Below are 213,969 nucleotides of genomic sequence, written 5' to 3'. Positions count from 1 at the left end.
AGTTTTGCAGCCTGAACAACACTTCTCTCAGTTATGCTAAGGTCTTGGAACCTACTAAGTCTTGGACCCTGTTGCACCCCAAAAATAAATCTTAAAACAGTTTTTAAAATTAAAAAAGTACACCCTCTGACATTTTGATAGAGGAACTTGAAATGTGTAAGCTCTTTTGGTTTCCTTTTCAGTGTCCAGAGATACTTTATTAGTTTCTGTAATCAAAGCTATGTGAATAAAACCATAAGTGTTTAATATAGTGCATCACCCTAGCACAGATGAAAAAGCAAAATAAACATTTTGGACCAATATTGTAGGAGGAGGGGCCGCTTGTTCATCCTGGCCGCCTGGCTAGCTTAGCCCCGAAATAATCACACAGAAACTGTATTAACTAAATCACTGCTTAGCCCATTAGCTATAACTTCTTATTGGCTAACTCTTGGGTGACTGTCCAGGTAGCAAGATGTCTCTGTCAATTCTAGAGTTTTGGAAGTTGCTTACAATGTACTTCCTGTTTACTTAGGTAATATTATATCTTTCTGGAGTCTTTGATGGAGTTGAAGAATTTATAGTTATAGCTATAGCTTTTCTTAGTTATGATAAAAGATAAAGTAGATATAAATATTGTAACTGAAATTCTTGCTTGATACCTGTTTTGTAATATGTAATTTTACTATGTTCAAGTTAAAGCCTTCCTTTTTATTTAAACAGAAAAGGGAAGGTGATGTGGGAGTCCCCTCTGTGTGCTGTGATTAGCATTAATGAATAAAGAAACTGCCTTGGCCTAGTTGATAAGACAGAACTTAGGTAGGTGGAGAAGACGGAACTGAATGCTGGGAGGAAGAAGGGCAGAGTTGGGAGATTCCATGAACTCGCCACTGGAGATAGATGTGCTAGAACTTTGCTGGTAGGCCGCAACCTCATGGTGACACACAGATTAATAGAAATGGGTTAAATTAAGATGTAAGAGTTAGCCAATACGAAGTTAGAGCTAATTGGCCAAGCAGTGATTTAATTAATACAGTTTCTGTGTGGTTATTTTGGGGCTAAGCAGCTGGGCAGCTGGGATGAACAAGAGGTCCCTGCTGCTACACAATATGACTGTTAACTTCTTATAATGCTCTTTTCTGTTTCTTTTCTTTTCTTTTCTTTTTGATTTTCGAGACAGTGTTTCTCTGTAGCTTTTGGTTCCTGTCCTGGAACTAGCTCTTGTAGACCAGGCTGGCCTCGAACTCACAGAGATCCTCCTGCCCCTGCCTCCCGAGTGCTGGGATTAAAGGTGTGCGCCACCACCACCCGGCTCTTTTCCGTTTCTTAAAAGCAGAAGATGAGGCCCGGATAGTGATAGTGCCTTTAAATCCAGCACTCAGGAGGTAGAGGTATGAACTCTCTGTGAGTTCAAGGCCAGTCAGGATCACGTAGTGAGACCTTGTCTCAAACACAAAATAAACAGTAACAAAGCAGGAAGTGAAATTCCCATATGACAGCTTCCCTCACTGTATCAGAAAGAAGCCATCACCCAGAGGCCCTGGATTCCATTCCCAGCACCACCCCAAAAGATAGTAATAACTCGCCTTTTCAGTCTTCCTACTGAATTTAAGCATTTCTTTGTCTACAGTATAGGAATAACTGAGCCTTCCCTAGATGTTTCTTGAGGTCCTTGTCTCCTCCCCTTCCTCCTCTTCTTCACACTTCCTATTTCTTTCTGGGAGTGATACTTCAGGCCTCATGGACACTCCACAAATCCATAAATCTTCATTTCTCCATGCAAACTCCTATGATTCACAAAACTCCACAAATCCATAAACCTTCATTTCTCCATGCAAACTCCTATGATACACAAAACTTGAGTCCGAGAAATCTATATGCCTTTTCTCCTATTCATTTATTTCATGCCCGTTTATTTCTTTTTTTTAATATTTATTTATTTATTATGTATACAATATTCTGTTTGCGTGTATGTCTCCAGGCCAGAAGAGGGCACCAGACCTCATTACAGATGGTTGTGAGCCACCATGTGGTTGCTGGGAATTGAACTCAGGACCTTTGGAAGAGCAGGCGATGCTCTTAACCACTGAGTCATCTCTCCAGCCCCATGCCCGTTTATTTCTGAAAGCCAGCCAGGACCAGAGAGTAGAGTTGTTTCATTGCTTCTCCCTATAGATCAATGTGAAACTTAAAGCCAGCCAAAGGCAAGGGTTTGGTGGCATACAGCTGCAACCTGAGGCAGAAGATCACTAGAACCTGGAAGTTCCAGCCAGCCTGGTCAACATAGAGTACAAATGGGAGTGGCGGGGGCAACAGAAATCGTAGGCCTAGCAGAAAAGACATTTAACTCTAAGTCATGTGTTCCCAGATGTCTGCATATATATTCCCAATGGCACACAGTATTTTACGAGTGAATGGATGGCCAAGCAGAGCCCCTTGCTCTGTGATGGGCCTGGACTCCACAGAAGTAAAATGTACTCTTCTTTTTTAAACGGGTTCAACCTTTTATTGGACATGTTAACAGAAGAGGTTTAATCAAAAAGACCAAAGCCCATGTCGTCATCAGACTCCTCAGATTCTTCCTTCTCTGCTTCCCCTTCCTTCTCCTCGGCCGGGGCAGCAGCAATAGAGAGGGCAGGACCTGCTGGTGAGGCTCCAGCTGCTGGAGCAGGCCCACCAGCCCCTATGTTGCAGATGAGGTTCCAGTGTTGATATTGGTCAGGGACTTTGTAAACAAGCCAGACCAGAAAGGTTCAACATTGGTACCAGCTGCTTTAATGAGGACATTAATATTATCCTCCATAGCTGTCACCTCGTGGTTGTACAGGATGAGGGTGGACTAGATACAGGTGAGCTCAGAGATGGAGATTATGTTTCTGACTGTCAGCATGGTGCTAGTCTCAGGAAGAAGTGAGGGCCTCACCAAAACTGAGCCTTTGAAGTGAGGCTCGTCAGACCAAACCCTAGCCTTGCCCTTGCTACTTTAAGAGAATGCAGTGTGTAGCTCCCTCTGAGCCTCATTCTGTTCATCTATAAAACGGGTCGCTGATGCTATTAGGCAATGTATAAGAATATATTTCCTAAGGAAGAGCTCATTAACCTGCCGAGCACTGTCTGCCACGTGGTAAGTCCTCGATCAGGATGTGTGAGTCACACGAGAGGCACACGATCATTCACATCACAGGATACTCACCTGCTTCTTGATAAGGAGAATCAGCATTAATAAACGCCATTGTTTTATGTGCTCTGTTCCTCAACCAACCCACTGCTGAGCATATTGGGCTAGTGACCGTAAGGTCATCTTAACCCAGGATGTGGCTGGTAAGAGGATGGCTCATCAGGTAAAAAATATTTGCCACCTCAGTCTCAACCTGCGTTAGATCCCAGGACCCGGACGGTGAGGGAGAAGTGAACTCCTGCAAGTTCTCACCGGCACATATGCACCATGGCATGTGAGTTCTCTTTTGTGCACATGCTCGCACTAGCGCGCGCGCTCTCCCTCTCTCAGCTGTAATAAAATAAATAAAACAAATAAACCAAAGATGGAAGATACTTTGTGCAATAGTAGTTCTGGGAGTAGAAGGCAGCATTAGGCAAGCTATAGCCCTATCACTGAGCTTTTTCCCCAACCCAGGAGCATTTTTGGAAGCCCCTGTTGGCTTCTGCTTTTCCTCACGCTCTGCCTCTACACGGGCCCAGCTGTAATCTCCAGCGCCCATCTTTCCTAATACTGTGCCAGACACAAAACAAATTGAATGGCAATAGTCTAGTCAGAGAGCTTGGAATTTCTACTTTTCACCCCATTCTGTAATATTCAGCAAGACGCTGTTGTTTGGTGCTGTCACTGTCACTAGATGGCCCTCAGCATGTCGAAACTGGGCAACAAATACGGGAAAGGTCTATTTGGCTCCCAACTCTGGAGACTGCTTGGCATCTGGTGAGGTCCTTGAGCTGCACCAAAACACGACAACCGCACTGCACAACATTACACTGCATAGATCACAGAACCAGGATGCTTTCTTGATGGAGCCTCTCCTCCCACTACATACTAATGACAAAGGGTTTGGTCCATCCGTGAGGGCTCTGCCCAGTCATCTCCCAACAGTCCCACCTTTTAAATGCCGTCGATGTCTAGCACTGGGAACTCAGTTTCCAGCACACAAACTCTGGGGAACATTTAAACCGTAGCGCCTGACAAAGTAGACAAGACTCAATATGTCCCTTGCCTGCAGTTTCCAGTCTTTTCTACAAACCCATTCTGCTTCTGGAAAAGAGGGTAGCAATACTACTTTTAAAGAATTTGCCGTCTTTTCACTATGCCTGAGTGGAAAGAGGAAAGCTTTGAAGAGGATGCACAGACCCCATGAGGAACTGAGCAGGTGGAGAAGAGGCCACTGTAGGATGGGGCAGGAGTGAGCTAGCAGTTAAATGGTAAGCAGGGGCTGGCTGTGATGCCTATCTGCTCTACACAAGGACCAGAGAGCAGAGGCTCCTGGATAACACAAGGGAACATGTTGCTTAACAGCCAGTCAGAGCAGGCCTTCTCCCCAGGGAATGGATCCTTTAGCCAACTGAATACAGGGTTTCCACATGTGTCCAGGTTGCTGTGGTAACGCCTGGTGAATATGCCAGTTCTAAGTTTGTCAGGATTTCATGAAAGACAACAGGGAAATGAAGTGTTTCTTCCAAACCCCCTCCCTCTGAGACCCCCAAAGTACTGCTGTAGAGACCAGAGGATCGATCCTGGGTGAAATGCCCTGAAGCACACCTCCTGCATCGATGTGGAGCATAAACATCTCGGTCCACTACCCTCAAAAGAGCATTCCAGAACCTTTCCCCTAGGCAGTGTACCAGGCTTAAGTGTCTCAATCTGCTGAGTGGGGGTAACTCGGGAGTGAAGTGGGTTCTTGCATTGTGCTGGCCGACAGTCTTTCTTTCCTTTGGTATCTCTGAGTGGGGGTAACTAGGGAGTGAAGTGGGTTCTTGCATTGGGCTGGCCGACAGTCTTTCTTTCCTTTGGTGTCTCTGAGTGGGGGTAACTCGGGAGTGAAGTGGGTTCTTGCATTGGGCTGGCCGACAGTCTTTCCTTTGGTGACTCTGGTAGGAGCAGCCTGCAGATTATCATCTGTGACCTAGGTCTGAGTTTCCTGAGCCTTAGCCCCTGGGCCAGCGCTGACTACAAAGGGCATGACTCCAGCCATACCATCCAAAAGCCTTCTCTGGAATGGAGATAAACATGTTTTTAATAGATAGGAGTTTTAAAAAAAAAAATTAAAGACTCTTTCCTCTGGTGACATTTAAGTGGGATGACATAAGGCTAGAGCCATTTGAGACTGCTCGCCTCCCCAAAGGCACACGGAAAAACCATCTGCCATAGCAGATAATGTGTTGCACAGTGATAAGAGCCCTGTGGAGGTTTTTCCCCAGTGCCTAGTGTGGGTTTTACACTTGGGCACCCATTGAAGCTGGACTTGTCTTAGAAGCAGCTACCAGGTAAGCTAAAGCAAGTGTCAGCATTGAAGAGAAGCCACAACTGGGCCCACACTCCTTAAATTGGTCCTAATGATAAGGGCAACAGTAATAGCCTGCAAGTATTGGATCTTTATTTTACTCCACCCCTTTCTGTTCCTCCCCCGCCAACCTGGGAAGAACCTCCTAGAATAACACTGACACAATCAGTAATCAGGGATGGAAGGTAGAATGAGGGCTGAGCCCACCCAGTGCACTCCAAAGTATAGAACAAATCTTTCTTGGCTAGAATCATGGGGGCTGGAGATGGCTCTGTGGTTAAAAACACTGGCTGTTCATCCAGGAGTCCTGAGTTCAATTCCCAGCACACACATAGCAGCTCACAACTGTCTATAACAGAATCCAATGCCCTCTTTTGGTGTGCACATGGGCATGAAGAAAAAGCACTCATATACATTAAATAAATAAACCTCTAAAAGAAAAATCATAGCTCAGTTGGTAGAGTGTTATCAGGGAGCCCTCCAAAGATGACCTTTCAGACACAGTATACAACCAAGTGAAAGTCTTTATTCCAGCTGGAACTACTCTCAGTTATTCAAGACCCACCAAGTATTTAGAGGAAGTGGTTTTTAAAGGCAAAACCACATCGGTTACCACATCTAATAGCTGCAGGTGGAGGTTTTATGCAAGCAAGCAGTTTAACAGAAGCTAATTGGTTAGTGGGGGGCAGGTGCAGAAATGGACAGTCTAACAGAAGCTAAGTTAGTTGGGGCATCCTGATCTCAGATTCCTAAAATAGAGTTGTGTAATTTTTTTCAGGGCATTCTCCATCAAGGAGCCCAAATTCTAGTTAAACCTAAAATGGCCTAAGCAAGAATGCAAGATGGAGGAAGCTTTTCACTGTCTTGCTCTGTCACATTGTCACTGGTTTTATGGGCATTGAGTCAAGGAGTTGACTCCTCCTGTTCTAGGAGGGCATAATTAGTCCAAAGGACCAGTAGTTTATCTGAGCTTATTCTCTGTTTGATGTAGTTAGCCATGCAGTTAAGGATGCAGAGTCCCATCATTAGCCTGATCGGGATAAGAATCAATGGTTGGCTATTGCTGACATTAAGGTGGTCAGCCATGAGGACCAGGTAAGCAGAGACTCATACTAATTATTTGCTCTATGTATCCTTTCTTCCCTTTCTTTAAGGTTTTCCCTGACCATGGCAAGGTATTCCCTAGTTACCACTGACTAGTTGACATAGAAACAGGAAGTTTCTCCTAAGCTATGCAGAGTCTTTCTTGTTTCATAAAAAATGTCTAGCCCCCTTTAGTTCTGCAAAGGAGTCAGCTTGGCTCTCCAGCCTGGAAATAGAATTTTCCAAATGGCCTAGGCCTAAATCTACCTGGAAACTGAGGTTTCTGAAGTTTTGGTTTCTGACAACCAAGGTCGAGGTGCCAATGGCATTTGTACCAACTAATCCCGCCTCTAGGTTGGGAACCAGAAAGGGGCAAGTTCAACCTTTGTTAACATTGAATCTAGACCACTATGGCCCCTCCTCTAATTCCCATTATAGGCATCTACCTGGAATATAGCACAGACAAATACACATAGAATGGGGGTGTGGTTTTGAGTAGGGCAGGCACATTTAGTCTCCGGGTTAGAACTAGTTTGGAGATGGGAGATGGCAGGATTCCCTTCACCATTGGGTCAATGGCCTGTCAAATTCCTGCTAAGCTTGCAGGGACTTGGAATCGGAGTGATTAGGCATTTCTGCCAGGGAATGTGTTGGGGAGGATGGGAGATGATCTCCCAAACATCATTTCAAAAGGAGTAAGCCCCTCCCTGTAAGGAGTACATCAGTCCCTGAGCAGGGCAAAGGGAAGAGGTTGAGCCACTTTTTCACCAGTTTCCAGGACCAATTTGATCAAAGACTCCTTACGAGCTCTATTTGTTCTTTCTATCTGGCCTGAGCTCTGTGACCTAAATGCACAATGCAATCTCCAGTTAATATTTAATACCTTTGTCAGATTTTGAGACACTTTAGCCATGAAGGCCAGGCCATTGTGAAACCCCAAAGCTAGGGGCAGCCCAAACCTAGGAATTATTTCCTGAAAAGTTTCTTAGTAACTATTGGGTCATTCTCTATTCTGGTCAGACAGGCCTTCACCCATCCTCAGGAGTTGCCTATAAACACCAGCAAATGATTATAGCACAAACAGTAGACCTGATTTCAATAAAGCACAACTCCCAATGTCCCCCAGACTCGGATCCTCTGTGGGATCTTTCTTCCATCTTTGGGGTTTAACTGAGCACAGCTGGCACACCTAAAAGTGATGCACTTAATTTGGGCTTTCCAAATTTGGAACATAATACCTAGGTCTGAGAAATTCGGTCCTTTTTGTGGCTCCTAGATGGGTAGTTTAGTGGAACTCTGTAACCAGTTGCCTTTTCAGACTCATGAGAAAGATGGGCCTGCCATCCAGCAACATTCACCATCCTTATTTATCTGTGTGTCCAGTTTGGTTGCACAATCTCACCTGGGGTGTCTCAGGCTGTCCAGTAAGATGAACTCTAGCAGGGCTAGCAAGAATTGGAGAGTTCTGCTGGGCAGTGGTGGCACACGCCTTTAATCCCAGCACTGGGGAGGCAGAGGCAGCCGGATCTCTGTAAGTTGGAGGCCAGCCTGGTCTACAAGAGCTAGTTCAAGGACAAGTTACAAAGCTACAGAGAAACCCTGTCTAGAAAAAGCAAAAAGAAAAAAATAAAAAGAATTGGGGAGTTCTAGGGTCACTTCCCAAGTAGCCAAATCAGCTGCTCTGTCAACTCTCGCTTCTGGGGAATCCCCTTCTTAGTGCCCTTTGCAATAGCCAATGGCCATCCTCTTGGGTAACCAGATAGCTTCTAATAGGGCTAAGATTTCTTTATTTGACTTATTTTCCTGCTGAGTTTAGCAATCCTCTTTCCCTATATAGAGCCCCATGGACACAGGCTGTGACGAATGCATATTGGCTATCAATGTACATGGTGATAGCCTTGTCTTTCCCCAGTGGAGTGCTTGATTCAAAGATAAAAGTGCATCTCGCTGAGCTGAAGTTCTCCTGAATACAGACTGCCCAGATTGTCTCATCTTAGGTCACCACCTCTGCCCCCTGCATAACTGATCCCATCTTGGGTGAAACTACTACCATCTGTGAAGAATACCTCATCTGGTATCACCACCATCAGTCAAATTAGGCCTGATTGATTGGATCAGGTCAGTTACCTCAAGAAAGTCATGTAGGGGACCCATAGGGTTGTTGTCTGAAAGAAGTCTGGCAGGGTTGAAGATTGATGTCTTGTGGGACCAAATACAAAGTTGATCCAGAAGCAAGGCTTGGTATTGAGCCACCCAGGTTTTAGACATCCATCTCTTGGGTGCCCTCCTCAAGAGGGTCTCAACAGAGTATGGGGTTGTCAGTAACACTTCCTGCTCTAGTTAGTCAGCTTCTTTTACCTGCAGGGCAGTAGCAGCTATGGCCCTTATATGGCCATCTGGCTGTGACATAGACAAGTTTCTTGGAGAGATAAGCCACCAGCCTTTTCCAGGATCCCAGGGTTTGTGTGAGGACCCCCTAGGCAATGCACATACAAATGGAATGGCTTAGTAATGTCTTGGAGGATCAGGGCCAGAGAGCAGACTCCACAGCCTTTTTCCAGGCCTCAGTCTCAGTTCAAAGTCTGCGTGCTCCCAGTGTTGGCATAGTAGAGGTTGGCCAAATCCCATTCTCCATAACTGGCAGTATTCAACTGCCCCCCAGAATTCCTGTACTTTGTTGTTGTTGTTGTTGTTGTTTTTGTTTTGGTGTGGGAGTGGAGGTTTGCAGGGTGGCTGAAATGTCATGGGAAAGCATCTGTTTATTTTCCTCTAGGTTTTAGCCTAGGTATATGACCTGCAGGATGCACATAGGTATATGACCTCCATGCTGCCTTTGGACTTGAGAGCATAGTTGTACGCTTCATCGCAGGCTCCCACGATCTCTCATGAGCCATGGTACAAAGAGGTTTCTCCCAGCCATGGCCTGTAGGCTTGAGAGCACAGCCACGGGCCTAAGGGCACAGCTGCATGCTACTTAGTTCTGCTTCCCAGAGTTGGAGAGGTAAGCATGACTCTCCTGGGTATCTCTGTCCATATAGGAAGTGTCACTATTAGGAGGTATGGCTTTGTGTGTAACTGTGGGGGTGGGCTTTGAGGTCTCCTGTGCTCAAGTTACGCCCAGGGACACAGATCACTTCCTATTGCCAGATGTAGAACTCAGCCAGGTGGTGGTAGTCACGCACACCGTTAATGCCAGCACTTAGGAGGCAGAGGCAGATGAACCTCTGTGAGCTTGAAGTCAGCCTGGTCTACAGTACAAATTCTAGGTCAGCCACAGCCAGGGCTGTTACAAAGAGAAACTCTGTGGGCCAGGGGTAGGAAACAAGATGTAGAACTCTCAGTTCCTTCTTCAGCACCATGTCTGCCCGCAGACCACCATGATGGTAGCGGACCTCTGTAACTGTAAGGCATCCCAACTAAATGTTTCATAAGAGTTGCCATGGATGGTGTCTCTTCTCAGCAACAAAACATGGTCAGAGAGGATTTTCCTGGGCCCTAGAACATCTCAAGCTGCACACCCTCTAGGAGTCCCCTCTAGCTGGTGTGCTCTTCACCAATCTTGGGATCCCAAGGGCCCTAAAGTATCAGGATCCAGTCTCTGGAGATCTTGCTGGGGGACTCCATGTTATAAGGAGCCCATTAGAGATGACCACTCGGACAAAGTTTATATCAAATTAAAAGTCTTTATTCCAGCCAGCAGGGACTACACAAGTACTAAGGACCCAATGCAGTATTTAGAGCTAGGGATTTTTAAAGGCAGAAACCACATCATGGCAACTCCCTTAGCAGCTAACAGGGAGGTTTTGCACAAGCAGGCAATTTGCCAGAAGCTAAGTTAGCTAGGGCATTTTGACCTGAGATTCCTAGAATAAAGTTGGGTTATCTTACATAGATTCTTCATCAAGTTCAAATTCTAGCTAAACAAAATAGATTCCACAAATATAAGATGGAGGAACCTCTGTACTGTCTTTTCTTCTATTACAATAGTACACTTCTAGAAGATCTGACATCCTCATTCCATTCCCAACACAAATTAGGCATGGCACAAGGCAGGTCAAAGCAGAATCAAGCTTATCCTCAGAAACATATTAAATTTAAGGCCAACCTGGGTAACTGTTGACCTTCATTGACCTATGCCAACCTGTCTTCAAAAGCCAGGATTTGAGGACCTTAATGGTGAGAACTACAGTCTAACACTGCAGACTACTTCAATTTCAGTGTACATGAATATAACAAAGCAGTGATCCAAGGAAGTCATTTGGGTTCAGAAAAACATGTAAATAAATAAACGCCAGTAAGCACATACTATTAACAGAGTAGCCCTTTCCTAGAACTTCTCAGGATAGACCGATTTAAAAACAACTGTCTGGCATGTGGGAAAGCACAAAAACAAAGCAGAAGGCCATATCCAGATTCAGGGTACACTGAGGCCAGCACTCAGCATATCCTTTCATCAGACTGGACTCCACAGCTATGTTCCATCCAACAGGAACAAACATGTCTTAAAAATTGATTGCAAATGTTTGTCACAGGCAGTATGAAATCATGCCTAAGAACAATCCAGGGAACAAAATGCATTTGAGGTAAAGGGTCCTCTGCCTTTTTTCCTGGCGTCTCACACCTCCTCTAGGCATTGTTCATCATGTATTATGACTATGTTGAAAGGCAATATGAGAGTTTGTCTCAAAGGGAACAGAGGGAAGGAGGGAGAACCCAGGAGATGGTGGAGCATACTTTTTAAGTTCAGCATTCAGGAGGCAGAGACAGGCAGATCTTTGTGAGTTTGAGGACAGCCTGGTCTACAGAGGGAATTCCAGGACAGCCAGGGCTACACAGAGAAATCCTGTCTTGGAAGGATGGGGGGGGGGGGGTCCAGTGTAGTGGCATACTCTTATCCCAGCACTCTTAAGGTCTTACTTAAGGCAGAGGCTGGTGGATCTGTAAGTTCCACCATACTGAGCTCCAGACCAGCCACGGCTACATAGTGACCTTTCTCAGGACTGAAGAAACTCAGTACTACTTCCCCACTGCCTCCCTGGTCATCAGTGGAGACAAAATATTTCAACACAGATCTCCCTCTATCCACCCCACTGTGAGATTCTATTTAACTACAGTTGGCTCTGGCTCCAAGCAGCCAACTAGAAGATACTGTAAACCTCAAGACTACACACTGCTGACTTTCAAGCAGCTGAAATAGCCTTTCCAGCTCACTGCTAACTAAGAATCACTGTGGAGGGAGGGCTAAGTGAGCTGACCTGCCATCGCCCCACCTCTGACCAGGTCACCAATTCCCCTTGCCAAGCCCCTTCTGTCCTATGGGTCTTCCACAAGAAAGAATAGTAACAACAAACACAGGTAACATGGCATTGTGCTCTTTAATCCATTAAATGAATGTACAACCCAGAAAAGAAACGGAAATGTGCCTTTAACCCAGAACAGCATCATTGCTTCCCACTGCATTTCAGAAATCTGTATTGTTTTAAAGCCATTCAAAGGCAAGGATCTAGCAAAAGTTCTTATAACAATTCATTTTTAAAGTAAAATTCAGGATACCTTGTGTATGTTCAAGATTAAACTCTTTTAAGGCTTACATCCATAATACCTTTGATGACCTGAACTAAAGAGGTTTGGGCATCAATGTGACCTTCCCTTGGTCTGAACATTAAACTTGCACTCTGGCACATGAAATTCTTTCCCATAGGAAGCCTGTCTGTTGATAAGGGCTATCTTGTGATGCTCCTGCTGTGGGGTGCACAATGACTACTTTCATACTTATAATCCCATCCTTTGTTCATTACTGGTATTAGTACTTCAGGGTTTTCTGTGTATAAAAGATTTCAGGATTCAAAAGGAGACAGACTCATCTCTGTGAGCTCAAGGCCAGCCTGCCTGGTCTATACAGTAAGTTCCAGAACAACCAGGGATATATATTGAGCCCCTTTCTCAAAACAAAACAACAAAAAATTAAGGGATTCAAGTTGCAGTGCCCAACTTGGCTTCTTCAGAGTATGAGAGGGAATACTATCAACATTTGTTTAAAAAAATCCTAATCACCTGTTAGCGCATGAGGGCAGGTATATAAGAGAAGGCACTATGACAGCTTTAAAAAGTTTGGACAATCCTCTAATTAAGGCACCCTGATCATTCTAAACATAGTAAACTCTCGATGAGCAGACCTGGCAGCAGACCTCAGGCATCTGCTCGAAATGCAAAGGGCACTTCCTGTCTGGGAACTCCCATTCCTAGATCAGTTTATTCTCCCTCATTTATCCCCCCACCCACCAGTCACTTACTGGTATTTATAAGAGCTGGATCTCAGGGTACAGACAAAACCATGGCAACAATCCCTAGATACAAAGCAGAGTCTGCTTCTTTCAACACACCCCACAGATTAATCTAAAGCATGAAAAGGTAGATGAGAACCAGTGTCCAAGATAGAGCTACAGTCAGTTCCTGAGGAAAACAACTGTATCCCACTACAACCAACCACATTGGACAGGGAATATTTTGCTAAATGAGGCTTGCTTATGGCTTTGTTCCTGACAAAAAACAGTATTCACGTGATGGAAAAACCAACTCATCATTACATTTCAAAAAAAGACACCAACAAAATAGATCTTTTGATACGTCCCTGTTACTTTTTGGGAGGAAATTTTTTGGGGTTGGGGGTTTAGGCTGAAATTAACCTACTGAATTTTTATCTCATTTACATATCCTAGGTACCAGTGTGTGACCTCCTAAAGAAACAGCAAAGAAAACACAACGCTTGTGCCTATGCACTTGTCTGCCTTAAGCGAGTGAGAGAAAGCAAATTAAACACAAACATTCACAGCAACTTGACCCAGGATAAAGCAAGTATCAAACATAAACATCTGGCTGGAGCTGCACAGAAAAAGGAAAAGAGAAGAGTGGAGGGAGAGAAGAAGAAAAGAAATAAAAGAGAAGTTACAAACATCCATGAAACAGATTTTTGGTACTCTTCAAAAGGGATGCATGACATTTATCAGCAAGCGATAAATCATGAGAGAGACTTCTCAGCAGAAGAATCAAAGGCGCAATTCTATCCATTTGATGGTAGGAGGCAGACTGAAGTGTTTGACTTGGTGGATAGAGCAAATGCCTGCCACACACACAGCCCTGGGGCCCCCAAAACAAAACCAAGGATATCTTGGCAACATTTAGTTTCTTCTGAAGTGAGTTATTTTTAATGAAAATCTCCATTATGTTCATAGGAATGTGTTCCACATATTGACAGGAGTGCAGAAATTAACACCACACACACAGAAAGCATGGTCTGACCAGGGGACGCTAGTCTGATTCCTATACCATGTTCCTGACCCACAAACAAAAGGCTGGAGGTGCTAACAGAATCCTTCACCAGTTATGAATATCCTCAGGACTATTTCTAGCCATTCATTAAAGACATTTTGTATTGAAAAACTGTGATAGAAAGTCAACAATTTAAAGTTAGAAAAGAGGCCAAGGAAAACAGCTAAGAACCCTCAAAGAAAACTTTTTTTTTTTTTTTTTGGTTTTTGAGACAGGGTTTCTCTGTAGCTTTGGAGCCTGTCCTGGAACTAGCTCTTGTAGACCAGGTTGCTCAGACTCACAGAGATCTACCTCCCTCTGCCTCCCATGTGCTGGGATTAAAGGCGTGTGCCACCACCGCCCGGCTCAAAGAAAACTTCATAAACATGTTCCAGAAGCAGAGTAAGTTAATTAACGGAACATTCACTTTAAACTCATACACAGATGTAATATAGAAGTATTACAGCAAATCTTTCTCACATCATCTTTTCTCACCATTTAGAGTAGAGCTGGGCAGCCGGGTGGTGGTGGTGCATGCTTTTAATCCCTGCACTCAGGAGGCAGAGGAAGGTGGATCTCTGTGAGTTAGAGGCCAGAGCTAGTTCCAGGGACAGGCTCTAAAGCTACACAGAGCAATCCTGTCTCAAAAAAAAAAATCAAAACAAACAAAAAGTGTAGAGCAGAGATGGGCATGGGGACACGCCTATAAGCTCAGTACTCAGAAAAGCTGAGGCAGCAGACCTTAGGTACAAGGCCAGTCTAAACTACAAAGAAAGTTATAGGCTAACCTGGACTATATAACAAGACCCAATCTCAGCACTGGGAACCCATCACTCAGTACAAGCTTTCACATAGGGGACACTACCTGAAAACCCTGCACGCTGCAGGACTGAACTTCCAACCCCTTCCAAGGTCAGCCATCACTCACAAACAGTGAACAGTTTCAAAACAAGCTGGAATTGTTCCCAGATGGCACAGCGAAAGGAAAAATTACTATGAACTTCAGGACAAGATAATAGAAAAAATATGTAAAATGCTTAATATTAATTTAGGATTTGTTAAATGTTTGATTGGAAAACTTAGAAGAAAATTCTGATATGGAAATTAAATACAAGACATTTTTTTCTACCTTTTTTTCTACCTTCCATTCATATTTCATGTACATAAATTTACACTAGCTTTGGCCAAAACCATTCTATCTCCTTCCCAAAACAAACTTTCAAATTACCTTTTAAAAAAATTACGATTTCTATACCTGTGGGCATGTTTTAAGGCTTAAATCCACAGTAATTCACCACTACAAAATCAAAGGAAAAAAAACTAATAGATAAAACTTTATCACATAATCGAGGTAAAAGTAAAAAAGGAAATTTTAGAGTCTGAGCAACTATCCTTAAGTCAGTTATTAACAGTTTAGCTTTGATATTATGAACATTAGACAGTTCACAGAATAAAAAGCAGTTTGGGGTCAAGCACAGTGGTACACAGAGGCACAAGGATCTCTGTGAGTTCAAGGCTAGCCTGGTCTGTATTAAAAACTCCAGGCCAGTCAGTGCAACACAGTCAGACACCACCTCCACCACCAAAAAAATAAAATAAAAAAAGTTTGACTACAGTTTTAAACTAAAGTTTGATCTAAAGTAAAAACTTTAGATCAGATTATTTGGTATTACCACTAAGCAATATGAAACTGAACATTAATTAAAAGAAGTAATATTTGGTAATGTCTTTTCTCCACTAAAAACAACTATTTTTAAAAGTAACACATACATACATAAATATGCAGTGAATCTGACCAAGACAAATTCAAACTACAATTTTACCATGAAGTATCTCACTCATACCTTTTATTATGAACCACTGGCTTTTAAAGGACTGTTTACCTCTTTTCTAGGAAGAAGCTATAGGAATAAAAGTAAAAAAGCAAGTTCCACAAAACTGCCAGCCTATGTAAAAGACCTTATATTCTCCAACACAGATTATTAAATGATTTAATTTTTTCCATGTTGCATAGCAAAGATAATTCATATAAATAAGGTTTCTGAAGGATGGATGGTAGCACAGGTCTATATTCAAGCTACTCAAAAAAGCTAGAGAGGGAGGAAGAAGATGGGAAGCTCACAGCCAACCTGGAAACAAAGTAATTTAAAGACCTGAAACTACACAGTCAAGCAGGCTAGGGGACAGCTCCAGGCTAGGGCTAGCATGTCAGGCACTAGGTTCAATCACCAGTACTGGGAGAAATTGTTTAAGTGTAATAAGTATTATTTCAGTTGGCCTTTAGTTCTGAGCCTTTTTCAAGCTGTGTAAACATTTGAAAAATAAATTTTCAAAGGTACAAAACTAAAATCCAAAAGAGAACTCGATCCAAAACCGCATTTCCTGAGGCTGTCCTCCATTCCTCAGTCTTCACAGCTGCAGAGGCATTGTCTGGTCTTAAAAGGCACTATGTGGCACATCAGAGACTTAAAAGCTGCGTACCCCCACCCCCACCCCTTAAAGTGCACAAAGCAGAGAAGAGAGTAGCCTTGGGCTTGTAACAGCAAGAAAAAGAACTGCTTCCAAGACAAGTGGAACGGGAAACCACAGGAGAGGTCGGTTCATTTATTACGCCCTGTCTCAGCTCTTCCAGGATGCTCTCAGATCGGCCATTCCTCTGGAACTGGACCCATGGTGGCATTAGCAGAAATCCAGCGGCTGACTGGGCTCTTGTTGGGTCTTGCGTTAAGATGCTATTGAGCTTTTTTATCTGTAGGTGGCCTCCCAACGATGGCATCCCTCACTGCAGCCTGAGTAGAATTGCCAATATGAGAAGAAGCCTGCAAAAGTCCATTTAGTTAATCTATTAGTTAATAAACTACAACACAGCATAAAAAAACTAAGTCCTAGGTGATAACTTCTAACAGCTTTCCTCACAGCGATGAATGAGACCGCAGTGGTGAGAGGAAACATGGCCACAGCTGATCCTAAGAGCCAGTGGAGCATCTGCTCCTCTGCTGAGGCGGAGGCTTCCCCAGCTTAATACTGTTGACCTAACTGATCTGTTTATGCCAAAGAAACAAACCTGTACTAAAAACACACAAAATGACTGGCTGCAGTGGTGCACACCTGCAACACAATCTCAGCACTCACAAGGTTGAGAGTATATGTTTCAGGCAATTCTGCATAACACAGGGAGCCCGAGGCCAGCCTAGACTATGGAAAGACCCTGTCTCAAAAATAATGTATGGAAACTGGAGCTCAGCCAGGTGTAGCATATAGGATATGCATATACCCTTAGCAGTTGTAGCACTTAAGATCTCTTTAGAGGCGCAGAATCAGTTCATTCTCTTCTACGTTATGAAGTCTGAAACCAGCCTAGGCAACATAAAACTATCTCAAACAAGCAAAAAACCAAAACCCTAAATGGACTAGCAAGATGGCTCATCAGGTAAATACTTGCTGCTCAACCTTAACTGCCTGAGTTAATTCCCAGAACCCATATAAAGGTGCATGGCAAAAACTGACTCTGCAAAGTTGTCCTCTGACCTCCACATCCTGTGCTCTGGGTCTCATACACCCACATTCACATAGCATATGCAACACAACACACATAATATTAACAAATTTAAATAAACTTTAAAGACTTTAAAAATAAAAAACCCTAGACATTACATCAATCTCAAAAACCATTTGCAGCTGAGCAATGGTGGTACACACCTTTAACTCCAGCACTCTGGAGGCAGAGGCAGGTGGATCTCTGTGAGTTTAAGGCTAGTCTGTAGATCACTACAGACAGCCAGAGCTGTTACACAAAAAACCCTGTCTCAAACTCAGCCCCCAAAATATTTGCATTTTGGAGACATAAATGATGGTATATATGAAGATGCCATAAAGAACCCCACTATTTTATATGTTAACCAAAACAATTAAAAATAAAAATAAAACTGCCCTAGGAGGAACAAAGTAGATCAAAGACTCTTTTTTTGCATTAAAGGGTTATTTTTAGGCATTAAAACAAAATATCAGGACTAAATATTAATATACTAAAAAAGAATTAAATATAAAGCCCACCCATTAGAAAATGGGCTTAACCCTTTTTCACTATGAAATTCTTCCAAACTTTACAACATCAGAACAATCACCACAGACCCCCAGCTTCAGCCAGCATCACTCACCTGCTCTAACACATATGCTGCACCAGAGTCAATAGCTCCACCCAGCTCACGATACTGACCAGAATACCTGATGTACCCCCAGGTAAAGAGTGCTATCAACAGCAGTCCAACCATACAGTTGAACAGCTGGGCCACAACCTCAAGCCCAACGAAGCCAGTGAAGCCCGAGGCTATGTACAACGCTGCTATGCCTGTGAACAGAACTGCAGGGGTTCGGAAGGTGCTGAAGACGTTCTTGCTGCCATTGTGCTTGCAGAAATTCTCATACAGTTCCTTGATTTCCTCCTCAAGCTCCTGCTGGTATCGGAAGCTGAAATCCTTCCCGCCCATCTTTTTGGTCTTCTTAAAGTGGTCCAGAGCAAGTTGTTTGAATTCCTGGTGCTTCTCTTCTAAAATGTCTGGAGACAAATAAGGTTTCTCTCCCCCACAAACCTAAAAATGACAAAAACACATGATGAAAAGTCTTGTACATGCCAAATAAAAAAAGTAAAAAGACATAGTAAAGACTAGAATGCTCTTAAGGCTTTAGAAAAAAAAAGCTTGGAAGTTAACTTCAGAAAATATTCAAGGGAGACTGAGGACATAAATCACATTGTAGAGTATTTGAGTATTTGCCTAGTATCTGTATGCACAGACCCTGGGGGTTCAATCTCAATACCATAAATATCAGTATGGTGGTGCACAGGTATTATTCCAACACTCCAGAGGTGGTTACAGGAGGATCAGAAAGTTCAAGGTCATCCTCAGCTACTAAAGAGCTTGTGGCCCACCTTGATTACATGAGATTCTCCTTCAATAAGAAGTCAAAAAAGGGGCTGGAGAGATGGCTCAGTGGTTAAGAGCATTGACTGCTCTTCCAGAGGACCTAGGTTCAATTCCTACACCCACATGGCAGCTCGTAAGTGTCTGTAACTCTAGTTCCAGGGGACCCAACACTCTCACACAAACATACAAGCAGGCAAACACACCAATGCAAAATTTTTTTTAAGTCAGAAAAGACAAATAGCCAAGGCCAAAGCCAGACATACTAGTATACATTTATAATCCCAACACTCAGGACGCAGAGGCAAGAGATGGAGCTGGAGCTGGTTTACATAACAAACTCCAGGCCAGAGATACATAGCAAGCCTCGCATAAAAATGATAGCCAATTTTAAAACAAAAACAAAAACAGGGTTAACACTAATCAGAAAGAACAAAGATACTCTTGAGAAAGCTTGGTCAGAAATGGTTAATAACCAGACACTGGGAGGCTGGAGAGACAGCTCAGCAGTTAAGAACTCTTGCTGCTCTTGCATACAATCAAGAGTTCAGTTCCCAGCACTCACATGAGAAAGCTCACAACCTATAACTAGAGCTCAGGGGATCTAATACCCACCTCTGGCCTACTCAGCTATCTACAGATACAAATATACACATTAATAAAAAATAAATCTTAACAGAAAAGAAATAACAATCATGATGGCACACATTTACAATCCAAGCCTTAGGAGTCTTGTCACGAGAGGATTGTCATGAGTTTGAGACCAACCTGAACTACATATCAAGACCCATCTCAGAAAAACAAAAATAACTAGAAGATTCCAATTACATAGAAAGACTCTTCTATTTCAAAATAAAAGAAAAATTAAATTAAAAAAAGTAATAATTAGAACATCCCAATTACCAGGATGACCTGAAAAATAGCTTTGTGTTTCAACATCTTAAGACACATTAGGCAGGGACTGGAGAGAGAGCTCAGTAGTTAAAAGAGGGCTTTCCCAGACAATCAGATTACATTTCCAACACTTACGTTAAGCCATTCACAACCACCTGAAACTTTAGCTTCAGAGGATCCAACACCATCTTCCATGAATACTCTCACATTTGTGGCATACGTTCATGTGAAGACAAACCTTTAAGGCACATTGCTGTGCCATAGCATTAGTAAGGTAAAGGCAGTACAATCACACATTTAAAGCAGCCTTTACTACACAGTGATTTTCAGGCCAGCCTATTACATAAAACCTTATCTCAAGCAAAAGGGATACATTGAGTAGGATAAAGTTTGGGCCTCTGAGGTTAACAGTCATGCTCAGGAGATAGACACTCCAGGGGAAAAGGTGTTACCAACATACCTCCTCCATGTTGCTGTAATAAATGTCTTTGGCAGAGGCTGCAGCTGCCAAATTATTGGCTTCAGCAGTAGCCTTTTAAGAAAGAAAAGTATGAACTATAAATACTTCTTGAAACATTTTCCCAGAAACAAAGCAAAAACATCTCTCTTCCTATTCCCATTCTTCCTTTTTTAGCAACCTGTCATTATTTACATTTCCATATAACTCAACTTTCCATATAACAGACTTTAGTCAATTTTTGTGCCAAAACATCTATCCTGACAATCTTTAGCATAAACCAAACCTCTAAAACCCAAGAATATATCATTTCCTTTACTTCAATTTCTAACAGTGGCATACTTTGAACTGGAGATGAAGCTCAGTGGTAGAGCACTTACCTAACCTGTAAGGTATAAGACACCTGGTTTTAATCCCAAGAGCCTCGAACAGAGATAAAAAAAACAAGGGAGCCAGGCGGCGGTGGCGCTCGCCTTTAATCCCAGCACTCAGGAGGCAGAGGCAGGTGGATCTCTGTGAGTTCGAGGCCAGCCTGGTCTACAAGAACTAGCTCCAGGACAGGCTCCAAAGCTACAGAGACACCGTGTCTCAAAAAACCAAAACACACAAGGGGAAATTTTTCATTAGACTATCAATCACAAGGTCCAACAATTTGGTGAAACCATTTTCCTACTAAAGAAATGAGTATTTAACAATAAATACCCACATATTCAGTATCAGAGCAAGAAGCTATTTCTGTTTTAAGCAAATGACCAATGAATCCCAAGGACAAGAGCCAGAAGTTCTACCAAAGTAAAACACCAATGACTTGAAGCTACTTGTCCAACACAGCAACTATGCTTCAGCTGGGTATAGCAAAGCAGTGTTCCCCAGGTCTGCCATGAAAGGAGAGCAGCCCCAAATGCATTAACTGCTCTACAGAGAATACAGCTGAAGCAGAGGATACCCACACTTGCTGCAAAATGTGCTCTTAGAGGTCAAGGTAAGGCTACAAAAGAAAAGGAGTAGTCTCACTCTTGTCTTCAACACTGAGTTGTGTCTTATCGGGGTCAATTCCAGCAATTAAAACAAGTCCTTTAGTATACCAAAGAATTTATTACCTGAAGCATGGATTTTGGGTGAGGCAGATCTTCTCCTTGGTAAATTTTAATATATGCCTTAAAATAGAAACATAGAAGTAATCACAAAAACACAATTCTAAAGTATTTTGCTCATGTTTTAAAATGGTGAGACCACACAACTGCATTTTCCTAAAACCCCTAGATCAACAATCAAGAATTAGCAGAAGCACGACACACTTCTGAGTGCATGTTAGCATTTTTAGTTATCTGAAACTTCTCTCAAGCAGCACAAGCCTACCAAGGCCAGGATTCCAATCAGCCCCCATGCACAATGGTCTCACCAGGACCTGTGGGCAGAGACCATCACCTGGAGATAGCTGCATCCCACTTATACGCATCGTCTACTCACAGCAATCTCCTAACCACCTCCTGTCCACACCATCTTCCTTGAAGACACAGTAATGACTAAGAGAGTACAAAGAATATCATTTGGTTCTTATGCCCATACTGCCACCCAGTGGCCCACTCCTCGAAGGACACTAACGTCGTAAAATGCCTCTGACCATCTCCCCAAGAAAACTACTAATATCAAAATCAATTTTACAAAACAAAACAAAAAATCCTAAATTTAGAACTAAAATTTATATTTACCTTAAAATATTCCAACAGTCCTCGGCAAGTGACTTTTGAGCCATTGATCTCCTTTTCCATTAACTTAGATGGGTTTAGTACATATGGTATTAGTGCCTGCAACTGCTCTTTGAATTCACTTGCAATATCTATATACAAAATCATAAAAGAAACAAGAAGCCAAAATGAGTACAAAACAAAACCCTTGCAGAAAGGGGGTGAATAATGTGGGATTCCCCTCTGTATGCTATGAATATGTTTTATTACCATTGGTTAATAAAGAAGCTGCTTTGACCTATTATAAGAGCTAGGAATACGCCTGGACCACTGGTCCAGTGTTGTGACTGCAGCCTCCATTACAGGTGAAGACTACGTTTGCTATCCTTGGCTGGGGCCAGGCTACTGTTCTGGTGCACTGACTTTTGTGCTCTCTCTTCCTGTCACATGTAAGTCCTTCCCAGTTCAGAACAGAAAAAGGAGAATATCCTTATCTAGCCAGGCTATGCTGATGCATACCTTTAAACCCTTGAGTTCAAGGCCAGCCTGGTCTACAGAGTGAGTTTCAAGACAGCCAAAGGTATACAGAGAAAAAAAAATCCTTATCTTGGGTTTCAATTCTGGGATATTTGGTCTATTCCCCCGATTTTTAAGAAATTTCTTGGCCTGAGGGACAGAATCCTGACTATGAACCCAGGTGGTCTGGTTTCAAACTGCAATCCTCTTGCTTTTGCCTCCCAAGAAAGCATAACTTCTTTTTTTTCTTTTTTTTAATTTATTTATTTATTAAAGATTTCTGTCTCTTCCCCGCCACCGCCTCCCATTTCCCTCCCCCTCCCCCAATTAAGTCCCCCCCCCCCAGCCCGAAAAGCAATCAGGGTTCCCTGTCCTGTAGGGAGTCCAAGGAACCCCCACCTCCATCCAGGTCTAGTAAGTTGAGCATCCAAACTGCCTAGGCTCCCACAGAAAGCATAACTTCTTAAAGAATTAAAAAAGGAACCAGGTGGTGGTGCTGCACACCTTTAATCCCAACACACAAGAGGCAGAGGCAGGCGGAGCTCTGTGAATTCCAGGCCAGCCTGGTCTACAGAGTGAGTTCCAGAACAGCCAGGGATACACAGAGAAACCCTGTATCAAAAAACAAAAACAAAACGAAGAATTAAATAAGGTTCAAAAACAAAATAACTACTACACTTGCCTCATGAACTTTCTGCACCCCACACTATCCCTTAAAATAAACAGGAAGTCATTATTTATTCCTTTGCCTCATTTTTGCTAAGATTTTGTCTTAAAAGATGCAGCTATTATTGCCTGGTGCTATGACTCACACCTATAATCCCAGCAGAAGCAGGTGGAAGAGGATCAGGGGCTTAAGGCCAGCTTGGGCTACATAATGAATTTGAGACTTAAATGAGCTATAAATTGTCTCCCCCAAAAAAGTTGCTGGATGGTGGTGGCACACGCCTTTAATCCCAGCACTACTGTGGCAGAAGCAGGTGGATCTCTGAGTTCAAGGCCAACCTGGTCTACAGAGCTAGTTCCAGGACCACCAGGGCTACACAGAGAAACCCCGTCTCAAAAAAAAAAAAAAAACAACTACACTCAAAGAGTACCTCCTGCTATTTACTTCTAAGTATCTCATCAGAAGCTCCCAGGCCACCTTAATGTAAAAAGGCTATTATGTCAGAAAACTGACTCTTTGTAGGTTGCACAAGGTTCTCAAAGCAGGTTCAGGGGATTTATCAAGCAGAGGTGCCCTTTCCTCAAAGTAAGAATAAACAGATCTGACTATGAAGATGTAGGAGAATTAATTATCAGAAATATCATTTATATAAATCTAATATCTTTATGAGGTTCCAACAGTCAAATGAAAATAAAGTTTTGCCCATTATCAAGATACTCTTCAGCACTCCATTAATTGTTGACAGAGACTGCACTTTCGTTTCTCAGCTACCCAGACCCAAATAATCATACAAAACTATATTAATTACAATACTGTTTGGCCAATGGCTCATGCATATTCCTAGCTCTTACATCTTAAATTAACACATTTCTATTAATCTATGTATCACCACCACGCTGTGGCTTACAGGTAATGTTCTCGAATCTTTCTCCTTCGGCAGTTACATGGTGTCTCCTCGACTTTGCCTACTCTCCCTATCCTGTTCAGATTTTCAGCCTGGCTTTACTCTGCTAAGCCATTAGCCAAAACAGCTTTATTCACCAACTAATAAAAGCAACACATATACAGAAGGACACCCCACATCAATAAACCTAATTATAATATGAAAAAATGAACCCATTAAGTTTTAAGAAATAAAAAGGTAGGATGAATCATTAAGCTCATACTTAAGGGGTTAGAGAGGGCTCAACAGTTAAGAGAACTGGCTCCTCTTCTCCAGTTCCAGAGGACCCAACATCCTCTTCTAGCCTCTGCAGGAACTGCACTCATATAGTGCACAGATATATGTGCAAGCAAAACATGTAAACACATAAAAGTAAAAATAAAAAATCTAAAAATCTGTACTTTAAATCCTATTCTGAAAAAAGTATAAAGTAGTGGACACACTATACTGTTCTACAGAAACTTACTTGCTTACGTATGTTAAACTATAGAACCTTACAAAAAAATGACATTTCATTAAATACCTTTTAATTCTTTGGGGAATTTTTTTTTAATGTGTGTGTGCATACAAGTGCATACCTGTTTGTGTGTAAGTCAGAAGACAACTTGTGGTAGTCATTCTCATTCTACCCCGTGAGTCTAGGCTTGGAGGCCTTTATTTCCTGAGCTATCTCTCTGATCCTCTTTTTAAACGTGATAACATATTGTCTATTTTTAACCATGTTATGGTTTCATCTTTCATTATACTGAAGGACTATTTCAAAAACCAAGATTACTTATTTCATAGTCCCAAAAGGATGCAGACACCAAGATTTAAAGATCTCAGACTACTTATGCCTATTAAGGCAATTCCAAAATAACAGCTTTCAAATCATAAAAGAACTGTCTCAAGACAGTCGGTCCAGTCACTCATGACGTCAAAAAAGACTAAGCCCTAGTGTCTGGTTAAGGAAATACATAAATAGCTTCTGTAGCGATCTCCCCGCTCCAGGAATAGTTTTCTTTATGCTGATGACATAGTCATCCTCCATATGATGAAACAATGCCTCAAAAAAGCAGTTGACCCTCTACTAAAAGACACAGCAGCTTAGCTTCTATGACACCACAGCTAAATTCCTATTTGACCTGAGATTACTACAATCATGATACTTGGCAGCAGGTGCCTTTCCCTTCTGAGTCACCCCCACATGGGTTCTACTTACAATCACAATAAAGTCCACCACGTGTGGTGCCAGATATGGTAGCACACAGCTACAACACTAGAACTTGGGAGGTAAGGCCATCCCTGGCTACCTAGAATGTTAGAGGCCAGCTTGGACTCTGTGTCTCCAAAAAATTTTTAAAAATTGTGTGACTTTCAGGTCAGTCCTAGCCAAATATTTATAAGTCATCTTTTTTCAGGTTAGCACTTATTCTTCACAGAAGCTGCTCAATAAAGCCAGGCTTAGAGGTATATGCTGGAAATCCCAGCACTAGGAAGCTGAGGTAAACAAATGAATTCAAGGTCAGCTAGGGCTATATAACCAGTTCTAGGCCATCCAAGGACATACTAAGACAATGTCTCCAAGAAATGGGTACAACATGCCTCAGTGAATAAAAGGCTTTTGGCTATGCAAGTCTCACGACCTGAGTTTAATCCCTGGATCCCACCTAAACGTAGAAGAGACCTCCACAAAGCTATTCTCTGACTTATCTAAAATTACAAACTATCCACCTATAAATCTAAAGTATAGTCACTTAATCTAACAGTATAGTATTGCTTAGCAACAGGGGTAAAATCTAAGAACTATGTCATCAGGTAAGTTCCTTACTGTGCTAACATTGTCTAATGCATATGATATGTACAAATCTGTATCAGGCAGACATGACATTCATGGGCTCTATAATCTCTGGGACCATTTTGTACAAAGGTCATTGCTGAGTGAAAAGGTATATAGTATCTGACTACACTGTAGCTCTTTAAACAGACACAAACTATTAACAGATTTTAAAATTGAGGTAAAAAAGGAAAATTGTACTTTTAAGTGTTTAAGATACACAGGGTTTCTCTGTATAGCCCTGCCTATCCTGGAACTCACTCTGTAGAGCAGGCTGGCCTCAAACTCAGAGATCCTCCTGTCTCTGCCTCTCCGAGTGCTGGGATTAACAGTGTGCACCACCTGGCAAGTGTTTTCATTTTTTAAAGTACTTGTAAACTAGGTAAGATGATACTAGTCTGTAATCCTAGCTCTGGGATGGATAAAACAGGAGAAGAGCAGTTCAAGGTTAGTTATATAGCCAGTTTGAAGCTAGCAATGACTACAAAACAAGCAAGACCCTATGTCAACCAATACAGTACAACTTAATTTTTTGGATCAGATTTCATATGCTATTCTTTAATCTTCTTACATTTAATAATTTATCCCCGACTCCTCTTTATGTACATAGATCCAAATATCTACCTCATTGTTTTTAATAACTGCTTTGAGACAAGGTCTCCCTTTGCATCCCAGGTTGGTCTCAAGTTGGATGCTCCTACCTCTGCCTTCCTGGTGCTGGAACTACAGGTGTGTACCACCAAAACACACTTGGCTAATGACTGGACTTGACTAAACTTAAATACTCTGTGTTTAACATATCATAAATCAACTAATTCCTTGTAAGTACACATTTGATTTGAAGTTATCCCTACCAAATATGTATCTTTGAACATAATTTTTACCCATTTGGAAAATTTCTTAGGATAAACTCTTAAAAGCAGAACACTAGAGCCAAGAAAAAAATTAAAATTTTGATATCACCAAATTACTATGCATTAAAACTATAACACAGTCAAGTGGTAGTGGTATATACCTTTAATCCCAGCACTTGGGAGGCAGAGAAAGGCAGACCTTTGTGAGTTCAGGGCCAGCCTGGTCTACAGAGAAACCCTGTCTTGAGGAAAGAAAAAAAGAAACTATAACATGCTAACATATTTCTGCTATTCTGATTGCTGTAATGACTCACATATTGTCAATAATTTAGGTTTGGGAGTTTGCAGATTAGGGTCTGTGTCTGGGTTTGGTCTCAATTTTGTGTTTGGTTGCTTTTTGGTTTTTGCTCTATGCTGAGGATCACACTCAGTGCTTTATACATGCCAGGGAGGACCCTATAAGTGAGCTACATACCTCTAGCCCTTCTTGGACTTGCCTTCTCATATGTAAAAAATTAATTAATTATTTAATTAATTAAACCCTATTTTATTTTATAATTCTATTTTGAGGCTATTTGTGGTGGTGCACACCTTTAATCCCAGCATTTCAGAAACAGAGACAGGCATATCTCTGTGAGTACATGACCAGCCTGGTCTACCACAGTAAATTCCAGAGGATAGCTAAGTGAGACCCTATCTCTAAAAATAATTTTTAAAAATATGGTTCTATCTTGAATGAGGGAACCAAATGGTTCCTAGTCATGAGACTGGAGATTGATTGCTTACACTAAATTTGCTCCGTTTCATAAACATAAACAGTGTGAAACCACATACTTCCTGTTTAGTGACTAAACCATCAGCAAACTCTATGTGTAGACAATGGAGTAAACATTTCTCTCCCTCCTGAGAAAGAAAGCACTTTTTGGATCTTAAGTTCTCCTTATTAGAGAGAAGAGTAACAAAATGCTATGTACCATAGTTGAGCTGCGGCTTAGTTAAAAATGAAAAAGGTTCAAATACAGTATGGAGAAGATGAAGTCATTTTTATTCCAGTACTTGACAAAATACCCCAGTGAAGTTCAAATCTACCATTATACAAAAATAGGTCTCTCCAAGTGAGGTCATGTCTTCTCCACCAGTAGCAAATATATTAGGTAGAAACATGTAACATGTAAGAAAAGTGCTAGCAGCATTATCATTTGAAAACCTTAATCTCTTCACCCATCTGATAAATACAGTTCATAGTTTAATCATTTAAATTAGCACTCCACAAATATACAAGTAATTTCATGATTATTGTGTGTATTTTATATACACAAACTCTGGTTTATCTTTATGTACTGGCAAGGATTTGTACACAACCATAAGTGTGTTTGTATTGGTTGTTTTATTGAATATACACAATAAGAAAGCATGAAAGAAAAAAACAGTGCCTCCTCCCCAAACACACATCCATTTGTAATCTCAGAATGTGACCTTACTTGGAAGGTGTCCCAGCAAACGTGATTCACTAAGATAAGGACTTAATATGGCTCTGAGAGGGCCTTAAATTTACTGAGGGGCTGGTAGGAAGAAGAAGATACGAAGACAGCCATACGACAACAAAAAAATTAGAGGCACAACCATTGTCAAAGAATGCCAAGGATTGCCATCACCTCCCAAGGGCCAGGAAAAAGGCACAGCAGCGGTTCTCCTCAGAGCCCCTGCAAGGAAGCAGCCACCACTCCACATGTCTAGCTTCCTGAACTGTAAAGGAACACATCTCTGTTGTCTTGAGCGGCCCAGCTTGTAGTACCTTGTTAAAGGCAAGCACAGGAATGCAAACATTGTGCATCCCAGTCACAACACACCTTCAAGTCACAGTCACACAACTTTTAAAAACGGTCTACTTTCTAAATAAAAATGTTAAAATGAAACTGAGTTTCAAAACTGAAGGCTTTGAAATATTAAAATGCCTTAAGATAGGAAAGGCCATTTTTCTATGCGTATACCTGGTAACCTGAGCTCCCCATGAGACAAGGCACAAAGTCACTCTGATCCATCCTCCTGAACTAGGTGTGGCAGAACACATCTGGAATCACACCATTCAAGGAGTGGAAACAGGGGAATTGCTCCAAGTTCAAAGCCAGGGTGGTCTACATATCAACTCCCAGGTAAGGCAGGGCTAAATAACAACAAACAAAAATTCAACAGCTTAGATTTTATAAAAATCCAGATAACCATGAAGCACCATAATGCTGAAAGAACATTTCCAGCTGGGCACAGCGGTGTATATCTTAATCTCAGCAGTCAGAAGGCAAAGGCAGGAAGAAAAGTTCAAAGTTACTCTTGGCTACCAACTGAGTTTGATACCAGCCTGGGCTACATGAGATCCTGCCCTTTCAAAAAATAAAGAGGAAAAAATATATATGTTATCACTATTTGCACATGCATACACACACACACACACATACACACAAATATGTTATCACCACTCATGAATGCACACTGGAGAAATGGCTTAGTCGTTAGGCATACTTGTTGCCCTTGCAGAGGATCCAGGTTCAGGTCTCAAAATCTACATGGAGGCACACAACAATCAATAACTCCAGTTCCAGAGGATCCAGAACACTTTTCTGAGCTCTGCAGGCACCAGACACACACATGGTGCACAAACATATAAGCAGGCAAAATACTCATACACACAGAATAAATCTAAGAAAAAATGTTAAGTATCCATTTTTAGTTTATGTGTGTGTGGCTGCATGTACATATGTTATGTGTACTATGTCCATGCCAGTACCCAGCCAGGTCAGAAGAAGGCAGAAGATCCCCTGAAACTGAAGTTACAGACAGTTGTGAACTATTTGATGCAGGGTAGGGGGGACACGGACAGACGATAGAACCAAAGAGCACTCTAAACTACTGACATCTCTTTAGCCTTATGTCTGTACATTTTGACAGACAAATATATTCTTCTTCTTAAATTAACTAAATAAAAAAATGAAAACTATGTATTTCATATACACTGAGACTGCTTTTAAAAGGAAAGTTGTCCTGGTAACTCAACAAGTAAATATTCTTTAAAGACTTCCTTCAAACAACAATGAACGACTATTCCCATGGTACGGGCTTTAAGGTACCAGAATCAGGACGTGAACCTCTGCCCCACTGCTTTTAGCTGAGAACTTTGAGTGAGTTGCTTAACTTTCCTTGTTTTCACCAGATAAAAGAAATGATGTAACTTCATGGAATTACTGTGAACTTAGTTTGAAAGCACTTGGCACAACACTGGGAACACAAAGGGACTGTAAAGCTGGCAGCTACTATTATCAGAGTTTTAGGGAAAATTAAGAGACTCTGATCAGCCAATAAACAAACTGCTTAGCAAGTATAAACTGTGGGCCAGCCATCAGGTGACTCAAGGCCTCCAGGAATAAGGAACAAAATAAGATAATGGTACCCAAGCATCCTGGTTCTCTAACCCACCAACAACTCAGCAATTCTGACGTTAGCCCATGACCCAGCATCAGCTTTTGCTACAAACACAAGTTTAGACAGTAACCTAGCTGTCTATCGTGTACTTTTCCTGAGGAAGATAATTGTACTTGAAAAATACTGGATGTCCTGACTTTGTCTTCCTTTATTCAGCACTTTGATCTCCTGTAAGGTGGGAACCATAATTTATCTCTTGGAAAGATCCCTGAAGAACATCATCTTATTTCCAGTTTGTGAAATAGGCAAAATCCTTCTGATGGTCACAGTAAGTCAGGAGCAAAATCTGAGTTAGACTAATGCTACTCTCTCTATGAAACCACATTTGTTCTCATAACCATCCATTTGACTTATAATTGAATTCCAAAGATCAAATCATATGTACAGTAACAATGTATGTAACACACCTTTCAATTTCCCATCAAAGTCAGGGCTTGTGGCCACCTGGAGCCCTGGATGTGGTAAGAGAAAACAGGTAACATCCGAGAAACATGAGTGAATATGATTTCGAACGTTCTGAATTTCTTCATGTTGATGTTCCTTCACCTGCCAAGGAAAATCAACAGTTTACCAGCTAAAAATAATTTGGTATTTGTCACTAGCAGCCACTAGCATAAAGACAAAGGAAAGAAAACTTCCTGACTGACAGATCAGAGTGACCAATGGGAAGAGCCAGAACCCCAAAAGCAGTAAGTGCATGACCGTGCACTTTGTTCCCATAGCTAACAGAGAGCAGTTACTAAAGACTTGATTTTAAAGGGCATTGCACAACATTTAAGAAGAAGAGAAGCCTTGTTGGCCAGAAGGAGGATCCAATAAGCTAGCAGTGACTGACAAAAGTCTCCTGTGCTTCGGTTTTAGGAACAGGCTAGGCTGGTTTATATATATATGTACATATGCCAAAGCAAGTAATAACGAATAAGAACAGAACTACAATTATAAACATGACATTCTAAAGGCACAAATAGAACCTGATCCAAATAACAACTGGAAATTATAATTATAATGGCCTTTTGCTCAGAGTTCCTCTACAGTGCCTATATATCATATGCCCAGGCCCTTCAACTTTACCATGAAAAAAATACTGGGGCCAGAAAGATGGTTCAGCAGGGAAAGGTACTGACCTAAGCTTGGTCCCTGAGACCCACAGGTGAAGAGAGAACTAACTGCCACAAGCTGTCCTCTGACCTTCACATGAATACTGCAGTGCTCTCCTCTCTATCACACATACTAATATATACATGCAATTTTAAAATTTTAACAAAATATATACTGGCTTATAATAATTATAAACATTTTACAGAGTATCATTTTCAATAATATGCTTTAAATATAATAGTCAAATGGTGTAGGGGGTCTTCTGTTCATGTGTTGCTTTCATTGGTTAATGAATAAAGAAACTGCATTTTTGGGCCTGAAAGGGCAGAACTTAGGTAGGCAGAGAAGGCAGAACTGAATGCTGAGAAGAAAGATAGAGTGAGAGAAGTCATGGATCCTCTGCCTGAGATGGACACCAGTTAGAATCTCTGGTAAGCCACTGGCACGAAGCGATACACAGATTAATGGAAATGGGTTAAACTAATATTTAAGAGTTAGCCAATAAGAAGTTAGAGCTAATGGACAAGCAGTGTTTTAATTAATACAGTTTCTGTGTGGTTATTTTGGGTGTAAGCTAGCCGGGTGGAAGGGACAAACAAGCGGCCCGCCCCCTCCAACAGTCAAAAGCAAATGAGTAAGTTACTACTTTTAGGTAATTATTCAGATCTCCCACTTACCTGTAAACGCTTATCCAAAAATGCCATCCCTCCTTGCAGTCCATAGCTATATTCATAAGGAAAACTCCAGTCTCGAACCAAAAACATCAGAGTCTATTATGGCAGAAAAGAACAGAATTATAACCCTGTACAAGTGCATATTCAAGATTAATTAGTTATTACTGTAATACTTTAGCAGAAAGATTAGCAGAATCTTCTTCAAAGGGCATGCTGAAGGAGACCAGCCTTAGCTAAGTAACAAGAGTCAGTCTTAAAAAAAAAACAGCAAAACAAACTGTAGTTTATAGGTTATATTAAAAACAGGCACATCTGCTGAACTGTGAACTAAACTGTGACTCTATAGTGCTTTACCTGGAAGGGTTTTTGGAAAATTTCATCCATTGCCAGACGTCCATATTCTGTGAAGAGCTTTAGAAAAGAAGAGTTAGTGGCTTGAAACTACTTTAAAATAGTTTTATAGTATTCTTTTGCAAAAATATTTGGGAGCTGGTAAGACGGTTCAGTAGTTAAGAGCACTTGTTCTTTCAGAGGACTTGGGTTTGATTCCTAGCACCCATATAGAGGCTCACAATCATTTATAACTCCAGTTCCAGGGGATATAACATTCTTCTGACCTCCATGGGCACCAGGCACATTCATACATGTAGGCAAAAACACTTATACATATAAATCTAAAAAATTGTAAATATTAATTTAGCCTTTAATCACCATGAGCACTCCGACCACAGTGCAGGGGCATTACCATTTTGTGCACTGTTATCTCCAACAGCAAAAGTCCTGTTAGTATAGTAAATATCTACACCATTAAAATGGCAATGAATTCACGCAGATTAGGATTCCTGCATATATTTATCTGTTTCTTCAAGAAGCCACAGTTAAGTATAATAAAATGAAGCTTAACTGTCAAATTCACAGGACAAAGAGAACATGAAAGAATGTGACAGTACAAAGAACTTGTCACAACACGAAGGGCAAAAAGAAACAGAACAAATGTCCAGTTCCAACATTTCATGCCCTGCTAACAAATGTGAGGAAGCAAAAAGGCCCAAGAAATAAAACATTCTCTTAGCAGAACTCTTAAACAGCTGAGAAATGAAAAGCTGGGACTGACAACTAAAGAAATGTTTAGAAATCTGACCCTGGGTCCTACCCTCTACCAGAGAAATACAAGAGTAGTGTATGCAATCTTAACAAAAGTTTAGTCAGAGAAAATCATTCAGTGGGTAAAAGTCTGAGGACTCTAACCCAAATTCAAGCCCCAGAACCCACACAAAAAGTCAGATGTGGTAGTTTGCATCTATAATCCCAGCACTCGTACAGCAAAATGGGATGGAGAGTCAGAACAAAGACTCAAAGCTCACAGGCCAGTTAGCTTAAGACACAGCAGCAAAAATAACAAGATAGATTCTGTCTTAACAAGGAGGAACGTGAATATGGACTCCCAAATTAAGTTACACGTGTGTACCATGGCATGTAAACACACATGCACATACATACATACATTTTTTTTAAATCTAGACTTTAACATCAAACTTTGTAATGGAGTGTTGTTGGACATTGACCTAAGGTATACACATGATACGCAGTTGTTTTTCCACTTAACTACATCTCCAGCCTCCCTTATTTAACGTATTCATTTTGTGTGTGTGTGTGACCCCTTTTATGTGGATCAAAGGACAATTTTGTAGAATTGGTTCTCTGTTTCTACCCTGTGGGATTCAGGGATTGAACTTGTGACATCAGGCCTACATGCAAGCACCTTTACCCATCTCACTGGCCCATCCCCACTCAACACTTTTTATTTTTAGCAATTCTGTAGAAAATATACCATTGAGTTTGCAGAGTATTTTGACAGTAGTCTTCAAAGTAGAATGAACGAACCACTATGCCTGTCCATTCATGTCTCTCTCACAGACTTGTGAAGGTAGCCAGATGGTGGTGGCGTACGCCTTTAATCCCAGCATTTGGGAGGCAGAGACAGGTGGATCTCTCTGAGTTCGAGGCCAGCCTGGTCTACAAGAGCTAGTTCCACTCTAATCACAGCACTTGGGAGGGTAGAAGCAGGAAAATCAGAAGTCCAAGACCATCCAGTCTCGAGACAAGGAAGACAAAGAAAGACAGGTACATTTAACTTTTTTGTATTTATTTATTTGTGCACACACACACACACACACACACACACACGCAGAGGTAGAGGACAACTTTAAGGAGTTGGTTTTCTCTTACCAACATGTGGGTTCTAGGGATTTAACACTTCTACTGAGTCATCTCACCAGATCTCACCAGATCCATTTGTTTGTTTGTGACAGAGTTTCTCTGTGTAACAGCCTTGGCTGCCCTAAAACTTGCTCTGTAAACCAGGCTGGCCTCAAAATCAGAAATCCACCTGCCTCTGCCTCTTGAGTACTGGAATTAAAGGCGTGTGCCACCACCGCCCAGCTTATTCTTAAATTCTTTAAAATGATAATCATGATATTAAAGGGTGGCTGTAGTGGCACATGGCCTTAATCCCAGCTCTTTTGGAGGTTTAGGCAGGTGGATCTCTGTGAGTTCCAGGCCAGCCAGGGATACATAGAGAGATTCTATCTCAAAAAACAATACTCAAAAAACAAAAAACAAAGAAAATTATGAGGAATACATATAGCTGTTTGCTTTTATTTCTTCTGTTTTTATACGTATATGTTTTTGCTGTGTGTATAATATGTGTGTTATATGCATATGTACATGCTCATGTGTGTATATATGCGTGTGTGTTTGTGAGGTGTGTATGCATGCTAGGGCATGTGTATGGGAGACCAGAGGATGTCAGGTTTCTTCTATACCATTCAACCTTAGTTTATGAAACACAATCTCTCACAGAACCTGGAACTACGCAGTTGTCTAGACTACTGGCCAGTGAACTCTAGATATTGTCCTATCTCCCTCTCCAACACTGGGGTTAGCAGACCACCATGCTGGAACTCACTGTGTAGACCAGCCTGGCCTCACCTGGCCTTAGAGATCCACCTGCTTCTACCTCTTGAGTGCTGTGATAAAAGGCATGAGCCACCACCCCTGGCTGTTCATTTTATGTGAGTGCTGGGGTTTCAAACTCAGGTCCTCATGCTTGCACAGCAGGAGCTTCAATGACTGAGCCTCTTTCCAGCACCACCCACCCACCCACTGCTATTTTCTCACATCCCTCCTCCTCCCTGGTCTCTTTCCTGTCCTCAGACAGTCCCCCCCTTCTGCTTTCATGTGTAGATTCCACAGGATAAAAAACACTTGATACTTTATCTTTCAGCCACTATTCCCATTACCCTTTCTTATTACCTGTAGCTGCTGAAGATCATCTTCCTGAATGTTCTGGGACAAATTGTAAATCTAGAAAACAAAATCCAGATTGATAGCATACTGGCTTACTTCAAACAAGTCCCCAATTAGCTTAGAATACTGGATGGATGGAGCTTTGTACAATTCAAGATTTGCATTTAAGCATATGAGGGCTATTTTTATATACAGCAGTATTACCAGTCTTTTAGGAAAAATAAGAATATAAGACTAAAATCCAAAACTTCCTTCTTTATAGTTTAAAACAGGTTAAGAGGTTTGAGATTTTTCTTGAAATGCTTTGTATATACTTATAAAAAACTCATTTTGAGCTTAAAAGTTTAAGTTATGCATGTAGCTTATGTTGCTTTAATTTTAACAACTTGACACAATCCTGAAGTCACCTGAGAAATCAGAAACCTCAACTGATTAACTTCCTCAAACAGACTGTCCTATGGCCATGATTAGAAGAGATTTTCTTCCTTTCTTTTCGAGATTTATTTTTTAATTTGTATGGTACTTTGTACAGGTATATGCACCGCATGTATGCCTAGTGCCATGGATCCCTTGGAACTGGAGTTACACACAGTTATGAGCTTTCAAGTAGGTGCTGGGAATTGAACTTGGGTCCTCTAGAGGAGTAGCCAGTGCTCTTAACTGCTGATCCAGGAAGGGATTCTCTTGATTGGTGACTGATATGGGAGGGTCCAGCCCACAGCAGGAGGTACCACTCCTAGTTAGGTAGGTCTGAAATTATACATATAAAAACTAGCTAAGCATGAGCAGGAAAAAGCCAATAAGCAGCATTCTCTTTAGATCCTGTCTCCAGATCTCCAAATTCCTGCCTTGAGCTCCTGCTGTCTTCTCTCAATGATGGATCGTGACCTAGAAGTATAACCCAAATAAACCTTTTCTTCCCCAAGTTGATTTTAATCAGAGTGGTTTATCACAATCGCAGAAGAGCAAACTAGAACACAATCTAAAAAGAACTCTCGTATACAACCACAAGAACTTTGTCAAGAGAAAATAACTAACAGACTAGAGAGCTAGTGTAGAATAGTCAAGGTATTGTCAAGGTTGACCCAGCATTGTCAAGGTCCTAGGTTCAATCCCCAAAAGAAGGGAGGGCGGAAGGGAAAGGGGAAGATGGGCAAAGAAAGGGAGCAGAGGAGGGGAGCTTACCTGAACAGAACTAGTCATGGTGCTTAGAGCAAAGATCGTAGCACAATCTTTCACAGTTGATTGGCTGTCAAATGCCCCCTGGGTATCCATCAGAACAACTGCAACCTTGAAAAGGAAAGGAAAAGCAAAAAAAAAATTAAAATGAAGAAAAGGAGAATGCAAAGAATAAAAGTACACGGTTACCTGATATCCCACCCTATAATCCCAGCACTTGAGAAGCTGAGACAAGAGGATGGTCATTATGTTCAAGATCAGTTTGGACAACATAAGGAGTTAGAGGCCAGCATGGGTTATAGAATGAGATACCATCTTAAAAAAATCAAAAAGAAAAAAATTTTTAAGTAACATTTACATGAGCTACCCAACCCCTGCTTGTAGGTTCTATCAGAAAAATGCAATTAGGTGCCTTGCTAGGTGTCAGTATCTGCTCTGACCTGGTGAAATGCTACAAAACACAAGTACATGTAGCAACATAAAGATAAAATTATCCCACCAAAGAAAAATGTCAGCGTCATAGCCAGCCACTTCTCACTATTCACCAGGCATTTCATGTTTTAACATTTTTAATTAAATTATAAAATATTTGTTTACTGGGAATGTAAACTGGAATAACCACTATGAAAAGCAGTGGCTTAAAAATTAAAAATAAAACAAATATGATCTAGCTAATACTACTCACAATCATACCAAAAGCCTATGCTACCACAGATGTGTGCTAATTCATGTCCATTGCTTCTCTATTCGCAGTAACAAAATGAAATCAATTCATTTCGCAGTAAGAAATTCATCCCAGATGAGTAAATGAAAAATACAGCACATGTAAACGAAAGAATTTTATAGCCTTAAAGAAAAATGCAACTCCCAATAAAATATATAGGAATGAAAAATAGTATATTAAGCAAGGTGACTCAGGCTCAGAAAAACAAACACCGTGTTTTCTTTCATATGCAGATCCCAGTTTCTAATTTTTTAGGTAAGCCTTATTTATGTGGATGAATGTGTAAAAGCCAAAAAGAAAAAAGGGAGGCTTTAATAGAGATGGGATTAAACCAGGAGTGGATGGTGAATACCTTTAATCCCAGCACTTGAGAGGCAGAGGCAGGCAGATCTCTGAGTTCAAGGTCAGCTTGGTCTAGAGAGTTCCAGGACAGCCAAGGCTGTTACACAGAGAAACCCTGTCTCAAAAAAAAAAAAATTAAATAAATAAATAAATATATAAAACACAGAGAAAGAGAGAGAGAGATGGGGTTACTAGAAACCACATGATTTGAAAGTGGAAGGGTAAGGAAACCCATGACTTTGTAAGCTAATTTATAATGATAAATAAATCAGGGACTAGAGAGATGATTCAGTAGTCAAGCACACTTGCTACTCTTCCAGAGGACCCAGGTTCGATATGGTTGCTAACAACTGTCTATAATTCCAGTTACAGAGGATTTGATGTCCCCTTCTGGCCTTCATGAATATCATTTATATACATGGTACAGACATACACATGGGCAAAACACCCACACACATAAAATAAAAAATTTTGTAAACTTTGGATTTGATTTGAATAGATATTACTCCAAAGAAGTACAAATGGCTATTAAGTACCTGAAAAATGTTCAATACCATTAGTCGTTAGTAAAATACAAATTATAATAGGTCATATAAAACCACGATGACTTACTACTTCATACATACTATTCTGGATAATAAACACACACACACACACACAGAGACATATGCATGCACGCACGCACGCACGTGCGCGAGCAGAGCTAGAGAGGAGATGGCTCCAGTCAGTTAAGTGCTCATCTTGTAAAATGAGTTTGTACTCCTCAGGACCCATATGAAAATCCTGTACTTCATGGTGTGCACTTAGAATTCCAACACTAGGGAAGAAGAGACAGGATCCCTGCAGCCCACTAGCCAACAGTCTAGCCTAATTGGTAAACTCCATGCCAATGAGACACTGTCTCAAAAGAGAAAAATAACATTCCTAAGGATGACACCAAAGGCTAAGGCTCTCCTCTGGCCTCAATATATGTTTGTACACAAACACACATAAATATATATTCACCAACACAGGAATACACACACAGAGAGAGAGAGGTCTCAAGACAAAGGTAGTGGGGGTTACAAGGTCATCAAATAAATTACTACTCATATAAAGGACAAATAAGCCAAGCATATTGGTGCACACCTGTAATCCCAGGAATCAGGAGGATAAGGTATCAAATTGGAAGCCAGTTTTGACTAAATATGATCTCATGCAAAAGGAAGAAAAATTAGTATCAGGGGCTGGAAAGAAATAGAAACTAGCGCCTCCTGTATTGTTAGTTATGCACACAGGTTGGTTAGAAGTTTATTAGGCATCTTTTTTTAAAGTTAGCCACAGGGATTGGAGGTGGTTCAGTGGTTAGGGGCACTAGCTGCCCTTTCAGAGGACCCGAGTTTGATTCCCAGCATCCACATATAGGGCTCACAACTGTCCAAAACACTGGTTCAGGAGATTTAATGCCCTCTTCTGGCTCCTGTAGGCACTGCATGCACATGGTATACAGAAATAAATGCATGCAGAAATATCAATACATTAAAAAAATAATAAAGTAAGTTAAAAAATAATCATGTTAGTCACAGAGTTGACATGTGACACTGAAACATACACAGCATTTTCCCCAAGAAGCTCTTGCTGACGACTTGGTCCTCGGGTGCTGAATCTAACATTAAGAGGTGACTTCACTGTGAGGGCACTCACCCCATTAATAATGGTGACGCACTGATGAGTTCATACTGAATGAGGAAGTAGATGACTCAGGACACAACTCTGAGGCAAATGCTTGTCCTGGCCCCTCCTGTCTGTCTCCAGCTTCCTGTCCACGTGTGTGCTTTGCTCTGCCACGTGCTTCCCACCATGGTAGTCAACCCTGCCTCATCACAAGCCTCCTGACATGCTCAGCTTAGCCTCAGGTCCACAGCAATGAACAGCTGAGGATTACAATTTCTGAAGCTGTGACCAAAATAAACCTTTCCTCCCTTAAGTTGTGTATCTCAGGTATTTGTCAAAGACACAAAAGGCAAACATATGAATATATACAAGAGCTTCAATCTTAGAAAAACTTGCACATGGATGTTTAAAGCAGGCTTTATTTATTTATTTACTTACTTACTTACTTATTTATTTATATGAGACAGGGTTTCTCTGTAGCTTTGGAGCCTGTCCTGGAGCTAGCTCTTGTAGACCAGGCTGGCCTCGAACTCAGAGATCTGCCTGCCTCTGCCTCCCAAGTGCAGGGATTAAAGGCGTTCACCACCACCGCCAGGCAGCAGGTAGTATTTTTACAAGTTTTTAAATGTGTTTATTTTATTGTTTTGTGTATATGACTATTTTGTTTGCATGTATGTCTGTGCACCACATATGTTGTATCCACTAAGGTTGAAAGAAAGCATTGGGATTATAATTACAGACGATTGTAAAATACCATGTGGGGGCTGGGAATTGAACCGAGGTCCTCTAAAAGAGCAGCAACAAATGCTCTTGAGCCACTGAGCCAACTCTCCAACTCTGGGTATTTTGTTTATTGTGAGAGGAGAAGTTAATCTAGATAGGATCTCACAATGTAACCCAAGCTACCCTGAAACTCATGTCTCAGCCTCCCAAGTACTAAGATTACGGGCATGTACAGGCAGCATTATTTATAATATACAAAAGGTATAAAGCAGCCCAAATATTCACAACTGATGAATTAAAAAAGAATGCTATTTTCATACAATGGAATATTGTTCAGCCATGAAAGGTAATAAAGAACTATTGAATACTCTAAGAGAATTAAGCTGAATGGATAAGAGCAGACCCAAAAAACATCATTTCACTTGTATCATATGCTCAGAACAGACAGCTTCATAGAGATACTAGAGATGTAACTGAGAGCTAGAACATTTGCCTGACATACACACAACACTATGTTCAATCCCCAATACCAGAAAAGGAAGGCAAGGAAGAGAGAAGACAGAAAAGGAGAGAAAGGAAGGTGGAATGCAAACACACCTAGTTCTCCATCCAGCTGTGCTTCCTAACAGCTCAGGCAATAGTGAATTAGTAGAGACAAGGAGCTGGAAGGAGTTGGAAATGGAGAGTGACTGTTACCAATACCAGAGGCTCCTTTGAAGTAATGAAATGTTCTGGAGTCAGATGGGGCTGATAACTGTTTAGCTTTATGTATACACTAAAAACTACTGAATGAGGATGAATTCTGAATCAGTTTGATATCCCAATTGAACAAAAGTTTACTGTCACACATGTCTGCTAGTTAGAAAAATGAGACTAAAGAGGAAAGAAGGGGACATATTGGAAGCTCTCTGAAGAACAGAAGCTACATGTGTACTCATCACTGAGAGAAATGGTCTCACAGCACACAGTAGCACAGTAAACTTCCAAATCACTTTTTGTTGCTTTTGAAACAGTGTCCCACACTTTATAGCCCATATTAGCCTCAAATGTGTGCCAATCTTCCTACCTCAGCCTCTCGAGTGTAGGGATTACACTGCATGGCATAAGTCACCATGCCTTGCTCTTTGATGTACATTTTAAGAAGCCCAGGCTGGCCTCTAAGTGGTTGCCATCCCAGTGCTGAGACTATAGGTATCAACAGCACATACAGCTCTAACCACTGTTTTCTTTTGTTTTACAATACTTTTTTTTTTAACAGCAGAGTGTCTTTCTCATTAAAGGAATTCAAAGATGGAAGGGAGGTTTGAGTGAGTAATGTTTTACAAAGCAAACATTTTTATTATAAAATATATACTGACACCTCCCTAAATCAAGCTTTCTACTTAGTAAAGGATCTAGATGAGTAAACTGTAGGATCTACTGTCAAAAGCTCTATAGAAAAGCAATAAAAGGATCAAAATTATTCTCTAATTGGATTAACACAGAATATGTTAAAGTTCTCATCTAGAGCCAACCAAGCATGGCAGTATGCACCCACATCCTATCTCAAGAAAAAATAAACGTAAGTTCTCATTTGGTTATTCTGTTATAACATCTAAGTCTTTTTCTTTCTTTCTTTCTTTCTTTCTTCCTTTCTTTCTCTCCTTTTTATTTTTAACATCCTTACCTTTTTCCCACCTGGCTTCTCCACTGTGAAAACTTCATTCCAAATCTGAATCCCAGTGGTTTCTGGGTCAGAACCTCCTCGCCATGAAAATCCTGTCAGTGGTTCTTCTGGGTCACCCAACCAATTTGAATGACCACCTTCTTTCTACAGGAAAAACAAGATGTTCCATCACATTTTGGTTTTGCTTTCTGAGGCACTGGGGATAAAATACAGGGCCTCCTCACACATGCTAGGCAAGCACTTTACCATTAGACTACATACCCAGACCCCTGACCAAATCTTAAGCAATTTTAGCTCATGAGCTTATTTTGCTCACTTTGTACTTTGAAATAAGCTAATTCTTTCTTACCTGAGAATACAGGTATCGCAGCATAAAGTCCAGAATGAAGGATTTGCCCTTTCTAAAGGCACCAGCCACTGATACTACCACCACATCAAGATCTCGGATATGGTCTTGCAGGAGGATGCTGGCCAAGGCTCTCTCTTCTAGCTCAAAGGAATGTTGCTCTTTGTGAACCAAAACAACCTGCACTGGACCAGGTTGTCCACTTTCCATGGCATCACCTGTGCTCATTTAGAGACCAAAAGAAATTAAGTTATACACACACACCATGAAGAGAACAAAAGCTTTAACAAGACACATATATAATAACCATGAAGCTGGAGTATACAGGGATACTAATAGAACTCCATTAACACTAATAAATATATACACACACACAAATGAATATAACATTTAATTAAAAGGTCCCAGAGTTGAGAGGTGGTGGCACACACCTTTAATCCCAGCACTCGGGAGGCAGAGGCAGGCAGATCTTTGTGAGTTCAAGGCCAGCCTGGTCTACAAGAGCTAGTTCCAGGTCAGGCTCCAAAGCTGCAGAGAAACCTTGTCTTGAAATACCAAAAAAAAAAAAAAAAAAAAAAAAAGGAAAAGGAAGCAAGCATGGGTATTCCTCCATGGTTAATGCATCAGCTCTGCCTCCAGGTTCTTGCCCTGCTTGAGTTTCTGCCCTGACTTCGATGATAAGCTATGACATGCAAGCTTATGCCAAATAAACCTTTTCCTCCTAAGTTGCTTTGGTCATAGTGTTTCATTATAGAAACAATAACCGGTGCTGAAGAGATGGCTCAGCACTGGCTGTCCTTCCAGAGGATCCAGGTTCAGTTCCCAGCACCCACATGGTAGTTCACAACTGTCTATAACTCCTGTTTCAGGGGGTCCAATACCCTCACACAGACATACATACAGGCAAAATACCAATATACATAAAATAAAAACAATAAATTATAAAAAACAACAAAAACAATAACCCTAAGATACCTATTATGCAATTCTGCCTGGGTAAAGGCTCTCCAGTTATGACCTATCAGAAGGAGGAGCGCTCACACCCCTGTAAGAAATCCCTCACCTGTGTTCTGTGGGGAAGCCCAAAAAACTCACTGGTTCCCCAGGGTGTATGTACTTTGACAGAATTGTGCCTTGGTTTGTGCTTGAGCAACTAGGAAAAGAGGTAGACAGAGACTGTTTATGAGATGGAATTTTAACATGTCATTGTTGTCTAATTCATGCCCTTCCCCTATGTAAGTTTTAGCAGGACATTAACCACCCAAAAGAAACACATTTCCAAACCAATTTGTGATCATGTTACACATGAAAGTTTTGATCAATAGACTATGACTGAAAAAAAAAAAAACAAGCAACTTCCAGATTAAGCATTTCCCCCTTCTGACTGGAGAAATGGAAGTGAGTCACAGGAAGGCAACACCCTAAAGCACTGGCACAACAAGCGAGGCAGGGCCTGAGCTTCATGCAGAAGTGCCCTGCCAGTTCACTTTTATGGGAGAGAAAGATGTCTATCTTGTTTCACTTAGTAACATAGCAACTTTCACATACAACCAAACCAAGCAACCAAAACAAGAGTCTCCCAAGATCTTATTACTAAGTTTATACACTGGAACTTTCATCTATTATTCTATTACAGCTTGATTGAACAATGAGAATGACACATGGCAAACACAGTAATTCTCAAATGAGTGGATGGTATGCAGTATAACACAGTCTAAAGCGGTGATCCTAAGGATGCTGGTGGGACTATCAGCCAAAAGGCATAAAAGATAAGTACACGCTACAGGCAAGATGAAATAATCCAATGACAAAAAGGTTAATCACAAGAACTGCACTTCAAGAATAGCTAGACACTGTAGGGGAGGGACATAGGGAAGAAAAGGAAAGCTGTTACTCATCTGTTCCTCTCTTGGTTTCTACAACACATTAAGCAAGAGTAAAGGAAAACAGGTTATATTAGTGTGGGAGCTGGGGTAATGCTGCATGTCCCTTCATCAGAAATATAAGCAGTCATTAACAAACAACTTGGCTGAAAGGGACCTTGTTCACCAACAGTGTCTCTTTGATTTGGGCCATGAAAAATGAAAAAATCATTTTGAAATGTATACATCACCAACAAATAAATTTCTACATATTAGGCACACCATGTTTTACCATACTATCACCATCCTGCTTCCCTAAAGACAAGAGGGTTTATTACTGATTTCCCAAGCAAAAACGTCATTTTCACTCATCCCAGATAAAGAGTCTTTGCTGATTTATGTTGGACTCCTTAAGCAAAATCTTAGGGTCTGGGTCTATCTCAGCAGTGGTGTATATATTTCTCTAGGGAATTTAGGGTATATAGCACTGAACAGAGAGAAAAAAAAATGTTTCCTAGAGGACATTGGGAAAAAATAAAACATGAAATCTTAGGGTCTTGTCCCTTACAAGCATGTCTTTTCCCTTTTCAACCTAGCCTAGTCTTTGTCTCTGACTGTTCCTTTGACTACATCATTACCTCATCCCTTGGGGCTCAACTCCTGTACTTCTTTACATATTAAGAACATCAGGGCTGGAGAGATGGCTCAGTGGTTAAGAGCATTGCCTGCTCTTCCAAAGGTCCTGAGTTCAATTCCCAGCAACCACATGGTGGCTCACAACCATCTGTAATGAGATCTGGTGCCCTCTTCTGGCCTGCAGACGTACACACAGACAAAACATTGTATACATAATAAATAAATAAATAAATATTTAAAAAAAAAAAAAGAACATCATAGCCAGAAGTAATGGCATACACCTTTAATCCCAGCACTCAGGAGGAAGAAGCAATCATATCTCTAAGTTCAAGACCAGCCTGGCCAGTGAGTTCCAGGACAATCAGGGCTACACAGAGAAACCCTATTTTGAAAAAACAAAAACTAGCCAGGCAGTGGTGGTGCAAGCCTTTAGTTTCAGTACTCAGAAGGCAGAGGCAGGTAGATCTCTGTGAGTTTGAGGACAGCCTGGTCTAGAGACCTAGTTCTAGGACAGTCAAGGTTACACAAAGAAACCCTGGCTACACATAGAAACCCTGTCCTGAAAAGAACAAGAGAGAGAGAGAGACAGAGACAGAGAGAGACAGAGACAGAGAGAGACAGAGAGAGACAGAGAGAGAATGAACGAGAATATGTCATGAAGACAGCCACCTTAAACACTATCAAAATTGCAAGGTATAGGGATGCAGCTCAGTGCGGAGGCCTGCCTGGTATGCACAAAGCCCTGTGTTCCAACCCTAGCAACACAAAAATACAAAATCAAACATCGATGGACTGACAGCTCAAAACTGTTTCCATCCTGTAAGTCAAAACCTTCCACTATTCCCCATACTGTCTTGCTTGAAAAATTTATTCTCACTGGTATTTCTACAGGGAAGAAGCTCGGGCTCAAGTCCTATCTTGTCCTACCTTAATCCCACAATTTCAAGTAGATGACCTATGCAGCCATTTATCCCATGGCCTGAAATCCTTCTTGCTCTTTACTCAGACTTCAACACTCACCTCACCTTGTCTGGATCGCCACCCCACCCTCTTGAGTAGTTTTAATTTTCTGTTTCATTTATTATTTGTGTGTGTATGTGTGCATGTACATATGTGCTTGCACTGGTGCTTGGGTTCATGTGTAGACGCGAGAGGAAAACTTGTAAAGCTTAGTTCTCTTTCCACCAGGTAGGTCCCAAGAACTTAACTCAAGATAACAGACTTAGCAGCAAGCACTTTTACCTGAGAGTGATCTTACCTGACCTTCTTTACATAGTATGATAAAATGAATAAAATTAGACTTTAGCATCAAGACAGAGCAAGGCATGAATTTTGGCTTTATCCACTCCAAAACATAAGTTCTATGAAGGCAGGAATTTTTGTATTTTGTTCAATGCTATATCCTTCAAGTTCTCAGATCAAACCCCACAAGCAGCAGCCAACAAAAAATTGTGGCACAGCCAGGTGGTGGTGGCACACGCCTTTAATCCCAGCACTTAGGAGGCAAAGGTAGGCGGATCTCTGTGAGTTTGAGACCAGCCTGGTCTACAAGAGCTAGTTCCAGGACAGGCTCCAAAACTACAGAGAAACCCTGTCTTGAAAAAAACAAACAAAAAAAAACTGGCATAAACAAAACCTATGACTTTGTCTCAATATAACTGTAGAAAACATAAAGCCACTCCAGTCTCCATTTGTAAACCTAATACCTAGCTGAACAGAGGAAGAGTCAGAAGAACTGTGGATTCAAACCCAAACTAGGCTACAGTAACAATTCAAATTCAGTATAGCCTATATAGGGAGATGCTATCTCAAAAACAAAAACAAAACAACCTTCTCGATAGTGGTAGTGTTTGCCTTTGGGGCAGAAGCAGGAAGATCTCTGTGAGTTCTAAGCCAGCTGGTCTATAGAGCCCAGGACATCCTGGGTTATACAGAGAAACCCTGTCTTAAAAAATAAAAATAAAAAAAATCTAAAGGCTAAAATATAGCACCTGACAATATAAGGTGCTCAATAAACAGTTTCCCTTCCCACGTTGTTGTTTCCATTGAGATATGCACAAAGTATTACTCCATTCATTACAATATTGTCATACTATAATTAAGAGTTACCAGCCAAGGGATGGTTAACACACACCTGCAAATTCCAAAACCCAAAAGACAGAGGCAAGGAATCAAGCATGTTAGGCCAACTTCAGAAACAAAGGAAGACAAAAGGTACCCTGGACAACATGAGAGCCTTACAAATAAAAGATACAGCAACCAAATTGGGAACTATTGCCTAGAACAAGGGAGAACTGAAAATTGAGGCAAGCCTAGCCTATATTAAGAGCCTGTCTCACCCTCCTCTCTTGTAGAGGGTAAAAAAGAAAGGCAAATTAAAGCTTCTATTCAAGACACATCCCAGTACCCTCTCAGGTCCTTTGGCAGCTCCCTGCAGAAGTTCTTTTCTTTCCTCACCCTTAGTGACTGTATTTATATCAATGCTTTTCTGTAACTTCTTGTGGTTCTTACTCTCTCAACAAACTTTTTTCTGAGAGGGACAGGTCTCAAAATCACAAGGCAGTCAAGGTTGACCTTGAACTCCTAATCCCTCTGCCTCCCAAGTACTACATTTACAGGACCACCAAAGTGGCCAGCTTAATGAGTTCTTTATTTTATAATTTCAACTCCATACTCAATTTTTAAACTTTTTCTACCCAGTATTTTGACGTTCTAACTCCCCGACTCTCTAACCTACACTGAGGAGACATGTACAAAAAGCTCTGTACAGAGTCACTAGATGTTCAACTCATACGAAACAGTAACGTGGAAACACACTGACCTGAAAAGTCAGGAGACAAGTCCTTATTCCAGTTCTGCCACTTAGCCTGTGCGATTTGGCAGGTTTGCCTCCAGTCTCCTTTCAAAATCCCCCATGGTAATTTTACAAATCTACACTTAGTATTTCAAAATGGGCCCTCTCAATTACTCCATCTCTCCCCCAGGTCCTCTGCATTTTCCCTGCTTTATCTCCCTATATGCAATATAGTATCAAGTCTCCTTTCTAAAACTGAAGTTTCTGCTTCAGCAAAGGTTATTTGGAGGTATTTTTATTTCAGCTTTTTATTTTTACAGGGTCTTGTCCAGGCTCACCTCAAACTCTCAATCTTTCTGCTTCAGCCTCCAGAATGCTGGAATTAGTGCTGGGATTAAAGGCAAAGGTTGTCACTCTAATGAGGCAGTGAGCAAAGAAGAAAAGCCTACCATAACAATAAGGAAGCACTAGAATTTTGGCCCCAGTTCTGCAATGAATAAACCATTTCATTTCAACACCTCTATCTGCACTATTTGTTTAGCTCTAAAATCCAACCACTGTTTTTTGTTTTTTTGTTTTTTTTTGGCGCGTGGGCGTGCGTAAATGTGTGTATAGAGACAAGAGTCTCACACCTTAGCTCAAGCTAGCCAAGAACTCATGGCAATCCTCCTGCTTTAGCCTCCTATATGTTGAGATTATAGGCATGAGCCACCACACCTGGCTTACCTCTCAAGAATCTCAAATTCTTGGTGATGACATTTAATCTCAGGGATAAACTCCTCTCCCTTTAAAGAAGCAGCTATTTACAACTCCTCTCCCTTTAAAGAAGCAGCTATTTACAAAGTACACATCTACATACTGAGACAATACATAATGTAAGACTATAAGCACTTACACAAATGTAGACAACAGATGTGAGAATTTTTTTTTTGGTTTTTTGAGACAGGGTTTCTCTGTAGTTTTGGAGCTGGCCTGGAACTAGCTCTTGTAGACCAGGCTGGCCTCAAACTCACAGAGCTCCGCCTGCCTCTGCCTCTCAAGTGCTGGGATTAAAGGCATGCGCCACCACTTTCCGGCTGAGACTTTTAAAATATACAAAAATCTGAGCCGGGCGGTGGTGGCGCACGCCTTTAATCCCAGCACTCGGGAGGCAGAGGCAGGAGGAACTCTGTGAGTTCGAGACCAGCCTGGTCTACAAGAGCTAGTTCCAGGACAGGCTCCAAAACCACAGATAAACCCTGTCTCGAAAAACCAAAAAAAATAAAAAAATAAAAAAAATAAAATAAAATATACAAAAATCTGGCCTACCTATAGTTATATCCATATCCACAGAAGACTTCAGTCTATATATAGAGGTTTAGTGAGCTCACATCACCTATATGCTTCATGACAACAGAAACAGTTATCAGTGTTGTCTAATTACTGCTGCAAATTGCTCATGATAGCTACCAGTCATTTATCACGCTGAAAATCTCGAGTAATGACAAAGCAGTTTAACAATTTATGTGGACACTACCACCTTTTTCCTAATTACTTATGAACTACTGACTTTTGGCACAATACATCTAATCCACACTCACCAAGAGGTTTAATAGGCCTATTCAAACAATCTCTCTAGTAAACCACATTCATATATTCTCTGCACTAAAATGACAACCACTCACACTGAATGAAAAAGTAATTTAAATAGCCAGGGGGGTGGTGGCTCACGCCTTTAATTCAAGCACTTGGGAGGCAGAAACGGGCGGATCTCTATGAATTTGAGGTCAGCCCGATCTACACAGCAAGTTCCAGTACACAGCGAGTTCCAGACCAGTCCAGACTACATAGTAATACCCTGTTTCAAAATGGGGTAGAAGGGCTGGGAAGCCAGGAAATGTAGCTCAGTTTTGTAGCACACGCTTAGGATGAACAAGGCCCTGGAGTCAATACCCAAACCAACAAAAAACAATATGGCACTGGGCCTAGTGGCAAACACCTTTGATCTCAAGTGGATCTCTGTGAGCTCAAAGCCAGCCTGTCTACATAGCGAGTTCCAGGACAACCAGAGGTACATAATAGAGAGCCTTGTCTCTAAAACAACAACAGCAAACAGTATGGCACAGTTTAAAAAGCATAACATAGGTTGATTACTAATCATGGCTAGCTTTTCAATCTTACAAAAGGATACATAAAACCTAGTAAGCTCAACTATAAGAACATTACTGGGAGGACTAGGCTCAGTAGTAGGGCTCTGGATTTGACCTCAAGCACCACAAATACACAGAAGATACACACATACAACCAGTAAGGTTTTTTGGTCTGTCTGAGACAGAATATCATGGAGCAGAACTGTAGAGATGGCTCAGAAGTTAAGAGCAGTAGCTGCACTTCCAGAGGACCTAAGTTCAATTCCCAGCACCCACATGGCAACTCACAACTGTCTATAACTTCAATTCCAGGGTATCTGACACCTTACACCAATGCACATAAAATAAAGTTAAATCGTTCCTCACGTGGTGAGCCTTCCAACCACAAAAAAGAAAAAAAATGTAGCCCAGGCTGACCTTGAACTTCTGATTCCCCTGTATCCACTTCCTGAATATTGGAGTCACTGGCCCAATTTTATGGGATTCTGGAACACAAATCAGGGCTCCATTCATGCTAGACAAGAATTCTACCAACTATGGTACATGCTCAGCTCCATAGCAGGTAAATTGAAGTGATTCTCAAATACTTAATAGCATAAATACTTAATACTTGAAGCCAGGTAGTGGTGGCACACATCTTTAATCCCAGCACTTGGGAGACAAAGGCAGGTGGATCTCTGAATTCAAGGCCTGGTCTACAAACTGAGTTCCAGGACAGACAGGACTGTTACATAGAGAAACTCTGTCTCTGATGTGGGAGTGTCATATATCAATCTGTTGATTTCATTGGCTAAGCAATAAAGGAACTGCCTCGGCCCATTTCATTGGTTAGAAGATAGGTGGGAGGAGTAGACAGAACAGAATGCCAGGAGGAAGAGGAAGTGAGGTCAGACTCCACAGCTCTGCTCTCCGGAGCAGACGCAAGAGAGACGCCATGCTACCTGCTCCAGGGAAGACGCACGCTATGAAGCTCTGACCCAGGATGGACTTGGGCTAGAATCTTCCCGGTAAGACCGGTGCTACACAGATGATAAGAAATGGGCTAGTCCAGGAGCGTGAGTTAGCCTAGAAGAGGCTAGGTAGAAATGGGCCAGAGCAGTGTTTAAATGAATACAGTGTCTGTGTAATTATTTCGGGGCATAGGCTAGCCGAGCCAGGCGGCTGGGGTTTTGGGGACCCAGCCGCCGCCCCTATCACTACATGTCTCTAAAAACAAAACAAAACAAACAACAAAAAAAGAACGTCATCTGAATGTATTCAATGAAACTGGTTAATAGAAAGCAGTTTGCTACTTCAAAAAAAAACTTAATTTAATGAATTAATTAAATAATACAGATTAAGATTTGGCAACCTTGGCACTACTGACATTAGTGACCAGTTAACCATTTGTGGAGAGAAGGGGTTCTATGGACTATGTGATATTTAGCAGCATCCTTGGTCTGTACCCACTACATACTCATGGTATCAGTAGTACCAGAAGGATTGACATAGAGACATTTTTAAAAGATACATGGACACAGCAAGGCCGTGGTGGTGCACACCTTTAACCAGCACTGGGGTAGCAGAATCAGGCAGGTGAGTTCAAGGCCAGCCTGATCGACAGAGAGAGTTCGAGGACTGGTTCCAAAACTACAGAGAAACCCTGTCTCAAAAAACCAAGCAAACAAACTAACAAACAAAAAGACACACGGTAGCAAAAAGTCATCTTCTGTTAAGAACCACTAAGGAACTGGAAAAATGGCTTAGCAGTTAAGACCCTTGCTGAGCCAGCAGTGGTGGTGAGTGCCTTTAATCCCAGCAATTGGGAGGCAGAGGCAGGTAGATCTCTGTTGAGTTTGAGGCCAGTCAGGTCTAGATTGAGTTCCAGAACAGGCTCCAAAATTACAGAGAAACCCTGTCTTGAAAAACAAAAATAACACAAAACAAAAAAGACCCTTTTTGATCTTGCAGAAGACAGTGGTTTGGCTCCCAGGACCCATACAGTAGCTCACAACTGTCAATAACTCCATTTCCAGGGTATCTGATTCCTTCTTCCATTGTAGGGAAACCGCTAGATAGTTCACAGCCACTTAGCCCCCAAAATAATCACACAGAAACTATATTATTTAAGTTGCTGTTTGTCCCATTAGCTCTAACTTCTTATTGGCTAACTCTTACATATTAATTTAACCCATTTCTATTAATCTGTATCAATGTGGCTTACATGGCTTCTCCCTAACTCCTCCTCCGTCGCGCCCGTTCTTAGCTCTGTTCCCCTATACCTCTGCTATAGGCCCAAAGCAGTTCCTTTATTAACCAATGATATTTACAGCATACAGAGGGAAATCCCACATTCTTCTCATCTCTGCAGGCACCAGGCATGCACATGATGCACATGCATACATACAGGCAAAATCTTAAGAAGAAAAAAACTTAAAAGTAAATAAACAGGGCTGGAGAGATGGCTCAGTGGTTAAGAGCACTGGCTGTTCTTCCAGAGGTCCTGAGTTCAATTCCCAGCAACTATATGGTGGCTCATAGCCATCTGTTCAATGAGGTTGTTTCTTCTGGCCTGCAGACAGAATACTGCATACATAATAAATAAATTTTTAAGAGAAAAATAAACAACTGAAAATAAAAGAACTACTGGACTAGAACCATCCTCAGTCCTCATCCTCACTGTACAGAGACTTCTGAAAAGCACAGGAACCAAAGTTACAGACACATTTTACTGAGCAGACTATATGACTCATGGTAGAGTTATGACCTGAGTTTTCCAGTCCTCTTCTGAAATAACATTCTCTAAAGGGAAGAGCAACACACTGAAGGAGGCATACCATTTCCACGCCTTGCCTTTGCTGGCAGTCCTTAGAGTTCCTGACTCACAAAGCAGAGAAAACATCACAGACAGGGAAGTATGCTAAGTTTAAAGCCCTCTCCTAACTCTGTAACCACTTGACGCAGTTCTTTCAGTGCTTCTACCGCGCACTATAACTTAAGGCGGTAAATGTGCCAGCAGATACACAGAAAAGGTTGTGTGAAACTACTCAAACCCAACTGTGCTGGCTAGTTGTGTGTCAACTTGGCACAAGCTAGGGAAGGAGTCTCAGTTAAGGAAATACCGCCAGAAGATCCAGCTGTAAGGCATTTTCTCAATTAGTGATCAATGCGGGAGTGCCATCCCTGGGCTGGTGGTCCTGGGTTCTATAAGAAAGCAAGCTGAGCAAGCCAGTAAGCTAACAAACCAGTAAGCAACCCCCCCCCCCCATGCCCTGTGCATCAGCTCCTACCTCCAGGATTCTGCCCGGTCTGAGGTCCTATCACTGACTTCCTTCAGTGATGAACAGCAATGCTGAAGTGTAAGTCAATTAAACTCTTTCCTCCCCAGCTTGTTCTTTGGTCAAGACGTCTTGTTGCAGCAAAAGAAACCCTGACTAAGACATCAAGCAAGAAGAATACTGGGGAAAATGTATATTCTAATTAGAGGGTTTAGGAGGAAATTTTTTCCAATTCATTCACTATAGATAATATTTGTGCTTTCAGCACAAGATGCTAAACAAAACTATTTTATCTATGGACAGGAAAGTCAGTGTTACATGGATTTATGACAACTAACCAGCATTTAGGATTCAGAAACTAGGCAGCCAAAAGGGCTCAGTACGTAAAGCTCATTCTTCAAAAGTCTGCTGACCTGAGTTCCATCACAGGAACCCAGAAGAAGAGAACTGAATGTACAAAGTTGTCCTCTGACGTCCACACAGAGGCCATGGCAGAAACACCCATACACATCCATCATACACACACATGCAATAATAATAATAATCATTTTTAATTAAAAAAAAAGATTCAGGTAGTCGGGAGGTGGTACACACTTTTAATCACAGCACTTGGGAGGCAGAGGCAGGTAGATCTCTGAGTTTGAGACCAGCCTGGACTACAAAGCAAGTCCAGGACAGCCTGGGCTGTTACAAAAATAAAATAAAATAAAATACAATAAAAATAAAAAACCAACAACAAAAAAATCTTTCTCAAAAAAACCCCAGCTAAGAATGTTTTATGTGCATATATGTGTGCCTTCCCAAGTTTATGGGCAGAACATCCATGCAGGAACCCAGGGAGACAAGAAGGTGGTGATTGATTAAAGCCCTGAAGGAAAATGTACAAATAGTTGTGAAGAATACAGACTGGATGTGGTGCTGGGAACCAAATGTGTCCTCTGCAAAAGCGGTAATTCCTCTTAGCTACTGAGCCATCATCTCTTTAGCCCCAGGGGAAAAAACAACTTTCTTAACAGGATTAATTCAATAGTGATTATACTTGCTTCTTTCCCAAACACAGGAAATTTAACCAGAAGGTTTTAATTAGTATCAAAATATAGTTAAATAATGTTTCTTGTTTTGTTTTAGTCTGGTTTGGTCTTTTTGTTGTTTTCGTCTGCCTTTTATTTTTGATTTTGGTTTTTTGAGAGACAGAGTTTCTCTGTGTAGCCCTGGCTGGCCTGAAACTTGATCTGTAGACCAGGCTGGCCTCAAACTCTTTTTTAATCTACTCATTTAACCCAAGCATATGCAGGCTTTAAGTCTCTAGATAATATAAAACCACAATTCTAAAACAACTGGAATTTGTTTTAAATTAATTATCCTCCCTAAGCATTAAATATGCTCCTAGAGTTTTTAAAACAGCCAGGAAAACTTTTAAAATTCAAAGCCTTGCCGGGCGATGGTGGCGCACGCCTTTAATCCCAGCACTCGGGAGGCAGAGGGAGGCGGATCTCTGTGAGTTTGAGACCAGCCTGGTCTACAGAGCTAGTTCCAGGACAGGCTCCAAAAAGCCACAGAGAAACCCTGTCTCGAAAAAACCAAAAAAAAAAAAAAAAATTCAAAGTCTTATTTATTTCTTTGATTTTTATCTGTTTGTTTGGTGGGTTGGTGGGTTGGTTGGTTGGTTTTTCAAGACAGGGTTTCTCTGTAGCTTTGGAGCCTGTCCTGGAAATAGCTCTTGTAGACCAGGCTGGCCTCAAATTCACAGAGATCCGCCTGCCTCTGCCTCCCTAGTGCTGGGATTAAAGGCCACCACCACCAAGTTAAAATTCAAATTTTAAACTGCAGTTGTGTTACCACTTCTGAACATGAATACACGAGACCACAAAGAACTTTTAACACCATCTGGTGCAATGGGACATGTCTGCAATCACATGAGGTAGAAGCAGATCAAAAGTTTAAGGTCGGCTGCCAGGCGGTAGCGGCACATGCCTTGAATCCCAGCAAGGAGGCAGAAGCAGGCAGATCTCTGTGAGTTTGAGGCTACCCTGGTCTACAAAGCAAGTTCCAGGACAGCCAGAGTTGTTACACAGAGAAACTGTCTCAAAAAAAAAAGTTTAAGGTTAGCCTCAACTGGTTACATGAGGTACTGTCTCAAAATAACAGACAAAAGATTAACAGACATGCTGATTATTACGGCTAAATTCTTTTTTATTATTTATTTATTTAATGTGTGTTCACATGTACAGTGCATATATGGAGGTCAGAGAACAACGTGTAGAATCAGTTCTCTCCTTGTACAGCAGAATGGGTCCCAGGCAGGGCTGAACATCATATTTCTGTCATATGATTCTCTATTATTTGTTTGATTGATTGAGACAAAACCTCCAACTCGAAATTCTCCTGCCTCAACCTCCAGAGTGTTAAATCATAGGTATGTACCATCAGGACTAGCTCCATTATTTTGTTTTAATTAGTAATTATAATTTTTATTTAGAAAACCATGTTTTATTATTTTTATTTTTTGGGGGGTGGAAGTTTGAGGAAAGGTCTTGTGTAACCCAGACTGACCTTCAAATTCAATTCACTATGTAGCCAAGCATGATGCTGACTCCTCATAGTCTGCCTCCAACTCTCAAGGGCTAGGTTTACAGGCACGGATTATGCCAACTCAAAAAACCAACAATTTGCCGGGTGGTGGTGTCGCATGCCTTTAATCCTAGCACTCGGGAGGCAGAGGCAGGCAGATCTCTGTGAGTTCGAGACCAGCCTGGTCTACAAGAGCTAGTTCCAAGACAGGCTCCAAAACCACAGAGAAACCCTGTCTCGAAAAACCAAAAAAAAAAAAAAAAAACCAACAATTTTGAAAACCCCATTTTGAACAGCACTAGAAACTAGGAATAAGCTCACAAAAAAACACAAAAGTGCAAGGACCTGAGTTCAATCCCTAGTGTCACAAAACAAAATAGACCTTAATAACTAAGCACTAAAATTAACTCTGCCACACAATTACACCTACCTGGTTTTCTTATTGTTCTAACCACTGCAAATAAAACGTTCTTTCACTCATGTTAAAGCCGTACAAAAATTGACTTTCCGCTTTGTATGGAGGCTAAAAACCTGGCACTGATAACAAGTCCAGAGTTTTGAAGTCTACTTCTCCAAAGCAAAACTTCAAACCACGTCGTTTTTAGTCCGTTAGTTTTCCTTCACCTTTCACAAAACATTCCACTTCATGTTCAAATTTGAAGACAAGAGATTTGCTAAAAGAATCTGCAAACAAAACTGTTGACTCTCGCCACACACATCCCCCGCCCCCCCCCCCTTAGATTTCGCAATTGAAACTTGCAATCATTTCAGGAGTGTACCCATCAAACAAGAATAGTGCCAGGCAAAGTGACAGGCGAAATCGCATCCCTATAGTTTTGGTGAGACTATCTGGCTTTCATTGAGTACTTTTACTACCTCGTTTTATGTCTTCGGAAAAGCCAAAGGAAAACCCAAACTTAACTCAAAAAACTTGCAAAACAAAACAACCAATTTAGGCCAGTTCTAACGTGGAGATTAGCGCGGGTGGAAAACGAACTTTACTTATGCTTGTCAGCGCCTCAAGGTCGTTCCGAGGGGAAAAAAAAAAACGTTTCAACTCCAAGGCCACACTGCAGCAGTCCAAAACTTTAAGACTGAACAATAAAGCATCCACCGTGGCGCCGATCCCCGCCCGTTAAGACTGACAGGCTCCGGGCTCGGGCTTCCCGGCACCGGAGAGCGCCGCCGCCCGGCACGCCCTGCCGTGCACAGGGCGGAGCTCGACGGGCCAGAGCACCGGGTGCTCCGCATGAGGCCACCGCCCGCTCCAGGAGCCCCGCGCCCCGAACTCGGAGCGGAGGCACCCCGCGGAGCAGCCCCCGTCGCCGTACGAGGAAAGACGGCGGCAGGGACGGGTTGTCACCTCGGAGCCGGAGCACTGGGAGGCGGCGTGGGTGATCACGGAGCGGGTCCAGGGAAAAGTGGACGCCTCACCTGCTCCTCTCGACGCCGCCGCTGCCGTTCGCTGAGGGGACAACATGGAGCCTCCGCCTTCAGCAGAAATAGCAGAGGCGCAAGGGACGCGAGCGGACAGAGGAGGCCCTGGGGGAGAGAAACAGGCGGGGCCTGGACTCCGAGAGCGACGAGAGGGAGGAGAGAAAAGCCCGACGGACGGCGCAGGGCGTGGCGAGGGCGGGAAAGCGCACGCGGCCGAGTCCCGCCACAGTTCTGTGCGCGTGCGTCCGTGCGCGGATCACGACGCGGATACCTGTGACAGCGTACTGGAATCTGGGGTCCATCGGGAATTGTAGTCCGGAGTTCTCTGGGCCCGGCCCCGCTGTCCCGAGTCTTCGCCCTCATATGGGGCGACGAGGAAACGGGGCAGGGGGCGGAGCCGAGCGGGTCGTCTTACCGCTGAACTACAACTCCCAGCAGGCCTTGTAAATGGAGGGGCATGAGCAGGGCTCTCAGGAGACCCTACCGCTAAGGCGGAAACCAGGGCCGGGCTTCGGCTCCCGGTTCCCGCCGGGAGCCCTCACCCCGGCCAGTGTGATGGGGTTTGGTGTTCCTCGCTGTCCAGGACTACAGGTGGTGTAAGAAGGCCACAACCTGGGATGACGTGAGTCTTTGATGATTTTGACTTCACAAGGACAGACCATCGTGACTTCATTACTATCAGTATCATCATCACCCCCAGTTCGTGTCCTCGACAAGTCTTTAGTGAATCATCAGCAATACTGAAATAAGACCTACTAAATTAGTCTCCGTGTGGCACACTGGTAATCTCAGATCTCAGGAGATCAGGGGAGGTGGATGAAGTACCTGCCAGGACTACGGAATGAATTCTTTTCAAAAAAAAAGAAAATTAGCTAGAAAGTCTGCTAGAGTTTCTCAGTTCTAAGCCATGACCCACCTTTTATGAACTTTAGGCTTATAGGACCTTGTTTCAAAGTTGCTTTGTAAAACGATCTTGTTGGAAAATGCTTAATGCTTTAATTCATGCTTGACTTGTGATTGTGAAAATACAATTTGCCTATGCCCGGCAGTGGTGGCCTGTAATCCTAGCACTCGGGAGGTAGCGGCAGCTGGATCTCTGTGAGTTCAAGATCAGTCTGATCTACAAAGCAAGTTTCTGGACAGCCAGAGCTGTTACACAAAGAACCCATCTCAGAAAGGAAGGAAGGAAGGAAGGAAGGAAGGAGGGAGGGAGGGAGAGAGGGAGGGAGGGAGGGAGGGAGGAAGGAAGGAAGGAAGGAAGGAAGGAAGGAAGGAAGATACAATCTGCTGCAATTAAAGAATACTGTTTTCTGAGTTCTAACAAATCCTAACAGATGGAGGTAGATGTCCATCTTCTCCCCAGCCACCACCACCTGTCCTCACCATTGTCTTTTGTTCAGCAAATATTTCTACTTTCTTCCTTCTGCCTACCCAGAACTTCTCTCCAACTACCTCTAGACCCTGCCAAGCCTTTTGGCTATTTTCGCTTCCTATGTAATTAAGCCAGAGGTGATGAAGTCTGCCTTAGCCTACCTAAAGAAGTCCCGTTTACAGTTCTTTAGCCCTGTACTTTTTGATCCCCCCCACACCCCAACTCTCAAGACTGGGATGTTCCCTTCCAGCTTTTAGATTTAAACCCAGATTAGGCCTTCTAGGCTGCTGTGTAGTTGTTTCTTCTAAGACAGACATGACCATTGCTGTCCTGAATCAGCAGCTGTGATCACCCACAGGAGACTCATGGGACCAGGCCTATTTTTTTTTTTTTTTTTTTTTTTTGATTTTCAAGACAGGGTTTCTCCTTAGCTTTTGGTTCCTGTCCTGGAACTAACTCTTGTAGACCAGGCTGGCCTCGAACTCAGATCTGCCTGCCTCTGCCTCCCGAGTGCTGGGATTAAAGGCGTGTGCCACCACCGCCTGGCCGGACCAGGCCTATTAATATCCCCTCATGACGGGGAGGTACATATTCAGGAGCCTTCATGAGCTCCTCAGAGACCCCACTGCTCCCCAGGCTGTACAGGAGATGGAAAGTTGACCAGAAAGAGGGACTCTTCCTTTACTGTAGCTGCCCATAAGTGGCCCAAGGAGCTCCTCAATGGTGCAGGTCTTAGTGAGTCATCCATGCTGCAGATGAGACTCTTAATTTGTATAGTTGCCCATAAATTGCCCAAGAGACTTCCTGGTGATGTAACTGCCTTTGAGTCAGTCACCCATGCACCTATAAGTAGCCCCAATAAACTCAATGGTTCACCAAGCTGGACTTGGATGGAATTCTTTCCTTGGTCTGTCAGCGCCCCTCCCCCCAGGATGAATAGGCCTTTCTTTCCATCTCCCAAGAAAAAAGTCACACAGCATAGGCCAACCTGGGCCAGCAAGAAAGTAGAAGCAAGCATCAGGGGAAGAGATTAGTTCATAAGACAGGACCTACAGGACATGACACAAATCCATTATGTTACATGTCAGATAGAAGAGCCAGAGGTCAATAACTGGGTCAAAATTGCAAGCATTATTGTGAAAGAATATAAAATTATCCACATGCTATCATTCTCCATTTACCTTGCCTAAGCTGTCTTCTTTTAATGATCGTGTATGTGTGTAATTGTAGGCACACATGTGCTACAGTGCACATGTAAGTCAGATGACAACTTTTCAGAAGTTGATTCTCTCCTACATTAAGATTTGTTTGTAATTATTATATGCCTGTATGTGCACATGAGTGTGAGGGCCCATAGAGGCCAGAGGTATTGGGTACCTGATGTGGGATTCCCCTCTGTATGCTGTGAATACCATTCGTGAATAAAGAAACTGCCTTGGCCTGTTGATAGGACGGAACTTAGGTAGGCAGAGAAGACAGAACTGAATGCTGGGAGAAAGGAGGCAGAATCAGAGAGAAGCCATGTAGCCCTGCTAGAGATAGACACGGGAACTTTTCCTGGTAAGCCACAGCCTTATGGTGATACACAGATTAATAGAAATGGGTTAAATTAATATGTAAGAGCCAATAAGAAGCTAGAGCTAATGGGCCAAGCAGTGATTTAATTAATACAGTTCCTGTGTGATTATTTTCGGGGCTGGGCAGCTGGGAACCAACAAGCAGCCTCTTCCAACAGGTACCCTGGAGTTGGAGTTGTAGGTGTTTGTAAGCCACCTGACATGGGTGCTGGGAACCAAACTTGGGTCCTCTGCAAGAACAGCATGCTCTCTAACTGCTGAGCTGTCTTTCCAGCCTCCACCTTGTTTCTGAGGCAGGGTCTCTCCTTTCTGGAGCTCACTGCCTCTGAAAGCTTCCAGAAGACTGCCCTAGCTTAACTCTCCTCTTGCTGTAGGAATGCTGAGAAAGCCACTATAGCTTTTTTTAATGTGGGTTTGGGGATCAAAGTTGAGTTGCCAAGCAGACCGAGTAAGTGCTTTTAATTACCAAGCCATCTTGCTAACTCCTATACTACATTTCTACCAGTGCCTTCTTCGTGGTTTACTTTTTGTTCCCCTTGGTTTTTTTTTAAAGATTTATTTATTTATTATCCATACAGTATTCTCTCTGCATGTACACCTGCAGGCCAGAAAAGGGCACCAGATCTCATTACAGATGATTGTGAGCCACCATGTGGTTGCTGGGAATTGAATTCAGGACCTTTGGAAAAGCAGGCAGTGCTCATAACCACTGAGCCATCTCTCCAGCCCTTCCCCTTGGTTTTTTTGGAACAGGGTTTTTCTGTGTAGCCCTGGCTGTCCTGGGAAAACCACTATCAGACATGCTTTCCCTTGGTAGAAGTTGGTTTCTAAGATGTGACTTAGAATCCTGAAATCTATCTACAATTTATACCATGTTTTCAAAAGTCAAAACCTTCCAAATATGAAGAAAGCTGATGTACTCATGTTGGCCTCAGTGAAGTCACATTTGGGCAGAGCTGACGCTGCACTTATTGCTCACTTCCCAACAGGATGGATTTCAGTGCATTTTTATTGGCAGCTGTTAAAATCAAACAGAGTGTTGTGTTCCATAGCAGAATTAGGTATGTAATATTAAAAGAAGCAGAAAGTTTATGAGCAGGTGGTATAACATACCTTCTTTATTCATTCATTAATACAATCTTTTCTGTTTCTACTTACTACCTGTTTTAAGTACTAATGTTGTAGCTATTTTGTTCAAAACAAACAAAATTCTCCTTTTGGAATTTACATTAAAGACAAAACAATGAAACAAACATCGCTGGGCCTAGTGGTATAGGCCTTTAATCCAAGCACTTGGGAAGCAGAGGCAGGTGGATATATGTGAACTCAAGGCCAGTCTTGTCTACATATCAAGTTCCAGGACAGCCAGAACTACGGGGGGGGGGGGGGGAGGCAGCTCAAGTTCAAAATACCAAATATTGAATCTCATTGCAGCCTGCCTTTAGAAGTGAATCACCTACCATGACTGGAGGTTGACCTTTCCTTGTGGTTTTCTAGAAGGTTACAGGTGATATATACACATTTTTGACATTTTTGAGTGCTTAAGCTTTTGAGTGGTTAAAGCCATTGGATCTGGGGCCAGACTGACTGGCATTAAAATTTAACACTAATGCTCACTAGCTGTGCAAACTCGGGTGAATCAACCTCTCTGAATCTGTTTCATCAGCTACAAGCTAATTCTAATACCCACAGAGTTTTAGATTAAACGAGATGTGTTTGTCCCTGATGACTGCTATATGGTTAGTCCAGAACTGGTGATCATATTTGTGCTGGAAAAGCCAAACAAAGTCATAAATACTTAAGGCACTTATGTTATGAAGCATACAAATAGCAAAATTGTTATCCAAAATAACATCCACTATGACTCAAGATTCCAAAGCTTTCCCAAAATAGTACATTTGTTATGTTTTAGGCACAGTGAGAGGCAGTAATGCTGTATAAGACACATTCCTGTCTTCCACAGACTCGCAGCCTTGTGGGTAAACAGCTAAGCATCATTTCCTACTGATGGTACAGTGACGCCATTTGGCCTCTTATCACCCACTTACAGGACCAATGGCTGGGCAACTCCAAAAGGATAGAATAATGCCTGCCTGGAAATTATTTAAAATCCCCACCTGGGTTTGGGGTGGAACTCTGTGGGAAAACACTTGCCTAGCATGCTCAAAGCCCTAGTTTGGAATCCATTAACACAAAAATAAAATGCCTATCTGGGTTCAAGAGATAGCTTAGTGGTAGAGCACATGTTTAACATGTAGCAGGCCCTGGGTTTGATTCCCAACATCACAAAATAAGATATTGGCACCTTAATTTTCTTGTTTATAAAATAGATTGATGAGTGTTGGGCACAGTGTAGAAGTTTCTGTCCTGCCAGCAGCTCCCAAATAAACACCCTGAGACTTACATTAATTATAATGCTCAGCCGATGATTCAGGCTTGTTACTAACCCTTACAATTTAATCCATTTCTATTCATCTACGTGCTGCCCCAAGGCTCATGGCTTTTCCCTCTATCCCATTTTGTGTAACTCGTTCTGCAACTGGCTGGGGACTCTTCTGACTCTACCCTTCCTCATCCCATCTTTCTCAATTTGGCTTTCCTGTCTAACTTTATCCTGTTCCTATTGACAAGTCAGCTTGTTTATTAAACCAATCAGAGCAACATATATTCACACAGTGTACAGAAGGATTATTCCACAGCACATTAGGTAGCATACGCCTTTAATCTCAGAACTCAGGAGGCAGAGGCAGGTGGACCTCTGAGTTCCAGAAGACTATGAAGGCTGAGACCTGTGTCAAAAACTAAAATAGAGAGATGATCTGGTTACAATAGTCAACTCCACTCCATGGTGTGTTCTAAAGCTGAATTAGCCCCAGCAACAAAAAGAAAAAGAAAAAAAACTCTAGTTACAAATACAGAGGAAGTCCCAGCACTCGGGAGGCAGAGGCAGGCGGATCTCTGTGAGTTCGAGGCCAGCCTGGTCTAAAAGAGCTAGTTCCAGGACAGGAACCAAAAGCTACAGAGAAACCCTGTCTTGAAAAATAAAAAAAAAAAAAAATACAGAGGAAGCTAAAGCAGGAAGATGATTTGAGGCCAGTCAAGAGAAAGACTGCATCTCTTTATAAAGAAATAGGTGAGTTTGACCACCTGAGTTCAAATGAAAGCCAGGGACCCACATAAAACAAGTTGCATTCAGTAGCTCATGTCTATAATCCCAGCACTTCTGTGGGTTTATGGGAGTCAGAGATAGGAGAAGCTCATAGAGCAGCTGGTCAGAGTAGCTGGTAGCTGGCAAAGGATGAGGAATGTTGAAAGTAATTCTGCCTCAACTGGGCAGTGATGGCACACACCTTTAATCCCAGCACTCGGGAGGCAGAGGCAGGAGGATTTCTGTGAGTTCGAGGCCAGCCTGGTCTACATATTTAAACCAAAAGAGCAAAAAGAAAAAAGAAAATTCTCTTTTAAAGGTAGATGTAGATATAGAGTTGCCATACTTATTGATGCTTAATAGAAGATTTTAACCAAGGTTACCTATCTGTGTGTAGCAATGTGGACGAGGTTAGTAATAATAGAAATTACAATATAGTCATGTACCACATAATGACATTTTGATCAATGACAGCAGAAAAAAAAACTGTCATTTAGTGATTTGGGCATTGTAGTACATATCCTCTCATGTGATTAGCTAATTCTGGGCAAACCTACTGAACTGTCAGTCACAAGAAGAGATTGTACATCCTAGTGTAACTAATAACGCCTGCTCATGGCACGCATCATGCTACTTACTATAGTTTATTTAACATCTCAGAGTTTCCTGCTCCTACTTATAAAATGAAAGCAGTGTGCATGTGACACCAGAAGCAGCTTTGTATGTCTTGTGTTCACTGAAATCATTTGATTGCAAAGAGTCATAAGGACCCACATGGACCATCCCATTGAGGTTTCTGAAAATACACTCTCCAGTGTTCCCACAAGAGTAAAACTTCCTGATGACGCCATTCTCTCAACACATCCCTACCCTTAAACAACTCATGAGTGTGCGTGTGTGTGTGTGTGTGTGTGTGTGTGTGTGTGTGTGTTTAGTTCTGGGAATCAACTTCAGGACTCAGCCCTATTCATAGTTCTATTTTTTGTTTTGGGGGGGGCAGTTTGGGGGAGGAAGGAATTAGAAACAGGGTTGTAGCCCTGTCTGTGAAGCCTTGACTGTCCTGGAACTCTATGTAAATCAGGCTTGCCTTGAACTCCTAGAGGGTCACCTGCCTCTGCCTCCACGTGCTGGGATTATCACCTGGCTCATAGTTTTTCATATACATATATATGCTTATATGAATGACAGGTAGATGTTTATAACATGCCTGGTGGCACAGACCTGTAATTCCTGCTATTCAGGAGGCTGAGGCAGGAGAACAAAACATTTGAGGCCAACTTAAGCAACATAATAAGACTTTGTTTCGACACACAAAAAAATTGAAATTCAAAAAGGCTTGTATTGGGGGCTGGAGAGATGGCTCAGCGGTTAAGAGCACTGACTGCTCTTCCCGAGGACCCGGGTTCAATTCCCAGCACCCACATGGCAGTCCACAACTGTCTGAAAATCCAGTTCCAGCGATCTGACACCCTTACACCAATGCACATAAAATAAAGTTAAATAAACCATAGAAAAAATTTTTTTTAAAAAAGGGTTGTATCTGGGCAGGGGTGGTGCACACCTTTAATCCCAGCACTCAGGAGGCAGAGGCAGGCAGATCTCTGAGTTTGAGACCAGCCTGGCCTACACAGCTAGTTCCAGTATAGCCAGAGAGGGCTACAAAGAGAAATCCTGTCTTAAAAAATGCAAAATGGGTGGGAGTGGGGACTGTGGAGCTGGGCAGTGGTGGCACATGGCTTTAAACCCAGGATTTGAGAGACAGAGGTAGGCAGATATCTGAGTTCGAGGCCAGCCTAGTCTAGAGAGTTGAGTTCCAGGACAGCCAGTACTACATAGAGGAACCCTGTCTTCGAAAAATAAAAATTAAAATAAAATAAAGGGGGTGTGGAAATAGTGTATTAGTAGAGGAACCGTCTAGCATGTGAGAGGCACTGGTATCAATCCCTAATACCAGAAAGAAACAAAAAGTAAAGATCAGGAGAAAGGGGAACTTGTACACTCTTAGTAGAGGCACAACTTTTTGCAGCCATATGTAAAACAATAAGAAGTACTTCAAAATACTCCAAGCAGAACGACAGTATGATCCTGCAACCCCCAGTATTGGTTATACAACTGCTGGAAAGCTATCCATCTGATGGAAAAAGATGCCCGTGTTTTGGTTTGTTCTGATTGTTTGAGATGGGGTCTCACGATATTGTTCAGGCTGGCCTCAAATTCTCTGTCTTAGCCTCTTGAGTGCTGGGATTATAGGAGTATGTCAGCACTCCTGGCTTTCCATTATACACAATAGCTAGGATACAGCCAACATGTCTATCAGTGAATGAATTGATACAGAAAATGTTATATATGTGTACAATAAAATATAATTCTGGAATAAAGAAGGAAATCCTGTGATTTGCAGCAACATTTAGGAACTGACAGTCATTATGTTAAGTAAAATAAATCAGTCACAGAAAAGACAAATACCGCATGCTCACTTTAAAATTTTTTATTGGGCTGCGGGGATGGCTCAGTGGTTAAGAGCACATTTGCTCAAAACTACCCACTACAAATTTTCAGAGGATCCAGTGCCCTTCTCTGACCTCTACAGGCTACAGCCTGCATGTGGCATTACACATGAACTCACAAAACTACACACATGCACATGAAAAAAAATTTAGGTCTCTGAGCTGGGCAAGATAGTGTGGGCCTGTGATTCTACTACTTGGGAGCTGGAGAGGGACAGTAACGCAGAGCCTTCAGGCCCAGCCTGAGCCTTGTAGCAAGGCCTAGCTCACAACAAAGCTGAGACATGGCTCTGTGGTAGAACATTTCTTTTTTAAAAATATTTTTATGGTTTATTTAACTTTATTTTATGTGCATTGGTGTGAAGGAGTCAGATCCCCTGCAAATGGATCTTCAGACAGTTGTGAGCTGCCATGTGGGTGCTGGGAATTGAACCTGGGTCCTCTGGAAGAACAGTCAGTTTTCTTAACCACTGAGCCATCTCTCTAGCCCTAGAACATTTCTTAGAGAAACCTTGTCTCAAAAAGTGTGTGTGTGTGTGTGTGTAATAATTTATTCTGAGTCATTTCCCACCTAAAAGTTTTACTGCATTCCTGTTAGCCCAAAGATAAGGCTTCAATTTCCCTTCCTAACCTTCTACTTTAACCTCCAGAATGCTGGGATTGCAGACATCACCACCACACCTGGTATTTTAGGACATAAAACTATCCAGCACAATTGACCCCTTATCAACCTGACACATAAATAAATCACTGTAAAGTCACAACTTTTCTTGTTTATCCCCAGGTCACACATTGAAATAAACATCACAGTAGAAAACATTTTACTAACTTAAAAAAAATCCCACAACCTTACAAATTCAGTCTTTTTTTTAATCCAAATTCTCTGTAAAACTCCAAAGTCTCCTATTCACAAATGTTAAGCCCACAAATGTGGGCTTCTGTAACATAAAAAAAATAAGTACTTTTATACTTCATCAGGGGAAGAACCAGGGCAAATTACAATCTGAACGAAGCAAAACCAAACTCCAACAGTGTAAATAACAACATCCAACGACTGGGACTCACTCACAATCTCCTGGGCTCCTTCAAAGGGCTCAGCTCACTTCTGCAGCTCTGCCCTCTACAGCACCCAGATTGTCTCCTCGGCCTCAGCTGGCTCCACTCCACACCTGCTGCTGTTCTTGGTGGCTATCCCACGGTACTGGCGTCTCCAAAATGCTGGAATCTTCTCTGGAAACTAAGATAAACTTTCACCAATAACCTCTCCTGGGCTCTCTCTCTTCAGGGACTCCAGCATTCCACATAGTGCCAAGCCTCAGCTGCTCACCATGACCCCTTCATGCCTTCAAAATCAGTACCACCTGGGTGACTCATACTACCAAGATCAGCTGCCAGCCTGAGGTACAAACCTTGGCTGTTTCTGGAGCACAGCTTTCTGTGTGCTGATCCTGAGGAAACACTTCCCAGAAGGCTTCACCTCAGTGATATGCTTAATCACATCTGATTTCTTTGACCCATTGTTCCAGCGAAGCCAAAGTTATATTTTAGTGATTCTGGTCTCTCGTTAACCACAGACAATTCTTCAACTCCAGCTGACTCGACACCACAGATTCTTCCCACACAAAGCCTGGTTAAGTCTTTGCTTCTGTCTGACACTTCACAAGCCAGGCCTCCATCATCTGTACTTTCAACATTCTTATCTCCCAAGCTCGTTCAGAAGAGCCCACTGAGCTCTCAACACTCAATGACTTTTCTAGCCCAAAGTTCCAAAGTCCTTAAACAGTCCTCCCAAAAAATATGGTCAGGGCTGTCACAGCAATACCCCACTACACTGGTACCAGTTTGTCTTAGGATTTCTATCGCTGTGAAAAAAACACCATGACCAAAAAGCAAGTTGAGGAGAAAAGGGTTTATTCTGCTTATACTTCCTTATCAATGTTTACCATCGAAGGACATCAGGACAGAAACTCCAGCAGGGCCGGAACCTGGTGGCAGGAACTGACACAGAGACTATGAAGAGATGCTGCTCATTGGCTTGCTCCCGTATATTGCTCAGACTGCGCTCTTATAGAACTCAAGACCTCCCACGCAGGGATGGCCCCACCCACAATGAGTGGTCCCCCATCAATCACTAGTTAAGAAAATGCCCTAGTCTTACCTATAGCAGTATCTTATGAACACATTTTCTTTTACTTTTCTTTTTTCTTTTTTTCTGTAGTCCTGGCTGCCCTGGAACTCTCTCTGTAGACTAGGGACTGGCTTCAAACTCAGAGATCCTCCTGCCTCTATCTCCAGACTGCTCAGATTAAAGGAGTAAGCCACCACTGCCCAGCAGTTTGCTGCATTATTAACTGATGTTGTTGAGTGCCCGAGTAAAATATTTTCCACAGTTATTTTGGGAAATATTCTGGGTGGTTTTCAGAGCATTGCAACAACCAGGATGCTGTATGGGATTTATTTGACCTTAAAATACTGTGTAGGACAGATGAGGTCCACAGCTTGTTCTAGATTTCTACTGGTCAGATCGCTTTCCCCATTGGCAGCAGCCTGCATGCCTAACTCCCCCTCCATGAGTTTGCATCTTGACAGGATTTGCTGAACCTACAATTGAACTTTGGGTCATCAATTGTTGCTTAGCAACATCAAATCCCACAGCTTTGATTTTCATCATTATTATGTACTTTCAAAAAAATTTTTGACTAGAGCTGGGCGGTGGTGGCACACGCCTTTAATCCCAGCTGGGAGGCAGAGGCAGGCGGATCTCTGTGAGTTCGAGACCAGCCTGGTCTACAAGAGCTAGTTCCAGGATAGGCTCCAAAACCACAGAGAAACCCTGTCTCGAAAAACAAAAAAAAAAAATTTGGCTAGAATAGGGAGACTTTGAATTTACCAAGTCAGCCCAGAAGAAGATAGATGAACAAAATCCTATATAAACTGATGCTCAGTTTCAAATATGTTTTTATTTAAGGGCTCATCTTAGGACATGAATAAAATTCCGTAATGTGTATCTGTGCCTCACTTTTAATATCTTATTTTATGCCCTCCCAGTCACAAACAAGATGTTACCTCCTGGTTTTCCTTTCCTCGGAAGCCTTTTTCCCTTCCAAAGTATGTCTTCTCTTCCTCAGAACCTATTCAGAGAAAAAGGCAACCTGAAACCCTCTTTGGGAAGAAAAACAAGATAAAAATATGAAGCTGATTCTGAGACTGCATTGCAATGTGATTGGAATGAGTAATAGTTTCTCATTCTGTTTAGCATTTCTCTCCACCTATCAAATGTGGGACTGTGCCATGTCTGCCTCGGTGAGGCGATATTACGACATGACCAGATAAATAGCACATGGGGGAGGGGATCTGTATATTGTGGCTTTCACTTTTCTTTGGAGTCACAGGTACACGTGGGTGGGTACACGTCAGACAAAAGCTATCAACTAGAATTTATGATTAAAAAAATCACTTGCAACTTATGGAAGCACAAAGGGACCTCGATCGTTGGAACATAATCTGATAACTAGAAAGCTTTCACATAAAGAACCAGAGGGTCGGGAAGAGACAGGGGCTGTGAATCCGCAACGAGGGCTGCAGCGGTCTTAGGGTTTTGGCGCTTAGCCACGCCCCTTACGTCAGGTTTCTAGCCTCCCCCCCCCCCTCTCCCGAGGCTCGCCCCACCCGCGGGGCCTGTCACGCTGCGTCCTTTCCTGCAGGAGCGCAGAGGGACAGTTCCTGCGCCTGCGCATTGTGTCGCTGCGCGCCTCCGAGGCCGCCGCTCGCGCGTCCTCGGGCTCTTTGTGCGCATGCGCGCTCGCACACCTCTCCCCGCGGAGCACGGCTGAGTCAGTCAGTCTGTCGGAGTCAGTCTTCGGGACAGCCTGCGCCCGGTACTTCGGAGAGCCAGCTGCTGGATCGTCCTGTGTCCCCTCCCACTCTCCCGCCCCACGTTTCTCTTCACCACTCTCCCGCCCTTGCTCGTACAGCCATGGCGGAGTCGTCGGCGGCCACTCAGTCCCCGTCAATCTCCTCGTCGTCCTCTGGGGCCGAGCCGTCCGCGCTCGGCAGCGGCGGGAGCCCCGGAGCCTGCCCCGCCCTGGGGGCGAAGAGCTGCGGCTCCTCGTGTGCGGGTGAGGCGCGCGGGGAGCTCGGTCCCTGGGGAGCGCGAGCGACCGGGTCTCCGGGCGGGGGCGGGCGACCCACCCGGGCCGCGGGCGGCTTCGGCCCCGAGGCGGGCGTTTGAGGAACAGGCTAAGGGGGAGGGGAGCGAAGGGCCGAGCCGCGGTGTGGAAATAACGGGGTGTGAAGAAACCAGGTTGGGGGTGGGGAGGTGGTCTAGAGAGAGTGGGCGTAGATGCTGGCTCCCCGCAGGTGAGAACGGATAAAGGCTGGGTGAAGGGAATGGATCGTGTCCGGGAGGCCGGAGAGCCCCGGGTGGAACGGGGCGGGGGCGGGGGGCTGACTTAGTGGAGGATTAGCGAGCTTCAGAGGATTGTGACAGGTGGGTCGTAGGAGAAATAAATGCTGTTAGGATTTTGAGAGGAGTGGTGGTGGAAGGGATGGCGTTGCAGGTTTGCAGACAGGTGTTGACACAATCTTACATTGGGTGATGGTCCAAAAAAATTGTTTTTGTTTGCCAGGAGGATCAAGAAGTTCTATTACCGTTTTGGGCTAAACTGAATGCCAGATTTTTCTGAGGCTCTGAGGTAGAGGAGGCGTGATGAGAATAGCACAGGAAGATTTGGGAGGGAACTGCGGCTAGTCCAAGATGGATCCTTGGCTGCTTCGCAACACAGCCTGCTCTTCACGGGCACATCGTGGGGGTGGGGGCACGCAATGAGTTGCTGTATTCTAGAAGATAATAAACACAGTCATGCAAGCCATCACCATGCTTTGATTTCATGTTTTCGATGGCCTATTCTCGATAGTAGTATAACAAAAGGGAACGTTTACTGCAGGGAAAAAGAGGATAAAATTCAGACAAAGCCTGGGCTGCTTGGACCCCCTTTTCCCTTGTCTGAAAAGACGAGGAGGGACGCTGCCGGCCTCCTTTAGTTTCTATTGTATACGAGTCTGCCTACTGGTGGGAGCTGCCAAGCAAACACCCCTCGTGCAGAGATCTGCAGTGCAGATGCCTTCTTGAGGAAAATATGCCCGCTGGCAGGTGGTGGTTCTTAAAGGAACTGAGTCTTTGGCGGAAAAAAAAAATGCGATTTGTCAAAGGAAGAATTTTGAGAGATTTTAAAAAATGCTTTGTTATCTCCAGCGCACTCTTGGGTTGATCATTCTAATGAACACAACGTTCCTGATCTTAGCATTAAATATTTTCTCTTGTATTTCCTAATACTGACTTTCCACCTGTCTGAGAGCTTTGTTGCCCTGCCGGATCTTCCAGGGAGGTTATAGCCATTTGGGTAAATGGTATGGGAGGAAGCTTCTGCAGATAAAGGAATGAGGCAGCATATTTGGAATCCTGGTTCTATTTAAACCACCAGCATTTCTCCTCCAAATTTTTGTGTTCTGGGCTAACTTCCAAATGAACAGTGGCTTTCTAAAACTTAGCAACTTGGTCCCTTGGCTTTAATTGCATCACTATTTACTGTTTGGTTAGCCTCTTCCTATTCGCAATTTCCAAATTTCTGATAGAGATCTAGGTTTTAGAAGTTGACCGTTTATGCTCAAAATTAGAATTTAAGTATTGAGGAATCATTCTAGCTAGCAGCCAGGGAATTAAAATTTTAGTCCTGACTATGATCAAATGGTGAAAAAAGATTTTTAAGACAAAGCTCAGGCTGGCTTTGAATGCAAGATGATTCTGCCTCAGCCTCCACTGGGACTATAGGTGCATGCTACCACACCTAGCAAGAATCAATATTTTTATTCTTTTAATGCATTAGCTCCCTTGGTGCATCAGAAAAAAAATGTAAGCATATACTGCCACCAAGTGAATTGTATATTAGCAATACAAATAAACTAGCATGCAGTATTTCTGTTAGCCTATGTCTCTGATATCTTTTGCTCATGTCACATTGTCATAATTTTATAATTGCCATTTCCCTGAGTATTTTTGATTCAGTCTCCTTCTGGAACATTCATATCCCAGCAGGCCTTTAACTTGTGGCTAATTTTCTATCTGAGCATTTCAAATTCTGGGATAATAGGCATGAGCCACTATGCCAAACTATCTTGCTTTTTTTGTTGATTTGTTTTATCTTGTTTTAACATACCTCTCTTTGGTTTCTCAAGACAGGGTTTCTCTGTGTAGCCTTCAATGTCCTGAAACTTTAGATTCTCCCAAGTGCTGGGATTGAAGACGTGTGCCACCACCACCCAGTTTACAACATACCTCATTATGATAGTGGGAAAGATGCTAAAATGAGACATTTTTGTCAACAGTGAAATTCATATCTTGAAATGGTATTCTGAGTAGCTGGGTTTGCATACTGCACTTTCCTAATAGTATAAATCCCCCAATATTACCCATTTTTCTTCATTTTAGTATAGAATTGCTATTTTTGACATCAGTTGTAGATATTTTGTCACTATTGACACTTAGTGAGGTTTTCTCTTCCCCTTGTCTGTTTTATGGTACTGTAGATGGATCCTAGGTCCGTGCTTCTGCTAACACACGCTTTACCACTGAGACACACTCCTAGCCCACCACTGGCACTTAAAACAGTGTCTGGCTGTTGTAACTACAGAAGTACTCAATAAGTTTCTGTTGAATGAATCAGGTTTACAAGCTGGAAAGGAACACCTGAAATAGACACTAAATGAATGTCCAATCATAAACTCCTCCCCATTGTCAATTTACTGATATTCAGAGAGCAGTGATAGTTTCAGTGACCCCAGCGCGAGATTCTTTTTTTTTTTTGGTTTTTCGAAACAGGGTTTCTCTGTGGTTTTGGAGCCTGTTCTGGAACTAGCTCTTGTAGACCAGGCTGGTCTCGAACTCACAGAGATCCGCCTGCCTCTGGCTCCCGAGTGCTGGGATTAAAGGCGTGCGCCACCACAGCCCGGCCCAGCGCGAGATTCTTGTTGTTCAGGTGACTACTTGAGAATATAACAGGCTGTCTTAGGGGCCTAGTGAGAGACCAGTGGATAGGGCACTTGCTATTAAGTTAACACCCTAAATTAGAACCCTTGGACCCACGTGGTAGGAGAAAACTGATTCTCACAGTTGTTCTGACCTCCCTAAGCACTACACTCTGCCTTCCTTACACAAGGTTTTTTTTTTAAAAGCTTTATTTTTATTTTTGAGTTTTATGTGTATGGCTGGTTTGTGCCTGCATGCATGTCTGTGCACCACTGCATGCAGTGGCTAGAGGCCAGAAGGGGGCGTCTGATTTCCTGGGACTAAGTTTACAGATGATTGTGAGTCACCTTGTGGGCGTTAGAATTGAACCCAGGTCCTCTGAAAGAGCTGCCCTTAACTGCTCTTAAGCACTGAGCCATCTCTTCACTCCCTCACATAATTTTTTTTTACGTTTAAAAAAAAAATCATATGACCATGCCACGGTGAAATACATTTGTATTCTAACCTGAAGAGTCATTTTTTAAAACGCTGGGTGTGGTGACATATATCTTCAGTCCCATCACTCAAGATGTAGGGGCAGATAGATTTCTGTAAATTAGAGGCCAGCCTGGTCTATATAGAAAGAGTTCCAAGCCAATCAAGACTTCATAATGAGACATTGTCTCAAAAAAAGCAACAACAGAAAACAAAGTCTTTTGAAGTACCTTGGTGAACCTGAATATGGTACCTGTCATTTTCATTTTTGATATTGAGACAGGAGTTTCATCAGCCTGGTGGACAATACTAAGAGACCCTGTCTCAACCAAAGACACTGCAGTGAAGTCACCATTTTTTATAGCCCCTTCCTCCATACTTCTGTTTGTCAGAGAAATAAGATGAAATTTGTTAGTCTAAAATTTAACTTTTTTAAAAATGGCTCCTAAAAATTCTGCTGTGGTTGTAGGAAAAAACATGCAAACATTGCTATGAATCTTGAATTTCATGCTCTTTACTAAGTTTTTAAGTTGTTTTTAGTTAAGAGTAAGTGTTGCTTAATATCCTGAAAAAATCTTTGTCTTTGCTGACCTGTCCAGTAATGAAGTTTAGGAATAGTGGTCTCTGGTTATAGGTAGAAGTGAGTAACTCTGGCCCAGTGTGGCAGGTGCTGAAGAGCAGCAATTCGTGATACTACTCTTAGGGAAGGGGAGGGGCCAGGACGCCTTCCCAGATTTCTGCCTTTGAAGGAGATTTAAGGTAAATGAGACAGAAATATGTAACATTCTTTTTGGAGTGAGAATTGCCCAATACCTATATTGTTAGAATTTATTTTATGTTTATGGGTGTTTTGCTTGCATGTATGTCTGTGCACCTCCTTAGAGGTCAGAAGATGGTGGCTGATGATCTGCAATTGAAGTTACAAACAATTATGAAACCATGTGTTTGCTGGGACTAGAACTCAGGTCCTCTGGAAGGGCATCCAGTGCTCTTAACCGATACCAATCATCTCTCCAGCACTGTGCCTGAATTTAAAATATGTTTTTAATAGTTAATGACATTAAAATTTCACAGTGTGCTAGAAATTACTTTTCTGAAAATTATAATGTCAAAATAAAGCTACATTTCACTTTATGAAATTGGCTCAAATAATAGCTTGGGCAATTGAAAAATATTTTGTTTTAACTATTTGAAACTTTTTTTCCTTTTGGTTTTTTGAGACAGGGTTTCTCAGTATAGCCCTGGCTGTCCTTGAACTCACTTTGTAGACCTGACTGGCCTTGAGCTCACTGAAATCCACCTGCCTTTGCCTCCCAATTGCTGGGATTAAAAGCATGAGCGCTGGCTGGTTTTGGGGTTTTTTGTTTGTTTGTTTTTTATTTATTTATTTTTTGAGATGGTTTCTCTGTGTAACAGCTCTGACTGTCCTGCAGCTCTCTCTGGCTTCGAATTCACAGAGATCCACCTACCTCTGCCTCCAAAGGTGTCCTACACCTTGGGTTTAAGAGTTTTTTTCACTTACTTAATTTTATTTCATGTGCTTAGGTGTTTTGTCTGAGTGAGGGTATCAGATCCCTTGGAACTGGAGTTAGAGAGACAGTTGTGAGCCGCCATGTGGGTACTGAGAATTGAACCCAGGTCCTCTGGAAGAGCAGCCGGTGTTCTTAACCACTGAGTCATCTCTCCAGTCTGAGTTATATCTTTTTTTGGGGGGGAAGGGGGATTCGAGACAGGGTTTCTCTGTGGCTTTGGAACCTGTCCTGGAGCTAGCTCTTGTAGACCAGGCTGACCTCGAACTCACAGAGATCCACCTGCCTCTGCCTGGGAGTGCTGGGATTAAAGGTGTGCACCACCACCGCCCAGCCAGTCTGGGTTATCTCTTAATAACTATTGTTCTTGTTCAAATCCTGTGTCTTAGTTTCTACATCATTAAAATGATGATAATAGTTGGTGTAAAAATGAGGCACACAGAAAGAAAGGGCTTTGCCTAGAGAGAATGTTAGCAAATAGTAGTGACTGGTGTGAAGGCCTACAGTGGAAATCAGCAGTGTGAGCTAGATGTTTTTGCTGTGTATCTTTAAAATCAAACCACTTGAAACATGACTTTTATTAACAATATCTAATACTTGATGCATCTGTAAGTTATAACTTATCTGCACATAGAATAGTAGTTGAATTACAAGTGAAAAAAATCCCAATCATCCTGAACAATAAAAGAAAATTACTGTTTTCCGATGGTACTGAGGTGTGAGTGCAGGAGCTGGCCTGTGCTAGACACAAAGTCCACCAAGGAGCTATATATTCCTTGCCCCCCTTCTTTTTGGTTTTCCAATTCAGGATTTCTCTGTGGAATAGCCCCTGAACTCTCCTCCAAGTCACAGAGATCCACCTGCCTCATACTTCCAAGTGATCCAGCCACTTTTGTAAATATTTATTTTTTAATTTTAATTATGTGTTTGTGTATAGGTATGTATATACAAGTATAGGTTCCCCTAGAGGCCAGATGTGTCAAAGTCCCCTAGAACTAGAATTATAGGTGGTCGTGAACCACCCAGTGTGAGTACTGGGAACTTAACTATAGTCCTCAAAGACATTCTGTGTTCTTAACTGCTGAGCCATCTCTCCAGCCCTCTCTCCAACCATTTAGCAGCTAGGCATGGTGGCTGCATTTGTCTTTAATCCCAACACTTACAAGGCAGAGACAGACAATTCTGTGTGCATTCAAAGTTAACCTGATCTACATTTCCCAGCCTGCCAAAGCAACGTAGAGAGACCATATCTCAAATATTGTAATTGTAATTCTTGCTTGATACCTGTTTTGTTATATGTAATTTTACTGTGTTAAAGTTAAAACCTTCCACAGGGCAGTGATAGAGCATGCCTTTAATCCCAGCACTGAGGAGGTAGAGACAGGAGGATCTCCATGAGTTCCAGGCCAGCCTAGTCTATAAAGTGAGTCCCAGGACAAACTCCAAAAGCTACAGAGAAACCCTATCTTGAAGAAAAGAAAGAAAAAGAACAAAAAAAAGTTAGAACCTTTCTTTTTATTTAGACAGAAAAGGGTAAATGATGTGGGATTCTCCTGTATGCTGTGAATATGTTTTATTACCATTGGTTAATAAAGAAGCCACTTTGTCCTATGACAGGGCAGAATATAGCAAGGCGGGAAATCCAAACAGAGATAGAGGATGAAAGAAACCACAAGCCTCGTTAAATCATAAAATAATAGAAATGGGTTAATTTAAGATATAAGAGCTAGCTGGCAATACACCTAAGCCATCGGCCAAACGGTGTTGTAATTAAAAAAAAAAACTTGTTTCTTAAGTGGTGGCATAATATCAGTATGCTTAAATATTTTCTGTAGCATTCTGGCCATAGTAAATATAGTTTGGATACCTTATAGATGGTTGTCACAGCAGACATATGTAAGAGATAGCAAGAATGGTCATGTCAGAATAGTATACAAACACCCACTGACTTTTTATTATTATTATTCCTGGAAAAGAAAATTTTTCTTTGAATGCTGTTTTCTATTGAGGCTAAATTCATAAGTAATTTAATTACTCAGTTCATAAAAGCACTTGTCTACATAACTTTAATGGATGCACCTTAACTCTAACTGGAAATCTCCAGGTAGTTATTTACAAGGTTTATGGTAGAGTTTCAGTCTCTTTATTTTGTTATTTTTGTTGTTCATTTATTGTTCGCACTGCTTTTGTATTGAACCCTTATTGCTTTTTAGTATTTTAGAGATAGACTAAAAACCATAGCAGGAATGGTGTGTTGATTTGTTGAATTTGGCTGTGAGGAAATTGTTCCTCATGATATGCCAGTCACCTGTTCTACTCGGGTGAGTGTTGCAAGCATTTGTTAAGTGAAGTTTGGTAATGAAGGAATTAGTGACATGGAAAAGAGAAAGTTAAGTTTATCAGTTTTGTTTGAGCCAAGCATTATTTCTGTTGAAAGGCACTTCTCTTTAAAGTAGTTATAGTCTTAAAACTGATCATTTCCTAGTTCTTGCCAAAATTACATTGGTTCCAAATAAGTTTTATGTTAGTGACTATGTGTATAGTAATCATGTATACCTAGTGTGTTTGTGCTTAGCCTTCTAAACTTTACAGACTTTTGAAAAACATAATTGATAAAGTGTTCACCTGCTAAGCTGTGGGTTCAGATCCCAGTACTGCAAAAAATTAAAAAGAAATTATTTTTTTTCATAACTTTCTGGCCAGGTATGATGCCACACATATTTAATCCCAGCTCTTGGGGACAAAGATATGTAGACTTATGTGAGTTCCAGGCCAGCCAGGGCTACATACTGAGATCCTACTTCAAGAAGAGAAAGAGCTGGGCGGTGGTGGCCTTGAATCCCAGCACTGGGAAAGCAGAGGCAGGAGAATCTCTGTAAGTTTGAGGCCAGCCTGAGAGACAGAGCAAGTTCCAGGACAGTCTCCAAAAGGATACAGAGAAACCATCTTGAAAAAAAAACAAAAAAAGGCTGGAGAGATGGCTCAAAGGTTAAGAGCACTGACTGCTCTTCCAGAGGTCCTGAGTTCAATTCCCAGCAACCACATGGTATCTCACAGCCATCTATAATGAGATCTGGTGCCCTCTTCTGGCATACATACATGGAAAAAATATTGTATACATAATAAATAAATAAATCTTTAAAAAAAAAACAAGAAAGAAAAGGTGTTGCCGTTTATTCTAGTTCATTTCTAATAATTATTGAGTATAATTCTAGTTGTTTTAGATTATGTGTTGTTGCAAATGTTTTGGAAGCTATGAACATGCTAACTCAGTTTAAGCTATAACACTATTATTCCTGATTATATCGTGGAAATCCTTTTTACTGTGTATCTGTGACTTATGGAAGGTATATGACTCTTCTGTTGAAGCTCCAGAGAGAACTTCTGTTGCTGTTGGAGACAGGATATCACTGTGTATCCCCTGGCTGTCCTGAACTCTATGTAGACCAGCCTGGCTTCAAACTCCTAGATATCTACCTGCCTCCCAAGTGCTGGGATTAAAGGTGTGCACCACCATCACCTGGCCTCCTTACCTCTTTCCTTAAACTAACTGACTTACTACTTCCTGTAAACACATCTTCCTGTCATAACCAGGAGGGGTACATGTAGGCACTTGGCATATTCCTCATTGGCAGTTTGCCCTTCAGTATGATATATGGAAGGGTATTCTGTAAAACTTCTTAAGCAAAATTAATACAGAACTCTTTTGGTCCTGTTATGTCAAAGTATTTCAACAGTGAGCATTGCTTTTTATTTACATTTAAGGTAGAAATAATTGATAACAGGGATCTTTGCCCAACTGGATATTGGATCTAGGGCTCAGTGAGTACTAGACAAGAATACTGCCACTAAGCTCTCTTTGTAGATCTTATTTTTAGTCAGAGTCTCACCAAGTTGCTCAGGCTGTTCCTGAACTCATTTGTAGCTCAAGCTGTCCTCAGATTCAATCCTCCAGCCTCTGCCTCCAGCAGCTGGGATTACAGGTATATGCCAATAATGGCTGGCTAATATTTCTGATACCTTAACATTTGCCTGTTGCCTTAGGGTTTAAGACATGCCCTTGTGTAACAATTCAATAGCTGAGCATATTATGGCTCTTTGTAAGGATTTCTGGGAGATAGGAAGATAGATATGCAACATAGGCTATCTATTTGAAGGCTATATCCATAGAAGAAAAGCTTGTATTATGTTTATTTGTGAGTCAGGTAACACACACACCAAGTTGGGACACAGACCCAGAGAAATTAAACCATGTATCCAAAGGTTAGTTATAGTGAAGCTGGTACACAGGGCAGAGTCAAGGAATTTAAGGCCCAGTTCTCATTCCCATAGACATATTCACTGCTTCTGTTTAGGATTAGAAGAAACTTGTGCTAAAAGTAATTCAGTCACCTCTTACATTCAGGATCAGTTAAAATTGAAAATCTTAGTTTGGGTCACATAGTTCCCAAGCCAGGTGATTTTGTTTTTACCCCCTTCACTGATTTCTGGTCAAGGTAAATGGTCATTTTCCACATTGTGGAATCCAGTGGTCACTCTGAGTCATCCTTCTTTATGCCCTCTCAGGAGCATAATTAGTCACTCTCTTCTTGACATGGTTTTGGTTTGTTTTCCAGAACACCACAGATGCTCTCACTGATTTTTTTTTTTTAGATTCAGTTGTTTTTTATTTTTATTTTTTCCATGATATTTATTGAGCTCTACATGCTTTCACTGATTTATATAGTTATAATTTATGTTTATGTAGTTTGTGAGATATAACTTTGGTTTTAGCATGGTTGAGACACAGGGTCTCTTAGCTCACGCTAGCTTCCCATCTAAAAGCTAGTCTTGAACTCCTGATCCTCCTAATTGCTAGGATTACAGGCATGTGCACTACCACACTCTGGTAAAACTCACTTTTCTTTAAAGACAAGGTCTCATTATGTAGAACAGACTGGCCTCATAATGAGAGATCTGCCTGCCTCTGACTCCTGAGTGCTAGGATTAAAGGTATGTGCCACCATGCCCAGCTTTAATTTTTTTATTTTTTAATTAAAAATATTTTATGCTGGCACATGACTTCAATCCCAGCACTCGGCGTCAGAGGCAGGTGGACTCTGAGTTTGAGGCCAACCAGGTCTACATAGTGAGTTCCAGTTAGAAGTACATAATAGAGAGACCCTATCTCAAAAAACAAGTATTTTTTGTTTGCATGGATGTTTTACCTGCATGTACGTCTGTCTGTATATTACATGCATGTCTACTGCCTTCAGAAATCAAAAGAGGGCATCAGATCCCCTGGAACTGGAGTTAGAAACAGTTGTGAGATGCTGTGTGGGAACTAGGAACTTACCCTGGTGCTCTCACTCCCAAGCTACCTCTCCAGTCTCCTTAACTTTTCTTTTATCTTCCCCACTTACAAACAGATGCTCTAGTTTCACTTCACAGAACTTTTCTGTTTATGCTAGCCCATCTTATGGTTTAACATACCACCTATTAATTGATGTCTCTCAAATCTTTATCTTCAGTCTTCATGTCTAATAGACATTCCAAACTTACTTGTGTCTTAAGCTGAATTCCTGATCCTTCCTTTATGATGTTCTTTTCACTGTCTTCTCTATCTCAATAAGTGGTTCTTCAACCCTGTTCTTCCTTTACCTAAGTTTTAAAAAAATGTAGCCATTCTTTTTTGTTTCATTTTTCATCAGCGTTGAGTTTACTTTCAGAATATATCCAGAATCTGACCAATTCTCTCAACCTCATCAGATACTAACCTGATCAAGGCTGCTATAAGCAAACTCGTTACACTTGGCTAACTAGTTTCTTCCTGATGTTCTTTTCTCCTATGTCAGCTAGTATAAACCTGTAAAAATATTCAGTTGGATCATGTAATTCCTGGAAAAAGTGCTTGAGTGACTTCATGTCATATTTAGAATCAGTGCCAAAGTCTTCACTGCACTATTTCAGCTACATTGGCTTCCTTACTCTTAGGAAATACTTACCTGTCTTGGAATATTTGCTGTTGACTCTGCCTATAATGTTCTTCCTTCAGTGTAGTAGATCATGGCATGTGCCTCTCTACTATCCCAAATTCACCTGCTGAAACATAACCTCTAAGGTAGCCTTTGGGAGGTCTTGAAGCCATATAGTTGGGATTAGTAGTTTCACAGTGAAGATCCAGAGAGCTTGTGTACACCTTCTACCATGTGAGAACATATCCGAAAATTTCTCTCTGTGGAACGGGGAGAATTACCAGATAATGACTGAATCTACCCTTCCTGAGCTTTCATCTTTGATACTCCAGCCTTCAGAATTTGGAAAAATACATCATTTTCTTTTTTCTTATCTGTTTTTTTCTTCCCCTTCCTTCTTTTCTTTGTTTTGCTTTTTGTTTTTATTTTGTATTTGGGTGGGTTTTTTTTTTTATATCAACAGTTGATTCAATGGTCTTGCATAACATATGCAAGCAAGTCTAGTAAGACTATCTTCACCCTAATTGCTTCTGTCAGCTTACCATTTATATCTACTAACAAATAATACATTTATTTGAGTATTATATTTGTGTTTATTGGTTCTAAAGAACTAAAACATACCACCAATTGACCTTTTTTTCCCCAATAGTTAAGGGCCAGCTGTGGTGGCACACACTTTTAGGGAGGCATAGGCAGATGGATCTCTGTCTGAGTATGATACCAGCCTGGTCTATAGAGCAAGTTCCAGGACAGCCAGATCTACACAGAGAAAACCCTGTTTCAAAAAAACAATGCAAACAAAAAAAAATACAATAGTTAATGTTAGTTATAGATAATAAAGAAAAATATCATCCTGCCACTTTATGGGCAGCAAGATAGATAGTAACAGTGCTTGCCACAAAGCCTGATGACCTGAGTTCCATACCTGGGAACTAACTGTTGGCAGAGACCACTCATTTGTTCCAAGCAACCCAGACCTGAAATATTCACTCAGAAGCCATATTATTTGCAATACTGTTTGGCCAGTAGCTTAAGCATATTTCTAGCTAGCTCTTATATCCTAAACTAACCCATCTCTATTAATCTGTGCATCACCCACCATGAGGTCATGGCCTACTGCCAAAGTTTCAGCGGGCTTCAGCAGAGGCGTCTGTCTCTGGTGGTGGCTACTTGGCTTCTCATTGACTCCGCCTTCTCTCTCTATATATATATATCTCTTTCAGCCTGGCTTTACTCTGTTAAAGTAAAGCCAGGCTGAAAGCAGCTTCTTTATTAACCAGTGGCAATAAAACATATTCACAGCATACATCACTTCCCCTTTTCTGTCTAAATAAAAAGGAGGGTTTTAACTTTAACATAGCAAGATTATATATAACAAAACAGTTATCAAGCAAAAAATATAGTTATAACATATATATCTACTTTATCTTTTATCATAACTAAGGAAAACTATAATTACAACTATTCTTCAACTCCATCAAAGACTTCAGAGGCTGGGCGGTAGTGGTGTATGCCTTTAATCCCAGTACTCGGGAGGCAAAGGCAGGAAGATCTCTGTGAGTTCGAGGCCAGCCTGGTCTACAAGAGCTAGTTCCAGGACAGGCTCCAAAGCTACAGAGAAAGCCTGTCTCGAAAAACAAAAAACAAAAAACAAAAAAAAAGTTCAGAAAGATATAACATTACCTAAGTAAACAAGAAGTGCATTGTAAGCGACTTCCAAAATTCTAGAATTGACAGAGACATCTCACTGCTTGGACAGTCACCCAAAGTTCTTATGTATGATTGGGGTACCCATCTTCAGCCTACTGGCCCAGAGTATCCAACAGACTTTTTCATAAAGCAGGAAATTTCAAAGACAGTTCTGCCTATATTGACAGTTTGTCAATCACTTTCTTCTGTGTCCTGCAGAATGTCTGGCAGATTCTCTTATGAAGCAGGAACTCGGAAGGACTGTCTCACCTTCTTTAGGCAGTCATTTTTCTGTGAGTCCTGCAAGTCCAGTCAAGCAGTTCAGGCAAGACCAGTTTCTTTCCCAAATGGCTAACATAAGGAGCCTCTTTGATGCCCATCATCCTCTTGAAGTGGATTGATGATGCCAGGAGCAGATGTGTCTCATTACCATAAAAAGTCTTAAGCTCTTAAAACGTTTTAAATGCCATATTCTGAAGGTCTCTGAAAGATTTGAAGAACATCTAACTGAAATAATCTCTATATATCTAGAAAACCTAACTAACATGACTACAAGCTTGACTATTATAGATGACTATCTGTTAACCTGTATTTCTTAATTACACTACATTTTTAAATGAACTGTACAAACATACTTTAATCAGGAGCAGAAATATACATATAGCAAAATTGACCTAAAATTTGTATCAATAGACCAAGATCCACACCAATGCAAAGTATTCATCCCCCTTTAACTGAAAACAAACATTTATAAACAATATTTGGGAATTTGGGCCTAGTTCTCTCCAGACTGCTTCCTGCTTTTTGTTGGGTGAAGTAATTTGGGGTGTTCACGGTGACCTTTCGGGTGTCTTGGTACTTTAAAGTATATATATATTGGTTTGGCTTAACAGTTCCCAGAATCAAATGTCTCTCTGCAATCACAAAAATTTAAAGAAAACAATAGTATAGATAATCCAGACTCTGTGTATATTCCATCTTTACATGGCTTATTTTCTTACTCTATTACTTTTTTTTTACAAGTTTACTTTGTCTTTTTAAAGACTTTATTTTATTTTTTTAAAAAACCATTTACTTCTTTTTATAACTCTCTATACTCTTTTTCTTCTCTCTCCCAAGCCTACATACTTATCCAACAGTGTGACCCATTTAGGGGTTTTTGTTTTGTTTGTTTTTTTAATCTGAGTCTGTCTTTATTGCTTATCTGTAATCCTTTTCTGACCAGGACTGCTTCTTAAAATGCAAAGCAGCATGGCTAGGACTAAGGCTGCTTTTCCTTTTGGCTCCGACCACACATGGCAGAGGTCTGTTCACTGCCTGAGACTGCAGGGTGGGAGCCACGCTTTCACCACCTCAGCTCTGGTAACCAGTTGGTCCGTTCTGCCACCAAGTAACTTGCAGCATGCTGCTCACAGACCCTATTCAAGTGCTTGGCATCCTGAAAGAACCAGAGTTCGTGCTGGCAGCACAGCCCAGGAAACCGCTATTTTGAAACCACACATTTTTTTCTTTTGAATTATTTATTTATTTATTTGGATTATTTATTTAGGGGTAGACTCACAGATCATAGTCCTTTGCATGAACAGGGAACAGGAACCGAATCCAGAAGCAGGGAGAGAGAGAGAGATCGTGCCCTCTTTGTGTTGGCATTTATAGTATAAGAGGCCATACCCAAGTGGGCTGGTATCTTAAAGGCTACTGGCTAAAGGAGTTCCTACAGCAGGGACCCACATAGAAGAAGAAAGGAACTAACTTAGGTGCCTGGCACATACAAACCCACATACATAAAACTTTGCACATGCATACTTTTGTCAGGGAAGTTTTTTGTTTTTGAGACAGGGTCTTTCTGTCTAGCCCTCATTCTCTTAAAACTCTTTGAAGACCAGGCTGGCCTTGAACTCAAGAGTTCCACCTTTTTCTACCTCCTGAATGCTGGGATTAAATGAATGCCCCACCACACCTGAAAAGTAATAAATACAGTGTTAAAAAAAATGGATTGGTGAAATGGCTTAGCTCAGTGGTTCTCATCCTTCCTTATACTGCGACCCTTTAACACACTGTTCCGCATGTTGTACTGACTCCAAACGTAAAATTGTTTTCTTTGCTACCTCATAACTGTAATTTTGCTACTTTTACGAATCATAATGTAAATATCTGTTTTCTGATGGTGTTAGAGGACCCTTGTGATAGGGTTTTTCATCTCCCAAAGGGATCTCAAGTTGAAGGTTAAAAACTGCTGATAAAGGAACTTACTGCCAAATCCAGGGTCCTAGTTAGGTCCCCAGAACCCATGTAGTGAAAACAGAACTGCCTCCTGCAAGTTGTCCTCTTAACATCCACACTTCCAAGCTAGTGACTTGGATGGGAAACAGAACTGTCCTGGAGAAATTTTTCAGTCTGAGTTAGGCTTTCATCTCTACTAGCAAATTACACTGGTACTATTCCTTCAAATGTTATGATGGCCCTTTATCTCAGTGGCATTCTTACTCTAACTCCATCATTCAAGTCTGACCAGAACAAAAATATGTCAGACCCAAATTGGAAAATGCTCTGCAAAATATCTTGATTGGTATTCCTGAAAATTCTCAAGATCAGGGATTGGCGAGATGACTCAGTGAGTACAGATCCCCAGCACTCATGTAAAAGCTAGGTGTGGTGCTCGTGTTTGTAGTTCCCGCACAGGGGGAGGGAGCTTTAGCGACAAGCAGGTCCTGTAGTTCAATGGCCAATCAGTGTAGCCAAAATAGCAAGCCCCAGGCTTAGTGAGGGGAAAGAATAGTGGAGAATAACAGAGGAAGGTATGTGATGCCTGCTTCTGGTCCCCACATGCTTGCATAAGGGCATGTGTGTCTTGAACTTGCATATACAAACCAACATCACACACACTTTTTCAAGATCATAAAGCAGAAAAGTCTGAAAAGCTGTCATCTTCTGCAAGTTAAAGGAGTGGTGATGACAAAATGTGGTATCCTGCATGTGTTCTTGGCTCTTGAAGAGGGCATTGCGTCTGGGGACATAGCTCAGTTGGTAAAATGCTTGGCTAGGATGCAGAGTCCTGTCTGTTCAGCTCTGGCACCATATAAGCCAGTGGTCGTGACACATGCCTGTAATCCCAACACTTGAGAGTCTGAGGCAGGAAGATCACCAATTTGAATCTAGCCTTGATTACATACTGATTTCCAAACTGCATCAAGTTCCAGACTAATCTGAGATGCGCAGTACGATCCTCTTTTAAACCTTGAAAGAGACAGAATATAGAATAAAGAATAAGTACTATAAGCTATCCCTTGTGTTCACTAATGACATTGAGCCTTCAGTTTTCTTTTTCCTTCCTTTCCCCTTTCCTTTTAGACAGGGTCACACTGTGTCACCCTGAGTGGCCTCAAACTTAGAGTGATCCTCCTGTCTCTCCAAGTATCAGCATTGCAAGTGTGTACCACCACCACTCCCACTTTCCTCAGTTATCTTTGACTATAATTTCTCTAGTTTCTAGCATCCAACCAGAAGATTACAAGTTGTCTACATTCAGTTTTGCCAAGGTGTTGTGGTTTTTTTTCCTCTTTTGTACTTGGATTATAAATGTGTACCATCATGCCTAACTTCTATTTTTCGTTGTTGTTAGACAGGGTTTCTCTGTGTATCTTACCCTAGAACTTGCTCTTTAAACCAGGCTGGCCTTGAACTCACAGAGATCTGCCTTCCTCTTGTCTTCCAAGTGCTGGAATTAAAGGTATGCGTCACCACTGTCTGACTACTTATGTATTTTATGTATATGAGTGCTCTGTCTTCACACACGCCAGAAGAGGAAATCAGATCCCATTACAAATGGTTGTGAGCCACCATATGGGTGCTGAGAATTGAACTCTGGGAGAAGAGCAGCCACTGCTCTTAACTACTGAGCCATCTTTTCAGCCTATTATGCCTGATTTTATGCAGGAGTTTTCAAATTTACTGTAGAGCTGAGTGTCTGTATCCTCCCCACCTCTCCTCCCCCCTCCACCGGAGCCAGCGTTACTCTGTATAGCCCTGGCTGTCCTGGAACTCGCTTTGTAGACCAGGCTGGTCCTGCCTGAATGCTGGGATTAAAGGCTGCACCACCACAGATCTGAGTTTTGTTTTTTTTTTTTTTTTTTTTTTGGTTTTTTTTTCGAGACAGGGTTTCTCTGTGGTTTTGGAGCCTGTCCTGGAACTAGCTCTTGTAGACCAGGCTGGTCTCGAACTCACAGACATCCGCCTGCCTCTGCCTCCCGAGTGCTGGGATTAAAGGCGTGCGCCACCACCGCCCGGCGATCTGAGGTTTTTTTAAAACATAGGTGAAAGCTGGGTGGGTAAGTGCACATGATTGTGAACCCAGTACTCTCAGAGGATGCATAGTGAGACCTTGTCTCCAAACAAAACAGTCTCCCTGCAAAACACTTATATATAATAGTGTCACACCCTTTAGTGATTCTCACTGTACAAAGTGTATCATTTAGACATGTAAAGGCACTTGGAATCTGCCCAATTCTTTCCCTCCAGAATACCTGCCCCCACCCTACCCCTACTCTCCCACCCCCTCCCCTGACCCTTGTCACTTAGGAAGACAGCAAAGTCTCTTCTGAGGTGATCTTTATTCCAGTGGCTGTCTCTGCTGCATTCCAACAACTCACACTACTCAAATTTGATGGCTCTTGCTATATTGGACTAACTACTGTATTAGACTTAGACTGGCTACTTACAGAAAAGTTATTCCACTTATATTGGAGGATTAAGATCACCATTCTAGAGTTCACTTCCCTGCAGGGTAGATATGAGTAGGAATATCATGTAGTTTTATATTTTATAAGTTAGAAACCTTATACAATATTGTTGTAAACTGCTGCTTATCTCTGTTCTCTATCAGAACAGACACTATGCATACAGATTGGCAGGGTGGAATTTTAGACTGTGTTGGGGTATAAGTAGAAATGAACAGGCTAGACAGCTGGCAGGTTCATAGGACTTGCTTGCTTATGTATGTATGTATGTCTTTACTTGATTATTTTGGCATTGGTTTTATGGTTTTACTTAAAGGAGCCCTCCCCAACCAGATTTGTCAGATACATTTATTTTGTTTGTTTATTCTTTAAGACCGGGTCTTGGGGCTGGAGGGATGGCTCAGTGGTTCAGAGCAGTGGCTGCTCTTCCAGAGGTCCTGAGTTCAATTCCCAGCACCCACATGGTGGCTCACAGCCATTTGTAATGAGATCTGGCGCCCTCTTCTGGCCTACAGGCATACGTGGAGACATAATGTAGTATATGTAATAAATAAACAAACAAACAAACAAATAAATAAATAAATGGAAAAAAAGAAAAAGACCTGGTCTTACTGTGTAACCCAGGCTGTCCTTAAAGCCACAATCTTGAAAAACCAAAAAAAAAAAAAAAAGCCGCAATCTCCTCCCTCAGCCTTCTGAATTCTTGGATTATAGGTGTGTGCCACCACACCTGCTGTTTTAGATTTCAGCTGATCTGTTGATAGATTTAATATTAACAGTGATTACATGTGGAAATGAATCCATCTGGGAAAAATAAACAAGATAGTAAGGATTTTCCTTTAAAAAGAGGGGAGAGGCTTGAGAGATGGCCCTGTGCTTAAGAGTATATTCTTTCCTTGCAGAGTAGGTTCTCAGTACCCACACTCAGTAGCTGACAACTGCCTATAACTCCAGAGCTAGAGGATCTAATGCTCTGTTTTAGGCTCTGCAGGCACCTGAACTCATGTAAATATCCACATATATATATAATTTAAAATAGGCCATTAAAAAAGACTGAGAACAATTATTATATTTAAGAATATGTGTGATGCTTCATCTTGTTGTTGTTTCCGAGACAGGGTTTTTCTGTAGCTTTAGAGCCTGTCCTGGAACTCATTCTGTAGACCAGACTGGCCTTCCACCTGTCTCTGTCTCCCGGGTACTGGGATTAAAGGTATGCACCACCACCACACACCATGATATTTCATCTTAAAACAACTTGAAAGTGAATTTCAAATTCTGTTCTTGAATTAATGAGTGAGACTATCTGATCCCCACCAAATTCTACCTTGATTTTAATGTGCTCTGTATTTGTTATAAAATAATTCTCCTACATTAATACTTAGAGATACTGCTATGGCTTAGTTATTTAATGTAATCTGGTTTAAGTAATACTTTAATATTTTGAAAGCATTTTTTTTCAAATTTATCATCCATACATTTTATTTCAGTCGCATACATGTCTGAAATGATTTCTGGCCAATTTTGGAAAGAACATTTCTCTTTCAGCAAACCTAATTATACTAGTAATAGTTGTCACGCTCATGTGCCCAGCTCTGCACCAAACCATTTACGTCTATTCTCCCATTACCTTTCCATATAACAATTCCCTTTATTGGCATCCTTTACAGACAGCTCTCATGCTTAAATGAGGTGGACTGATTGTCAAGAACAGTAACAAGGAATGCATTACAGAGCCTAGACAGCAACCAAGTCAGTTTGTAACCAAACACCTCCAGGAGAAATGTTTGGTTCACTGTGGCCTCCTCCTTCCAATGGTAGTCAATGTAGTGGTCATTTTACCTTGCCTGCTATAGGCTTCCCAATCCCAAGGCCAATCCTATCCCAAATCTTGTGTGATGGGTTCTTAATAGCCAAAGACTTTTCAAGTATATATTTATAATACTATGAAAGGATCTTTATAATCAGAAGAAAAAGTTCATGCATAATGTTTTGTATATTTAGGACATTTGGGGGATGTTTTGTTTTTCATGTGACTTTTTAACATTTACTTTGTGTGTCTGTGTATTTATATGGGTGCTTGCATGTCACAGTGTTCATATGGAGATCAGAGATCAACTTGTAAAAGTCAGTTATCTCCTATCATGTGTGAACTCTGATACTGAATTTAGATTATCAGGCTTGGTGTCAAGCACCTTTACTGCTGAGCCATTTTTCTATCTCAGGAGACTTTTTTTAAAAAATATTTTTTATTTTTACTGAAAGTTCATGTTTTCTTAAGTGCCAAAAGCAAAACTTCCTTCTAATCTGACAATAACTTCTCCAATTTCTCTCTCTTTTTTTTTTTTCTTTTCTTTAAACACTGTCTCACTGTGTAACCCTGCTGTCCTCTGTATAGACCACACTGGCCTCAGCTCAGAAGATCTGCCTGCCTTTGCATCTGCTTCTTGAGTGCTGGGGTTAAAAGGTGTTCCGACATTCGTGGCTCTGTGTGTGAGAGACAGATACAGAGACAGAGGTGCCAGATTTTCCTGTACCCCAGGCTGTCTTGAACTGACCCTCTTGCATTTAATTCCCAAATGCTGGGGTTACAGACATTCATTACCATTTTGGGTTTCACCCCAGACCATTAACCCCTTCTGTTAGTCCCTTTTGTTGACTGAACACATGGGCGCTCCTTCCAGCTTAGATGTTGTTTTTTATCTAGTCATCTGTTGGTGGACTTTTACATTATTTCTAGTATTTAAAATCAGCTCCCTTACTGGATATCCTTACACACATATCCTTGTACACAAATGGGCCTTGTTTGTAGGATGGGTTCCTGAAAGCATTAAAGGGTATGTTTATGGAGCAGATAAAATGGGGTTGTTATGTGTACATTACATTTTTTATATGTTGACAGATTGGAAGATGTGATTTTTTTCAAAGATGAAAGATTTCTCATATTAGCCCTATTTTCCAGTGAGTTGTGATTTTGTTTGTCAAGGGTCAGGTTTTGTTTCAGGGATCTGGTTATTGTTGTTGTTTGTTTATTTTTGAGACAGTTTCACTGTGTAGCCCTGACTATCCTGGAACTTGCTCTGTTAACCAGGCTGGCTTTGTCAGATCTACCTGCCTCTGCCTCCCAAGTACTGGGATTAAAGGTGTGCGTCACCACGTGGCTCAGTTGAATATTTCTAATATTTCTAAGTGTTCATCTTAATGACCTTTTGAGAAAGTGTTTCTCTGTGTAACAGCCTTGGCTGTCCTGGAACTTGCTTTGTTACTATACCAGCCTCAAACTCACAGAGATGCACCTACCTCTGTCATCTTAGTTACTTAACACTTCAAAATGTAGTTGGAAATATTTAAAGCAAGTGTCAGTTAGTACTTAGAAACCCGCTTTGCCAGAGGGTAGAGAGGAGAATCTGTTCTTGAGGTGTAGCTGTTGTGAAATGGTGATAATGCTTGTCTAAAAGAGATTGACTTGGTAAACTTTTAGAAGTGCATCCTGGAAGTGAAATGAGGTGTCATTGGCAGGTGAGTGAAAACAGTCGTTGGAATACCTCCAGAAAAAGAAAGTTGAAGTTAAGATTCCTGTATAAGGTTGTCAATTTTTTATGCTGTATATTTTCTTTCAGATTCCTTTGTTTCTTCCTCCTCCTCTCAGCCTGTATCTATATTTTCGACCTCACAAGGCAAGTCCCTAACTCTTTTTTTGCACATTAACAAAAGAAAAATGTTAAGAAAGAGGCTGTAACTGAGGATGAGGTGGAAATCTTTTATTGCCCCCACAACTCTCAAAATGGAAAATAGTTACTAGCCCATCCTTTTGCTATTTAAAGGTTGCCAGTAGGTCCTGATTGAGGCTAAGTGAACCATTTAATACAGCATAAGTTTTATGTGTAGTTTTGACTATTACATAAAAAAATTAAAAACTGAAACTGGGCGGTGGTGGCTCACCAGCACTGCAGAGGCAGAAGCAGGCGGATCTTTGTGAGTTCAAGGCCAGTCTGGTCTACAAGAGCTAGTTCCAGAACAGGCTCAAAAGCTACAGAGAAACCCTGTCTCAAAAAAAAAAAATTTAAAACTGGAGTTGGAGAGATGGCTCAGTGGTTAAGAGCACTTGTGTGCTCTTCCAGAGGACCCGGATTCAATTCTCAGCACCTACATGGCAGCTCACAACTGTCTGTAGTTCCAGTTCCAGGGGATTCAACTGCTCACTCAGACATGCAGGCAACCATAACACCAATGCATATAAAATTTCTAAAAATCATTTAAAAAAATTTAAAAACTGGGGACTGGAGAGATAGCTCAGTAGTTACGTGCACTGTCTGTTCTTCTAGAGGACCTGAGTTCAATTCCCAGCACCTACGTGGCAGCCTACAGCTGAGTTCAGTCTTTAGGACCACATGATAGAAGGAAAAAATCAATTTCTATAAGTTGTCCTCTGATATCCATATATGAATTGTCTCTCTTTCACACACAAACACACACACTGCTAAAAGTTTATTGCATTGGGAATGATAACTCAGCAGTTAGGAGGTCTTGCTGCTCTTCCAGAGGCCCTAAGTTTGATTACCAGCAATTATATTGGGTGTTACTGTATTTCTAGCTTCAGGGGATCCAGTACCCCCTTCCAGCATCCACAAGCACTACACTCTACATAATCACACTCCACTCCCCCACACAGACACACAATTAGAAATAAAATAAATCTTAAAAAGTTTTAAAGCTTGTCTGTAGGGTTTGGGACTTCTCAATCCCAGCATGCACTTAACCTATTAATTTGAATTCATATAATTGATAGAGAGGGGCAGTGAGTTTAGAAAGCAATATGAGAGTATGCGTCCAGTGACCTACAAAATAACAGCCTAGCTACAGGATTTTAAATGTAAATCTGACTGGAATTTATCCCAACAGTGAGGCTGCTTTCAGATCCTTAGGAATAGCCAAACAAGTAAGTTGACTTGTAACAGTTAAGGCTCCTTATTCTAGAAATTAAGATGTGACTAAAAAAAAAAAAAATCAAAGTGTGGTAGCTAGCTAGCACTCTGAAGGCAGAGACAGGAAGATCACCTGAGAGTTCCAAGCCATCCAGGATTGCACAGCAAGATCCACCCAGTCACACACACACAAAAAAAAGTCTACCAATGGGGAAGTCATTAATTAAGTTAACGTGACAGCTGCTGCCAAGAATTGAGAGTGTGGCTAGTAAAGTGCACTCCATTTGTGCTGTGGCACTAAATCCAAACACAAGTTAGTGGGGCGCTCTTAGTACAACACTTGGCTCCCATGCACAAGTCAGCCAAGTGCTGAGGGTGGTGGTAGCGGCGTGTATAATTAGAGCCACTAGGTAGATCTCAAAAGTTCTATGTGAAATAGTCATTATTCTGGCTGGGATTTTCTGCAGGTTGGATGCTGATTCATTAGGAAGACTTTGACCATAAAATAATAAAATCACAGTGCCGGGGATGTAGCTCAGTTTAGGGTACTTGACTAGTATAACTGAGGCCCTGAATTAGATACCAGTACTGCAAAAATTAAGGTCTGGAGAGAGATGGCTCAGTGGTTAAGAGTACTAGCTGCTCTTGCAGAGGACCATGGTTTAGTTCCCAGCACCCATGTAACAATGTATAAACCATCTGTAAATCCAGTTCTGGGGGACCCAGTGACTTCTCTTCCCACTGGCACCAGGCAGGCATGAAGTGAACTTACATATATGCATATAAAACACTTGTGCCCATAAAATTAATAGAAATATTTTTAAGTTAAAAAGAATAAAAACCGGGGCTGGAGAGATGGCTCAGAGGTTAAGAGCATTGCCTGCTCTTCCAAAGGTCCTGAGTTCAATTCCCAGCAACCACATGGTGGCTCACAACCATCTGTAATGGGGTCTGGTGCCCTCTTCTGGCCTGCAGGCATACATACAGACAGAATATTGTATACGTAATAAATAAATAAAATACTTTAAAAAAAAAGAATAAAAACCTTTTGAAATGTTTTAATTCATAGCGTTAGATGGCATTAGAGCCCCTAACTTTTTATAGTATCCTTAATTTTATGATATTAAGATAAGTAGAATCATAATTCTGCTATATTATGAGCCAAATATTGACCTTTGAAATACATGTTTACTTTCTGCTTACCAAAGAATTTTGACTCATGCAAACTCAGAATAATCTTACTGTAAAGGCAGTTAATGGTGCTATATCCCTAACAGTGTTCCAGTCCAGCCTCTTTAGTAACATTTCCCTGCAAAACAAAACAAAAAACAGTATTCAAAAATCAGTCCAGGGGGCTGGAGAGATGGCTCAGCAGTTAAGAACACTGGCTGTTATTCTACAGGATCTGGGTTCAATTCCCAGCACCCACATGGCAGCTTACAACTGTCTATATAACTTCAGTTTCAGGGGATCTGATACCTTCTCATCAGCCCATATAAAATAAAGTTAAATTATTTAAAAATCAATCCAGGGGAGCTCTGCTAGTCTGGAGGCCAGACTCTTCATCATGTGAAGAAGCACTTGGTAGATGATTAGTTGTGCTCTAGGGTAGCTAATATTGGAAGTTTGTAATCTGTCTTTAAAAATAAGGAGAGGAAGTTGATATGTTTGTTGGTTACCAAAACCCTGGGACTAGAAGCAGTCCTGTCTCACGAAGGCCATTCTTAATGCTGCCCCTAGCAGGAACTTTGAGTCTTTGTCATTAACCCAACTAATCTTTTGGCCCATTAGTTTTGGGGAAAACACACTACTTTCATCTATCCAAACTGCAGCAATCATTAAGTAGAACATTTTTAGATTTAAGAATGATTTGTGGGCTGGGATTGTAGCTCAGTGATTGCTATATATAAAGACCTAGGTTCAGTCCTCAGCATAACAAAAATTGTTTATATTTTTAAAACTGAAACGCAGATAATCTACTTACCATTATCAGGTTTCAGGGAGGTGCATGTATCAAAAAAAGAAAAATGTCATTAATTGAGTAAAAATGTTTTCCCAAAATAAATTACATTTATTAACTTACTTTTATGAAAGACATGTGTCATAACCTAGGAAATCAAACTTTTTAATAAATATATTTATAGTTAATGTGCCTACGGAATAATCAGTTCCTTCTTAATTAGCTTGTGCTCTAGAGTAGACCCTTGTAGTCTTCTTCCTCCAGGCTCCTTTTTCCATCAAGCAGACCTTAACTTCAGGCACTCCCTAAGCCTTTCAGAAATGAGGAATGAATTTTAATGGTGTCTTCCTATATGTTATAAGACACAGGCAGATATACTATATGTGGGTAATATTTAATGAGCCTTTACCATGCTAGTGTTTGATGCAGATCTTTAATCTTCACAGCCAGGGGTAGAGGGGAGGCATTAGCTCTAGAATGGTAAGATTCCTAACTCAGGGTCACACAAATCAAAGACTCCAAAATCCCTGCATATAACTGTTGCATCTTTGATACAGACGATCATAAATAGCTGTATTTAGGGTTTAGAGGCTTTTTAAAGGATGTCATATTGAAGTTGATGTTAAAAACCATGAGAGCAGAAAAGGTAACTTTAACCATATTTTCATTATTAGTGATAAAATGTGCTATCATTTGGGGGAGAGACCCTCCATCAAACACAAAATCATATTGAAATTTGGTTTCAGCTTTGAAGAGAGTGGATCTAGAAAATACTTAAATTTTATTTAGAAAAGTGTTTTGTTTTGTTTAAGTAGATGGCAATAATATTGGAAAGAGGGGTTCCGTCCACCATTGAGGACTGGAAGTGGAACTGCATCTTGGGCATTTGTGTTCACTTTGACTGATGCAGTGGGTGTCTGGAATAGGAACTTACAACACTGAACTTTGGGGCAAGCATTGAGGAAAACATTTTGCCAGTTACAGCCTTTTTCTAAAACAAAAAAAAAATTTAAGTGAAACATTTTTCTTTGTACAAAGGAGACTTTTTGTTTAGGATCTTGCTTGGCTGCAAAGTTGTCTGCTGGCTAACTTCCTATTTGGATGCTGTGGCTGAAAGTCGCTGGTACTGTTGTGCACGGTAATGTGTCTGCCTTCTTGTTTTGTGAACATAAGAAAATTCAAGTGTAGGAAAACCTATACCTGAATATTTCAAGCTTCCCTTGTATTGACATACATGCTATCTATGTGAAAGAATCACTTAGTGGTTACTGCAAGCTGGCACCCCTTTGCTAATGTGTGTAGTTTTCTATGTTGAGAGTAGCCCTTTAATTAAAACAATAGAATTCCTGAGTAAGAGGGGAATTAAGTGATAATCATGACATTAGTCTAAGCTATTCATTCTTTTTAGGAAGAACTCTTCACAGTCTATCTAAGATGCTTTTTGGATTTAGATTACATGTTTTCAGTGATTAAGGCAGGACCATTTACATAGAGAAGTAGTAGACTTTTATTCTTAGCTGTTTGAGTGGATCATATGATTGGAAAAAATGTAGGGAAAATTTTTTGAAGAATAGCATAAGCTGTAAGGGACTTTACAGTTCAGATATTTATTTGGTGTATATGTTGAGTTCACTTAAAGTTTTTAATTGTGTCACTTTTTTAATCCTCATCTTATAAAATATTCTAATTCTAGAAAACCCTCCTCAGTCAATTCCCATGCCAGACTCTCTAGTCAAGTGGAGTTTTGCCTTATTGCATTTAAACTTAGTGTTATGATATTTTTAAAAATAGGCTCAGAATTGGCTTTTTTTCCTTTATGTGTAATTCTGGAATGGGACCCAGAACCAAGCACATGCTCTGCAAGACCTTTACTATTAAGCTCCACCCCTGCTCCTCTTCTGCTGTGTCATGTGCTCCTGGACAAAACGATGGACAATGAAGAGTAGCCACCTGTGACTTATAGGACTGGAGCTCTGAAGTGCAGCTCTGACCATTCTGCTCCCTAAAATTTGCCAGATGTGCCTAGGTAGTGGCCATGGGGTCTAGAGAACAGAGCCTGGGCTCTGTCCTTAGAGATTCTGAGTTAGTGAACGAAAGACACAGCTTCAGAAATCGGTGATGATACACACTTTAATCCCATCTCTCGGGACAGAGACAGGTGGGTTTCTTAGTTTGGGAGCAGCCTCCTCTGCAAAATGAGTTCCAGGCTAGCCAGGGCTGTGTAGGAAGACATTGTCTCAAAAGAGGTTTAATATTATTATTACTACTATTTTTTTATAAAAAGCTCCCATAGTTCAGCAGTGGTGGCACAACATGCCTTTAATTCTAGCAAGTTCCAGAACAGCCAAGGCTACTCAGAGAGAAACTTGTCTGGAAAAAGCAAAACAACAAAAAAGCTAATAGTTGCCCTACGGATTAAAAAATTATAAAAGGCTGTGTCCAAGGCTGTTTTTTAAACATCTTCATTCACATAGCACCTAACAGAATCCCAGCACTCGGGAGGCAGAGGCAGGCAGATCTCTTAAGTTTGAGGCCAGCCTGGTCTATAAGAGCTAGTTCCAGGACAGCTAGGGCTGTGACACGGAGAAACCCTGTTTCAAAAAACAAAAAAACAAAACAAAAGCAGAAGTTAAAAATACTGTTTGGCCTAGACCAAGTGATGTAGAGGTTTTTCACTATCCAAAACTTAGAACTGGACAGAAAGCTCTTTAAAGTCAGCTGTGGTGGTACATGTCCATCACCTCAGCATTGCATCTTGCCCCTCTAATAAAAGGCATAGCCTGTAGTCTGTGTCAGGAAAGTTTTTATGTGAGATTGAGCAGTTTGCCCACCTTTATACAGTACAAGGACTTTGTGTGTGCAGGGGCGGTGTGTAGGTGATTGCACATGTTTACAAATGAGAAGACAACTGTGATGTTTCTCAGGACCTGCTCACCTTGGCTTTTTGAGATTTGGTGTTTCGGTTGACCTGGAACTTGCTGAATATGCTAGGCCAACTGACCAGTGAGTTCCAGAGGTCTGTAACTGTATCCTCAGTACTGTGATTACTGGTGTTCACCCCTGTGCCTGGCTTTTTTTAAACTGAAGTTTCTAGGACCCAAACTGGAGTCCTTGTATTTGAGTGACAGGCACTACAGACTGAACTGATATATTTATTTGTGCGTACGTTTGTGTGCAAGTGTTCATAGAGGCTGTAGGAGGACACAAAGCCACAAGAACCTGCTTGTCTTTGTTCTACAATGCTGGGGACCCAGGCATGCAGATAGATGCTAGGGATTTGAACTTAGGTTCTCAATGCTGGTAAGTGCTCCTACCACTGAGGCATCTCCCCAGCATCTTTTGTTTTGGTTTGGTTTGGGTTTGGGTTTTCAAGACAGGGTTTCTCTGTGTGACAGCCCTGACTGTCCTGGAACTCGCTTTGTAGACCAGGTTGACCTCAAACTCAGAGATCCACCTGCCTTTGCCTCCCAGGGGCTGGGATTAAAGGCTTGTGCCACCACTGCCTGGCATATTTTGAACTCTTAAAATGAATGTGAATATTGAGTCCCAATGTTGGAAAAGCTAATTTAGAAACTACTTGCAATGATTTATTTTATTTTATTTTATTTAAGACAGTCTCACTATGTCACCCTAGCTTACCTGGTACTCACTGTGTAGACCAGGCTGGCCTTGAATTCATAGAGATTCGTCTACCTTTACTTCTCTAGTGCTGGGATTAAGGGCATAGGCATGTCGTCTTCTTATTTTAATGTGTGTGAGTATTTTACTTGTATGTATGCCTGATGCTACAGAGGCCAGAAAAGGGCATTGACTCAATCCCCTGAAATTGGAGTTTTAAATGATCACCATGTGGGTGCTAGGAACTGAACCCAGGTCCTCTGCCCAAAAAAAAATGCTCTTAGCTACAGAGCCATCTTTCCAGCCCCCCCCCATTTTGTTGTGTTTTTTTGTTTTATTTTTGTGTTTTTTTTAAATATTTATTTATTATGTATACAATATTCTGTCTGTGTGTATGCCTGCAGGCCGGAAGAGGGCACCAGACCTCATTACAGATGGTTGTAAGCCACCATGTGGTTGCCGGGACTTGAACTCAGGACCTTTGGAAGAGCAGGCAATGCTCTTAACCACTGAGCCATCTCTCCAGCCCCAAATAATGTGAAAACAAAATAAGAAACTTATTTTTGTGTTTTTAATAACACAAGCTGTCCTCTCCTAATCTTACTGCTCTCAAGTGTGGGATCCCATATGTGTGCACCATACCCTACTCATGAAATTTTTTCATGAAGATCTAAGTGTATATGAAGCATTGTGAGGTATATGTTTGCTTGTCTGGAACTCATAGCAGTCTGCCTGCCTCTGCCTCCAGAGTGCTGGGGTCAAAGGCATGAGACACTATGGGCTGAATGTTTGAAAAAAGAAAGCTAGTAGACATTTTATGAGACATAAAATAATCCAAAACTGATTGACCAGCAAGTCATGTAGTGTGTAGGTAACAACTTTCAAGTTGTCTGGAGTTTTCTGCTGTGTTGTAAGGTACTGATTTGAACAACACTGATGACTGTTAAGTGCCATGCTGACTACTAACTGGAGAGTTCTTGTTTAGAATTGTAGTAAAAGAATTGTTACATTCTGCTTAATGTTTTCACACTACAAACCTTTCACTTCCTGCCCAATTTTTTTCCCATTGTATTAGTACATATTAGCACTACCCGAGTTTGTTAGAATTACAGTTAGCTACAATTTCTTTTCATCTGCCAGATTTCTAATGGAGATCATTAAAATTAAAACACAGATGAAGATGTTACCTTCTTTGACTACACATGGGAAAGTCTGACAGTAATGAGAGCTACATTTGTATCATGTGCTCACCAAAGAATGAACAAAGCATTGTTTTGTTTACCCTCCAAACTTGCCCTAACAAAACACTGTCCACCATATAGTTATGAAATCACTATTAGGTGTGTGTGTCTGTGTGTATACATCTTGCTATGTAGTCTATAACGTGGTCTTGAACTCTCAGTCCTGCCTCACTCTCACCAGTGCTGGAAATCCTGGAAAGCACACAGCTCTAAGATTATTTGTGTGTAAAATAGTTCTGTTATTTTCAAGAATCTTTAATAAGGAGCTGGGGCTGTAGCTCAATTGCCTGACACATATGAAGCCCCTGGATTCAAATCCTAGCACCCCATAAACAGAAGTGTATTATATTCCGGTAGTATTAGCATTTGGGGAGGTATAGACTGGAGGATCAGAAGTTGAGGGCCATCCTGAGTTATAAAATACAAAATAATTTTGAGGCCAGCGTGGAACACAGAAGACTTTGTCTCAAAAAAAAAAAAGAAAAGTATGTATTTAGTAGAACAGTTGCAGTCTGTCAGGTGGTTATGATGTTCATAAGAAAATCCACTAGTATTCTGACAGCAAGACTTCTAGCCTAACCTCATAGTTTTGCCTTAGATTATTCCATAACCAGTTCAGAACCATTGGAGTGCTTAGAATTCCGGGGAAATATGAGAGAAGCCAGAAAGAGGAAACTAGCTCGTTCATGTCCTGCCACACATTCTGTAGTCATCATTTCTTTGCTTCATGCTTTCTTTTTCTTTTCATAGACTATAACCAATACCATTATTTTGCTTATTGATTTTTGTGTATTTCTGTTTCTTCTTACTCTGTTAGCTCCATAAAAGACAGGGTTTTTCTGTTTTATTTGCTGCATTACCCTAGTTTCTGAAACAATGTCTGGCATGTGATAGATAGTGAGCATTGATGAATGATAATTCCCTTTATTGACACTCATCTGCGATCATAAAACAAGTAGGCTGCATGCTCCTTCGGGTCAGCTCTGTTTGCCTCAAAGAGTTCTATTCTGTTAGGAAAGCTTCAGAATTTTAACCCACTTTGCTGGGCTTGATTTATCTTACACTCTTTTCATGCTGAGTATCTCAGCTATGTAGTGATGGTTGTAAGCTATGTTTGCTACATTTGTAGCCTTACTTTTTTGTCTTAGTTTTGTAACCAGACTTTTTTTCTTCTTTCATTTTGAAGCATTCCCCACTACCTAGGCTACAGCTTTGCTGTTCTAAAGTTCAGATCCTGTGACATAAAATTTTAGTAATATGCCATAATAAAGCAACTTTTTTTCCCCTTTTAATGGCAGGGTTTCTATGTAGCCCAGCTGTCCTGGAATTCACTATTTAGACTAGGCAGGCCTCTGACTCTCAGAGATCTTCCTGCCTCTGGTGTCCCCGCCCCCACCCAGTACTGGGGCTAAAGGCATACACCACCACTCTGAGATAATAAGATAACTCTTGGGCTGGAGAAATGGGTCAGCGGTTAAGAGCATTGGCTGCTTTTCCAAAGGTCCTGAGTTCAATTCAGTTAACTCTCAATTTCCAGCAACCACATGGTGACTCACACCCATCTGCAATGAGATCTGGTGCCCTCTTCTGGCCTGCAGGCATACATGCAGGCCAAATACTGTATATATAATAAATAAATCTTTAAAAAGAAATAAGGCAGCTCTTTATATGGTGTTTGGGAACATCTGTAACAGTGGGATTTTGTTAACTGTACTAATTAATACTTAATTCTTACTTTGGTTTTTAATAGATTTGTATGATGTCATAAATTTTCTTTTATATAATTAGAAGAGAGCCTAAGCTACATGTAGACAGTCCCAAAGGAATTTTTCTTTTCATGTTTTCCCAATTACTCTTTTATGCTCAAGGCATTGCTGTCCTGAGCCTACTTAGACCTCCCCTGATCAAGTTGTGCCTTTGATTCATTTATTTAGGAATATTTTAAGGTGTGCTTTGTTCCAGATCCAGAGATGTAGCAGTGTATGAAAAAGACACTGTCTTCTCTCATGTGCAGAAAAGACAGTGCTTTTTCTTTTTGGGTATGGTTATCTTCATCTTTCTTTAGATTAGAAAGAGATTATCTTGTAGATCAGACTGGTCTCAAACTCACAGATATCCACCTGCCTCTGCCTCCCGAGTGCTGGGATTAAAGGCGTGCGCCACCACTGCCCGTAGGAAGAGATTATCATGGTAAATGAATGAATGGTTGCTGTGGAGTTAATAATCAGTAAGACTGTCATTCCTGTTTTTAAAAGAATTCTGTTTACTGTCTTAACCAAAGAAACTCATACCAATCAGTCTTTTTTTAAAAAAAAAAAAAGAATTATTTATTTATTTATTAAGCATACAATGTACCGCTGACAAGGAAGGCACCAGGTCTCATTACAGATGGTTGTGAGCCACCATGTGGTTGCTGGGAATTGAACTCCGGACCTCTGGAAGAGCAGCCAGTGCTCTTACCCTCTGAGCCATCTCTCCAGCCCCCTCAATCAGTCTTTTTCAAGTAAGAAAGATTTATTTTGGCTCATGAGTTCAGAGTATTTACTAGGTCAGGAAAAAAAGAACAGGGCGCGTACTCAGGTGGCTACTTTTATTGTGTGAGTCCCTAGAGTAGGCGTGGGCAGATCTTCACTCTCAGTTAACATCACTGAAACATGCTCACAGTCATTGAGTGATTCTAAATCCTGTCAAAGTGACAGCAAAGATATACCATCCCAAGTCCACTCTTGTCTGTCTGACAACCAAATGTATCAGTATACGTGCACACCTGGCCCAGTGTTAGGCTGTGTCAGTCTCCATAAATCCCCGCAGCCTTGACGGTTCCAACAGTGTTCAAAAGTCCAAGTCCAGAGTCTCCTCAGAAGTTCAAGGCAGCTTACTATTATACTCTGTTGAATTTTTAGTTAAAATGACTGGTCAGATAAGAGATTTGGGAGCAGGCCCGCCTTTTCAACACTCTTCAGAACATCAGGCAGTTTGTATCCCTTTCTTAAAGGATGGGATGGAATGCTTTTAGTCTGATTTTCAGGCTCGGGAAAGATCTGCCGCCTCTCTAGATCAAAACCTTGAGCCAAGCTGCTTCCTTTTCCTTCTCAGTTTGTGAGGACTGTAATGGGATCTGTAGAGACAATGTGTTCTCATTGTTCAGCTTACAAAGGAAGGTATAACAGCATGTAATAACACCAGGCTGTTTTGTGTAGTTTATGTTGTTCCTATCAAATAACCCTTCGCCCACCAAGAAAAAAGGAACGAAGGAAGGAAGGAAAAACTTCCCAGACCTCCCAGAACCATCACCCCCTTATACAGGGGGGGAAAAAAGTAGAAAATTCGAAAGTATTTGTCAGCTGGACGGTGGTGGCTCATGCCTTTAATCCCAGGCAGGTGGATCTTTGTAAGTTTGAGGCCAGCCTGATCTGTAGAGCTAGTTCCAGTACAGCCAAGATTATACATAGAAACCCTGTCTCAAAAAAAAAAAAAAAACAAAAACAAAAAAGGAAAGAACAAAAGAAAAGAAAAAGAAAATATTTGTCCTGAGAATGTTTTCTCATTCATTTTTGTAGCATGATACTGGCTTTTATTTTACTGTTGGCAGTTTAATGCATGTTTTGTAGGCTAACCATTGATTTTTTTTGTTATGTATTTGTGTGTGTATGCATATGTTTATGTACATACAATTTGTGTAATTTAGAAATAAAAAGCATGCTGCTTGGCCTGACTAGCTAATGTGTACTTGCATCTGGCAAAAATCTTTTTCTTTCGAATTCTGGTCATAGCGGAATTGGGCTCTCTTGGCTCTAATGAGCCACTTTCAGAAATTATAACTTCTTTCTTTCGTTTTCTGAAATACATAACCCTGACCTTACAACACTGCTTGGAGAAAAAAGAGAAGCATTAGGCAGCCAATTTATTCTAGCCAAAAAAGGAAAAGACCCCTTGGTTCTTCTAGGTATGAAAAAGCTAGATGTGTCTCACGGGACCCATAAGGACAGAGTAGACACTCCAGTTTCTCTTACAGCCGGCGGTCCTTGCAACCACCCTTCTATTCCAGACAGTTTCCCAGAGCAGCCTGCTTTTCTCTCAAAAGAAACTGGTCCAGCAGAAGAGTGGATAGTTAAAAACAAAGAACCCAAGAACCCGAACAAGGTTCCAAGTGGAGAGGACAGACGTGCACTGGATCTTGGGCAGTGTAAGGCAGAACACGTTTCTACACATTCCCTGTCCCCGTCTGAACTTTTAGGAGCCAGTGTAGAAAAAGATTCTCCGGAGTCACCATTTGAAGTAATTATTGACAAAGCAACTTTTGACAGAGAATTTAAAGATTTGTATAAGGAAAGCACAAATGATTTGGGTGGATGGACAGCACACAGTGGTAGAGAATCCCCTGCAGACTTGTTGGAAATGAATGACAAAGTGTTTCCCCTGAGAAATAAAGAGGCAGGGCGCTACCCAGCCTCTGCACTGCTCAGTAGACAGTTTTCACACACCACAGCAGCATTGCAAGAGGTGTCTCGATGTGTGAATGATATGCATAACTTCACTAATGAAATCCTGACTTGGGACTTGGTTCCTCAAGCTAAACAACAGGCTGATAAATCATCTTCTTGCACCACAAGAAGTACAGGACCAGACAGGAGTGAACATCGCTCAGAGATTCCAGTTATAAACCTTAAAGCAAGCACTTATCAGAAAATGCCTGTATGTTCTCTTAACGGGAACACTCCCATCACCAAATCCACAGGTGACTGGGCAGAAGCATCTCTCTCTCCAGAAAGCACGGTGGCTGGAAAACCTGTCAAAGACTACCTCAGCTCCACAAAAGAAGCCAGCGGCAGAGGTGTGCCAGGAAGTTCCCAGCCGCTTCCAGAGTCGCCTGTCTCTGTGCCTGAGAAATGGGTCCCAGGCTCTGGAACAGCTACAGTAGAAGTAGCTTTACCTGATCTGAGGGATGCCTGGCCTAACTCCGTCACAGAGGTTGATAGTTCTGGGGAGTCCGAAGACACAGTAATAGAGGACCTTTCAGCAGATCCCTCATTTGAGACCAATAAAGTTCTGCCTGGAAAACCTGCCACCCTTCCAGGCGCTGCTGCGAAAACAAGTGGGAGGGGTATCAAAGAAACTCCCAGCTGTGAAACTGTGAGGAGTGAGATGTGTGGAAACTCGGAAGACCCAAGCAGTGAGGCTGAACTTCGGGGAAAGAATCTGGAAGGTGAGGAGGTGTGTTCACAAGTATCTAATACTCTGAATGAAGTTGCACCTAAAAAGCCCGCTGAAACTGTCAACCCCGAATTTCCTTCAGCAGCACCTCCAAATGTTCTTAGCGAGACAGGGTTCCTACCAATGGCAACAGCTTCTGCCAACTTTGAGTCTTTGCTTGGAAAATATGTTGAAGATACAGATGGTTCCTCCCCAGAGGACTTGCTGGCTGCCTTCACAGCAACCAAGGAGAACGGAATAGTGGATAAAGATCACCACATCTTGGAAACAGTGTTAAAGAAGACAGCAGACTTTAAAAACACTTTACCTGTGGAACTCTTGCATGAAAGTGAGCTAGGTGGTTCTGAAACCAAAGACATTAAAAACAAATATAGTGAACGCAGCAAAGAAACAAATGGAGGTGAGCTTGGTGTGTGCTGTCCTCCAGGTGCCTCCATAGTGACTCCCGACTTAGAGCAGGAGCAGCTCACCATCAGAGCCATCAAAGAATTAGGGGAAAGACAGGCTGAGCAGGTGGAGGCTGAAGAAGCAACTCCTGGAGGAAAGCTCAAGCAAGCCTTTGCTCCACAACCTTGGCCACAGAGGTCATCTGATATCCTAGAACATACAGATATCAAGGCTGGATCTGATCTTGGGATTTCCAAAAAGCCCGTTCTCATCAAAGACACTAGAGTAGATCCTATTTCCAGCCTTAGCAAGACTGAAACGGTTAACAACCATGTCCTAGCAAGACTTCTGACTGACCTCTCAGGTAACCATTTACACCAGAAATTCTGCATGTGGGTAATTCTGTGGTTGCCGTTCTGCTGTATGTCCTGTATGTGAAAGGAGATTTCCCCGTACACACACTTAGTGATCACTGAGCTTGCTTTCTCTGTTCTGGTATTTCACAAGCCACAGACTACTTGGTAACACTAACCTCCTGAGGTTTTTGTTTGTTCGTTTTTTTTTGTTTTGTTTTGTTTTCGAGACAGGGTTTCTCTGTAGCTTTTTTTTTTTTTTCTCTAGCTTTGGTGCCTGTCCTGGAACTCTTTTGGACCAGGCTGGCAACAGAGATCCACCTGCCTCTGCCTCCCAAGTTCTGGGATTAAAGGCGTGTGCCACCACCACCCAGGCTAACCTGAGTTTTTAAATTTTCTGTTCTGTTTCAAGGTCTGTCTTTCTTTATACGTGGCCTAAATGTGGTTACTGTCTTTAAAAAGATCACCACATTCTTATGTATTTATTGGTTTTTTTGTTTGTGGGTTTGTTTTGAGGCAGGGTTACCCAGACTGGCCTGGAGCTGACTATATAGCCAAGGCTACTGAACTCCTGCAGTCCTGCTTCAGCCTCTCAGTTCTGGGATTACAGGCCCAGTCTGTATCTTAGTTATTTTCAAAGTTTAGTTTTTTAAAATCTCCATTGATGAGCACTTGGGTTTTGGTTTTTTTTTTCTTAATAGGGAACTTGTAAATTTTAATTAGTCATCAAAGATAAAAGAATTCCTGCAGGGAAACTCAGTAAATGTAACTTTTAATTAATTTACTATATTCCACAGAGGGTTTGTGCTCTAAAAGTAGGTGACCATTATTGTAGTATTCTTTTGGAGTAATAAAAGAAACTCATTAATTCTTACACTTCGGACCTACTGAATAGCTTCAACAACAGAACATTTGACAGTACCAGAAGCCCTTCTTATCAGCAGTTTATTTGAAATGATCTCCTTTCTAGCAGTTGGCTTCCAGTATAATGGTTTTGAATGCTGTTTGTCTCACAAAGTGTATTACTTTTTATTGCTACAAGAAGACAGATGACCAAGGCAAGTTATAAAAGAAAGCTTTTTTTTTTTCAAGACAGGGTTTCTCTATAGTTTTTGGTTCCTGTCCTGGAACTAGCTCTTGTAGACTAGGCTGGCCTCGAACTCACAGAGATCCTCCTGCCTCTGCCTCCCGAGTGCTGGGATTAAAGCCATGCGCCACCACCGCCCGGCTAAAAGAAAGCTTTTAAGAAGGACTTGCTTACAGTTTCAGAGAGTGTAAAGCCAACTGGGGTGTCATGGGCTTTTGAAACTTAAAAGCCCACCCTTGGTGACACATGTCTGCCAACAAAGCCAGATCTATTACTGTTTACCAAACAAAACAGTTCTACCAACTAGGCCAAGCATTCAAGTATATGAGCCTTTGGGAGCCATTCTCTTTCAAACCACCACAGAAAATTTGGGGGGCGGGGGTATTTTAAAGCTCTACACATAGTCAGCATTGCTTATACTTGTAATTCTAGCTCTCAGAATGCTGAAGCAGACATATTGCCTTGAACTCAAGGTTAGCCTAGACTACACATTAATACCCTATTTCCAGCCGGACGGTGGTGGCGCTCGCCTTTAATCCCAGCATTCAGAAGGCAGAGGCAGACGGATCTCTGTGAGTTTGAGGTCAGCCTGGTCTACAAGAGCTAGTTTCAGGACAGGATCCAAAGCTATAGAGAAACCCTGTCTTGAAAAACAAAACAGAAAAGACCCTATTTCCAAAAACAAAGCCGTTCATAAAAAATGGCACATTTGATACCCAAGCTTTTTACCATTACTGCAAAGTCAGTAATTAGCTGCTAGACTTCCATAGTTTTTAAACTCTTGATGCTTGATCCTTGTTTTCAAATGAAGTTATACTTAAACTTATAGCAAAAGTTAAGATTTTGGTCAGGCATGATGGTACACACCTATAATCCTCACACCTGGGAGGTAGAAGCAGGTGTTCAGTCATCCTTGTTTACATAGTGAGTTTGAGGTCAGCCTAGTCCTGGACAGTGTGGGGGTGGGGGGCAGGGAGAGAGTAGTATTTTTTTTAAATATTTATTATGTATACAATATTCTGTCTGTGTGTATGTCTGCAGGCCAGAAGAGGGCACCAGACCTCATTACAGGTGGTTGTGAGCCACCACGTGGTTGCCGGGAATTGAACTCAGGACCTTTGGAAGAGCAGGCAGTGCTCTTAACCACTGAGCCATCTCTCTAGCCCGAGAGTGGTATTTTAAATAAACTTTTATGCCTAATTTTCCCATGAATGTATTTTCTTATTAAAGACCATGAGTAGCCAGGCAGTGACAGCACATGCCTTTAATCCCAGCACTCCAGAGGCAGAAGCAGGCAGAGTTCTGTGAGTTCCAGGACAGCCAAAGCTACACAAAGAAACCCTGTCTCCAAAACAAAACAAAATAAGGCAGACTGCTGGACAGATACTTAATCTTAAATTGTAATCTTTAAAATCAAGAATTATTTAGCCCTATAATAGTATTTTAAAGATTAAATGTGAAAATATAGTAGCGTAGCGCATTGTCGAGTATATAGTTAATAGGTGTAGTACAGGACTGGTACACACCTTTTTTCCCCCCTAGACAGGGTTTCTCTGTGACTTTGGAGCCTGTCCTGGAACTAGCTCTGTAGACCAGGCTGGTCTCGAACTCATAGAGATCTGCCTGCTTCTGCCTCCTGAGTGCTGGGATTAAAGGTGTGCGCCACCACCACCTGGCTGGTACACACCTCTAATACTAGCCTTCCAGAGGCAGAGAAAGGCAGATCTCTGTGAATTCCAAGCCAGCCTGGTCTACATGGTGAATTCCATGACAGCCAGAGACCCTTTCTCAAAAAAAAAAAAAATTAAGAAAGAAAACAAATAAATAAACCCTAATTGTGTGTGTATGTGTTATTTTATATGTGTGGGTGTTTGTATATATATATATATCTGTATACCACATGCATGCCTGGTGCTTGAACCCTGTTACTGGAGTAGCAAGATGGTTGTGAGCCACCATGTAGGTGCTAGAAATCAAACCCAAGTCCTCTGGAAGAGCAACCAAGTGTTCTTAACCACTGAGTCATCTCTCTAGCCCCCTAAATTTATATTTTTAAAATTTTTTTTATGTCTCTTCATATTCTTTTATTTTTCTTCCATTTTTCTTTTCTTTTCTTTTTTTTTTTTTTGGTTTTGGTTTTTCAAGACAGGGTTTCTCTGTGGCTTTGGAGCTGTCCTGGAACTAGCTCTTGTAGACCAGGCTGGTCTCGAACTCACAGAGATCCTCCTGCCTCTGCCTCCCGAGTGCTGGGATTAAAGGCGTGCGCCACCATCGCCCGGCGCATTTTTCCTTTCTTATTTTCAGTTTTTCCAGACAAGATTTCTCTGTGTAGCTTTGGAGCCTGTCCTGGAACTCGCTCTGTAGACCAGGCTGGCCTTGAACTCACAGAGATCTGCCTGCCTCTGTCTCCTGAGTGATGAGATTAAAGGCGAGCAACACTGTCCAGCTTTTCTTCATATTCTCTTCCGTATGCGCTTGTTCTGTCTGTGCATGTGAGAGAGGACTGGGGAGAGAGGGAGGGAGGGAGGGAGGGAGGGAGGGAGGGAGGGAGGGAGGGAGGGAGGGAGGAAGATAGATACTTGCACATACATGTATCAGAGGACAGCTTGAAGTAACTAGTTTTCTCACTCCACCATGCCAGTGATAAGACTCAAGTTGTTAGACTTGGTAGCAGACATCTTTACCCCCTAAACCATCTCACTAGCCTATTTATGCCATTTTAATTGGTTGGGGGTTGGGGAGTAGAGATTGAATTCAAGGCCCCATGCTTGCCAGACAAGCACAATGCCATGGATTACATCCCCCGCCCCTAAAATCTGAAGAATTAAAGATAGAAATAATCGCACTCTAGGAATTAGAGAGTCTAATGGAGGAGCGTTGGGCTCTAACTCCTGCTTTTTCTGTGAACAGAGTGTAACTTTAAACAGTTAACTCAGCTGTGTCCTAGGGCTTGCCTGTAAATGAAAATGTTGAAGTGTATTCCTGCTCCAATGTCCATCGATACCTTTTAGATTTCTTCCTGGGTTATAATGGTTCTCACAGATAGTTAATTTTGAGTGTTAAAGCATACATAAATTAGGCCATAAAGCCTGCTGGCATTTTTACACTATAATGTAACCTTAAACAACAAGCCTAACTGGTCCAACATCTCCCTTTAGTAATGAGGTGACAGTAATTATTTTCCAGGTATTATAGTATTGTTATAAGTAAAGAGCTATCTAAATAATTATTGGTAATTCCCAGCTGAGCTATTTCGTCTAGAATGAGAGATGAAAGGAGATATGGAGATTGATATTTCTCACTGATAAGATTCTATTATTGTTAAATATTTTTAGATGATAGTTATGGGAGATTGACATATAGTTAAAAACTTAAAGGTTATTCTTTACAAATTTAAAACTTAAAAAATTTTGTCAGTTATTTTATGATCCTATTCTTAAAGACATAAACCATTTTAGTAAAATATATCAGCTTCTTGTTTTCACAGTGTGTACATGTGACATCCATACACACTTACACGTAATTAGAAATAAAATCTTGAAAGATTTATTTATGTACTTCATGTATATATGAAGCAATCTCTTCATATACTCCTGTATGTCAGGAGAAGGAATAGGATCTCGTTATAGATGGTTGTGACACATCGTGTGGTTCCTGGGAGCTGAACTCAGACCTCTGGAAGAAGAACCAGTGCTCTTAACCACTAAGCCATCTCTCCAGCACTAGAAATAAAATCTTTAGATAAAATTTTTCAAAATAAAATATATTAGTTTTTTTTTTTTTGTAGCCAGGTAGGCTTCTATTGGACCCAGTCTTCCTGCATATGACAATTCTTTGAACAAAATCTTTTAAATTAAAAGAAAAAGGCCTGAAGGCAATGTAGAACATACAGAAACAAGCAGATTTTGAAAGAGTTAACACAAGAATGGAGGGCTGAAGGGATGGCTCAGACGTTAAGAGCACTGACTGCTCTTCCAGAGGTCCTGAGTTCAATTCCCAGCAACCACATGGTGGCTCACAACCATCTGTAATGGGGTCTGGTGCCCTCTTCTGGCCTGAAGGCATACATGCAGGAAGAACCCTGTATACATAAATAAGTCTTAAAAAAAAAAAGAAAGGAATATATTTGAACAATTACATTCAGTCAATTTTTACTGCTTTTAACCAGAAAAACAGACTGAAGTTGGGACCTGACAGATCAAGGAGAAGATAATTTAAGTTATTCTCAATGACTAGAAATTTAAAGGGAAGAAGAATCCAGAAAAGAGAGATCCAGAAGATAAAAGCCTAAAATTCTTTCCATAAAAGTAATCTCTGCGTAAGCTCCTTTCTAATCCGTGACCAACATGTGTACAAGAGAGAATCCAGGCAACAGCTAACGAAAGAACTGAGCCATGACTTGATCTTCTGTACCGGAGACAAAGAGTTTGCAAATTGAGTTTAGCAAAATGTAATGGCATGCTTAAAGTAACCCCAAAATGAATACTCTCCAGGGATCAGTGGTTGTGAGCACTTGCTATTTCAGAGGGCTCAGATTTAATTTCTGGCTTCCTTGGGCATCTGTACTCACTTGGTGCGTATATAGACAAGCAGGCATACACACATATGAAATAGACTTCAGTTATTTGTTTGTGTTGGAGGTGTTGAGGCAGGGTCTCTCTGTGTAGCCCTGGCTGTTCTGGAGCTCTTTATTCCCTTAGATGCATAGAAATCCATCTGTCTATGTCTCCTGAGTGCTGGGATTAAAGGTGTCCATGTAAATAAATTTTTTAAATACATACACCTAGAGTACTATAACAGAATAAGTGCACCAGCTGTAAAACATGTTAGTTATGGTGTCTAGAATGGAACCCAAACTATTTAAAAACCAGAAAAATATAATCCATCTGGAGAAAAAAGATCTATATAGATTAAGTTCATACGTTAGAATTAAATCAAGACCAGCCTGGTCTATATAGTGAGGTCCAGGATAACAAGTTACATAGTAAGACCCTGGAGAGAGGGGAGAGAGGTTATTATAGCCACCCAACAAAGTGAAGGAAAATGTTTGTATTAAATGAAAATGAAGGAAGTTTCAGCCTTAAAATAGAAACAGAAATAGCCTAAAGGAAACCCTAGAACAACTGAAGTTTGAAATTCATTAAGTGACCTTATTAGCAAAATGGAGATGATGAAGGAAGGAATCTGAATTTGAGGATAAACAGGAAATTATGCAACCTGGAAAACAAGGGAGGAGAAAAGTATCAAGGATCTGTGGAATAATCAAAAAGATTACACAATAGGATTCCCACAGCAGATCAGAGAAAAGCTTTATGAAGATAAAGTGATCACAGGCTTCCTAGTCTATGAAACAGACACACACACTGACTGGCCAGAGCAGCTTAGCTCTACTAGTTTAAGTCCAAAGACAACCTTGCTTGGAACAGGTGTCAGGGCCTCAAGACTGCTCCCAGACTGATTGGTTAGGGCTCAGTGGGTTCAGAAACTGATAACACCACTGTTGGCAGTAGATTGCTGCAGAGGGACACACAGAGGAAGACGCCATAGGTCAGCTTTCAGCTGTCAACACACTTATGCAGGAAGTACTGAACTCTTCCACAACTGTGGCGACAAAGCAGAGTTGCCATCTAAGAATGCTTGTTACATCCTTGGTATCCAGAATGACAAGCAGTGCCCATGTGACTTCTACATGACTACTCAGACTCCAGCATCTCTTCAACAAGCCTAAACAGGCATTTGCCATAAATCATTACTAATAACACCTAATCTGATTACTATATAAAAAAAGCATAGCCCTGAGGGAGACTTGTAAAATGTTTTTTAAAAAAAAAGATTCATCAAATAAAATTTCCCAAGGGAGATATTTTATTCTTTTCTCTTGCCTCCACTTCCCAAGTGCTGGGATGTGCCACCATGCTCAACTTTAACCCAGAGTTCTGTATTAAATAATGGAAAACAAAATCAAGAGGCTGGAGAAGTGAGCCCTGAAGGGTGCCCTCTTGTGGCCTGTGTGGGCACTTCACATAATGTGAGCCCTGAAGGATGCCCTCTTGTGGCCTGTGTGGGCACTTCACATAATGTGTGGTATATTTACTTGCACATACTCTTTACATGAAATAAAAACAAATCTTTAATAGTAAAAATGCCTTTTAGATGTAAGATTAAGGGAATTTGTTATGGACAACCTGGTCTACAAAAATGATAAAGTTTTCACACACAAAAAAAAATATCAGTCCCATCAAGCAGGAAAGGCAAAAGGATCAAGAATTCAAAGCCAAGACTATCAGGCTGGTAACCCTGACAACTTGAGTTCAGTCCCCGAGAAGCCACGTGGTATAATGAGAGAACATGATGTGGGAGGTCCTTCTGTTTATATGTTGCTTTTATTGGTTAATGAATAAAGAAACTGCCTTGGCCTGTTGATAGGGTAGAACTTAGGTAGGCTGGGAAAATTAAACTGAATGCTGGGAGAAGGGTGGAGTCAGAGAGACGCCTTATAGCCCTACCAAGGACTTTAGCCGGTAAGCCACAGCCACATGATCATACACAGTTTATATAAATGGATTAAATTAATATATAAGAGTTAGCCAATAAGAAGCTAGAGATAACAGGCCAAGCAGTGATTTAAATAATACAGTTTCTGTGTGATTATTTCAGGTCTAAGCTAGCTGGACAGCCAGGAACCAACAAGCAGCCTCCCCTCCTCCTACAAGAACCAATTCCCACAAATATTCCTCTGTCTTCCATGCATGACAATGAGCTCAATCCCAACCTGGGCTACATCATTTTTTCATGAGGGGAAAAAATCTAGAGAGGTGGCTCACCAACTAAGAGCACTTGCTGCTCTTCTAGAAGATCCAAGCTTAGTTTCCAGTCCCATGTCAGGCAGATCATAATGGCCTGTACGCCAACTTCAGAGGAATTCAACTCTGGCCTTCACAGGTAACTTGCACTCACATGGAGCACACACAAAAAATGCACTTAAAAATAACTCCTAAAAGAAAAAAATAGAACATAAAAGGAAGGAATTCATCCTACAGAATCTATAACATAACCACTTGCACTGATAAATGAATTTAACAAAATCCCAGGACACTGGTTAGTGTTGAGAATGTTCATTAAGAAAGAGGACTGAATCCAGTCCAGGCTTAACAGCAAAACTCTGTTTGAAAGAACACAAAGAAAGGGTTCTTAGGTCGTTTGCTACACTAATCTCAAAGTAAGTTAGACTTCACCAAAATTACTGTTACTATTTTTGTTTTGTTTTTCAAGATAAAGTTTCTCTAGTTGTTTTTGTTTTTTTTTTGGTTTTTTTTTTTTTTTTTTGGAGCCTGTCCTGGCTTCCAAGTGCTGGGATTAAAGGTGTGCACCACCGCCCAGCTCAAAATTAAATTAATTTTTAATTTTTGCATGATGAAAGATAAAACTAGTGGGTATCACCTTGAGAAAATACTTGCCAAATTATATCTATTGGACTATCAAAATCTAGACTGAACAGATCAATGACACTTCCCAAAAGAACTTTTTCCCAATGACTGATAGTGCAGCATAAATATTTCCAACACTAAATCTCACACAGTTTAAGCAGTTATCACTATTTATGTATTCTAATAGCTGTTGTTCAAGACAGTCCCCAGTAACAGTAACATGGTAGAGCAGTGAGTCTCGTGGACTGTGGATGGGAATGTAAATAAGGAAAGTTGGCATATTCTTAAAAAACAGTACCCATTTGTCCTGTGAACTAGCAACTTCTTCACAAAGATATTTTTTTATGGCAGTTTTACTAATAATGTCCTGGTGCTGGAAATAGTAATTTATCAGTAAGGGAACAAATCTCCCTTGAAATAATTATGTTTGCGTGTGAATCCTGGGACAACTTGTGAAGTCAGTCCTCTACTTCTATCATGTGGGTTCCAGGAGTGGAACTCAGATTTGCCAGGCTTGGCAGCAAGTGATCATAGCTGCTGAGCCAGCTCTACAGACATAGCTCTTTTGAGACTGCCTTTAGCCCCAGCAGCTCCCTCTTTTGGTGTGTTATGCTTACTGCAGCTGGCATCCTTAAATCTCACTCGCCAGAGATTTAAAAAAAAAAAAAAACCTTTGGGGGTTTTTTGGTGGGGGGGTTATTTGTTTGTTTTTGTTTTCAAGACAGGGTTTCTCTGTAGCTTTGGAGCCTGACCTGGAACTCGCGCTGTAGACCAGGCTGACGTCGAACTCACAGAGATCCTCCTGCCTCTGCCTCTCGAGTGCTGGAATTAAAGGCGTGCGCCATCACCCACAGGCTAAAATCCTTTATTTTAAATAATAAAAATAATATGGGGGTCTCGTATCTGGCCTAGGTTCCTGGAGTTGCTTCCTTAGAGCACTGTGCTCCCAAGAGCCAATGTGCCCTTTCTGCCCGCGTGGCTCCTCGCGATCATTCAATAACGACCGTTTAGGCAGAGCTCTCCAGGACCGGCTGATGCAGCTGGTGATGCTTGGGCAGCATGCGATGGGGAACTGCTGCTGGGTGCGGTGCTTCGGGCTGCACTGTCAGGAAAGGGGCCTCATGCAGACAGGAGACGGCGGTACAGGATCCAAGTGTTTTAGAGCATGTCCGAGAGGTGAGCACTTATCTACTCTTAAGTGATAGCCTGAGAGAGATCAGAAGCGGATATAGGCTGCTCCCTGAGGAAGAAACAGTTATTTGTTAGAGAGGCATTATGAGTCGATTGCTTCAAAACAGACCTTGGTCAGAAAATCCCGAGTTAACTTCACAAAAAGAGTTAGAATGGGAAACTAGCTGTCCAGCGCCAAACAGCCAGGGCAGCAAAGCAGAGAAAGCACTTGGGGCAGGCAAGGTACACATGTCATGTACCTCCTAGCAGTGGAACTCAAAGTTAAGGGCCAGAAGACAAGTTTGGATTTTGTTTGAGAAATAGAAAGGGGCAGTGTGGATCTCATCAGACACACAGTGTTGATACCAAGTGCCCAAAGCAGCTGTGACTTAGCGACCTAAACTAAGTCAACTAATGAACATGTATGTATCGTTTGATGAGACCAGAAGGTGAAGGAGGGAATAACGAGATGCTTCTCATAAAGTAGCCTTCCAAAACGAATGCGTTCCCTAGGCAGCACTTAGGTATAACACTGACCCGGGCAGACTCTAATTTCTGTGGACAAAAGGGGAAGAAAAACTTTCGTTAGGGCTAAAATGGGTAACAGTGGCAATTCTGAGTGTTGCAGGTTTGTGAGTCCTATCTTAGAACTGTTGGATTCTAGCATCAGACAGTCTGAAACAGATCAACAGATTGAGTAAAGTAAATTTTGTGACCCTGCTTAGCAGTTCTGACCTAGTATTAAAAGTGGACTAGAATGCACTAGTGATAAATGCTGAGCCTTTTAAGGGGGAGGAGAAATCATGTGCTTTTTACTAGAAGGGAATGGAATGGTGGAACAGAGCTGAATGGCTTCAGAATGAGTGCAATTTCATCATTTTTTTTCTTTTTTTTTTTTTGCTTCAAGACAGGGTTTTGCTGTAGCTTTGGAACCTGTCCTGGAACTAGCTCTTGTAGACCAGGCTGGCAAAACAGTTTCTTTGTTTTTAATTTATTTAGTATGTATTCAGTGTTCTACCTGCATATATGCCTGCAGCTCAGAGGAAGGCACCAAATCTCATTACATATGGTTGTAAACCACAGTGTGGGTTCTGGGAATTGAACTCAGGACCTCTGGGAGAGCAGCCAGTGCTTTTACCCACTGAGCCTCTGTCTTCTGCTTTTCAAAACCAACTAAAGGATTCTAACATGTTATCCATTAATTTTTTTTTCTTTGTTTGTTTTTGTTTTTCGACACGGGTTTTTTCTGTAGCTTTGGAGCCTGTCCTGGAACTAGCTCTCGTAGACCAGGCTGGCCTTGAACTCACAGAGATCCACCTGCCTCTGCCACCCAAGTGCTGGGATTAAAGGTGTGCCACCACTGCCCTGCTGGGTTTTGCATTTTAAAACTTGGTAATTTTACTTTGACTGCCTGACCAAACCTATTTTATTGTGTAACTGAAAGTCTTTAAAAAGTGTTTTTGTTACTTCTCAGCAGATAGGAAGAGGGTTGAGAGGAGAAAGGTTGTTTGGAATGCTGTCCTCATTTCCCTGCATTATTTACTTTGTCTTCTTTGAATTCTATTGTCTGATAACTAGGCACAGTTAATTTGAGAAGACCCTAAGAAATGCTAGGTATGGTTTCTTTTCACACCTACCACAAACACACATCCTAATATGATGTTGACACATTCTGATTAGAAGATATTATAAAACAAACTTCTGCACATGTTACATTGGAAATAAATAAAAATAATATATAATCATATATTTAGATATTGGTTTCTGATAATTTTTAAATTCTGTATTTCCAACAAATGACCTTTGAAATATTTACATAGAACGTGTAAATGTGAATGATTGAAGAAAACATAAATGGTAATACAGGTATTTAAAACTAAATAAAGCTGGGCAGTGGTGGTGCCTACCTTTTAAAGCACTCAGTACTCAGGAGGCAGAGACAAGGGGATCTCTGTGAGTTCCAGGACAGCCAGTGAAATGTTGTCTAGAAAAACCAAAATAAAATAAAATCTTTTTGGTATGAAAGATTTCATAATGCCCTTCATCTGCTGTTCCCTCTTTTCATCAGTAAATCCTTTTTTGACCTAGACCCTAATTCTACTGATTATTTTAAGGGACTTTCTGTACTGTTATGCACTTTATATTCTGCGTACCTCTAGAGGGCACTAGGCACATGTGTTATCAGTGTAGGTCTGACTTTCTTAGACAACTTTCCGTTAGATTGCAGGGAACTCTGTGAGGACACAGTGGTCTCTTCCAACTTGTGCAAATGTAGAAATTATTTTTTTATTCCTTTGTAAAACTTTTAGATTCATTCACTTTATTTATGTGAGTGTTTTGCCTGCATATATATATATATATATATATGCACTGTGTGTGTGCCTGGTGGCCGTTGGGACCAGAAGAGGGTGTCAAATCCCCTGGAAATTACACATAGTTATGAGCTACCCTGTGAATGCTAGGAACTGAACTCCGGTCTTCTGGAAGAACAAGCAGCCAGTACTCTTAACCTCTAAGCCATCTCTCCAGCCCCCTGTTATTTATATTTTACACTAGTTTTTTTTTTTATTTTTGTCCTTGTTTTGGGTTTTTTTTTTTTCAAGACAGGGTTTTTCTGTAGGTTTGGAGCCTGTTCTGGAACTAGCTTTGTAGACCAAACTGGCCTCGAACTCCCAGAGATCCGTCTGCCTCTGCCTCCTGAGTGCTGGGATTAAAGGCATGCGCCACCACTACCTGGCTTATATTTTATACTAGTTTTTAAGAATATAGATGAGTTATTTTTTAGAATATTTCCCTAGTTGTTTTTGTCTGTTTACTTTCTCTTTAAATTCACAGCCTGTCTTTGAGGTTGGAATTCTGCAGAAGCAGTACTCTCCTTCTTGGATGTATCATATCCAGGGGCACATATCATCTGTTTGTTCTGTGGTGGTGACATGAAGCCTCTCTGCATTTTGTATTGAAACTAAACTACACTTACAGGCATATGAATTTCGACATGTGTATGTGCCTGAACTCTGACTGTAGGAATTGTCCTGCTTAGTATCAGCCCTCTTATCTGGTACTGTTCAGTTTTCTTGTATAGTCTCAGTTCGGTAATATGCACCTGAGTGGCACTTTTTCTCCCTGATTTGCAAAACCACTGCAACTGTTCCCAACAGGAATCACAGAACTTCTTCCAAATAAAGCTTGTGAGTTTATTGCATGTAGGTAATAATGCACTCTGCCTGGACTGGCCTCATGTTCTCCTGGAAACAACTTTGGAGAGAAGGTCCCATTTTCTCCACTTTACAGTGGAAGATGGGTCAGAAAGGTTAAAGTAACACTGGTAGAAATTACCAAGACTCAGATATGTCCAACTCTAGAGACCTTGTCCATTTTTATAAGGCTAGACTGGGCAAATTAGCAAGAATTAAAAAAAAAAGTATGGCCAGGTGTGTGTTACAGGCCTACAATCCCAGCTCTCAAGGTTGGGGTACAAAAACAACCTAAAATAACAAAACGAAAGATAAAGAGGCACCAGAATACTAAAGAGCTAGATGGCTCAGTCAGTAAAGTGCTGGGCCTGAGTTTAATCCCTAGAATCCACATTAGGGTAAAAAGGAGAGGAGGAGGGTGTTGGGTGTAATAGTACAGGTTTATACTGAGGAAGGGAAGTAGAGGCAGGTGGATCCTGGGGGCTCAACTTAACATGTTTAGCAAGCTCCAGAACAGTGAGAGATCCAGTTTGTTGTTGTTGTTTTGCTTTTTGTTTGTTGTTTTTTTCAAGACAAGGTTTCTCTGTGTGTGTGGAACTTGTTTTGCGGACCAGGCTGATCTCTAACTCACAGAGACCCACCTGCCTCTGGCCCCCAAGTGATGGGATTAAAGGTGTGGGTCACCACTGCCCAACTTGTTTGCCTTTAGTCCCAGTACTTGGGAGACAAAGACAGGCAGGCAAATCTCTGTGAGTTCAAATCCAACCTGGTCTACAGAGTGAGTTCCAGGACAACCAGGGCTGCACAGAGAAACACTGTCTATAAAATAACAGTGGTGCTTCTTCTCAGGCCTCCACGTATACATCTGCACCACACCCAAACAATTGAAAGTTATTTCAGAAAGCAATCCCTTAAAGGGCCACGAATACGTAGCTCAGTGGAAAGTACTTTTTTATTCGGCATGCACAGGACCCGGGACTCCTCAGTCCTGCGCATGCACACATTGTGGTTTTTTTATTCGGCATGCACAGGACCCTGCACTCCTCAGTCCTGCGCGTGCACACGTTGTGGTTTGGGTGAGCATTAGTTAGTCTCTTACTTACATCCCTTCTGTTTTCAGATTAAGACGAAGACTGGCATTTCATTTCAAGTAGAGATGACCTGTTTTTATCACCACTTTCTTGCCCCAACTTTTACAATTCACTTAGTGCTGTCTTTGGGTCCAGGATCTAACCATTTTATAAGCATTGTCTACTTTCATTTAATGTACTGATTGAGATGGGGCCTTGCTGTGTTGTCTGTTCTAGTGGACTGTGGGCTGAAGTTACTACCTTGACCTCCTCTATTATCTTTTCTGCCAAAAAAAAGTTGAAGATTGATGTCACTTTACCCCAGTGGACCCGTCTCTGAAGTGGGCACGGTTCATATATGTACTGGTGTACACTCTACTACATGTACAGCACAGGCAGGGTGCTCCTGCTTCTCTAACCTCTACTCCCTCTCTTTTGGCAGTACGCGATCTGATCTTCTGGCGAGATGTGAAGAAGACTGGGTTTGTCTTTGGCACCACGCTGATCATGCTGCTGTCCCTGGCAGCTTTTAGTGTTATCAGTGTGGTCTCTTACCTCATCCTGGCTCTTCTCTCCGTCACCATCAGCTTCAGAGTCTACAAGTCTGTCATTCAAGCCGTGCAGAAGTCAGAAGAAGGCCATCCATTCAAGTAAGTTGAAGTTACAATATACATTTCATTAGAGGGATTTGCTGAGATTGCTCAGGTCTGCAGTTCTGACCTGCCTCTTGCAGCTGATTGATATCAGAGATACCGCTAAATACCTTACAGTCACCCTAATAAGTGATCAGGTTAGTATTTAAGAACTTTTAACTAGCTGGAAACTCATACTTAAGGCTAAAGAGAGCTGCAGATCCTGAGCCGGGCACAAAATAGCTTGCCCAGGGCAGCCCTCAGTCAGCCACTGTGTCCATGTCTCAGCCGTATATGGTAAAGCCCAGACACAGAACTCCTAGTTCTAGAACAAGGAGTTTACTCTGTTTTTATTCTGAATTTCATTTCTGAGTTACTTTAGATCTTCTGTAGTTTCCCTAGGTCTAGAGGCAATTTTTAACTTTTATTGTGTATATATGTGGGTGTTTTGCCTGCCTGTCTTTGTAACATATGCATGTGGTGCCCTTGCAGGCCAGAAGAGGGCATCCAGTCCCTTGAAACTGGAAATATAAAGGTGTGTGCCACCACTGCCTGGCTTGAACCCTTAAATTTTTATCGTAGCCGGGCGGTGGTGGCACATGCCTTTAATCCTAGCACTTGGGAGACAGAGGCAGGTAGGTGGATCTCTGTGAGCTCAAGTCCAGCCTGCTCAACAGAATGAATTCCAGGACAGGTTCCAAAGCTACAGAGAAATCCTGTCTCGAAAGCCCCCCCCCCAATGTAAATTAGTGTGTATGTGTAGTTTTTTGAGACAGGGTTTCTCTGTGTATACTGGGCTGTTCTGGAACTTATTAAGTAGGCTAGACTGGCCTTGAACTCATGAAGACTCACCTGCCTCTGCCTCCCAAGTGCTGGGTTTAAAGGCGTATGCCACCACAGACCAGCTTTTTGTACTTTCTTAATAAACAGAAAAGAGAACATATGCCTGCCACTCTTCTGTTCTTCCAAGAGTTTGAGCTCCTCAAGGTATCTTCAAAGCTGAGAGGCACTCGGCACTCAGCTACTGGAGGAATGAACAGGTTATAAGTATAGGGTTACGTCTCAGACCAGGGTAGCACACACCTTTAATCGCAGCATTTTAGAAGTAGAGGCAGGCAGATGACTTTAAGTTCAGTCCAGCCTTACCTTTATAGTAAATTCTAGGCAGTCAGGTCTATGTAGTGAGTTCCTCTCCCTACCCATACTCCACCCCCATTTTTTTTAAAGATCTCACTCTTTAAGAACAAAGTGTGTAGTGTAATTTCTAGCCCTAGCATATTCATAGTCACTGCCCTTTCCTCCTCCCCCCACCACCACTTTCTTTTTCTAAATTAGGGATTGAGTCCAGGACCTTACACATGCTAGTTAAAGTGTTCTACCACTGAGCTATAGTCCCTGCTCTCTTTTTTCTTTTAGTTTTTGTTTTGGTGGTGCTTGTTTAAAACAAGGTATTCTAGAATTTGTGAAGACAGGGTCTTAGCCAGCAAGATGCTCAGCAGATAAAGGTGTTTGCCTCCAAGCCTGACAACCTGAGTTCAGTCTCCAGGACCCACATGGTGGAAGGAGAGAACCACCTGCCACAATCTGTCCTCTGACCTTTACACACGTACTGTGGTGTACATGTGCAGATAGTCCTATTGCTGTGAAGAGACACCATCACCACGGCAACTCTTATAAAGGAAAACATTTTGTTGAAGCTGGCTTACAGTTCTGAGGTTTAGTCCATTTTCATTATGGCATAGTGGAATGTATGCAGACAGTGATGCTGGAGAAAGAACTGAGAATTCTGCATCTAGATCAGCTAGCAGCAGGAAGAGAGACTGTGAGCCACTGGGCCTGGCTTGAGCTTCTGAAACCTCAAAGCATAACCCCAGTGACATACTTCTTCCAAGAAGGCCACACCTCCTAAGAGTGCCACTCCCTATGAACCTATCTATAGAGGCCATTTTCATTCAAACCAACAAACACACACACATTAAAAATAGTGTATTTTGGAAAGCTAGAGTGGTACTCACTGCTATTTGGGAAGAGGAGACAGGCAGGACCCTGGGGCTTACTAGCCAACTAATTTAGCCTGCCTAGTGAATTCCAGGCAAGGAGGAAACGCCATCTCAAAAAAAAAGTTGTTTTTGTTTTTAAATCATGGACATCGCTAGTGAAACGACACCCAGGGTTGTTCTCTGACCTCCACATGCACATACACATACAAATGAATTTTAGGTTCTACCTTGTTTGCTTTATAAGGCTGGGGATTGAACCGAGGATCTCGTGCGTGTCAGGCAAGTCTTCTGCTCTCTGATCTACATTCCCACAGAGTGTATTTTGATCAATCCACTCTGGATAGTTCTTCATTATACATGAAAGCCCTACAGTTCATAGATACTTGGCATATTTGCTTTTATCCATTAAAGGGCAGCTGTGTCCCCTACAGATTTCTAGAATGCCAGTTTCCCATTAAAAGACAACTATGTTGTTGAAGAATTTCCCCTCCGTATCATACGTGTGACTGTTTCTTCTTCCTTGGAAGGACCTACCTGGATGTGGACATTACCCTGTCCTCAGAAGCCTTCCATAACTATGTGAATGCTGCCATGGTGCATGTCAACAGAGCCCTCAAACTCGTCATCCGTCTCTTTCTGGTCGAAGACCTGGTTGACTCCTTGAAGGTTAGTTGCTGGCTGTGATTCAGAGGTAAAACAGGAAATAGAGGGTCCTACCAGACAAGAGAAAGCCTGTAAAAAGGGAGGTAGGTGTCACAGAAAAAGCTGTCACCTCCCTCTAAAGAGCAGCGTTAAAGCAGCAGTCACCAACTCAGCACCCAGGACAGTGACAGTTTCCTGACTCTAAAGTGCAAGTAGGGACACCTGTGCCATACAGACTGCATGACGCAGACCTAGTTAGCCGGGGCTCTGAGTTATCGCCATTCTTGCTTAACCCTGACATTGACTTTCACAGCTGGCTGTCTTCATGTGGCTGATGACCTATGTCGGTGCTGTTTTTAATGGAATCACCCTTCTGATTCTTGGTAAGGTGACAAGGAACGTCTACCCATGTCTTTATTTCTTGACATAGTCTATAAAAACTAAGTTAAGTGTCAGGCCAAATTGTGCCGTCTATAATCACAGCTGTTCAAGAAGCTGACAGGAAGTGGTGGTGCACACCTTTAATCCCAACTCTCCGGGGGGGGGGGGGGGGGGACACGGACACAGACAGAGACACTGACTGGTGGATCTCTGTGAGTTCAAGGCCAGCCTGGTATACAGAGGGAGTTCCAGGACAACCAGGGCTGCATAGATAAACCTTGTCTTGGGGAAAATAAATAAATAGATGTATAGATAAAAAATGGAAGAGGCTGAGGCAGGAGCAAACCTGAAAGGGCAGCTTAATAAGACCCTGTCTCAAAATAAAAATTATAAAAAGGACTGGGGAAGCTGGGATTATGGTATACATCTATAATCCCAGCACTTGGTAGATGGAAACAGGAGGATTGGAATTCAGTGTCGTGTTAAACTTCATGAATTCTAGGCCCACTTAAGACATATGAGACCCTCAAAAAAAAAAAATGTGATCCAGGGGTAGAGTGCTTGCCTAAAGAGCATGCACACAGCATAACCACTTATTCCACATGGCCAGCCTATGGTGTTTAGAATGTATGTTAGGTATTGGAGTAACCTGGCATTTTGTTTATTAAATGGTCTGACAAAGAAATTTCAAAGTAAGCTGGGCATGGTGCCGCACACTTTTAATACCAGCACTGGGGAGGCAGAGGCAGAAGGATCTCTTGAGTTTGAGGCCAGCCTGGTCTACAGAATGAGTTCCAGAATAGCCAAGGATACAGAGAAACTCAGTCTCAGTCTCAAAAAAAAAAAAAAGAAAGAAAGAAAGAAAAAAAGAAAGAAGAAAAAATTTTAAAGCAGCCATAAGTAAAGGGTTACTTAGTTGCTTAGATTTGGTTTAAATGTGGGGACCTTGCTTTTAGGAACCACTCTTGTAGTTCAGAAGTTGAGTCTATCATACAAAGAAAGCAACCTGTTGGGGCTTTTGCACTACCATGATCTGCTCTCAGGAGATCATGAGGCTGTTCTCAATTGGGAACAGTCTTGTTTTTCTCTTTTTGGTTGTTTGTTTGTACTTCATGAAGAAGTGTCTGTGCTGTTGGAGTCACTCACAGCTGCACTTGTTTTGATTCTGTCTTACAGCTGAGCTGCTTGTTTTCAGCGTTCCAGTTGTCTATGAGAAGTATAAGGTAGGCATTTGTCAGTTCATGTAAGGAAAGTAATAGATTGAGAATCATGTCTTCAGCAAAACTGGAGGCCTAAGATACATGTCTGTGTCACAGAGGTGACAGATCCTTTCCAAAAAAGGAAAGTGAAGAGACACTGTATAGTAAAAGTTGAGCTTCTCAAAACTAAACCCCACTTTCAAGGAAATGTTAGTGTGTCCAGATATTTGCATTGTGGGCTGTGTGGATTAGCTGTCCATCAGAAGACCTTTTGGGAGAGAAGGGAGAAGATGCATAAAGACCTACCTGGGTTCAGATCTCAAGCACCCACATAAAATTGCCTGCTGTTATAATGTACATCTGTAATCCTAGTCTTGGAGAGGATCCCTGGGGCTTGTTGGCTAGCCATTCTAACCAAATCAGTGACCTCTAGGTTCAGTAAGAGACTGACTGTCTGAAAAAAATAAAGTAGAGGACTGGGATTGTAGCTTAGCTGGTAAAGTGCCTCATACGCACAAAGCCATGGGTTTTTGAGCCCTAGCACCACATAAATTGTATGGCACACACCTGTAGCCCTAGCATGTAGAAGGTGGAGTCAGGAAGATCAGGAGTTCGGGGTCCTTCTTGGCTACATAATAACTTGTAGGCCAGCTTAGACTACGTGAGACCCAACCTTTAATTAATTAGTTAATTAATAACAAAGTAGAGAGCAACTGAAGAGAAACAATTATTTCCTCCACACACATGCGCACACACACACATAAACAAAGATTTTTGGCTTTTTAATATTAAATGAGTTCATCTTGCCAGGAGCCATAATATATAACAACTACAGAATATAGATAAATCTACAGTTTCTAATACTCAGAAAGTGTACTTCAGTATTGCTAAAGGAAACACCACATATGTCCTACTTCTACAAATGATGAGTGATTATTTTGAAGTGTTGCATAAATTGAAATCTGAAAACAGAAATTTATAAACTTCTTTGAAAAACTAGACATCATTTTCATTTTTCTGAATAATGACTAGTGGGGGTTTTAATGATTTCACTAAAAAGAATGCTTTTTAGGACAAGGGAGAATATTACCAAAATATATTGTATGAAAAATTGTAATAATAAAAATAAAAAGGCAGCCAGGCTGTGGTGGCGCACACCTTTAATCCAAGCACTGAGTAGGCAGAGGCAGATGGATCTCTAAGTTTGATGTCAGCCTGCAGAGCATGTTCAAGGAGAGCAAAACCCTATCCCGAAAAACCAACAAAAGAGAGAGAGCCTTCAAGGAAATTCTTAGCCCTGCTGAATGCTGAATCTTCCTTTCTTTTTTTCTTAAAGACACAGATTGATCACTATGTTGGGATTGCCCGGGATCAGACCAAGTCAATTGTTGAAAAGTAAGTACACTTAGGAACCACGTTCACCATTTCCCAGGTATACTGTACCTCCCTTACAGTTTCTAGTCTCTTACATAAAATATTACTGTCAAAGTTAAATAATTTTCACCCTGAATAAAACCTTATATAATTTTATTTATTTGAGCCTCTTGCTAAGAAGCATCCTTGGGTTTTGTTGTTGTAGTAGTTTGGTTTGTTGGGTGGTTTATTTGCATTAAAGACAGGGTCTTGCTATATACTAGGCTAGACTTGAACTTAATATCCCTACCCACTAACTCTCAAGAAAGAAGTAATCAATATTTTTTTGTTATTTAACCCTATTTTATTCTCATATACCAAGTTAAGGAAACTCTTTCCTGTCTTTTCTAGTAAATGAATAATGTAAAGCTTAGATCCTGGCATTGTGGTAAACACCTGTAATCCCAGTACTTGGGAGACAGAATCAGATAGAGGATCCCTGTGAATTCGAGGGGCACTATGGTGGTATTTCTCAAGCTTGTTCCAAGCAAAGAACAGCTGAACCCTACCTGATATCCCAGAGGAAATACAAATCTAGAACAAATGTATATTTAAAACAAATATTTTCAGTTTTCTTCTTCTTTCCTCAATAGGATCCAAGCAAAGCTTCCCGGAATCGCCAAAAAAAAGGCAGAATAAGCACTTAGAAGCCAGAAGTGCAACAGTTACTAAAACGCCATTTAATAGCTATAACATCATCACTTGTACCATGAAGAACTTGCTCAGTATCAGCTTGAATCCAAGTTGTTTGTTCTTTTTAATTTGGTGTTCTTTCCCTCCTCTCCCTTTACCCTCAGTACCAAGCACAAGACGTGTTAGACTGAAATAAGAACTGATCTCTTAGAACCCAAAAGAATAAAGAGTGAATCAAATTAATAGAATTAATCAGACCATAGCAGTAGCGGAGCTTTTACCTGTACTATGAAAGGGGAAGAAGAAGAGAAAAATGTCTCTAGGGTCCTCTATCCAGTTTCAAGGACTTGTATGCAGTTCCCATTTATAATTTTGCCCTTCTTTTTAAGTTAGGAAATAATGATTAACTTATGAATAAATAGTCTAGGGCAGGAGTGGGTTTTCTTCCATTGGGTTTGTGCGGCCCTCCAGCCCCACCTTCCTGCCCTAGACCTAAGCAGCTACTCCTGCTCTTCTTCTTCCTTAAATGAAAGAACTGTCAGCTCTGAATAACTTAGAGGTGATAGAGGTAATTCCCTTTCCCCAGAATTCCGTCTGAGAAATAGAGGGAACAGAGTGGGGTGGAGCAGTCAGCAGGAGGGCAGCGGTCACCTTCCTGCTGCTGCTCTTCCTAGGGAAGGACTCTGCCATCTGGGAGGGCAGTGTCCAAGTCATTGATCTGGGATACCAATGTGAGTGTTGGTTTGAGAAATCATTCCAGAATGTGCTTCTCCCTTTTTCCCCTGCCCACCTTACCTCAAGTTTAATAAATATGGTTGTACTTTTCTTATGAAATAAATGTCTGTAACTGCTGTACACTGCTATAAATTTAAGAAAAATAATCTGCATGTGGGCTCCCAGCCATCGAGTTATTATAGTCCTATCTTCGTCTGTGGGGAATGAGATACAAGACCACGAAAAGCCTTCCTTCTGTGTCTTCCCTACTGCTTTCTCCTCCACTGCTGCTTCCACTTGTACTTTGCTAGTTTAGCCTGAGGACTAGTCATGTGTCTGTAGTCCAGAGGCCTCGGTTGGTTAGAGGGGGAGGTACATTCCCAGATTCGTGATGTAGCTTTGAGTAGCTTGTGAGTGAATGTTGTTCTGAGGGGATCTCCATTTTCAGACATATTTATGACATAGTTCCTACCATGGCCCATGGTGCTCATTTGGAGAATAGTTTCGAGAAGTTTTACATTGTAGGCGGCCAGGCAGGACCAGGAGATGTTGCTAGACAACAGAATAACTTATGATTGACTGGAGATCTTGATTTTTATTTGAGACTTTGCATCTCCCTTCATGGGAATCTAATCAGCTTGTAAACAGGCATCCAACAAGTTCCTTCAGCTTCAGTTCTCAGCCCTGTCTGTTGTGAGAAAGAGCTGGGACTTCAAGGGCTGTGGTCTCCGGTAGTCACCAAGTTGTGTGACTGTAAAAATAGGAATGGGGCCTCTTCAGAAATGACTTAGAGACTTTGATATGTAGAATGCCTTACTCCATTTTCTTAGTTTCTTTGCTCTTGTTCATTTTGAATTTTTGGTTTCCATTGTAGAAAAACACTCCATTACCATCCTCTGCCCTCCCAGGAAGTGAATGCACTGATGGTCTTTGGGGTCTCCCAACAAGAGACCCCATTCTGCACTGGAAGCCTCCACACCTGGCTCTTTTCTTTGTTGCTGCTGTGTTAAAATAATTGGAAAGATTTTTGTGCCACACAGGAATTTTTTTTTTAAGAAAAATCTATAGATGAAAAAGTTACTAATGAAATTGTGTACGTGTCTGTGCGTGCAACATAAAAATACAGTAGCCTCAAGGAGCTCTTCTGGTCCCTGTAAAACTGCAAATTGATGTATTAATTATAAATAAAGAACACAGTGACTGTCTCATCAGTCTGCAACTTTATTCTCACATGGTTTGGGTGAAGTGAGAGCAAAAGGCTTTCACTTAATCTCACCTTCATTCCAGGAACTCTCTAAAAGAACTGCCAAGATTGCAAGGATTCCCACGGCACTAAGCAAAGCTGCACCACATTTGGTTTCTAAAATGGAGTAGAGACCCTATAAAAGGTGACCTTAGAAGTGACCTGAGTGAAAGGGCCTGGTTCAGCCTCACCACCCTGGGAATGGGAGGGGTCCCCACTTACCACAGGAAGCAGCCTACAGGCCACACACAGCCAAAAGCTGAAACTGAGCTGGTCATGGCACATCTGGTCTGACATCAGAACTCATCTGACTTGCTCTGCCCCAAAACTGAGTTGGCTGTGACTCGTTCTAGACTTTTAAGACTTTATTCGGCATACCTCTCGGGAAAACTTAGGCTGAAATACTTCTTCAATGACTGATGCGAACAACTTCACAAATACACATACAAATGCTTGAATAGTGTCACTAAGTAACATGGCGTATAAATATGTATCCAGAGTAACATTTACATATGGACCATCATAGCAAGCATACCATTAACAAAACAATGAAGGAATTTCACCTGTTCAATCAGAATCCCGAGAGAAGGAGACCCACCAACCCCTTGACCTGAGGCCCTAGGTCCACTCATGGTAGAATCACTGCAGAGGTACTTGCCAGACAACCACCTAGGCTGCAGCTGTATGGGAAAGGTCGATCAGAATGCACTGTGGGTAATCAGGTGGACCCAGGATCTGTCTCTGGCAAGTGCCTAAAATGATGCTAGTCTGAGGCTGCCTCTCAAGGGGAAAACCATTTCTAACTTCTGCCCCGGCTAACCTGCACTTCAGCAGTGAGCTCTGGCGATGACAATCAGCAGCTCCAATTTTGCCTACTGTTTCTAAAAGATAGCATAGAGGTCGGAGAGCGTACTCTCAGTTTAAAAACATGGATTTAAAAAAGGGGGGTGGGGGTCAGTGCCCAGCCTGGCACAATCCGTAATCTCTGTTCTCAGGATTTTAATACTGTCTCCAAAACCCTGGCTGGTCAAAACTGGAATTTAACTGAACCAGCAGCCGTTCCAGTTCCAGAATGCGTGATGGCTTCAAAACAAGCACTGATACTGAGCCTTATTCTCCTAGAGAGGTAGGCCACACCTGGAGTCCTGTCCCCAACCCCCACTCACACACCCTCACAGGCCTGCAGTGCAGAAAGCTGCCTTCATCCTCATTCCCAGAAGTGCAATGCTTTGCTGCCCTCAGGAGTCAAGTGCTGCGGGCCTGCAGTGCCCAATGGGTAAAGAAATCTTGTAACTTGCCAGATTGGAAGCAGTGAAATATAGGGCAAAGCTCACTGAACTGGAAGTTGAGATTTTAGTTCTTGACCTCTACCTAGCTGGCTAAGTAATAATTTCTGGGTTTTGAAATTTTGCTCCTCTCTCTAAAAGGGATCAATTTGTGATCTCCAGGGTACCTTCCCACTGACAATCTTGAATTATATAAAAATGCTATAAAACCCATGGTATAAAATCAAACTCTCCACCAGTAAGTCTAGGGAACTGGGCCTGAGGCACTTGAACCTTGAGCTCTGGCTCTGGCAGGTGAGAGAGGGATTTCTTGTTATTTTCTCACCACAGGGGCTGCACTGGCCCCAGAACCCAGGGCCCCTCCCAAGTCATCTCCTGACCACCGCACCCTGACTTTAAAAGGAGGGTAAAGTGCCTGCAGTGGCCTCCCTCTGTGAAGAGCAGATACTGTACCTAGAAACAAAGCCAGGTGATCATGGGATATTTAGTATCCTCCAATCTCCTCGCCACAAGCCCATCTCTATCCTCCTTCCACCACCTCACAGCTTATCTCTGATACACGCATAATAAATAAGACATTTGCACATAAGGGTGATTGGGCCAGTTCCCCCCCCTTTCATATAAAAAGCATTAAATACAGTTTCAAAATAAAATACAAAGAGCAAAAAAGGGCCTGATCTCGGGACCACCTGTTCTCCACGGGAGAATGAATCTACACATCCCTCTCGGACCTGCCTGGGAGATTAGGGGCCCTTCTGGCACCATGAGTAAGAGCAACAGAGGCCAAGGTCGGGCCCCAAGCCCTGGGAGCTGAGAACTGGTGTTGCACCCACCTAAGACAAATCACGTTCAGAGGTGGCAGTAACAGAGACTAACCGCCCCAGTGTTCTGAGCTCTCAGGATGCTGGCGCCCGCCGCTTTCACTGGGTGGGTAACAGAAGCTCTCTGAGCAGGGCAGACTAAGGAAAAGTGCTAATCCCTTTATGACCCAGGTCCCAAAGGCATGGCAGCGGCCCAGGATGGGATGCGCTGTCCCCTGGGTCAGCCCGGGAAGCTGGCGCAGCTCACTGGGCCCCATCGTTCCGCCCGCCCACATCCTGCCTCTTGCTTTGCCCCAGTCCGCCGCCTGGGCCTCTGAGAGGCCAAGAATACCAATTCGGATCCCACACAGCGCCTGGGAGCCGAGAGCCGCACCTGCGGTCGTGCAAGGCAGCATAGAACGTCCCCCCTCACCCCGGCCAGGGCGAGCGGCCAGCGCGTCCTTCCTGACTTCCCTGCGCCCTAATACTGATTGCGGGTACCCCTACCCCGGCCTGGCAGCGCTGCGCCCTTGGGCGCGGTGGGAAGCGTTCGCTGTGAACGCTGGAGAGGCGCTTTGGCTTTTCTAGAAGCACGGGCCCCCGCGCTAAGAGCGCCGGGACCCCCGGGCTAGTGCGCACCGGCAGCGCCTCCCCAACCCCAACCCAGCCCGGCCAGCGGGGGAACCCAGCGCCAGACTGCAGGGTCTCTCTGCCCAAGGGCCAGGCCAGCGCAGAGCGAGTGCTACGCGCGACAAACTGCGCCCGGCTTGAGGTTCGCACCGCCGTCCCGCGTCGCCGGGGCCGGTGGCCCGAAGCCCTCGTGGCCGTAGCAGCGTAGTGCCGCCTCCTCGTAAGCCTCCAGAATGGTCTGGCGCTCCTCTGGGGTGAAGTCCATGGAGAAGGGATGCACCTGCAGGATGTGTCGCTTGATTGTGCTCACCTTGAGCGTGGCCAGCGCGCCCCCGCACACCATGCACACCAGGCCGCGCCGGCTGCCGTCATAGTCCATCAGGTACTCGCCCCGCCAGCGCGGCTGGTAGTTGCGCCGCTGCTCCCGGCTGCGAGGCGGCGGGGGCGGGGGAGGTGGCGGCGGGGGCAGTGGTAGCGGCGGGAAGGCTAGCCCCCCGGGCTCCTGACCGTCATCTTCATCCTCCTCTTCTTCGGCGGGCCGCTCCGATGGAGCCCCGGGGGACAGCGGCGCGTCGCCTGGGGAGGAACAAAGAGCTGCCTTAGAGCGGTGGGCAGGAATCAGGCCCCATCCCTACTCTCCACTGATCCTCCTGCCCCATCCTCCCGTCTCTCCTTGCAGCCTTCCACTCTCACCACCCTTCCCTCCGAGCCCTCTGTCCCTGCCCGCTCTCCCTTGCCAGCTGCTCTGGCCCTCCACAGGCTCACCCCACCACTCCTCCTCTGGCTCCGCCTCCTCTGCCCCTCCCCCCTCCTCAGAGGCTGAGGCTGTGCTGGGGGCGACAGGGTCGCTGGGGGACTCCGGGCTGGGCAGCCCCAGGGCCAGCAGGTGTGCAGCCTTCTCGCTCCATTCCTGGGCGATGAGGGCCTTGACTGGCCCGCTGAGGCTGGTGGAGCCCGGGTGGCGCTGGCGGATGTGTCGCTTGATGGTGCTCATCTTGAGCGAGGCCAGCGCGCCCCCGCACACCATGCACACCAGGCCGCGCCGGCAACCGTCCAGCTCCATGAGGTACTCCAGCCGCCAGCGCTCCTGGTAGTGGCGGCGATGGTCTCGGCCCCTCCGAGGCCGGACCGATGCGCCTGCCCTCTGGCCCTCTCCCTCGCCCTCCTCCTCCTGCTCTGCCGGCCCGGGCCTCTCAGGCACCCAGCCAGCCTCTTCCTTTACGTCTGGGGGGCTGAGATCCTGAGAGGAGGGGGCTCCAGCAGCGGGGGCGGAGTCCCGGCTCTTTCTGGTCAGGTCCTGGGGGACGAGGTCATCGTCTGTTGGGGAAGGGGTGAAGGAGAAGGCCTCAGCCTGCTGCTGGCTGGGTTGCCCTTACCCACACAAGAGGGTTCCATCCTTGCTCCTCACCCCAGCCCCAAGCTAGCCGGCCCCAGCCAGAGAGAGAGGGGTGGGGAGTTGCAAGTCTGTATGTGGCGGGAAAGTAAGCCTGCAGCCCTCAACCAAACGTCCCTGCCTCCCAATTTTGTGTTCAGCTCCCATGCTGCCGCCCTACTATCAAAGGGACCTCAGCCCTGGGACAGCCTCGCACCTGGTGAGGACTGGCTGAGCTCGGACAGAGCCTCAGGCTGGTCACCCCAGGCCTGCAGCAGGGCACTGCGCTGGGGGCCACTGAGCCCTAGGGAGCTGGGGTGCACCTCCAGCACGTGAGCACGGATGTCGTCCAAGTGCAGGCTCGGCAGTGCCCGGCCACAGGCCATGCACACCAGCCGATTCCCCCGTGGGTCGTAGTCCATGAGACACTCGGCCCGGAACCAGTTCTGCAGGGACTCCTTCAGCCTCCGCTCCAGGCGCCGGGCCCCCACTCCCCTGCTGCCCCCAGCCCTTCGGGAGGCTGCCAGGCGCCGGCGCCGAGGTGCCACTGGGCCCCCTCGAGTCCCTCGCCGCTGGCGCCGGCAGCCCCCACCAGCTGGGGCTTTGCCTGAAAGGGTTGGAGGGAAGCAACTGAGACTCTGGCCCCCTGGGGAGACCCCCACCACAGCCAGGTGCTCCACACACAGCCTCTTTCTCAGGTCCCTTTCCTTGTCTTTTCCTCTCCTCTCTCATCTTCTCTCTTGTTTTTTAGGCTCAAACTCTCTATGCAGCCACCATCATCCTGCCTCCCTCTACTAAAATTTCAGGCATGTGCCACCACACCCGTTCCCTTCATCAACACCCTCTCCCTAATCCTCCACCCAGCCTCCCTTCCCTGGGCTTCACTGTTCTAACACTACACCCCCATTTCCCTCACCAACTCACAGCCCTTTCCTCAACTTACCCCTCCCACCCCTACTACTCTCCTTGCTCATTCTACTAAACTGTCAAGGGTGCTGGAAACTACCCCCACACCACTATCCCTCCCTACACTCAACAGTAAGGGCAGTAAACACAATCTACCCAAAGGAGCAGAGAGAGGCTTGCTCTAAATAAATAAATAAACAAACAAACAAGTGAATAAATGAATAAATGCATACAGCAGAAAATGAACGAATGAATGAACAGAGCAGAAAAGCTGCCCGCCCGCCCCCACCCCCCAGCCCTATTACAATCCCCTGCCTCTCCATATTCTGTATTACCTGGGCCCTTGGGTGGGCAAGCTTGAAGGTTGGCCCCCTCCTCCTCCTCTTCATCTTCTTCCTCCTCCTCAGCCCCCTGGGCCCCTAGGCTCTCAGCCTCACCACAGGCCCCCAGCCCCAGGTGGGCATCCCAGCTGTTGCTGATGACTTCCTTCTCCCGGGTACTCCAATGTAGGGAGTAGGGGTGCTTCTGGCGGATGTGCCTCTTGATGGTGCTGAGCTTGAGGGTGGCCAGGGAGCTGCCACACACCATACACACCATGCCGTGCCGGGAGGGAATGAAGTCCATCAGGTACTCCAGTCTCCAGTGGTCGTGGTAGTAGCGCCGATGGTCCCTGCCAGGGATGCGGCTCTTTCCAGGCCTCGAGGCCCGAGCCTCACAATGATCTGAGTATTTCCTGCCTGAAGATGCTGGTCCCCTGGCCCTGGAGGAGGGTAGGGGGGTACTCCCCCAGGACCCCAAGGCACCCCCTTCCAGCTGAAGAGCTTGTCCTGAAGAAGGGAAAAGGGAGACACATTCTCAATCTCCAATTTCCAGGGAAAGGACCCAAAGCTTTGATTTGGAAGCATGAGAAAGGGAGGTGGGGGAGGGGAGTTTAGGGCAAGCAAGGGGTGGCAAGAGCAATGAAAGGGAAGCGGTGATGAGGGAGTCAAAACACCCCTTACAAAGAGGATCGAGAACAAAAGGATGTGTGTGTGGTGCAAGCTCCTCGCTGAAGGCCAGGAAGGGTGCCACTCTACATAGGTATGGGAGGATTAAAGCTAGGAGATCAGCAGGCTGGGCAGTTACAGCCGGAATGGAGAGAGCAGTGGGAGGGTGAACAAAGGTATCTGTCTGCATCCAGATCTGTGCTCAGACCCACACACCTGAGGCCCCACCAGGAGGGCCCCACCCAAAGGTCCCTTTGCCCAATAATACCTCAAATATGCCCTCCTGTAAATACCAGTTTAGGGATAGGTGGGAAATGTCAGCTCACAAAGCTGTCAACACTTCCAGGAAAGGAGTTTCTCAGATGCAGGCTTCCCCAGAATTGAGGGGGCCCAATGGCCCTGAAAAGGCAAAGTAGGAGGGCCACCAGAGGGACTCCTGAACATAGTAGTCAGTACAAACAGGGGAGCACTCACCACCCAGCAAACCCATTAAGTCTTTCTATGCATTTATCTCATCTGGGCTGGCAGGGACTTGGCTACTGCCCAGCCATCAGGAAGGTGGGCACTTCTGGGTCCCACCAACCTGCTAGTGTTCCTACACTTGGTTAAAAAGACATCCAGAGCCCTACCTTACCCTCCCTGCAGAGCTGGCTGATCATTTTTTTATTTAGAAAATGTTCTCTAGACAGGCAAGTTCTGGTCATTCTCTCAGTACAGAATTCCAGAGTCAAACAAAAGACAGGATCAGAGAGAGCTCCTGTCCGTGTGGCGTTTGGTTTGTTTTTTTTTTCATGATCATTATTACTATTTTTTAAGTAGAGCTATAGAAAATACACTAGGTTCAATATCTGGTTTCACCGGTGACTTGCTCAGTGACCTTTGGTAGGTCATGTCCGCTCTCTGGGCCTAAGCGCCTTTGTCTGCAAGCGCACTGGTTGGATAACTAGCATCCTACTAAGCATCCTTCCAGTGCGAGAGTCTTGTTAAGTAGAAGGCAGACTGGCCCTTTAAGAGCAGAAAGAAAAAAAATAGAAAAGAAAAAGGAGGAGCTGAGATTCTTTTAAAAACAAAAGGGGATGGGGGGCTTTTGGGGAGGAGAGCTCAGAGAGTAAGGAACAGTCAGGACCGAACCTTGGCTGATAAAGGCAATAAAACCCTGCAGCAGGGAGGAAAAGAAAAAAAAACCAGTTGGCTTTAAGAGTCAACGAGGACCGGCCGGTCCTGGTACAGCTGACAAACTGGGGCCAAAATAAATTCTGAAACGCCACAGCGCACGGGCAGGAGGGGGCATCCACCTTCGTGAGCGAGCCCACTCCTTACTTAAGACTTTCTCGACGTGGGGGAAGGCAGAAGGGACCCCCAGGACGTAGGCTGTGCTCCCCCCCCCTTAGCGCAACCGTGAAGGGAAGAGTTCCCGTCTCCAGCAAGGCCACACAGGAGAGGGACTGCGTACCCGACAACCCGACATCAGCGGAATTCCGAGTTACTCTGGGGAAAGCCCCAGAGAGGGACGGGGGGCTGGGCGGCCTTTGAAAAGAAAGACCACTTGGGAGTCTGAGAAGGCGCGGGGGCCGCAAGTTCCAGCCCCTCGTCCCCCGTGTCGCTGGTGCCCCCCAAAAGCGGGCGCCGCGGGGCCCTTTAAGGAGCAGGGATCCGCCCCAGCCCGGCGGGCAGACCCTGGCACGGGCGGGGGGCGCCCCGCGGGCCTTGCAGCTGCGCTCTGTGCCCGCCAGGTGGCGCCCCCGACCGCCCGGCGCTCGTCCCCCGCTTTGTTCGGCGGCCGAGAGGGGCCCGGAGCCGCAGCCCTCCCCTCCCCCACGCCGGGGCCCCCGCCCCGGACCGTCGGGCCCAGCTCTTACCGCCGTCGTCCTCCTCGGGCTCCGCGCCGCCGCTCGCTGCAGCGGGCGGCAGCCGTCGGCCCCGTGCCGAGGACACTGCGGGCCCGGGGCCGCCCCTGCCGCCACCGCTCCGGCTCCGGTGGTCCCCGCCGGGCTCCATGCGCTGTGCTGTGGAGCGGGGGCCCCGGGGCGGCGGGGCGCGGGGCCGCGGAGCCGGCGGCGGCGCGCGCAGGGCGCTCGGTGCGCGGGGCCCCCGGGCGCGGGGCGCATTCACGGGCGGCCGGCCGCACGGACGGCTGGCTGCTCGCTCGGCGGCGCGGGCTGGACCGGGGTGGGGATTCCTGTCTGGGGCCCCTGGGGCTCCTTTAAGGGCTCCTGGGTAAATTTAAAGGGGCCGCGCGCAATTTCCTCCTGCCAGCTCGCGGGGGGCTGGCGCGGGGAAGGCGAGAGGTGGCGAGTCCGCAGTGGGCGCCTGTTACGGACGCGGGAAGCACGGACCTCAGCGCCCTCACGGGCCCGCCCCGCCGCATCGGCAGCTGCAGCTCCGGTTTGTAAAGAGTCGCCGAGGCGACCACGGGCGCCGGCGTCCAGTCCGCTGCGCTGCGCTTCAGCCACCGCCCCCTCGGGGCATCTCCGCGAGCAGCTCTCCGCCGCTGGCTAGCAGGGGACAGCCCGGTGCGGCGGCCCGGAGCCCCTCTCCGGGTACCTCCTTGTCCTCCCGCGCGAGCTGGGCGCGGGCCCCGAGCGGACGCGCCTGGCAGGGGCCCCAGATGGCCGCGGCCCCGCGGAGAGGGTGGAGCCGTGGGGGCCGCCGCGCCCCCTCCCGCGGGAGCCTGGGGCTAGCGCTGGCAGCTCTGACTTCTACCGGGGAGGGGCGGCGGGGCGAGGCTTCCACCGAGCCGCGTGAGGGCGGTGGCCGCGAAAGTGCAAGCCTGGGAGAGGGGCGCGCAGAGGACTGGAGAAGAGCGAGCGCGCTGCGCCTTGCCGGCCGGCGTTGCAAAACGCAGGTGGCCCCGGGCTGGAAGCCGGAAAGAGAAGGCGACTGCGGCGGTGATTCAGGCCCCTGCCCCCGCAGGCCTATAGGTGCCAGGGGAGGCAGTCTGATCAGCCCCGGGGCTCCTGCACAGGACGAAGGGGCAAAGAATGCTGGCCCCGATCGTGGTGTTGGGCACCTTGAGACGCGCGTCCCTGGGCTGGGAATCCCTCGGGCGAATTCCGACTTCGGCCCCGGGACACCTCCAGGTCTCTGGCTCCGGAAAAGCCTGGAGAAGGAACCTCGAGGGGTTGTGATGTCGAAGCAGCTTGGGGTCCTCCCAGGACCGCTGGAGAAGCAGGTGCTTGCTTAGCCTTGGTTGGTCTCACACAACAAAGCGAAGGCCTGGGGATCCTAATTATAGGGTGCGGGACACCATGAGGGTCTTATTATCTAGTGGTGGGTTTTATTCCCTCCCTGCCGAGAAGGCACACAATAGTCAGTCAGAGAAGTCATGTTCACTGGGTCATTCTCACACTCAACACCTACTATGTGCTACCAGCACTGACTCTGGACACGTAGCAGTCAACAAGGTTGCTCCTACTGCCGGTAACTTAGACATCCTCAGCCAATAAAAAAGAAACAATTACAGCCCCTGGGGAGTAAGGAAAGAATTAAATTATCGGGCACACAGGAATCCATTCCCTGAAGTCTATGTGCGGAGAAGACAGGAACTAACATTTCTGAAGTGCCACTAAGGGCGCTTTCACTGGTGGAAACGCCCTCCCCCGCCCCCATCCCCCGAGTCGTTTTCAGTCTCCTGGATGACTTGGAAGAGACTTCACCTTGGGGACATTTAAGACCCTGCCCCACAACTCTGCTGTCCCAGGGCAGGCTGCCCTTCGTTTCACCCGCTGAGCTGAGGAGGGCCATGTGCTCATGGGATGCAGGAGACACCATGAAGCAGAAGGTTGACAGGCCCAGGAACACAAAGAAAATAATAGGGAATTGGCCTACTTAAAGCTTAGAAAAGAAAAAGAGACCAGAGGTCATGCGCATGCCTTTAATCCTAGTGGTTGGAGGCAGACACAGGCAGATCTCTGATTTTGGGGCCAGCCTGGTCAACATAACAAGTTCCAGGCCAGCCAGAGGTATATAGGTGAGACTGTGTCTTAAATAATAATAGTAATAATACAGAAAGGAAGAAAAAAGGGTTTGGGTATGATGGCCCGCACCTTGATTCCAGCGCTCTTGGAACGTGAAGCAGGATGGTAGCTCCAGGTTCTATCCCCAGGACTCTTTCTAAGGGAATATAGCACTCCAAAGCAATCTAGCGACATAAGTGAAGGATGTCTGTTTTCCTAAGACCTTACACTTTATTAGTGTAGTTTCTAGGTACAGGGGTCCCCTAGTGTAGGGCCAGCCATTGCAAAAACACTTTGGAACCTATCCTTCCAGTATTATTTATAAAAGGCAGTTTTGTTACCAAAAGAAAGATATCACAGCCACCTGGACAGTTGTCTGTCCTCGCTGACACCCTGCTCAGTCTCAGGAAGGGCCCAAGGCTCCATGATTTGTGATTTCTCCATCCATAGCTTAGTCTTTGTAGCCGAACCATGACCCTGGAGCTGGCTGTCAAGATGAAAAGGCAGAAACTCTTCACAAGACAGTGGTCCAAGCCAGGCATGGTGGTGCAGGCTTTCACTTCCTGCACTCAGGAAGCAGAGGTAACTGGATTTCGTGAGTTTGGGGCCAGCCAGGTCTACATACTAAACTCCAGGACAGCAAAGGATACATATGTAATGATACCTTTGCTCCAAAAAAAAGAGGAGAGATAAAAAAGAAAAAGAGAGAAAGGGCAGGGTTGTCTACTAATTCCTTTGCTAACCACCTAGTCAGAAAGTATTACCTGGAGTCAGGCATGATGGTGGACTCCTATAACCCTAGCACTCAAGAGGCCGAGGCAGGAGAATTGCCATAAGCCACAAACTGACAAAATCCTTCCTCAAAAAAGAGAATGACCAAGACATGGTCATATTAACCTGTAATCCCAGCATTTAGGGAATGCACACAGGAAGGTCAGGAGCTCCAGGCCAGCTTCAGCTACACAGTCAGTTCAAAGCCAGTGTGGCCCGTGTGGCATGCTTCCTCAGATACATGGGGTAAGGAGAGAGAACGAGTCTTGAGCACCAAGCCCTGGGCTGGCAGCAAAGGATTAAAAATAGGGGCAGGGTTGGATAAAGTGCTTTCCTTCCAAGTACGAGGTCTGCATTTGATGCCCTCCAGACCCACAGAAAAAAGTCTGGGCATAATGGTGGTACTTGTAATCCCAGTGCTGGTAAAATAGAAATAGGTAGAGCTCCCTGGCCAGCCCACATGCTTTAGCCAGTTCCAAGCCAGTAAGAGACCCTGTACCAAAGAAAGAAAAAAAAAAAGGTGTCTTCACATGTATATGCACACCATACACATATGAATATCACATGTACATATACACCACACACATGAATGTCACATGTACATAAAACACCACACACATGAATATCACATGTACATTAACACCACACGTGTGAATATCACATGTACATATACACTACATGCGTATGAGCATCACAGTACACCACACACATAAACATCACATGTATGTATACACCACACATGCATAAACATCACATATACATATACACCACACATGAACATCACATGTACATATACACTACACGCATATGAGCATCACATGTACGAATGCACCGCATATGCGAACACTCCGTCTACGTGTACATTACACATATGAACATCACATGTATGTATATACCACACACGCATGGACATCACATATACACCACACACATATGAACATCACATGTATGTATACACCACACACACATGAACATCACATATACACCACACACATGTGAAAAGAAATATGAACGGTTTCAAACCTAATGCCTAAGGTGCAGCTCAGAGACAGACCTTATACCTAGGACACTCGAGGTCCCAGGTTTGACCCTCAGTAACAGAAAAACAAATGATCCACTTCTTTGCTAGGCACTATCAGGTAACTGTGGGAAGGAAGAACCACAAATGATGATCAGGGACATGACATGACTGTCAAGGGACTGTCCACCTCCCTGAGCACTCAGGAGACAGGCAGGCCGATCACTGAGTTCAAGGCCAGCCTGTCTACAGAGTGAGATCTGCCTGCTTTTGTCTTCCAAGTGCTGGGATTACACGTGTGCACCACCACCACTTTTTAAATAAAATATGTTTTAACTATTTTTATGTATATGAATGTTTTGCACATATATATATATATGTTCTATTCTATGTGCATACCTGGTTCCTGAAGAGGCCAGAAGATGGCATTGGATCCTCTGAACTGGAATTGCATGTATAAGCTACCAAGTTAGTGTTAGGAATAGAACCTGGATCCTCTGGAAGAGCAGACAGTGCTCTTAAGCACTGAGCCATCTCTCCAGCCCTTCTTCAACCCTTTTTTGTTTGCTGTTATTTTTGGTTTTTGGTTTTTTGAGACAGGGTTTCTTTGGGTTGCCCTGGCTGTCCTGGAACTCATTCTGTAGACCAGGCTGACCTCAAACTCACAGAGATCCACCTGCCTCTGCCTCCTGAGAGCTGGGATTAGAGTCATGCACCACTACTGCCTGGCCCTCTTTAACCCTTTAAATTTTATTGTACTTCTTTCTTCATTTATTTGTTTACTTATTTACTTATTTTGATTTTTCAAGACAGGGTTTCTGTGTGTAGCTTTGGAACCTGTCCTGGCACTCACTCTGTAGACCAGGCTGACCTTGAACTCACAGAGATCCACCTGTCCCTGCCTCCCGAGTACTGGGATTAAAGGCATGCGCCACCACCGCCCAGCTAAATTTTTTGTTTGTTTCCTTCTGATCCAAAAAAAATTTTTAAATGTCTCATAAGCCCCTGAAAGCATTGTGGCTTGTCAGGCTAATGGGTCGCCAGAGAGTGGGTTGCAGTATGGGTCATATGTCCAAGAACAGCCACCAACCTGGGAAGGCATCCAAGGGACAGCATGGCTTGAACAGATCAGGAGGCGTTGCCAGGAGGGGAACGAGACAGCAGGCCCTGCTGGCCCAGGTCAGGCCTATTGAGGTCATAGGCAAGGGGAAGAAACAGAAAAGGAAAGGGAACTTAACAAGAACTAAGCCTTCGGGGGCCACCTTGAAAGTCCAGTCTTTCCTGGAGGACTGGAAGGTTGAACTTCCAGGAGGCGGCCCTAAGGATACCAGAGAGGGAAGTTACAGAGCAGCACAGCTGGAGGCCCTTAGAGCAGCAGCAGCAAGAGGCTTCAGCCATCAAAGCAGCGGTGCCAGCGAGGGCAGGGGACAGGGCTTGAGTAGGCACTGCACACAGGAGGAGGTGGGCTGGAAAGTGAGATGCTCCCTCTGTCCACCCTCATCCCTGCAATGGATGCTGGGAGAAGGTAACTTTATGACCCATGTGACTTAAGCTGCTCACACCCAGAGTTTGTCCTTCTGCCCAGTATCTAGGTTACAGTGGCTTTGGCTTGAACCATATTAAGAAGATAGAGCTGGAACTGGGTGGTGGTGGCACACACATTTAATCCCAGGACTTGGGAGGCAGAGTTAGGCAGATCTCTGTGAGTTCGAGGCCAGCCTGGTCTACAGAGTGAGTTCCAGGACTTCCAGGTGTAGTACAAATTCTAATTGGTCTTAATAATAAAAACCTGGAGTCAGATATTAGGGGGTGAAAGCTGAAGAATCAGAGAAGCAAAGCAGCTACCACTAGAGTTCTTACCTCTACCAATGCTCAGACCAAAGGGGCGATCCTGTCCGCAGACTGACTGCCTAGACTGCACTGCTTCCTCAGACTGCTTGCTCAGACTGCACTGAGCTCCTGTCTCCTCCCACCTTATATTCCTCTCTCCACCAAGCCATATCTCTCCTGTCTCTACCTCCCTAATGTTGGGATTAAAGGCATGGCATCCCAAGTGCTGGGATCACCTTTGTGTGAGCTCTGTTTATCTTTCTCACAGAGATTCGTCTGCCTCTGTCACCTAAATCCTGGGATTAAAGGTGTTTATCATCACTGCCTGGCCTCTGTGCTTGACTAGTGTGAGCTCTGTTTCTCTTTTAGACTGGATCAATTTCAAATAGTCCAGGGTGGCCTTGAACTAACAGAGATCTGTCTCCCTCTGGTATCACTAAAGGTGTATGCCACCACTGCCTGGCCTCTAGTGGTTTAGCTCTGCGCTCTGATCTTCAGGCAAGCTTTATTTGTTAAAACACAAACAGAATATCACCACAGCCAGGGCTACACAGATAAACCCTGCCTCAAACAAAACAAAACAAAAATGTAGAGCTGAGTGTAGCAGAGCTCATTGTAGGCCCAGCGCTTCAAATGTAGAGGCAAGAGAATCAGGAGCAGTGTCAGAAGCGAGAGAGCTGGCTCAGTGTGGCTTGCTACCCAAACATGAGGACCCAGGTTGGATTCTCCAGAGTCCGTGTAAACCCAGGTGTGGTGGCACAAACGCGTAAACCTGCTGCTCCTGTGTCAAGATGGAAGGTGAAGGAGAAACCTGAGTGCTCTTAGGCCGGCCTGTTGTATGAAGAAGCATCCAACAACAAATAAAAAGACCCTAGCTCAAAGAAGCTGGGCATCACAGTGCAGACTTTAAACCCGGCTAGAGATAGGCAGATCTCTAGGAGTTTGAGGCTAACTTGGTCGACATAGTGACCAACCAAAGCTACACAGTGGAGCCTGAACCAGAGATACTTTGGAATCTGAACCAGAGATACCCTAATTTTTTAGATTGATTTATTTTATATGTATGAGTGTGGGTTTTGCCTACATGTATGTATGTGTACCATACGCCTACCTGGTGGCTAAGGAAGTTAGAAGACAGCATTGGATGCTCTGGAACCAGAGTTATGATTGAGCCACCGTGTGGGTGCTGGGAACAGATCCATGGTCCTCTGCAAGAGCAACAAGTACTCTTAACTGCTGAGCCACCGCCCCAGCCCCAGAAACGTCCCAGTCTTTTCATCTTGCCTCTTCTCTTCATCCTCAGCCTCAGATGTGTGGTCTGCCCGCTACTGTTACCAGCCAGGGCCGTGGGTTCCCTAGCCTCACAGAGCCAGAGCCCCTCTGAGCTACTTCCTCCTCCTTTTTAGATATTTCTTTGTGCAGAGCCATGATGAGATGGCCCCAGCTGAGAACCAACTCAGAAGAGCCTGTGAAAGGGGATCCTTGAAGGGGGCAAAAACCTTAACATCACTGGACCCAAATTGCCCACAAATACTAGTCTAGTCTATTTTTCAACATATGCGGAGCTCAGAAACAAATACTGGTTCTGGAAGGCAGCCTTTGACCCCTCCAACCGGTCAATATATATATATAGCCAGTGTGTCAAGTGTGCATGTGTGTGTGTGTGTGTGTTTTGTTGAGATAGAAACCAGAATCCAACATTCTAGGCAAGTTCCCTATCACTGAACTACGCCCCAGCCCTCAAAGAACTTTCTGTATAAACTGGAAATGAAATCATCCCTTGTAAAATTCCTAAAGAATTCCAGACATAAAGATTGTATCCAAGCAGGGCATGATGACTCAGGCCGATAATCCCAGTATTTAGGAGCTGAAAGCAAGAGGATCTGTGTGCAGTGAGACCTGCTTTGACCATATGGCAAACTCAGAGCCAGTCTGGGCTATGTTTGATCCAGGTTTAAGCCAAAACTGAAGGCTTTGTGATGGGGAAGAAGGCAGTAATTTTAGTCCCACACACATTTGGAAATAAAGCAGTCAGTAAATGTCTTGTTTCTTAGAAAAGAGAAACCAGGCAAGCTGTTTTCTGATGTTAACTCAACGGAAAGTTCAAAGCAGGATAAGGTTTGTGACAGGCCAGGAGGGCTTCAGGTGAGAAAGGAGACAATTTGAGCACAGATAACACTTTGAGAAGAGACCCAAGCCCGTTCCTCTAAAAAAAAGAAGGAAAGAAAGAAAAAAAGAAAAAGAACTTAAAAAATAAGTAAATAAAATTTAAAACAGGATTTATTCAACCAACATATACAAAGCTCTGGGTTCCATTGCTAATACCTCATAGGCCAGACATGATGCCGCATACCTGTAATCCCAGTATTTAGGAAGTGGAAGCAGGAAATTCAAAGTCACATCAATTCAAGGTCAGCCTAAAATACATGAGGCCCTATCTCAAAATAATAATAATAACCCAATGACAAAAGTGTATAACCAGACATGGAGGCACACAACTGTAATCTGAGCACTCAGGAATCTAAGAGAGAATCATGATAGGATTCTTGGGCCGGCCTGTTGTATGAAGAAGCATCCAACAACAAATAAAAAGACCCTAGCTCAAAACAAGGTGGGAAGCTGGGCATCACAGTACAGACTTTAAACCCGGCACAAAGTGAGGCCATATAGTCTGTCTCATAAAACAAAGACAAATATCTCCCTCCCTCCCTCCCTCTCTATTTCACGCATGCACACACACATAGGAAAAGAATATTAGTAGTGGCTTATTTGCTACAACCGTATTTTTTTCCTGAAAAAGGGTTTCTCTGTGTTTCAGCTCTGGCTGTCCTAGAACTCAATTTGTAGCACAGTCTGGCCTCAAACCTGGAGATCCATCTACCTCTGCCTCCCAAATGCTGGAATTAAAAGTGTGCACCACCACCGCCCAGTGTATAACCATCTTTCAAGAAGGAATTATCACTTAATTCTTCCAGAGGTCCTGAGTTCAATTCCCAGCAACCACATGTTGCTCACAGCCATCTCCAGTGAGATCTGGTGGCCTATTCAGTCGTGCAGGCAGACATGCAGGCAGAACACTGTATACATAATAAATAAATGAATAAACTTTAAAAAAAAAGAATTTGTTCCAGGTCAGCCATGGCTACATAGTGAGACCCTGTCTCAGAAGAAATCTTTTTTTAATCAATCAATATTTCTCTCTCTCTCTTAGTTCCTCAAAACAGGGTTTTTCTGTGTAACAGCCCTGGACCGGATACCTGGAATTCTCTTTGTAGACCAGGCTGGCCTTGAACTCACAGAGATCAGTGTGCCTCTGCCTCCCAAGTGCTGGGATCAAAGATGCATGCCACCATTACCCAACTGTTTTTTTTTAATGGGCATGAATGTGTTGCCTATATGTATGTAGGTGCACCATGTGGGTGCCTGTGGATGGTTGTGAGCCACCATACGGATGATGGGACTCTGGTCCTTGGAAAGAACAGCACGTGCTCTTAACTGCGGAGCCACATCTCCAGCGCCCAGTTTTCATTAAACCTTAAAGGAATTGGTATCACTCTGCCTATATGATTTTTCAAAATATTTTAGTTTTGTGTGTATGGTAGTTTTGCCTGCAAGTGTTCACCACGGGTGTGCAGAACCGTTAGAGGCCAGGAAAGGGCACCAGAGCCCCCAACACTGGGGTTTCTGAGACTGTAGTCACTGTATGGGTGCTGGGAGCCAACCAAACCTAAGTTTTCTACAAGAGCAGCAAGTACTCATTGTTTCTTTGTTGTTTTGGAAACAGAGTCTCACTATGTAGCTCTGGCTGGCCAGGAATTCACTCTCTAGAGCAGATTAGCCTCAAACTCACAGAGGTCTGCATGCCTCTGTCTGGGAGCCACCTCTCCTGGCTAATCCTTGTACTCTTTGACTGCTGAGCCATGTCTCCAGTCCCGTAAACGGTATCACTCTAGATTTCAAATTCTAAAACTTTGAGGGGCAGATGAGATGACTCAGGAGGTAAGGGGACTTAGAGTCATGCCTGTCAACCCAAATTTAATCCTCTCAAGACCCTGGTGGTGGGAGGAGAAAACTGACCAAGTGGTCCTCTGACCTTCTCAGGAGGTATGGGACATGTATCCCAACTCCCATACACAAAGTTAATAAATGTAATTTTAAAGAGTAGTTCAAGTCCATCCTTGATGACACAGCAAGGTCAAGCCCAGCCTGGGCAACGTAAGATCATCTCAAAAAATCTTTGAACAGTAAAAAACAAGGGCAGGTGGGATGATGCAGTGCGGAAGGGCACTTGCTGCCAGGCCTGACTGAGTGAGTACCACCTCCACCAGCGCATGGCAGAGGGAGAAAACCAGCTCCCACAGGTTGTCTTTTCATCTCCACCTGTGCCGTGGCATGGGCAGGCACGCGCACCCCCACACTCAACAAATGTATAAGAATACATAAAGATAAAAATTACACAATGTTTTAGGTACATTTACTATCTTGTGTTGGGCTACATTGTAGCTATTCTGGTCCCCCAGCTGGATTCTCCTGCATCTGGAAATTTCTCTGGAAAATTAAATGCTGAAGGTGAGAATAGGCCTGATGTTGTAGAATATGTAACTGTGTAAAGATGTGTTACATTTGTTTATGTTGCAGAATATGACTTTAACTAGGTGAGGGTGTGTTACATTTGTTTACGTCACATCTGTTAAATTATGAAAAGATGTGTTGCCTACCTACGGCACCTGATTGGTCTAATAAAAAGCTGAATGGCCAATAGCTATGCAGAGAAAGGACAGGTAGGGTTGGCAGGCAGAGAGAATAAATAGAGAGAAGAATGAGAGGAAAGAAGAAAGAGGAGACAATGAGGGAGGAAGAGGGTGAGATGCCTGGAACCAGTCAGCCAGGCAGACAGGAAAAAATCAGAAAAAGTAGGACATAGAGAGAAAGAAAGGTAAAAGCCCCAAGGCGAAAGTTAGACAAAGAGAAGCAGATTAATTCCAGTTAAAAGCTAGCCAGAAATGAGCCTAAACTAGGTCAGGCATTTATAATTAATAACAAGTCTCCGTTCATGATTTAGGAGCCGGGTAGTAGTCTCAAAGAAAAAGTCTGATACGGCCTGGGTGGGAGGAATAGAAACACTGTCTAGCGCAGCAGCTTTCAACCTCTGGGCCATGACCCTTTGGGGTCAAACAACCCTTTCACAGGGGTCACCTAAGGTCATTGGAAAACACAGATACTTATTACAATTCATAACAGTAGCAAAAATGCAGTTATGAAGTAACAATGAAATAGTTTTATGGTTGGTGGGTCACCACAACATGAGGAACTGTATTAAAAGGTCACAGCATTGAGAAGATTGAGAACTACTGTTCTGGGGGGGGCGAGGTGGCAGGAGGCATTACCTCACAGGTTTGATAACCAACCTCCAACTTATATCAATACATGTATATTTTCTAAGTTTTGCCCACCTTCCAGTAATCCTAAATTTGTTATAAGCAAGGCAGAGAAATTGAAAGTTTTTCCCTCCCCAGTTCTGGTCAGACTTTAACCTATTTCCTTCCATCAGGTTCATCACTTTCTTTTTCTTTTCTCTTTTTTTTTTCTTTTTTGAGACAAGATTTCTCTGTGTAGCCCTGGCTGTCCCAGAACTAGCCCTGTAGATCAAGCTGGTTCCAAACTCAGAGACCTACCTGCCTCTGCCTCCCAAGTACTGGGATTAAAGGCGTGCGCCACCACCATTCAACCCCTGTCAATTTCTCTTCATTGCATTTTATTGATTATGTGTGTAAGGGGTGTGCGCACCATGCTGCACATGCGGAGATAGGAAGAAAACTTGCAGCGCCAAATTCTCTCCTTCCACCCCGTGAGTCCTGAGGCTCCAACTCATATTGTTAGGCTTTGTGGCAAGCGCCTTTATCCACAGAGCCATCCCATTGGCTCAAGATGTCATTTCCCAACTTTATCCACAGATTAAGTAAAATCTTACTCTAAAAAAAAAAATTAGCAGCCCAGCATTTGAGAGGCAGGGGCCAATGGGTCTCTGTGTCTGAGGTCAGCCTGGTCTACAGAGTGAGTCCCAGGACAGTCAGGGCTACACAGAGAAACCCTGTTTGGAAAAAAAAAATCAGCAAGTTATGTAATGAATATGAACAAACTGAGCCAAGTGTGGTGGCACACACCATTGATTCCAGTACTTGGGAGACAGTCAGGAGGATCTGAGCCCAGGCTGGCCTACAAAGTGGGTTTCAGGACGTCAAGGTATAGAGAGACCCTGTTTTAAAAAAACAGAAAAACAAGCCAGACATGGGCACACGCCTTCAGTCCCAGCACTCTAGAGGCAGAGGCGGGTAGATCTCTATGTGAGTTCAAGGCCAGCCTGGTCTACAAATCCAGTTCCAAGGGCAGCTAGGGCAACACAGAGAAACCCTAATTCAAACAACCAACCAAATACACAGATTCTAGTAGCCAGGGTACTGGTTACAGAACACAGAGATGGAAGCTTCCTCCCTTCTGGCTAGTGCTTATACTGACATAGGTGCTGAGAGACTACTGAGAGAGAATTATCATCAGTAGCCTTACTCAGTGTGAGCCCTGTGTGCCACACCACCAATCCCCATGTGTCTGCTGGGCCAGTTGTGACAAATCTGTTATGGGGTGACCAACTGCCTTCTGATTTCCACCAGAAAGAATTCCTGTTTGGTACTATAAATATGGCCTAAGACCTGGAGAAGGCCTAAGGAGGCAAGCTGCTGCTATTGTTTTCCTGTGGAGACATGAGATGCCCATCAAATTACCATCTAAATAATTATGTCCATTGCAGGTGGATGTTTCCCAAATCCTGGCTTCCAATCCCAAATAACCAACACAAAAGCTTAATACGACTAATAAATAAATGCTCGGCCTGCCTGCAGGCTTGAGAGCTCTGCCAGCATCTGCATGGTGGGCTTAGGGTTTTGACTCATGCAGACAGAAAAGGTTACAGATACACAGTGAAGACAGATCCAGACAGAACAAGCCTCTAAACAAGTCACAGTGTGTTTAAAAATGTGTGTCGGCTTGAAAGAGAGAAGAAAAAGGTCTATAAACATAGTTTAAAAATAATAGATAAAGTCCTTAAAGAGGGAGTAAAATAATATTTAAAAAAGAAATATAAAGATGAAAACTACACAGAGACCCTGGATCCTGTATGTTATTGTGTTGTCTTTAAATGTTTTAGTTGCTAGGACATCCTGGGCTGTGAGAACTGCTAGATTAAGCCAACCTATGTATTTAGAAAATATCTTGACTTCAAAATTTAAGCCAAATGGTATATTGCTTTGGGGGAGGGATTATGCTTTTATTTCCACAGGAAAAGAGAGGTTGTGGATTCATTCCCAGTTAAAGAAATGCAGGTTTGATCAAGAAAGAGCCCCTGAAATCCTGATTACAGACAAAAAATAAAATAAATCTAGAAGAACTACAAGACACGTAATGTGTATTTTACCTGCTCAAACATAAAACAAAAAATCAACTTTGGCTAACTTGTTTACAATGCATAGTTTATGCCTGTATTAATGCAGATATGTATGTTAACTTTAAAAGTCTATGTATTTTCAGAACGAAGGAACCAGTTATCAATGAGAACAGATGGTCCAGGCAAACTAACATCTCAAAATGTCTCTGTTTGTTACAGTCTCCTCAGAAATCTGCACCCAGAACAGCTTCAAGGCTGCTGGTTGAGATGATCCAGCCTCATAGAGAATCCCTCTTCCAGTCAGGACTTGATCTTTCTTAGGGTCCCCCATAGAACGAATTCTAATTGTTCTTAATAATAAAAACTCAGAGTCAGGTATTGGGGGTGAAAGCTGAAGAATCAGAGAAGGAGAGCGCCAGCCACCAGAGTTCTTAGCTCTACCAATGCTCAGACGGAATGGGGTCCTGTCTCTACAAATCCTCAGACTGAATGCTCTCTCTATGAACCTCAGAATGCATTTATCTCTGTGAATCCTTAGACTGCTTCTCAGACTGCATCCTCAGACTGTACTGAGCTCCTGTCTCCTCCCACCTTATATTCCTCTCTCTGCCCATCCATATCACTCCTGTCTCCACCTCCCTAGTGCTGGGACTAAAGGTGTGGGATCCAGTGCTGGGATCACTTTTGTGTGAGCTCTGCTTCTCTTTTAGACAGATTTAATCTTGTGTAGCCCAGGGTGGCCTTGATCTCACAGAGATTTGTCTGCCTCTGTCTCCTGAATCCTGGGATTAAAGGTGTGTGTCATCACTGCCTGGTCTCTGTGCTTGACTAGTGGTTTGGGTCTGCCTCTGATCGTCAAGTAAGCTTTATTTGTTAGATTTCAAACAAAATATCACTACATCTTACAAAGATTACCAGTACCCCCAATCAACAGGAAGCAGTCTAGAGAGCTATGCCCACATTCCCTGGAAAGGGATTATGGGTGTTTATTATCATTTAAGAAAGGTTAGGGGCTGGAGAGATGGCTCAGTGGTTAAGAGCATTGCCTGCTCTTCCAAAGGTTCTGAGTTCAATTCCCGGCAACCACATGGTGGCTCACAGCCATCTGTAATGAGGTCTGGTGCCCTCTTCTGGCCTGCAGACATACACACAGACAGAATATTGTATACATAATAAATAAATAAATATTTAAAAAAAAAAGAAAGGTTGGTTACAAGTTGTTATTGGTAATAGGAAAAAAAGCTGAACAGAAGGGATTAGATCCAGGGATCATGTTCTAAAAAGAAAAAGGAGATGGATATGATAGGATAAAAAGGTAGATTATTGAATCTACTTTCAAAAGAAGCAACTACTAGTCTTAAATATTTTACATCACCATGGATTTTTGTATATTGATACAAATTTAAGGTTATTGTCCTTATACTTTGTTTCTATCAAAGGAATATACTTACCTTTGTTTCTATTTTTGCTTAAGGTGTTATCTATACAGCACATACCTATACAGCTTGTCTAATTATGCAATGTGAAGCTTTAGTCCTTAAGAGCTATTCAGGATAATAGAGACACAGGTTAATAGTCACCCATCTCCACCAAACTTATGGTCATGCTAGTTAGGTTTTCTAGGTATTTAGAGATATATTTCAGATAGATAGATATTCTTCAAACACAATATGTCATTTAAAATAGTTTAATAACTTAGACTTTTTCCAACACAAGATGCATCTGCTCCTGGCAGCACCAACCTATTTCTAAAGAGGATGATGGGCATCAAAGAAACTCCATGTGGAGTTCGCTTTATCTGTGGAAAAAGCCAGCCATTAGGACAAGAAATTCCCCTTGCCTTGATTGCTGACAGTATAGTGTCCAAACTGGACCAACACAAAGCAAAAGTAAGTGACTGCCTAACATTGCCAAGATGAGGTGGGACAGTCCTTTAAAATTCCCTGCTTCTCAAAAAAGTCTGTCAGTTACACTAGGCCTGCAGGCCAAAGATGGATGCTCCAAATGTTACAGAGAAACTTGGGATGACTGTCTAGATAGCTAGATATCCCTGTTGTTAGGTAACATTTTGCCATTCTGAGGTCTTTGATGGAGTTAAAGACTAGATAGTTATAGTTATAATTTTCCTTATTTATGATAAAAGGCAAATTAGGTATAAAACTTTAGACTCACCAAGATAAGATAGATAATAGAGTATTTTCTCTAATTTTGCCAAATACAAATAGACTGGTATTGTAACTATAATTCTTACTTGATAACTGTTTTGTTGTACATAATTTTACTATGTTAAAGTTAAAACCTTCCTTTCTAATTAGACAAAAGGGGAGAAATGCTGTGGAATAATCCTTCTGTAGACTGAATATGCATTACTCTCATTGGTTAATAAAAAGCTAAAAGGCCGGTAGCCAGACAGGAACTATAGGTGGGACAGGGGACTCTGGAAAGGAAAAGGGTGAGTCAGAGGAGACACCAGCCAGCTGCTGAGAAGCAGAATGTGTAGAAAATAAAGTAATAAGCCATGTGGCAAAGCATAGATAAGAAACATGCATTGATTTAAATGTAAGAGTTAGTAATGAAGCTGGTTGGTGGCACACACCTTTAATCCCAGCACTTAGGAGGCAGAGGCAGGCAACAAGGCCATCCTGGTCTACACAGAAAGTTGGAGGCAAGCCAGGGCTACATAGTAAGACTCTGTCTCAAAACGAAGAGGAGGGGCTGGAGAGATGAGTCAGGGGTTAAAAACACTGGCTGCTCTTCCAGAAGACCTGTGTTTGATTCCCAGCACCCACATGGCAGCTCACAACTGTCTGTAACTCTAGTTCCAGGAGATCTTATACCTTCACACCAATGTACATAAAATAAAGATAGATATAGATATAGATATATTTTAAGCAGAGGCCAGGTACCGGTAGCGCTTGCCTTTGATCCTAGCACTCAGGGGGCAGGTGGATCTCTGTGATCTCTGTGAGTTCAAGGCCAGTCTGTTTTACAGAGCTAGTTCCAGGACAGCTAGGGCTGTTACACAGAGAAACCCTAGCTCAAAAAGCAAAACAAAACAAAAACACAACAAACAAAAAAATTTAAAAATTTATAAAAGAGGAGAGGAAGAAAAAAGTTTTTGTTTGTGTTTGAGGCAGGGTTTCTCTGTGTAACAGCCTTGGCTGTTCTAGAACTTGCTCTATAGACCAGACTGGCCTTGAACTCACAGAGATCTGCCCATCTCTGCTTCCCAAGTGCTGGGATTAAAGGCGAGCACCACCACCATCTGGCTAATATTTATTTTTTTATTAGAAGAAAATTATCATGTTTTGTGGAGGGTGTGGGTGAGCTCCAGAGCATACCTATAGAGGGCATCTTTCTCAGTTATTTCCCACCTCATTTTCTTTATTTTATGTATATGGGCATTTTGCCTGTATATATGTCTGTGCACCACTAGATGCTGGTGCCTGAAGACACCAGAGGAGGACATCGTATTTCCTGGAATCGGATTCACAGATGGTTGTGGGCCACTGATGGGCACTGGGAACTGAACTGGAATCCTGTACTCTTCAACCTCTAAGCTATGTCTCCAGCTCCAGGAGATACTTTGTTTGTTTGTTTGGTTGGTTGGTTGGTTATCTTTTTGAGACAGGGTTTCTCTGTTTAACTGTCCTAGAACTCGATTCCTAGGCCAGGTTAGTCTTGAACTCACAGAAATCCTCCTGCTTCTGCCTCCCAAGTGTTGGGCTTAAAGACATGTTCCACCACTGCCTGACTCTAATAAATACTTTTAAAAAGTTTTTATTTAGGGCTGGAGAGATGGCTCAGAGGTTAAGAGCACTGGCTGTTCTTCCAGAGGTCCTGAGTTCAATTCCCAGCAACCACATGGTGGCTCAAAAAACCATCTGTAATAAGATCTGGCACCCTCTTCTGGTGGGCGGGCATACATGGAGGCAAAATGTTGTCTAATAAATAAATAAATCTTAAAAAAAAAGTTTTTATTTAATGTGCATGTGTCTTGTGTACTGTCTACCTGTACACCACATATATGCAGTGCTGGAGGAAGCCGGAAGAGGATGTCAGATCCCCTGGAACTGGAGGTTACAAGAATTGTGATCTGCCATGTAGATCCAGGGACTCAAACCCTGGGCTTCTGGGAAAGTGGCCAGTGTTCTGAACCACTGAGCCATCTCTTCAGCCCATAGATTTTAAAAAGAAGTCAACTCGGGTTGATGCTGTGACTCGGTGGGTAAAGGCACTTGCTGTCGAGCCTGATGATCTGAGTTCAAGCCTCAGGATCCATAGGGTGGAAGGAGAAACCTGATCCTCGAAGTTGTCATCCGACCTTCACATGCAAGCTATGTTGTGTGTTTTCACACGTGTAACCAGCTTCCTTCGTTTGGCCTCTGAATACACTCTGACTCTTGTGTAAGTAACACACACACACACAATAACCTCATTAATTAATGTAATAACAAAAATTTAGAGAAGTTACTTAACAAAGAAACCAGCAGACCTCAGGACCTACATCTCTCTAATTGTGTTAAAACTGGTAGGCCCACCACACTCCAGTCTCATCTGGGTCTTGGCAAGAGGAATAACCCAGAGCTTCCTGGGGTGGTGGGAAGTGAACATCCATACCCTTCCTGCTAAAGCCCAGGATTCAACTCTGGACAACAGGATGCAGGAAGGAACCCAGAAGCAAAGCCTCCTGTGGAAAGGGGTGGAGTCTTCCTTAGGAAAGAGAAGTTGCCTTCCTTAGAAACTGGAAGGAAGCTCTCACGTGTGCTCATTGGGTGACCCAAGAGTTGGGTGCAGACAGCCTCCATCCTTCGGAGACTGCAGCCCACACTGCTCTCCTGTGTGCTACAAGGGCATGTTCGAGTGAGCGAAAACTGCAGCCATTGTAATGTCCATTGCATCCGGGAATTTAGCTAACTCAGTGTTGACATATTAGTGGGCACTCGTATATGCCTGTTGAAGATAGCAGATTCCTGAGCTGTGTGCTGTGGCAAGCAGGCTAGTCTGGAAGTCACTACGTAACCCAGGTTGGTCTTGAACTTGGAGTCATCCTCCTGTCTCTGCACTGTTGAGTGTTGGAATTACAGGCATGCATCGCCATGGGAATCAGCAGCTGTTGTTTGTGTCTATTCTGCATCTCCATTTCTTCTTTCAGTACCATTTTAAGGAACAGAGTGGGGAGAGGTACGGTTCATCTTCATTGTCAACTTGACGGGATCTGGAATCACTTAGGAAATGTGCCTCAGCATCTGTCAATCATCTCCAAGGAGGTTTTCTCTTTAGGGAGCCCAGACAGGGTAGCTGAGATAGCCTCTCCTGCAGCCCAGGCTGGCCTCAGAATTGCTGCGTAGATGATGACCTTGAATTCCTCCCAGCTCTACCTCCTAAGTACTAAGAGTACACCTGTTTCTACCCTGCATGGTTTCATATCCAGAGAAGTTTAACTGATGAGAAAAGACCCATCCTGAATCTGTAAAGAAGAAAAAAGAAAGACGCCATTACCTGCATTCATCTCTCTCACTTCCTCACTGGATATCGTGTGACCTCACACTCCTGGTGTCTTGACCCCACACACACCACAACAAATATACATACATATACAAACACAAGTATGTTAATAAGTATAAAAAATGTAAAGATATAGAATATATAGAAGCATTTATGCATTCGTTCCCATGCCCATGGTCAACTCATGCCAGGGGTCACAGAAGCCCCAGGGTAGGAAGCCAGAGGTTCTAGGCCTGGTTCAGTACATTTGAGTTGTACTTGTGTAAAGCTGATGAAACCTACCTAGAACTGGTTTAACACCTGGTGTTAGTGTCTATGCCTGGACTCCCAGTCACTTGGGAGGCAGAGACAGGTTCTTAGAAAACTCTAGGTCAGCATGGAATGTGTAGAAAGACTGTCTCAAAAACAAAACAAACAAAACAAAACGAACTTGCAGATAGCAGAGACTTGATAATGGAATGGACAGTAAGCTTCAAGGGGACACACTAAGACTTCCTCTGTGTTTCATTTGTTTCGTTATTCTTTTCCCATTTCGTGTGTGTGTGTGTGTGTGTGTGACGCTTTGTGTGTATGTATGCACTTTGTGTGAGCAGGCATGCATGACACAGCCCGAGGTGGAGGTCAGCAATCATCCTCATTCCCTCGTCTACTTTCTTCTTTGAGACATGGTCTCTCAGTCTAATCTAGAGCTCCCTGTAAGGCTGGAGTTACAGGTAGGCAGCCATGCCCACCTGGCGTTTATGTGAGTTTCCAATCCTCACACTTGCAGTGAGTGCTTTAACCAGTCCCTATTGTCTTTCCATTGGCACAGCAGCTGCACCCGAATCTACTGCTGTTTCAGCCAGTAATTGCGGCTCTGCAGATACTGGCCTGCTTCTCTGGCAGTGGCCCTGTGGGACTTTTATGTCCTGCTGAATCTGCCTCCTGCCACTGCCACCAAGGTCATCTTTAACTAAATCTCTGTCACTCTATCTATCAGTAAGACCTGGGAGTCGGAGGCTGGGGTGAAAACCTGCTAGCTCAGAGAGGCTGAGGAACAACTAGCTCATCACAGGTGTCTCCTTCCACTCCACCAAACAAAAAAGACTGTCACACCCAAAGTCCCTCCCTACTACTTCTGCGTGGCTCTCTATTTGTCTTCCAGACTCCCTCTGACGCTCTGACTACTTTCTGTCAACTAGTTGCTGGCTCTGTCTCCTGAAGCAAGGTTGATTTTATTTAATTAACACAAACCAAAAACTCAGGGTTCACAGTGTGACTGAATATCCGGCAACACTCAGACCTTAGTCCCTTTGTTTTGTTAGAAAGAGAACCCTCTGATGTAGTCTACACTTTCAAACTTGATATGCACTGGGGCTGACTTTGATCTCTCTGGCTCCTGGGTGCTAGGATTAGTGGTGTGCACTGCCATACCCACCTTACTTCATTTCTTGAATTCCCAGGTCTGCCTGAGCCCCAACTAAATCAGCTTGTGGAATGAGGATTCAGGGAAAGAGTCATCGCCATCCTGGTCTCCTGGTGAAGTACCACTATAGTGAAAAGAGCGCAGCCATTATGGGTAGCACTACTGGGGATCTGAGTCTCCCAGCTTGTTTCTAGACCTTGCAGCCGCACCAACACAAATAATCCAGTGCTGAGGAGGATTTCAGTGTCAGACGCATCCCCGCTCAGCGAGAAAGAATACCGTAATTAACTGATTAGAGGTGTCTTCCATGAACAAGGAGCTTGGGAGCTGCATTTCCAAGAACACAAGCAAACAAAGAATGATGAACATTAAAAAACGTGTACTTCGGGGGCTGGAGGGATGGCTCAGTGGTTAAGAGCACCGGCTGCTCTTTCAGAGGTCCTGAGTTCAATTCCCAGCACCCACATAGCAGCTCTGAACTGTCTGCAGTCCAGTTCCAAGTGATTTGACACCCTCACACAGACATATATGAGGGCAAAACACCAATGCACATAAAATAAAAGTAAATCAAACACTTTTTTAAAACTTGTAGTGTGGACATCATTCAGTTTGCAGAGGCGTGTCTGGTGTGCACAAAGCTTAATCCCTAGCAGGACATTAACCACATATGGCTTAGCACTTGAGAGGCAGAGGTGGAAGGGCAGAAGAGGGAAGTCGTCTTCAGCTCCAAGAGATCTGAGGCCAGCCTGGGATACATTAATTTTCAAAAAGGTCTCAAAAAATAATACATTATGGCCTGGAGGGATGGTCCAGTGGTTAAGAACACTGGCCGCTTTTGTAGGGGGCCCAGATACAGTTCCCGGCACCCTCATGGTAGTTTACAACTGTCTGTAACTCTGCCTCCAGGAATCCTACACCCTCCTTTGGCCTCTGTAGGCTCTATATGTAGAGACCACACACCCCTCCCACAAACACACACATAATCAAAATAAAATAAATGTATTTATATATTTATTTTGAGACAGGATCTCTCTATTATATGGCTTTGGCTATCCTGAAATCTGTTATGTAGACCAGACTGGGATCCATCTGGAGTCCTGAGATTAAAGATGTATATTACCAAGCCTAAAGTCCAGCACTTGAAAAAAAAAAGAACAAAAGAGGGCTAACAAGGCCAACAAGATAATTTACCGAATAAAAGCAGCTGCCACCAAGGCTGAAGACTTGAGTTCAGTCTCAAGAATCTACAAGATAAGAGGAAGGAAACAACCCTTGTGGGCATGTGACCCCTACACACACATTAAATAAATAAAACTTGCTAGAAGCTTGTTGATGTGGGATTCCCCTCTGTATGCTGTGAATACCTCTGGTTAATAAAGAAACAGGCTTGGCCTGTTGATAGGGCAGAACTTAGCAAGGCAGGGAAAACTAAACTGCATGCTGCGAGAGAGAAGGCAGAGTCAGAGAAAAGCCATGAAGCCCTGCTGGTCACAGACACCGGAACTTTGCCAGTAAGCCACTGCCACATGGTGATACACAGAAATGGGTTAAATTGAAATATAAGAGTTATCCAATAAGAAGCTAGAGCTAATGGGCCAAGCTGTAATTTAATTAATACAGTTTTTGTGTGATTATTTCTGGGCTGAGTGGTCGGGAAACAAACAAACAGCCTCCTTCAACAGCTCATAAGGGAGAAAGAAAGAAAAGAAGGGAAAAAAGAAAAAGAATAGTTTGTTTATTTTTAAAAGACAGGGTTTCTCTATGTAGCCTTGGCTGTCCTGGAACTCACTATGCAGACCAGGCTGACCTCAAACTCAGAGAACTGCCTATCTCTACCTCCTGAGTGCTGGGATTAAAATCAATCCTAAAATGGGGCCGGGCAGTGGTGCCACATGCCTTTAATCCCAGCACTCGGGAAGCAGAGGCAGGCGGATCTCTGTGAGTTCGAGACCAGCCTGGTCTACAAGAGCTAGTTCCAGGACAAGCTCCAAAGCTACAGAGAAACCCTGTCTCGAAAAACCAAAAAAACAAAAACAAAAGCAACCAACCAAACAAAAAAATGCTTTTAGAAAATAAATAAAATGAATAAAAGAGTGGTTGGAGTATACCCTGGTTATCTAGTTATCAAGGGTTTACCCAGCATAACCAAGGCCTTGTGTTCTATCCCTAGCACTGGAAAAAAAAAAGCAAAATATTTGAACTAATATGTCCAAAGAAGGCACAAAATGGTGAGTCCACCACTGTAGTCACCAAGGAAATGCAAATTAACAGCACCGTTCCGGGCGGTGGTGGCGCACGCCTTTAATCCCAGCACTCGGGAGGCAGAGGCAGGCGGATCTCTGAGAGTTCGAGGCCAGCCTGGTCTACAAGAGCTAGTTCCAGGACAGGCTCCAAAAGCTACAGAGAAACCCTGTCTCGAAAAAACCAAAAAAAAAAAAAAATTTAACAGCACCGTGACATGTCATTGTTGGGTCCACCAGGACAACTTTCTACATGAGCTAGATAATACCAAGTGTTGGCAAGGTTACGGGGGAATTGGATCCCACTTACACTGCTGGTGGGAAAGTGTCACTCGGCAGCTGTGGAAAACGACCTGGCAGGTTCCCAGTAAGTTGAAAGAATCAGCCACATCACTCAGCAGTCCCCTTCAGGCATATGCCCAAGAGAACTGAAAACAGATGTCCAAACAAAACTGCACGTGAGAGTGTACAACTGCTCTCTTCATGGTGCCTGAAGGGTGGAGACAATCCAAAGGATCATGGCACAGACGGGGCACTGCTGGGCATGCCTGTAGTCCCAGCACTCAGCGGCCAAGACTGGGGGTGCCGGAATCAAGGTCAGGCTGGGCTTCAGTGTTCTGTTTTATTTTCTGTGCCTGGGTCTTTTGCTTGCATCTCTGTCTATGCACCACTCGTGAGCCTGGTGCCTGAGAGGACCAGAAGGGGGCATAGGATCCCCCAGAAGTAGTTACAGAAGGTTGCAGGCAGCCACATAGGCACTGAGAATCAAACAGTTCTCTGAAAGAGTAATCAGTGATCTTAGCCACTGAGCCATCTCTCCAGCCCTTAAACTATGGGTTCTTTGTTTGTTTGTTTTTAACAAACCAAGAGAAACAAAAAATGGACAGCCCTAGAAAATATTACAGTAATTTTAAAAAGTCCATCACAAGGCTGAAGTCACAAAAGTCACATTTTTATGGTTCCATCTCGTGACATTTCTAGAATGCATACATGTATACAGACAGATTAGAAAGAGCAATGGTTGCATGAACCTTAGCAGGTATCCTAGTTATTCTTCCTGTTTCTGTGCGAAAAGCTAGACCAAAGCGACTCAAAGGAGAAGTGGCTTCTTTTAGCTCACAGTTCCAGGTTCAGTCTGCCACAGCAAGGCAGCAGGAGCGTGAAGCAGCTGATCACAGTACAACACAAGCAGGAAAGAAAGCAATGGCTGTGTGCCTACTACCACTCAGCTTGTTTCCTGTGCTTCATACAGTGCAGGAGTCCCCTGATCAGGAAATGATTGTACTATCATTAAGATTGGTCTCCCCACATCAATTAATGTAATCTGATAATCCCTGTATAGGCATGCCCAGAGGCCCATATCCCAAATGATTCTAGATTCTATTAAGGGCTGAAGAGATGCTCAGCAATGGAGAGTTGCTGTGGGATAATGCTCTTGTACACTGTAAAGATTTGTCACTCAGGGGCTGGAGAGATGGCTCAGCAATTAAGAGCACTGACTACTCTTTCCGAGGACCAGGGTTCAATTCCCAGCACCCACATGGCAGCTCACAACTGTCTGAAGATCCAGTTCCAGGGGATCTGATACCTTCATACCAATGCACATAAAATAAAGTTAAATAAACCATAAAAAAATTTTAAAAAAAGATTTGTCACTCATATTGGTTTAATAAAACACTGAGTGGCCAGTAGCCAGGCAGGAAGTATAGGCGGGGTGACCAGAGTAGGAGAATTCTGGGAAGAGGAAAGGGAGACACGCAGTCGCAAGCCAGACGCAGAGGAAACAAGATGAGAATGCATTACTGAGAAAAGGAACCAAGCCTTGTGGCTAAACATAGACAAGAACTATGGTTAATTTAAGTTGTGAGAGCTAGTTAATAATAAGTCTGTGCTAAAAAACCAAACATTTTATAATTACTATAAGCCTCTGTGTGTTTCTTTGGGACTGAACAGTTGTGGGACAAGTCCCATTCCATGGGGTTCGGTGCCCTCTTCTGACCTCCAGGTATCATGCATGCCCATGGTATAAATACAAACATGCAGGCAAAATACTCATGCACATTTTTTTTAATCTATAAAACACACACTTACATCCAATGATTCTGGGTGAGTTGGTTCACAACCTTAGTTCTAATGCTCTGGATGCAAAACCAGGCAGATCTCTGGGAGCTTGAAGCCACCATGGTCTACATGATGCTCTAGACCTACCAAGTCTACATTGTGAGATCCTGTCTCAAAAACTCAAAAGCAAACGTCAAATGGGTTGGCAAAATAACTCAGTGGATAAAGACTCTTGCCACCAAAACTGATCATCTGAGTTCTATTCTGGAACCCACACAGTGGAAGGATCCTCCTATTTCTGCCTCCACAGAGCTGGTATTATAGGTCCATGTCATCATACCTGGCTTTTTTATATGGATGCCTGGGACTGAATGTGGGGCTTCATTCTTCTTTACCAAGGACTTCATGAGCTAAGCCATCTACCAAGCACCTCCTTTTTTAGTTTTGGAATAGGGTCTCATCTAGCAGTAAGTGGGCACACCTTTCATCCCAGCACTCAGGAGGCAGAGACAGGTGGATCTCTGCAAGTTTGAGGCCAACCTGGTCTACAGAGTGAGTTCTAGGAGAGGCTCCAAAGCTACAGAAAAACCCTGTCTTGAAAAACCAAAATAAATTAAAAAATACTTGGAAGTCTTGACTTCTAGAAAAATTCCAATATTAGGTAAGCCAGGAGACATAGCTCCCCTAATGATAGAATTAAATTCTTTAAATAAAAATACACAAAACAACGAAATGTGGGAGAAAGTTCAGTCTGGGGCGTTAACAAGCTTTTCACTATGGCAGTGCTAGGTAACAAGAGGGAACAAAACTCAGCCATTTACAACAGCATTTACTACTAGGTCATATGTCTATGAGTCACTGTGAGTCAATTGGACTCGCTGGACTTGTAGGTTCTAATTCTGACCCCAAGCACCTCTTGCATTTCCCAGGAGAGAGCTCTTCTGGTAGACAGTGTTGGTGACACTCTTCCTGAAGAGACATGAACCAAAGTCTACTCACCCCAGGTAAGGAACCAATGACAGACAAAAGTAAGGATACCACCGGGCCCATCTTGGTGGGTTTTGTTTAGGTTATGAACAGGAGTGTGGGTAAAGGATTTGGTATAGGAGGGTCTTGTGTCATGTGTTACTTTCATTGGTTAAATAAAGAGACTGCCTTGGCCTTTTGATAGGGCAGAAAATTAGGTGGGCGGAGCAGACAGAACAGGATGCTGGGAAGAAGACAGGAGAGAGAGCCGCCATGAAGTCGCCAGAGTCAGACATGCTGAATCTTTCCCGGTAAGCCACGACCTCATGGTTCTACACAGATTATTAGAAATGGGTTGAACCAAGATGTAAGAATTAGCCAAGAAGAGGCTAGATATAATGGGCCAGAAAGTAATCTAATTAATACAATTTCCATGTGGTTATTTGGGGGGTTAAGCTAGCCAGGCAGGGGGACGCAGCCCGCTGCTCTGTACAACAAGGATTAGTTGGTTCTTTGAATGGTATGTCCACCATATTCTTGGGCATTTGAATATTTGGTCTTCAGATGATGTCACTGTTTAGGGAGGTTAGGAAGTGTGGTCTTTCCGGAAGAAGTGCAGCAATGGGGCAGGCCTTGACCTTTCAAAGCCACCTGCCATCTCCTCTGCTTGCTTCTTGTAGCTGGAGAAGTAAGCTCTCAGCTGGTGCTGCTGCCATGCCTGCGGTGATGGTGATAGTGATGGATTCTTAGCCCTGTGAAACTATAAGCTTACCGTAAACTCTTCTGTGATTATCTTGGTCATGGTGCTCTATCACAGCAAGGGAAAATGTGACTCTATGAGTCACTGACAGGAACAGAATTGACTAAAGACAAGCTACAAAAGCCTGCCCCAGCATAGGTGGTGGCTCACAAGACTGAAGCACACTGCACAGCCTGTAGGCAGCTTGACAGAGTAGAGAGTGGTTGTTCCGGGTAGCTCAGCTGGCCTTTGGCCTCTTCTAGAGAGTGCGGCTGATTTTTGATTTTCCAGGCAGGCTAGCTGTTGCTTAGAGTCTTCTAGTATTTCTCAGCAGTCCTTACTGCTACAGAAGCATGAGGAGAGAACTGGAGTTATTGAGTTGTTTACTTCTTAGTGGAATGGAATGTGTCAGCTCCCTTTAGAACAACCTGTGCCTTCTGCAATGTCCTCCTTAGGTGTCTACTGCTGTGACGAAACTATGACCACAGCAACTTGAGGAGGAAAGTGTTTATTTGGTTTACACTACCACAGCACTGGTCATCATCAAAGGAAGTCAGGACAGGAACTCAGACAAGGCAGGAACCTAGAAGCAGGAACTGATGCAGAGGCCATGGAAGGATGCTGGGTTTTGGCCTGTTCGCCATGGCGTTCACTGCCTTCTTTCTTATAGAACCCAGAACCACCAGCCCAGGGGATGGCCCAACCCACAATGGGCTGGGCCCTCCCCCATCAGTCACTGATTAAGAAAATGTACAAATACTGATCTTACGGAGGCATTTACTTTTATTTTTATTTCTTATATTATCTTGTTTTGGTTTGGTTTTCGAGACGGGGTTCCTCTATGTAGTTCTGGCTGCCCTGGAACTTGCTCTGTAGACCAGGCTGGCCTCCAACTCAGATCCACCTGCCTCTGCCACCACTGCAAGGCAGCGTCATTTTCTTAATTGAAACTCCCCCTTTACAGCTCAGATGGAAAGGAATCCTGGCAGTTCGGAGCCAAGGAATGCTGAGTGTTAAAGCCCCCATGGAAAAGTATTCTGGCAGTCAGGAACCAAGGGATAAGGGTAGCAGTTTACAGCGCCCTGCTCCTGGGGGAAGGCTTCCCCAATGTAAGAGCTCGGCTCTGGCAGGAGAGGGCTTCCCCAACGAAGTTGTTACAGTTCAGAGGTAGCAACTCTGTTCTGCTAGGGGAAGGTTCCCCAGCCGGTGTTACAGTCTTGCTCTATTCCACTATACTCTGCTCTGGTTCCAGCGGAAAGTTGTTACTTCTCTCCTCTGCTCCATTCCTGCAAAAGAAGGTCTTACTCAAACCTCACTCAACAGATTTATTGGGAGGGAAGAATCCAGGAGCATGGCTGGCTCTGCCAGGCTGGAAAAAGGGGAGCAGCAAACTAAGCAGGTACAGGGCTTATATAGGGTTTCTTAGGGGCAGATTGTTTTTCCAGGGAGATTTTCAGGGTGGGAATTGGGCAGATTTCCGTCCCTTGAGCTCAGATTGGCTAGATCTCATGGGCAGGGATTGGCTGGTTTTCTGCTCAGGGATTGGCTTGCTTCCCTGCACAGGAATTGGTTGGTTTTCTGCTTAGTTGGTCAGTGAAGATTTGGCTCTGTGTTGTGGGAGCTGCGGGCCTGCTTTTCATCCTGCCCGGCTCCCGCACGGCTAGCTTTACACCAGAAATAACAACACGCAAACTGTATTCATTTAAACACTGCTTGGCCCATTAGCTCTAGCCCTTACTGGCTAATTCTGATATTCCGATCAACCCATCTCTAATAAACTGTGTAGCACCGGTCTTACCGGGAAAGATTCAGCATGTCTGACCTGGCGGCTTGCTTCATCATGTGCGTCTGAGAGGAGCTGCATGGTTTCTGAGCTCACTTCCTCTTTCTCCCAGCATTCTGTTCTGTTTACTCCTCCCACCTATGTTTTAACCTATGAGGCCAAGCAGTTTATTACTTAACCAATGGCCTTCCTCCATCAGCTCTGGTCAGGGTCAGAGTGTGTGTCTTTCTCTGGCCCTTTTTAGCCTTTTGGCTCTAATTTCAGGGCCAGGGTGTATCTCTTTCACTGGTTCTGATTATAGGGCCAAAGTGTGTTTCTTTGACTCTGCTTTCAGAGTCAGGGTGCATTTCTCTGGTTCTGGGTTCAGGGCCAGGGTGGGTTTCTTTGGCTGGCTCTGGTTTCAGGGCCAGGGTGGGTTTCTTTGGCTGGCTCTAGTCTCAGAGCCAGGGTGTGTTTGCCAGGGTGTGTTTCTCTGGTTCTGGGTTCAGGGCTAAACTATTTCTTTCACTGGCTCTAGTCTCAGAGCCAGGGTGTGTTTCTTTGGCTGGCTCTGGTTTCAGGGCCAGGGTGGGTTTCTTTGGCTGGCTCTGGTTTCAGAGCCAGGGTGGGTTTCTTTGGCTGGCTCTGGTTTCAAGGCCAGGGTGGGTTTCTTTGGCTGGCTCTGGTTTCAGGGCCAGGGTGTGTTTCTTTGGCTGGCTCTGGTTTCAGGGCCAGGGTGGGTTTCTTTGGCTGGCTCTGGTTTCAGGGCCAAGGTGTGTTTCTTTGGCTGGCTCTAGTCTCAGAACCAGGGTGTGTTTCTTTGGCTGGCTCTGGTTTCAGGGCCAGGGTGGGTTTCTTTGGCTGGCTCTGGTTTCAGGGCCAGGGTGGGTTTCTTTGGCTGGCTCTGGTTTCAGGGCCGGGGTGGGTTTCTTTGGCTGGCTCTGGTTTCAGGGCCAGGGTGGGTTTCTTTGGCTGGCCCTTTTTCTCTACATCCTCTACTCAATTTGACTTTAGTTTCTGCCAAGGTGATATAAAACTGTCTGGAAGGCAATTGCTACACAACAAACAGCATGAACACAGCTCCCAATGTAGGAAAGTTTTAGTGTGTGTGAATGGGGGGACTTAGCTTTTTTAGGAAAGCTCATACTCTACTGGCCAAGGCAAGTCACATGGTCAAGGAGATAGGACACTGTTCGCTTCCTAATGAAAAGCTGTCTGTAGTCTCCAGGTGGTGGGCTGGAATGTGATCCACCTGCAGCAAGGTGGAAGAGTCCCTCTGATCTCTGGTAGTGCTTTACCCATAGACTTGGTGTTTGTGCTCTCAGACAGACGCTGGTGGATAGGCCAAGAAGGATGCTCTGATTAGTTCATGTAACTGATGCATTAGGAAAGGAGGGGCCTGAGAAATGACTCAACAGTTAAGAGCACTTGCTGCTCTTGAATGTAGTACAAATTCTAATTGGTATTATTAGTAAAAACCCAGAGTCGGATATAGGGGTTAATGCTGAAGATCAAAGAAGCAGCAGGGCCAGTCAGTAGAGAGTTCTTACCTCTATCAATATTGTCCTCAGACTGCACTGAGCTCCTGTCTCCTCTCGCCCTATATTCCTCTCTCTGCCCAGCCATATCACTCCTGTCTGTACCTCCCCAGTGCTGGGATTATAAGCATGGGATCTCAAGTGCTGGGATCACCTTTGTTTCTCTTTTAGACTGGATCAATTTCATGTAGCCCAGAGTTGTCTTAAACTAACAGAAATCCATCTGCCCTACCCCCCCCCCAGAAACTTCTGGAATTAAAGGTGTGTGCCACCACTGCCAGGCTTCTAGTAGCTTAGCTCTGCACTCTGATCTTCAGAAAAGCTTTATTGTTTAAAAAAAAATGAATGAAACTTATGCCCTGGCAGTGCTGAAGCAAGCATGGGCAGCCCATATATGGCAGTTCTCTTGAACTTGTCCATATTGAGTTTCATGATCTAGGTTGATCAAGATGACTGACCAGGTCTCTTCCTCCAGAAGGCACCAGATCTCATTACAGATGATTGTGAGCCACCATGTGGTTGCTGGGAATTGAACTCAGGCTCTTTGGAAGAGCAGACAGTGCTCTTAACTGTTGAGCCATTTCTCCAGCCCTTTATTTGTTAAAACACAAAAAAAATCACTAAGTTTTCCATTTTTGACTGAAATAAAAAAACAAGGTTATAGCTAATATAAGAAAAACTATGTATAATAGGTACAATAACTATATACAGGCAATAAGTACATCAGCAAAGTCTAGTCCATTTGCATTTGACAAATTCAGAGAAAATACTCCATTATCTACCCTGTCTTGGTGAGTCAGTGTTGTGCCTAATTCACTTTCTATTCTAACTTGCATTACCAACTCAAAATCTGTTTATGTCTCTCAACCTTATATACTTTACTTTTCTTTAGTGAATTTCTTTTCTGAATCTGATAAACAAGAAAAATTATGACCATCCCTCAGAGATCCAAGAAGGAAATAATATTAACTGAGTAAGCAGAAAATGGGAGCGAGCAACTTCCAAAAGTTTGAGAAATGACAGAAACCGCTGACTGTCTGGACAGTCACCCACAGTTCCTCGGCAATATTGAAGCTTCCACCTTTGACCTGAAGGCCTAGAATATTCGACAGACTTTTCTATGAAGCAGGATTTTTGAAGGACTGTCCCACCATGTCTTGACAAGGTTTGGCAGTCACACTCTTTTGTGTCCTACTTGTCCAATTAGGACAGCAAACTGTCAGCAGTCAAAGCAAGGGCACTTTCTTGCCTGGTGGCTTACTTTTGCAAAGAAAGTAAACTCCATATGGAGTTTCTTTGACGCCCATTATCTTCTCTGAAGTAGATTGGTGCGGCCAGGATCAGGCATGTCTCATTGTCATAAAAATAGGAAAAGAACCTATGTTGTTAAAAATACCTTAAATGCAAAAAAGAAAAGAAAATAGAAAAAAAAAGAAAATACCTTAAATGCCATATACCATAGATCTCTGAAGTGTTTGAAGATGACCTGTCTATCTAAAATATATCTTTGTTTGACCTTGAAAACATACCTAATGTGACTACAAGTTCAATTATACTAGGTGATTAACTACTAAACTGCATTTTTTATTATCCTAAACAATTGATAAAAAGAATTTTCAAAGACTAGAAATTTGCATTACATTATTAAATGAGTTGTGTAGGTACAATACCTTGAACAAGAGTAGAAATGTATGAATAGTATGTTCTAACAAATTAATCTCAAATTTGTATCAATATACAAAATTTTTATACAATATACAAAAATCTAATCCAATGTAAATTATTTAAAACTAGTAGTTGCTTTTAAAAAGTAGATTCAATAATCTACCTTTTTTCTTATCAAATCTATATCCTCCCTTATTTTTTCCAGAGTATATTCAATAACCTACCCTTTTCTTCTATCATATCTGTATCGCCTTTTTTCTTTTCAAAATAAGAACCCTGAATCTAAACTCCTTTGTTCAGCTGTTTTCCTGCCCATTACCAATACCAACTGCTAACCAACCCCCTAAACAATGACAAATATCCATAACCCAAGGGAAGACCAAAAACCACCCACCCCACCTGCTGGGAATGTTCTTAAATTTACTTCCTGTTGTCTGGGGGGTGAGGGCATCTTTAGGGGATTTTGAAAGGAAAAATTTGTGTTAATTGTCAAGTCCTGGGAGAGGCAGCTGCCTCTTTTGTTGTCCAGGAAACTGCAGGGCTTAACTGAGTCCTGAAGAGTGCTCTGTGAGGCTGGATCATCCCAACTAAGAGCCTCAAAACTGTTCTCAGAAGTTTGTAGTCCAAAACCGATCTTTAGGTGGTGTTTTTCACCTTACTGGTGGAATTGTCATTGTGGGACCTATTCTCCTTTTGGAAACTTCAAAAATCTCTGTTAGGTATGCTCATGGTTCACTGCAGAAAACTGATAGAGACTCAAACCTGAAATCATGTACAGGAAGGTAGATGAAGCATTTTTCTAGAATTGGTTAGTACTTTATATATCATGACAAAAGGTTAATATGTATGTGTGTGTGTATAGTGATATTTCATTTGTATTTTAATAAATAAAACTTGTCTGAAGAACAGAGCACAAAATGGTCACACTAGTCAGCCATACAGGTCAGGCAGTGGTGGCTCACACCTCTAATCACAGCAGCCACACTAGTCAGCTATAGAGGTCAGGCTGCGGTGGTGCACACCTGTAATCCCAGCCCAAGCTATGGAGGCCAGGCTGCAGTGGTGCACACCTGTAATCCCAGCCCTAGCTATGGAGGCCAGGCTGCGGTGGTGCACACCTGTAATCCCAGCCCTAGCTATGGAGGCCAGGCTGCAGTGGTGCACACCTGTAATCCCAGCCCTAGCTATGGAGGCCAGGCTGCGGTGGTGCACACCTGTAATCCCAGCCCTAGCTATGGAGGCCAGGCTGCAGTGGTGCACACCTGTAATCCCAGCCCTAGCTATGGAGGCCAGGCTGCGGTGGTGCACACCTGTAATCCCAGCCCAAACTATGGAGGCCAGGCTGCAGTGGTGCACACCTGTAATCCCAGCCCTAGCTATGGAGGCCAGGCTGCGGTGGTGCACACCTGTAATCCCAGCCCTAGCTATGGAGGCCAGGCTGCAGTGGTGCACACCTGTAATCCCAGCCCTAGCTATGGAGGCCAGGCTGCGGTGGTGCACACTTGTAATCCCAGTCCTGGAGAGGAATATAAAGCAGAATGAGACAGGCATTCGCTCTCTTTCAGTCAAAAGATTAAACAGAGGTAAGAACTCTCTAGTGGTGTGGCAGCTTTGCTATTCTGATCTTCAGGTTGAACCCCAATATCTGTCTCTGGGTTTTTATTATTTGTGCTACATACATATATTACTCCTACAAATTTTGAAATTATCTGGGCACAAGTGAGAAGGAAACACGAACACACAACAAACCTTCTTAGGAGTTTATTAGAGGGGTTGTGTACAGGCCTGGGGAATCGATGTGCAGGGAAAGAGAGGGTGGACAGAAGGGGAAAAGGGAGAAGGAAGGAACTCAGGCTGGAAGCTGAAGATCAGCCTGACTCAGAGAACAGGGGAGGGAGTGGGTGTGGCTTGTCTCTTAAAGAGACAGAACAGATCATTACATTCCCATCTCTTTTTTATAATAAAAGGAGGGAGGTCATGCACTACAGGTTAAAGGAATTGGGGTGGCAGATTCTCAAGACTGCTTTTTGCTTTTTTGTGAGCGTTGCTTTTTGGGAGGGGGGAACCTGAGAAAGCTGGGTGCTGGTCACATCCCAGCAACCTGGTCTATTTCTTCCTGTCTGGTGCTTGTATAGAAATGTCTGCTGTCTCTTACACCTGTTTAAGGTATTGGCAGAACAGAGGACAAAGTTAAGTCTAGGAAAAAAAATTTAGGACCTGTTTAAGAAGGATCCTTCAATTTGACTCCGTGGAACTCACAAGAATTTTTTGAGTTTGTGAAAACAGAAGTTCTAGACATATACATTATATAAACAGTAGCATATTTATGGCAGAATGACTGTAACAGATATTTTTGTACAATGAAAAGTATTTTTAAGACTATGGAAGGCAGCGTGAGAGAGAAATCTGATAGCATGCACTTGTCCTCACACCTTTATAACTTGCAGGTACACACCTTAATAACTTGTATTTGTAATTTACTGAAATTTGTTTGGTGAAGCTGTCCCTTTAAACTGACAAAACCTCTCAGCTATCAAACTGCATCAGAGATCTTTGAGAAAGATAAAATTTTAATTGAGTTACCGATTAAAAAACGACAGAGAACTTACTTGGTTGGCACCAGAGCTACTCCTCAGGGTACTCCATGGTTGCTGAGGGTCGTATTTTTCTTTTGATGTTTAGCGCAGGGCCTGCCAGGCTCCAGAAGATCCTATGGGCTAAGAAATCTGTAGAAAGACAAGCCTACATTGACCTGAGCAGCTAGGCTGTTGATTCCAGCAATTCTATCCACTGTCTGGAGAACTTCAGTTTAGATGAAAAGACAGAAAAAAAACCCTTCCCCACCCCTAATTTTGAGGGGGTTCTCTTTTGGCAAGTTATATCTGATCAAATGAAAAGCATTTATTAGTGTTATAGGTTAGTTTAAACAGCCATGCTGTTTAATGAACTATTATCTCTTCTAATTAAGAGATGTCTCTTGTTCAAATAGAATATTTACCTGTTTTGATGGTATCCATAGCTTTTCTTTTCCTGTGGATACAAATGCAAAACCCCTTACCCACTGTAACATATATCCTGGTTTCCATTCTGAGGTCAACACTTCTATAAAGTATACAAGCTTATCTAATTTAATCCATCCTTCTTCTGCATACAAGAAACACATCTCAACCTCAAAGACAGACATCATCTCAGAGTAAAGGGTTGGTAAAAAAAAAATACCAATCAAATGAAACTAAGAAACAAGCAGATGTAGCTATACTAATATTTAACAAAATAGACTTCAAGCTAAAATCAGTCAAAAGAGACAAAGAAGGTCATTTCATATTAGTCACAGGAAAAATCCATCAAGAGGAAATCTCAATACTGAACACCTATGCCCCAAATACAAGGGCACCCTCATATGTAAAGAAACACTTATAAAGCTTAAATCATAGCCGGGTGGTGGTGGCGCACGCCTTTAATCCCAGCACTCGGGAGGCAGAGGTAGGCAGATCTCTGGGAGTTCAAGGCCAGGCTGGTCTACAAGAGATAGTTCCAGGACAGGCTCCAAAACCACAGAGAAACCCTGTCTCAAAAAAAAAATCTACATTTGAATCAGATTATAAAATGCCATCCATGTAATGGCAAATCATAGACTGGGGAAATTGCTTACATATCATTTCCAACGGCTACCATACAAAATACTGGCACAGAGTCAGGCTATTTAATATTCCTTATGGGAGAACCTTCCAATGATATCTCTTAACAGACTGAGAATTATTATAAGTAGGCAGTATAAAGAAAATATCTTTTTCTTTCTTGTAAAGATACAGTGAAGAAACAATCTTTTGAATCAGTAACTTCGTTTTTTTTTTTAAATCTATTTATTTATTATGTATACAGTATTCTCAGTGTTCTGTCTGCATGTATGCCTGCAGGCCAGAAGAGGGCACCGGATCTCATTACAAATGGTTGTGGCCACCATGTGGTTGCTGGGAATTGAACTCAGGACCATTGGAGGAGCAGGCAGTGCTCTTGACCACTGAACCATCTCTCCAGCCCTTGAATCAGTAACTTTAAGAGGCCATCCTTTAGGCAATAGAGAAGGTAAAGGAATCCAGACTATAGAGAGTCATTGACTGAATCTCCTTATTAACAACTCTTAGATCTGTTACCATTTTTCAGATTTCTTTTTAATAACAAATACAAAATTCCAAGGGCTGGTTGATTCCTCAATATGGTGAGCATCTAGCTGCTCCTGTACCAGCTGTTCTAAAGCCTGCAGTTTCTCTATTGTTAAAGGCCACTGCTTAACCCATACAGGTTTGTCTGTCAACCATTTTAAAGGTAGGGCTATTGGTGCCTTTGAAATATCAGCAGCTGCTGTGCCCTGTTCTTGTACAGCCTGAATGGTTGATGACTGTTTTTTTATAATACCTTGCAATATTTTTCCCAGAAACACACGTTAATATTTATGGTTTGTTTCTAAAATTGGGGAAATGTTAATCTGAGTATTCCATTGCTGTAACAAATCACATCCCACAAATGCATTGCTTTGTTAGACACATATGGCTTTAATTTTCCTCTCTGTCCTTCTGGCCCCTATGTATTTGACCCATACTGTGCACTGTTTTACCTGAAATAAAGTACCAATCCCTAAAAGTTGAACATTTACTTCCTGAAGAGGCCACTTGGGATGCCAAGATTCTGGTGCAATTATCGTTACATCCACGCCTGTATCTATCAGACCTTCAATGACAATGCCATTTATTTGCATTTATAAGTTTGTTCTTTGTTCATTTATAGAAGTTTACCAAAACACTTGCTTTATAGAATTTTTGTTCTCTCTTCTATAGCTGTTCTGTCTTCCAAAGCAGTATGGTTTCTTACAATAGGCATTAGGTTCTTTAATTGCTCTGGAAAGAAGTTTCCTCCATGATGACAGGAAATGACTGAACTGAATTTGGCATGGGGCCTGAGAGAGACCCTTTAAGGAGTTTTCCAAAGGCAAAGAGTTACCTTGAATTTCCCTTGTTGATCTATGTTCATTAGTCCAATGCCTCCTTTGCTACACCTTTTGCACCATTCAGAAGGGAGGATCACTCTATTTGAATTATGCTTAGAAAAACATTGATTTAGAACACCTTGTTTACAATCCTTTTTAAGGTGACCTTGTTTGCTGCAATTGAAACACTTGACATTTTGGCTTTTCTTCAAACATCTGGAAATCACCTCTCCTATCCAAGCGTCATCATGATCATGAGATTCAATATTGAGTGTATCTCTGATTCACTCCTCCAACGGTGCTGATCTTGCCTTTAAAAAGGCCTAATTATCCTTTTGCATTGAAAATTAACATTTTCAAAATCCAGAGATTATTATTACAAATTATTATTTGTCTAGCTTATGAATTTGGTTTCATTCTATTTACTGCTAATGTCAATTTTTTAAATATTTATTTATTATGTATACAATATCCTGTCTGTGTGTATGCCTGCAGGCCAGAAGAGGGCACCAGACCTCATTACAGGTGGTTGTGAGCCACCATGTGGTTGCCGGGAATTGAACTCAGGACCTCTGGAAGAGCAGGCAATGCTCTTAACCACTGTCCAGCCCCCTAATGTCAATTTTTGTAAAAAAAAAAAAATCAGTGAATCTTTCTTTTGGGCCCTGTATGACTTTAATAAATGGCTTGACCTTCTTTCCTACTTCAATTCTGTCCCAAGCATTCAAAGCTGCTGTATGGCCTAAAGCCAGGATGTGACCATCATATAGGAATTGCCTTTCTATATTAGCATAATCTCCTTTTCCAGGAAGTTGACCATGGGCGATTTCCATACCTCTAGCTCTATTCCATTGTGTAATGGTCCTAACCTCATCTTTCCACCAGGTCCTTCACTGTAATTGTCAACCAGGCTCCAAGTCTCCCCAGTCTTGAAGGGTGGTTTTATTACAAGTTGACCATGAGTTTAACATCTGCTTGACAAATGGTGAATGCATGCCATATGAGACTAATACTTCCTTGAATCTCCTTAAATCTAACATTTCCACAGGAGTCCAATTAGCTTTTACAGAGCTTCTATCATTTGGCAGATCCTGTAAGTATACTGGATATATTAAGGTCCGTTGTTTGAAAACCTTAGGCTGTTCTTCTCTAACCTTATAATGCCTTTCTCTGTCTGGGTTTGAATATTTCTACGATCTGTTTGATTAAGTTTTTCTAAGGCCTGTATCTTGGGGCTCATACCAAACAACTTTTTAAGAGCTAAACCAAGATTTATCAAAATGACAACAACAATTATCAAAAGGATAATTAACATTTTGTCAATTTCAGTTAAGTTGATTACCCCTTCATTTAATTGTTTCATTTTTAAATTATGCATTGCATGATCGTACAGGGACGTAACTTTCTCTATTGTAATTGGGTTTACCATTTTTTAATGTGGGAAACACTCTGTTTTTAACTAATCACCCCTTTAAGAATTCCCACTTTCCTCCCAGATCCGCCCACAGTGACCATGCAGTGGGAGGCTGATTGCTGCTGCGTACAACACAGAAGCCTGACTGCATTTCCAGGCAGTGACCTAGTTTGGCGGGAGCCTGAGAAGGGGGTCCGGGGAAAGCCCACCAGGAGAGAATAAAGGAAAACCTAGCCAGTGGGGCAGTGACTCTGGCCATGTGCAGCTCCAGCCTATGCTGGTGGCTTCAAAGTCACAGGTAAACGTTTTGTCGTGTATTTGTACCCCAAAAGTTGGACGCCAGGCATAACACTAATTCTAATTGGCATTATGGGGTAAAAGGTGAAGGATCAGAGACAGCCCCTCCAAACTGTTTTCTTAATTAAAAAAAAAATAAGTGGGCTGGAGAGATGGCTCAGTGGTTAAGAGCATTGCCTGCTCTTCCAAAAGGTCCTGGGTTCAATTCCCAGCAACCACATGGTGGCTGACAACCATCTGTAATGAGGTCTGGTACCCTCTTCTGGCATGTGGGCATACATGTAGACAGAATATTGTATACATAATAAATAAATAAATATTAAAAAAATATGTGTATAGGTGTTCTGTCTGCATGTATGTCTGAGTACCATGAGTGCCTGATGCCTGAGATGGCTAGAAGAAGGTGTCATGCCTCCTGGAACTACAGTTACAAATAGTTGTGAGCCATTGTATGGGACTGACAGGTTCCTTTGGAAAAGCAGCAAGGTCTCTTAGTAGCTGAGCCTCTCTCCAGCCACTTGGTCCAAAGATCTTTGACATGCTTCAACACAAGAAAATTTCACCTAAGTAGCTAGGGCTACAGACCTGAGCCACAAAGTAGGCCATATGGCTTTGGATGAAGTCACTACTGTGGTGATATTTTGTTTGTGCTTTAACAAACAAAGCTTGCCTGAAGTTCAGAGTGTGGAGGAGCCACAATAGTTGGCCATAGAGGCCAGGCAGTGGTGGCACACACCTTTAATCCCAGCACTCGGGAGACAGAGCCAGACAGATCTTTGTGACTTCAAGGCTACCCTGGGTTATAGGAGACTGAATCCGTCTACAAGAGAAACAGAGCCAAGTGTTGATGGCTCACATTTTTAATCCCAGCACTAGGGAGGTGATGATGGGAAGTGATAGGCTGGACAGAGAGAGGAATACAAAGCAAGAGGAAACAGGAGCTCCGGATGCAGTCTGAGGTTTCATAGAGACAGGATCTAGCCCATTTTGTCTGAGCATTGGTAAAGGTAAGAACTCTCTAGTGGCTGGCTGCTTGCTTTTCTGATCTTTCAGCTTTTACCCCCTAACTGACTCTGGATTTTTATTATTAAGACTAACTAGAAATCGCAGTACACAGTATGTTAGGTGTGATGTCCCACCCCTTCCCTTGATGAATCAACTTAAAATCTTCAGCAGGTGACTGAAATATCAACAATAAAAACTATGCTCAAAGAAATGTTTCATCCCAGCTTTGGCCTCAGCTGAGCACACACTGAAGACTGGAGTCAGTCATTGCTGGAACAAAGGCGGTTCGCCTCCACCAGTCCCTCCGGGGACTTGCTCTAGAACTCACATTCCAAGGACAAATTCCTGACGTGAAAAAGACTAGGCTTTCTGACAAGGCTCCGCCCCTACCTCAGTGGCAGAAATCAACAGCGGGAATTCCCATTTCTTTGGGGTATTCTCGCTCAGCACGGAGTACTTAGCATTACTGTTTTTTAAAGATATAAGGGAGGAAGGCCAGTCCCACGTGGGGCAGCGGTTCCACGAGGGGCAGCGGTTCCACGAGGGGCAAGGGTTCCACGAGGGGCAGCGGTTCCACGAGGGGCAAGGGTTCCACGAGGGGCAGCGGTTCCACGTGGGGCAGCGGTTCCACGACGGGCAGCGGTTCCACGACGGGCAGCGGTCCCATGAGGCCTTTGTAGGTGGGAGACCACGGCAGGTGAGAGACAGACAGATACATCATGCAGGGTGAGTATAGAGTTTATTATGTGCGTTATGGAAGGGAAGAGGAAGGGGGAGAGAGAGAGAAAAAACAGATGGGTGGAGGGGGGAGAGAAGAGGCAGCAGCCACCTCTTTTGAAGAGGAATGGAGATAGAGAGTGGGGGGGGAGAAGGGAGAGAGGGAGAGAGAGGAGAGAGAGAGAGAGAGAGAGAGAGAGAGAGAGAGAGAGAGAGAGAGAGAGAGAGAGAGAGAGAGAGGTGAGAGGAGAGAGAGACGGAGAGGGAGAGATGGAGGAAAGATGGAGAGGGAGAGAGGGAGAGGGAGACAGAGACAGAGAGACAGAGAGAGACAGAGGACAGAGGAGAGAGAGGGAGGGAGGGAGGGACGGAGGGAGGGAGGGAGAGAGAGAGAGAGAGCTCGCAAGCTGGAGGGGGCGGAATATCTGCTTCCCTCGGTGGGAGGGGAGAGGTTGGGAGAGGGCGGGGCTCGTCTCTTAAAGAGACAGGGTACCCAGGTGACAGACCAGGCCAGCAGATCATAACACACAGTAGTGGTCACAGCTCGGTAGAAGATGGGCTAGAGTTTCCCCTCTGTCATATTCATGCTGTTCAATTTGGTTTCTTTAAGAATGTGCAGCCGGGTGGTGGCGGAGCACATCTTTAATCCCAGCACTTAGGAGGCAGTGGCAGGCGGATCTCTGTGAGTTCAAGGCCAACCTGGTTTACAAGAGCTAGTTCCAGGATAGGCTCCAAAAGCTACAGAGAAACCCTGTCTAGAAAAACCAAACAAACAAACAAACAAACAAAAACAAATGTGTTAGAACTAATGGTACGTACCCTGCTATTCTCTGGACAGCGATTTAAAGTTCCCAAGAGGATCCGATCCAAGAGGTGGGTGCTCCAGGAATTTAGAACACACTTGTTGATTTTGCAAAGGATCAGGGTTCAATTCCCAGCTCCCCACATGGTGACTTACAATTCCCTGGAACTGGAGCCAATGCCCTCTTATGACACCATTGGCACCAGGCACACAATATATATATGTAGGCAAAACTCTCATTCATATAAAATGAATAAATCCCCCCAAAATCTTTCAAGTTTCCAAGAGACAATGTAATATTATGAAGAGTCAAACAGAACTAGGGATTCCTGTCTTGGCAACAGCCATGCTCTATTAAGTCTGGAACATTATAAGTTACAAGAGGAACAACTAAGCCAGGTTGTAGTGGCACATGCCTTTAATCCCAGCACCCAGGAAGCAGAGACAAGTAGGTCTCTGTGTTCGAGGCCATCCTGGTCTACAAAGTGAGTTCAAGGACAGCCAGGACTACACAGAGAAGCCTGTCTCAAATACCAAAAAATCAAAACAAAACAAAAAAAAAAACAAGAAGAACTACTATGTATTTATTCCTAAGGAAAAACTGCTGTTAAACTCTGACACATGGTTTCTTTTCTCTCCCCCAATTCCCTTGTTTCTTTTTTTTTTTGGTTTTTTTTTGTTTTTCCAGACAGGGTTTCTCTGTAGTTTTGGAGCCTGTCCTGGAACTAGCTCTTGTAGACCAGGCTGGCCTCGAACTCCCAGAGATCCACCTGCCTCTGCCTCCCGAGTGCTGGGATTAAAGGCGTGCGCCACCACCACCCGGCCCCTTGTTTCTTTAAGTAATGTTTAGATTTATGTAGCACCACTAATAAAAACTCAGGGGCAGATATTAGGGTCCAAACTGAAGATCAGAAAAGCAAAGCAGTCAAACTCTTACCTCTACCGATACTGGGAGATCTTGTAGTCAGTGACTGCAGACGACCACTGAGACCCTGAGCTCCTGTCTCCTCCTGTCTCACATTCCTCTCTAGTGGTGGGATTAAAGGTGTGTGGCACCACTGCCTGGCCTCTATGGCTAACTAGTGTGGCTAGCCTTGCACTCTGATATTCAGGCAAACTTTATTAAAACATACATGAAATAGCACTATATTTATTTTATGTATGTTTTGCCTGAGGAGGCCAGGGAAGGCATCAGATCCCCTGGACCTGGAGTTATGGATGGTTGTGAGCCACCATATGGGTGCTAAAAACTGAACACCAGTCATCTGTAAGAGTGACCAATATCTCAACCGCTGAGCCACCTCTCCAGCCCTTTCCAGTATTTTGTTTTGTATTTTTCTTTTTTGAGACAGGTACTCTTTTTTTTTTTAAATCCACTTGCCTCTGCCTTCCGAATTCTGGGATTAAAGGCATGGGATACCATGCCTGATCACTAGCAGATATCTTTTTTTAAAAAAAAAATGTTTATTTATTATTATGTATCCATCATTCTACCTCCCTGTAGCCTGCATGCCAGAAGAAGGCACCAGATCTCATTATAGATGGCTGTGAGGAACCATGGTGGTTGCTGGGAATTGAACTAGGGACCTCTGGAAAAGCAGTCAGTGCTCTTAACCTCTGAGCCATTTCTCCAGCCCCCCCCCCCTTTTTTTGGTTTTTGAGACAGGGTTTCTCTGGAGCCTGTTCTGGAACTAGCTCATGTAGACCAGGTTGGCCTCGAACTCACAGAGATCTGCCTGTCCCTGCCTCTCAAGTGCTGGGATTAAAGGCATGTGCCACCACCACCCAGTGAGACAGGTACTCTCTATATAGCCCTGGCTATCCTGGAACTCACTATGTAGACTAGGCTGATCAAAGCTCAAACTCACAGAGATTCACTTGCCTCTGCCTCCTGAGTGCTGGGATTAAAAGCCTGCACCACTACACCCATCTCATTTTTTAGAAATTTCTTGAGGTAGGAGCTCATGTAACCCAAGCTGCTATCAAAGTGGTCAGCCTTGAAACCATATACACATCAGCAACAAAGCAGACCCAGCTGGTTGTGTTTATGTATATATGTGTTGATGTGTGTGTGTATTTGTGCATACACATACATCTATATGTATGTAACAATAATAAGAAAAAGAGGCTATCAAATTGAGAACTATAGGAGGGACTCATGGGAGGATAGCTGGGATGGGCTAAAGGGAGCAAAGAGAGGGGAAAAAGAAATGAAATGAATCTTTCAAGTTTCTGTTGAAATGTAAATTTATCTCAGGATATGTAAGGCCATTGGGTGTGTGGTTTAAACATCTTAAAAATTAGTAAACTTAAAAGCAAATAAAAAGTTAGTTTAAAACTTGTAACATGCCGGGCAGTGGTGGCGCACGCCTTTAATCCCAGCACTAGGGAGGCAGAGGCAGGCGGATCTCTGGGAGTTCGCGGCCAGCCTGATCTACAAGAGCTAGTTCCAGGACAGGAACCAAAAAGCTACGGAGAAACCCTGTCTCGAAATATCAAAAAAAAAAAAAAAACTTGTAACATTAAGGGTCAGGCAGTACTGTAACAAAAATTAGTTCCAGTACTTGGGAGGCAGAGGCAGGCAGATTTCAGAATTCAAGACCAACCTGGTCTGCAAAGTGAGTTCCAAGACAGCTAGGGTTACAGAGAAACCCTGTCTCAAAAAAAAAAAAAAAGACAAAAAAACCCATATATTAGTGCTGTATCTGCATTGAGGAAATAGGATCCCATCATAGATGGTTGTGAGCCACCATGTGGTTCTTGGGAATTGAAGTTAGGACCTCTTGGGAAGAATAGCCAATGTTTTTAATCACTGCGCCATTCTTCAGCCTTTGCTTTGTTTTTTGAGACAGGATCTCTATGCAGTCTTAGACTTCACTAAGTTTCTTGTTTTGTCTTTTGAGACTTCTGGCTGTTCTGGAGCTCACTCTGTAGACCAGGCTGGCCTTCCAACTCCAGAGATCCACCCGTCTCTGCCTCGGGAGTGCTGGGATTAAAGGTGTGTACCACCACCACCCTGCCAGGACACTTTGATCCTAACAATAGGGAAACTGAGGGAAGGGGGAACAGTTCCAAGGTAACTAGGGTTACAGAAGCTCCAGGCCAGGCTGACGATGAAGCGACTCATTATCTCAACAAAATGAAGGCTGGTGATACAATGGTGAAGTGCCGGGCATGCCCAAAGAACACACACAAAAAAATATTGAAAGAAAACATTTCTCCTGTTTCCTAGTCTTCTAGATCATCCCGGATTACTGTTTCTAGGCTGATTTTAGTTTTAAATCGGAATTTTTAGAGCCAGACATTTTTACTGTTTTTCAGCTGAAATCTAGTGGTGGGGGGGGGGGTTGTTGGTGAGAGCTGGGGAGGAGGATGATGGGCTGTTCCGTGGCCGAGTAAGCATTCATTGTAACAGCCTCCACTCAGAGCACGAATTCCAGGCAGCAGTGCCATGGCAACCGCATCCCGGTCTTGGAGGTTCCCAAGGGATTTTCTGTATCCTGGGAAAAGGCCACACTCACTGGACTCACGTTTTTTTAAAACGCGGAAATGATTTCCACTGGAAGGGGGTTTACACATGCCCACACGCCACTCCAGTCCTCTTCATCATCTAGAATCTTTGTTTAGGAGGATCCAAAATGATTCCCTCCCCGCACCCCGCGAGCGTATAAACTAGTAAAAAGAAACAAGGCGCAAAGGAAATTAGAAGAGATGCTGTCTGCAGGATTCTGAGCCGAGGTCCTTCCAACACCCCAGCCGCTCTTTTTTCGTTGGGATGCCTTCCAAGCGGCTAGTCGAGGGAAAGCCATCCAGCGAGATGCCCGAGCCGCCCCGCAGCGCCCTCTTCGTCAGCGGAAGGTGGGGCTGCCCTGCTGGGTCCCCACGACTGCGGACACCCCTCGCGAGGGCGACTCCAGGCCTCTCGGTGACCAGGAGCACCCAGCAAGTCCGCGCGCAGTCCCGGTTCTGGCCGGCGCGTGCCTGGGGCGGAGCTAGGGGCGGGACCTCGCGTGATTGGCCATCTGGGCCAGGAGGCGGGGCTGCCGGACGGACGCTGACAATGAGCCTCCATAAAAGGGAGCGGCGGGGTCGGGGGCCCCGGATCGAGCCCTCCCCGCCCGGGGTCGTGACGAGCTGAAGGCCGTGGCTGGCCGGGCGGCCGGGTGGGCGGCGGGCGGGTGAACTAGACGGTCCGCGGGCCCTGCGTGTCCGGGGCGGGAGGCCGCCGCCATTGGCGGCGCGCCGAGGCCTGCGCGCCCGTCCTCCGCTATCGGGTCGCCCTTCTCCGCCTCACCATGGCCCTCAGAGCAGAAGGAGCCGCGGCGCTCGACTGCTTCGAGGTGACGCTCAAGTGTGAGGAAGGAGAGGACGACGAGGAGGCCGTGGTGGTTGCCGTGATCCCGCGGCCCGAGCCGATGCTCCGAGGTAAGGGGGGGGAGTGAACCTCACTTCCGCATGGCGACAAGGGGCTCGGCCACCGGTTCCCATTCCCTGGTCCTCAGGCGCGGTCCGGGCCCTTCCCGGTGGGGTCCACGGCGGGCGCGCGCCCTCGCTCCTCCCCCACCGGGGTTTGGAATCCCAGGCCTCTTGGAGCCCCCTCCCTTCGTTCCCCTCCCCCGCTCAGGGTCTGGAGGCTTCCATCCACTCCAAACGAGCGCTTCTGGTCTTCCGGTTCCTTGTGCCCTCTCGGGCCCAGTTTAAGGCCGGATTCCCAGGACCGTAGTTTGTGCGCCGCCGCCGTCTCCCCGTTTCGCCCTGACTGCGTCCTAGGCCGAGGGGCGACCAGGCCTCTAGGCCCCAGGCTGGTCGCCGAAGCGATAACGGGGGCGAAGGCTAGCGCGACTGCTAAACTCCCGAGAGGAGCATTTTAAAAGCCCTGCCTAGTAGAGCCCGCCCGACCCCATCCCCAGGCCTTCTCTCGCAGCAGCCACAGGTGTCAGTTCCAGAACCCCATCGTTGAATGGAACTGCAGACAGCACCCAGTTTGAGAAAAGCGCGACTTGCTTGGGGGGTAGTACTAAGCCATCTACATGGAGATTAGTCACCAAAGGAGGTATTTGAGGGACAATTGGAAATAACTCGCTCACCCCTCCCCTTCTCCATTTCTCTTCCCCTGCTCCTTTGGTCCAAAGGAGAAAACAAAGGACTACCTTTGTGCAAGGCTATCAGTCATTGTTGGAGTTTAAATGCAGTCATGAAATTGCAAATATTTTCTTATGGTGGAATGCCTGTTTCCCTTGAGTAAGACAGTGTCCAAAAGAGACTGAGAACTAAGTCCGTAGTCCTGCTTCTTGAGGATTTCTGCGCCCCTCCCTTTTCAAGAAGGGAGGATTAGAAAATTCGAGAAATAAAGGGCACATTCCTCTCAGTGTTTGCATCACGCAGGTTGCAGGTTATTTTCTGCTTGTGCTGGTCTGTGGAGTGCTTGCTCTGCTATTGTCACAGGCGCGCAGTTAATCCACTCAACATCCCTGCCAGGGTGGCCTCATCACTGTTAGAAGGAAATAGACATCTACAGAGGTTCATTCATTCAACTGTATTTATTTATTGGGCAACTATATGCCAAGCGTTGTTTCAGGTGGGGTGGGGGTTGGGGGAAATGTAACAGTGGTGAGCAGGGTCAGTGAAACCCTGCTCTAGAAAATACATCCCGGTGGCAGCCAACAGGAAAATTGAACTACAGTGTGTTAGCTGGCAATGAGTTCTTTTTTTACTTGGTTTGTGTGTCACAGCATGCATGAAGAGGTCAGGACAACTTTTGAGAGTCAATTCTTCCACCATGTGGGATTAAATTTGGCTCATAAGGGTCTGGCAGCAAGAGCTTTTACCAGTCCAGCCATCTCCCTGGCCCAGCAATCAGTCTTTTTAGGGAACACGAAAGTGGAATAGAAAAGTGGGGGTACAGTAAGAATTTTGTTCCTGTCAAGTGGTTAGGAAAAGTGTCTCTTCAAAACAGAACAAACGGAGCTGGGTGGTGGTGCACACCTTTAATCGTAGTACTACAGAGAGAAACCCGGTCTTGAAAAACAAAAATAACAGTTACAATAAAAGAACAGAAGAAAGAAAGAAAGTAGATGAGTTTAAAGTTTTGTTGTTTGGGCTCAGCGTGGTGCTGCACCCCTTTAATTCTATCACTCAAGAGGCAGAAGCAGGCCAACCACCGAGTTTCGGGTCATCCTAGTGTTGTTCCTTTTGGAGACAGCTCCCAGCATTCCCCTGGACTATGGATACATTTCTCCCAGACGCCCTTGCGTTCCCGTTAAAAGCGAGGGTCGCCTCAAGCCGCTCTCTCTCCCTCCCTTTCCTCTCGTCTCTTCACACCTGTCCCTTACCTGTTGTTACTCCCCCCCCCCATTAAAGTGCACCCACGTGGGACCGCTGCGTCTGTGTCTCCTTCCTAACACCGCACTGCCGTGTGACTCGCTTAACGTCTCCACTCTCTAACCCCGCAGACAAGAAAGAATAACACCTAGTCTACCTAGTGAGTTGCAGGCCAACTAGAGCTATAGTGAAACAGTGTTTTTATAAAGAAAAGGGAATTTAGTTTGTTTTTGTCTTAGTGACTTTTCTTTTGTGATAAACAAGACAACTTGTTTGTGGGACTTGTTGGCATATACCCGGCGCTTGGGAGGCAGAGGATAGGCTGACAGATCTCTGAATGAATTCAAGGCTAGCCTGATCTATAGAGTGAGTTCCAGGATAGCCAGGTTACACAGGAAAGCTGGTGGGGGGAACTTAATTAGGAGCTTAGAATCCATGCAGGCAGGAAAGCATGGTGCTGGGGCAGTAGCTGAGAGCTTATACCTGATCCACAAGCACAAGGCAGAGAGTACATAGGAGCTTACCTGGGAGACCCTGAGAGAAATAGCATAATGTGCTAACTGGGAATGCATAGAGTATTTGAAGCCCCACCCCCAGTGACCCAGCCCCTCTAACAAGGAATGCCACACCTCCTGATCCTTCCCAGACTGTTCCACTAACTGGATCAAGCATTCTTATACGCGAGTCTTTTGGGCCATTCTCATTCAAACCACCCACAATTTTGTTCTCTGAAAGTTTACTGAGACAGACAGGGCTGAGGTGTAGACTTGTTGGAAGATTAGGATAGGTCTTTGAATATGGTTACATTCACAGTGTCTCTTACAGGCTCCAGCAGAGTGATTAACTAAGCATTTGGATATCTACACCTAAAATTCTTGTCCCATGGATATAAATATGAGTTGCCAGGTTAGATAATCAAGCTTGTAATCTGAGCTACTCAAGAGGCTGATGCAGGCAGGAGGATCACAAATACTTGAACATCCTGGACTTGTCTCAAAAAGTAAAAAAAAAAAAAGCTGGATATAGAATCTAGAGCTCGTTGGTAGCACATTTGCTAAATAACAAGTACAAGTATGCAACCCTACAATAAGTCTCCAATAATGCTGAAATAAATAAAATCAGGAGTTGTCAGCAGGCAACAGGTGAGAATCACCCAGAGGAGGAGGCCAAATGGGGTCAAAAGGGCTGAGGCAGCCAGTCCCTTGTCTTTGATACCCAGTACTGTTGTTCTTGAGGTGTAGACATAAAGAGAAATCTATCAAGGGCTGGTGCTATGCTGTGCTCTGGAGGGAAAAAAGCAGGGGGGAGTGGCGTAGTCACCTGGTAGGTTGCAGCTTCTGAAGGAGGTTGAGAAAATACTTCCAGAGTGATGTGAGTAGGAACAGGCAAGTTAAGTAAGAGACTGAAGGAGGACAAGCAGTGCCCTAAATGCCTGTGGGTGATAAAAGTCAAGATGGAAGGCGGTTGAGTAAAAGAATTGCTGTTTGGGCCAGGCGGTGGTGGTGCACGCCTTTAATCCCAGCACTCGGGAGGCAGAGGCAGGCGGATCTCTGTGAGTTCGAGACCAGCCTGGTCTACAAGAGCTAGTTCCAGGACAGGCTCCAAAACCACAGAGAAACCCTGTCTCGAAAAAAACCAAAAAAAAAAAAAGAATTGCTGTTTGGGTTGGTGACCATCACAAAGACCTGGTTTAGGAGAATGGGGGGAAGAAGGCCAGTTGAAACTAGGGTGTCCTGTCACATGGGAGAAAAGTTCTGGGACCTAGACTATTCTAAATGTTACCTTTTCCTGAAGCCCCAGGTAAATGAAGGAATCCAGTTAATACAGACAGTTACAGTACCCAGGGATCACAGGCACTTGGCAGAAGAGTACCAGGCTGATGCTGAGCTAGTCCTCAACCTATAGAGAAATAAGCAGGGTGTCAGTTCCCTGCATGCCAGTTCTTTTAGTAACAATAAGATGACCAAATGTAGCATCCTCACCCTCAAAAAAGAATATATATTACTGTGGTTGATCCTAGTGCTACCAAGAAAAAGATGCTGTAGGAAGTATTACAGCTTGTAATTACTGGCCTACTGGGGCTTGGCCTCATATACTATATACGTGGTGCTTCCTTTTGTTCTCCTTTCCCTTGCTCTTTTGCCGCCAGCCGTTCCTTTGGATCGCGTGGTTCAACCGATCAAGCAGAGGATTCTGATTTGTGAGTTTACCCTTTAATAAATAACTATTCCCCACCCATACACACACACACAACCGCAACACCTGGCGGATAGTTTGGTCCTTCCATGGCCCAGACAGGCTTCCTTTTGTCTAAGCTGTGTGTGTGTGTGAAATCCCCGTCACAACAGTTTGCAGCGCTTAAGCAGCAAGCTTCTTTCTTTGTGTGGTCACTACTTCTCTGACTCCATCCTTCATCCCAGTATCCTTAGTTTGGCTGTCCTGCCTATACTTCCTGCCTGATTACTAGCCAGTCAGTTCTTTATTAACCAGTGAGAATAATACATATTCACAGTGTACAGAAGGATTATTCCACAGCATGTTCCTTTTTTGTCTTATTAAAAAGGTTTTAACCTTGACATAGTAAAACTAACAAAACAATAAGAATTACAGTTTCAATATCCAGCCCATTTGTATTTGCCAAATTTAGAGAAAATACTCTATTAATTTATCTTATCTTTGTGACTCAAGTTTTATACCTAATTTACATTTTATTATAACTTATGGAAAACTTTAACTATGACTGTCTAGTCATCAACTCTGTCAGAGACCCCAGAGGGGTGAAATGTTACCTAACAACAGGACATTTGGCTACCTGCCCAGTTACCCTAGGTTCTTCTCTAACATTGGGGTATCCAGCTCTGGCCTATTAGCCTTCCAAAACTGACAGACGATTTCCTTTCCTGTGAGGTAGGGAAGTTTGAGGGACTTTATACAATGTCTTAGCAAAGTTTGACAGCTGCTTTCTTTTGGGTCTTGCTGGTCCAGTTTGGACAGTATACTGTCAGCAATTGAGGCATGGGCAGTTTCTTGGCCCATATGGCTAGCTTTGCCATAATAAAAACAGACTCCATAATAGTGTTTTCTTTTTTTTTTTTCCAATGCCCATTATCTTCTCCGAAATAGATTGGTGCTGTCAGGAGCAGATGTGTCTCACTGTCATGAAAAGCTTTAAGTTATTAAACATTAAATGCCATATTCTGTAGGTCTTTGAAGTGTTTGAAGACCATCTCCCTAAATATATCTGTGCATGACCCTTGAAAACATACCTAACATGAATATAAGTTTCACTATTATAGATGACTATTAGTCCGTTATTTTTTAATTATACATTACATTTTTTAAAGAGTTGCATAAGCACAATACTCCAAACAAGAGTAGAAACATACATTATATAGTATAGGAAAAATAATTTTATTTGTGTCAATAAACCAAAATCTAAAAATATTTTGAGATAAATAGGGTTTGTTTTCTTATTTAGATTCAGTAATCTGCCCTTTTCCCATCCTTCCTATATCATATTCCTCTTTTTTCCCTTAGAAGATATCTTTGAATTTAATTCCTTTGTTTAACCTTTTTTTTAATGCTATAACCAATAAAATTTGTAACCAACCCCTTAAATAATAACAAACATTCATAATCAATATTTTGGGAATGTGGGCATCATTCTCTAGACTTCTATGGGCATTGTTGTCTTTGGAGGAACCTTGACAAAGTTGGTGTAATTGTTTGATCTTAGCTGGAGTAGTTTGAGAGGCTGGACTATCTCAGCCAGCAGCTTTGAAGCTGTCTTGGATATAGGATGTTGAGTCTGTAAAAGAGGCATTTTGAGGTACTGTATCACCTGAGCCATCTATTTTCATTGGTGTCTGGTCTTGTACTGAAAAATACATAACCTTTTAAAGGTAACATACATTTTTGCATTAATACGAGTATAGACTGTGTGTTGTACACAAGTTAGTCTAAGATGATATTTTGTTTTATATTTGAGCAGGTAAAATTACATGTTTTGTAGTTTTTGTAGGCTTATGTCTGTTGTCAGAATTTTCAGGGAGGGGCTGAAGAGATGGCTCAGTAGTTAAGAGCACTGGCTACTCTCCAAAGGACCTGGGTTCAATTCCTACTAGCCGCATGGCAGCTCACAACTGTAACACCTGTTCCAAGGGATCTGATTCTCACATGCAGGCATTCCTGCAGGAAAAACACCAATGTTTATAAAATAAAAATAAATAATTAATAAAAGAAAAAAAGAATTTGTGGGGAGTTTTCTTTAATCAAACCTGATTTTCTTTAACCTGAAATGGATCCATAGCATCTCCTTTTCCATGGAAATAAAAGCATAACTTCTCCCTCAAAGCAACATACCTTTTGACTTAAATCTTATTTTTGCTTTAAAGATTTATTTTTACGTATACAGTGTTGTGCTTACATATATGCTTGCATGCCAGAACCAGAGGGCACCAGATCTCATTACAAGTGGTTATGAGCTACTGTGTAGATGCTGGGAATTGAACTTAGGACCTCTGAAAGAGCAGCCAGTGATAGCTCTTAACCTATGAACTATCTCTCTAGCCCTTGACTTAAATTTTGAAGTCAAGATATTTTTAAAATATGTAAGTTGGTTTAAACTAATAGTTTTTATAGTCCAGTGTCCCTGAGCAGCCAAAGAATTTAAAGACAACACAGTAACATACAGGATCCAGAATCTGTGTATTCCCCATCTTTACATGACTTTTTTTTTCTATTACTTTACTCACTTTTTAAGAAGTTTAAGCCAGGTGATGGCGGCACACACCTTTATACCAGAACTCAGGAGGAAGAGACAAGCAGATCTCTGAGTTCAAGGCCAGCCTGGTCTACAGAGTGACAGGTGCCAAAGCTACAAAGAAACCAGTCTCAAAAAAGACAAAACAATAACTTTTATTTTAAAAGTATGTATTACTTTTTTATGACTGTCTACACTTTTTCTTTTCCCTCCCAAGTCTGTTTACAGGTTTTTTTCGTCTGAATCTCTCTTTATTGCATATCTGTAATCTTTTTCTGACCACATGAACATTTAAACTGCTAAGTGGCATGGCTAGGACCTCCACCTCTGTTTTGGTGGCTGGTTCTATCTGGTCTGCTTGGTTCCTTGAGTGCACATGAGAGCCATATTTGTTGCCCCAACTCTGGGAGTTTTTGGATCTATGCTGTCACCAAGTAGTGCATCATCTGCTGTTCATAATCCCCACCTAAGTGTTTGGTAGCAGCCCCCCCCCCTTTTTTTCCCTTCGGGACAGGGTTTCTCTGTGTAGCTTTGGAGCCTGTCCTGGACCTCACTATGTAGAACAGGATGGCCTCAAACTCACAGAGATTTGCCTGCCCCTGCCTCTTGAGTACTGGGATTAAAGGTGTGTGCCACCACTGCCTGACTTTTTGCTTTTTTTTTTTTTTTCTTTTCTAAGACAGGGTTTCTCTGTGTAGTTCTGGCTGTCCTGTAACTTACTCTGTAGATCAGACTGGCCTTGAATTCAGATTCACCTGCCTCTGCCTCCTGAGTGCTGGAGTTAGATGTGTGCCACCACACCAGTGGCAGGAAGTAGACTCTTACCAGGGCAGTTTGTGTGATTTATTTCAATTTTAAGAATCTACTAGTGAAACCTAAGTTTTACTGGTACAATGGATGTTGGTTACCTGGTGCTGAAGGAATCAGCAGTAATTACTGAAGACCAGCATGGCATCACTGAGATCAAATTTTGTGAGAAGTATTTCCTCAGGGTCAGCACTCAAAATCTGGTGGTCCAGTGGGGGCAGAAGCTGCATCTCAGTCTGAAAACTGAACATGGCAGTATTTAAAACTCATCCCATATGAGACTGATTTTGAAGGCATGAAGGAGTGAGTTGAACTGTTCAGTTTTTAGAGTCACCATAAGAGAGAACCTCAGATGAAGAATTACTTCCTTCAGATTGGCTTGTGAGCAATGTCTGTTGGAGATTGTCTTGATTGATATGGGAAGGAGGACCCAGCCCACTGTGGGTGGGACCATCCCTAGGCTGGTAGGCCTAGGCTATATAAGAAAACAAGCTGAACAAGCTACAGGGGACCTGGCTTGCTTGTTTGCTTGCTAGCTTTTTTGATTTTTCAAGACAGTGTTTCTCTATAGCCCTGGTAATTCTACCTGCCTCTGCCTCCAAGTGCTAGGATTAAGGGCATGCACCACCACTGCCTGGCTGAGGGAGCAAGTTTTCAAGCAACATTATTCTTTTAAACTCCCACCTTGAATCCTTCCTACTTTGGCTTTTTTTCGTGATATACCGTAACCTGTAATCCCTTTCTTCCCCAAGTTGCTTTGATTTTGGTGTTTATCATAACATAACACAAAAAACAAACTAGAAGAACTAAAACATCGAATCTGGTTGTAAAACCCTATAAATCTACCTATTCAGGAGGCCAAGACAGGAGAATTGCATGTTCAAGGCCAGCCTGGTTAACTAAGCGTGTCCCTCAGTTGTATTGCCGGAATCCATATAAAGGTGGAAGGATAGAACTTCTTCCCACAGGGTTGTCCTCGGGCCTCCATGTGTACTCCTTGGCACATGTGTCCCCCTATTATACATATATAAATTAATACTTTAAAGGGAGAAGGCTAGAGCTATATCTCAGTGGGTAGAGTGCTTGCCTAGCATGCATGGAGCCCTAGGTTTGATCCCTAACACTTTAAATAACAGGCATGGTGGTGCATGCTGCACTAAGGTGGTGGAAAATTATCTCAGCTACATAGGAAACTTGAGGTCAGCTTGGACTATTTGAGACTGAAGTGTGCTTTGTGATCTACGCATCAGATATGGGTACAGTTGACTAGTGGGTGAGGAAACCTGGAAATCTCACTGGAATGATATCTGCCAGGTGATCAGGGAGGTCAAGGCAGATATAGGGTGCGTGGTAGCCCCAGAAACATTGGAATGGGACTCATGACTAGATGTGAGGTAATGTAAAGGTGAAGGTGCAATACCAGGTTCCCTGGCTGTGTGTCTCATGCTGCTCTGTTGGGATCTGGTGCGGAGGTGGAGCACTGCACTCCCCTCACCCACCCTACACAGATGTGCTCCTGGCATTTTCACAGCACTTTCCCCTTTCTGCAGTAACCCAACAGGAAAAGACGCCGCCACCTAGGCCTAACCTGCTGGAAGCAGGTGTCGAAGGCTGTGAGGAGCCCAAGCAGCAAGTGTCATGGGAACAGGAGTTCCTGGTGGGGAACAGCCCAGGAGGCAGTGGACGGGCACTGTGCATGGTGTGTGGGGCTGAGATCCGGTCCCCATCAGCAGATACTGCTCGCACACACATCCTGGAGCAGCATCCGCATACCCTGGACCTGAGCCCCTCTGAAAAGAGCAACATCTTGGAAGCCTGGAGCGAAGGGGTGGCCCTTCTGCAAGACATCCAAGTTGACCAGCCATCCCTGCCCAGCCTAGGTAGTGAGGGTGAGGGCTGAGGGAAAAGTGGGGCCTGTAGGGGCTCTGGAGCTCAGTGGGCTTTTGCCCCCTCAGAGTCAGGCCAGGATGGCCATCCAGACCCCAACTCCAACCCGGACCCTGCCAGGATGCCAGCAGAGATCGTGGTCCTCTTGGACTCCGAGGACAACCCATCCCTCCCTAAGAGACTCCGGCCCAGAGGACTCCGCCCTCTTGAACTGCCTGGTCAGTCAACAGAGGAAACCCTATTCTATGGGCTGGGGTGGGCATGTGTTCTCAGGAGCCTGAGGTTACAGAGTTCAGGCATAGAGCCTTAAAGTGCTAAGGTTTTTCCTTTTGCAGTTGCCCCTGTCACAGAGCCAGGAAATAAAAGGGCCCGTGGTCAGAGATGGAAGGAGTCCTCTGAAGAGGAGCCTCCTAGGAAGAAGAGAAGCAGGCATATGACCAAAAACCTGGACCCTGACCCAGGTGAGGGGATCTAGGGGTGCTGGGCCTGGCTATAGCATGAAGTCCATGAGGAAGTAGACAGGCAGAGGGCACCTGCATGCAGTTCAGCTGAAGTTTAAGGCCTTTGGGTTCTTGTCTCCTCTACTCACAGTTCTTCCTGGCCTTCTTCCAGACCCCCCATCTCCTGAGTCACCCACAGAGACGTTCTCAGCACCAGTCGAAGTCCGACACTTCACTGATGGCAGCTTCCCTCCTGGCTTTGTACTCCAGCTCTTCTCCCACACGCACCTCAGGACCACAGACAGTAAGGACCCTTCTAAAGTCAGCAAAGGAGCAGCAGAGGGCCTGCCTCAGCCAGAAAGTCCCTCTTCAGGTGAGCCCTCCTGGGGGGAGGGTCTGTCAAGGAAGCTGAGTCCCTAGATCCCAGCCAGAGCCCAGGGTGGAGATGCTCAATGTTTAGGCCCCCAAGAGAAGGCCAAGGACAGGGGGATTTGAATGCTTGAGGAAGCTGGCTCCTGTGCTGAGGTTGTACTAGGCCTCCGAAAGCTTGATGCCCAACTTCATCCATGAGGCTAGTTGCAGCTGGAACCCCGGAAGAACTCCCCTCACAGTGGTGATACAGGGTCCAAGTGAGGTACTCAGCCATTTAAACAGGTGTGGAGCACCACAGACAGGTGATGAACATCAGATAGTTACTCCATAGTCCAGTAAGCTTAGTGAACTTTGACAGCTTGTGTTTATAACCTGTCCCACTGACTGAGGAGCTATTGTATGTAATTCGTTTGTTTCCTTATAAACCAAGCATAATCCAACACTTGGAAATCTGAGACAGGAGTGAATAAAATAAATAAAAGGGTGGCGCACGCCTTTAATCCCAGCACTCGGGAGGCAGAGGCAGGCGAATCTCTGAATTTGAGACCAGCCTGGTCTACAAGAGTTAGTTCCAAGACAGACTCCAAGAAGCTACAGAGAGGGGGGCTGGAGAGATGGCTCAGTGGTTAAGAGCATTGCCTGCTCTTCCAAAGGTCCTGAGTTCAATTCCCGGCAACCACATGGTGGCTCACAACCTTCTGTAATGAGGTCTGGTGCCCTCTTCTGGCCTGCAGGCATACACAGAGACAGACTATTGTATACATAATAAATAAATAAATAAATATTTTTAAAAAAAAAAGGCTGCGGGGGCTGGAGAGATGGCTCAGTGGTTAAGAGCACTGCCTGCTCTACCAAAGGTCCTGAGTTCAATTCCCAGCAACCACATGGTGGCTCACAGCCACCTGTAATGAGATCTGGTGCCCTCTTCTGGCCTGTATACTTAATAAATAAATAAATAAATAAATAAATAAATAAATAAATAAATAAATAAATAAATAAATAAATAAAAAAGGCTGTGGAAGAGAAAGTTTATTGTAGATAATAGGGAGAGCAGAGCTGGAGGCATTTGGGAAAGTCCCTAGTGAACTAGCCCCTCAACCAGAGGAGAACCAGATGCAGCAGCCAAAGAAGAGAAGGTAATAAGGGAGGGGTAACCGAAATGGTTGCTCTGTATAGGGAAGGGAGGCAGCTGGGGAAATAACAGCCCAGTCCCTGGGATAGAGAATTCAGGGGTAGAGGGTGGGATATGCCAACCATACCCTGTAACAGGTAGGGAATGGAGGATACTGGGAGAACCTGGTGGCCATGTCCACTTTGGTAAATAAGCACCTCAGCCATTTGTTTGAGACTTAACAAGGAGGATTGCTGCAGGTTGGAGGTCAACCTAGGTTACAGAGTAAAAACATAAAAGCTAAAACCAAAAAAAGTACAATGCCTGGCTTTTGTTATGGTTTTTTTTTTTTCTTCGAGACAGTCTATAGCCCAGGCTGGCCTCAAAACTATTTAGCCAAGGTTGGCATTTAACTCTTTATCCTGCTGCCTCTGCTTCCCAAGTGCTGACCCAGGAAGCTGATCACCACTGATCATCAATCCTCCTAACTTCCCTTCCTCCCTCCCTTCCTTCTGTTTGCTTAAGCTTTTTTAAATTGTTTATTTTACTCATGGGAGGGCACAAGGCATGGTACAGAGAGGTCAGAGGACAACCTGCAGGAGTCTGTTTTCTCCTTCACTGTGTGGGGCCTGAGATTGAATTCACATCAGCAGACTTAGTAGCTCCCAGCTTGCTTTCTGTTGCTTTAGGGTTCTGGTCTCTATCCCATCAGGCTTTGCTTTACTGAACTTTTATTTCCACCATTCCATCCTTTACCTCCTTGTCCCTTGGAAGAGTGAGTGCTTAACTCAGGTTAAGACTTGAGAAGTCTCCAGCTCCTGGACCCTTAACTAAGTTCTGAGCTTTTCCTCATGTCTTGCTCATGAAAGTAGAGCATGGGAAGGAAGCCTTACGATTTTGTTTTATTGAGGGGAAAACTGAATCAAGCATGGCAATGGTGCACACCTTCAGTCCCAGATACTGCTTTGGAACTCAGGTGCCTGATGTCAGCCTGTGCTGACCACATGTCAAAAGAAAAGCCAGGGAAGGGCTGGAGAGGTAGCTCAGAGGATAAAAACACTTGTAAAAACCAGATGATCTGAGTTTGATGCCCAACTCTAAAAGTTGCTCTCCAGCCTACTCGGACACATGCAGCCTCACATCATCTAGCTCTCCTCCCAATAATAATAGTTATTGTGATGAAAAACCAGAAAATAAGGAAGGTTGGGTTGCTAGTGTGGAATACTTGTTTAGCTTGTATCTAAAACCCCAATGTGTAGTGTTGGTTGGGCTGCATGTAAGTCTGTACATCACCTGTGTGCCTGGGACTTGCTGAGGCCAGAAGAAGGTTTTTAATCCCCTGCAAAGTTATAGATGGTTGTGAGCTACCATGTAGATGCTGGGTATTGAACTTAAGTCCTTTGCAAGAATAGCCAGTGCTATAAAAATCTACTAAATCATTTCCCCAGCACTAGTTTGGTTTTTGCTTTCTGTTTTTTTTTTTTTTTTCAGTCATTAAGTAGCCTAGGCTGGCCTTGATCTCTCAATTTTCCTGCCTCAGCCCCCCTCAGGCTAAGATTATAAGCATAAACTGCTGCGTCCTACAAAGATTTTTATCCCCAACAGTACAAAAGTAAAGGGTTAAGGGATAGAAGCTAGACCCTGGGTAAGTAAAGTTTCTTGGCTAGGGCCTCTCACCCAGCAGGCTAGAGTTTGTTGTCCTTCCACCAGGCCCATTCATACATCTAGCTGCAAGCTTGGTACTTGGCCCTGTTGTGTGACAACTTTTCTTGGGGTGTTGCAAGCTACATACCAAAATACAGAGACCATCGATGTTCAATTTGGTTAACCAAAGAGTTTTATTGGGTTTATTTATAGGCATATGAATGAGGGGTTACTTACAGGAGCAGAAATGACTCAGATCGCTGTGTCATCAGAGCCCACCCCAGCATGACTGACATGTTACTTTCAAAACTGAACCTGGGGCACACTGTCTGCTTACAGACAGTTCAACAGGTTGAAGATGTCCTTTCCAGGTGCCTCAGTTGGGCCAAACTCTTCCAGGTAGAGTTGGTTTCTATTTCTCCAGGCAAGGGGTCTGGCCTCAGGCAGCTTTTCTCTTCATTGACTCTCCACCTGTCTGGCAGTCTGTTCTACAGCTCAGCTTTCCTTCTCTCCTGTTCATTGTTTACTCTTGCAGGGAGGGGCTTAGTGAATCTGATCAGTTTCCAGGACTTCCTAAGGTTTTCTGAGTTGTTTACCTTTCTGCTTAAGCAGCTTCCCTGCAGAATAGAATGTTTCTACCTCCAAGGATATTGTTATGCAAGCCCTCCCACCCAAGTCTATCTCTTCTCCTCTCAGGGGAAGGCCCTAGCAGGGATTACCTCTTCTCCCATTGCAGGAGCCATCTGTTTTCTCCTCTTTGGCAATCATCTCCAATTTTTCTGTCATCTCACACAAAGTTGCTATTTCTCTTTTCCTGACTCCTTCATCCTTCTGACTATGTCCATTTATTCCCAAGACGGAGTCTTTGCTTTCAGCTGCCTCTTGCCTCTGTCTCTGGAGTTTCTGGGCTCAGATTTTATCCATAACAAACTGAAGCTTTTTCTTTCTTTCTTTCTTTCTTTTTTTTTGCTTTTTTCAAGACGGGGTTTCTCTGTGGTTTTGGAGCCTGTCCTGGAACTAGCTCTTGTAGACCAGGCTGGTCTCGAACTCACAGAGATCCGCCTGCCTCTGCCTCCCGAGTGCTGGGAGTAAAGGTGTGCGCCACCACCTCCCGGCTTGAAGCTTTTTCTTTACCAACGCCTGTTGACTGCCATAAAGTTAAAGACCACAGTCTGACCTCCATTTCCATCCTTTGAGTTAATCTGAAACAGGCTATGTAGCCTTGTAGACCTTCATCCTCTTCTTCCCAAGTGACAGGTTTACAGATACACGTCGTCATACCTGGCATTTCTCATGTCCTACAGTTGGTAACATCATTATTGTCTGTTGTCCCCATTCTAGAATGTAAGCTTGTTAGCCCCATGATGGTCCCAGCGGTCATAATACTTCAGGTACAGCACTGTTTATATGTATCTAGGAAATGACATGAGTGTGGTTCCAGCCTGGCCCTCTCTCCCTTTGGTTCTGTCAACTACCACTACTCTGACCTAATGTTGCCGTAACTTTTCCTGCGAGATATGAAGAAATGTCTGCTTCCCCCAGATAAGATGCTCAGCTCACCTTAGTGTTCTCCCACTGAACTAATGCCCCAGCTCTGTTTTACTCTTCATCCTGAGACAGAGTCTCATTCAGTTGCTCAGGCAGGCCTTGAACTTTGGGTTATGATCTTCCTGCTCTACCTTCCTATAGGCTGGGGTTATGAGCATGTGTGTGGTCCACACTGGTTTGAATCTCTCTGTATGTGAATTGAACCCAGAGCTTTTCATGTTCCGCCACTGAGCTTGCTGTATTCTCAGCTCCTTTTTGTTTTTTAAATAGAGTTTATACATAGACCTGGCTGTCACAGAACTCACTGTAGTGTAGACTGGCTGGCCTCAAATTCATGGAGATCCACCTGCCTCTACCTCCTGAGTGCTAGGATTAAAGTTGTGGGCCACCAGGCCTAGCTTGTATGCTCATGTGCATAATTTTAAACTCAAGCAAAAATCAGCAAAATCATACCTGCTTTAATTATACAGAAAAGAATTCCTGGGAGGGGGGCTGGAGAGATGGCTCAGTGGTTAAGAGCACTGCCTGCTCTTCCAAAGTTCCTGAGTTCAATTCCCGGCAACCCATGGTGGCTCACAACCATCTGTAATGAGGTCTGGTGATCTCCTCTGGCCTGCAGACAGAATATTGTATGCATAATAAATAAATAAATAAATATTTTTTTAAAAAAATTCCTGGGAGGAAGAAAATTTACTGGATATGTTTAAGTACATAATTAGCACAGTTTGATTACCATTTCCTGTTTGACTTTTGGGTTTGGTTTGGTTTTGGTTTTTCTTTTTCTCCGTATCCCTGGCTGTCCTGCAATTCACACTGTAGATCGGGCTGACCTTGAACTAAGATCCCTCTGCCTCCCAAATGCTGGTATTACAGGCAAGGCATGTGCCCAGCTTTTGTGGAGCAGGGCAATCTCATACAGTAGGATTTGGAAATGACCTTGACCTCTTGGTTGGCTTGCCTCTGTCTCTCAAGAGCTGAGATTGCTATGCCATATAATATTCATGTGTGTGGGTCCCAGTCAAGGACATTTTTTTGTTGTTCTACCTGTCTTATCTGGAGGCTTGCCTTGCTATTCCCAGTACCCTCATGCCAAGACACCTGACTGTGTGACACCTGTCAACTCCGGGGATGTGGAGCCTGGATGAACGCTGCAGAGCAAAGCTGGAGCATTAACCCAGGGTGTCTGTGATGTGCTCTGCCTTGTTACTCCCATACTCCATGGAGTCAGTGGATGTGTTCCTCAGCGTATCACTTCTGTGTGCAGTCTTGGAAGTTAGGAGCTGGGGATCAGCATCATGGCATTGTGAACCCACATGCCAAGTACACAAGGAGAAAACTGTATTCTATGCTTACCCTGTGCCTAAGGGCTGTGAGACTAGTCATTGCTGGTCAATCTAGAGTCAGCTTTATGCTTTTTCTTGGACTTCCCCCAGGACAAGACTGTGGGCTGTAGAAATGGAAACCCTGGTAGTCTGTGGTTTGTAGTTTTGGGGACCATTGGAAGGCCCTGACTGTACTCTCTGCTCCCATCCCTTCCCAGCTCCCCCTCCGGGGCTTCGTGGGACACTGGATCTCCAGGTTATTCGTGTTCGGATGGAGGAGCCACCCGCCGTCAGCCTCTTACAGGACTGGTCCAAGCATCCCCAGGGTACCAAGGGGGTGGGAACAGGTGACAACCCAGACTGGCCCACTGTTCTGTCAGAGTCCAGTGCCACTGTTAAGGGACAACCAGAGGCGGGAAATGGGGTATGAGTTTTTACTTTCCTGGGGAGGGAGGAGTGGGAAGAAGGAAAGGTGGGAGGGAGGAGGCAGTATCCCCCTTTGGCTTAAATCTCAGATCTGCCCAGCTCAGCCACCTGATTGAGTTTTAAAACCAGGTGCCAGGAGAATGTGGAAGGAGAAGTGGCCTCACTGTCACAGTGAGGCACTAGAAAGTGCTTGCCCTGGACAATCCTCAATGAGGCAGAGGTGGCTTAGGCTATTGATTGGGTGATAGGCATTGGGCCTGTGGAGAACACCTTCCCCAATCCTTCGCTGACTCACCCTCTGACCCCACACCTCCCTCCTGTCAGCTCCCACCATTCTCCCCTGGCACAGTGCCTTATGCAGAGGTGGTCATGATGGGGTTTGAACTGAGTCCCACTACCTCGGGGGACACCTCTCCTCCCCCACTTCTGGCTCCTTCAGGAGGAGACCTCCATTACCTCTTAACCGCCTCATCCCTGCCGAGGGCTCCCTTTACCACCCCTTCTCCTATAGTCCTGTTGCATCTTTTATCCAGTTGTATATATTGCCTTTGTTGACAATAAATTATTTTTTTTTTAATTAAAAGTTCTGTCTGGACCATCATTGGGAAAAGGGAACAACTTGAGGGGCAGGAAAATTGAAAGGTCATCGTAAGTTGGAGCCAGAGACCCCTGTCCCGGGCAAGGGAGCCTTGAGCCCAGAGCAGAGCTTGCTTGGGCCTCTGGAACTGTTCTAATTTGGTGTCAGTCAACTGAGAGACACCTTACTTCTCTTCATTATCATATTTATTTGACCATCTGACCCACCTGGTAGACCTCTGTCCAAGCAAGACTACCATAGAGCTGGGACACTCACACCTAGGGAAGTAAGAGTTTTTGGTGGCGCACGCCTTTAATCCCAGCAGAGGCAGGCGGATCTCTGTGAGTTCGAGACCAGCCTGGTCTACAGAGCTAGTTCCAGGACAGGCTCCAAAGATACAGAGAAACCTTGTCTCAAAAAAAAAAATTGAAAACAAGTAGAGCTGGAGAGATGATTCAGTGATTAAAGGCGCTTGGTGCTCTTCTGTACGACCTGAGTTTGGATCTCAGTACCCACCTCAAAGGACTCACAATCGCCTTGGTGGCTCCAGCTCTAAGGAGACCTCCATGGGCAACTGCATGCATGGCATACATACACATAAAATTTTGAAATTGGCTGTGAGGTCTCACATTAACCCCAGGAAACTTGTACGTAATTTGCTGAGTTTATTATTACAGAGTATGCTACCAGGATTTGAACAGCATGGCAGCGTGTCCTAGCAGACTTGGGATGTGCTGCCTTGCTAGCAAGTGGGCTTCCAGAGAAAAATGGAGAGAGAGCGGTGAGGACCTAGTCGGAGCCCCTGGAGCCTCCAGCTCCGATTTACAGCTCCAGTCGCCTATCAGCCCCAGCGGCCCTCAGCTAAGCTATTTTGTCTCTGCCTTTACTCAGCTCTGAGCCCTAGGGAGTTCCATAGGTAGACCAGCCTGGCCTCAAACTTGTACCATCAGCCTCCACTGCTGAGGTCACAGGTATGAGCTTTGGAGCCTGTCCTGGCTCCAAAACTGTAGACCAGGCTGGCCTTGAACTCAAAAAGATCTGCCTGCCTCTGCCTCCCAAGTGCTAGGATTAAAGGTTTGCACCACCACTGCCCAGCCTAATATGTGTGTGTGTGTGTGTGTGTGTGTGTGTGTGTGTATAGTATTAGTGGTTTGTTTCCATGTATGTTTCTGTAACCGCATGCATAGTTGGTGCCTGAGGACATCAGATCTGGAGTTAAAAAGTGTTGTGAACTCTGGAGATTGAATTCTGGAAGAGCCAGTCAGCGCTCTTGCCCAGTAAGAAGTGCCTTCAGCCCCTAAATAGTATTTTATTTCTTTAGAGTCAGCCTGGAATCTAATGAAAGTGAGTGATGCACACGTAAATGGCAGGAAAGTTGTAACTTGCAGAAGTGTAGGTTTGTAATTAGCCATAGGAGGTCGACAGAGGGGGAAAGACACCCACCTTGAATGGAGAAGCCAAAACTATGCAGCAGGAGGCTTTCCTGTCTTTTGTCCCCCTGTATCCCTGCCTACACCCAACTTCCCCAAGGTGGTGGTTTAGAGAGACAGTGTTCTGTTTGGAGGGATGACCAGAGAAAGGTCACCCCAGAATGTGAGTCAGGCTATGGAGCAGCAGGGGGGTCCAGCCTCTGATGGATGTTCAGAAGCACATTGATTGATTGTTGCACAAAGGTCCAACAAGTTTCTCATGCCAAAGCCCCTTCTCTGAAGGAACTCGTCCCAGCCCTGCAGCCTTAGTGAGCACTGCTGACAGTACAGAATTCACCTTAGTTTTGAAAACATTCACCCAATTCACCTCCTGGAGGCTTAAGCGAGCTTCAGGCCTTCATACTACCAAATTCCCTAGTTGCATTTTGGTAACAAAAGGATGAAGACTGGAGGGCTGAAGAGATGGCTCAGAAGTTAAGAGCACGCTGCTCTTCCAAAGGTCCTGAGTTCGATTTCCGCAACCACATGATGGATCACAACCATCTGTAATGAGATCTGGTGCCCTCTTCTGGCCTGCAGGCATACATGCAGGCAGAACACTGTATACATAATAAACCTTGAAAACAAAAAAAACCCTCTGTCTCTCTCGGGAGGCAGAGGCAGGCAGATCTCTGTGAGTCTGAGGCCAACTTGGTCTACATAGTGAGGTCCAGGATTGCTGCGCCTGCGCAGCCTGGACAGACTGGGGGTGGGGGTGCCAGGATTGAGAGACGGAGGCTTCTTTTTTGGTGGAAGAACAGCAACCTTTATTTTGCCCAGCAACCTTTTATACCTCTATTCCTTCTGTGGAGACCCACTGGCCAGAAAGAACACAAACATCCTTGTCAATTACAGACCACAAGGAAGTTCCCCTGTGGGTCAGGGGGAGTGAGGGCAGCTGGATCACAACAACTCCCCCTCTTTTATTTTATAATACCTTGCCTGTCATGGGGAATAGCCCTCTAATATTCCCTGTCTTAAGTTCCCCCAAAGTATTGCCAATCAGTGGCTACACAGACATAGCCCTAGACCAAGTATCCCCAGGACTGATAGTGCCAAGGAGCCAGACCAGTGCTGCAACCATCTAGCATGCACTAACTGCGTGGTAAAATTAACAAAAGCAGTATTCCAAACCCCTCTCATATGACAGTTGAGTTCTGTAACAGTAGCAGAAGCATGCAATATAGTGCCATGAGTAACACACATAACATTATAAACCGTTGGAAAGTCCAAAGATAGTCCACTTGCTCCTGAACCAGAGCCACTTGTTGGTTCAAGTATGTCCAATATTCATTTGGTATGTCCAAATGAATATGTCCATTAAGATCATTTTGAATGTCCAAAGCATTGCTGACTCTTTTAGCCTGCTGGCTGAGTCTCAGCCCTCTGCAGTCTGTGAACTTCTGCCGATCTTCTATGGTTTGCTGATACTCCTGACACCGCCGTGGTGGCCCCCAGGTCGGGCACCCACTGGGTCAGGGCAACATGCCTAGCAAAGCTCTGCTCCAGCTGCCTTCTGGCCCCAGACACACTCTCTCTGGGTCCAAACTGCTGCATGGAGTGGAGCAGAACTCAGGGAAGCAGGCTTACTGCTCCTGCTCCAAAACCATTGAAAGGTCCCCACTTTAAGAATCTTTTAGGGAATTAGGGCTTTGTCAATCTGTCTGGCTACTCCCTGCTGAGCGGGGGCGCTGCATTTTTGGGGGATATTTTACATCAACATTTTAGGGGGTCTCAGTAATTTAAACCGCATAAATTTGCAATGAATCCACAGGTTCTCATCCTCTGTGGAGACAAAAACAGAACCTCTTTTCCTAAGTATCAAATCCTTAGGCCTGTACTTTAAAGTCAAAATACCTTTCTTAGAAGTTCCCAGAATCAAATGTCTTTCTCCAGTCCAGAACACAAAAGACAACACAATCAACACAATAATATATATCTCTACACATTCTATCTTTTGAGGCCCTCAATTCACCTTCTTGCCTCCTTTTTATTGCTTCCCTACTGGCCAGTCTTCCAGAGGGCATCCCTCAGAGCATCTCTGGGGATGAAGACACACATACTCCTTTTAATCTGACTTGGTTTGTTCCCAGTCTGGAACATTTAAAGCCCCTCCTGCACAAATCTTTGGCTGTCTTGTTACTTCTGTGCCTTGTTGCTTTAAGAGTTTTAGTTACTTTTTGAGGCCTTCCAATTCACTCTCCTGCCTCTTTATACTTATCTTTTGGAGGATGTCCCTCAGAGTTATCTCTGGGGATGAAAAATTAGAACACCTTACCTTCACCAATATGCTCCTCGGACTGAGCGACCCCGTTCACGAATCCCCACTTTCCAGATCTCGGTGGGACCTCCACTTGCTGCGGCCTGCGCAGCCTGGATAGCCAGGGATTGAGAGTCGGAGGCTTCTTTTTTGGTGGAAGAACAGCAACCTTTATTTTGCCCAGCAACCTTTTATACCTCTATTCCTTCTGTGGAGACCCACTGGCCAGAAAGAACACAAACATCCTTGTCAATTACAGACCACAAGGAAGTTCCCCTGTGGGTCAGGGGGAGTGAAGGCAGCTGGATCACAACACAGGATAACCATGGCTACCCAAACCCTGTCTTCAAAAACAAAACAAAACCAAAAAAAAAAAAAAAGTTGGAACTCAAAAGACCTTTTCTGGGCATGGTAATATGCTTTTCTATAGCCCCAACACTCTTCTTATGTAGAGAGAAGAGAATATTTTAGAATGAATATTTTTGCCACACAGTAAAAAATTAAAAACCTATGTAGAAAGGGTTTCTGAATTAATTCTGAAAGGAAAATTGAGACATCAATTAACAGGAACAGACCCAGCAGCAATTGTGGTGTCTTTTACTAATGTTGAAATTTCCTCACTGTGGGCAGAAAATGAATACTGGCAGAGATGGAGAGATTAACAACAAATATCCCCAAAGCAAGATACTTCAATTTATAAAAAGAACCAGTTGAGTCCTTCCTCACATTGTGTGGGGAACACCAATGTCTGGAGCTCCTACTCAGGAAACGTAGGTTATAAGTCAGGAAGTTTAACTAAAGTGGCTCAAAGACCTTACGATTCTGTTCAGAAGTCAGAATTATATGCTATTCTCTTATTAGATTTTCAGAACCTCTTAATATTGTTACTGATTCTCAATACACAGAAGAGTTGTTTTACAAATTGAAACTGCTGAATTTATTCCAGATTATTCAGAATTAACTTTGTTATTTATTCAACTACAGGAAATAGTTAGAAATAGAACTTATCCCTTATATATAATACACATCGGATCCCATTGCAGGCCTACCAGGCCCTCCAGCACAAGGTAATGATGAAATGGTTGAGCTATTGGTAGGAAATGTGTTAGAAGTGTCAGAATTTCATAGGGAACACCATGTTAATAGCAAAGATTTATCTCTTTGTTCCCTGCATAACCAAACTCTACTACCTGCAGGAAGTACTCCTAATGGTACTCAAAGAAATAAAATTTGGAAAATGGATATTTCATTTTGTAGAGATTGGAAAATTAAAACTGTGCACCATACCATAGATACATATTCAGGATTTTAATGGATAACTGCTTTGAGTTTTGAAAAGGCTGATTCTGTAATCACACATTTATTAGAGGTTATGGCCATTATGGGGATACCTGTGCAAATTAAGACAGACAGTGCTCCAGCATATGTCTCTAGTAAAATGAAACAGTTGTTTACATTTTACAACATAAACATATTACAGATATAGCACACAATTGTACAGGACAAACAGTAGTAGAACAATCTGATCATACTTCAAAAAACGCTTAATAAACAGAAAGTCGTAATAAAGACCCCAGAGACAGATTGCACAATTCTTTATTAACTTTAAAATGTTTAAATACTAATGAAAAGGGAACAACAGCTGCAGAGAGACATTGGATAATAGAAAAATAAATGCTGATCTAAATTAGCTTGTATACTTCAAAGATGAATTGACCTCAAATTGGAAACGAGGATATGTGTTACATTGGGGAAGAGGTTTTCCTTTTGTTTCCCCAGGAAAAGAAAAGCTATGGATACATCAAAATTGATAACTATTTGATTCAAACATAAGAGACCCTTTGATTAGAAGAGGCGATAGTCCATCAAACTGTGGCAATTTACCTGGCAACAAGGAAAATTCCCCAAAATTAAGGTTGGGCAGGGATTTTTTTTTTATCATTCCAGGAGAATAAAAGCATTCAACTAAGGAATCTGAAGACCTTTGGACAAATGAAACATCTGAAGAAGACAGAATCATTCAAAAAAATTTCCCAAGAAAAGGAGTAAATTTGCTAATGGTGCAGCACACTTCCAACAGGCTAAGCCCTTGTCTCAGCAGAAGAGGCATTTGGTATGGGACAGAAGAAAACCAAAGCCTAGAGACTATTGTCACTAGTCTCATAGCCCTTGGACTTACTTTGACTCTTTAAAATTTTTCCTGAAGGTATAAATATTATCTCAAAATTTAAAGTTTCTGTTTTGATATTAATTATCATGTAGAGTACTAATTCTAACCTTAGCCTTCATGTAGCTTCCTGTACGTGATTTCAGGCTTGAGTCTGAAGCAGGTATTTAGGAATTAAGCCTATGTGTTGTAGTTTAGCAGAGTGTACAATAAACCCACGTGGAAGTTTATTGATGGGAGGAAAAAAGAGGGGTTCATGGAGAGGCCGGCCTCAGAAAAGGAAGAAGTGAAGACAGAGCAATGGACAGGCGGAGCCTGCTTTTAAAGGGTCCTTGACACTTGTGTACAGAGACGTACCCAGCCACGCAGGGCGTGCACGTAGATTACAGATTATGTAGTGACATACAACCGTAGAACCATAGGACCCTGGGTCCACTAAGTATTCGCCTGAATACTGACAACACCTGTACGGCTGTAGGATCCTGGGGTTGACTAGGTATCGCCTGACGGACAATGCTTACGTGCCAGGAGGACCTGGGACTGGCTAGGCGGTGTTGAAATGCTAACATTCTTCCTTTTGTTTATAATAAAAAGGCAGAGCCGGGCGACGGTGGCGCACGCCTTTAATCCCAGCACTCGGGAGGCAGAGGCAGGCGGATCTCTGTGAGTTCGAGACCAGCCTGGTCTACAAGAGCTAGTTCCAGGACAGGCTCCAAAGCCACAGAGAAACCCTGTCTCGAAAAACCAAAAAAAAAAAAAAAAAGTCAGTTAGGGATGGCAAGTGGGGGCAGGAAATGAAGACAGTGGGTTTTCAAGAGTGCTTACTGCTGACCTGGAGGCATTAGAATCTTGGGGGGATCTGAGAAAACTGGGGTGCTGGCCATGTTCAGGAGTAGCTGATTGCCTCAACTCTGTCCAGGCTCTCTGGAACCATCTGGTGCCATTTGAATCTGGCAAGATGCTTCCTCTCTTCGGCTGTGCCTGTCTCCAGAGACCAGTCTCCCCCATCTCCTTCCCCCTTTACTATTCCCTTCCCCAGAGTAAAAAGGCCTGTCGCATGATGGAATCTCTCTCCTGCCACTTTTCAATTTATAACACCACATATCCTATGATCTTTTTTTTTTTTTTGGTTTTTCGAGACAGGGTTTCTCTGTGGTTTTGGAGCCTGTCCTGGAACTAGCTCTTGTAGACCAGGCTGGTCTCGAACTCACAGAGATCTGCCTGTCTCTGCTTCTCAAGTGCTGGGATTAAAGGCGTGCACCACCACTGCCCGGCTAGATTGATCTTTTAACCTCTCCAAGACCTGTTGCATATGACATTTAAAATGTTTAAGTTTTCTACAGAAAATGATGAACATTTATAGTGATATAGTATTTGTGTTTTAATAAATAAAGCTTGCCTGAAGAGGGCAAAGCAGTCATACTAGTCAGCCATATAGGCCAGGGAGTGGTGGCGCACCTTTAATCCCAGGACTCGGGAGATCACCCTAACCCTAACCCGAGGCAGATGGATCTCTGTGAGACCAAGGCCACCCTTAACTACACAAAATCAATCCAGGAACAGATCCAGGTGGTGGTGATTCACATCTTTAATCCCAGTGTTTGGGAGTCACACACCTTTAATCCCAGCACTAGGGAGGTGGAGACGGGAGCGATATGGCTGGGCAGAGAGAGGAATATAAGGCAGAAGAGACAGGAGCTCACTGGAGGTGAAGTCTGAGGATTTGTGGAGACAGGATCTCGCCCTTTCAGTCTGAAGATTTGATAGAGGGAAAAGGTGTCTCTAGTGACTGCTTTGTTTTTCTGATCTTCAACTTTAATCCCAAAATCTGTCTCTGGGATTATATTATTAATACTACATCTGGTGCCCAACATTTGTAGTACAAATTCATGAAAAAGTCGTTTTCCTGTGACTTTACAGCATAGGTGGGAGTGACAGGCGACCAGAGTCACCACTCCACTTGGTTTTTCTCCTCTCCTGGCAGGCTCTCCCTGAACCCCTTTCTCAGGCTGCTGCCTAGTCAGACTTTTACTGTTCTGTACAGCAGTAAACTTCACATCTTCATCATCATCGTCAGCAGCAGACTGGGTGAGACAGTTGGGTATTCTTTTGTTTTGGGGGTTTTTGTTGTTGTTGTTTTGGTGTTTGTTTTTCAAGACAGGGTTTCTCTGTAGCTTTGTAGCCTGTCCTGGAACTAGCTCTTGTAGACCAGGCTGGCCTCAAACTCACAGAGATCTGCCCCCTCCCTAGTGCTGGGATTAAAGAAATGCGCCACCACCGCCTGGCAACAATTGGGTAATCTTTAAAAAAAAAAAAGATTATTTATTATGTATACAACATTCCTTCCATGTACACCTGCACACCAGAAGAGGGCACCAGACCTCATTACAGATGGCTGTGAGCCACCATATGGTTGCTAGGAATTGAACTCAGGACCTCTGGAAGAGCAGCTAGTGCTCTTAATTGCTGAGCCATCTTTGCAGCCTGACAATTGGGTATTCTTAAAGGGAGGAATTAGTTAAAAGAGAGAGTTTTTTCCCCCACATTACATTGGAGGGCTTTGGGTCTCTATATTATAACACACTGGACAGTTTGAAAATGGAATGGTTAAATAAGAGGGTATCTAATTTAGATGGGACTTATGTAATGTCAATTATAAACATTATCAGCTTTATCGTTTTTGCCTTATCATTAAAAAAGTTGCTTAATCTGAGTGCTAAGATACAAATTTTAGAAAAGCTTAATGAGGACTGGAGAGATGGCTCAGAGTTAGAAAAACTTAATGAAACAGTTCATAGAGATATTCAACTCTAGACAGAAGAATTTAATGGAGAGTACTAAGTAATTCTAGAAAAAGGTTTCATCTACTTTCCTCTACATGGTTTTGGGTTCGAGTCTCTATCAGTGTTCCACAGTGAACCATAAACACACCTAACAGTAACTTCAAAGTCTCTAAAAGGGAGATGGGGCTCCAGGACTATGATAACACCACCTGAAGTTCCGCTTTTGTACTTCATCCTGCTCAGAACAGTTTCTAGGTGGTTAGCTGAGATGGTCCAGCCTCACAGACTGCTCTAGCCAGGACTTGAGACAAACCTTGCCCTTTCCCATTATGCAGGATTTGACAACCCAAATTTTTATTTTCAGGATCCCCTAAAGATGCCCCCCCCCAGACATCAGGAAGTAAATTTAAGAATAGGAAGCCCATATTCCCAAGGTGTGGGGTGGGTGGTTTTTGGTCGTTCAATGGATTTTGGATGTTTGTCATTGTTTAGGGGGATTGGTTACAAGTTGTTACTGGTAATGGTCAGGAAAAAGAGCTAAAAAAAGGAAATTAGATTCTAGGTTCTTGTTTTGAAAAGGAAAAAAAGGAGGATATTGCTAAGATAAAAGGGCTAGGTAGGGGTGGCGCAGGCCTTTGATTCCAGGACTCAGGAGGCAGAAGCAGGCAAATCTCTGAATTTGAGGTCAGCCTGGTCTACAAGAACTAGTGTTGACAGGCTCCAAAGCTACACAGAGGAACCATGTCTCATTAAAAAAAAAAAGAAAGCCGGGCAGTGGTGGCGCACGCCTTTAATCCCAGCACTTGGGAGGCAGAGGCAGGCGGATCTCTGTGAGTTCGAGACCAGCCTGGTCTACAAGAGCTAGTTCCAGGACAGGCTCCAAAGCCACAGAGAAACCCTGTCTCGAAAAACCAAAAAAAAAAAAAAGAAAGAAAAGACAAAAAGATAAAAAGGTAGATTATTGAATCACTTTTAAAAAGCAACTACTAGTTTTAATTGTTTTATATTGTATTGGGTTTTTATATATTATATACAATTTTTTTAAAGATTTATTTATTATGTATACAACATTCTGCCTTCATGTATGCCCGCACGCCAGAGGAGGGTGCCAGATCTCATTACAGATGGTTGTAAGCCACCATGTGGTTGCTGGGAATTGAACTCAGGACCTCTAGAAGAGCAGCCAGTGCTCTTAACCTCTGAGCCATCTCTCCAGCCCCCCCGTATACAAATTTTGTATATTGATACAAATGTGTAGTTAGAACATACTATTCATACATTTCTACTCTTGTTCAAGGTATTGTACCTACACAACTCATTTAATAATTTAAGGTTTTTCTTGACAATGAGATGCATCTGCTCCTGGCAGCACCAATTTACTTCATTAAAGGATGATAGACATCAAAGAACCTCTATATAGGAGTTTACATTCTTTGTGGCAAAAGCTAGCCATTTTGGCAAAGAAACTGCCCTTACCTCGATGGTTGATAGTATGCTGTTTAAAGCAGGACTCAAAAGAAGTGACTGCCAAACTTTGCCAAGACAGGATATGACAGTCCTTCAAAATTTCCTTCTTCACAGAAAAGTCTGCCAGATATTCTAGATATGTAGGCCAAAGATGGATGTTCCAACATTACAAATAAACTTGGGTGACTGTCCAGGCAGCCAGCTGTGTCTGTCATTTCTCTTTTTTTGGAAGATGCTTGCTCTGCACTTCCTATTTCCTCAGGTAATAGTCTGTCCTTCTCAGGTCTTTGGTGGAACCGAAGACTAGATAACTGCAGTCACAGTTCCCCTAATCACAGTAGAAGAAAGTACTTAGGTAGGAAACGCTTGACTCTTCAGGAGAGGACAGCCGATGGAGTATGTTCTTTAATTTGCCAAATACAAATGGACTGGAATGTATACTGTGAATGTATTTCTTATTTGATAATTGTTCTTGTTGCATATAGTTTCATTTTGTTAAGGTTAATGCCTTTCCTTTCTATTTGGACAATACTTGGTAATTACTACTATTACTATTACTACTTGATAAATATTACCACTACTACTACTACTACTACTACTATTACTATGATTTTTTTCAAGATGAGGTTTTAGAGCCTGTCCTGTGTAACTCACTCTGTAGACCAGGCTGGCCTCGAACTCACAGAGATCTGCCTGCCTCTGCCTCCCTAGTGCTGGGATTAAGGTTGTGCACCACCACCACCTGGTGATAATTATTCTTATTGTATATAGTTTTGCTATGTTAGAGTTAGAACCTTTCCTTTTTAATTAGATAGTAAGGGGGAAATGTTACGGGAATTTGTTGTTGTACAATGTCCAATGGAGTTGGTTCAGGAGGCAGGGTTAATATTCAACTGGTCCGAATGGATCATGGAGATCCCTGATGGACCTGGGAAAGAGAGGCCTGTCAGGAGCCATTTCAGGCTTCTCCTTTCTCACAGGGCCTTGAAGTAAAAACCTTGAGACAGAAAACTTGAAGTTAACCAAAACCTTACATGCTAACCTTGGAGACTCAAGCCCTGGAAAGCACCACAGAGTGTCTTCATTGCTTGCTGCTTATCACTAATAGCAGGTGTTCTAGCCACTGACCTTGCAGCTGCCCCTTAGCTGCCAGCTGCCGAATCCCTTCCTCCTTCCCCCTTCTCCCTTCCCCCTTCCCCAGTTCGCCCTGCCCGAGTTTCTCACTGAGGAGTATTTAAGACTAAAGCTTGCTTCAATAAACGGAGACTTTGACAAGAGAATTTTTCTTGGTCTCTATTTCTCTCTCGTGCCCATGTCCTTTCAGGTAGCGCCCCCTCAGACCCTGGAATAACTGGACCTGCTGGGCGGGTACAGAGGCCTACAGGGAGAGGAGATGGAGCCGGAAGGTCACGAGGGCCCTTTCCAGCTGGGAAGTGAACAGTATTGTGTGTCGTGGTGGCTTGGCGATTGTCTCAGGTTTTTATCTTTAATATTTGTCCCCAAATTTTATTTTATAATAAATGGTTAAAGAAATCACGTTAGGGTTTATTGTTACATTTTCTTGTCTGTAGCTGAGAATGTCCTCCTGGTACTCTTGTGTAGCACAGGCTAGCCTGGAACCTGCTATCTAGTCCATGCTGGCCTCCACCTTGTGACAGTCCTGCCTCAGGATTCCAAGTGCTAGGATTACTTTCACTGAGCCACTGTACCCACCTAGTTTCTTTATACATCCACTGTGGATAGATCTCTAAGATGATCTAGTGTAACTCTTCAAATTATTTTAAGGCATACTCCATTCATCATTTCATCTGGAAGTTTGTATCTCTGAGAGATTCAGACTCTTCAGTAAATCATTGTTATAACACTTAATTTAAAAAGAGTTTTTACCAGCACTCGGGAGGCAGAGGCAGGCGGATCTCTGTAAGTTTGAGACCAGCCTGGTCTACAAGAGCTAGTTCCAGGACAGGCTCCAAAACCACAGAGAAACCCTGTCTCAAAAAACAAAAAACAAACAAACAAAAAAGAGTTTTTAAATTTTAGTTTGTGTGTATGAGTGTTTTGTTATTTTCTTATGAGCACTGTGCATATGCTTAGTTCATCTAGAGGTCAGAAGAAGGTACCAGCACCCCTGGTAGAGTCACAGGAGTAGTCATGTGGGTGCTGCGAACTGATTCCAGGAGCACTGAGTACTCTTAACCCTTAACCATTGAGCCATTTCTCCTGAACCCCCCTTTTTATTCTTTAAAAAATGTATCTGTCAGTTGGGCAAGGTGGAGCATGCCTTTAATCCCAGCACTTGGGGGGGCAAGACAGGGAGATCTGTGAGTTCGAGGCCAGCCTGGTCTACAGAGGGAGTTCTAGGACAACCAGGGCTACACTGAGAAATCCTGTTTCAAAAAACAAAACACTCTGTTTGTTTGTGTGTGTGTGCTTGTGTGTTCATTCATGTGTGCATGTGCTCCTTAGGGTTCAGACTCAGGTCGTCAGGCATGGTGGCCGATGTCCCACCTTCAGAGAGCTCTCACCAGTCCCCGTTCCCTTTTGAGATAGGGTCCTATGTAACTCATGGCTGGCCTCCAACTTAACACATAGGCCAGGATGACCTTGAACTTCTGAACTTTCTGCCTGTATTTCCCAAGTGCTGAGATCAGAGACATAAACCACCGTGCCCTGCTTGTCTGGCACTAGAGCTTTGTGCAGGCTAAGCAGATACTTCCCCAGCATCCTCCTTCCCACCCTATCACGTCCCACCTCGTCCACAAGGATGACGCGCAACACACCGGAGCTCTTCTCACTGCAGTTTATTCCAGGACTTTATTCACTTTCCTCTCTCCTCTTTCCTTCCTCTCTCTCTTCCCCTCTCTCCCCGGGCAAACCTCTCCCAGCCCTTAAGTAGGCATGGGCTACCAATCCCGGATTTCCAGGTGGGCACTGCCCATAGGCCCACGCATATGCAAACAGCTGATGATCATTGTGTGATAATAGCATAAGTCAGGTCTTAGGCATAATTAGGAGCTGATTATCAGATGTGGCTTCACGCAGCTCGCTACACCACCCCTTCCCTTTTTCAGTTTTCTTTTGAGACAAGGTCTTAGTATGTAACCCCGGCTGGCCTCAAATTGACAGCAATCTGTTGACAAAGGTTTCTGTCCCACCTGATCCCACAGCTGTTCAGTCCCAAAGAAACACACAGAGGTCTAAATTAATCATAAACTGATTGGCCTATTAGCTCAAGTTTCTTAACTCTTATATTAGACCATAATTCTTGTCTGTGTTAGCCACGTGGCTTGGTACCTTTATCAGTGAGACATTCTCATCTTGTATCCTTTGTGTCTGGGTAATGACTGCAGACTGAACCTTTCCTCTTCCCAGAATTCTCCTATTCTCATTGCCCAATCTATACTTCCTGCCTGACTACTGGCCAATCAGCATTTTATTAAAATACAACTGATAAATCTTTACAGAGTACAAGATCATTGTCCCACAGCAGCAATCCTCTTGTCTCAGCTTCCCTAGGGGCTAAAATTACTGGCATGAGCCACCTGTCTGGCAGCTGACTGTGAAGGACAGCTGCGGGAGATCAGTTCCCTCCGGTTGTTTTGCTGTTTGTGTTCAGGTGAGAAAGCTTGGAATGGTCACAGCCACTCTCCCATTCCCCCAGCTGCTCTACCAAGAAAGTCTGTGGTGCTGCCTTCTAAGCACAGCCAGCAGGAGCTCATCAGTCTTGGCTCCTCTTGATACAGGGGTCTCCTAGTTCCTTGCCTTCATTTTCTTTTGAGACTAAGTCTCACATTGTTCAGGCTGGCCTCAAAGTATGAAACCAATAATGGCCTTAAATTTCTGGTCTTTTCATCTCTGGTCCTGAGCTGATGAATTCGAAGGTGTGCACCACCACACCTAGTTTATGATGTGCTGGGGATTGAACCCAGGGCTTCCTATAGACCAGGCGAGCAATCTACCAATCAATCTACATCACCAATCTGGTTCTTGTCTTCTGGAAAAAAAGAATTTAGTCAAGAGACAGAGATAGTTAAACAGTTGTTTATTTAGCAAAGCTATTTTTTAAATTTTATTTATTTTTATTTTATGTGTATTGGCATTTTGCCTGCATGTATGTCTATGTGAAAATGTCAGATCTTGGAGTTACAAACAGTTGTGAGCTGCCATGTGGGTGCTGGGAATTGAACTCTGGTCCTCTAGGACAATAGCCAGTTCTCTTAACCTTTGAGCCATCTCTCCAACCCCCTATTTAGCAAAGTTAAAGCAAACATTCTCAAGAGTAGGTTGTACTAAGGTGGGAAACACCCTCAGTGGTGCTCAGCTGTGGAAAATGAATTGTGTGTGTGTGTGTTTAGATTTATGTGTATGAATATTTTGCCTGCATGTATATTTGTGCACCCTGTATATACTTCGTGCCCTCAGAGGCCAGAAAAGGGGATTAGATCCCCTAGGACTGGAGTTAGAGACAGTTGTGAGCCACCATGTGGATTCTGAGACCCAAACTTCAATCCTCAGGAAGAGCTGAGCCATCTCTCCAACAGCTCGGGTATGGGTTGTAAAGTTTTCTGTTTATTTATTTTTGTTCTGGTTTTTGAGAAAAGGGTCTCTCTATGTAGCCCTGGATGGGCTGGAACTTTCTGTATAGACCAGACTAGCCTTGAACTCACTGAGATCTGACTCCCTTTGCAGAGTGTTAGGATTAAAGTCATGTGCCACCATGCCTGGCTCCTAAAGATTTTTCAATATAAAACGTTATGTGCACATGTCATGTGTGTGCAGGTTAGAGGACAGCTAGTGGGAGTCAGTTCTCTCCTTCCACCGTGTGGCTCAGGTCATCTGGCTTGGCAGGAAGGTACCTTACCCACTGAGCAACTCACAGGCCTCTTAGAGAAGTATTTTATATGCCTAGGCATATTCATAGGATAAGGTAACTTTTTTTCCTTCTGAAATCATAGTGGACCAGATCTCCTTTTTAAGATATTTCTTTCTAGAAAAAAACATGCGAAAGGGATGTGGGGTTAAAGCCACAATAGAAGTGATGTCTTTTTTATTGTTGTTGTTGAGACAGGGTTTCTCTGTGGAACAGTCTTGGCTGTCCTGGATCTCGCTTTGGAGACCTGGCTGGTCTCGAACTCACAGAGATCCGCCTGTGTCTGCCTCCCAAATACTGGGATTAAAGGCGTGCGCCACCACCGCCTGACGAAGTGATACCTTAATGGCACAGATTTCATGAGGATGAGGATGCTGGGCCTGTATACACATGGTTGGGTAAATGCCTGGTGTCTCAACTTCAGAGAAATTATTACCTATCCTAGCTTGGTAAGTCCAATTTTATACCTAAGCCAATTTTTTAAATCATAATTTATATTACCATCCTAAAAAATATTTTTAGACCTTAAAACATTTTCTTAAACAATTTATGTTTTTATATCTCTCAACCTTATAAACTTTACATCTCTTTTGTAAGTTTTTTTTAATTTGGTAACAATGAAAACTGTAAAACTATATTAATTTATTCTTTAACCCCATCAAAGACCCGAGAAAGATACAAAATTACCTGAGTAATCAGGAAGTGCAGAGCAAATAACTTCCAAAACTATAGAAGTGACAGAGACATCTGGCTGCCAGGACTGTCACCCAAGTTCCCTGTGCAACATTGGGGCATCCATTTTCAGCCGATGGTAGAGAATCTAGCAGACTTTTTTTTTTAAAAAATATTTATTTATTATGTATACAATATTCTGTCTGTCTGTAGGTCAGAAGAGGGCACCAGACCTCATTACAGATGGTTGTGAGCCACCATGTGGTTGCCGGGAATTGAACTCAGGACCTTTGGAAGAGCAGGCAATGCTCTTAATCACTGAGCCATCTCTCCAGCCCCCTAGCAGACTTTTTTTGAAGCAGGAATTTTGAAGAACAGTCACCTTCTTTTGTGTCCTGCTTGTCCAGTTCGGACAGCATACTGTCAGCAGTTGAGGCAAGAGCAGTTGTAGTTAACATTGCCACAATGAAAGTAAATTCCTTATGAAGGCTCTTCAATACCCATCAGCCTCTTTTGAAGTAGATTGGTGCTGCCAGGAGCAGAAATGTCTCACTATTATGAAAACCCTTATGTTATTAAAACATCTTAACTGCCATTTTTTAAAAGTCTCTGAAGTGTTTGAAGACCTATTTAAACTATCTCTGTTTGACCTTAAAAACATGCTTAATATGGCCGCCACAAATTTGATTGTTATAGATGACTAACTACTAACCTGCATTTCTTGTTTGTAATAATAATATAATAATTTTCTTTCTTTCTTTCGTTCTTTTTTTTTTTTTTTTTTTTTTGGTTTTTGAGACAGGGTTTCTCTGTAGCTTTGGAGCCTGTCCTGGAACTAGCTCTTGTAGACCAGGCTGACCTCAAATATAATAATTTTCAAGGACTAAAACTTTATATTACATTTTTAAATGAGTTGCATAGGTACAATATCTTAAACAAAAGTAGAAACATGCCGGGCGATGGTGGCGCACGCCTTTAATCCCAGCACTTAGGAGGCAGAGGCAGGCGGATCTCTGTGAGTTTGAGACCAGCCTGGTCTACAGAGCTAGTTCCAGGACAGGCTCCAAAGCCGCAGAGAAACCCTGTCTCAAAAAACCAAAAAAAAAAAGAAAAAAGAAAAAAGTAGAAACATATATAAAGTATAACAAAATAACCTTAAATGTATATCAATATATAGTAAGGAGGCCCCTAGTTTGTTCCTGGCCGCTTAGGCCTGAAATAATCACACAATAATCACACAGAAACTATTATGTAAATCACTGCTTGGCTCATTAGCTATAGCTTCTTATTGGCTAACTCTTATGTATTAATTGATCCCATTTCTATTAATCTGTGTATCACCACATGGCTGTGGCTTACTGGCTAAAGTTCTGGTGTTCATCTCTGGCTTCTCTCTCTCTATGCCCTTCTTTCTCCCAGCATTCAACTTAGTTTTCCCTGGCTAAGTTCTGCCCTATCAACAGGCCCAAAGCAGCTTTATTTATCAATGGTAATCACAGCATACAGAGGGAAATCCCACATCATCAATATACAAAAATCCATACCAATATAAAATATTTGAGACTAGTAGTAATTGGGTTTTTTTTTTTTTAGTTTAAAAGTAGATTCAATAACTTACCCTTTTTTCCTATAGCCCCTCCTCCTTTTTTGTTTTCAGATCTTTCTAAAATCCAACCTCCCTTACAGCATGCTTTTTCTTTTGGGCCACCACCGAGTTCCCAAGTCATGACATGGAGACTTTATTTATTTATTTTTTAAATTTATTTATTTATTTATTATGTATACAATATTCTGTCTGTGTGTATGTCTGTAGGCCAGAAGAGGGCACCAGACCTCATTACAGATGGCTGTGAGCCACCATGTGGTTGCTGGGAATTGAACTCAGGACCTTTGGAAGAGCAGGCAATGCTCTTAACCACTGAGCCATCTCTCCAGCCCCCGACATGG

At 43.4% G+C, this 213,969-nt stretch overlaps 4 protein-coding genes and 1 pseudogene across 12 annotated transcripts; 2 read left to right on the top strand and 3 right to left on the bottom strand.

Annotated features, from left to right (window-relative positions):
- Window positions 1-2,510: 2,510 nt before the first annotated feature.
- Window positions 2,511-2,869, bottom strand: LOC142850662 (large ribosomal subunit protein P1 pseudogene; annotated as a pseudogene).
- Window positions 2,870-11,928: 9,059 nt separating this feature from the next.
- Window positions 11,929-56,841, bottom strand: Atl3 (atlastin GTPase 3). 3 transcript variants are annotated; one of them, XM_075973398.1, is made up of 14 exons: window positions 56,506-56,732; window positions 42,886-42,975; window positions 41,826-42,040; window positions 41,477-41,620; window positions 36,375-36,479; window positions 35,196-35,246; window positions 32,235-32,291; window positions 31,884-31,976; window positions 30,516-30,654; window positions 21,863-21,990; window positions 21,251-21,307; window positions 20,154-20,225; window positions 18,038-18,469; window positions 11,929-16,699 (listed from the first exon to the last, which is right to left on the bottom strand). In XM_075973398.1, exons 3-14 carry the CDS (start codon window positions 42,030-42,032, stop codon window positions 16,613-16,615), a joined length of 1,572 nt encoding a protein of 523 aa, XP_075829513.1. In that variant the 5' UTR covers window positions 42,033-42,040; window positions 42,886-42,975; window positions 56,506-56,732; the 3' UTR covers window positions 11,929-16,612. The 3 variants fall into 3 exon arrangements, with proteins under 3 accessions (XP_075829513.1, XP_075829512.1, XP_075829511.1); XM_075973397.1 differs by lacking the exons at window positions 42,886-42,975; window positions 56,506-56,732 and adding an exon at window positions 56,780-56,841; XM_075973396.1 differs by lacking the exon at window positions 42,886-42,975.
- An 11,981-nt stretch (window positions 56,842-68,822) lies between these two features.
- Rtn3 (reticulon 3) lies at window positions 68,823-126,986 on the top strand. 4 transcript variants are annotated; one of them, XM_075973390.1, is made up of 9 exons: window positions 68,907-69,230; window positions 90,139-90,195; window positions 102,311-104,227; window positions 118,607-118,814; window positions 121,324-121,462; window positions 121,752-121,821; window positions 122,996-123,042; window positions 124,355-124,413; window positions 125,025-126,986. In XM_075973390.1, exons 1-9 carry the CDS (start codon window positions 69,089-69,091, stop codon window positions 125,068-125,070), a joined length of 2,685 nt encoding a protein of 894 aa, XP_075829505.1. In that variant the 5' UTR covers window positions 68,907-69,088; the 3' UTR covers window positions 125,071-126,986. The 4 variants fall into 4 exon arrangements, with proteins under 4 accessions (XP_075829508.1, XP_075829506.1, XP_075829505.1 ...); XM_075973389.1 differs by having other exon boundaries at window positions 102,278-104,227; XM_075973391.1 differs by lacking the exon at window positions 102,311-104,227 and having other exon boundaries at window positions 68,854-69,230.
- Window positions 126,987-129,316: 2,330 nt separating this feature from the next.
- On the bottom strand, window positions 129,317-135,691 carry Zfta (zinc finger translocation associated). 2 transcript variants are annotated; one of them, XM_075973394.1, is made up of 5 exons: window positions 134,861-135,691; window positions 132,351-132,842; window positions 131,327-131,716; window positions 130,503-131,054; window positions 129,317-130,313 (listed from the first exon to the last, which is right to left on the bottom strand). In XM_075973394.1, exons 1-5 carry the CDS (start codon window positions 134,997-134,999, stop codon window positions 129,850-129,852), a joined length of 2,037 nt encoding a protein of 678 aa, XP_075829509.1. In that variant the 5' UTR covers window positions 135,000-135,691; the 3' UTR covers window positions 129,317-129,849. The 2 variants fall into 2 exon arrangements, with proteins under 2 accessions (XP_075829509.1, XP_075829510.1); XM_075973395.1 differs by having other exon boundaries at window positions 135,338-135,680.
- A 43,466-nt stretch (window positions 135,692-179,157) lies between these two features.
- Window positions 179,158-196,340, top strand: Spindoc (spindlin interactor and repressor of chromatin binding). Of its 3 annotated transcripts, none has more exons than XM_075973381.1 (6): window positions 179,158-179,542; window positions 188,558-188,887; window positions 188,963-189,112; window positions 189,230-189,355; window positions 189,507-189,707; window positions 195,588-196,340. In XM_075973381.1, the coding sequence occupies exons 1-6, from the start codon at window positions 179,413-179,415 to the stop codon at window positions 195,680-195,682; spliced, it is 1,032 nt and encodes a 343-aa protein (XP_075829496.1). In that variant the 5' UTR covers window positions 179,158-179,412; the 3' UTR covers window positions 195,683-196,340. The 3 variants fall into 3 exon arrangements, with proteins under 3 accessions (XP_075829496.1, XP_075829495.1, XP_075829497.1); XM_075973380.1 differs by having other exon boundaries at window positions 179,159-179,542; window positions 195,550-196,340; XM_075973382.1 differs by lacking the exon at window positions 195,588-196,340 and adding an exon at window positions 192,675-195,543 and having other exon boundaries at window positions 179,159-179,542.
- Window positions 196,341-213,969: the final 17,629 nt, after the last annotated feature.

This window comes from Microtus pennsylvanicus, chromosome 5, assembly GCF_037038515.1.
Source record: "Microtus pennsylvanicus isolate mMicPen1 chromosome 5, mMicPen1.hap1, whole genome shotgun sequence".
Taxonomy (NCBI): domain Eukaryota; kingdom Metazoa; phylum Chordata; class Mammalia; order Rodentia; family Cricetidae; genus Microtus; species Microtus pennsylvanicus.
This window is presented reverse-complemented; position numbering and strand designations above follow the sequence as displayed.

What these genes read in the sequence shown, in the direction of transcription:
- Rtn3 (XM_075973389.1), top strand. Translation starts at nt 69,089, where the DNA reads ATGGCGGAGTCGTCGGCGGCCACTCAGTCCCCGTCAATCTCCTCGTCG. An exon ending in TATATTTTCGACCTCACAAG is followed by an intron (nt 90,196 to 102,277) that starts GCAAGTCCCTAA and finishes TTTCTCTTACAG; the next exon opens with CCGGCGGTCCTTGCAACCAC. An exon ending in ACCAAGTCAATTGTTGAAAA is followed by an intron (nt 124,414 to 125,024) that starts GTAAGTACACTT and finishes TTTCCTCAATAG; the next exon opens with GATCCAAGCAAAGCTTCCCG.
- Atl3 (XM_075973396.1), bottom strand. Translation starts at nt 56,551, where the DNA reads ATGTTGTCCCCTCAGCGAACGGCAGCGGCGGCGTCGAGAGGAGCAG. An exon ending in AGAAGCCAGGTGGGAAAAAG is followed by an intron (nt 36,480 to 41,476) that starts GTAAGGATGTTA and finishes TTCCTTTTCAAG; the next exon opens with GTTGCAGTTGTTCTGATGGA. An exon ending in ACCCAAAATCCATGCTTCAG is followed by an intron (nt 20,226 to 21,250) that starts GTAATAAATTCT and finishes CTTTCTTAAAAG; the next exon opens with GCTACTGCTGAAGCCAATAA.
- Zfta (XM_075973394.1), bottom strand. Translation starts at nt 134,999, where the DNA reads ATGGAGCCCGGCGGGGACCACCGGAGCCGGAGCGGTGGCGGCAGGGGC. An exon ending in TTGCCCACCCAAGGGCCCAG is followed by an intron (nt 131,717 to 132,350) that starts GTAATACAGAAT and finishes CAACCCTTTCAG; the next exon opens with GCAAAGCCCCAGCTGGTGGG. An exon ending in GCTCAGCCAGTCCTCACCAG is followed by an intron (nt 131,055 to 131,326) that starts GTGCGAGGCTGT and finishes CTTCCCCAACAG; the next exon opens with ACGATGACCTCGTCCCCCAG.
- Spindoc (XM_075973380.1), top strand. Translation starts at nt 179,413, where the DNA reads ATGGCCCTCAGAGCAGAAGGAGCCGCGGCGCTCGACTGCTTCGAGGTG. An exon ending in GCCCGAGCCGATGCTCCGAG is followed by an intron (nt 179,543 to 188,557) that starts GTAAGGGGGGGG and finishes CCCTTTCTGCAG; the next exon opens with TAACCCAACAGGAAAAGACG. An exon ending in AAACCTGGACCCTGACCCAG is followed by an intron (nt 189,356 to 189,506) that starts GTGAGGGGATCT and finishes GCCTTCTTCCAG; the next exon opens with ACCCCCCATCTCCTGAGTCA.